Source organism: Oncorhynchus mykiss, chromosome 4, assembly GCF_013265735.2.
Source record: "Oncorhynchus mykiss isolate Arlee chromosome 4, USDA_OmykA_1.1, whole genome shotgun sequence".
NCBI lineage: Eukaryota > Metazoa > Chordata > Actinopteri > Salmoniformes > Salmonidae > Oncorhynchus > Oncorhynchus mykiss.
This window is the reverse complement of record NC_048568.1, coordinates 5,366,430-5,654,787: the sequence shown is the minus strand read 5'-3', so window position 1 is coordinate 5,654,787 and position 288,358 is coordinate 5,366,430. Positions and strand designations below refer to the sequence as shown.

General features: G+C 43.3%; 4 protein-coding genes and 1 long non-coding RNA gene across 13 annotated transcripts; 2 read left to right on the top strand and 3 right to left on the bottom strand.

The window, feature by feature from the left end:
* The first annotated feature begins 67,491 nt into the window (after window positions 1-67,491).
* Window positions 67,492-68,540, top strand: LOC118964391. The gene is made up of 2 exons (XR_005051439.1): window positions 67,492-67,645; window positions 68,397-68,540. It is a non-coding gene; the product is annotated as an uncharacterized LOC118964391 (long non-coding RNA).
* Window positions 68,541-74,685: 6,145 nt separating this feature from the next.
* Window positions 74,686-95,853, top strand: LOC110521989 (creatine kinase B-type). 2 transcript variants are annotated; one of them, XM_036975520.1, is made up of 9 exons: window positions 74,686-74,837; window positions 75,589-75,711; window positions 82,891-82,972; window positions 84,109-84,263; window positions 84,521-84,653; window positions 85,352-85,523; window positions 92,838-92,961; window positions 93,249-93,438; window positions 95,454-95,853. In XM_036975520.1, the coding sequence occupies exons 2-9, from the start codon at window positions 75,601-75,603 to the stop codon at window positions 95,630-95,632; spliced, it is 1,146 nt and encodes a 381-aa protein (XP_036831415.1). In that variant the 5' UTR covers window positions 74,686-74,837; window positions 75,589-75,600; the 3' UTR covers window positions 95,633-95,853. The 2 variants fall into 2 exon arrangements, with proteins under 2 accessions (XP_036831415.1, XP_021455695.1); XM_021600020.2 differs by lacking the exons at window positions 74,686-74,837; window positions 75,589-75,711 and adding an exon at window positions 81,875-82,026 and having other exon boundaries at window positions 82,768-82,972.
* Window positions 95,854-102,162: 6,309 nt separating this feature from the next.
* Window positions 102,163-237,634, bottom strand: LOC110521032 (MAP/microtubule affinity-regulating kinase 3). 3 transcript variants are annotated; one of them, XM_036975518.1, is made up of 17 exons: window positions 236,925-237,634; window positions 215,567-215,758; window positions 214,959-215,012; window positions 172,461-172,509; window positions 158,148-158,213; window positions 157,554-157,624; window positions 155,022-155,078; window positions 151,865-152,101; window positions 151,380-151,499; window positions 141,887-141,986; window positions 134,025-134,137; window positions 133,327-133,480; window positions 132,480-132,700; window positions 128,728-128,834; window positions 121,864-122,109; window positions 119,767-119,778; window positions 102,163-104,144 (listed from the first exon to the last, which is right to left on the bottom strand). In XM_036975518.1, the coding sequence occupies exons 1-17, from the start codon at window positions 236,973-236,975 to the stop codon at window positions 103,769-103,771; spliced, it is 2,226 nt and encodes a 741-aa protein (XP_036831413.1). In that variant the 5' UTR covers window positions 236,976-237,634; the 3' UTR covers window positions 102,163-103,768. The 3 variants fall into 3 exon arrangements, with proteins under 3 accessions (XP_036831413.1, XP_036831412.1, XP_036831414.1); XM_036975517.1 differs by lacking the exon at window positions 119,767-119,778 and adding an exon at window positions 107,213-107,257; XM_036975519.1 differs by lacking the exon at window positions 119,767-119,778 and having other exon boundaries at window positions 103,769-104,144.
* A 9,254-nt stretch (window positions 237,635-246,888) lies between these two features.
* Window positions 246,889-270,789, bottom strand: LOC110521987 (eukaryotic translation initiation factor 5). 6 transcript variants are annotated; one of them, XM_021600015.2, is made up of 12 exons: window positions 270,604-270,789; window positions 270,135-270,363; window positions 269,045-269,343; window positions 268,401-268,482; window positions 266,126-266,298; window positions 261,564-261,675; window positions 260,773-260,888; window positions 260,330-260,491; window positions 254,213-254,374; window positions 250,098-250,262; window positions 249,737-249,877; window positions 246,889-247,289 (listed from the first exon to the last, which is right to left on the bottom strand). In XM_021600015.2, exons 3-12 carry the CDS (start codon window positions 269,114-269,116, stop codon window positions 247,191-247,193), a joined length of 1,284 nt encoding a protein of 427 aa, XP_021455690.1. In that variant the 5' UTR covers window positions 269,117-269,343; window positions 270,135-270,363; window positions 270,604-270,789; the 3' UTR covers window positions 246,889-247,190. The 6 variants fall into 6 exon arrangements, with proteins under 6 accessions (XP_021455690.1, XP_021455689.1, XP_021455692.1 ...); XM_021600014.2 differs by having other exon boundaries at window positions 269,045-269,324; XM_021600017.2 differs by having other exon boundaries at window positions 270,172-270,363.
* A 6,451-nt stretch (window positions 270,790-277,240) lies between these two features.
* On the bottom strand, window positions 277,241-287,352 carry LOC110521986 (protein LBH). Its single transcript, XM_021600013.2, has 4 exons — window positions 287,004-287,352; window positions 281,669-281,773; window positions 278,296-278,464; window positions 277,241-277,989 (listed from the first exon to the last, which is right to left on the bottom strand). The coding sequence occupies exons 2-4, from the start codon at window positions 281,753-281,755 to the stop codon at window positions 277,958-277,960; spliced, it is 288 nt and encodes a 95-aa protein (XP_021455688.1). The 5' UTR covers window positions 281,756-281,773; window positions 287,004-287,352; the 3' UTR covers window positions 277,241-277,957.
* Window positions 287,353-288,358: the final 1,006 nt, after the last annotated feature.

The following is a 288,358-nucleotide window of genomic DNA, read 5'->3' as shown; positions in this document are numbered from 1 at the left end:
ACTATAACGCGTTTTCAAAAAATGCGGCACTTCCTGGTTGGATTTTTATCTGAGTTTCGCCTGTAACATCAGTTCTGTGGAACTCACAGACAATATCTTTGCAGTTTTGGAAAAGTCAGAGTGTTTTCTATCCAAAGCTGTCAATTATATGCATAGTCGAACATCTTTTCGTGACAAAATATATTGTTTAAAACGGGAACGTTTTTCATCCAAAAATTTCAATAGCGCCCCCTAATGCATAACTGGTTAACCTCTTGAAGCTAGGGGGCACTATTTTTATGTTTGGAAAAATAACGTTCCCAAAGTAAACGGACTATTTCTTATTACGAGATGCTAGAATATGCATATAATTGACAGATTAGGATAGAAAACACTCTAAAGTTTCCAAAACTGCCAAAATATTGTCTGTGAGTATAACAGAAATGATATTGCAGGCGAAACCCTGAGAAAAATCAAACCAGGAAGTGGTTTCTACTTTGAAAACTCCATGTTCCATAGCCTCCCATTGCTCCATTTAAAGAGATCTCAACCAGATTCCTATCGCTTCCTCAAAGTGTCAACAGTCTTCAGACATAGTTTCAGGCTATTATTTTGAAAAATGAGCCAGAACTATAACATTGCGTCAAGTGGTCACATGAGTTTTGCTCACGCAACAGAGTTTGGATAGGTATTGCTTTCCCCTCTCCTACTGTGAAAGACATTTGCGGTTGATATATTATCGATTATATATTTTAAAAACAACCTGAGGATTGATTATAAAAAAGGTTTGACATTTTTCTGTGGACATTGTGGATATTATTTGGAATTTGTCTGCTTTGTCGTGACAGCTATTTCCTGTGGATTTCTGAACATAATGCGCCAAACAAACGGAGGTATTTTGGATATAAAAATAATCTTTATGGAACAAAAGGAACATTTGTTTTGTAACTGGGAGTCTCGTGAGTTTAAACATCCGAAGATCATCACTGGTAAACGATTAATTTGATTGCTTTTCTGATTTTCGTGACCAAGCTACCTGATGCTAAGTGTACTTAAACTTTTGTCATGCGATCGATAAACTCAAACAAACGCTTGGATTGCTTTGGCTGTAAAGCATCATTTCAAAATCTGAGACGACAGGTGGATTAAGTTGCAATAATAGTGTTTAAAATTATTTTTTAATGACTACCTCATCTCTGGACCCTGCACATGCAAGTACATTCGGAAAGTATTCAGACTCTTTTCCTTTTTCCACATTTTGTTATGTTACAGCCTTATTCCAAAATTGATCAAAAAATATTTTTCCCTCGTCAATTTACACACACCAGTCACTAAAATTACAAAGCAAAACAGGTTTTCTACTGCAAATTTTCTGGTCAAATAACAACCCAATGTTTATCTCAAAGGACAAATTAGATAGAAACAGCAAGCTTGCTAAATGTCAATGAATGTTTGTGTGTTTCGAACCTGTCCTCAAATGAATATAGTTGGTTCAGTTTGTTTGGCTATTTTAACCTGCCTGTCATGAACGCGTCTGGTGCGTATAGACAGTTTGGTCAAGGTAAATCCAGGTGGCCTTTGTCTGTATATATTGTTAAGGCTGGATAGTATACAGATGAAGGAAAGGAGATTTGGATAGAAAATACAATTCAGTAACATCCAGCATGGGTCCTCCCATCACCACTATAGGTAAATGCTGCCCCCTAGCAGAATCCTGTAGCAGTGCTGGTATACTATAGCAAGCAGTGGTGATGCGCTCCATAACTGTAATATCAGCTCTAGACTTCACAGGAACACTGCTGTAAAATCATTCTTCCTCCACCACTGTTCTCTACAGCAGCAAGTCCAATTAAAATAGAGAGAGTCCGAGAGGAAATTGGAGGATGTAAGGAAACAGAACACATATATCACACGCACATACCCTTCGTCCTTGCCCGGGCTCTGCTCTCCCTGCTGTTGTCCCCATGGCAATGGTCACATGGGCATGGCTGTCCCAGATTATTTGACCCCCCCCCTCCCTTTTTCCTCTGCACGCTCCCTCCTTCTCTCACCACCCCTCCCCCTGCTTAGCGGTTCGCTTAAGGAGAGACGGAGAAAGAGCCTCTCCATCCATACATCTACACTCCTCACCCCTACTCCCTCCCTCCATCTCAGCTGTTTATGGCATTGTGTTAGATAAAACACCCAGTTTACGTATCATTCCAAGCCTCTGTTCCAGCCCCTCCTATTATGGGTGTAAGATGGCACAGTGATGCCATCTGTTGGTAAATGTTCATTACTGCAACTCATGTGTTTTACCGGTGTGCTTGAGATACCCGATGCATTGTGATGTACTGAACAAGACTGGTTACTCGCATCAATGCCTCGTCATTTAACAATCAAACAATTTCTCCCAGACCGTAGGCTACAAAAAATGGTACTCTTGTGTGTAACTTCTGCTCTATGTCACTATGCAAATACAATGGTATGCATGCAATGCTTTATTATAATGTTTATTTTATTTTATATATCATGCAAATTAATTACATAAAAATCATACAATGTGATTTTCTGGATTTTTGTTTTAGATTCCGTCTCTCACAGTTGAAGTGTACCTATGATAGAAATTACAGACCTCTATATGCTTTGTAATTGTGAAAACCTGCAAAATTGGCAGTGTATCAAATACTTATTCTCCTCACTGTATGTGTGAGAGGGAGAATGTTGTGCAACTCACATTTTCACCAGACAAACATATTAGACCGTGGCAACACTTGATACTTACATGGGACTTCTGCTATCAGAATACGAAGATCGCATTGAAAAGACGGGTCTAGACGTACAAAAGTCGCTTTGTGGTCTGACTGTGTTCAGCTCTGGCTGACCACTTCAGAAGGTGGTTAGGGATGTGCAGATTTCTCCTCAGTCTGGATGCAATCAGGCTACCAATAGTGAATACAGTGGGTGACATCATCAGAACTCCTCCCACAAGTCTACATAAAACTTGTGTTTTGGGATTTGGGATTTGTAGAATGCATACTGTCATTTGAATATAGCTTGGGAAAAGGGAATCCGGACACACCGTAAACACATTTAAATGTAGGAGTAGATTCATGACGTGTTGGGAATTCCATTGATCAGAACTCTATGATCAGAATAATAAAGCTGCATGAACTGGCAAGTCTAGACACTAGGCTGACCACACCGTTAGCGTCGCATGCGCGAGCGGTGCAAAATAAATTTGGATATCTATGTCATTCAGTTATTGCACCCACACTGCTCGCGCATAAACAAGCGTCTGCGTTGCCAAGGGCTAAAATAGAACTCCTTTCTATTTCTGACGCAGATCGCGCTGCAAGTCCTCCCTCTCCCATCTCCTCATTGGTTTATAGAAGCAGGTACCCACGTGCCATCTCCTCATTGTGTCACGTTCTGACCTTAGTTCTGTTATTTTATCTTTGTTTTTAGTATGGTCAGGGCGTGAGTTGGGTGGGCAGTCTGTTGGTTTTTGAGTTCGGCCTAGTATGGTTCTCAATCAGAGGCAGCTGTCAATTGTTGTGCCTGATTAAGAATCATACTTAGGTAGCCTGGTTTTCACTTTTGGGTTGTAGGTGTTTGTTTTCAGTGTTAGTGTTCGTACCACACGGGACTGTTTCGTTCATTTCACGTTTATTGTTTTGTATTTCGTAGTGTTCAGTTAATGTATTCGAATAAACATTATGGACACGCTGTAAATTGGTCCTCCGATCCTTCTTGCTACTCCTCCTCAGAAGAGGAGGACGAGGGTCGTTACACATTGGTTATACCCAGGTGGGTGATTGAAAGACGATCTGTGTTGCCGGTCGGTGTAGTAATCCTATGAAAGTTTAGATGCCAATCACCATATAAGTTCAAAGATGAAAAAGTCTGGAAGGAGGAGAGATGACTAGAAACGATTCGGATGATCGTTTTATGTGTGGATTAATTGTCGGAGTAGAGGATCTTGTGCATTTCAGGTAAAATAACAACTCAATGTTTATATCCCAGGACAAATTAGCTAGGGACTAGCAAGTGCAAGCTAACTAGCTAAATTGCCATAAATGTTTAATGCTTTTCGACCTGTTCCCAAATTAATGTAATTGGTTCAGAGTTTGTTTCGATATTTTAACCTGTGTGTCGTGATCGTGTTTGGTGTAGGGGGACAAAATACATTTATGCACGATGGCGCACCGTGCAGCCAGTTTGGGTTCCGTGTTAGACACTATATTGCACATGAATGTAATGACAACATACCATATTCAACACACCAATTCACACACACAAAATATTATCACTGCTCATGCTAAGACACAGATGCAGACACATGAGGCGGATAGTATGAGTCTCAGATTTTATTATAGTACAATGGACAGGCAAAACGTAAGTCAAGGCAGGCAAAGATGAATCCAAATCAGAGTCAGGCTGCTAGAGGACGGCAGGCAGGATCAGGACAGGCAGAAAGGTCAGAACTGGGAAGACTAAGAAAAACAAACTAGCACACAGGAAACACAGGAATACGCTGGTAGGACTTGACGGGACAAGACAAATTGGCAACAGACAAACAGAAAACGCAGGTATAATAACAGGAGATAATGGGGACAAATGGGAGACACCTGGTGGGGGTTGGAGACGAGCACAAGGCAGGTGAAACATATCACGGTGTGACAATTACGTAGTTATAAATACCTTGGGCATAAGGCGCAAACTTCAAATAGGTATACTTCTACTTAACACTATCTTATCTGTACACATCTATAAACCAAAGACCCACATGGTGGTCGATGCCATAGAAAGATTGACTTACATAAGGACATCTGTCCTATGAAGGTGCTGTATGTGCTTGCAGCAGAGAAAGAGGTAGTAACTGCACATGAAGAGGTAACAAGAGAGTGGTGATTGTGTGCATGTTTGAGATTGAGTACATTGCAGTCAGACTGTGCAGAATCCCGGCAGGTCACTGTCACTGTTCAATGTCCATCCATTTCTGAGGACATCGGGAGATGACATGGAAACTGGCCGCTAGGTACAACAGTGAGCGCTGTTACCTTCAAGTAGGTTTGGGGTTTGCTAGGCTATTGTGGACAAGGATGGTGGATGGGCATTAACATCTGCCTCTGATTTGAAAGGCTGCGTTCAAATTTCAAACTATTCCGAACCTTCAATCTAACCATAACCATTTGGATTTAATGCCTAACCTTAAGAATTCAGAGTTAATGCCTAAACCTTAAACACTTTGAAATGTGACATTTGGAACCACTTTGAGAAACATGGATGAACGTCTCATTCTGACGTGAGACTGTGAGAACTTCACTACAAATCACCTTCACCCCAAATTACTACTCATTATGTCACCAAAATTAGTGATTCTGTGCTGGCTCAAACGGATCCCCTCAAAACACACTGAAAGTGCGTGTGTGTGTAAAGGCTGATGTGGTTAGGAGGAGTGTGAAAGGATAATGTGTGCTGTGTGTGTGCTGTGTAGTATGTGTAGTGATGGTTAATAGTGGTGTGCATGGCGAGAGTTTGATTGGAGTGTAGACTTTAAAACCTACCATAACCAGAATCCGTGGATAGATGGCAGCGTTCGCGCAAAACTGAATGTGCAAACCACCGCATTTAAGCATGGCAAGATGACTGGGAATAGTCATTCCCTCCACAGAGTAGTCAATCCCTCCGCAAAGGCAATCAAACAGGTAAGTCGCAATTCAACGGCTCAGACCGAGACGTATGTTGCAGGGTCTACAGACAATCACGGACTACAAAAGGAAAACCAACCACTTCGGAGACACCGACATCTTGCTTCTGGACAAGCTAAACACGGTCTTTGCCCGCTTTGAGGATAACACAGTGCCACCGACACGCCCAGCTACCAAAGACTGTGAGCTCTCCTCCGTGGCCGACTTAAGACATTTAAATGTGTTAACCCTCACAAGGTTGCCGACCCAGACGGAATCCCTAGCCGCATCCTCAGAGCATGTGCAGACTAGCTGGCTGGTGTGTTTACGGACATATTCATTCTCTCACTATCCCAGTCTGCTGACCCCACATGCTTCAAGATGGCCAACATTGTTCCTGTACCCAAGAATGCAACGGAACTGAACTAAATGACTATCACCCCGTGGCACTCACTTCTTTCATCATGAAGTGCTTTGAGAGACAAGTCAAGGATCATATCATATCACCTCCACCTTACCTGTCACCCTAGACCCACTTCAATTTGCTTACCGCCCCAATTAGTCCACAGATGATGCAATCGCCATCACACTGCACACTGCCGTATCCCATCTGGATAAGAGGAATACCTATGTAAGAATGCTGTTCATTGATTATAGCTCAGCATTCAACACCATAGTACCCCTCATCATTAGGCTCAAGGCCTTGGGTCTGAACCACGCCCTATGCAATTGGGTCCTGGACTTCCTGAAGGGCCGCCCCCAGGTGGTGAAGGTAGGAAACAACATCTCCACTTCGCTGAACTTCAACACTGGGGGCCCAAAGGGTGCGTTCTCAGCCCCCTCCTGTACTCCCTGTTCATCCACGACTGCGTGACCATGCACGCCTCCAACTCAATCATCAAGTTTGCAGACGACACAACAGTGGTAGGCTTGATTACCAATAACGAAGAGACAGCCTACAGGGAGGTGGTGAGGGCTCTGGGAGTGTGGTGTCAGGAAAATAACCTCACTCAACGTTAACAAAACAAAGGAGATGATCGTGAACTTCAGGAAACCCCTATCCACATCAACGGGACAGCAATGGAGAAGGTGGAAAGTTCTTTGAAGTACATATCACTGACAAACCAAAATGGTCCACCCACACAGACAGTGTGGTGAAAAAGGCACAGCAGTACCTCTTCAACCTCAGGAGGCTGATTAAATTTGGCTTGTTCGCAGGGCTCTCCAGAGGGTGGTACAACCTCACGCTAATTGGATTAGTCTACGTTAGCTCAACCTTCCCATGAAAGGGACACCGATCGCGAAGAAGTTCAAACTTCTTTAGGATAGGGTCTATTTTCCTGAATTTCCGCCTGACTGACGTGAATGACGTGCCCAAAGTAAACGGCCTGTTACTCAGGCGCTGAAGCCATATAATTGGAACAATTGGAAAGACAACCCTCTGAAGGTTGTAGAAATGTTAAAATAATGTAGGAGACTATAACACAATAGTTATGGTAGGAGACAATCCAAATAAAAACCAACCAGAATTTTTTGGGGGAGAGCCCATGCTCTTCCAATGGAACATATAAATTAAACATTTAATCTAGCTCCCAGCATGCAATTCCTATGTCTTCCACCTGATGTCAGTAGTATTTGTTCAAGGTTTCAGGCTTGTTTCTTCCCAAACGAGGAAGAATTAGTATTGATACAGGGACACAGACTTAGAAATCAGTGTATGCGTGTGCTATGAAGATGACATTAACCTGCTAATATCGTTTTTCCATTGAACATACTTCCATATGAAATACTATAGTGTAATTACATTTTAGGGTATCTGAGGATTAAATAGAAATGCATTTTGACTTGTTTTAACAAAGTTTAGGGGTAGAGTTTTTGGATTCCTTTCTCTGCACGTTGAACGAGTGGATTACCCAAATCGATGGCGCCAACTAAACTCACTTTTTGGGATATAAAGAAGGACTTTATCTAACAAAACGACACTACATGTTGTAGCTGAGAGCCTTTGGATGACAAATCAGAGGAAGATTTTCAAAAAGTAAGTGAATATTTAATCGCTATTTCTGAATTTATGAAATCTGTGCTGGTGGAAAAATATTTTGTGGGGCGCCGTCCTCAAACAATCACATGACATGTTTTCGCTGTAAAGCCTACTGTAAATCGGACAGTGCAGTTAGATTAACAAGAATTTAAGCTTTTAACCGATATAAATATTTAATAACAATAATTTGTATGACTATAAATTTTACCCCTTTTTCTCCCCAATTTCGTGGTATCCAATTGTTGTAGTAGCTACTATCTTGTCTCATCGCTACAACTCCCGTACGGGCTCGGGAGAGACGAAGGTTGAAAGTCCTGCGTCCTCCGATACACAACCCAACCTAGCCACACTGCTTCTTAACACAGCACACATCCAACCCGGAAGCCAGCCGCACCAATGCGCCGGAGGAAACACCGTGCACCTGGCCACCTTGGTTAGCGTACACGGCCCGCCAGCCCGCCACAGGAGACACCCCTACCGACCTAACCCGGGCGACGCTAGGCCAATTGTGCGTCGCCCCACGGACCTCCTGGTCACAGCCGGTTACGACAGAGCCTGGGCGCGAACCCAGGGACTCTGATGGCACAGCTGGCGCTAACCACTGCGCCACCCGGGAGGCCCAGCCTTAAGATGTTTTAATAGTCAAAGTGGGTACAACATCTCCTATACACTTCTTGATGAAGCTATCCCGAACATATCCCAGTCCGAGTGATCAAAACAATCTTGAAGCGTGGATTCCGATTGGTCAGACCAGCCTTAGATAGCACGGGTACGTCCTGTTTGAGTTTCTGTCTATAGGAAGTGAGGAGTAAAATTGTGTCATGGTCAGATTTGCCGAAAGGAAGGCCCCTGCCCGGAAGTTGGAGTAGCAATGGTTCTGTGTTTTTCTAGCGCGAGTACTACAGCCGAGATGCTGATATAATTTAGGTAGCCTTTTACTTTGCTAAAATCCCTCTGGAAAGAAACCCTTGCCCTGATCTGTCAACTTTGTTATCCAGGGACTGAACATTAGTGAGTAATATACTTGGAAGTGGTGGTTGGTGTGCGCCTCCTAAGTCTGACTAGAAGACCGCTCCGAATTCCTCTTCTCCGCCGGCATTGTTTTGGGTCGGCCTCTGGAATCCGTTCAATTGCCCTGGGTGGTGCAAACAAAGGATCCGCTTCGGGAAAGTCATTTTCCTGGTCATAATACTGGTAGTGCTGGTGAGTTACCACCACTCTGATATCCAATAGTTCTTTCAAGCTGTATGTAATAACAATTATCCTGTTATGGCTGCAATCCCCCTATCGGGATAAGTGTAATCAGCAACCGCTGAATAGCATAGCGCTACATACAATAAATATTACTGTAAATATTTATATTCATGAAATCACAAGTGCAATATAGCAAAACACAGCTTAGCCTTTTGTTAATCCACCTGTCGTGTCAGATTTTGAAATTATGCTTTTCAGCGAAAGCAATCCAAGCGTTTGTGTAAGTTTATTGATCGCACGATGAAACATTAAGTACACTTAGCATCAGGTAGCTCGGTCACGAAAATCAGAAAAGCAATCAAATTAATCGGTTATGTTTGATGATCTTCTGATGTTTTCTCTCACGAGACTCCCAGTTACACAACAAGTGTTCCATTTGTTCCATGAAGATGATTATTATATCCAAAATACCTCTGTTTGTTTGTCGTGTTATATTCAGAAATCCACAGGAAAGAGCGGTCACGACAATGCAGACGAAAATTCCAAATAGTTTCCATGATGTCCACAGAAACATGTCAAACGTTTTTTATAATCAATCCTCAGGTTGTTTTTAAAATATATAATCGATAATATATCAACCGCAAATATCTTTCACAGTAGGAGAGGGGAAAACAATGGCTGTCCAAATTCTGTTGCGCAAGCAAAACTCATGTGACCACTTGACACGATGTTATCGTTCTGGCTCATTTTTCAAAATAAAAGCCTGAAACTATGTCTGAAGACTGACACCTTGAGGAAGCGATAGGAAAAGGAATATGGTTCATATCCCTTTAAATCCAGCAAAGGGACACTATGGAACATGGAGTTTTCAAAATAGAAGCCACTTCCTGTTTTCATTTTCCTCAGGGTTTTGCCTACAATATCAGTTCCGTTATACTCACAGACAATATTTTGTAATCGCAGCAAAAGGTGGCGCTACAAAGTATTAACTTAAGGGGGCTGAATAATTTTGCACGCCCAATTTTTCAGTTTTTGATTTGTTCAAAAAGTTTGAAATATCCAATAAATGTCGTTCCACTTCATGATTGTGTCCCACTTGTTGTTGATTCTTCACAAAAAAATACAGTTTTATATCTTTATGTTTGAAGCCTGAAATGTGGCAAAAGGTCGCAAAGTTCAAGGGGGCCGAATACTTTCGCAAGGCACTGTAGATAGATAGAACAGGGATCTCAGCCCCTAAATAAACATAAATATGGGTTGTATTTTCAATGGTGTTTGTACTTCACTGGTTGCCCTTTTCTTGTGGCAACAGGTCACAAGTCTTGCTGCTGTGATGGCACACTGTGGTATTTCACCCAGTAGATATAAGAGTTTATCAAAATTGGGTTGTTTTCAAATTATTTGTGGATCTGTGTAATCAGAGGGAAATAGCGTATGTGTCTCTAAAAGGGTCATACAATTGGCAGGATGTCAAGAAGTGCAGCTCAGTTTCAACCTAATTTTATGGGCAGTGTGCACATAGCCTGTCTTCTCTTGAGCCAGGTCTGCCTACGGCAGCCTTTCTCATTAGCAAGGCTATGCTCACTAAGTCTGGACATGGTCAAAGCTTTCCTTAAGTTTGGGTCAGTCACAGTGGTGAGGTATTCTGCCACTGTGTACTCTCTGTTTAGGGCCAAATAACATTGTAGTTTGCTCAGGTCTTTTTGTTAATTACTTGACACATTGGAAATAATTATGTTTTTGTTTTCTCATGGTTGGGTCTAATTGTGTTGCTGTCCTGGGGGTCTGTTTGTGTTTGTGAACAGAGCCCCAGGACCAGCTTGCTTAGGGGACTCCAGGTTCATCTCTCTGTAGGTGATCGCTTCCTTTATTTACTGTTTAGATTTTCTACTGCCAAGTTTACACCTTCGCTATTACATCAGAACGTTTTGTCCAGGAAATTGTCTAAAAGGCATTGAATTTGAATTTGTTGTTGCCCAATGTTTTTTTTGGTAGGTTTGCACACTACATTCCTTCCATCTATAGCATTTCTTAACATTATTCAGTTCCTTTGGCTTTGATGCCTCATGATTGAGTATTTCTCTGTTCAAGTAGACTGTGATTTTGCTGTGATCTGATAGGGGTGTTAGTGGGCTGACTGTGGACACAGAGACTCTGGGTTGAGGTCAGTGATAAAGTAGTCTACAGTCCTACTGCCAAGAGATAGATGTACCTACCATAGGAGTCCCCTCGAAGCCTACCTTTGACTATGTCCAGCGTGCTATAAAAGCTGTAGGAGTTGTGACTCATTTTTAATGGTTATGTTGCCATAGTTGTGTCTAGGGGGAAATATGGGGAGGGAATCAAATAAAAATTTGATTTGATTTGACCTCCAGCCAGGTGTTTGTCCCCCTGTGTGCTGAGGGTGTCAGGTTCTTGTCCGGTTCTGGCATTCAGGTCGTACATGTCCCTGGGCCTGGAAATTATTGATTTCCCCCTCCAGGATGGAGAGGCTGTCATCGTTAAAGTATGGGGATTCTAGTGGGGGGATATAGGTAGCACACAGGACAACATTTTTCTCTGTTAAGATCATTTCCTTTTGAATTTCCAGCCAAATGTAAAATGTTCCTGTTTTTATTCATTTAAAAGAGTGAGTTAGGTGTGCTCTATACCACATTAGCATACCCCCTGAGTCCCTTCCCTGTTTCACACATGGTAGTTTGGTGGATGGGACTCTGTAACCTAGAGGGCAACCAGTGGGTCCGTCTCCTCTATACCATGTTTATTGTAGGATGACAGTGGCTGTATTTCTGATTTCTTTGATAAGGTCCAGGTTCCTGCTCTTTAGACCAAAGCCAGATGACCTCAGGCCTGGGATATTCCTGGATGATATAGTGAAGGCTTTGTGTTCCATAAAGTGTCCAATGTTGTTGGTCATGTGGTTTGGCCTCAGGCCAGTAGGTGTGAGCAGAGCCTGCTGAGCATCTGGTACATGCCATTGACTTGACCTAGTGTAAGAGTAGGGGTTGGGCCTGTTTGCCTGCTCACGGCCTGGGCGTATATGTGACTTCCATGTTGAGGCCCTCTTTGCGGTACAGGGGGCATGGGGTGCGCAGGAGGGGCATAGGTCTGATCTAAGGGGGCCCAAATGGGGTGTGGGTATGGTTGACTTGGGGGGGGTGTTGAATGGTTGGGGTGGGAGTGTGGATGTGGCTGGTGGTGATGCGGTCTGGATGTAGGTCTCTCGGTGTGTAGGTTCGAGGGGGGTGTTCCCGCAGGTCTGGCAGAGTGTCTTGCTGGTCTGGGCGGGTTGTCTTTCGATCTTTTGCTCCTGTGTGAAGTGTTGAGTGCGATGTCCTTTAGGGTCCGGGCAAAAGTTGGCACTGCTGCCTTGTAGAGGTAGACCTGGTCATAAAGGCTGTTCAAGTCCCAGGGTGGAATGGTGGGCCAGGTAAACATTTGGTTTTGAGGCATAGTCACAGGAAATACTTGTGTTTACCCGCTGTATGGTAGCAGTGTGGAAGTATTTTCGTGGTAGCAGGGTGGATATAAATCACTTGTGCATTGGGGAAAGTAGAAGAAGGTTTTTCAATCACTCCCTTGAGTGCTTTGTCCACCCTTTCCTGCTGTGCTATTCTTCCTGACTGTAGTCATTACGGACATGGTTTTGTGATTTCATAACTGTGTTACAGCTCTCATAACATGTAAATGAGGTAATGGAGACTTGTGTATTATTATGTGGCAGGTTGACCCTAGTTGGTCCTCAGACAGAAGGTCTAGTGAGCGCTGGGTGTTTGGACACCAGAGTTTAGACACTGTGTTTTGGAAAAAGTTTTTTTTCCTGTATATATTTCCCGTTTGAGTCCATAAGGAGTACAATCTGTGGCTTGTGTATGTCCTCAATGGATGTGGGGGTGTTGTCAGAAGTGCTTTCAGGGTGGCTGACAGGGGGGGTGCACAGAGGGGGTGGGCTTGGGGTTCTTAACTTGTCTGTCCTCCTGTGATTTTGAATATATGGTCAGGGTCTGGGGTGGACTGTTCTCCTGTTGTGTCAATACTTTTGTCGGCAGCTGAGGTGGGCTGTTCTGCTGGCTTCTCTGCAGAGGTGGCCACCGTTCCAATTGGCTGTTCTCTGTCACACGCCATCACCCTCTCTTCCAGCAGCCTGATCCTCTCCTCTAGTGCGCTGTTCATCTCCTGCTCCTGCTCTTTCTCCTGTTGAAGTTGTTTCACCACTCTCCAGAGTGCAGATGTGTCTCTCTCCACCTCCAGCTCTTCGGGTCTGGTTTAGGGAGTGTTATTTATTAAGCTGGTGTCACGAACGTTGTTGTAAGAATCGGACCAAAGTGCAGAGTGGTTTGGGTTCATCATCTTTTAGTATGAGCACCGGCACAAAAAAACAATAAAGAGCAAAGAAACGAACGTGCAGCTTTGTCGTGCTCAAAGGCAACAATACAAAAGCAAGATCCCACAAAAGCCCAGTGGGAAAAGGCTGCCTAAATATGATCCCCAATCAGAGACAATGATATACAGCTGCCTCTGAATGGGAACCATACCAGGCCAACATAGACATATAATACCCTAGATAACCCACCCTAGTCACACCCCGACCTAACCAACATAGAGAATAAAAGGCTCTCTATGGCCAGGGCGTGACAGCTAGAGGATTTTTTGTGCTGACTGGAGTGTGTTCACCTCCTGTTCCGTGTTCACCTCCTGTTCCAGCTCCACCTGCCTTACCTCCAGCTGGGTGAATGTATCCTTCATTTCAATGAGGTACTATTACTCTGTGCTGGGAGGTTGACTTTCCTCTTGGGGTTGCTCGTCTGTGGGGTTGTTTAATGAAGAGGTATGGTCTGATATGCTCGGGGTGGGGTATCTTTCTCAAGAGAGAGCTTATCCTGCTGAGCTATCTCTTTGATAATGTGAAAGTCTAGCTGAGACTGTTTGGGGTTTTCCTGTGACATTACGGTTCCAAATTTGTACATGTTCACATTTGCTGACTCAGAGTCCTTGTTACCCATCGGTAACAACCCCCAGGGGTAGTGTGTTAATATAGCACTGTGCCATGCCAGGGGATGGTTTGTGTGGAAGATTAAGTTGCTTATGTTCCCATTTTTATAAACAGTCAGAAAAAAAGTATCTCTTGAGTTTCCATAAGGAGCTTCATTTTGTAATCTTTTTGTGCCTTATAATTTTTTATATACAGTGGGTACTGTATTTTAAAATCAGGTTGTAGGTTTGAAGTTTTGATTTTGAGGTTATGTTGTGGAGGGTAGCATCCTGTATACTTTGTGTTCCTGCCAAAAATCCTCTTTAAAAAAAAAAATTATGCTGAAAAATGCGGGAGCTCATCTGCTCATGACCTCTACCTCTCTCACTCTCTCTCTCTGTTAGTGACTCAGTAGAAAATAAACCGTTGATCAGATTAAAATCCAAAAGCAATTGAGGGAAAGCTGTGTTGCCTTGTTGGTACTGTGTATTAAACTCCTATTACAAAATCCTTTATGTGCTCTGGGTGTTTGTGATGCTTCCTCCGGCCGCAGACACAATACATAACATTCTAGTTAAGAATAGACTCAAACTCCACACACATACACAGCTCATAACCCTGCACATACACACATGTAAACAAATGCGCACACACAAACACACACACACACACACACACAGACATTCTCTGTCACACACACACACACTGACACTGAATAGTTATTCTCTTGGTAGCAATGTGTAATCACCAGCGACATAACTGACTAACTGCAGTGCTCTCTAGGATGACCTTCCAGGCACATCATAAATGGGACATCATAGCCCAAGCCGAGAGGTCACCAATGGCTGCTACTGACCTTAACATGTGATGTACATAGTCTTGTCCTGCCTTACGGGTGTCTTAGGGAGAATGAAGACTATTTTCATTCATTTCATAATATGGACACACCTACTCATTCAAGAGTTTTTCTTTATTTTTACTATGTTCTACATTGTAGAATAACAGTGAAGACATACACTATGAAATAACACACATGGAGTCATGTAGTAACCAAAAAAGTGTTAAACTTTAGATTCTTCAAAATAGCCAGCCTTTGCCTTGAAGACAGCTTTGCACACTCTTGGTATTCTCTCAACCAGCTTCACGACGTAGTCACCTGGAATAGATTTCAATTAACAGGTGTGCCTTTTTAAAAGTTCATTTGTGGAATTTCTTTCCTCCATAATGCGTTTGAGCTAATCAAATCCTATTTTATTTGTCACATGCAGATGTTAATGCGAGTGTAGCGAAATGCTTGTGCTTCTAGTTCCGACAATGCAGTAATAACCAACGAGTAATCTAACCTAACAATTTCACAACAACTACCTTATACACATAAGTGTAAAGGGATGAAGAATATGTACATAAAAATATATGAATGGGTGATGGTACAGAACGGCATAGGCAAGATGCAGTAGATGGTATCGAGTACAGTACATATATATATATGAGATGAGAAATGTAGGGTATGTAAACATATAAAAGTGGCATTGTTAAAAGTGGCTAGTGATACATGTATTACATCAAGATGGCAAGATGGTATAGAGGACAATATATAAATATGAGATGAGTAATGTAGGGTATGTAAACATATAAAAGTGGCATTGTTAAAAGTGGCTAGTGATACATGTATTACATCAAGATGGCAAGATGGTATAGAGGACAATATATATAAATATGAGATGAGTAATGTAGGGTATGTAAACATTATATTAAGTGGAATTGTTTAAAGTGGCTAGTGATACATTTTTACATCAATTTTTCCATTATTAAAGTGGCTGGAGTTGAGTCAGTATGTTGGCAGCATTCACTCCATGTTAGTGGTGGCTGTTTAACAGTCTGATGGCCTCGGTCCCAGCTTTGATGCACCTGTACTGACCTCGCCTTCTGGATGATAGCGGGGTGAACAGGCAGTGGCTTGGGTGGTTGTTGTCCTTAATGATCTTTATGGCCTTCCTGTGACATCGGGTGGTGTAGGTGTCCTGGAGGGCAGGTAGTTTGCCAGGTGTCCTGGAGGGCAGGTGATGCGTTGTGCAGACCTCACTACCCTCTGGAGAGCCTTACGGTTGTGGGCGGAGCAGTTGCCGTTGTTGTTACCCACCCTCACCACCTGGGGGCGGCCCGTCAGGGAGTCCAGTACCCAGTTGCACAGGGCTGGGTCGAGACCCAGGGTCTCGAGCTTGATGACGAGTTTGGAGGGTATTATGGTGTTAAATGCTGAGCTGTAGTCGATGAACAGCATTCTCACATAGGTATTCCTCTTGTCCAGATGGGTTAGGGCAGTGTGCAGTGTGGTTGCGTCGTCTGTGGACATTTTGGGGCAGTAAGCAAATTGACGTGGGTCTAGGGTGTCAGGTAAGGTGGAGCTGATATGATCCTTGACTAGTCTCTCAAAGCACTTCATGATGACGGAAGTGAGCGATAGTCGTTTAGCTCAGTTACCTTAGCTTTCATGGGAACAGGAACAATGGTGGCCCTCTTGAAGCATGTGGGAACAGCAGACTAGGATAAGGATTGATTGAATATGTCCGTTAACACACCAGCCAGCTGGTCTGCGCATGCTCTGAGGACGTGGCCGGTTATGTCGTCTTGGCCTGCAGCCTTGCAAGGGTTAACACGTTTAAATGTTTTACCCACGTCGGCTGCAGTGAAGGAGACTCCACAGGTTTTGGTAGCGGGCCGTGTCAGTGGCACTGTATTGTCCTCAATGCGAGCAAAGAAGTTGTTTAGTCTGTCTGGGAGCAAGACATCCTGGACCGCGACGGGGCTGGTTTTCTTTTTGTAATCCGTGGTTGACTGTAGACCCTGCCACATACCTCTTGTGTCTGAGCCGTTGAATTGTGACTCTACTTAGTCTCTATACTGACGCATAGCTTGTTGATTGCCTTGCAGAGGGAATAGCTACACAGTTTGTATTCTGTCATGTTTCCGGTCACCTTGCCCTGTTTAAAAGCAGTATTTTGCGCTTTCAGTTTTGCGCGAATGCTGCCATCAATCCATGGTTTCTGGTTTGGGAATGTTTTAATAGTTGCTGTGGGTACGACATCGCCAATGCACTTGCTAATAAACTCACTCACTGAATCAGCGTATTCGTCAATGTTGTTGTTTGATACATTGCGGAACATATCCCAATCCACGTGATCGAAGCAATCTTGAAGCGTGGAATCAGATTGGTCGGACCAGCGTTGAACAGACCTGAGTGCCGGAGCTTCCTGTTTTAGTCTCTGTCTATAGGCTGGGAGCAACAAAATGGAGTTGTGGTCAGCTTTTCCGAAAGGAGGGTGGGGGAGGGCCTTATGTGCGTTGCGGAAGTTAGAATAAGAATGATCCAGGGTTTTACCAGCCCTGGTAGCACAATGGATATGCTGATAGAATTTAGAGAGTCTTGTTTTCAGATTAGCCTTGTTAAAATCCCCAGCTACAATGAATGCAGCCTCAGGATATGTACTTTCCAGTTTCCATAGATTCAAATCAAGTTCGTTCAGGGCCATCGATGTGTCTGCTTGGGGGGGAATATTTGCGGCTGTGATTATAATCGAAGAGAATTCTCTTGGTAGATAATGCGTTCGACATTTGATTGTGAGGAATTCTAAGTCAGGTGAACAGAAGGACTTGAGTTACTGTATGTTGTTATGATCAGACCACGTCTCGTTAATCATAAGGCATAAGGCTTGTTTCTGTCGGCGCGATGCGTGAAGAAACCAGCTGGCTGTACCGACTTCAATAGCGTGTCTCGAGTGAGTCATGTTTCCGTGAAGCAAAGAATGTTACAGTCTCTTATGTCTCTCTGGAATGCTACCCTTGCTCGGATTTCATTGTTGTCAAGAGACTGGACATTGGTGAGTAGTATGCTCATGAGCGGAGCGCGATGTGCCCGTCTCCGGAGCCTGACCAGAAGACCGCTTCGTCTGCCCCTTTTACGGCGACGTTGTTTTGGTTCGCTGACTGGGATCTGATCCATTGTCCTGGGTGGTGGGCAAAACAGAGGATCCGCTTCGGGAAAGTCGTATTCCTGGTCGTAATGATGGTGAGTTGACGTATGTAATAAAACCTAAGATTACCTGGGGTACCAATGTAAGAAATAACACGTAAAAAAAAAAAATACTGCATAGTTTCCTAGGAACCCGAAGCGAGGCGGCAATCTCTGTCGGCGCCGGAAGTAGTTGTGTTGTGACAAGGTTGGGGTGGTATACAGAAGATAGCCAACCCTGATGTCCTAGCCGTGTCTGAATCAAGGCTTAGGAAGGCCACCAAAAATTCTGAAATTTCCATTCCGCACTATAACATGTTTCGCCTAGATAGAACTGCCAAAGGGGGTGGAGTTGCAATCTACTGCAGAGATGGCCTGCAGAGTTATGTCATGCTCTCCAGGTCTGTTCCAAAACAGTTCGAGCATCTACTTTTAAAAATCCATCTTTCCAGAAATAAGTCTCTCACTGTTGACGCTTGTTATAGACCCCCCTCAACCCCCAGCTGTGCCCTGGACACCATATGTGAATTAATTGCCCGCCATTTATCTTCAGAGTCTGTACTGTTAAGTGACCTAAACAGGGATATGCTTAACACCACGGCCATCCTACAATCTAAGGTAGATGCCCACAATCTCACCCAAATTATCATGGAACCTACCAGGTACAACCCCAAATTCGTAAACCTGGGCACACTTAGATATCATCCTGACCAACCTGCCCTCTAAATACACCTCTGCTGTCTTCAACCAGGATCTCAGCGATCACTGCCTCATTGCCTGCGTCCGTTATGGGTCCGCGGTCAAAAGACCACCCCTCATCACAGTCAAACGCTCCATAAAACACTTCAGCTAACACAGGTCTTTCTAATCGACCTGGCCCGGGTATCCTGGAAAGATATTGACCTCATTCCATCAATAGAGGATGCCTGGTTATTCTTTAAAAGTGCTTTCCTCGCCATCTTAAATAAGCATGCCCCATTCAAAAAATGTAGAACCAGGAACAGACATAGCCCTTGGTTCACTTCAGACCTGACTTGACCAGCACAAAAACATCCTGTGGCATATTACATTAGCATCCAATAGCCCCCGTGATATGCAACCTTTCAGGGAAGTTAGGAACCAATATACAAGGGAATGTAGGAAAGCAAAGGCTAGCTTTTTCAAACAGAAATGTGCATCATGTAGCACAAAATCCAAGAAGTTCTGGGACACTGTAAAGTCCGTGGAGAATAAGAGCACCTCCTCCCAGCTGCCAACTACACTGAGACTAGGTAACACTGACACCACTGATAAATCTACCATAATCGAGATTTCACTAAGCATTTTTCTATGGCTGGCCATGCTTTCCACGTGGCTACCTCTACCCGGGTCAACAGCTCTGCACCCCACCCCCCCCCCACCCCACACACAGCAACTTTCCCAAGCCTCCCTTCACCCAAGTCCAGATAACTGATGTTCTGAAAGAGCTGCAAAAATCGGGATCCCTACAAATCAGCAGGGCTAGACAATCTGGACCCTCTCTTTCTAAAATTGCCTGTTCAACCTCTCTTTCGTATCGTCTGTGATCCCCAATGATTGGAAAGCTGCCTCGGTCATTGCCCTCTTCAAAGGGGGAGACACTCTAGACCCAAACTGTTACAGATCTATATCTATCCTACCCTGCCTTTCTAAGGTCTTCGAAAGCTAAGTTAACAAACAGATCACCGACCATTTTCGAATCCCACCGTACCTTCTCCGCTATGCAATCTGGTTTCCGTGCTGGTCATGGGTGCACCTCAGCCACGCTCAAGGTCCTAAATGATATCATAACCGCCATCAACAAAAGACAATACTGTGCAGCCGTATTCATCGACCTGGCCAAGGCTTTCAACTCTGTCAATCACTGCATTCTTATCGGCAGACTCAACAGCCTTGGTTGCTCAAATGACTGCCTCGCCTGGATCACCAACTACTTTTCAGACAGAGTTCAGTGTGTCAAATCGGAGGGCATGTTGTTCGGACCTCTGGCAGTCCCTATGGGGGTGCCACAGGGTTCAAATCTCGGGCCGACTCTTTTCTCTTTATACATCAATGATGTCGCTGTTGCGACTGGTGATTCTTTGATCCAACTTTACGCTTACTACACCATTCTGTATTCTTCTGGCCCTTCATTGGACACTGTGTTAACAAACCTCCAGACGAGCAGTGGCCTCCAACTGCTCTTAAATGCAAGTAAAACTAAATGCATGCTCTTCAACTGATCGCTGCACGCACCGGCCCGCCAACCTAACATCACTACTCTGGACGGTTCTGACTTAGAATATGTGGACAGCTACAGATACCTAGGTGTCTGGTTAGACTGTAACCTCTGCTTCCAGAATCATAATAAGCATCTCCAATCCAAATTTAAATCTAGAATCGGCTTCCAATTTTTCAACAAAGCATCCTTCACTCATGCTGCCAAACATACCCTCGTAAAACTGACCATCCTACCGATCCTTGACTTCGGTGACGTCATTTACAAAATAGCCTCCAACACTTTACTCAGCAAATTGGAAGCAGTCTATCACAGTGCCATCCGTTTCGTCACCAAAGCTCCATATACGACCCACCACTGCAACCTGTATGCTCTCGTTGATTGGCCCTCGCTTCATATTCGTTGCCAAACCCACTGGCTACAGGTCATCTATAAGTATTTGCTAGGTAAAGTCCCGCCTTATCTCAACTCACTGGTCACCATAGGAGCACCCACCCGCATCACGCGCTCCAGCAGGTATATTTCACTGGTTACCCCCAAAGCCTATATAAAGGCTTGGCCGCCTTTCCTTCCAGTTCTCTGCTGCCAATGACTGGAAGGAATTGCAAAAATCACTGAAGCTGGAGACTCATATCTCCCTCACTAACTTTAAGCATCAGCTGTCAGAGCAGCTCACAGATCACTGCACCTGTACATAGCCCATCTTTAAATAGCCCATCCAACTACCTCATTGTTATTTATTAATTTTTTTGCTGCTTTGAATCCCAGTATCTCTACTTGCACATTCATCTTCTGCACATCTATCACTCCAATGTTTGATTGCTTAATTGTAATTACTTCACCACTACGGCCTATTTATTGCCTTACCTCATCTTACCTCATCTTACCTCATCTTACCTCATCTTACCTCATTGGCACACGCGGTAGATATATTTTTTCCTATTGTGTTATTGACTGTACGTTTGTTTATCCCATTTTTCACTCTGTGTTGTTTTTGTCTAACTTAATCTTGGCCAGGTCGCAGACGTAATTGAGAACTTGTTCCCAACTGGCCTACCTAGTTAGATAAAGGTGAAATAACATTTTTTTTTTTAAAGATCCACAGATGATGCAAACTCCATTGCACTCCACCCTGCCCTTTCCCACCTGGACAACAGGAACACCTATGTGAGAATGCAATTTCTTGACTACAGCTCAGCGTTCAACACCATAGTATAGATTGGTAAAGCGTGTGGTCTACGGCTTATCATGAGACTCTACCTCAGGCGAGCAAAACCTTGAGACTTCCTTAGATTTCATGCACCAGCTGTTGTTTACAAATATACATAGACCGCCACCCCTTGTCTTACCAGAGGCCGCTGTTCTATCCTGCCGAAAAAAAATTCAAACCCGCCAGTCTTTGTTCAAGGTTTCGGGCATGTTTTTCAGAACGAGGAAGAATTTTGAGTTTTGGTACAGGGAGTTAGAGTTGGAAATCAGTCTGTGGGCGCGCGATGAATAGGATGCTAATTTTACTTTTCTATTGAACATACTTCTTTCCGTATGAAATATTATAGTTTAATTACATTTTAGGGTACCTGAGGATTAAATAGAAATGTAGTTTGACTTGTTGGGATACTTGTTGGCGATTTTTTTAAATTGTACTAAAAGTAAGTGATTATTTAATCGCTATTTGTGATTTTATGAAGCCTGTGCTGGTTGAAAAATATGTTGATGTGGGGCGCTGTCCTCTAACAATTGCATGGCATGCTTTAGCTGTAAAGCCTATTGTAAATCAGACAATGCAGTTAGATTAAAACTTCTTATGGCTGCAATCCCGTTAACGGGAGCGATATGACAACAACCAGTGAAAGTACAGGGCGCCATATTCAAAAGAACAGAAATCTCATAATTAAAATTCCTCAAACATACATGTATCTTATATCGTTTTCAAGGTAGTCTTGTTGTTAATCCCACGACAGTGTCCGATTTCAAATAGGACTTACAGGGAAAGCACCACAAACGATTATGTTAGGTCACCAACAACTCACAAAAATACACAGCCAATTTTACCAGCCAAAGAGAGAGAAAAAAAAGCACAAATAGAGATAAAAATTCATCAATAATCTTTGATAATCTTCATCAGATGATTAACACATCCAGTTCCAAACACATCCAGTGATTTTGCATAGCCACATCGATTCCACAGAAATACTCATCATAAATGTAGATGATAATACAAGTTATACACATGGAATTATAGATATAATTTTCCTTAATGCAACCGCTGTGTCAGATTTTTTTTTAAACTAGGAAGTGAATCTTCATTCATATATAACAGGGATTTCAAAAGGGAATGGTTTGAAAATATACCAGCCTCAGATTTCACTTCCTGTTTGGATTCCTTCTCAGGTTTTTGCCTGCCATATGAGTTCTGTTATACTCACAGACATCATTCAAACAGTTTCAGAAACTTCAGAGTGTTTTCTATCCAATACTAATAATGGTATGCATATATTAGCAAATGAGACTGAGGAGCAGGCCATTTCCTCTGGGCACCTCTGGGCACCTTTCATCCAAGCTACTCAATAGTGCCCCTGCAGCCATAAGAAGTTAACAAGAATTTAAGCTTTTAACCGACATAAGATACTTGTGTGTACCTAGATGTTTAACATCCATAATTTTTAAGATTATTTGTTTGAATTGCGCGCCCTCCAATTTCACCGGAAATTGTCGACAGGTGTCATAAAAATATTAAAAATAATGAAAGCTAGAAGCACGGCACCCCTATCCGTCGGTGCCATACTGTTGACAAAGTGTTAATGAATAAAATGGGATGTATTTATCTTTTTTCGTATTTGGTTTATTTCCGACTCCATGCATTCAGTCCCGTAGTTGGATCTTGGTGGACATTCTGACCTTTCAAAGTTTGAGTAACTGTTAGTGACCCTTGACAACCAAAGCCATATCAATATTAAAATGGTCTTGACTTTGACCAGGTAAAAAAAATCCAGGATAATAAGACTGTATGAATAAGTCTATGTATACCCTCCCAAGGTCCCTGATTCATACTCATCAACAAAGCTCTGATAGTATATGCCCATCCATATCATCTCAGCTACTTAGTATACTATGCAATTAATGTACTGTTACAGCACACTCTTAAGCCATGTTCATACACAGTGTTTTGCAATTTGGATGATTTGTATCACCCAACAATGGCTGACAAAAACAATTGGTTAAGTTGCATTATCTTCTACATGATACGTTATGTCAATTTGTCACCATACTTTCCCTACAATTACCATTTAGCCCATTTTATTTTCTATTGACCTTTTCCCCAGTTCTGATTTGTACTCAATGTTTTATTTATAGATAGAAACATATATTGTATGAGCATTAGATACAGAACAGAAAGTGTTACATCTTCTGTGCTTTGTTTTTGTGTTTGTATTTATTATGGATCCAGCAAAATGAAGGCAGTTGATACAATTTTAAAAACATTACAATACATTCACATATTTCACAACACACTGTGTTCCATCAGGCCCCTACTCCACCACTACCACATACCTACAGTACTAAATCCATGTGTGTGTGTGTGTGTGTGTGTGTGTTGCTTTACAGTCCCCACTGTTCCATAAGGTGTTTTCTAAATCTAATTTTACTGATTGCGTCAGTAACTTGATGTGGAATAGAGTTCCATGTAGTCATGGCTCTATGTAGCACTGTGTGCCTCCCATAGTCTGTTCTGGACTTGTGGACTGGGAAGAGACCTCTTGTGGCATGTCTTGTGGGGTATGCGTGGGTGTCCGAGCTGTGTGCCAGTAGTTTAGACAGACAGCCCGGCGCATTCAACATGTCAATACCTCTCATAAATAAAAGTGGTGATGAAGTCAATCTCTCCTCCACTTTCAGCCAGGAGAGATTGACATGCATATTATAAATATTAGCTCTCTGTGTACATCCAAGGGACAGGTATTTTGAAAGCTCCATGTTACATAGCCTGCCTTCGCTCCATTTAAAGGGATATCAACCAGATTCCTTTTCCTATCACTTCCTCAAGGTTTCAAAAGTCTTTAGACATAGTTTCAGGCTTTTATTTTGAAAAATGAGAGAGAAAGATAACATCACGTCAGTGGATAGCTGGATGTTCGCATGAGTTTTGCTTGCGCAACAGAGTGGGGCAGCCATTGTTTCTCCCTCTCCTATTGAAAAAGCGATTGTAGAAGATCTCGTACAACACTGTGTACTACTCCCCTCACAGAACAGCGCAAACTGGCTCTAACCAGAATAGAAAGAGGAGTGGGAGGCCCCGGTGTACAACTGAGCAAGAGGACAAGTACAATAGGGTGTCTAGTTTGAGAAACAGGCGCCTCACAAGACCTCAACTGGCATCTTCATTAATAGTACCCGCAAAACACCAGTCTCAACGTCAACAGTGAAGAGCCGACTCCGGGATGTTGGCCTTCTTTTAGTCGACAAAAAATGTGCATTTCTTTCAAAAACAAGGATATTTCTAAGTGACCCCAAACTTTTGCATGGTAGTATGTGTGTATATATATATATATATATATATTTTTTTTTTTTTTTATTTAACTTGAAAAGTTAGTTAAGAACAAATTCTTATTTGCAACGACGGTCTACACCAGCAAAACCTGGACGACGCTGGGCCAATTGTGCACCGCCCTATGGGACTCCCAATCACGGCCACTTGTGATACAGCCTGGATTCGAACCAGGGTATCTGTAGTGACGCTTCTAGCTCTGAGATGCAGTTCCTTAGACCGCTGCGCCACTCGGGAGCCCAATATAAGATATAGAAGATGCCACAGTTGATAGTGCATGTCAGCGCAAAAACCAAGCCATGAGGTTGAAGGCTAGAGCTGCCGCTTTCAAGGAGTGGGATAAATCCCGCTATGCCCTCAGACGAACCATCAAACAAGCAAAGTGTGCAAAGTGTAACAGGATTAAGATTGAATCCTACTACACCGGCTCTGACGCTCGTCGGATGTGGCAGGGCTTGAAAACTATTTACGGACTACAAAGGGAAACCCAGATGCGAGCTGCCCAGTGACGCAAGCCTATGTGACGAGCTAAATGCCTTTTATGCTCGCTTCAAGGCAAGGAACACTGAAGAATGCACGAGAGCACCAGCTGTTCTGGATGACTGTGTGATGATGCTTTTGGTAGCCGATGTGAACAAAACCTTTAAACAGGTCAACATTCACAAAGCCCCTGGGCCAGATGGATTACCAGGACGTGTACACAAAGCATCCGCGGACCAACTATCAAGTGTCTTCACTGACATTTTCAACCTCTCCCTGACCGAGTCTGTGATACCGACATGTTTCAAGCAGACCACCATAGTCCCTGTGCCCAAGAAAGCGAAGGTAAGCTGCCTAAATGATCAGATAATGATTAGGTCAGATAACTGTCAGTGTGGTGCCGGGAAAACAACCTCTCCCTCATTGTGAGCAGGCCAAAGGAGCTGATCGTGGACTACAGGAAAAGGCGGCCCGAACAGGCCCTCATTAACATTGACGGGGCTGCAGTGGAGCGGGTCGAGAGTTTAAAGTTCCCTGGTGTCCACATCACCAACGAACTATCATGGTCCAAACACACCAAGACAGTTGTGAAGAGGGCACGACAAAACCTTTCCCCTCAGGAGACTGAAAAGATTTGACATGGGCCGCACCTTCGAGAGCATCCTTGCCGGTTGCATCACCGCCTGGTATGGCAACTGCTCAGCATCTGACCGTAAGGCACTACATAGGGTAATGCGAATGGCCCAGTACATCACTGGGGCCAGGCTTCCTGCCATCCAGGACCTATATAATAGGCGGTGTCAGAGGAAAGCCAATAAAATTGTCAGACTCCAGTCCCCCAAGTTATAGACTGTTTTCTCTGCTACCGCACGGCAAGCGCTACCGGAGCGCCAAGTCTAGGACCAAAAGGCTTCTCAACAGCTTCTACCCCGAAGCCATTAGACTGCTGAACAATTCATAAAAATCGCCCCTGGACAATTTACATTCTTGTACACTGTTGCTATTTCCTGTTTGTTTGTTATATATGCATTGTCACTCCGCCCCCACCTACATGTACAGATTACCTCAGCTAGCCTGTACCCCTGCACACTGACTCGGTACCGGTGCCCCCTGTATACATCCTCGTTATTGTTATTCTTATTGTGTAACTTTTTATTATTACTTTATTTTAGCCTACTTGGTAAATATTTTCTTCTTCTTGAACTGCACTGTTGGTTATCCTGTTGATGCCATGGGTGCCCCCTCGGGAACTATTTAACCTCCATACATTAACAAGTCCAATAGCTCAAATGAAAGATAAACACCTTGTTCATCTACCCAGCGTGTTAGATTTTAAAAATGTTTTACGGCGAAAACACAGCACATATTTATGTTAGACCACCACCGAAACAAAGACAAGAGGCAGCTATTGTGTCCCAGAAAATATAAAATGATAAAAGCAGGATTAAAAAATAAATCATTGACTAACCTTTTGAAAATCTTCATCAGATGACAGTCATGTGACATGTTACACAGTACATTTATGTTTTGTTCGATAATATGCATTTTATATCCATAAATCTCTGTTTACATTGACGCCATGTTCATAAAATTATCAAAAATGTCCGGAGAAATTATAGAAAGCTACGCCAGATAACAGAAATACTCATCATAAACTTTGACTAAAGATACATGTTCTACATATAATTAAAAAGATACACTGGTTCTTAATGCAACCGCTGTGTCACATTTTTTTTACGTTACGGAATTAGCTTACCATGCAATAATCTGAGACAGCGCTCAGACGTAACAATATTTCTCCGCTATGTTGGAGTCAACAGAAATATAAAATTACAACATAAATATTCCCTTACCTTTGATGGTCTTCGATCAGAATGTAGTGGAAGGGGTCCTACTTCAAGAATAAATCGTTTTGTTTCATAATGTTCAATTCTAGTGTCCATGTAGCTGCATTTGCTGCCACTTTCAGCTCAAATGCCCAAAAAATTACTTCTGGTCCAGCATCAAAACTTCCAAATTACATATTACAGGTCAACGAAACTGGTCAAACTAAGTGCAGAATCAATCTTCAGGATGTTATAAACGTACAAAACGAATGGCATTCCAACTGGACAATCCTAGCTCATCTGGGGCTGACTGGAACAGACAAAGCAGCCTAACGCATATGCGCACCCAAGCACGTGAATATTTTGTGACACCGTAGCAAATTCCTCCCCATTAGGTCAAAGTTCACAGCAAATGCCTGATTACACTTTCTACTGAATGAGGACATCTAGTGGAAGACATAGGAAGTGTTTCCAGATCCATAACCTTTTGGGAAGGGAGGGGGCGATGACATCAAAGCTGCCCCAACTTTCAGGATTCCAAAACTAGTTTGGAAGATTGCCTGCCCTGTGAGTTCTGTTATACTCACAGACATAATTCAAACGGTTTTAGAAGCTTCAGAGTGTTTTCTATCCAATAATAATAATAATATGCATATATTAGCAATTTAGGACAGATTTTGATGCAGTTCACTATGGGCACGTAATTCATCCAAAGGGGAAATACTGCCCCCTAGCCTTAACAGGTTTTAAGGGCTTGTAAGTAAGCATTTCACAGTAAAGTCTACACTTGTTGTATACGGCGCATGTGGAAAATAAAGTTTGATTTGAAAGAATTGTCCGTAGAGCTCCGAGACAGGATTGTGTCGAGGGAAAAGACGTGGGGAAGGGTACCAAAACATTTCTGCAGCATTGAAGGTCCCCAAGAACACAGTGGCCTCCATCATTCTTAAATGGAAGAAGTTTGGAACCACGAGACTCTTCCTAGAGCTGTCCGCCCAGCCAAACTGAGCATTCGGTGGAGAAGGGCCTTGGTCAGGGAGATGACCAAGAACCCGATGGTCACACTGACAGAGTTACTCTGTAGAGATTGGAGAACCTTCCAGAAGGACAACCATCTCTGCAGGACTCCACCAAACAGGCCTTTATGGTAGAGTGGCCAGACGGAAGCCACTCTTCAGTAAAAGGCACATGAAAGCCAACTTGGAGTTTGCCAAAGGGCACGTAAAGAACTCTTTGGCCTGAATGCCAAGCGTCACATCTTGGGGAAACCTGACACCATCCCTACAGTGAAGCATGGTGGTGGCAGCATCACCTTGTGGGGATGTTGTTCAGGGACAGGGACTGGGAGACTAGTCAGGATCGAGGGAAAGATGAACGGAGCAAAGTACAGAGAGAGATCCTTGATGAAAACCTACTCCAGAGCGCTCAGAACCTCAGACTTGGGCGAAGGTTCACCTTCCAACAGGACAACGACCCTAAGCACACAGCCAAGACAACGCAGGTTCGGTTTCAGGCCAAGTCTCTGAATGTCCTTGAGTTGCTCAGCCAGAGCCCGGACTTTGAACTCGATCAAATATCTCAGGAAAGACCTGAAAATAGCTGTGCAGCAATGCTCCCCATTTGACAGAGCTTGAGATGATCTGCAGAGAAGAATTGGAGAAACCCCAAATACAGGTTTGCCAAGTTTGTAGCGTCATACCCTATAAGACTTAAGGCTGTTATCGTTGCCAAAGGCGCTTCAACAAAGTACTGCATCAAAGGTCTGAATATTTATGTAAATGTGATATTTCAGTTATAAATGTGAAAAATTAATTTGAAAATGTTCTAAAAAACCTGTTCTGCGTTCTCATTATGAGGTATTGTGTGTAGATTGATGAGGGAAAATAACAATTTAATTAATTTTAGAATGAGGCTGTAATGTAACAAAATGTGGAAAAAGTCAAAGGTTCTGATTACCTTCCGAATGCACAGTAAGACAAAACTAGAGCCTGCACGACTTGCTGTTTGGAGTGTGGTGTCAAAAAAAGCAAAGCATCTCTTTATTAAGGACAGACCTCTCCCCATCTTTACAACCATTGAATATATATGTTTTGAACATGACCGTTTACAATATAAGGTAACACAAAGTAATTTATTCTCGTCAACTTGTTCAACAGCCGCAACATTCATTACCAGATTCAAACGAGGACTAGAATTTAGGGAATGATCTTAGTTGCAGAGATGTTCAGGACCAGTTTATTACTGGCCAACCATTCCAAAACAGACTGCAACTCTTTGTAAAGTGTTTCAGTGACTTCATTAGCTGTGGTTGCTGATGCGTATATGGTTGAATCATCAGCCTACATGGACACTACAGACAGACAATGGGGTTAAGAGGCAGGAAATACACAGAAAGAAGAACAGGAGACACAAAGAGTGGGAAATTATAGAAAGAGAAATTGAGAGATGGCGAGAGGGAAAGATGAATAAGGGAAACAAATCGAGAGAGGGGGCAAAATAGGAATATAGATTTTTTTTTAAAGGGACAGAGAGGGAAGGGACTATTGAGATAGTTTGAGAGTATGGGTACAGAGGAAATAGCATTACTGTAAGTTCCATCTGGCCACACCCTTCTCTGCGATAGCCCCCTTCTGTCTGCCACTCTCAGGCCCCAAGGAGTCTGCAAACACAGACGAGAGAGAGATCTTTCAGATAAGCATAAGTAGCTTGATCTTTCGCAAAAATCTCCAATTCCTATCATTGCATTACCTACGTGAAAGATTTTGAGTGTAACACCTGTTTCTCAAGTAAGGATGGAGTACAAAACTGTTGTAGCTGCTACTGTATGAGTGTTTGCAGATACAAGACATTTACTTTACTTGCATTACAAAACGCCTTGCTTGCTTGCTGTCAGTCTTGCACGGCCACGGCATGAACTGCATTACAAAGTCCAAGAAAGTGATAACATTGTTACTGTTGGGTGTGAAGACACTGAGGGTTATTTTTAAAGAACCGAAACACAGAGAGTTGGAGATATCACAAATGCACACACACACACAAATGCGCACACACACACTCTCTCTATCTCCTTTGATGTGCTACGTGCCTCTATTTTAGCCACAAATTGTGGCTTGTGGTTTCACTTCTCTTTTACAATGAAAACCTGACCAGGACGAAGTAATGGTAAAACCGAAGCTAAAATATAGAGTCTGGCTCTGCTTTCACAGGGACTTCAGCAGACTCACTAACAAATTATACTGACACATAGACAGACAGAGAGAGAGAGAGAGAGAGAGCTTGAAATTAACCCACACAAGTAGATGATGAAAGGAGAGGAAAAGCTGATTATGTAAGGGATTGGGCGGTAATGACCAGTCTGCTGTAAGAGCAATTGCCACGAGCGTGCACACTTAATCTCTCCCTCCACACATAACAGCAGCAGTGATTACTACGGCTGTGGATCCTACTATAGCCTCACCCGCAACCACCAACCATTCACCCGTAGAGGACCTGCTATTTCAGGATTTCCTCGCAGGAGCACTGTGGTGAAATAGTCCTAATGAGTGGAGTCAGTAAGCCATTTCCAGGAAGTCAACAGGATTCACCCTGGTGATTACCCAGGGGAAGAGGAAGAGGAAGGAACAAGGACGGCCACAGGCTGAACTGCGGTTAGGCCTTCTATGCACACAAACAAACCTTTATATTAAGTTATTTGTTAGCCCAAGGTTTACTGTGGAGGGTTACTCCGCTATACCCACATTAGCCTCATATACCCGAAGACAAAGCCTCACAAACAATGGACATTTATTGATGAGCTTTGGGAAACTTAAATCAGTTTTACCAAATTTCTATCAGCATGTTAAATGTGTAACCAGAGGGAAAATAACTCTGGACACCTATATTCCACACACAGAGACGCATACAAACCTCTCCCTCGCCCTCCATTTGTCAAACCTGACCATAATTCTATCCTCCTGATTCCTGCTTACAAGCAAACATTAAAGCAGGAAACACCAGTGACTAGATAAGTAAAAAAGTTGTTAGATGAAGCAGATGCTAAGCTACAGGACTGTTTTTCTAGCCCAGACTGGAATATGTTCCAGGACTACTCCAATGGCATTGAGGAGTACACCACGTCTGTCATTGGTTTCATCAATAACTACAACGATGACGTCGTCCCCACACACACTCCGCAGCCGATGTGAGTAAGACCTTTAGACAGGTCAGCATTCACAGGGCCGCAGGGTCAGACGGATTACCAGGATGTGTACTGCGAGCATGCGCTGACCAACGACCAACTAGCGAGTGTCTTCACTGACATTTCCAACCTCTCCCTGTCCAAGTCTGTAATACCAACATGTTTTAAGCAGACCACCATATGCCCAAGAACACTAAGGTAACGTCTGTAGCCATGAAGTACCTTGAAAGGCTGGTCATGGCTCACATAAACACCATCATCCCAGAAACCCTAGACCCACTCCAATTTGCATAACGCCCCAACAGACCCACAGAAGATGGAATCTCTATTGCACTCCACACTGCCCTTTGCCACCTGGACAAAAGGAACACCAATGTGAAAATGTTGATCGTTGATTACAGCTCAGCGTTCAACACCATAGAGCCCACAAAGCGCATCACTAAGCTAAGGACCCTGGTACTAAACACCTCCCTCTGCAACTGGATCCTGGAATCCTAACGGGCCACCCCCAGGTGGAAAGGGTAGTTAACAACACATCCACCACGCTGATCCTCAACACAGGGGTCCCTCAGGGGTGTGTGCTCAGCCCCCTCTACTCCCTGCTCATTCATGACTGCACGGCCAGGCACGACTCCAACACCATCATTAAATTTGTCTATGACACAACAGTGGTAGGCCTGCTCACTGACAATGAGACAGCCTACAGGGAGAAGGTCAGAGACCTGGCAGTGTGGTGCCAGGACAACAACCTCTCCCTCAATGTGATCAAGACAAAGGAGATGATTGTGGACAACAGGAAAAGGAGGACCGAGCACACCCCCATTCTCATCAACGGGGCTGCAGTGGAGCAGGTTGAGAGCTTCAAGTTCCTTGGTATCCACATCACCAACAAACTAACATGGTCCAAACACACCAATACAGTCGTGAAGAGGGCATTACAATACCTATTCCCCCTCAGGAGACTTAAAATATTTGACATGGGTCCTCAGATCCTCAAAAGGTTTTACAGCTGCACCATCGAGAGCATGGTTGCATCAGTGCCTGGTATGGCAACTGCTTTGGCCTCAGACCGCAAGCACTACAGAGGGTAGTGTGAACAATGTACTGGGGCCAAGCTTCCTGCCATCCAGGACCTCTACACCAAGCGGTGTCAGAGGAAGGCCCTAAAAAAATTGTCAAAGACTCCAGCCACCCTAGTCATAGACTGCTCTCTCTGCTACCACACCGCAAGTGGTACTGGAGTGCCTAGTCTAGGTCCAAGAGGCTTCTAAACAGCTTCTACCCCCCATAAGACTCCTGAACATATAGTTAAATGGCTTCCCAGACTATTCACACTGCCCCCCCTCCAGACCACTGCCACTCTCTGTTGTCATCTATGCATAGTCCCTTTAATTAACTCTAACGACATGTACACACCTAATATGGCTCTCATATGTACTAGCTACAGTAAGGAATAGATCGTATCACGTTACCGCTGCACCGGTACCCCCTGTATATAGCCTCCACATTGACTCTGTACCGTAATACCCTGTATATAGCCTCCATATTGACTCTGTACCGTAATACCCTGTATATAGCCTCCACTTTGACTCTGTACCGGTACCCCCTGTATATAGCCTCCACATTGACTCTGTACCGGTACCCCCTGTATATAGCATCCACATTGACTATGTACCGCTACCCCCTGTATATAGCCTCCACTTTGAGTCTGTACCGGTATCCCCTGTATATAGCCTCCACATTGACTCTGTACCGGTACCCCCTGTATATAGCCTCTACATTGACTATGTACCGGTACCCCCTGTATATAGCCTCCACATTGACTCTGTACCGGTACCCCCTGTATATAGCCTCCACATTGACTCTGTACCGTAATACCCTGTATATAGCCTCCATATTGACTCTGTACCGTAATACCCTGTATATAGCCTCCACTTTGACTCTGTACCGGTACCCCGTGTATATAGCCTCCACATTGACTCTGTACCGGTACCCCCTGTATATAGCCTCCACATTGACTCTGTTCCGGTACCCTCTGTATATAGCCTCCACATTGACTCTGTACCGGTACCCCCCTGTATATAGCCGCCACATTGACTATGTACCGGTACCCCCTGTATATAGCCTCCACATTGACTCTGTACCGGTACCCCCTGTATATAGCATCAACATTGACTCTGTAACGGTACCCGCTGTATATAGCTTCCATATTGACTCTGTACCGTAATACCCTGTGTATAGCCTCATCTTTGACTCTGTACCGGTACCCCCTGTATATAGCCTCCACATTGACTCTGTACCGGTACCCTCTGTATATAGCCTCCACATCGACCCTGTATATAGCCTCCACATTGACTCTGTACTGTTATACCCTGTATATAGCCTCCACATTGACTCTGTACCGTAATACCCTGTATATAGCCTCCACATTGACTCTGTACCAGTACCCCCTGTATATAGCCTCCACATTGACTCTGTACCGGTACCCCCTGTATATAGCCTCCACATTGACTCTGTACCGGTACCCCCTGTATTTAGCCTCCACATTGACTCTGTACCAGTACCCCGTGTATATAGCCTCCACATTGACTCTGTACCGGTACCCCCTGTATATAGCCTCCACATTGACTCTGTACCAGTACCCCCTGTATATAGCCTCCACATTGACTGTTCTTGACCACATTAAACAAAATCAATCCAAAAAGTTACCTTTTTACTGTGTATTTCCATGAAATTGAAAGAACTTCAACACCTGGCTTTGTCTCCGATTGAGATTGGAATCCATAATTTTGGTATTGGGTAAGCTTGTATGTAAAGAAAATGTAAGCTTTTTAGAAATGTGTTAATTGACTACAGATTCTGTGAAAACAACATGAATTGTGTTGAGGGTATGGTCCATAACAGACGGATGTTGTGCTAATTGTGTTTAAAGTTTTGAAAATGTGAATACAGATTGGACAAAGGTGTCACATCTGTTCCTGCCACACCCCCTAGTGGACATCTGGTGTCTCCTTGACCTGCAGCCGCTCCTCCAGGACACACTCTCTCTCTCTCCCCCTCCCTTTCTGTTTGTTTGTGATTGTGTGGTTGGAGACAGGTGTGTTGGAGCCAGAGCAGATCCCCACCAGCTGCAACCCATTCCATAATCAAGACCTCTACAAATACTCAGTCCTGCCACTTCCACTCTGCCAGATAGTAATCTCTGCTCATTTTGCTGCTCTGACTCTGTCTCCTGTTCCACATCCTGCTACCCTGTTCTGGATTCACCATACCACTACTCCATTGGATTCCTCTCTGGACCTGTTTACCCTGTTCCAACCCAGCTCACTCCAACCTCAGCTTCCACATCTACCACTCATCCGAGCTTCCCCAGATCTGCACTCCATATCTCCCTGTGTTACAATAAATACCTTGGATCATTCATCCCTGTTTCTTGGTCTGTCTGCTCTTGGGTTCCCCTGTGCTGCTCTGCCTAACAAAAAGGATGTTAGCGATTGTAAAAAATATATATTTAAAAACTAATTTCTCTATGCTGTACTCTATTAAGGAATTACTTAGAACATTGCCATGAGTTTCCAATATTTGTCCCAGCAGGACTTGGAAGCTTCTTGCAATATCAACTTACACTTAGAGAATGTGCCCATTGAACACACATTAATGTGAACACGCACACACACACAAACAGTCCTAAAGAGGCTTAGGGATTATAGTCTGGCCTGTACAGTACAGAGTCATGTGACACACATTGAAACGCACATATTTTATTTTTGCATGTGAGTGCATTTGTGAGTGCATGTGTTTGAAAATATAGGTTTATGTGTAAATGTATACATGCAGTATTTGTTTGAGTGGTTGTGTGCATAGATGTTACGTGTAGCGGAACTGTGTGGTGTGGACAGGCTTACCTTTGCACTGTGGGGGGCAGCCCATTAGGGCCTTGATTTGAGTAAGCAGATAAGGAAAAGTGAGCGGCGTGTGTGTGTACAACCTGGTCTTCAGACAGCAGCACAGCCACTTTATCCTCACCTCCATTTTGACATGCCATAGATCAAGGTGACCAGAGATGATCCAGTGTGCGTGAGTAGATCCTTTTAACATGACAGACGGATGTTGATCCCTACTGTGACACATATAGAGGGCCATTGAGAAAACACACTATCGTGCCACGGTCCAAGCCGGTCCCCCCCCCCCTTCATTTTTCCACGTTGTAGGGTTTCAGCACACAAGACAGTGACAATCCTGCCTTACACTTCACCCACCATCCAACTCCTGGGTGCTAGAATACACATCGCACCACCATGACAGCTACACCTAATATGGCTCTCATATGCACTAGCAACAGTAAGGAATAGATCGTATCACGTTACAGTTTTATCCTCACTTGCAGTTATAATGCTTTATAACTTGTTATAAGCACGTATGATCCTTTGTAATGCCTTGTTAAATCATTGTGTTGATAAACCACATAGGGAGCAGAAATTACAGTGGATTGTGGATTGCAGAGTATTCTCATATACACTACCGTTCAAAAGTTTGAGGTCACTTAGAAATGTCCTTGTTTTTGAAAGAAAAGCAATTTTTTTGTCCATTAAAATAACATCAAATTGATCATAAATACAGTGTAGACATTGTTAATGTTGTAAATGACTATTGTATGTTGTCATCCCAACATGCCAACTCCGTCTGTACCAATTTGCGCAGTCCTCTCTGGAAAAGAGTGTATTTATGGAATATCTACATAGGCGTACAGAGACCCATTATCAGCAACCATCACTCCTGTGTTCCAATGGCATGTTGTGTTAGCTAATCCAAGTGTATCATTTTAAAAGGCTAATTGATCATTAGAAAACCCTTTAATCATGAAGGCTATTCCATGTGAGAAATTGCCAAGAAACTGAAGATCTCTTACAACGCTGTGTACTACTCCCTTCACAGAACAGGGCAAACTGGCCCTAACCAGAATAGAAAGAGGAGTGGGAGGCCCTGGTGCACAACTGAGCAAGAGGACAAGTACATATCCTCATGACTCCTGTAATGAAAGTGTCTGCCCTGCCACTGTTCCTGTGCCCTCGCTGGGGCCTGCTGCTGTGATGAGCAAGCCACTTTTCTCTCCCCCATGCACTCGAGCAAAATCGTTGAACATTTCAAAATGCAATTGCAGGAAAAGTACAGCTTTGGAAGCTTTGTCCCCTTTTCCCTGTCGAAGAAAGGAGGGTCTCAGCTTTCTGTAAGTATATTTTTCTCAACTCTCAATATTCAGCCCAATAGCAACTATGTTACAACCAAGATATTTGACATGGCTTTGTGATATGGAGCACAATGTGCGCGAAATGCACACCGGCCATTGTGACTGCTAATAGGTCTAATGGGTAGTAGCCTGCAACAGTTTTTTTTATGACATTAAATGTACTGTTGGATAAATGTGTGGCTACTAGCAGTGGTACAGTGATACAGTATTTAGAGTTAGCATTCTAGTTCATGTGTTTTGAGTTTCCACTTCCATAGGTGTTGAACCCCACATTAATTAGCCTATGAATTTAGTTAGTGCACATGAAGATGTATATAATTCATCTCTATTAAACCAAAGAAAATGAAAAAAATTCTGTACTATTTTGACAGTAAAATATAGAAACTATAGTCTAATTGTCAACCCTAAATTCATGACTGGATTAGGCTGCACATCAAAATATCTTGACTCATGCATTCCTGCTTGAACATGTTAGATTAGACAATGTATTTCCTGAATACCTCAGTAGTCTATGTATTATACTTCTTAATAAAGCACTATGAATGAGTTCCTAATATGATAAGTCATGATTTGGGTCCGACCAAATCATGGGCCGGTGCACAAACTGGGGATGATGGTATGTGGGTGGCAGGTAGCCTAGTGGTTAGAGTGTTGGGCCAGTAACTGAAAGGTTGCTGGATCAAATCCCTGAGCTGACAAGATAAGTAAACCCACTGTTCCCCGTTAGGCCGTCGTTATAAATAAGAATTTGTTCTTAACTGACTTGCCTGGTTAAATCAATAAAAAACATGTTTTAACTGTAAAGGTTAGTGACCCCAGAGGAAAATGTTTAGTGCCCTGTAATAGTGTAGGTGTTCATTCAGGGGAACTAATTTGAAATATAGCCTACGTTATTAGCTTGGCTTTTATAATGTATATGGCTTAAGCAGGAATACAGACAGACAGTCTGAGAACAAAAAGAAGCACCGAGTGACAACAGAGAAAATGCTGATGGAGGCTGAATGTGTTTTAGAACAGAATGGAAGTACTCTGAAACACTCAAAGTGGTTCTTCAATCTGAATATTGATCTTTTTAATAGTGATGGGAAGTCAGGCTCTTTTTAATGACTCGATCCTTTCGACTCATTTGATCAAAATAACTAATATTTCGACTAATCTCTTTCCTTCGGATCAGTAATGCCCAGGGCACCTTGTCCTAGAGAGATTTACACGGTTATCAAAACATCCCACCAGGGTAAGCCTACACTCACAAACTTCTACAGATGCACAATCGAGAGCATCCTGGCGGGCTGTATCACCGCCTGGTACGGCAACTGCTCCGCCCTCAACCGTAAGGCTCTCCAGAGGGTAGTGAGGTCTGCACAACGCATCACCGGGGGCAAACTACCTGCCCTCCAGGACACCTACACCACCCGATGTCACAGGAAGGCCATAAAGATCATCAAGGACATCAACCACCCGAGCCACTGCCTGTTCACCCCGCTATCATCCAGAAGGCGAGGTCAGTACAGGTGCATCAAAGCTGGGACCGAGAGACTGAAAAACAGCTTCTATCTCAAGGCCATCAGACTGTTAAACAGCCACCACTAACATTGAGTGGCTGCTGCCAACACACTGACACTGACTCAACTCCAGCCACTTTAATAATGGGAATTGATGGGAAATGATGTAAATATATCACTAGCCACTTTAAACAATGCTACCTTATATAATGTTACTTACCCTACATTATTCATCTCATATGCATACGTATATACTGTACTCTATATCATCGACTGTATCCTTATGTAATACATGTATCACTAGCCACTTTAACTATGCCATTTTGTTTACATACTCATCTCATATGTATATACTGTACTCGATACCATCTACTGTATCTTGCCTATGCTGCTCTGTACCATCACTCATTCATATATCCTTATGTACATATTCTTTATCCCCTTACACTGTGTACAAGACAGTAGTTTTGGAATTGTTAGTTAGATTACTTGTTGGTTATTACTGCATTGTCGGAACTAGAAGCACAAGCATTTCGCTACACTCGCATTAACATCTGCTAACCATGTGTATGTGACAAATAAAATTTGATTTGATTTGATTTGATTATTTTAAATGTTTCTAAAAATGAATGGTGGAAAAACGATTGGAACCATTTCCCAGTTTGACCGCTAGGTTTTATGTGTATTACAACACCTCCACTACAGGAGCTGTCATTAAAAAAAATGAATATCACCTTTATTTAACTAGGCAAGTCTGTTTATTTACAATGACGACATTATCCAGACGACGCTGGGCCAATTGTGCACCACCCTATGGGACTACCAATCACAGACGGATGTGATACAGCCTGGATTTGAACCAGGCACTGTTGTGGCACATCTTGCATTGAGATGCAGTGCCTTACAGTGCTGCGCCACTCAGGAACATTTGCAACTGAGATCTGTAAATGTTTGCTTTAAACAATGCACATTTGTTGATTGCTAGGCATTCAAACAAAATTATTTGATAACCTTAACCAGTTTGCAGGCACTGGTTACAGTTAAGAGATGGATACATGCTAGAAAAACAGAACAAAACAAAAGTAGGTTACCTACCAGGCTACCACCGACAAATAGAGCAAAAACGTTCACAACAAAAAACTCTCATGGCCTGCAAATACGCCTGTGCTGTGCACATACATATATATGTTTGTAAACGCATGCCAAATCAATCAGGGATAGTGTCCTTGACTCCAAGGTAGATGTCCTTCTTAACCTTTTCCCTCAGCGTTGTACTCTAACCACAAGTCCACATTTTTAAAAGAAGCATAAAGTATTCACACCCCGTGACTTTTTCAAAATGTTGTTGTGTAACAGCCTGAATTTAAAATGGATCAAATTGAGATTTGTTGTCATTGGCCTACACAATAGGCCATAATGTCAAAGTGGAATGATGTTTTCTAAATGTTTAATTGAATTTTTTATTAAAAACAAAAAGCTGTAATGTCTTGAGTCAATAAGTATTCAACCCCTTTGTTATTGTTATTAAGCCTGTCACGCCTGCTCCTGCTCCTTCCCCTCCTCAGCGGCCTTGTTCTCATCTGTCCATAGACTTTGTAACCCCCTTTCTGATGGTTTTACCACTATTATGGTTGTTGTTGACAGATTCTCTAAATCCTGCTGTTTTATCCCTCTCACTGGTCTACCTACCACTCTCCAGGTTGCTGAGGTACTATTCAAGCAGGTCTTCCGGCATTATGGCCTTCCGGAGGACATCGTTTCCAGAGTGTGCAAAGCTGTCATCAAGGCAAAGGGTGGCTAATTTGAAAAAACTCAAATGTAAAATATATTTTGATTTGTTAAACATTTTCTTGGTTACTACATGATTCCATATGTGTTATTTCATAGTGGTGATGTCTTCACTGTTATTCTACAATGTAGAAAATAGTCAAAATTAAGAAAATTTGTTGAATGAGTAGGTATCCAAACTTTTGACTGGTACTGTATACAACAGTACTGCATGTGGACACCCCTTCCAATGAGTGAATGTGGCTATTTCAGCCACACCCGTTGCTGAGAGATGTATAAAATCGAGCACACAGCCATGCAATCTCCATAGAACAATTTGGAAGCATTTGGTATTTTATTAGGATCCCCATTAGCAGTTGCAAAAGCAGCAGATACTCTTCCTTGGGTTCCACACAAAACATTACATATTGCAGAGCATTAATAGACAAGAACAGCTCAAGGACAGAACTACATGAACTCCATCCATCCAATAAACCTCCCTCTCCCCCATTCTCCTCCCAATTCCTCCTCTTTCCACTGGCTTGCTCCTATACCGACTAGAGTCCTGTCCCAACTAGGTAAGTGAAGATGTTGCCTGGGTCAGAGAGTGCAAGGCTGGGGAGAAAAGGAGCCGGGGTGGGGGTGGGGGTGGGGGGGGGGGGGGGGGGGTGTTGAATGGTGGACACACTGTTCCCAAAGCAGAGCGATCGCACAGCCTTATCTGTGCACTCTAAATCATTCATACAGTACAGCTCGGCCTGGGAGCACATGGGGTCTGTGGCGAAGCTCTGACTGCCTAATCTGCTCCTATATGGTAAAAGCCATCTGTATCCTCCAGCACTGTGAATTATGTAAAAGGCCACAGAATGAGAGAGAAAGAGAGAGGCCATGAGACATAGAAATAAAGGTAGAGGGAAATGTAAATGGAGAGAGAGAAAGAGGGAACTATAGAGTGAAGAGGGAGGAGTATAGGAAGAGAGGGAGTGAAAGAAAGAATGAAGATTGGAACAAGGAAGAGTGAAGAGAAAGGGAGACTGAGGGAAAGATGTTCAGATTAAAGATAACGAGAGGGAGTATTTTGAAATAGAGATAGGTGATTTGAGAATACTAAGAGATTAAAGGGAAGAGAGGGAGAAGTAGCATTCAGCAAGGGATGGCTTGAGATAAGAAAGAGGCTAAAATAGAGAGGAAGGGTGATGTATAAGTGAGGGAGAGGTAATAAGAGAGATGGATAGAGATGGATAGAGAATCCCCCCACAACTCTCCTCCATGTTAACAGCCTTACAGCAAGCAACAGTGATCAATAACTTGTGACAGCCCCGACCAACCAAAGCATCTGCTAAATGACTCAAATGTAAATGTAGTGTTCTCCAGCCTCAGTGTGTGTGTGTGTGTGTGTGTGTGTGTGTGTGTGCGCACACCAGCCTCCCGCACACACACACACCAGCCTCCCGCACTGGCCTCCTGTCATTCAAAAGTAATTATGAAAGCCAAACGCAAGAGCCGAGCCAAGGAGATCCATCATTTATACAATGCCAGGCCCTTTAGTCAGGCAGTAGAACATTTTAAAGTGCATGCACTGGGATTACCTGTAAAACAGCTATCGTTAGCTGCAGCATTTGTTGAGTGGCATCAATGGAGCTTTGAAATCCTTCTGTGCATTTGCTTCCTCTGCTGCTGCGTAGTTGCACAGACACAGGTGGAGAGTGTTTAGGGGGAGGAGGAGGGCAGGGTGGGAGACTAGGAGAAAGTGTGAAGGAGGAAGGAAGATTTTGCTCTGTTCTTCCTTCGCTTTGAAGAGAGAACAAACTGGCTGACAAGTGCTGACACAGCTGGTTGCCATGTGGAGTGGCCAACGCGGATGCCAGGACTTTTTTTGAGGGCTCTTCCGATGTTGTTGGTGTTCTGAGCTTGGTTCTGGGGAAAGAACATAACCTGTCCTGTGTTACTGCGGTTTTTCATCAGGCCTGATCTGAAGCCCAGGTTCAAGGTCTAGTAGGGTTGTGTTCCAAATGGCACCCCGTTGCTGAACTATAAAGGGAATACTTTTGACCAAGGCCCATAGGGCTCTGGTCAAAAGTAGTACACTATAAGGGGAATAGGGTACCATTTGGGAAGCACAGAAATTCAGGGCTTGAGAATGTAGGGCATAATAGGGCATAATAGTAGGGTGTGTACTGAGTAGAAACAAGCAGGTGGGAAGAGGAGGAGAGAAGAGAGAGAGCCAATCAGAATGTCCTTGGAGGAGGCGGGCAGAGCAAATGACAGCGATGGATGCTTGGTATTAAAAACATCCAAAGGTACGGGGCAGTGGCACATAACTCAGTGGGAAAACACACCACTAGTGCAAGGAATGTCATCCTACTTTTCTGAGGTTTCAAGTTCTACAAACAGTCACCAACACCAACCACCAATTCTGATAGCTCAAACACAGATGACCTTATAGCAGGTAGAGGTGCTCACAGACACAAACAAGATATGATGCTACAAACTGTATTTTTGCATCCAACAGAGACAAAATGGAGGCACTTTGATAGATAATCTAAGAGATTATGCAGGGCTCTTAAAGATTAATGTTAACTGCATAACCAAAATGGATTACTACTTCTGGGAAAGAGAAAGGAAGGCTAAGAGACACGGAGACAGAAAGAGTGACGCTGCTGTACTGAACACATGCATTTGTTCTTGGTTTTCTGGTTGTCATAGATATTGAAACTAGCCTAGACACAAATAGCATTGATGGCATACAGTACACATGGTTCCTTTGTTTATATCAAGGTCTTTGCTATGAATATGCATTTCAACTAAGAGATCCTCCCATTTGCTATTAGACAGACAAGTAAGGCCCAGATTTCATCATCCCATGGCATGAATCACCCAGTCTACTTCTCTACATTTGAATCATCACGACTTCACATTCGGAGGGGATGGATGGAAAAAAGCAGCGAGGGATACAATGGATGACCACATAACGAGGATGCTCTTTCCCAAAAGCACTCTTGGCTGGCCCACCTGGCACACCGTGTGAGCACATGCTCTTCAGAGCACTCGTCTGGTAGAAAACCAGAAAGGTTTTTAGGAAAGGAAGAAAAAAAGAACTAGGGACCATGGCAAAGATATCAACAGTGGTTCAGGAATTAGGATGCTAGCGGAAGTCAGATTGTGGCACAAAATCCTGTTTGTAATTCGGCAGAGAACAAATGACCTTAAAAAGCTATTTTCTTCCCTGAAATCGAATTATTGAGCGATATGTGCTGACATTCAGACGCGACCACAGAAAAGATCATGTATCATCCTAACCAACTTGAACTCCAAATACACCTCTGCTGTTTACAACCAGGATCTCAGTGATCACTGCCTCATTGCCTGCATCCGTAATGGGTCTGCGGTCAAACGACCACCCCTCATCACTGTCAAACGCTCCATAAAACACTTCAGCTAACACAGGTCTTTCTAATCGACCTGGCCCGGGTATCCTGGAAAGATATTGACCTCATTCCATCAATAGAGGATGCCTGGTTATTCTTTAAAAGTGCTTTCCTCACCATCTTAAATAAGCATGCCCCATTCAAAAAATGTAGAACCAGGAACAGATATAGCCCTTGGTTCTCTCCAGAGAACCTTGACCAGCACAAAAAAACATCCTGTGGCGTTCTGCATTAGCATCGAATAGCCCCCATGATATGCAACTTTTCAGGGAAGTTAGGAACCAATATACAAAGGTAGTTAGGAAAGCTAAGGCTAGCTTTTTCAAGCAGAAATGTTCATCCTGTAGCACAAACTCAAAAAACTTTGTCACATGCCTACTAGCCGCCACTGATCCCTTTTTCGTTTGTCTGTTTGTTTTGTCTTATTAGTTTCACCTGTGTCCTGTTGTATGTGCTTAATGAGCTTCCTTATTTAAAGTACGTGTACCCGCCCTTGTTTTGTGCGGGATTGTCTTTGTGTTACGTGTGTGCATTTAGGTAGAGTTGTGTAATTTTCTGGACTTGGCACCCTGTGTTTTGGGTAGTCACATTTACTGTCCGCGCCGTGTTGTTGGGCTTGTCTATTTTTGTGCCATATTAAAGAGCACTTTTTCCTAGTGGAACTCTCTGCGCCTGATTCCTTCCTCACCCACCTAGTCCCGCGTGACAGAATACCGCACCGGCAAACGCAGTGTGGAATGGCCCAGACTCGGCGAGGGATCGCGACCCCTAGTTCACCCGCCGATTCCGAGCTGTATTCGATCACCCACAGAGGGTTGTGCGGTGGGTGAACGGCTGTTCCACCTGCGTCAGGAGACAAGGAGTGCGCAGGACTTTGCCCTGGAGTTCAGGACCTTGGCCGCAGGAGCGGGGTGGAACGACAGGGCTTTAATAGACCATTTCCGAAGTAGCCTCAGGGAGGACGTCCGCAGAGGGCTAGCGTGTCGGGACACCACCCTCACACTGAAGAGCTCATCGACATGTCCATCCGTCTTGACAACCTGCTGGCTGCCGGCGGGCGTTCGGAACAGGTCCTGTCATTTCCACCTCCCAGCCCTCCTGCTCCTGTCCCCATGGATTTAGGGGGGCTGCTTCGAGGGGGACCGGAGGAGGAGTTTCCTCCTGCACCAGTTATGGTCTGCGAGGACACACGGCCGACCGGTGCTGGAGGAACTCATCTGGGAGTCGGGAGGGCAGGCACTACTCGATCACCCCAGGTAAGTCAGCACCAGAATCACCCAGAGTTTCCTGTCGGTCATATGTATTACCACCCCATCGTCGAGGGGACTGCGCGATAGACCTCCTGGAGAATGCTGCACTTCCTAGGATTCACGTGTACCCATTGTCCCAGGAGGAGACTGTAGCTATGGAGAGATATGTTGCTGAATCGCTGGGACAAGGGGTATATTCGGCCCTCCGCATCACCCGTCTCCTCAAGCTTCTTTTTTGTGAAGAAGGAAGGTGGTCTGCGTCCGTGCATTGATTATCGCTTCTTCACAAAACTGGACCTGCGGAGTGAGTATAATCTGGTGCGTATCCGGGGAGTAGATGAGTGGAAAACCGCATTTAGTACTACATATGGCCATTATGAGTACCGCGTCATGCCATATGGGTTGAAAAATGCTCCAGCCATCTTCCAATCCTTCGTAGTTGAGATTCTCCGAGACCTGCTCAGGCAGGGAGTGGTAGTGTACATCGATGACATCTTGATCTATTCTGCCACCCGCGCGGCGCACGTGTCTCTGGTGCATAAGGTACTTGGGCGACTGCTGGAGCATGACCTGTATTGCAAGGCTGAGAAATGTGTGTTCTTCAAACAGGCCGTTTCCTTCCTGGGTTATCGTATTTCCACCTCCGGGGTGGTGATGGAGTGTGACCGCGTTACAGCCGTGCGTAATTGGCCGACTCCGACCACGGTGAAAGAGGTTCAGCGGTTTTTAGGGTTTGCCAATTACTACCAGAGGTTTATCTGGGGTTTTGGTCAGGTGGCTGTTCCCATTACTTCACTGCTGAAGGGAGGACCGGTGCGCTTGCGTTGGTCAGCAGAGGTGGGCAGAGCTTTCAGTCATCTGAAGGAGCTGTTCACCAATGCGCCCATGTTGGCGCATCCGGACCCCTCTTTAGCATTCATAGTGGAGGTGGGCGCGTCCGAGGCGGGGGTCGGGGCCGTGCTGTCCCAGCGCTCGGGCGTGCCACCAAAGCTCCGCCCTTGTGCCTTCTTTTTGAGGAAGCTATGACGTGGGTGACCGGGAGTTGTTAGCTGTAGACATTGGCTTGAGGGGGCGAAGCACCCTTTTCTCATCTGGACTGACCATCGTAATCTCGAGTATATCCGGGCAGCGAGGAGACTAGATCCGAGTCAGGCTAGATGGGCCATGTTTTTATCCGGTTTCGTTTCACCATCTCGCTCCCAAAACACCAAAGCCGACACGCTGTCCCGCCTCTATGATACCGAAGAGCGGTCCGTTGTTCCAACTCCCATCATTCCACCTTTATGTCTCGTGGCACCGGTAGTATGGGAGGTGGACGCGGAGATAGAGAGGGCCTCACGGTTAGAGCCGCCCCCCCTAACTGTCCAACGGGGGCTAAGTACGTGCCGAGGGGATAAGCTAATCCGTTGGGCTCATACTCTACCCTCCTCGGGTCATCCTGGCATCGAGAGGACAGTGCGGAGTCTTAGAGGGAGATACTGGTGGCCCACGTTGGCTAAGGACGTGAGATTTTATGTCTCCTCCTCCTCGGTGTGCGCTCAGAGCAAGGCTCCTCGACACTTGCCTAGAGGGAAGTTACAGCCCCTCCCCGTTCCACAACAGCCGTGGACACACTTATCGGTGGACTTTCTTACCGACCTTCCCCCGTCCCAGGGAAGTACTACAATCCTGGTCGTTGTGGATCGGTTTTCTAAGTCCTGCCGTCTCATCCTGTTCACATCCAGAGTTTGGAGGGCGTTTATGGAGAGACTGGGGGTCTCGGTCAGCTTGACCTCGGGTTTTCACCCCGAGAGTAATGGGCAGATGGAGCGCGTAAACCAGAATGTGGGCAGGTTTCTGCAGTCATATTGCCGGGACCGGCCTGGTGAGTGGGCCAGGTATGTTCCTTGGGCTGAGCTCGCTCAGAACTCCCTCCGCCACTCCTCAACGAACATGTCCCCTTTTGAGTGTGTGTTGGGTTACCAGCCGGACCTGGCCCCATGGCATCAGAGCCAGACCGAGGCTCCTGCGGTAGAGGAATGGGTACAGTGCTCCAAGGACACCTGGAAAGCCATCCAGGAGTTGCTAAGACTAGCCGAGGAAAGGCAGAAGAGGAGCGCTGACCAGCACCGCAGTGAGGCCCCCGTGTTCTGGCTCTCGACCCGAAACCTGCCCCTCCTCCTGCCCTGTCGGAAGCTGGGGCCGCAGTGTGTGGGGCCATTTAAAGTCCTGAGGAGAATAAACAAGGTGTGTTACAGGTTAAAACTTCCTAGGTATTACCCCCTCGTTTCATGTGTCTCTCCTCAGGCGGCTATACAAGGTACAATAAAAATATAAGATAAATATGTATGAAGAGAGCTGTAAGACATAAAAAACACCATCAGTACAGAACTTCACATCAAAAGGCACATCAATAACAACCTGCTCGGCCTCCCGGGTGGCACAGTGGTCTGAGGCACTGCATCGCAGTGCTAGCTGTGCCACCAGAGATTCTGGGTTCGAGCCCAAGCTCTGGTGCAGCCGGCCGCAAACCGGGAGGTCCATGGGGCGACGCACAAATGGCCCAGTATTGTCCGGGTTAGGGAGGGTTTGGCCGGCAGGGATATCCTTGTCTCATCGCGCACTAGCAACTCGCGGCTAGGTTGGGTTGTGTTTCGGAGAAGGCATGGCTCTCGACCTTCGTCTCTCCCGAGTCCGTACGGGAGTTGCAGCGATGAGACAAGACTGTAACTATCAATTGGATACCACGAATTCGGGGAGAAAAAAAGTCCTGGAGAGTCCTGGAGCATGCCCATTTGCACCTGCATGTAGTAGCCACGGGGTCAATTAGGTTGCAGCTGAGGAACCCCATCCACCAGCTTCACGTCAGTGAGTTAGCCAGAGAACAGTTCAGTCAGAGACTCACAATTACTCGGAACAGGACATTTGATTTCTAGAAGTTCTTGAGAGTTTAACACTCTATCTGGGCTTGCAGAAAGTCTTGGCTCCTTGACACTCACTACTGTGCCGCAAACAGTTACTCTCCAGACTAAACCCGCAGGTATCATCACAATTAGCTAGCTAGCTAAGTAACTAGCTAACATCAAATGTATCAGTTATAGAAAGGGCAAGTTATGATAAACAAAAAGCCAGCGAGCTTGCAACCTTCCATAGTATTGCAGCTGCATGACTGCAAGACTTCCCCTGCCCTGCAACACATGAACACCCTACAGTCTCCACCGTGCCAACAGATTACAAGAACCCAGGCAGAATTATGCTGTTTTACTCTGACTGGGCTGGACATCTGCATTGAGGAACACCAAGCTGTCATCCTCAAGACAGTGAATAAGCACTCGCCCAACTTTGTCACTGTGGAGGTATTGATATGCCTCTGTGCTTTTGTAGCTCCTCATCTCTGACCCATCCACACCGAGCGACAAGACAAAATAATTGAAGATGTCTTCGTAGCTGATATGTGGCCATTTTTTCAGATCATCCTCCTACTCTTGAATAATCTGAGGATGTGGCACAGACTTGAAAGGTTTTTCTTGGTATGATCCCACAACATTTTGACAGAACGTTCAGACATTGTTTTGTTTCCGGGTTCTTAAATAAGGTGAATGCTCAGCTGTAACCAGGAGTCCCAAATGGCAGCCTATTCCATACATAGTGCACTAGTTTTAGAGTAGAGCCCAATGGGCCCTGGGAAAAAAGTAGTGCAATACTGTACATAGAGAATAGGGTGCCATTTTGGACACAGAAGCAAGTGCAGACCACATGACACCTGGTCTTCAGTGTTGCCACAGAATGTCCTGGGTAGCGAGGATGGCCAGAAGGCCAGTGGGTTCTGTGAAGCAGCTAAAAGGCTTAATTCAGTGCATCAGGGCGCTTTAGCACATCAGCTAGCCCGTGATAAGAGCACCATCTGTGTACGACGTCACATGATGGGTGAGTGACACCAGCCATGGAAGAGGCTGAATCAGAGGAAGAGTCCAAGCAGAATTTTTCTCAGTAGGATGGAATGTGTTTAGTGTCATCACTCGTACATACCTCACATACACTAAAAATGTGAGGGGTGGCATGAGTCCGGTGTTGGACAGGCAGACAGTGTAGTGATTAGACTGGATTCCTTAACTCAGTGCGTGATCATGGCGGAACTACCTACTGGAATGACCTGAGCTCTATTATCTGGCTCCAATCAAATCGTCCTTACACCATGCCTGACCCCCACTGAGCTTATGTGTGTGTGTGAGAGAGAGGAAGTATTACGCAATAGGGAATGCATCCGCCAACTGCACTTTCACTTGATCCACCGAGATGAGCTGAACACACAGTTTTAGCATTGTGCAAAAAAGAGGATGTTTTAACGCAAAGCTAGAGCTAGATAGTCCATATGCAGGGGCCAAGAGATAAGGGAGGCCGCCGTTTAGCATATTAGCAGCACTCTTCTGACATGAGGCATGAAGCTTGTCTTATTCACAGTTTATGGAGAAAGAGGCGTTGCGTAATCCAATGCATAACTCTCTGATCTATTGTAGCCTACACTGAGGTAGCTTCAATGAAGTCATGAAGGTTTCAGTTCAGCCTTCATTCTTAAGGAGGACCCATCGCCTTATGTTTATCAAGGGGTTGCATGTTCAACTGGCACCAAGGACTGTCATTGTGGCTTAGAAAGTGTGCCCTGCTGTTCTTCTAATGGCAGGATACATCTAGGATGGTTCTGTTCCAGGGTGGAGGTGGGTTGGTATACCATGCTCACTGTCAGTGTGTTTACTTGTGTGTATTTAGCCTGTCTGTGTCTGTGTCCCATCTAGGGACAGGTGTTGAATATTAGCATGCGCTATACATGCTATGGTACAAGGGCTGATTCAATGTGTCAATTTGTTTTTACCTATCCCTATACAATTAACCTGTCCAAATAATAAATAATCTCGTGATGGATTTGTGAGGGCTATCATAGACATTTCTGTGGCTGTGTAAGTGTGTTTGTGTTTGGCTGCGACTGCATGACCTTGGGCGATGCAAATCAACGTTTTCTGTGGCAGAGGAGACGGGGCAGAGAAAGAGATGTTCTGAGTCAGTGATTCTAAAGAGCGCTCGCTGTCAATCAACACAGCGGTTCGAAGGGGCTGAGGCTTCTCACCATACATTTCTCCTTTTCACACACTCCCCATCCCCCACAAAATCTGCTCTAGCAGCGGCAGTGCACTACTGGCCCCTCTCCCTAGCAGGAGGATTGGTTATTCAAGATAATTACGCTCTTATAAAACATCTCTGGTGAATTCCTGTGGTTAAAAATGCAAGAAATGCCACTATTGACTGTCATGCGGGCTACTATGATGGAAGGGGAAAAATTGAGGCTAGCATTGGAGTTCGGGTTTCATATGTCATTGGTGCATTACCCATACAGTAGCTGTTGGTGTTCATCATTGAAAGACCTCGTTGCTTTCCTGGACCCAGATTAAGCCTACTCTTGAACTAAAAAGCATGCTCAACAGAGAATCTCTATTGAGAGTGCTTTTAGTTCAGGACTAGTCCAGGATCTGTGCCTGGGAAACCGTCCCTAGAGGTTGTCAAATGGTTATCCGACGGGAACTACCTAAAGTTGTAATTATTCTTGTGACCCAATGTACCTAGTCAGCCTACAGTGGCTGAACCCTTTGGAATTATCTGGACTTCTATTCTATCTGTTACTATTCTTTACCTTTGAATTGTTGGTTGAGGTGGAGATGTGAATCCAACATATCAATTATACAAGCATTTCGCAATACGTCTGCAAAATATGTGCATGTGACCAATAACATTTGATTTGACCTTGATTTCATTTGTTAACAAACTGGATATTGAATTGAGTTTGGTTGTCAAGACCAAATGTCAACATTTAAAGAAGATGTATCTTCTGCTTGGATAGTTCCATCTGTGCAACTGACTGAGTCTGGCTTTAATTCCAGTTTGTCTACAAATTAATATGTTGGATTCACATCTCCACTTCAACCAAAAATCGAAATTTAAGAATAGGATTAAGCCAGTGGCTCAGATGAAACTATTCAAGCATTAGGTACATTTCCTTTTAATGTTGATATTTGGTTGCGTTGTTAACCAAACACGATTCAATATCACTTTTGTAATACAGTAAATAGCCTAAAGTTAAGGCTATTTTACAAACTAATGTAAGAGTGTTTAATCAACCTTCAAATGAGTAACACATCCATGGCCACATTTTGAGGTTACTGTTACTAAATATCTACGTATGTACAGTAATCATAGAAAGCGTGCATGTTCAAGATAGCATGCAAACGCCGCCGGTCTGTGGAGATCTTCACAATTACTATAATAATCTGTGCAGAATCTTGAACAGCATTGATCACTTGCACTATGTACCTTTAATGTAATTTCAACTACAAGCCTGGCCATTTGCTGTGCTATTGGATGAAGCACAGTGACAACACATGTTATTCCCATTTGAGCTTTGTTGTGCTTTCAAATGGTTGAAGGTGCAGTAATAACACATTTAGATGCCAACTAAACCAAAAATCAGGCATCGGGAATTCAACCATTTTCTGCCTGTCTATTTGAGTGGGTGAAAAAAGGTTGAAATCTCATTGATCAACGTCTCAACCAATTATTGCCAACATTTCAAATCAAATCAAATTTTTATTTGTCACAAACACATGGTTAGCAGATGTCAATGTGAGTGTAGCGAAATGCTTGTGCTTATAGTTCCGACCATGCAGTAATATCTAACAAGTAATCTAACAATTTCACAACAACTACCTTATACACACACAAGTGTAAAGGAATTAATAAGAATATGTAGATAAAAAATATATTGATAAGAGATGGCCGAACGGCAAAGGCAAGATGCAGTAGATGGTATAGAGTACAGTATATACATATGAGATAAGTAATGTAGGGTATGTAAACATAAGTGACATTGTTTAAAGTGACTATTATTACATCCAATTTTGTATTATTAAAGTGGCTAGAGATTGAGTCAGTATGTTGGCAGCAGCCACTCAATGTTAGTAATGGCTGTTTAGCAGTCTGATGGCCTTGAGATTGAAGCTGTTTTTCAGTCTCTGTGCCAGCTTTGATGCACCTGTACTGACTTCGCCTTCTGGATGATAGTGGGGTGAACAGGCAGTGGCTCGGGTGGTTGTTGTCCTTGATGATCTTTTTGGCCTTCCTGTGACATCGGGTGGTGTCTCTAGAGAGCCTTACGGTTGTGGGTGGAGCAGTTGCTGAGAACGCACCCTTGTGGGGCCCCAGTGTTGAGGATCAGAGGGGTGGCAATGTTGTTTCCTACCCTCACCACCTGGGGGCGGCCCGTCAGGAAGTCCAGGACCCAGTTGCACAGGGTACTATGGTATTAAATGCTGAGCTGCAATCGATGAACAGCATTCTCACATAGGTATTCCTCTTGTCCAGATGGGTTAGGGCAGTGTGCAGTGTGATTGCGATTGCGTCGTCTGTGGACCTATTGGGGTGGTAAGCAAATTGGAGTGGGTCTAGGGTGTCAGGTAGGGTGGAGGTGATATGATCCTTGACTAGTCTCTCAAAGCACTTCATGATGACGGAGGTCACCTCTCGTGTCTGAGCCGTTGAATTGCGACTCTACTTTGTCTCTATACTGACTTTAGCTTGTTTGATTGCCTTGCAGAGGGAATAGCTACACTGTTTGTATTTGGTCATGTTACCGGTCGCCTTGCCCTGATTAAAAGCAGCGGATCACACGAATGCTGCCGTCAATCCACGGTTTCTGGTTGGGGAAGGTTTTAATAGTTGCTGTGGGTACAACATCACCGATGCACTTGCTAATGAACTCACTCACCGAATCAGCGTATTCATCAATATTATTGTCCGACGCCATGCGGAACATATCCCAGTCCATGTGATCGAAGCAATCTTGAAGCGTGGAATCAGATTTGTCGGACCAGAGTTGAACAGACCTGAGCATGGGCATTTCCTGTTTTAGTTTCTGTCTATAGGCTGGGAGCAACAAAATGGAGTCGTGATCAGATTTTCCGAAAGGGGGGTGGGGGGCTTTGTACGCGCCGTGGAAGTTAGAGTAACAATGGTCCAGGATTTTTCCACCCGGGTAGCGCATTCGATATGCTGATAAAATTTAGGGAGTCTTGTTTTCAGATTAGCTTTGTTAAAATCCCCAGCTACAATAAATGCAGCCTCAGGATATGTGGTTTCCAGTTAACATAGAGTCCAATGACGTTCATTCAGGGCAGACACCTGCTTGGGGGGGATATATACGGCTGTGATTATAATCGATTCTCTTGGTAGATAATGCGGTCGACATTTGATTGTAAGGAATTCTAGGTCAGGTGAGCAAAGGGACTTGAGTTCCTGTATGTTGTTATGATCACACCACGTCTCGTTAATCAAAAGGCATACCCCCCCCCCCCCCCTTCTTCTTACCAGAGAGATGTTTGTTTCTGTCGGCGCGATGCGTGAAGAAACCAGGTGGCTGTACCGACTCCGATAGCGTGTCTCGAGTGAGCCACGTTTCCGTGAAACAAAGAATGTTACAATCTCTGATGTCTCTCTGGAAGGCAACCATTGCTCGGATTTCGTCTACCTTGTTGTCAAAAGACTGGACGTTGGCAAGTAGTAAACTCGCCAAACGTTGGGATGACTGTGGGCAGGTAATGCAGTGATAATTTAGGTAGAGGCGAATATGTGGTTATAAGAGTGTATCTGTAAATACATTGTGGGTCTGACACATATTTGTTTCTGGACAAACGCAAAGATATTGTTTCATCGATGATCAGATGGGAGTGACAGGCAATTCAGTGAGGTACTGAAGGGTAATGAAGCGCAACCTAGTCCAGTATGGAGAATAATACTTCACATCATTTCACATTGAGGTAAAAACTTGCAATTTTCAGAACATTGCATCCCCTTTTTCTGCACTGTAATTCCCATTTGAACTATCAATAGAACTACTGCAATCGCAGTCTATTGGGACTGCGCGAAACCAAATGTTGACAGTCACCTCTCAATCTCCAAGAAAGATGATTTCCTTTCCTTCTTCAGCTATTGAAAGGGCTCTTTGAAAAGAGAACTGGAGACCAACTGGAGAGGCACTTTGGGCATTTTGGTCTCTTAACATTAGGATGTGTCAGCTGAGCTTCTGTCACATTTCTCCTCACCTCTCTGCTCTCTCCAGCTGTGCCGTTGTCTGATGTCCGTCCTCCTCATGAATATTCACGACCACACATCCGTCAGTCAGAAACAGGGAGCCAAGTGCAACTGGGCATGCAGAGTCTCACAAACTACTTGTGCTGCTGACATTTTATTGTGTCCCCTCTGACAGAACTGCAAAGAGATTGCTTACTAAGCAATAACAAAGCTTAGTTTTCCAGAATATGTTGGATGGTTAAGAAATAACTTTTCTGATGTTTGTTTTGTTGTTCACAACTGCACTGAGACATCTCTGGAACACTGACATGATGTCATGAAGAAAAAGTTTGCCTTTCAATATGTCTGAATGTTTCCGCAAGCCCATGAATAACTGAATGTTTTCCAATAACATTCAGGAAACATTGTCTTTTAATGTCATCTCACATCCATCTGACAACCAGGGAGGTGTGCTCTTCACCTCTGCTAGGCAATTACCAATTAGTGTTAGTACTTCAGTCTCCCCTGGTTTCCGAGCGGCAGCTATAAGCAGTGGTTGTGTCAGTGGTGGTCTCGTCTGCAAAACTAAGACCGTTGCAGAAACAAAGACTGTTCTGCCAAGTTGTTCTGCAGAGTTCTCTGAGGAAGGAAAGAGAGAAGGGCTCCTCACCACTCTCTCACTTGAGTATCTTACCTAGTTATTTTATGATTATATCATTTTGCTGTTTTGTAGCTTTGGCAACTACGTGTGTGTTTTCTATTAGGGATGCACCGATATCAAATTTTGGGCTGATACCGATATCTGATATTTTCCTTGCCAAAAAAACCTGATACCGATAACCGATATTTAAAAAAATTGCAGCATTTTAAGCATTCTAGTACAGTTAAACAATTGAAATAAACACACTGTCGTGTCTGGACTATCATTAAATGTGAAGACTGTTATTTTATCAAATCAATTTTCTATGTGTTATTAATACGTGATTAAACTAATCATGTAAACTTTAATTAACTAGGAAGTCGGAGCACCACAGATTTTTTGCTATAGAGTCTCTATTTCCCGGATTCGACTCTTCAGATATTTTCATATCTTATCAAAATAGTCGCTTATTAATTAATTATTATTACCTCATCAGTTCTCATTACTGAACATTGCAAACCCTTTGATAGCTGCACAAACCCTAGCCTAAATGATGAATCAGCGATATACAAATTGGCTTAATTATTTATTTACTATCTAACTAAATAATCACAGAAATATATAACAAACATAAACAAACATGATACAAAGAAAAAGTCCCTAGCGGACGAAGCCAGTATGGCGGATTGGTAGACAAAGGAAAGGGGTGAGGACTGAGAAGGAGGGGGAAAGACAAAAGGGTTTCACTGCACACGGTTCATAATTATATTCATTGAAATGCTAATCCTTTGCAAATGAACGGAAGCTCATTCGAGAATAATTGCAATGTACAGTTGAAGTAGGAAGTTTACATACACTTAGGTTGGAGTCATTAAACCTAGTTTTTCAACCACTCCACAAATGTATTGTTAACAAACTAGAAGTCATTTTTCCAACAATTGCTTACAGACAGATTATTTAACTTATAATTCACTGTATCACAATTCCAGTGGGTCAGAAGATTACATACACGAAGTTGACTGTGCCTTTAAACAGCTTGGAAAATTCCAGAATATTATGTTATTGGTTTTAGAAGCTTCTGATAGGCTAATTGAAATCATTTGAGGCAATTGGAGGTGTACCTATGGATGTACTTCAAGGCCTACCTTCAAACTCAGTGCCTCTTTGCTTGACATCATGGGAAAATCTAAATAAATCAGCCAAGACCACAGAAAATAAATTGTAGACCTCCTGTCACGTTCTGACATTAGATATTTTGTTATGTCTTTGTTTTAGTATGGTCAGGGCGTGAGTTGGGTGGGTTGTCTATGTTAGTTTTTCTATGATTTGGGATTTCTGTGTTTCACCTGGTATGGTTCTCAATCAGAGGCAGCTGTCATTCGTTGTCCCTGATTGAGAACCATACTTAGGTAGCCTGGTTTCACTTTTGAGTTGTGGGTGATTGTTTCCTGTGTCTGTACCATACGGGACTGTTTTGATTTTCATTTGTTCATTCACAGTGTTATTTTGTATTTTTGTAGTGTTCAGTTTTATATATTAAAATGGACACTTACCACATTGCACATTGGTCCTCTGATCCTTCCTACTACTCCTCTTCGTCAGAACAAGGGAGGACAAATGTTACACCTCCACAAGTCTGGTTCATCCTTGGAAGCAATTTACAAACGCCTGAAGGTACCACGTTCATCTGTACAAACAATACTATGCAAGTATAAACACCATGGGACCACGCAGCCGTCATACCGCTCAGGAAGGAGACGCATTCTGTCTCCTAGAGACAAACAAACTTTGGTGCGAAAAGTGCAAATCAATCCCAGAACAACAGCAAAGGACCTTGTGAAGATGCTGGAGGAAACAGGTACAAACGTGTATATATATCCACAGTAAGACGAGTCCTATATCGACATAATCTGAAAGGCCGCTCAGCAATGAAGAAGCCACTGCTCCAAAACCGCCATATAAAAGACAGATTACGGATTGCAACTGCACATTGGGGACAAAGATCGTACTTTTTGGAGAAATGTCCTCTGGTCTGATGAAACAAAAATAGAATGGTTTGGCCATAATGACCATCGTTATGTTTGGAGGAAAAAGGGGGAGGCTTGCAAGCCCGAAGAACACCATCCCAACCACGAAGCACGGGGTTGGCAGCATCATGTTGTGGGGGTGTTTTCTGCAGAAGGGACTGGTGCACTTCACAGAATAGATGGCATCATGAGGTAGGAAAACTATGTGGATATATTGAAGCAACATCTCAAGACATCAGTCAGGAAGTTAAAGCTTGGTCGCAAATGATCTTCCAAATGAACAATGACCACAAGCATACTTCCAAAGTTGTGGCAAAATGGCTTAAGGACAACAAAGTCAAGGTATTGGAGTGGCCATCACAAAGCCCTGACCAAAATCCTATAGAAAATTTGTGGGCAGAACTAAAAAAGTGTGTGCGAGCAAGGAGGCCTACAAACCAGACTCAGTTACACCAGCTCTGTCAGGAGGAATGGGACAAAATTCACCCAACTTATTGTGGGAAGCTTGTGGAAGGCTACCGAAGTTAAACAATTTAAAGGCAATGCTATTTAAAGGCAATGTATGTAAACTTCTGACCCACTGGGAATGTGATGAATTAAATAAATAATTCTCTCTACTGTTATTATTCATTTCACTTCCTTAAAACAAAGTGGTGATCCTAACTGAATTTTTACTTGGATTAAATGTCATGAATTGTGAAACTGAGTTTAAATATATTTGGCTAAGGTGTTTGTAAATTTCTGACTTCAACTGTATATATTTACGCCCTTATGTCGTTGTTGTCTTCTCTGTTGGAATCGCCAGTCCGTCTGCTGGAGAGTCTGTTCATCAGAGAGTCTCTGTTTAACTTCCCCAGAAGTCACAATGTCCTTCGTGGTTGTAGCTTTCTCCGCGGCTCTGGATAGTGTCTGTTGTATTGGATACGTCAGGCCTACAGAGAATAGATGCTTCCACGGTTGTCGGTATTCTTCTACTAGACTTACGTCATTTCCAGCTGCAGACTAGTAGTTAATCGTCTAGGATTTGCTCTTATTCTGTAGTGATAGTCTCAGAGTTTAACCATTTCTGGCCGTGTAGCCAAAACTACAGCTGTATGGTCTCCGTGGCCTATGGAGTTGTAGTTCTTAACCATTTCAACATGTAGCGTCAGCTCCATATTTTCTGGTCTAATGTAAACTTGGTCAGGAGGGGTTTCATACTCTGTGGAAAAAGGGGTGATTCTATGACGCCTGATGTAATGTCTGGCCTCACGGGGGTGTGGCCACTGACTAGTTAAAACTTTACATCTTAACAAGTATCTAATTTAGAAAGCCAACATCACATTACATCTTCTCACTAATAGTTTCATATTTACTCACACATTTTACCATTCAGCTGGGAAATGTACACTGGTATGTGTTTCATCTCCCTCATGAGATCACCAAATGAAACACACTCGTCATTACTGTCCCTTAAGTGTCCACGGACCACTCCCACATTCTCAAAAATTCAGAAAAATATAAATATTGTTTAAGAGTCTCTTTGTGATCCACAGTTTACATTCCAACTCAAACACTACAGAGCACAGGGGCAGAGTATTTTATGACCGACCATAAAACAGCCGACTTCCCAACCTCTCCCTCTACGAGAGAGAGCACGCTGTAGAGCACGCCTGATCCTTCAGATCGTCACAGGAGAGTTATGACAACAACAACACTTAGGCAACAACAACACACACTCACACACTGACCAAAAATTATTTTGTTGGCATTTACGTATGTCCCCATTACCAGTAAAACATAATCAAATCCTATTTCTTTTACTTACTGGCTGTGCTGTTTGTTGTTCATTTGTCCAGTTGTTTCATTCTCAACCAGCATTTCATCATGCATGTCAAGCAGTGAAGTTTCAGGTCCGTCTGTCCGTGGCCTCTTCTGTCGTGGGTCTTCTTCCTCAGTGCACACTGTCACTGTGACCCTTTCTATCTTGTCCAGCTGTCTAACATGTCACGTAAACCCTGTTTCTTGTCTGCATCGAAGAAGCGGTCGTTGTACCTAGCATTGAGCATGGTGGCGACACAGTAGAGGCTCAGAGAGAGTGCCCCCGAATCGCTTTTCCAAGTTAACCTAACAGTCTGTGTTGGCATTTTTGTTGAGCAGGCATTTCAATGCCATGACAGGGTATCACGTCTGCTGCAAACACAGTTGAGCTTATTTCTCCAGTCAGTTGTTTGAATGGAGCTAGGAGTGTTCATGCTTCAAACATGTTTTCAAATGCCATTGAAATGGCAGCAGCGGTATGAGAACCAGCACATTCTTGAGCATGTAATATGGTATTTCTCAGTACAAAATCCTTGTCGACCCACTGTGCTGTCAGACTCATAATGCTCATGGTGCTGACATTGCCGGTCCAAATGTTAGTTGTGAAGCTAATAGCAGTGATGCCCATTGCAAGTAGCAAGTAGCTCATGGGTGTGAGTCTCATGTGTGTGAGTTTCAATACTGTGTAACTTCGGTTGGGCAATATCTGAAAAATAGAGCTTACTTGGTAATGCGTACCGGTACTCGACCAGTCGGCGAAAGCCAACATCATCCATGACAGAGAACAGTAGATTGTCAAGGGCAATAAATTCCATTACTCTTTCAAATGACTGCTCGACTTGTTGACATTGTGGGCTAGGTTAGGAATGCTGTGTTGCACGTGTAGCGCTATATTTTTAATTGCGTCATTATGTTATATAGGTATGTACGTCAGCTTTGACATCGGTTTTGCACATCGGCGTTAAACTAGACATCGGGCCAATGCAGGCATTTTTAGCTAATCTCGTTCGATTCTGATATGCTTACCGATATATTTTGCATCCCTGATTTCTACACCTCTTAGCTCTTCTCCCTGTAGGCTTTACGGATGCTCCCCATCCCTTGGCTGCAACCATTCTAATTTAATGTACCCTGCGCACACAACCCATGTGGAAATCTTGGTCTCTGGCAAGGTTTGGAACTGCTGATCTGCGGTCAAAAACGCTGAGTTCATTTCAGCCTATGCTGCCCTTCAGTCCCTTGACTTTTTGGACCTTACTGGGACATGGCTCACCCCAGAGAACACTGCTACTCCAGCTGCTATCTTTTCATCTGACTACGTCTCATAGTCCAAGAGCAGCTGGTCGTAGCGGTGGTGGCACAGGGCTACTCATTTCTCCTAAATGGAAATGTTCTCTTTTCTCCATCTCTCACCTGTCCATCTGCTCATTTGAATTCCATGCTGTCACTGTCACTTGTCCACTAAAGCTTAACATTGTTCTCATTTATCGCCCACTAGGTGCCTTTATAGAGTTCCTCAATGTGCTTGACACCTTGATGAGTTCATTTCCTGATGATGGCTCACCGCTCTTCGTACTTGGCGACTTCAACCTCCCGATATTTGCCTTCGAGTAATTTCTTTCCAAACTTTTCTTTCACCTCCTTGCCTCGTTTGACCTCACCCTTTCCCAATCCCCTTCAACTGAAAAGGCAGGCAATATGCTTCAACTCATCTTACTAGAGGCTGTTCACCTACTAATCTCACTGCAACCCCTCTCCAGGTATCTGATCACTACTTTGTTTCCTTTTCTGTTTTCTTTCTTCCTTTCCTCCAACCCTAACCGGTTTTCACTCTCTCTCTCTCTCTCCCACTACCCTCCCCTCTTCTATCCTATCATCTCTCCCTTCTGCTAAAACCTTCTCCCTCCTGTCACCTCATTGTGCCTCTTCAAACCTTCTCATCCTATGACTCGCACTCTCCTCTTTCCTCACGGCCGGCTCTGCATTCCCCTCCCTCCTTCATTCTCCACCCCTCCCCCTCCCTCCTCCCTCTCTGTGGACAACTTTGTCAACCACTATGAAAAGAAGGTTGTCGACATCCACTCCTCATTCACTCAGCCTATTAAGTCCACTGGTCCCACTCACACAGAACTACCCTACGCCTTGATCTCTTTCTCCCCTCTCTCCAGATGAAATCCTTCAACTACTGCGGGCCGCCCAACAACCTGTCCAGTCGACCCATGCAAATGATAACATACAGACACCCAGGCATACACAGTCACACACAATGAAATGCATAAACAAGCACAGACAATATGTGGAAAGCTCTGTCAGCTATCAGGTGGCTGCAGTTGCGGCCTGTCATCGAACTGCTTCCTGTGACGCGTCAGTCACAACAACGGCGCTGCATCTCATTAACAGTTCCCACTCAGGATTATACTTTGATGCAAAAACAAGACCCATTCAGTGTGATTTTTAGCATCTGCCACAAACAGTAGTTCCTTCAGAAAGTATTTAAAAACAATTGAATTGAGATTTGATCAGTGGTGGAAAAAGTACCCAATTGTCATACTTGAGTTAAGATACCTTAATAGAAAATTACTAAAGTAAAAGTGAAAGTTAACCAGTAAATTACTTGAGTAAGTCGAAACGTATTTGGTTTTAAATATACTTAAGAAACAAAAGTAAATGTAATTCTTAAAATATACTTAAGTATCAAATTTTTTTATTACATTTTTTAATGTAACCTTTATTTAACTAGGCAAGTCAGTTAAGAACATATTATTATTTTCAATGATGGCATACCCCGGCCAAACCTGGACGACGATTGGCCAATTGTGCGATGCCCTACGGGACTCCAAATCTTGGGCGGATGTGATGCAGCATGGAAGGAAGGAAAAGTATAAATACTTTCAAATTCCTTATATCTTTAAATTCCAGCCTCTGGTAAGACAAGGGTTGGCGGCCTATGCATATGTGTAAACAACAGCTGGTGCACAAAATCTAAGGAAGTCTCAATGTTTTGCTCGCCTGAGGTGGAGTATCTCATGATAAGCTGTAGACCACACTATTTACCAAGAGAGTTTACATCTATATTTTTTGTAGCTGCCTATATACCACCGCAGACCGATGCTGGCACTAAGACCGTACTCAATGAGCTGTATACGGCCATAAGCAAACAGGGAAACGCTCATCCAGAGGCGGCACTCCTATTGGCCGGGGACTTCAATGCAGGGAAACTTAAATCAGTTTTACCTCATTTCTATCAGCATGTCACATGTGCAACCAGAGGGGGAAAAAAGCTCTAGACCACCTTTACTCCACACACAGAGATGCATACAAAGCTCTCCCTCGCCCTCCATTTGGCAAATCTGACCATGATTATAACCTCTTGATTCCTGCTTACAACAAAAACTAAAGCAGGAAGTACCAGTGACTAGATCAATAAGAAAGTGGTCAGATGAAGCAGATGTTAAGCTACAGGACTGTTTTGCTAGCACAGACTGGAATATGTTCCGGGATTCTTCTGATGACATTGAGGAGTACACCACATCAGTCATTAGCTTCATCAATAAGTGCATCAAGGTTGTTTTCCCACAGTTACTGTAAGTACATACCCCAACCAGAAGCAATGGATTACAGGCAACATTCGTACTGAGCTAAAGGGTAGAGCTGCCGCTTTCAAGGAGTTGGACTCTAACCCGGAAGCTAATAAGAAATCCCGCAATGCCCTCAGACGAACCATCAAACAGGCAACGCGTCAACACAAGACTAAGATTGAATCGTACTACACTGGCTCCGACGCTCTTCAGATGTGGCAGGGCTTGCGAAAGGAAGCACAGCCACGAGCTGCCCAGTGGCACAAACCTACCAGATGAGAATTTACTTCTATGCTCGCTTCGAGGCAAGTAACACTGATACATGCATGGAAGCACCAGCTGTTCCGGACGACTGTGTGATCACGCTCTCCATAGCCAATGTGAGTAAGACCTTTAAACAGGTCAACATTCACAAGGCTGCTGGGCCATACGGATTATCAGGACATGTACTCTGAGCATGCGCTGACCAACTGGCAAGTGTCTTCACTGACATTTTCAACCTCTCCCTGACTGAGTCTGTAATACCAACATGTTTCAAGCAGACCACCATAGTCCCTGTGCCCATAAACACTAAGGTTACCTGCCTAAATGACTACCGACCCGTAGCACTCACGTCTGCACTATGAAGTGCTTTGAAAGGCTGGTCATGGCTCACATCAACACCAATATCCCAGAAACCCTAGACCCACTCCAATTTGCATACCGCCCCAACAGATCCACGGATGATGCAATCTCTATTGCACCCAACACTACCCTTTCCCACCTGGACAAAATAAACACCTATGTGAGAATGCTATTCATTGACTACAGCTCAGCATTCAACACCATAGTGCCCTCAAAGCTATTCACTAAGCTAAGGATCCTGGGACTAAGCACCTCCCTCTACAAATGGTCCTGGACTTCCTGATGGGTCGCCCCCAGGTGGTAAGGGTAAGTAACAACACATCCGCCATGCTGATCCTCAACACAGGGGCCCCTCAGGGGTGCAAGCTCAGTCCCCTCTTGTACTCCCTGTTCACTCATGACTGCATGGCCATGCATGACTCCAACTCCATCATCAAGTTTGCAGATGACACAACAGTGGTACAAGTCAGAGACCTGGCCGTGTGGTGCCAGAATAACAACCTATCCCTCAACGTAACCAAGACTAAGGAGATGATTGTGGACTACAGGAAAAGGAGGACCGAGCACGCCCCCATTCTCATCGACAGGACTGTAGTGGAGCAGGTTGAGAGCTTCAAGTTCCTCGGTGTCCACATCAACAACAAACTAGAATGGTCCAAACACACCAAGACAGTTGTGAAGAGGGCACGACAAACCCTTTTCCCCCTCAGGAAACTAAAAAGATTTGGCATGGGTCCTGAGATCCTCAAAAGATTCTACAGCTGCAACATCGAGAGTTGGTTGCATCCCTGCCTGGTACGGCAATTTCTCGGCCTCTGACCGCAAAGCACTACAGAGGGTAGTGCGTACGGCCCAGTACATCACTGGGGCTAAGCTGCCTGCCATCCAAGACCTCTACACCAGGCGGTGTCAGAGGAAGGCCCTAATAATTGTCAAAGACCCCAGCCACCCCAGTCATAGACTGTTCTCTCTACTACCGCATGGCAAGCTGTACCGGAGTGCCAAGTCTAGGACAAAAAGGCTTCTCAACAGTTTTTACCCCCAAGCCATAAGACTCCTGAACAGGTAATCAAATGGCTACCCGGACTATTTGCATTGTGTGCCCCCCCAAACCCTCTTTTTACGCTGCTGCTACTTTCTGTTTATCATATATGCATAGTCACTTGAACTATACATTCTTGTACATACTACAGTGCCTTGCGAAAGTATTCGGCCCCCTTGAACTTTGCGACCTTTTGCCACATTTCAGGCTTCAAACATAAAGATATAAAACTGTATTTTTTTGTGAAGAATCAACAACAAGTGGGACACAATCATGAAGTGGAACGACATTTATTGGATATTTCAAACTTTTTAACAAATCAAAAACTGAAAAATTGGGCGTGCAAAACTATTCAGCCCCCTTAAGTTAATACTTTGTAGCGCCACCTTTTGCTGCGATTACAGCTGTAAGTCGCTTGGGGTATGTCTCTATCAGTTTTGCACATCGAGTGCCATTCCTCCTTGCACCATTCCTCCTTGCAGAACAGCTCGAGCTCAGTGAGGTTGGATGGAGAGCATTTGTGAACAGCAGTTTTCAGTTCTTTCCACAGATTCTCGATTGGATTCAGGTCTGGACTTTGACTTGGCCATTCTAACACCTGGATATGTTTATTTTTGAACCATTCCATTGTAGATTTTGCTTTATGTTTTGGATCATTTTCTTGTTGGAAGACAAATCTCCATCCCAGTCTCAGGTATTTTGCAGACTCCATCAGGTTTTCTTCCAGAATGGTCCTGTATTTGGCTCCATCCATCTTCCCATCAATTTTAACCATCTTCCCTGTTGAAGAAAAGCAGGCCCAAACCATGATGCTGCCACCACCATGTTTGACAGTGGGGATGGTGTGTTCAGCTGTGTTGCTTTTACGCCAAACATAATGTTTTGCATTGTTGCCAAAAAGTTCAATTTTGGTTTCATCTGACCAGAGCACCTTCTTCCACATGTTTGGTGTGTCTCCCAGGTAGCTTGTGGCAAACTTTAAACAACACTTTGTATGGATATCTTTAAGAAATGGCTTTCTTCTTGCCACTCTTCCATAAAGGCCAGATTTGTGCAATATACGACTGATTGTTGTCCTATGGACAGAGTCTCCCACCTCAGCTGTAGATATCTGCAGTTCATCCAGAGTGATCATGGGCCTCTTGGCTGCATCTCTGATCAGTCTTCTCCTTGTATGAGCTGAAAGTTTAGAGGGACGGCCAGGTCTTGGTAGATTTGCAGTGGTCTGATACTCCTTCCATTTCAATATTATCGCTTGCACAGTGCTCCTTGGGATGTTTAAAGCTTGGGAAATCTTTTTGTATCCAAATCCGGCTTTAAACTTCTTCACAACAGTATCTCGGACCTGCCTGGTGTGTTCCTTGTTCTTCATGATGCTCTCTGCGCTTTTGACGGACCTCTGAGACTATCACAGTGCAGGTGCATTTATACGGAGACTTGATTACACACAGGTGTATTGTATTTATCATCATTAGTCATTTAGGTCAACATTGGATCATTCAGAGATCCTCATTGAACTTCTGGAGAGAGTTTGCTGCACTGAAAGTAAAAGGGCTGAATAATTTTGCACGCCCAATTTTTCAGTTTTTTATTTGTTAAAAAAGTTTGAAATATCCAATAAATGTCGTTCCACTTCATGATTGTGTCCCACTTGTTGTTGATTCTTCACAAACAAATACAGTTTTATATCTTTATGTTTGAAGCCTGAAATGTGGCAAAAGGTCGCAAAGTTCAAGGGGGCCGAATACTTTCGCAAGGCACTGTACCTCAATTGGGCTGACCAACCAGTGCTCCCGCACATTGGCTAACCCAGGCTATCTGCATTGTGTTCCGCCACCCACCAACTGCCAACCCCTCTTTTACGCTACTGCTATTCTCTGTTCATCATATATGCATAGTCACATAACCATATTTACATGTACATACTACCTCAATCAGCCTGACTAGACGGTGTCTGTATGCAGCCTTGCTACTTTTATAGCCTTGCTACTGTATATAGCCTGTATTTTTACTGTTGTTTTATTTCTTTACTTACCTATTGTTCACCTAACACCATTTTTGCACTATTGGTTATATCCTGTAAGTAATAATTTCACTGTAAGGTCTACCTACACCTGTTGTATTCAGAGCACGTGACAAATAAACTTTGATTTGATTTGATTTCAACCTCTCGATCGTATCGTCTGAGATCCCCAAAGATTGGTAAGCTGCCGCGGTCATCCCCCTCTTCAAAGGGGGATGACCGCGGGGGTAGGATAGATATAGGTTACAGACCTAGGTCTTTCCGAACTGGTCATGGGTGCACCTCAGCCACGCTCAAGGTCCTAAACGATATCATAACCGCCATCGATACGAGACAATACTGTGCAGCCGTATTCATCGACCTGGCCAAGGCCTTCGACTCTGTCAATCACTGCATTCTTATCAGCAGATTCAACAGCCTTGGTTTTTCAAATGACTGCCTCGCCAGGTTCACCAACTACTTCTCAGACAGAGTTCAGTGTATCAAATCGGAGGGCCTGTTGTCCGGACCTCTGGCAGTCTAAATGCATGCTCTTCAACCAATCACACTTGGTGGGCATTGTCATCTGTGATATGACTTTCTTTAAGCACGTACTGATGAAACTGTCACTTCATATTTTTTTCTTGAAGTCTCCAAACACTCTACATTTATTCACTCTGTGATAGGGTTGGATCCTATATGCTTCTTTTATTATTGTCCTGTAAATGATTCAGTGCCTACAATTTACACTGTGTGTAGAATGGGCATAAAGGAATTTACCTCTACTACTAAATGACTACTAGATATAGTGATAAGGAAAACAGCATACACATTTGGCCTGTGCATTTATTTGCCTATAACTAATCAGAATCCCATTATGTTTACATAAAAAAAGAGAGTACTTCAAAATGAGAAGATCCTGCCATGGAAAAGACGACTGGGTGTACATAAAGTGGAAAGAAGGAGAAATAACTCCCACTACGCAGCAGGACACCTTCAGCTGTGGGGTCTTTGTAATGCAGGTTTGATAGTTATATTTTCAATAATGAGTAGCTGTTATGTGACAATTAGGTCAACAACTTTATTTTATTTTTTTGTGGAGATGGTCTGTAAAGCTTACAGATTTAAGTCTAATAGCATGAGATGAAAGTAGACAAACATCAGAGTGTGCGATTTGAGGTCACTAGGTCACAAGAACAAGGAGCTATTGAAATTCAAAATTTTTCAAAATTCATAAATTAATGTAAAATCATGTGAGATGAAAATGGACAAAATAAAGGGTGTGCAATATAGAAGGGTAGTCATTGAACATAATTAACCTTTTTTTTAAGTCATTAGGTCACATGACCAAGGAGCTTTTGAATGTTTAAATTTTAAAAAAGTCATGTAAATGAAAATGGACAAACTAAAGGGTGTGCAATGTGTAGGCCCACTGAGTGGACATTCTGAACCTTGTTTGAAGTCCCTAGGTCACATGACCAAGGAGCTATTGAAATTCTAAATTTAGAAAAATTCATGTAAAATCATGTGAGATGAAAATGGACAAACTAAAGGGTGTGTAATATAGAAGGATAGTCAGTGGACATTCTGAACCTTGTTTGAGTCCAGTAGGTCATATGACCAATGAGCTACTGAAATTCAAAAATGCAAATTAATCATTTAAAATAGTGCGAGATGTAAATCAACAACAACAAAAAATGTGTGCAATGTGTGTCTATTTCATCGGGTTAGCTAGAAACAGGTTTTAAAGTTTTAGGAGTAGTGGTTAAATAGAAAATGAAATTTGAAAAATTTGATTTGTCACTATGTTGACGGTCCCTAACTGCTGTTGGTGCAGGTAAGGAAAACTGCAGGCGAATATCCATCGAATATCCAAACTGAAACTATTTTTACCTCAGTTTTTTTGTGGGGGGAGAAATAAGCCCCATGGAGCATATAATATGCCTATTGTTAAAATGGCATTACAAATGAGCCACACAAAAGCATTGGAATATGAAAATAAAACATTATTCATATATATTAAAATAGGCCACTAAATGTTCCCATCATCATAAAGAACAACGACATTCGCCTGAAACAGACCGACATTTTAGCTTATGTATAGGCTACCTGAAGCCCATTGGACCATATTAACATATTTGACATTGCTAAATGAGCAGGGCAGGGTTCTTCTGTGTGTGGTGACATTCCGGCTTACTAGGAGAATCGATATCCATTCATCCCAGTGCGGATAAATGGAATGTAGCCACTGGTACCATTCAATTCTCTCTTACTGTTGTCAATAAAGAGATCTGTCAAGGAACGCACCACTTGATCTGAGAGGTGTCGGCTGTTAAATCGCAGCAGTGACGCTATATGCAATTGCGTTATTCCCATTTCCAATAGGATGAATGAACTTTAAATAGTATCCAATCAGATGAGAGCTCCTCTGGCATATAAAAACCTAGCGAAGCTGATTCATTCCGGACACCATTATTAGTTTTGGTGTGTCTTTCCCAAAGAAAAACGTCCTACGGTAGGTGATTTATTTTTTACTTTGTATAAATGCATAAGTATGTCATCATATTTGCAGAACTGTTGGGTGTCTAATGTACTTTGTATTTAATACATATATTGGTTAAATAGGCTATATGATAATGGCAAAACGTTTGGAATATAGGCTGAACAAAGACGGGTATTTTTAGACAGCATCTCGGGAAAGCGCATCTAACCCTAGAGAAATGGGGAGACGTCAGTGATTTGGTTCCACTCAAAACGATTAAATCGAACTGACATGTACAATATTTCACCCTGGTTAAAATCGTCAACTAGTGTAGAGGGGTAATTTTCCGTTTGGCATAGCCGTTTACACGGAAGAGACCGCAAGGTCGTGGTCTATCTGCAAGGTCTTATCTGGTGCTGGACATCACGCATGTGACTAATGTGAACAGTATTGCCTCGCACTGTAACCGACATATTTTGGATTAACGTGGATGAATATGCATTCCCTTTGTTGGACATTTTTATATTTTAGAGAAAATAAATTGCTATATTTGGGCACCGATTGTATGTTGCGTATACCCTCTCAGATTATGAGGAATTGGCACGCAAATGGCAGGAATTTGTTTGCTACCTCAAAACCAGGTGTCGAAATAGCCGACCACTGCGTCACAATTGCGTACAGTGACTTCTCAAGTCTTTTTAGACCCTGTTCCAATTAGTTATTCCATTTTGCCGGGTCTAGGCTCTTGGCCACTGACACCTCATCGTTTCATCCTTGCGCACAGGTGAACGCAGTCATGCCTTTCGGTAACACCCACAACAAGCTGAAGATGAGCTACTCCGCGGAGCAGGAGTACCCCGACCTCAGCCAACATAACAACCACATGGCCAAGGTGCTCACCCCAGAGATGTACGCCAACCTGCGGGACTGTTTTGCTAGCACAGACTGGAATATGTTCCGGGATTCTTCTGATGACATTGACATTGAGGAGTACACCACATCAGTCATTAGCTTCATCAATAAGTGCATCAAGGTTGTTTTCCCACAGTTACTGTAAGTACATACCCCAACCAGAAGCAATGGATTACAGGCAACATTCGTACTGAGCTAAAGGGTAGAGCTGCCGCTTTCAAGGAGTTGGACTCTAACCCGGAAGCTAATAAGAAATCCCGCAATGCCCTCAGACGAACCATCAAACAGGCAACGCGTCAACACAGGACTAAGATTGAATCGTACTACACTGGCTCCGACGCTCTTCAGATGTGGCAGGGCTTGCGAAAGGAAGCACAGCCACGAGCTGCCCAGTGGCACAAACCTACCAGATGAGAATTTACTTCTATGCTCGCTTCGAGGCAAGTAACACTGATACATGCATGGAAGCACCAGCTGTTCCGGACGACTGTGTGATCACGCTCTCCATAGCCAATGTGAGTAAGACCTTTAAACAGGTCAACATTCACAAGGCTGCTGGGCCATACGGATTATCAGGACATGTACTCTGAGCATGCGCTGACCAACTGGCAAGTGTCTTCACTGACATTTTCAACCTCTCCCTGACTGAGTCTGTAATACCAACATGTTTCAAGCAGACCACCATAGTCCCTGTGCCCATAAACACTAAGGTTACCTGCCTAAATGACTACCGACCCGTAGCACTCACGTCTGCACTATGAAGTGCTTTGAAAGGCTGGTCATGGCTCACATCAACACCAATATCCCAGAAACCCTAGACCCACTCCAATTTGCATACCGCCCCAACAGATCCACGGATGATGCAATCTCTATTGCACCCAACACTACCCTTTCCCACCTGGACAAAATAAACACCTATGTGAGAATGCTATTCATTGACTACAGCTCAGCATTCAACACCATAGTGCCCTCAAAGCTATTCACTAAGCTAAGGATCCTGGGACTAAGCACCTCCCTCTACAAATGGTCCTGGACTTCCTGATGGGTCGCCCCCAGGTGGTAAGGGTAGGTAACAACACATCCGCCATGCTGATCCTCAACACAGGGGCCCCTCAGGGGTGCAAGCTCAGTCCCCTCTTGTACTCCCTGTTCACTCATGACTGCATGGCCATGCATGACTCCAACTCCATCATCAAGTTTGCAGATGACACAACAGTGGTACAAGTCAGAGACCTGGCCGTGTGGTGCCAGAATAACAACCTATCCCTCAACGTAACCAAGACTAAGGAGATGATTGTGGACTACAGGAAAAGGAGGACCGAGCACGCCCCCATTCTCATCGACAGGACTGTAGTGGAGCAGGTTGAGAGCTTCAAGTTCCTCGGTGTCCACATCAACAACAAACTAGAATGGTCCAAACACACCAAGACAGTTGTGAAGAGGGCACGACAAACCCTTTTCCCCCTCAGGAAACTAAAAAGATTTGGCATGGGTCCTGAGATCCTCAAAAGATTCTACAGCTGCAACATCGAGAGTTGGTTGCATCCCTGCCTGGTACGGCAATTTCTCGGCCTCTGACCGCAAAGCACTACAGAGGGTAGTGCGTACGGCCCAGTACATCACTGGGGCTAAGCTGCCTGCCATCCAAGACCTCTACACCAGGCGGTGTCAGAGGAAGGCCCTAATAATTGTCAAAGACCCCAGCCACCCCAGTCATAGACTGTTCTCTCTACTACCGCATGGCAAGCTGTACCGGAGTGCCAAGTCTAGGACAAAAAGGCTTCTCAACAGTTTTTACCCCCAAGCCATAAGACTCCTGAACAGGTAATCAAATGGCTACCCGGACTATTTGCATTGTGTGCCCCCCCAAACCCTCTTTTTACGCTGCTGCTACTTTCTGTTTATCATATATGCATAGTCACTTGAACTATACATTCTTGTACATACTACAGTGCCTTGCGAAAGTATTCGGCCCCCTTGAACTTTGCGACCTTTTGCCACATTTCAGGCTTCAAACATAAAGATATAAAACTGTATTTTTTTGTGAAGAATCAACAACAAGTGGGACACAATCATGAAGTGGAACGACATTTATTGGATATTTCAAACTTTTTAACAAATCAAAAACTGAAAAATTGGGCGTGCAAAACTATTCAGCCCCCTTAAGTTAATACTTTGTAGCGCCACCTTTTGCTGCGATTACAGCTGTAAGTCGCTTGGGGTATGTCTCTATCAGTTTTGCACATCGAGAGACTGAATTTTTTTCCCATTCCTCCTTGCAGAACAGCTCGAGCTCAGTGAGGTTGGATGGAGAGCATTTGTGAACAGCAGTTTTCAGTTCTTTCCACAGATTCTCGATTGGATTCAGGTCTGGACTTTGACTTGGCCATTCTAACACCTGGATATGTTTATTTTTGAACCATTCCATTGTAGATTTTGCTTTATGTTTTGGATCATTTTCTTGTTGGAAGACAAATCTCCATCCCAGTCTCAGGTATTTTGCAGACTCCATCAGGTTTTCTTCCAGAATGGTCCTGTATTTGGCTCCATCCATCTTCCCATCAATTTTAACCATCTTCCCTGTTGAAGAAAAGCAGGCCCAAACCATGATGCTGCCACCACCATGTTTGACAGTGGGGATGGTGTGTTCAGCTGTGTTGCTTTTACGCCAAACATAACGTTTTGCATTGTTGCCAAAAAGTTCAATTTTGGTTTCATCTGACCAGAGCACCTTCTTCCACATGTTTGGTGTGTCTCCCAGGTAGCTTGTGGCAAACTTTAAACAACACTTTGTATGGATATCTTTAAGAAATGGCTTTCTTCTTGCCACTCTTCCATAAAGGCCAGATTTGTGCAATATACGACTGATTGTTGTCCTATGGACAGAGTCTCCCACCTCAGCTGTAGATATCTGCAGTTCATCCAGAGTGATCATGGGCCTCTTGGCTGCATCTCTAATCAGTCTTCTCCTTGTATGAGCTGAAAGTTTAGAGGGACGGCCAGGTCTTGGTAGATTTGCAGTGGTCTGATACTCCTTCCATTTCAATATTATCGCTTGCACAGTGCTCCTTGGGATGTTTAAAGCTTGGGAAATCTTTTTGTATCCAAATCCGGCTTTAAACTTCTTCACAACAGTATCTCGGACCTGCCTGGTGTGTTCCTTGTTCTTCATGATGCTCTCTGCGCTTTTGACGGACCTCTGAGACTATCACAGTGCAGGTGCATTTATACGGAGACTTGATTACACACAGGTGTATTGTATTTATCATCATTAGTCATTTAGGTCAACATTGGATCATTCAGAGATCCTCATTGAACTTCTGGAGAGAGTTTGCTGCACTGAAAGTAAAAGGGCTGAATAATTTTGCACGCCCAATTTTTCAGTTTTTTATTTGTTAAAAAAGTTTGAAATATCCAATAAATGTCGTTCCACTTCATGATTGTGTCCCACTTGTTGTTGATTCTTCACAAACAAATACAGTTTTATATCTTTATGTTTGAAGCCTGAAATGTGGCAAAAGGTCGCAAAGTTCAAGGGGGCCGAATACTTTCGCAAGGCACTGTACCTCAATTGGGCTGACCAACCAGTGCTCCCGCACATTGGCTAACCCAGGCTATCTGCATTGTGTTCCGCCACCCACCAACTGCCAACCCCTCTTTTACGCTACTGCTATTCTCTGTTCATCATATATGCATAGTCACATAACCATATTTACATGTACATACTACCTCAATCAGCCTGACTAGACGGTGTCTGTATGCAGCCTTGCTACTTTTATAGCCTTGCTACTGTATATAGCCTGTATTTTTACTGTTGTTTTATTTCTTTACTTACCTATTGTTCACCTAACACCATTTTTGCACTATTGGTTATATCCTGTAAGTAATAATTTCACTGTAAGGTCTACCTACACCTGTTGTATTCAGAGCACGTGACAAATAAACTTTGATTTGATTTCAACCTCTCGATCGTATCGTCTGAGATCCCCAAAGATTGGTAAGCTGCCGCGGTCATCCCCCTCTTCAAAGGGGGATGACCGCGGGGGTAGGATAGATATAGGTTACAGACCTAGGTCTTTCCGAACTGGTCATGGGTGCACCTCAGCCACGCTCAAGGTCCTAAACGATATCATAACCGCCATCGATACGAGACAATACTGTGCAGCCGTATTCATCGACCTGGCCAAGGCCTTCGACTCTGTCAATCACTGCATTCTTATCAGCAGATTCAACAGCCTTGGTTTTTCAAATGACTGCCTCGCCAGGTTCACCAACTACTTCTCAGACAGAGTTCAGTGTATCAAATCGGAGGGCCTGTTGTCCGGACCTCTGGCAGTCTAAATGCATGCTCTTCAACCAATCACACTTGGTGGGCATTGTCATCTGTGATATGACTTTCTTTAAGCACGTACTGATGAAACTGTCACTTCATATTTTTTTCTTGAAGTCTCCAAACACTCTACATTTATTCACTCTGTGATAGGGTTGGATCCTATATGCTTCTTTTATTATTGTCCTGTAAATGATTCAGTGCCTACAATTTACACTGTGTGTAGAATGGGCATAAAGGAATTTACCTCTACTACTAAATGACTACTAGATATAGTGATAAGGAAAACAGCATACACATTTGGCCTGTGCATTTATTTGCCTATAACTAATCAGAATCCCATTATGTTTACATAAAAAAAGAGAGTACTTCAAAATGAGAAGATCCTGCCATGGAAAAGACGACTGGGTGTACATAAAGTGGAAAGAAGGAGAAATAACTCCCACTACGCAGCAGGACACCTTCAGCTGTGGGGTCTTTGTAATGCAGGTTTGATAGTTATATTTTCAATAATGAGTAGCTGTTATGTGACAATTAGGTCAACAACTTTATTTTATTTTTTTGTGGAGATGGTCTGTAAAGCTTACAGATTTAAGTCTAATAGCATGAGATGAAAGTAGACAAACATCAGAGTGTGCGATTTGAGGTCACTAGGTCACAAGAACAAGGAGCTATTGAAATTCTAAATTTTTAAAAATTCATAAATTAATGTAAAATCATGTGAGATGAAAATGGACAAAATAAAGGGTGTGCAATATAGAAGGGTAGTCATTGAACATAATTAACCTTTTTTTTAAGTCATTAGGTCACATGACCAAGGAGCTTTTGAATGTTTAAATTTTAAAAAAAGTCATGTAAATGAAAATGGACAAACTAAAGGGTGTGCAATGTGTAGGCCCACTGAGTGGACATTCTGAACCTTGTTTGAAGTCCCTAGGTCACATGACCAAGGAGCTATTGAAATTCTAAATTTAGAAAAATTCATGTAAAATCATGTGAGATGAAAATGGACAAACTAAAGGGTGTGTAATATAGAAGGATAGTCAGTGGACATTCTGAACCTTGTTTGAGTCCAGTAGGTCATATGACCAATGAGCTACTGAAATTCAAAAATGCAAATTAATCATTTAAAATAGTGCGAGATGTAAATCAACAACAACAAAAAATGTGTGCAATGTGTGTCTATTTCATCGGGTTAGCTAGAAACAGGTTTTAAAGTTTTAGGAGTAGTGGTTAAATAGAAAATGAAATTTGAAAAATTTGATTTGTCACTATGTTGACGGTCCCTAACTGCTGTTGGTGCAGGTAAGGAAAACTGCAGGCGAATATCCATCGAATATCCAAACTGAAACTATTTTTACCTCAGTTTTTTTGTGGGGGGAGAAATAAGCCCCATGGAGCATATAATATGCCTATTGTTAAAATGGCATTACAAATGAGCCACACAAAAGCATTGGAATATGAAAATAAAACATTATTCATATATATTAAAATAGGCCACTAAATGTTCCCATCATCATAAAGAACAACGACATTCGCCTGAAACAGACCGACATTTTAGCTTATGTATAGGCTACCTGAAGCCCATTGGACCATATTAACATATTTGACATTGCTAAATGAGCAGGGCAGGGTTCTTCTGTGTGTGGTGACATTCCGGCTTACTAGGAGAATCGATATCCATTCATCCCAGTGCGGATAAATGGAATGTAGCCACTGGTACCATTCAATTCTCTCTTACTGTTGTCAATAAAGAGATCTGTCAAGGAACGCACCACTTGATCTGAGAGGTGTCGGCTGTTAAATCGCAGCAGTGACGCTATATGCAATTGCGTTATTCCCATTTCCAATAGGATGAATGAACTTTAAATAGTATCCAATCAGATGAGAGCTCCTCTGGCATATAAAAACCTAGCGAAGCTGATTCATTCCGGACACCATTATTAGTTTTGGTGTGTCTTTCCCAAAGAAAAACGTCCTACGGTAGGTGATTTATTTTTTACTTTGTATAAATGCATAAGTATGTCATCATATTTGCAGAACTGTTGGGTGTCTAATGTACTTTGTATTTAATACATATATTGGTTAAATAGGCTATATGATAATGGCAAAACGTTTGGAATATAGGCTGAACAAAGACGGGTATTTTTAGACAGCATCTCGGGAAAGCGCATCTAACCCTAGAGAAATGGGGAGACGTCAGTGATTTGGTTCCACTCAAAACGATTAAATCGAACTGACATGTACAATATTTCACCCTGGTTAAAATCGTCAACTAGTGTAGAGGGGTAATTTTCCGTTTGGCATAGCCGTTTACACGGAAGAGACCGCAAGGTCGTGGTCTATCTGCAAGGTCTTATCTGGTGCTGGACATCACGCATGTGACTAATGTGAACAGTATTGCCTCGCACTGTAACCGACATATTTTGGATTAACGTGGATGAATATGCATTCCCTTTGTTGGACATTTTTATATTTTAGAGAAAATAAATTGCTATATTTGGGCACCGATTGTATGTTGCGTGTACCCTCTCAGATTATGAGGAATTGGCACGCAAATGGCAGGAATTTGTTTGCTACCTCAAAACCAGGTGTCGAAATAGCCGACCACTGCGTCACAATTGCGTACAGTGACTTCTCAAGTCTTTTTAGACCCTGTTCCAATTAGTTATTCCATTTTGCCGGGTCTAGGCTCTTGGCCACTGACACCTCATCGTTTCATCCTTGCGCACAGGTGAACGCAGTCATGCCTTTCGGTAACACCCACAACAAGCTGAAGATGAGCTACTCCGCGGAGCAGGAGTACCCCGACCTCAGCCAACATAACAACCACATGGCCAAGGTGCTCACCCCAGAGATGTACGCCAACCTGCGGGACTGTTTTGCTAGCACAGACTGGAATATGTTCCGGGATTCTTCTGATGACATTGACATTGAGGAGTACACCACATCAGTCATTAGCTTCATCAATAAGTGCATCAAGGTTGTTTTCCCACAGTTACTGTAAGTACATACCCCAACCAGAAGCAATGGATTACAGGCAACATTCGTACTGAGCTAAAGGGTAGAGCTGCCGCTTTCAAGGAGTTGGACTCTAACCCGGAAGCTAATAAGAAATCCCGCAATGCCCTCAGACGAACCATCAAACAGGCAACGCGTCAACACAGGACTAAGATTGAATCGTACTACACTGGCTCCGACGCTCTTCAGATGTGGCAGGGCTTGCGAAAGGAAGCACAGCCACGAGCTGCCCAGTGGCACAAACCTACCAGATGAGAATTTACTTCTATGCTCGCTTCGAGGCAAGTAACACTGATACATGCATGGAAGCACCAGCTGTTCCGGACGACTGTGTGATCACGCTCTCCATAGCCAATGTGAGTAAGACCTTTAAACAGGTCAACATTCACAAGGCTGCTGGGCCATACGGATTATCAGGACATGTACTCTGAGCATGCGCTGACCAACTGGCAAGTGTCTTCACTGACATTTTCAACCTCTCCCTGACTGAGTCTGTAATACCAACATGTTTCAAGCAGACCACCATAGTCCCTGTGCCCATAAACACTAAGGTTACCTGCCTAAATGACTACCGACCCGTAGCACTCACGTCTGCACTATGAAGTGCTTTGAAAGGCTGGTCATGGCTCACATCAACACCAATATCCCAGAAACCCTAGACCCACTCCAATTTGCATACCGCCCCAACAGATCCACGGATGATGCAATCTCTATTGCACCCAACACTACCCTTTCCCACCTGGACAAAATAAACACCTATGTGAGAATGCTATTCATTGACTACAGCTCAGCATTCAACACCATAGTGCCCTCAAAGCTATTCACTAAGCTAAGGATCCTGGGACTAAGCACCTCCCTCTACAAATGGTCCTGGACTTCCTGATGGGTCGCCCCCAGGTGGTAAGGGTAGGTAACAACACATCCGCCATGCTGATCCTCAACACAGGGGCCCCTCAGGGGTGCAAGCTCAGTCCCCTCTTGTACTCCCTGTTCACTCATGACTGCATGGCCATGCATGACTCCAACTCCATCATCAAGTTTGCAGATGACACAACAGTGGTACAAGTCAGAGACCTGGCCGTGTGGTGCCAGAATAACAACCTATCCCTCAACGTAACCAAGACTAAGGAGATGATTGTGGACTACAGGAAAAGGAGGACCGAGCACGCCCCCATTCTCATCGACAGGACTGTAGTGGAGCAGGTTGAGAGCTTCAAGTTCCTCGGTGTCCACATCAACAACAAACTAGAATGGTCCAAACACACCAAGACAGTTGTGAAGAGGGCACGACAAACCCTTTTCCCCCTCAGGAAACTAAAAAGATTTGGCATGGGTCCTGAGATCCTCAAAAGATTCTACAGCTGCAACATCGAGAGTTGGTTGCATCCCTGCCTGGTACGGCAATTTCTCGGCCTCTGACCGCAAAGCACTACAGAGGGTAGTGCGTACGGCCCAGTACATCACTGGGGCTAAGCTGCCTGCCATCCAAGACCTCTACACCAGGCGGTGTCAGAGGAAGGCCCTAATAATTGTCAAAGACCCCAGCCACCCCAGTCATAGACTGTTCTCTCTACTACCGCATGGCAAGCTGTACCGGAGTGCCAAGTCTAGGACAAAAAGGCTTCTCAACAGTTTTTACCCCCAAGCCATAAGACTCCTGAACAGGTAATCAAATGGCTACCCGGACTATTTGCATTGTGTGCCCCCCCAAACCCTCTTTTTACGCTGCTGCTACTTTCTGTTTATCATATATGCATAGTCACTTGAACTATACATTCTTGTACATACTACAGTGCCTTGCAAAAGTATTCGGCCCCCTTGAACTTTGCGACCTTTTGCCACATTTCAGGCTTCAAACATAAAGATATAAAACTATTTTTTTGTGAAGAATCAACAACAAGTGGGACACAATCATGAAGTGGAACGACATTTATTGGATATTTCAAACTTTTTAACAAATCAAAAACTGAAAAATTGGGCGTGCAAAACTATTCAGCCCCCTTAAGTTAATACTTTGTAGCGCCACCTTTTGCTGCGATTACAGCTGTAAGTCGCTTGGGGTATGTCTCTATCAGTTTTGCACATCGAGAGACTGAATTTTTTTCCCATTCCTCCTTGCAGAACAGCTCGAGCTCAGTGAGGTTGGATGGAGAGCATTTGTGAACAGCAGTTTTCAGTTCTTTCCACAGATTCTCGATTGGATTCAGGTCTGGACTTTGACTTGGCCATTCTAACACCTGGATATGTTTATTTTTGAACCATTCCATTGTAGATTTTGCTTTATGTTTTGGATCATTTTCTTGTTGGAAGACAAATCTCCATCCCAGTCTCAGGTATTTTGCAGACTCCATCAGGTTTTCTTCCAGAATGGTCCTGTATTTGGCTCCATCCATCTTCCCATCAATTTTAACCATCTTCCCTGTTGAAGAAAAGCAGGCCCAAACCATGATGCTGCCACCACCATGTTTGACAGTGGGGATGGTGTGTTCAGCTGTGTTGCTTTTACGCCAAACATAACGTTTTGCATTGTTGCCAAAAAGTTCAATTTTGGTTTCATCTGACCAGAGCACCTTCTTCCACATGTTTGGTGTGTCTCCCAGGTAGCTTGTGGCAAACTTTAAACAACACTTTGTATGGATATCTTTAAGAAATGGCTTTCTTCTTGCCACTCTTCCATAAAGGCCAGATTTGTGCAATATACGACTGATTGTTGTCCTATGGACAGAGTCTCCCACCTCAGCTGTAGATATCTGCAGTTCATCCAGAGTGATCATGGGCCTCTTGGCTGCATCTCTGATCAGTCTTCTCCTTGTATGAGCTGAAAGTTTAGAGGGACGGCCAGGTCTTGGTAGATTTGCAGTGGTCTGATACTCCTTCCATTTCAATATTATCGCTTGCACAGTGCTCCTTGGGATGTTTAAAGCTTGGGAAATCTTTTTGTATCCAAATCCGGCTTTAAACTTCTTCACAACAGTATCTCGGACCTGCCTGGTGTGTTCCTTGTTCTTCATGATGCTCTCTGCGCTTTTGACGGACCTCTGAGACTATCACAGTGCAGGTGCATTTATACGGAGACTTGATTACACACAGGTGTATTGTATTTATCATCATTAGTCATTTAGGTCAACATTGGATCATTCAGAGAACCTCATTGAACTTCTGGAGAGAGTTTGCTGCACTGAAAGTAAAAGGGCTGAATAATTTTGCACGCCCAATTTTTCAGTTTTTTATTTGTTAAAAAAGTTTGAAATATCCAATAAATGTCGTTCCACTTCATGATTGTGTCCCACTTGTTGTTGATTCTTCACAAACAAATACAGTTTTATATCTTTATGTTTGAAGCCTGAAATGTGGCAAAAGGTCGCAAAGTTCAAGGGGGCCGAATACTTTCGCAAGGCACTGTACCTCAATTGGGCTGACCAACCAGTGCTCCCGCACATTGGCTAACCCAGGCTATCTGCATTGTGTTCCGCCACCCACCAACTGCCAACCCCTCTTTTACGCTACTGCTATTCTCTGTTCATCATATATGCATAGTCACATAACCATATTTACATGTACATACTACCTCAATCAGCCTGACTAGACGGTGTCTGTATGCAGCCTTGCTACTTTTATAGCCTTGCTACTGTATATAGCCTGTATTTTTACTGTTGTTTTATTTCTTTACTTACCTATTGTTCACCTAACACCATTTTTGCACTATTGGTTATATCCTGTAAGTAATAATTTCACTGTAAGGTCTACCTACACCTGTTGTATTCAGAGCACGTGACAAATAAACTTTGATTTGATTTCAACCTCTCGATCGTATCGTCTGAGATCCCCAAAGATTGGTAAGCTGCCGCGGTCATCCCCCTCTTCAAAGGGGGATGACCGCGGGGGTAGGATAGATATAGGTTACAGACCTAGGTCTTTCCGAACTGGTCATGGGTGCACCTCAGCCACGCTCAAGGTCCTAAACGATATCATAACCGCCATCGATACGAGACAATACTGTGCAGCCGTATTCATCGACCTGGCCAAGGCCTTCGACTCTGTCAATCACTGCATTCTTATCAGCAGATTCAACAGCCTTGGTTTTTCAAATGACTGCCTCGCCAGGTTCACCAACTACTTCTCAGACAGAGTTCAGTGTATCAAATCGGAGGGCCTGTTGTCCGGACCTCTGGCAGTCTAAATGCATGCTCTTCAACCAATCACACTTGGTGGGCATTGTCATCTGTGATATGACTTTCTTTAAGCACGTACTGATGAAACTGTCACTTCATATTTTTTTCTTGAAGTCTCCAAACACTCTACATTTATTCACTCTGTGATAGGGTTGGATCCTATATGCTTCTTTTATTATTGTCCTGTAAATGATTCAGTGCCTACAATTTACACTGTGTGTAGAATGGGCATAAAGGAATTTACCTCTACTACTAAATGACTACTAGATATAGTGATAAGGAAAACAGCATACACATTTGGCCTGTGCATTTATTTGCCTATAACTAATCAGAATCCCATTATGTTTACATAAAAAAAGAGAGTACTTCAAAATGAGAAGATCCTGCCATGGAAAAGACGACTGGGTGTACATAAAGTGGAAAGAAGGAGAAATAACTCCCACTACGCAGCAGGACACCTTCAGCTGTGGGGTCTTTGTAATGCAGGTTTGATAGTTATATTTTCAATAATGAGTAGCTGTTATGTGACAATTAGGTCAACAACTTTATTTTATTTTTTTGTGGAGATGGTCTGTAAAGCTTACAGATTTAAGTCTAATAGCATGAGATGAAAGTAGACAAACATCAGAGTGTGCGATTTGAGGTCACTAGGTCACAAGAACAAGGAGCTATTGAAATTCAAAATTTTTAAAAATTCATAAATTAATGTAAAATCATGTGAGATGAAAATGGACAAAATAAAGGGTGTGCAATATAGAAGGGTAGTCATTGAACATAATTAACCTTTTTTTTAAGTCATTAGGTCACATGACCAAGGAGCTTTTGAATGTTTAAATTTTAAAAAAGTCATGTAAATGAAAATGGACAAACTAAAGGGTGTGCAATGTGTAGGCCCACTGAGTGGACATTCTGAACCTTGTTTGAAGTCCCTAGGTCACATGACCAAGGAGCTATTGAAATTCTAAATTTAGAAAAATTCATGTAAAATCATGTGAGATGAAAATGGACAAACTAAAGGGTGTGTAATATAGAAGGATAGTCAGTGGACATTCTGAACCTTGTTTGAGTCCAGTAGGTCATATGACCAATGAGCTACTGAAATTCAAAAATGCAAATTAATCATTTAAAATAGTGCGAGATGTAAATCAACAACAACAAAAAATGTGTGCAATGTGTGTCTATTTCATCGGGTTAGCTAGAAACAGGTTTTAAAGTTTTAGGAGTAGTGGTTAAATAGAAAATGAAATTTGAAAAATTTGATTTGTCACTATGTTGACGGTCCCTAACTGCTGTTGGTGCAGGTAAGGAAAACTGCAGGCGAATATCCATCGAATATCCAAACTGAAACTATTTTTACCTCAGTTTTTTTGTGGGGGGAGAAATAAGCCCCATGGAGCATATAATATGCCTATTGTTAAAATGGCATTACAAATGAGCCACACAAAAGCATTGGAATATGAAAATAAAACATTATTCATATATATTAAAATAGGCCACTAAATGTTCCCATCATCATAAAGAACAACGACATTCGCCTGAAACAGACCGACATTTTAGCTTATGTATAGGCTACCTGAAGCCCATTGGACCATATTAACATATTTGACATTGCTAAATGAGCAGGGCAGGGTTCTTCTGTGTGTGGTGACATTCCGGCTTACTAGGAGAATCGATATCCATTCATCCCAGTGCGGATAAATGGAATGTAGCCACTGGTACCATTCAATTCTCTCTTACTGTTGTCAATAAAGAGATCTGTCAAGGAACGCACCACTTGATCTGAGAGGTGTCGGCTGTTAAATCGCAGCAGTGACGCTATATGCAATTGCGTTATTCCCATTTCCAATAGGATGAATGAACTTTAAATAGTATCCAATCAGATGAGAGCTCCTCTGGCATATAAAAACCTAGCGAAGCTGATTCATTCCGGACACCATTATTAGTTTTGGTGTGTCTTTCCCAAAGAAAAACGTCCTACGGTAGGTGATTTATTTTTTACTTTGTATAAATGCATAAGTATGTCATCATATTTGCAGAACTGTTGGGTGTCTAATGTACTTTGTATTTAATACATATATTGGTTAAATAGGCTATATGATAATGGCAAAACGTTTGGAATATAGGCTGAACAAAGACGGGTATTTTTAGACAGCATCTCGGGAAAGCGCATCTAACCCTAGAGAAATGGGGAGACGTCAGTGATTTGGTTCCACTCAAAACGATTAAATCGAACTGACATGTACAATATTTCACCCTGGTTAAAATCGTCAACTAGTGTAGAGGGGTAATTTTCCGTTTGGCATAGTGGTCTATCTGGTCTATCGTGGTCTATCTGCAAGGTCTTATCTGGTGCTGGACATCACGCATGTGACTAATGTGAACAGTATTGCCTCGCACTGTAACCGACATATTTTGGATTAACGTGGATGAATATGCATTCCCTTTGTTGGACATTTTTATATTTTAGAGAAAATAAATTGCTATATTTGGGCACCGATTGTATGTTGCGTGTACCCTCTCAGATTATGAGGAATTGGCACGCAAATGGCAGGAATTTGTTTGCTACCTCAAAACCAGGTGTCGAAATAGCCGACCACTGCGTCACAATTGCGTACAGTGACTTCTCAAGTCTTTTTAGACCCTGTTCCAATTAGTTATTCCATTTTGCCGGGTCTAGGCTCTTGGCCACTGACACCTCATCGTTTCATCCTTGCGCACAGGTGAACGCAGTCATGCCTTTCGGTAACACCCACAACAAGCTGAAGATGAGCTACTCCGCGGAGCAGGAGTACCCCGACCTCAGCCAACATAACAACCACATGGCCAAGGTGCTCACCCCAGAGATGTACGCCAACCTGCGGGACAAAGAGACTCCAAGTGGATTTACCGTGGATGATGTCATTCAAACTGGAATTGATAACCCAGGTAAACAGCCCGAGTTTGCCTACGTTGGTCCTAAACCGTTTTATGCCGCGTCGAGAGGGCGAGTTATAGCCTACCCACTCATCCGGTGCTTGGATTTTGCAATGTCAGCCATGTACGGAGTGAAAAACCTCCGCTGTGGAAACGTTGACCTTGTTACCAAGTGCCTGTGATGTGGCCACTAATGCAATGTTCAGTATAATAATAGGAATTCATTATTTGTGGCCCTGTCGAGCGCATTGTTCCAGTTAACAATCAATGCATTAGGACTGACATGGGATCCCATGGCCATACACCAATTTATTCCAAGTTGTCACAGCAGCATCACCGACGATCTTTGTTGAGCAAGGTCAAGTCCACTATTTGTCTGCAGGTGACATTACAGGCTAAATTGATGCCTTGCATTTTATTCCCCTCGGTTGTTGGGTCACATGTCCATTTAACAGCGGAATTACTGACTTTGAATTGTAATGTAGGCCTTTAATTTGATAATGTCTATTGTGAGGCCCTACTACAACATCCAGTGTAAGCGGCAACCAGCTGAGGATGTGTAACGGTATGCAAACTAGACCTGGGTTTAAATACTATTTCAAATACTTTCACATTGAGTAGTAGCATATAGATTTTTTTATTTGAAAATATAAGTAGTTGAATATTGGAATGTGTATTGGCATGCATTTAAAAAAAATATATTTATACTCGTGCATTTAACTCGGGCCCTACATTGGGAGTATCTTAAATACATGTATTTGAAAATACTCAAATACACAGAAAATAAGTATTTAAATGACATTTTAAACCCAGGTCTGCTGCAAACCTTAGTCACCTCAAAGTAACATTTTTCTTAATCAGAACATGTACAGCATTATGAATGTCAACCCAAATTTGTATTAATGCTCAATGGCTTCAGTGTAGATGGTGTTATTCTGACAGCTTGCATCTGAAGGGTGGCTAAAGCTATTACTGGAACTAAGACCAATGTGACTGCTGGCACAGCTGACCAATTTTAAATACAATTCCTAAACCAATTACTGTCGACCAACTGCATTCTGTCAGTGAAACTTTCACTTGGATGATGTCAACTGTTGGCACCATTGGCTGGCATTTTATTCCTTCACCCTGTCCCTGTTTTATTCAAGGCCACCCCTTCATCATGACAGTGGGCTGTGTGGCCGGAGACGAGGAGACGTACGAGGTGTTCAAGGAGCTGCTGGACCCCATCATTGAAGACCGCCACGGCGGATACAAGCCCTCAGACAAACACAAGACCGACCTGAACCCAGATAACCTTGTGGTAAAGGCACACAATGTCCACACACTCTGAATCGCCTCACACCCTGGTTCACCACATACACACTCCCAAGGTTGTCCTACATGAGTCAACAACTATTTGGGAAATTAATTTGTCCATGAAAATCCATATTGGGCATAATGGCCACACAACCCATTATTGTCAAACCTCCATGTAGCCCAACCCTGGTTTAGTCGCTATCAAATGTCCATACCTGTTAGCTTTCATGCTAATTGCTAACACGCCGGTTGTTTTGGCAGGGTGGGGATGACCTGGACCCCAACTTCGTCCTGAGCTCCAGAGTGCGAACTGGCAGGAGTGTCCGCGGCTTCTGCCTCCCCCCACACTGCAGCCGTGGGGAGCGACGTGCCATTGAGAACATGGCAATCGAAAGTGCGTAACCAAGCCCTGTCCTCTTCAATGCCTTGAGTCCTGCTGCATGCCCTTTGTGACACGCCCCCTGACAGCACTGCGTGGAACTGTCTTAATTAGACTATTGAAGTCATGCCACACTGCAATTGACTTGCTGCTCTTGACTGGCATTGGTTAAGACTTAATTATTCCAGATGTGTTTTATATAATGGCAGTTGTGTAAAAAGTACCCAATTGTCAAAGTAAAGCTACCTTCATAGAAAGTGATTCAAGTGAAAGTCTTCCGGTAAAATACTACTTGAGTAAAGTATGTGGTTTTAAATGTACTTAAGTATCAAAAGCAAATGTAATTGCTAAAATATACTAAAGTATAAGGACTTTGGAATTATTTATATTAAGCAAACCAGTCAGTACAATTTTTATTTACAGATTGCCATCATTTAAGCATTTGTGTTTAGTGAGTCTGCCAGATAAGAGGCAGAAAGTGTAGCTTAAGTAAAAGCAGTCAACCCAAAAAATGACTTGGGTAGTACTTTAAAGTATTTTTACTTAAGCACTTTACACCACTGTAATTGAATCCTTAACTGAAATTGCCACTTTGAAAAAAATATAACTGCTTGATTGTTGGCCTAATCCTTACAAATATGCAATTCTCATAGTTGGTGAAAAAGGATGACCACTCATGTAGGCTTGTTTTACTGACGCTCGTTTTTTTGCAGGTCTAGCCTCACTGGATGGGGACCTCAATGGCCAGTATTACGCCCTGAAGAACATGACAGATGATGAGCAGCAACAGCTGATCGACGACCACTTCCTGTTTGACAAGCCCGTGTCCCCCCTGCTGTTGGCGTCCGGGATGGGCCGTGACTGGCCTGACGGCAGGGGCATCTGGTGAGTTCCCCGGGCACCACCGCAGAGTTTTCTCCATGTAGACGTCAAATGGCTTCCTTTTCCTTTCATGATGGTACATGAATAAAGGGACTTGGTCTGGCATTCTCCTGCCACTCAGCTTTTCTAGTGAATTCCTCCCATGGTGTGTCGGTGTTCACTAAGGAAGGCGCGAAAGTGCAGTAAAGGATAAAATGGTGCCGGAGAATGCTGACGTTTTACATGTCCCCAACCAGTTTTTGTTTACTTTATTTGCATTATTTGCAACTTTTTAAAAATTATTTTGTACATGTTGCCGCTACCGTCTCTTGTGACCGAAAATCACTTTTACTCACCACGGACTGGCAGAATATTCTTTGTCCTGTCTGACAAGCCCGACGCGACTGATTTACTGCTTTCTCGGGAACAGGCCCAGAACCCCGTGATTAGTGTGGAGAAAAAGGGGCCAGAGGGCATACTGACTTCTGAGAATTTGTAAGCGATTGAATAAACCCCCACTTCTTTCCATTCTGCTAGCAAATCTGCAATCTTTGGAGAATAAAATTGATGACCAATGCGGAAGATTAAACTACCAACGGGACAATCAAAACTAATCTCTTATGCTTCACGGAGTCGTGGCTGAACGATGACACGATCAACATACAGCTGGCTGGTTATACGATGTACCGGCAGGATAGAACAGCGGCGTCTTCTTAAGACTAGGTGGTCTATGTATTTTTGTAAACAACAGCTGGTGCACGTTATCTAAGCCTTAAGCTATTGCTCGCCTGAGGTAGTGTGGTCTTATGAGCTTATGAGATGCTCTATCTACCTAGCGTTTTCATCTGTATTTTTCATAGCTGTTTACATACCACCAGAGGAGGAGACTGGCACTAAGACAGCATTGAATGAGCTGTATTCTGCCATAAGCAAACAAGAAAACCCTCACCCAGAGGCGGTGCTCCTAGTAGCTGGGGACTTGAATGCAAAGAAGCTTACATCCGTTTTACCAAATTTCTATCAGCATGTTAAATGTGCAACCAGAAAACTCTGGACCACCTTTACTCCACACACCGAGACGCATACAAAGCTCTCCATTTGGTAAATCTGACCATAATTCTATGCTCCTGCTTACAAGCAAAAATTAGAGCAGGATGCACCATTGGCAAGCGCAATAAAAGTGGTCAGATGAAGCAGATGCTAAGCTACAGGACTGTTTTGTAGCACAGACTGGAATATGTTCTGGGATTCTTTCGGATGGTCACTGGCTTCATAAAGTGCATCGATGACATCATCCCCACAGTGACTGTATGTACCCCAACCAGAAGCCACGGATTACAGGCAACATCCACACTGAGCTGCCACTTTCAAGGAGCAGGACTCTAACCGATGCCCTCCGAAGAACCATCACAGGCAAAGCGTCAATACAGGACTAAGATTGAAACGTACTACACCGGCTCTACCGCTCGTCGGATGTGGCAGGGCTTGCAAACCATTAGACTACAAAGGGAAGCACAGCTGAGAGCTGCCCAGTGGCACGAGCCTACCAGACCAGCTAAACTACTTCTATGCTCGCTTCGAGGCAAAGACCACTAAAATATGTATGAGAGCACCAGCTGTTCCGGGAAGATTGTGTGATCACGCGCTCTGCAGCCGATATAAGACCTTTAAACAAGTCAACATTCACAAGGCCACAGAGCACGACGGATTACCAGGATGTGTACTGCGAGCATGCACTGACCAACTGGCAAGCGTCTTCACTGACATTTTTAACCTCTCCCTGTCCGAGTCTGTAATACCAACATAATGTAAGCACACCACACCACTATTGCCTGTGCCCAAGAACACACTATGGTAACATGACTACCGACACGTAGCACTCACGTCTGTAGCCATGAAGTGCTTTGAAAGGCTGGTCACGGCTCACATCAACACCATTATCCCAGAAACCCTAGACCCACTCCAATTTGCAAACCGCACCAACAGATCCACAGATGCGATATCTATTGCACTCCACACTGCTCTTTCCCACCCGGACAAAAGGAACACCTATTTGAGAAATGCTACTCATTGACTACGGCTTAGCGTTCAACACCATAGTGCCCTCAAAGCTCATCACTAAGCTAAGGATCCCTGGGACTAAACACTTCCCTCTGCAACTGGATCCTGGACTTCCTGACAGGCTGCCCACAGGTGGTAAGGGTAGGCAACACATCCGCCATGCTCATCCTCACAACAGGGCACCCTCAGGGGTACGCGCTCAGTCCCCTCCTGTACTCCCTGTTCACTCACGACTCCAACGCCATCAAGTTTGCCGACGACAAGTGGTAGGCCTGATCACTGACCGCAACAAGGCCGCCTATAAGGAGGTCAGAACTGGCCGTGTGGTGCCAGGACAACCTCTCCCTCAACGTGATCAAGACAAAGGGTTGGCAGGTAGCCTAGTGGTTAGTGTTGGACTAGTAAGGTCCGGAAGGTTGCAAGATTGAATCCCTGAGCTGAAGGTAAAAATCTTCCTAGGCCGTCATTGAAAATAAGAATTAGTTCGTAACTGACTTGCCTAGTTACATAAAGGTTTAAAAAAATGTGGACTACAGGAAAGAGGACTGAGCATGCCCCCATTCTCATCGAGGCTGCAGTTTGAGATCTTCAAGTTCCTTGGCGTCCACATCACCAACAAACTAACATGGTCCAAGCACACCAAATACAGTCGTGAAGCAGGTACGACAACCTATTCCGCCTCAGGAGACTGAAAAGATTTGGCATGGGTCAGATCAACAGCTGCACCATCGAGCGTTGCATCAAGGCCTGATATGGCAACTGCTCTGCTTCCGACCGAATGTAGTGTGTATGGTTCAGTGCATCACTGGGGCCAAGCTTCCTGCTATCCAGGAACTCTACCAGGCGGTGTCGGAGGAAGGCCCTAGAAATTGTCAAAGACTTCAGCCACCCTAGTCATAGACTGTTCTCTCTGCTACCGCACGGCAAGCAGTACCAAGTCTAGGTCCAAGAGGCTTCTAAACAGCTTCTACCCCCAAGCCATAAGACTCCTGAACAGCTAATCAAATGGCTACCCAGACTATTTGCATTCCCCCCTTATTTACACCACTGGTTCTCTCATCTATGCATAGTCACTTTAATAGCTCTACCTACATGTACATATTAAATCAAATCAAATCAAATTGTATTTGTCACATACACATGGTTAGCAGATGTTAATGCGAGTGTAGCGAAATGCTTGTGCTTCTAGTTCCGACAATGCAGTAATAACCAACAAGTAATCTAACTAACAAGTCCAAAACTACTGTCTTATACACAGTGTAAGGGGATAAAGAATATGTACATAAGGATATATGAATGAGTGATGGTACAGAGCAGCATAGGCAGGATACAGTAGATGGTATCGAGTACAGTATATACATGAGGTGAGTATGTAAACAAAGTGGCATAGTTAAAGTGGCTAGTGATACATGTATTACATAAGGATGCAGTCAATGATATAGAGTACAGTATATACGTATGCATATGAGATGAATAATGTAGGGTAAGTAACATATAAGGTAGCATTGTTTAAAGTGGCTAGTGATATATTTACATTTCCCATCAATTCCCATTATTAAAGTGGATGGAGTTGAGTCAGTGTCAGTGTGTTGGCAGCAGCCACTCAATGTTAGTGGTGGCTGTTTAACAGTCTGATGGCCTTGAGATAGAAGCTGTTTTTCAGTCTCTCGGTCCCAGCTTTGATGCACCTGTACTGACCTCGCCTTCTGGATGATAGCGGGGTGAACAGGCAGTGGCTCGGGTGGTTGATGTCCTTGATAATCTTTATGGCCTTCCTGTAACATCGGGTGGTGTAGGTGTCCTGGAGGGCAGGTAGTTTGCCCCCGGTGATGCGTTGTGCAGACCTCACTACCCTCTGGAGAGCCTTACGGTTGTGGGCGGAGCAGTTGCCGTACCAGGCGTTGATACAGCCTGCCAGGATGCTCTCGATTGTGCATCTGTAGAAGTTTGTGTGCTTTTGGTGACAAACCGAATTTCTTCAGCCTCCTGAGGTTGAAGAGGCGCTGCTGCGCCTTCTTCACGATGCTGTCTGTGTGAGTGGACCAATTCAGTTTGTCTGTGATGTGTATGCCGAGGAACTTAACTTGCTACCCTCTCCACTACTGTTCCATCGATGTGGATAGGGGGGTGTTCCCTCTGCTGTTTCCTGAAGTCCACAATCATCTCCTTAGTTTTGTTGACGTTGAGTGTGAGGTTATTTTCCTGACACCACACTCCGAGGGCCCTCACCTCCTCCCTGTAGGCCGTCTCGTCGTTGTTGGTAATCAAGCCTACCACTGTTGTCGTCCGCAAACTTGATGATTGAGTTGGAGGCGTGCGTGGCCACGCAGTCGTGGGTGAACAGAGAGTACAGGAGAGGGCTCAGAACGCACCCTTGTGGGGCCCCAGTGTTGAGGATCAGCGGGGTGGAGATGTTGTTGCCTACCCTCACCACCTGGGGGCGGCCCGTCAGGAAGTCCAGTACCCAGTTGCACAGGTCAGGGTCGAGACCCAGGGTCTCGAGCTTGATGACGAGTTTGGAGGGTACTATGGTGTTGAATGCCGAGCTGTAGTCGATGAACAGCATTCTCACATAGGTATTCCTTTTGTCCAGATGGGTTAGGGCAGTGTGCAGTGTGGTTGAGATTGCATCGTCTGTGGACCTATTTGGGCGGTAAGCAAATTGGAGTGGGTCTAGGGTGTCAGGTAGGGTGGAGGTGATATGGTCCTTGACTAGTCTCTCAAAGCACTTCATGATGACGGAAGTGAGTGCTACGGGGCGGTAGTCGTTTAGCTCAGTTACCTTAGCTTTCTTGGGAACAGGAACAATGGTGGCCCTCTTGAAGCATGTGGGAACAGCAGACCGGTATAGGAATTGATTGAATATGTCCGTAAACACACCGGCCAGCTGGTCTGCGCATGCTCTGAGGGCGCGGCTGGGGATGCCGTCTGGGCCTGCAGCCTTGCGAGGGTTAACACGTTTAAATGTCTTACTCACCTCGGCTGCAGTGAAGGAGAGACCGCATGTTTTCGTTGCAGGCCGTGTCAGTGGCACTGTATTGTCCTCAAAGCGGGCAAAAAAGTTATTTAGTCTGCCTGGGAGCAGGACATCCTGGTCCGTGACTGGGCTGGATTTCTTCTTGTAGTCCGTGATTGACTGTAGACCCTGCCACATGCCTCTTGTGTCTGAGCCGTTGAATTGAGATTCTACTTTGTCTCTGTACTGACGCTTAGCTTGTTTGATAGCCTTGCGGAGGGAATAGCTGCACTGTTTGTATTCGGTCATGTTACCAGTCACCTTGCCCTGATTAAAAGCAGTGGTTCGCGCTTTCAGTTTCACTCGAATGCTGCCATCAATCCACGGTTTCTGGTTAGGGAATGTTTTAATCGTTGCTATGGGAACGACATCTTCAACGCACGTTCTAATGAACTCGCACACCGAATCAGCGTATTCGTCAATTTTGTTATCTGACGCAATACGAAACATGTCCCAGTCCACGTGATGGAAGCAGTCTTGGAGTGTGGAGTCAGCTTGGTCGGACCAGCGTTGGACAGACCTCAGCGCGGGAGACTCTTGTTTTAGTTTCTGTCTGTAGGCAGGGATCAACAAAATGGAGTCCTGGTCAGCTTTTCCGAAAGGAGGGCGGGGCAGGGCCTTATATGCGTCGCGGAAGTTAGAGTAACAATGATCCAAGGTTTTTCCACCCCTGGTTGCGCAATCGATATGCTGATAAAATTTAGGGAGTCTTGTTTTCAGATTAGCCTTGTTAAAATCCCCAGCTACAATGAATGCAGCCTCCGGATAAATGGATTCCAGTTTGCAAAGAGTCAAATAAAGTTCGTTCAGAGCCATCGATGTGTCTGCTTGGGGGGGGGGGGGGGGGTATATACGGCTGTGATTATAATCAAAGATAATTCTCTTGGTAGATAATGCAGTCTACATTTGATTGTGAGGAATTCTAAATCAGGTGAACAGAAGGATTTGAGTTCCTGTATGTTTCTTTCATCACACCATGTCTCGTTAGCCATAAGGCATACGCCCCCGCCCCTCTTCTTACCAGAAAGATGTTTGTTTCTGTCGGCGCGATGCGTGGAGAAACCCGCTGGCTGCACCGCCTCGGATAGCGTCTCTCCAGTGAGCCATGTTTCCGTGAAGCAAAGAACGTTTGTCTCTGATGTCCCTCTGGAATGCTACCCTTGCTCGGATTTCATCAACCTTGTTGTCAAGAGACTGGACATTGGCGAGAAGAATGCTAGGGAGTGGTGCACGATGTGCCCGTCTCCGGAGTCTGACCAGAAGACCGCCTCGTTTCCCTCTTTTTCGGAGTCGTTTTTTTGGGTCGCTGCATGGGATCCATTCCGTTGGCCTGGGTGAAAGGCAGAACACAGGATCCGCGTCGCGAAAAACCTATTCTTGGTCGTACTGATGGTGAGTTGACGCTGATCTTATATTCAGTAGTTCTTCTCGACTGTATGTAATGAAACCTAAGATGACCTGGGGTACTAATGTAAGAAATAACACGTAAAAAACAAAACACTGCGTAGTTTCCTAGGAATGCGAAGCGAGGCGGCCATCTCTGTCGGCGCCGGAAGTGTTACGGAAGTATTACCTCAACTAGCCGGTGCCACCGTACATTGACTCTGTATATAGTCTCGCTATCGTTATTTTGCTGCTGCTCTTTAATTACTCATAACGTTTTCTGATTCTTATCTGTATTTTTTAAAATGCATTGTTGGTTATGGGCTCGTAAGCATTTCACTAAGGTCTACCTACACCTGTTGTCTTAGGTGCATGTGCCAATAAAATGGACGCTAGTTGACCTCTTCAATGGTCAAAATTTACTTGAGGCCCCATCTACGATTCTACAATCCACATTACATACTCCAAAGCAGGGCTCTCCAACCCTGTTCCTGGAGAGCTACCCTTCTGCAGATATTTGGTCAAATGCCAATTATGAGTCATCTAATTATTAGAACCAGGTGTGCTAGATTAGGGTGAGTGTGAATACCTACAGGATGTTAGCTCGCCAGGAACCAGCTTGGCGTGCCCTGCTCTAAAATAGTGAGATGCAGTTATGTTCTCTGTGGGTCATTAAAGGAGGCTCTGGGTCGAAGTTCCTCTAGGTACAGATCTAGGATCTTTAATCTACCCAAGATCGGCGTCTATGACTAACTTCACCCTACACTGGAGTACCAGCTGGAGGGTGCCTTCAGTGAGAGTAAACATGATCGTTATGCATAATTGCGTCTCATTCCAGCCAATGTTGAACTAATATGTAGATTTGTTTTTGTTGACAGGCACAATGATGGCAAGACCTTCCTGGTCTGGGTGAATGAGGAGGACCATCTGCGGGTCATCTCTATGCAGAAGGGCGGCAATATGAAGGAGGTGTTCCACCGCTTCTGCACAGGCCTCACGAAGGTGTGTGTGTGACGTGCACTCCGCTTTCTAGGGTGTCAAATATGTTAAGCCCAAGGCTCAATTCTACAACGTAATGTTAAAGAACATGTGCAAACTACATTGCTGGGGTTAATCACATTTGAATGCAGTCAATTTGTGAGTCTACTATGCAAAATGGCACTTCAAAAACTGTTGCAAAAACTGGGGGAAACGTTTAACTTAAACAGTCCCCCAACACTGCAGTTGCTTTCTCAACACGACTTCTAACCTTTGGTCCCTTACCTCACTGTTTCCTCTGACCACTTCAGATTGAGAGCCTGTTCAAGGACAAGGGCCATGAGTTCATGTGGAACGAGCACCTGGGCTACGTGCTCACCTGCCCCTCCAACCTGGGCACGGGGCTGCGCGCCGGTGTGCACGTCAAGCTGCCCAACATGAGCAAGCACGAGAAGTTCAGCGAGGTCCTCAAGAGGTTGAGGCTGCAGAAGCGTGGCACAGGTACGTCCATTTTGAATATGCCAACTCTATTAGGAAATGTAGATGGGACATTCTGTCTAGCAGCTATTGGGATTAAGTGAATGTCGAGCAGATCTGGACTAGTCTCTCTACGTTTGCTTTATTAACCAATGGTTGTTACTGTAGGCTGGTAAAACATTGTGCAGTCAAGATGTTAATGTTTTAATTGAATTGGAATCTATGTACTTAAATTGACAGTTATACTAATCCAACATGCCTCTAAACCTTTGGCTGTAACTGTGGCTGCAATTCTCCTAAATGTGGATAAGACCTAGTGGAAAGTGTTAACTGTCCACTGAATAGGGCCAGGATGGCCAACTCTCCTCCTGGGGAGCTACACTGCTGCCGGAATTTGGTCAGCCCTACTCCTGTTTTGGCTAAGTAGCTGCTCCTCGGGCCTCATAACTGTGCACCACTTCTGAAAAGACTGCACACATACAAAAAATATAGAGATTTATAAACTTAGTTTACGCCCGTCATAAATCAGACTTGTCCTGAAACTGCATGCGTGAACAAGCATTAAAACACTACCTGAAATGCCCATCTTTCCCTTTTTTATGGTGACAACACAGCCCTTATTTGCTGTTTCTAAAGGCAATGGCCAACTACATCAAATGTCTCTCTGGAGGTGTTGGAATTAGGCCAAGGAAGTTTCTGAAAAAAAACGATTTGCAAATTGTTGGACCTGTAAACATGTGGTGTTTTTCCCGACCCTAAATATGCTGCACTGCCTGCAAATTCTGAAACATTGTCTATGTTAAACTACAGTAGGCCTACTTAGTGGTAGTCGACACACTTCAAAGCAAAAAGTCATCTTTGTTCATTTACATTCTACTGTTATAACGCACACTCCCTTTTCTGATGCATAGAGCAGAACACTTCAAATAGCTTATCAGACCCAATTTAAATGAGGGGTGCCCATGGCAATTTGTTGTAGGCTAAAGCGTATGACAATTTATATTTATGAAAATTGTTTACTTGAAACATTTGAAATTCCAGTAGGTTAAGATGTGCAGTACCCTAACATGTAAGTTGAGAAGGTGAACCTTCTGTTCTACCCTTAAACTGCGCTCGATTGGATGGAGCTAAATACTTAAGACAGTGTTTCAAATATTTACTATTGTAAAGTGAGTCCAATTTAATGTAGGCATTTTAGGCTACTTCGAGTATGAAACAACGGTACATTTATTATGGAAATGAATGCAGAGATGTGAAAAATGTATCTTCACGAATGGCAAATGATTGCATCTTAAGGCTGCCTGTTTATTTTTTATCAATAAGCATGTCATATCCCCCACTTGCACAAAATGGTAGGCTACTTGCAATGCAATACTTCAACCACTGGAAACTGTGCATACACATGGTCTATAGCGGGATCATCAACTAGATTCAGCCATGGGCAAAAACTTAGTGGGTTTTGGTTGGGGGTAGCCAGAACATAATTACACATTTGTAGACTGCAAGCCCAAACCCCAATATTTGACTAACAATCATTTTAAACCTTGCTTACATTTTGTACACGATCACGTCTGTGTGGGAGTACTTAAACAGGTTTACAAAATCTAAATCAATTGGTGTGGATTTCCTTGTTTTTAGTCTTATGTCCAACAATGCAAGTGTCTTCTCAGAACTTGGGGGCCAAATAAAACCACCCATGGGCTGCCAGTTGGGGACCCCTGGTCTAAAGTCTGCAGGACGCTAAGCACATTCTCACGTCAAATTCCATGTTATAAATGTTAACTTTTGCGTGAACTGGAGCATGCATATTTGTGTTTTGTGCATATGCAACATTTTGTGGAGCCCCCAGGACTTAGATTACAGTAGCTGAAAGGCATTAAAGTAGGGCTGCCAGGAACTAAAACCTGCATACCCACTGGCTCTCCAGGAGCAGGATTGGCCTATCACCCCTAGTTGCGGAGAAGCCAACCGTATCAGCACCATTTGGCTCAGCTTTTCTTTGGTACCCCCCCCCCCCCCCCCCCCCCCCCCCCCTCCAGGTGGTGTGGACACTGCAGCAGTAGGCGGTGTCTTCGACATCTCCAACGCAGACCGTCTGGGCTTCTCCGAGGTGGAGCTGGTGCAGATGGTTGTCGACGGCGTCAAGACCCTCGTCGAGATGGAGAAGCGTCTGGAGAGCGGCCAGTCCTTCAACGACCTGATGCCCGACCAGAAGTGAACACACTCTCTCAAACCTTCTAACCTCTTACCTCGTCACCAATATCTCCCCCTTGTCTCCATAAACAATCTTCACTACATCAAGAAAATGCACTCTGCCCGACACGTTTAGTGGCACAAGTTAGATGAGTTCATCTGTGTGATGAAGGATTTTGTATCAAATGCAATCTTTTTGCAGATGGCTATTAACACCTGAAATAAAAGTATCTTTGGCCCATGGAATGTGTTTTGTCACTTTGAGCAAGTGATTTGTTTTGACATTGTGTCATGAATTAGTCATTTCTAATACTTTTTCCGTGCTTAATTACACTTGCCTACTGTAGCTCAATTGACAAAGGGAAATTCTGACGCAAATCAAATGCATGGTGTCTATAGATGCATTGTATTCTGACTGAATTCCCTTAGTGTACCACCGTTTGTGCAATTGTTACCCTTCCAATGAGCTTATCATTTAAACTACACCGCGAAAAGTACTGTTTACTTCCCTTTCAATCATTTCAGCACAGGTAACAGCCATTTAGTTTTTTTCTTTCTTACTCTCCCCAATTCACTTAAAGAAATAGTTTATTTCCCATGGGCTTCACCAGAGTACCCCCTAGTGGCTGGAATACAACTGTATTAAGCCCCTTACAAACTTTGAACGTTGTTCCTCTTGGAACTGACGGGTTGAACATCTACCCTTTTCCTGAATAGCAATAGAGCTTATCAATTTGTAAATTAGAGAATGGTGCAATGTAAATGAGTAAGCCATTTGGTTAGGCTCCATTTTAACACTGGAGACATGTGAAACCAGTCATACTGCAGCATGTCACCTCTTCCAGAGGTTTATGAAATGCTGGTCTAAATGCTCACCCAGCTAGATTTCAAGACGATCAGTGGTCATTGGGTTAAAATACAGTCAATCAACGAAACAGCGGTCATATCATAGGTGCACGATGTCATTGTCTTCAAATCGGTTTCTTTCAGTCAATACGTCTCCCGAAATGACCCATGAAGTTTGGTTGTGGTACAAACAAACCAGTTGATTACAATAAAACCAAACATGACTGAAAGTCACGTTTAGTGTGTATTTACATCGAATGTGTCCTCAAATGGAATGAGACGCGGTTCACAATGTTTCGTATTAGGCTATAAAAATGGATCTTATCAAACAAAAGACCATTCATTGTGTAACAATGAGCATTGGGATTGCAAACAGAGGAAGATCGTCGAAGGTAAACTATTTATTTTATTGCAGTTTGATTTTGTTACCCCTGTGCTGGTTGAAATAGTTTTTTTTATGGGGCTCTATCCTCAGATAATCACATCGTATTCTTGCGCATTAAATCCTTTTTTAAAAACTTGGAATGAAATTGAGACCCAAGCTTATAGGCTTCTGTAGCCATATGCAAGTGATAGTATAGCACCAAACCTAGTTCATCTGTTTGAATTATCCCCAGACTTAATGTTTCGTTAAATATTAGTCATTATCGGTAGCCACCGTCAGTTAACTCTACAAGTAACTGACTTGTTCCTTTGCATTTCTTTCCTCAAGTTAATGTGGTTGTTCCTGAGGATAGCTAGCAATGGTGGATCATTAGGCTAATGTATTTAGTTGTGCAATTTGGGACATGTAGCTGATTTGAATCATTACGGAATGCAGACCATAAGTAACAGTTTAAACCTGGAGCCTGGTTCACAACGACTGGACCATCGTTTAACTCAACCATAATCTTCTTCAATGACTACTGTTCAACCCCTATTGTACACTTCTCACCTTACAATATTTCATGGCTTGAACAATTGAATGTCAACTTCCAGGATGAATCAAACCCTAAATAATATACACGATCGGTATTTTTAATCTACCAATTGGTGAAGACAGTTTACATTGTCTTTATTTTAAACTGTTCTCCATAAATTAGAATTACAAAGTACACAAAATATACAGTGATGGCTTTAGATACTTAGTGAAAACCTGTAGGCCAGAAAGTGGGGTTTTAAGCGATTTAATTGTCTTCAGCGCATGTAAGAATCATGCCTGTTACACAACTGCAGAAGTTAAGTTGGAATACTAACTACTGAAATGTACGCCTTATGACTATTCTATTGGGGCCCAATTTAGACTTCACAGTAAATCCTGCCCATTTGCCACTACGCGCAGGCTAGAGCAACCACTCAAAGTATTTGATCCCAGGTCAGGTCTTGAGTCAGAGTAGCATCACTACTCTGGACGGTTCTGACTTATATGTGGACAACTATAAATACCTAGGTGTCTGGTTAGACTTGAAATTCTCCCAGACTCACATTAAGCATCTCCAATCCAAAGTTAAATCTAGAATCAGCTTTCTATTTCGCAACAAAGCCTCTTTCACTCATGCTGCCAAACAGACCCTCGTAAAACTGACTATCCTACCGATCCTTGACTTCGACGATGTCAGTTACAAAATAGCCTCCAACACTCTACTCAGAAATTGGATGCAGTCTATCACAGTGCCATCCGTTTCGTCACCAACACCCCTTATACAACCCACCATTGCGACCTGTATGCTCGCGTTGGCTGGTCCTCGCTACATATTTGTCGCCAAACCCACTGGCTCCAGGTCATCTATAAGTCTTAGCTAGGTAAAGCTCTGCCTTAGCTCACTGGTCACCATAGCAACACCCACCCGTAGCACGCGCTCCAGCAGGTATATTTCACTAGTCATCCCCAAAGCCAACACCTCCTTTGGCCGCCTTTCCTTCCAGTTCTCTGCTGCCAATGACTGGAACGAATTGCAAAAATCACTGAAGTTGGAGACATATCTCCCTCACTAACTTCAAGCATCGGCTGTCAGAGCAGCTTACCGATCGCTGCAGCTGTAAATAGCCCGTCCAACTATCTACCTCATCCCCATATTTGTTTTTTTTGTTGCTCTTTTGCACACCATCTGCACATCTATCACTCCAGTGTTAATTGCTAAATTGTAATTACTTCCCCACCATGGCCTATTTATTGCCTTACCTCCTTCATTTGCACACACTGTATACAGATTTTCTATTGTGTTATTGATTGTCCCATGTGTAACTTGTTTGTGTCGCACTGCTTTGCATTCTTGGCCATGTCACAGTTGTAAATGAGAACGTGTTCTCGACTGGCCTAACTGGTTAAACAAAATAAAAAAATAGGCTGATGCAGTAGAGTACAATTTAGTTTGAATAATTTTATAGGATTAGTTCTCATAAGCCTTGTTATGAATTTGTTAACAGCTGAATGTTCATCTTTGACTAATTGTTTCGATACGATTAAGACATATCTAGCTACAGCATTTTGGTATCCAGTGAACCTTATGATCTGAGAACTTATTCATATTTATAGCCCAAACTGTTTAACATAACTAACTGCCTTCAGGACCACGATGATTATCGTTAGCATGTGTGATACTGCTGTGTACTCTAGCTCTTCAGGACCAGCTGGAGACCCCTGTCATACAGTGATACCCAGTGGTCCCATTTAGGGGAGCCTACCGGTGGGGGAAGTCATTAAATTCAACAGAACCCATGGTAACACCCACTGTAGCCAAAGCATTAAGACATCTGTTAAACACAAACCAGCTCAGTAACATAACAGATAGGCGTGAAGCTGTGAGCACAGTTCACTCAATTTCTTATTCCAAATGGGCCCTGTTCAAAAGAAAATGCACTACAAAGGGGATAGGGTGCCGTTTAGGACTCACTACAGCCCTGCTAAAAGACCGACAACTGATGGGGCCAGAAAGCTATAATCCAGAGTTATGGAGCTGTTCTTGAATACAGTGACATAGATCTACAGTACATCTGAAGATCAACACATTCTTATCCAGATATCAGGTCATTGAAAGCAGAGCAATAGGCATTATATTTCAATTCCCAATCTGCGGCACTGCATCCATTTTTGGACTTTAAAATGCATGATACATACCCATTGATTCTTGAAGAATATAACTTAAATTCCTCACGAGCTTAGTTCAACTGTCGTGCTCCATCAGAACCCAAAATATGCCTGTTTTCTGTTTGTAAACACAATGCATAGCCTCAAAGCATGGCTGGTCAGTCCCCGCTTGCGTCATTTAAATGGTACAAATGAATCAATGTGGCGTGAACACAACCAGTCATGATAGTTTCAACTGATTGTCAAGCAAAACACTTCAAGTAGGCTATCTGTGCATGTTCGTCCACTCCAAAATAATCCAAACAGTGCAAAGCATGTACACTCGTGCCATTTAAAGAATTCGAAACATGTCTATTTCCAAACACAAAGTGTGACCAGTGACATTCTTGCTGACAAATTTTACCTTTTTTTTTGTAGCCTGAAACTGTCCCGGGATGGTCACCCTCACACATGGTCAATTATCGTGACTAGGCTACAATGTGTAATAGGCCTACCGGTAGCTAGTGATGTAGTGGTAAAAAATAGGTGGATAAACTCTGATTGCAGGTGGCGTGAACTTACGCTCCGCTCCATATACTTTCAATGCATTTTTCTGAAAAGGGAGGGTCAACTGCGTTTAGTTGTGTTACCCTCTAAGCCGAGGCAGTTTTACACACAGAACAGGTAGCCTACATTAATATAATACACAAGTTGAATTCAAATGTGTTTACACCCTAATTCATGAGTTAATGCCTGGAGTCTTCACAGATTGTGTGACATAAAAGACTCCCTTTCTTTCCTTATATTAATGACATTTAAGACAGTCTTATGTCATTATTAAGCATTTAACAATTTAATTAGAACCCTGTACGATTCCTGGATCGTGGCGATGTCGGAAAACGCATTGGAACTATGCCGATGTAACATTTCATTATGTTTCTCTGTGAAAACAGTTCTCACGGGCACCCAAATCCAAAATAATGTAGGCCTACGCCATTGCTAAATCTAATGCTTCTAACTGAAAGAGTCAACTATCATTAATGTTGGGATGTTTTGGGTGCGCATTGGTGTCTAGCCGTAGGCTAGTTGTCTAGTGATATTGGTGTCTAGCTGTAGGCTAGTTGTCTAGTGATATTGGTGTCTAGCTGTAGGCTAGTTGTCTAGTGATATTGGTGTCTAACCGTAGGCTAGTTGTCTAGTGATATTGGTGTCTAGCTGTAGGCTAGTTGTCTAGTGATATTGGTATCTAGCTGTAGGCTAGTTGTCTAGTGATATTGGTGTCTAGCCGTAGACTAGTTGTCTAGTGATATTGGTGTCTAGCCGTAGGCTAGTTGTCTAGTGATATTGGTGTCTAGCTGTAGACTAGTTGTCTAGTGATATTGGTGTCTAGCTGTAGGCTAGTTGTCTAGTGATATTGGTGTCTAGCTGTAGGCTAGTTGTCTAGTGATATTGGTGTCTAGCTGTAGACTAGTTGTCTAGTGATATTGGTGTCTAGCTGTAGGCTAGTTGTCTAGTGCTATTGGTGTCTAGCTGTAGGCTAGTTGTCTAGTGATATTGGTGTCTAGCTGTAGGCTAGTTGTCTAGTGATATTGGTGTCTAGCTGTAGACTAGTTGTCTAGTGATATTGGTGTCTAGCTGTAGGCTAATTGTCTAGTGATATTGGTGTCTAGCCGTAGGCTAGTTGTCTAGTGATATTGGTGTCTAGCCGTAGGCTAGTTGTCTAGTGATATTGGTGTCTAGCCGTAGGCTAGTTGTCTAGTGATATTGGTGTCTAGCCGTAGGCTAGTTGTCTAGTGATATTGGTGTCTAGCCGTAGGCTAGTTGTCTAGTGATATTGGTGTCTAGCCGTAGGCTAGTTGTCTAGTGATATTGGTGTCTAGCTGTAGGCTAGTTGTCTAGTGATATTGGTGTCTAGCTGTAGGCTAGTTGTCTAGTGATATTGGTGTCTAGCTGTAGGCTAGTTGTCTAGTGATATTGGTGTCTAGCTGTAGGCTAGTTGTCTAGTGATATTGGTGTCTAGCGATATTGGTGTCTAGCTGTAGGCTAGTTGTCTAGTGATATTGGTGACCATCATCAGCTGGTCCAGGAAAGAAAACAAATATTGATAGAAAATAAAGTTAAATAAATGGTCTACTTCTGGCCACATTTAGGGGAGGTAATATCTTATTCATGGAAGCTGAACCCCCCTGGCTCCCCTGTAATTTGCACCCTGATCAGTCCTTGCATCCATTGTCTTGATCTATGAATTTGAGTTGGTCTCCAGCTCCATCCCTTAGTTTTTTACTAAAACAGTGGCAGGGTTTCTGCTTTGTTATTGATTAAAACGCAGATGGCCCCTTTAATGCCTTTTCAGTGTCATTGATGGTTGAGTAATGTAACAATGAAGGCACTTCCTTCATTACTGCAATAGATAACATGGAAAAATAAAAGATCTCACATTACCCGCATCCTTTTTTCAAAACTATAGTCACTTAATATTGCATTTTCATCTAAACCTTTATTGATACAGGTTTGTTTCATTGACAAAATAACTTTTGCAATAGAGAATATGGTCGCTTTATTTCTAAAGCGACTTCTGAAGTCAACACATTCGTTAAGTGTCCCATGCGGGAATCGAACCCACAACCCTTGAAGTTGCCATGGATTCAGTCAGACACAGAGGCTAGTCACTGAAGGTATTTTAATAGAGACACGTGTTAAACTTACTCGGTGATGAATGAGTTAACACTAATTCCACAGCTCCAGGCTCAATAAAAAAACAAGGAAGTATATCAACATGCAGCTGTTGCAAAACTAAGGTATATTATTTACATTCTCCCCCCCCCCCCCCCCAAAAAAAAAAAAAACAGTGCCAGCATTTTTAGGAGGGTGGAAGTGAATACTGAAGGCCTGAATATGGCCATAGTTGATCTTCGATCTGTTCCAGGAATGGCCGACCGCATCTGAACTGGCCCAGGTGGGTAGGACCAGATAGAAGGGGGCATTTCAGTAATATCTGAGAAGAGAACCGATGAAACAATTATGTTAACAAAGGAAAAAAATATATAATTCAGATATGCCAGGAAGGAAAATCTTCCCTGAAGTCTCTTTTTTTTGTAGCGAGTAACCCAGTCCCATGATACTTTGCAACAATCCCCCATTTTAAAGCGTGGGTCAGCCGAAGTGGTTCATCCTCCAGGCCCCGTTTCTGGGGTGGGTGACCCCGTACAGCAGAGGCTTAGCTGGGTCCATACATTGCATTTATGCTGTTATCACATGGATAAACACTAATGAACAACCGGTTCAAATCATAGAATGAAAGTGTGCAAGTGTGTAGAAGCTGGCTAAGTAAGGGTAGAGGGTGCAAACGACTGCCAAAATCAACAGTATTTGACAGTAATACGATAACTACTTGTGCAATTAGCTAGGCTATCCAACCACTCATATCTGGCAGCCATATTCTCTTGGCAAGAGGAATTCTGGGTACTCTATAAGAGGGGGAAGGGGTCCATTTTTAATGTTCTTCCTCCACTCCATCCCTTGTATGGGAGTTTAAACTCCTAATGGGGAGGCATCTTCCAGACATGTGCTCTCCAACCCTGTTCCTGGAGAGCTACCTTCCAGTAGGTTTTCAATCCAACCACAGTTGTAACTAACCTGATGTAGCTTATCACCCAGCCAATTATTAGGGTTGTAGCAAAAACCTACAGTGATAAGTGATAAGCTCTCCGGGAGCAGGGTTGGAGAGCCCTGTTCCAGAGCCACAATGGCAATAATGCATTCAGCAAAAAAACAAGACAACCAAATGTCAAGGTCAGACCAACGTCCCCGACAGCTCAGGACCACCTTTCACATCATCAACGATAATAATGCTCCAAAGACGCAGGAAATTATTGCCAAAAGCAGTTTTCAATACCTACTTTGTCTTGGAGGAAAGCCGTTGTGAATTTGCTACTTCAGTTTTTTATAACGGCTGTACAGCTCGTTCAGAGTCCATTTTGAAGCTCTTTCTTTCCCCACGTTACGCAACCTACTTTGGTCCCATCAAATACAACTCTGGACCTCAAAGCCAGTCCCACCCAATGTTTTCATTGTTCCCCTCTAATCAGGGACTGATTTAGACCTGGGACACCAGGTGGGTGGAATTATTTATCATCAGGTAGAACAGAAAACCAGCAGGCTCCGGACCTCACAGGGTCAGAGTTGAATATCCCTGCTTTAGTCTACTTCAAAGCGCAATATTTTACCTGCTCGCTCAACACTCCCCCACCCTCATATCTTTAGGAGGCCCTACAACTTGAGCTCGTTGGCAATTTTGGACGCAATGTTCTTAAAGGCGATGGATGTGCCCGAGATCCGCTTGAAGCGCACACCGTTGAGTGAGAGTCGCGGCAGCTTGCACACTTCCATCTCCCACTGAACCAGGCTCTCGGCGTGGCCGTCACCGTGCACGCACAGCAGCAGGAAGCGCTCGCGCTGCTCGTAGTCGCAGTTGTTGGCGTCCAGCACCTTGCGGATCTCGCGCATCATGTCGTGGGGTTCCATGGACGACGTGGTCTTCATGCTCCAGGTGAAGCGGAGGGAGCGCGGCTTGGTGTCCTTGGGGTGTTGGCCGTGGGGGGGCTGAGGCTGCTGCTGGTCCTCCTGATCACCGGACATGTTGCGACTGCCGGGGAGGAGAGGAGTTAGTTAGAGGGGTGGAGATGGAGGGTGTGTGTGTGTGTGTGAGAATCTATGCATCTGCCTAAGTGAGTTTTGAATGCCATTGTGTCTAAATATGCAAAATGATCAAATGTGTGTAGTGGATCACCTGTTCACACATTTCATTTAGCCTGCTCATGAATATCTTACAGGCTACAACACCATATTGACACTGAGTGTACAAAACATTAAGAACACCTTCCTAATATTGAGTTGCACCCTACCCCCTTTGCCCTCAGAACCTCCTCAATTAATCAGGGCATGGAGTCTACAAGGTGTCGAAAGCATTCAACAGGGATGCTGGCCCATGTTGACTTCAATGCTTTCCACAGAGGTGTCAAGTTGGCTGGATGTTCTTTTGGTGGTGGACCATTCAGTGTGGAAAAACACAGCGTTTCAGACCGGTGCGCCTGGCACCTAGTACCATACGTCATTCAAAGGGACTTAAATCTGTTGTCTTGCCCATTCACTGTCAATGGCACACATCCACAATCCATGTCTCAATTGTCTCAAGGATTCTTCCCATTCATCAATGTCGATTTAATAAGGGATCATAGCTTTCGACTGCTCAGTCTGACATGTTTTGTACACTCAGTGTATACAAGCAGACACTGGTGACAGATTCATTTGAACGTCATTGGTGCATTTACACCATACGTCCATGCAGGGGCACTCTTGTGTACTTTCAACAGGCAGTCATGCAGTGGGGGACACAAAGGCAACAATGTAATTTCACAATACATCTAGTGACATGCACAAGAAAATGCAGACCTCACTTCTGCATGCAGGCAAAGCAGAAAATAATTTGTCACTAATCAAAATAATTCCAACACATGAAACAGAGCATTATGTTCAAACAGAACCGTTGTTCTACATGGGCAAGGTAATGCCATTGACTCAAATTAAAGTCAGTTCGCATGAATGAGTTTCACCATTAGATGTCAGTAAAAAACAGGAAATCAAAATTGAGGGAGAGTCAGGGCTGTCCTCTGTTGGACTCGTAGCCACTCCTATAATGGTCCTATTGGAGACAGCAGTATCTCTTCCATACAGGGCTGTCCTCTGTTGGACTCCTAGCCACTCTTATAATGGTCCTATTGGAGACAGCAGTATCTCTTCCATACAGGGCTGTCCTCTGTTAGACTCCTAGCCACTCTTATAATGGTCCTATTGGAGACAGCAGTATCTCTTCCATACAGGGCTGTCCTCTGTTGGACTCCTAGCCACGCTTATAATGGTCCTATTGGAGACAGCAGTATCTCTTCCATACAGAGAACCAGTGTACATGTTCAGCACTGTGCAAAATAGATCAGCGTGAACTAGGTCCAGTAGGGCCCTATAAAATACTTTTTTTTTTGCCTGATTCCATTGTTTTCCCAAATTCTGTTTTCTCTGTTTTGTTTTTCGAGGTTTCCGTTTGTCACTAACCGCTACATAGCATACAGTCGTGGCCAAAAATGTTGAGAATGACACAAATATACATTTTCACAAAGTCTGCTGCCTCAGTTTGTATGATGGCAATTTGCATATACTCCAGAGTGATCAAATGAATTGCAATTAATGCAAAGTCCCTCTTTGCCATGCAAATGATCTGAATCCCACAAAAACATTTCCACTGCATTTCAGCCCTGCCACAAAAGGACCAGCTGACATCATGTCAGTGGTTATCTCATTAACACAGGTGTGAGTGTTGACGAGGACAAGGCTGGAGATCACTCTGTCATGCTGATTGAGTTAGAATAACAGACTGGAAGCTTCAAAAGGAGGGTGGGGCTTGGAATCATTGTTCTTCCTCTGTCAACCATGGTTTGCACAAAAAGGGCTTCAGAGGCAAGGATATTGCACCTAAATCAACCATTTATCAGATCATCAAGAACTTCGGGTGGTTCAATTGTTGTGAAGAAGGCTTCAGGGCACCCAAGAAAGTCCAGCAAAAGCCAGGACCATCTCCTAAAGTTGATTCAGCTGCGGGATCGGGGCACCACCAGTACAGAGCTTGCTCAGGAATGGCAGCAGGCAGATGTGAGTGCATCTGCACGCACAGTGAGGCGAAGACCTTTGGAGGATGGCCTGGTGTCAAGAAGGGCAGCAAAGATCCACTTCTCTCCAGGAAAAACATCAGGGACAGACTGATATTCTGCAAAAGGTACAGGGATTGGACTGCTGAGGACTGGGGTGAAGTCATTTTCTCTGATGAATCCCCTTTGTTTGGTTCATCCGGAAAAAAGCTTGTCCGGAGAAGACAAGATAAGCGCTACCATCAGTCCTGTGTCATGCCAACAGTAAAGCATCCTGAGACCATTCATGTGTGGGGTTGCTTCTCAGCCAGGGGAATGGGCTCACTCACAATTTTGCCTAAGAACACAGCCATGAATAAAGAATGGTACCAACACATCCTCCGAGAGCAACTTCTCCCAACCACCAGGAACAGTTTGGTGACGAACAATGCCTTTTCCAGCATGATGGAGCATCAACTTCATGTAATTGTCAATAAAAGCTTTTGACACTTATGAAATGCTTGTCATTACACTTCACTATTCCATAGTAACATCTGACAAAAATATCTAAAGACACTGAAGCAGCAGACTTTGTGAAAATTATATTTGTGTCATTCTCAAAACTTTTGGCCAAGACTGTAGACTAGACATACACACGCACCACACACACAGATGGGCATTCCTGTGCTGTTTACCCCAAAAAACTGTGAATCACTTATTCGATTTATTCATGTCTTATGATTAACTTGACAAATTCATTTTCAATACACATTTACTTTATGTCCTACTAAGTTCAATACATTTTTGAATATTGTTCAATTCCATTTTAATGTCTAGATTCCATGATTACGTCTACGTTTTCCACAATGCAGATTTAATAGGGTCCTACTCAAGAGAGAACCCAAAACCCCAGGCACGCCTGGAGTGGAGACCCAGGATGGCAGAGCAGATGGCTGGGTTGACTGTACATTGGGTTGGAGGGGATAAGAGATGGAGGTGGAAGAAAACACTGATGATTTGAAGTATTCCGTCTCACCTTGAACCCTCCAACCTCCCGTTTCTCTCAAACTCTGCTGGGCCTCTGAGATATGGAGGCGTGAGATAACACAGAGAGGAAGAAAGACACAGGAGAGAGAAAATCTGATCTTACAGTCCAGTTAAAAAGAGAGCGGATCAAAAAAACTGATAACGAAGGGGGAACGACTAATTTTAGGAAATGAGAGAGAGAGGGAAAAAATAAGGGGAAAGACAGTATTGACAGGAAGGCAGTGTTAAACTGTATCTAGTCCATTAAGGACCCATGCCTAATGGCACGTCTGGTAGTCGGACATTTCACACCACCAGTATGGGACGTGCAAACAGCAGAGAAGTCCTGTGAGTTGTGATGAAACAAAAGGCTGTGTGTCAGTGCTGAACTTCCTGTCCTCCATATTGCCATGCAGCTCCAGCCAGTTTGATGACCTCTATACATTCTCTTTGGCAAAGGGAAGGAAGAACAAAGGTGTGAAGAGAGACTGTTTTGTGGAGGTGTTTGGTTGAGGCGTGCAGGCAGCTGTGTGTGTGTTCACAGAAATACTTTAAGGCATATTCACACACTCAAGTGCAGATACAGTACATTCGGAAAGCATTCAGACCGACTATTTCCACATTTTGTTACGTTAAAGCCTTACTCTAAAATGTATTAAATAGTTGTTTCTCCTCACCATTCTACACACAATACCCCATTGTGACAAATCCCCCAAAAATGTCCCCCCCCCCCCCTTAAAAAAATAAATATCACATTTACATAAGTATTCAGACCCTTTACTCAGTACTTTGTTGAAGCACCTTTGGCAGCGATTACAACCGCAAATCTTCTTGGGTATGAAGCTACAAGCTTGGGAAGTTTCTCCCATTCTTCTCTGCAGATCCTCTCAAGATCTGTCAGGTTGGATGGGGAGCGTCGCTGAACAGCTATTTCCAGGTCTCTCGAGATGTTCGATCGTGTTCAAGTCCGAGCTCTGGCTGGGCCACTCAAGGATATTCAGAGACTTGTCCCGAAGCCACTTCTGCGTCGTCTCTGTACTTTGCTCCGTTCATCTTTCCCTCGATCCTGATTAGTCTCTCAGACCCTGCCACTGAAAAACATCCCCACAGCATAATGCTGCCACCACCATGCTTCGCCGTAGGGATGGTGCACGGTTTCTTCCAGACGTAATACCTGGCATTCAGGCCAAAGACTTCAATCTCGGTTTCATCTGGTCAGAGTCTTTTAGACGTCTTTTGGCAAACTCCAAGCAAGCTATCATGTGCCTTTTACTGAGGAGTGGCTTCCGTCTGGCCACTGTACCATAAAGTCCTGATTGGTGGAGTGCTGCAGAGATGGTTGTCCTTCTGCAAGGTTCTCCCATCTCCACAGAGGAACTCTGGAGCTGTGTCAGAGTGAACATCGGGTTCTTGGTCACCTTCCTGACTAAGGCCCTTCTCCCCTGATTGCTCAGTTTGGCTAGGCGGCCAGCTCTAGTAAATGTCTTGGTGGTTCCTAACTTTTTCTATTTAAGAATAATGGAAGCCACTGTGTTCTTGGGGACCTTCAATGCTACAGAAATGTTTTGGTACCATTCCCCTGATCTGTGCTGAGACACAATCCTGTCTCGGAGCTCTACAACCATTCCTTTGACTTCATGGCTTGGTTTTAGCTCTGACATGCACTGTCAACTGTGGGACCTTATATAGACAGGTGTGTGCCTTTCCTAATCCTGACCAATCAATTGAATTTACCACAGGCGGACTCCATTCAAGTCGTAGAAACATCTCAAGGATGATCAATGGAAACAGGATGCACCTGAGATAAATTTCGAGTCTCATAGCAAAGGCTCTGAATACTTATGTAAATTCAATCGCTTTATCATTATGGGGTATTGTGTGTAGATTGATGAGGAATCCATTTTTAGAATAAGGCTGTAACGTAACAAAATGTGGTAAAAGAGGTCTGAATACTTTGAATGCACTGTACATGTAGACACACACACATTCACGCCAAACCCTCTCACACAGATGCACACAGACACATCTAATTGTCATGCGGCTGGAGAGTGCTGGACCTGGTTGGCTGTGAGATTGAAAAAACAAAAGGGATTGTTCGATGCTCAGACAGAAGGAACACTATCTCTGGGCTGGATGGAGTTCCCTAGAAAAGAGGCAGGACACGAGAACTGGTGGAGCAACGATTGTGGTACTACACCACAGAACCCTATTAATAGAGCTAGATGGTACTGAACTGAAGAGCTTCAAAATACAGCTATAATTCAAGTCCACAATGCTACGCTTCACAGCTAAACCAAAGGCCTGCACTTTTGAGACGCATTGTGCAGGTAATCGACAGTCATCAAGAAAAAAAAAACTCTGGCAAGAAGGACTATTTGGAACAGATTCTAAGTCATACTACTCTGTGAGTCTGTCTGGGACTGAGTCAAGGAGAAATTGAGGGACAAGTTCCTTAGCCAGGTGGATAAGGGCTCAAATCAAGGATAAGTTCCATTGCTGGGCCAAAATAGCTTCCAGGGACACCAACGCGAGGAGAGAGAGGACGATGGGGAGGTGATTTATCTATAGTCTGGGGGATTCGGTACCTGAACGCCGTCCTGCAACGAACCACTTCTCAATCATCATCTCGATCGGCAGCCACTTTAAGAGCCCAGTACCCTAAATTACACAGCCAAGAAGAAAAATTAAGCAGAGCTCTCTGAAATTAAAGATGGCGTCCATTGTGTGAGAGAAAAAAGTACAGCCTAGCCCCTGAAATTATTCTATTTAAAGAATGTTGGTTGTCTTCAGTGTGTGTGTGTGTGTGTGTGTGTATATATAGTTGAAGTTGAAAGTGCATGACACAAGTAATTTTTCCAACAATTGTTTACAGACAGATAATTTGACGTATAATTCACTGTATCACAATTCCAGTGGGTCAGAAGTTAACATGCACTAAGTTGACTGTGCCTTTAAACATCTTGGAAAATTCTAGAAAATGATGTCATGGCTTTAGAAGCTTCTGATAGGCTAATTGACATAATTTGAGTCAATTGGAGGTGTACCTGTGGATGTACTTCAAGGCCTACCTTCAAACTCAGTGCCTCTGTGCTTGACATCATGGGAAAATCAAAAGAAAACAGCCAAGACCTCAGAAAAAAATGGTAGACCTCCACAAGTCTGGTTCATTTCTAATTTCCAAACGCCTGAAGGTACCACGTTCATCTGTACAAACAATAGTACGCAAGTATAAACACCATTGGACCACGCAGCAGTCATACCACAGGAGCCCTACAAATCTAACTCAGTTACACCAGCTCTGTCAGGAGGAATGGGCCAAAATTCACTCAACTTATTGTGGGAAGCTTGTGGAAGGCTACCCGAAACGTTTGACCCATGTTAAACAATTTAAAGGCAATGCTACCAAATACTAATTGAGTGTATGTAAATTTCTGACCCACTGGGAATGTGATGAAAGAAATAAAAGCTGAAATAAATCATTGTCTCTACTATTATTCTGACATTTCACATTCTTAAAATAAAGAGGTGATCCTAACGGACCTAAAACAGGAATTTTTACTAGGATTAAATGTCAGGAATTGTGAAAAACTGAGTTTAAATCTATTCTGCTAAGGTGTATGATAACTTCTGACTTCAACTATATATATATATATATATATATATATATATATATATATATAGTACATACACACACACACATACAGTGGGGCAAAAAAGTATTTAGTCAGCCACCAATTGTGCAAGTTCTCCCACTTAAAAAGATGAGAGAGGCCTGTAATTTTCATCATAGGTACACTTCAACTATGACAGACAAAATGAGGGAAAAAAATCCAGAAAATCACATTGTAGGATTTTTATGAATTTATTTGCAAATTATGGCTGTTTTTCTGCAAAGGGACCAGGACTGGTACGCCATTTCCGGTCACAACTTGCAGACTTGTTTACGTGTTGCTGTGCGTTTTTGCTACCTGACAACTTTATGGTTTTTACTTTTTAATTACCGTTTATATTTTTGTTTTTTTCCCTCAACTTTTTCACTCCAGACGCTTTATCTGGACATGGTTCGTCAGGACCTCCAACAGCCAAAGCTAAGTAGTAACATTAACATGATGCCTTCTAATTGTAGTCGCTGTACTCATAATATACAGGAGAACGATCGCCTTACTGCGAGGATAGCTGTGCTGCAAGCCCAGCATCAGACGCAATCGTTAGGCAAGGGTAATTTCAGTGTAGGAAAGGATGAAACAGCATCTGTGCCACCAGTAAGTATAGATAGTAGTATAAATCCCCTCGCACGGTCCCCGCAGCCGGAAAACTTTCTCACGGCTTCTGGAAGGAAATGCTGTAGGAATGCTCAACCAGTGTCGCTCATTCAGCCGACAGAAACTTTCAACCGGTTTTCCCCATTAAGCAGCGAGTCGGAGTCAGAGGCCGAGCCTTCTCTTGTCTCTACTCCTCTCGTTACGGGGTCTGAGACACCGAAGCTTCCCACCATTAGCTCTGACAAATTGAAAACTCTAGTCATTGGCAACTCCATTACCCGCAGTATTAGACTTAAATCGAATCATCCAGCGATCATACACTGTTTACCAGGGGGCAGGGCTACCGACGTTAAGGCTAATCTGAAGATGGTGCTGGCTAAAGCTAAAACTGGCGAGTGTAGAGAGTATAGAGATATTGTTATCCACGTCGGCACCAACGATGTTAGGATGAAACAGTCAGAGATCACCAAGCGCAACATAGCTTCAGCGTGTAAATCAGCCTCAGTCTCTGGCCCCCTCCCAGTTAGGGGGAGTGATGAGCTCTACAGCAGAGTCTCACAACTCAATCGCTGGTTGAAAACTGTTTACTGCCCCTCCCAAAAGATAGAATTTGTAGATAATTGGCCCTCTTTCTGGGACTCACCCACAAACAGGACCAAGCCTGACCTGCTGAGGAGTGACGGACTCCATCCTAGCTGGAGGGGTGCTCTCATCTTATCTACCAACATAGACAGGGCTCTAACTCCTCTAGCTCCACAATGAAATAGGGTGCAGGCCAGGCAGCAGGCTGTTAGCCAGCCTGCCAGCATAGTGGAGTCTGCCACTAGCACAGTCAGTGTAGTCAGCTCAGCTATCCCCATTGAGACTGTGTCTGTGCCTCGACCTAGGTTGGGCAAAACTAAACATGGCGGTGTTCGCCTTAGCAATCTCACTAGGATAAAGACCTCCTCCATTCCTGTCATTATTGAAAGAGATCATGATACCTCACATCTCAAAATAGGGCTACTTAATGTTAGATCCCTTACTTCAAAGGCAATTATAGTCAATTAACTAATCACTGATCATAATCTTGATGTGATTGGCCTGACTGAAACATGGCTTAAGCCTGATGAATTTACTGTGTTAAATGAGGCCTCACCTCCTGGCTACACTAGTGACCATATCCCCCGTGCATGCCGCAAAGGCGGAGGTGTTGCTAACATTTACGATAGCAAAAAATGACGTTTTCGTCTTTTGAGCTTCTAGTCATGAAATCTATGCAGCCTACTCAATCACTTTTTATAGCTACTGTTTACAGGCCTCCTGGGCCATATACAGCCTTCCTCATTGAGTTCCCTGAATTCCTATCGGACCTTGTAGTCATAGCAGATAATATTCTAATCTTTGGTGACTTTAATATTCACATGGAAATGTCCACAGACCCACTCCAAAAGGCTTTCGGAGCCATCATCGACTCAGTGGGTTTTGTCCAACATGTCTCTGGACCCACTCACGGTCACAGTCATACTCTGGACCTAGTTTTGTCCCATGGAATAAATGTTGTGGATCTTAATGTTTTTCCTCATAATCCTGGACTATCGGACCACCATTTTATTACGTTTGCAAATGCAACAAATAATCTGCTCAGACCCCAACCAAGGAACATCAAAGTTGTGCTATAAATTCACAGACAACACAAAGATTCCTTGATGTCCTTCCAGATTCCCTCTGTCTACCCAAGGACGCCAGAGGACAAAAATCAGTTAACCACCTAACTGAGGAACTCAATTTAACCTTGCGCAACACCCTAGATGCAGTTGCACCCCTAAAAACTAAAAACATTTATCATAAGAAACTAGCTCCCTGGTACACAGAAAATACCCGAGCTCTGAAGCAAGCTTCCAGAAAATTGGAACAGAAATGGCGCCACACCAAACTGGAACTCTTCCGACTAGCTTGGAAAGACAGTACCGTGCAGTACCGAAGAGCCCTTACTGCTGCTCGATCATCCTATTTTTCTAACTTAATTGAGGAAAATAAGAACAATCCGAAATTCCTTTTTGATACTATCGCAAAGCTAACTAAAAAGCAGCATTCCCCAAGAGAGGATGGCTTTCACTTCAGCAGTGCTAAATTCATTAACTTCTTTGAGGAAAAGATCATAATTATTAGAAAGCAAATTACGGACTCCTCTTTAAATCTGAGTATTCCTTCAAAGCTCAGTTGTCCTGAGTCTGCACAACTCTGCCAGGACCTAGGATCAAGAGAGACGCTCAAGTGTTTTAGTACTATATCTCTTGACACAATGATGAAAATAATCATGGCCTCTAAACCTTCAAGCTGCATACTGGACCCTATTCCAACTAAACTACTGAAAGAGCTGCGTCCTGTGCTTGGCCCTCCTATGTTGAACACAAAAGTGGCAGTAATAAAGCCTCTCTTGAAAAAGCCAAACCTTGACCCAGAAAATATAAAAAACTATCGGCCTATATCGAATCTTCCATTCCTCTCAACATTTTTAGAAAAGGCTGTTGCGCAGCAACTCACTGCCTTCCTGAAGACAAACAATGTATACGAAATGCTTCAGTCTGGTTTTAGACCCCATCATAGCACCGAGACTGCACTTGTGAAGGTGGTAAATTACCTTTTAATGGCATCAGACCGAGGCTCTGCATCTGTCCTCGTGCTCCTAGACCTTAGTGCTGCTTTTGATACCATCAATCACCACATTCTTTTGGAGAGATCGGACACCCAAATTTGTCTACACAGACAAGTTCTGGCCTGGTTTAGATCTTATCTGTCGGAAAGATATCAGTTTGTCTCTGTGAATGGTTTGTCCTCTGACAAATCAACTGTAAATTTCGGTGTTCCTCAAGGTTCCGTTTTAGGACCACTGTTGTTTTCACTATATATTTTACCTCTTGGGGATGTCATTCGAAAACATAATGTTAACTTTCACTGCTATGCGGATGACACACAGCTGTACATTTCAATGAAACATGGTGAAGCCCCAAAATCGCCCTCGCTAGAAGCATGTGTTTCAGACATAAGGAAGTGGATGGCTGCAAACTTTCTACTTTTAAACTCGGACAAAACAGAGATGCTTGAACAAGAAACAAAGAGATCTTCTGTTGAATCTGACAATTAATCTTAATGGTTGTACAGTCGTCTCAAATAAAACTGTGAAGGACCTCGGCGTTACTCTGGACCCTGATCTCTCTTTTGAAGAACATATCAAGGCCATTTCAAGGACAGCTTTTTTCCATCTACGTAACATTGCAAAAATCAGAAACTTTCTGTCCAAAAATGATGCAGAAAAATTCATCCATGCTTTTGTCACTTCTAGGTTAGACTACTGCAATGCTCTACTTTCCGGCTACCGGGATAAAGCACTAAATAAACTTCAGTTAGTGATAAATACGGCTGCTAGAATCCTGACTAGAACTAAAAATGTGATAATATTACTCCAGTGCTAGCCTCCCTACACTGGCTTCCTGTCAAGGCAAGGGCTGATTTCAAGGTTTTACTGCTAACCTACAAAGCATTACATGGGCTTGCTCCTACCTATCTCTCTGATTTGGTCCTGCCGTACATACCTACACGTACGCTACGGTCACAAGACGCAGGCCTCCTAATTGTCCCTAGAATTTCTAAACAAACAACTGGAGGCAGGGCTTTCTCCTATAGAGCTCCATTTTTATGGAATGGTCTGCCTACCCATGTAAGAGACGCAAACTCGGTCTCAACCTTTAAGTCTTTACTGAAGACTCATCTCTTCAGTGGGTCATATGATTGAGTGTAGTCTGGCCCAGGAGTGGGAAGGTGAACGGAAAGGCACTGGAGCAACGAACCGCCCTTGCTGTCTCTGCCTGGCCGGTTCCCCTCTTTCCACTGGGATTCTCTGCCTCTAACCCTATTACAGGGGCTGAGTCACTGGCTTACTGGGGCTCTTTCATACCGTCCCTGGGGGGGGTGCGTCACTTGAGTGAGTTGAGTTGTGCCGTGGCGGAGATCTTTGTGGGCTATACTCGGCCTTGTCTCAGGATGGTAAGATGGTGGTTGAAGATATCCCTCTAGTGGTGTGGGGGCTGTGCTTTGGCAAAGTGGGTGGGGTTATATCCTTCCTGTTTGGCCCTGTCCGGGGGTGTCCTCGGATGGGGCCACAGTGTCTCCTGACCCCTCCTGTCTCAGCCTCCAGTATTTATGCTGCAGTAGTTTATGTGTCGGGGGGCTAGGGTCAGTTTGTTATATCTGGAGTACTTCTCCTGTCCTATTCAGTGTCCTGTGTGAATTTAAGTGTGCTCTCTCTAATTCTCTCTTTCTTTCTCTCTCTCGGAGGACCTGAGCCCTAGGACCATGCCTCAGGACTACCTGACATGATGACTCCTTGCTGTCCCCAGTCCACCTGGCCGTGCTGCTGCTCCAGTTTCAACTGTTCTGCCTTATTATTATTATTGGGCCATGCTGGTCATTTATGAACATTTGAACAACTTGGTCATGTTCTGTTATAATCTCCACCCAGCACAGCCAGAAGAGGACTGGCCACCCCACATAGCCTGGTTCCTCTCTGGGTTTCTTCCTAGGTTTTGGCCTTTCTAGGGAGTTTTTCCAAGCCACCGTGCTTCTACACCTGCATTGCTTGCTGTTTGGGGTTTTAGGCTGGGTTTCTGTACAGCACTTTGAGATATCAGCTGATGTACGAAGGGCTATATAAATACATTAGATTTGATTTGAGGACGACTGATCCGTTTAAAAGAAAGAATGAATGGGGCCATCTATCCTGAGATTTTGAGTGAAAACCTCCTTTCATCAGCAAGGGCATTGAAGATGAAACGTGGCTGGGTCTTTCAGCATGACAACGATCCCAAACACACCGCCCGGGCAATGAAGGAGTGGCTTCGTAAGAAGCATTTCAAGGTCCTGGAGTGGCCTAGCCAGTCTCCAGATCTCAACCCCATAGAAAATCTTTGGAGGGAGTTGAAAGTCCATGTTGCCCAGCAACAGCCCCAAAACATCACTGCTCTAGAGGAGATCTGCATGGAGGAATGGGCCAAAATACCAGCAACAGTGTGTGAAAGCCTTGTGAAGACTTACAGAAAATGTTTGTTGACAATGACAGAGGTCAAAGGGTATATAACAAATTATTGAGATAAACTTTTGTTATTGACCAAATACTTATTTTCCACCATAATTTGCAAATGAATTCATAAAAAATCCTTCAATGTGATTTTCTGTTTTTTTTTCTTCTCATTTTGTCTGTCATAGTTGAGGTGTACCTATGATGAAAATTACAGGCCTCTCTCATCTTTTATGTGGGAGAACTTGCAAAATTGGTGGCTGACTAAATACTTTTTTTGCCCCACTGTATGTATGTCTGTGTATATATATATATATATATATATATATATATAAATACTACATACACACACACACACACACAAATATATATATATATAATACACACACATACATACATACACACATACATACAGTGCCTTGCGAAAGTATTCGGCCCCCTTGAACTTTGCGACCTTTTGCCACATTTCAGGCTTCAAACATAAAGATATAAAACTGTATTTTTTTGTGAAGAATCAACAACAAGTGGGACACAATCATGAAGTGGAACGACATTTATTGGATATTTCAAACTTTTTTAACAAATCAAAAACTGAAAAATTGGGCGTGCAAAATTATTCAGCCCCCTTAAGTTAATACGTTGTAGCGCCACCTTTTGCTGCGATTACAGCTGTAAGTCGCTTGGGGTATGTCTCTATCAGTTTTGCACATCGAGAGACTGACATTTTTTCCCATTCCTCCTTGCAGAACAGCTCGAGCTCAGTGAGGTTGGATGGAGAGCATTTGTGAACAGCAGTTTTCAGTTCTTTCCACAGATTCTCGATTGGATTCAGGTCTGGACTTTGACTTGGCCATTCTAACACCTGGATATGTTTATTTTTGAACCATTCCATTGTAGATTTTGCTTTATGTTTTGGATCATTGTCTTGTTGGAAGACAAATCTCCGTCCCAGTCTCAGGTCTTTTGCAGACTCCATCAGGTTTTCTTCCAGAATGGTCCTGTATTTGGCTCCATCCATCTTCCCATCAATTTTAACCATCTTCCCTGTCCCTGCTGAAGAAAAGCAGGCCCAAACCATGATGCTGCCACCACCATGTTTGACAGTGGGGATGGGGTGTTCAGCTGTGTTGCTTTTACGCCAAACATAACGTTTTGCATTGTTGCCAAAAAGTTCAATTTTGGTTTCATCTGACCAGAGCACCTTCTTCCACATGTTTGGTGTGTCTCCCAGGTGGCTTGTGGCAAACTTTAAACTACACTTTTTATGGATATCTTTAAGAAATGGCTTCTTCTTGCCACTCTTCCATAAAGGCCAGATTTGTGCAATATACGACTGATTGTTGTCCTATGGACAGAGTCTCCCACCTCAGCTGTAGATCTCTGCAGTTCATCCAGAGTGATCATGGGCCTCTTGGCTGCATCTCTGATCAGTCTTCTCCTTGTATGAGCTGAAAGTTTAGAGGGACGGCCAAGTCTTGGTAGATTTGCAGTGGTCTGATACTCCTTCCATTTCAATATTATCGCTTGCTCCTTGGGATGTTTAAAGCTTGGGAAATCTTTTTGTATCCAAATCCGGCTTTAAACTTCTTCACAACAGTATCTCGGACCTGCCTGGTGTGTTCCTTGTTCTTCATGATGCTCTCTGCGCTTTTAACGGACCTCTGAGACTATCACAGTGCAGGTGCATTTATACGGAGACTTGATTACACACAGGTGGATTGTATTTATCATCATTAGTCATTTAGGTCAACATTGGATCATTCAGAGATCCTCACTGAACTTCTGGAGAGAGTTGGCTGCGCTGAAAGTAAAGGGGCAAATGATTTTGCACGCCCAATTTTTCAGTTTTTGATTTGTTAAAAAAGTTTGAAATATCCAATAAATGTCGTTCCACTTCATGATTGTGTCCCACTTGTTGTTGATTCTTCACAAAAAAATACAGTTTTATATCTTTATGTTTGAAGCCTGAAATGTGGCAAAAGGTCGCAAAGTTCAAGGGGGCCGAATACTTTCGCAAGGCACTGTACATATATGTATATACACACACGTGTGTATATGTGTGTATATACCGGTCAAAAGTTTTAGAACACCTACTCATTCAAGGGTTTTTCTTTATTTTTACCATTGCAGACCAAAAGTGAAGACATAACACACAAGGAAATAGCACACAGGGAATCATGTAGTAACCCCCACCTTGTCACAACACAACTGATTGGCTCAAATGCATTAGGAAGAAAATTAATTCCACAGATTAACTTTTAAGAAGGCACACCTGTTAATTGAAATGCATTCCAGGTGACTACTACATTAAGCTGGTTGAGAGAATGCCAAAAGTGTGCAAAGTTGTCATCAAGGAAAAGGGTAGCTACTTTGAAGAATCTCAAATGATGATTCCATATGTGTTATTTCATAGCTTGCTGTCTTCATTACTTTTCTACAATGTAGAAAATAGTAAAAATAATGAAAAACCCTTGAATGAGTAGGTGTTCCTAAACTTTTGACAGGAAGTGTATATACCTCAAATGTACTATACCTCAATTGCAAACAAAAAAATATGTTTTTTTTGTAAAAATGTATTTCCATAGGGTATAGAACAGACTCTTGGGCCACCCCTGACGTCACTGATCCACAGAATGCGGTACCAACTTCATACAATTAATAAAAATGTATTTCCATAGGGCATAGAAGAGACTTTTGGGCCACCCCTGACGTCACTGATCCACGGAGTGTGGTACCAACTTCATACAATTAATAAAAGCCTTGTTACCAAAAGGAAGGGTTCTTGCCTGAATAACATCACGCTAGATGCTGCCAAACTAGCAAATGGCTCCCACCAACCTTTTACCAACTTGTATGCATTTGATGTACAGTCATAAATGCATTGTATGCAGCAGAAGTTCTGCAATCATATACACATATTAAACGAGCACACGACTAAATAAAAACATACTGTGTTTCATAGAAGAAATTTGTCAGCATTTACATTAGTGATTGTGCACAGACCTGCTCTGTAGAGGACCATGCATGGTTGATTAGTATAGTCTGAACCCAAAGACCGATAAGAAAGCATAGACATGCTAAATTGCACACCGATTAGGGCTTGAGGAGCCAAGAGGTCAGTCAGTTTCAGGCATTTTATTCAAGCTCTTTGTCCACACAGGGTTAAAAAATGAATTACACAGTTGACCGATTAGTCAAGTGTTTCTGATTAATTGCACACTGGGCCAATTGGCGGGGTCCTCCTACCTTTTGATAAACCTGAATTAAATATTTGTATAAAAAAAAAATGTAACAACCAGTCAAATTTTGTACAAACAAATCCTTAGTTTAAAAAAAAAAAAAGAAAAAAAAATCATGTTTGACGTTTGTTTTTTTGGAGCAGCATAATAAAATCAGTAGATTTTAGGTGTCAACATTTCTGTGAGACATCTCTGTCTGAGCCTGGCTGCTAGCCTGGCTGCTAGCATCTGTTACTGGCATATTTCAGACAGCTTGGATAATGAATCATTGCAGATTCCCTAGTATAGAGTATAATTCTAGAGCTTAGGTGTTCAAATCTGGTCCAGGAAATACCTGAATAGCAGCTATGAAAGGATAAAGTTGTGAAAAAAGTGTAATTAATATATTAAATAATACTTTCATGTTATGTTACTTTTCTGATTGAACTTGAGGGTCTTTGTTCTTTAGTCATCGAATGCAAAAAGGCCCCAAAAAGTAATGAAGACATTCTGTACATGACAGAGCAATCGTGACATCAAAATATAATTTGGGTTAAAATGTAGAATCAGATTTATTCTGAGGGGAGACTATTCGTCTTACTTTTCAAAGGAATTTCAGTCTATGACCATATATGTCTGGGCAGAATAATGAATATTACCCACAAAAATTGAAACGCTGCCACTATTCATTCTAATTCTGGTACACAAACAAATGAAAAGCCGCATTGATAGATTTTGTCAGGGGGGAAGCCAACATGGACTACAAAGAGAAGTGAGAGATATACATACTGACATTTAGTTTTAAAAGCAGGGCAGGTCTACTACTCAGTTACACTAAATCCAAGTGTACACATGGCAGACCTTTGAGGGAATGATGTAGCTGCACTAAGACTAAGGCACTGTAAAGGTTTTTTTCTGAGGTAAGAGAAAAACAACTTTCATTTCACTCAGTGAGTCAAACTACAGTGAGCTCCAAAAATATTGGACAGTGACGTATTTTCTGTTGTTTTGGCTTTGTACTCCAGCACTTTGTGACTGGGGTTCAAGTGCAGACTGTCAGCTTTCATTTGAGGGTATTTTCATCCATATCGGGTGAACCTTTAGAAATTATAGCACTTTTATACAAAGTCCCGTCCCATTTTAGGGGACCAAAAGTCTTTTCCCACCAGAGATGTGTTTCCATCACTGTGCGTGATGAAGTAGTGCACATACCAATACCGTTTGCAGTTAAATTCCCATGGACCTAATAAAAAATACAGCATGGCGAATTTGGCCCGTCAAGTTTTCAAAGAAAAAATGTGAAATTAAATGTTAATCATCGTTGAAATGAAATGTTAATCATCGTTGAAATTAAATGAATAAAAAAAAACTGGAAATCTGCCCCAAGTGATTTTAATTTTGGAAAGCTGTTCCAAGTATTCCCACCCATAATAGAGAGACAAGTGATCGTATTAGCAAGCTTTGAAATGATCATGTTTCAGTCAAATATGATCTGTTTGGGCTTCTCGGTCAATTTGCAGTGTACAAATTATTTGTAATTATATTCCGGGGCTGCCGACCATCCTCTAAATAAAACATTTAAAAATCATCCCGCGGGTGAATGACTTACTTCATCTGTAGTCCAATAAAATGCAGACATTCCCAATGTGGGAGGACCACACACACAACATGTCATCGTGACTCCAGGTTTTCGTCAATATGATGGTTATTATAGAAATGTTTTAGCATAATCAATTTTACTGACACAAAAAAAATCCCAATTTGTCTATCGTAATTTGTTGCCATTTAGAACGTTTACAGATTTTTTTTTAGTTCATTTCCATCAGGCCTGTCATGACATTTCTTATCCGACGCACTTTACTGGCATAAAAAGGTTGGATGGAAACCTAGTTACTTTTGGAGCTCACTTTATATGACTGGGCGATATGGACAAAATCCCTATCACAATTTATCGAGTCTAATCATCACGATGAAGATGTGAAGGATGATATTACATCCACCTAAATTAGACAGACTTGAGTATGAAATAGGGTATGGATACTTTCCTCAAACCCCCGGTGCCGAACACTGCGTACAGTGGGACGTTTGCATTGTTTCGGGGACACCATTGGCAGCTTTGGCTTACCTGCGTGTGAGCTTGGAGGTGAGCTTGGTGAAGAGGTTGGAGGAGCCGCGGCTGCGGGACTGCGAGAGGGGTGTGGCGTCATGCGAGAGCGTGGGCGAAGCAGGCGGGCCGTTGTAGGTGGCAGTGCGGCGCTCCCGCAGCTGGCCGCCGTGGAAGGTGCTGCGGCTGGCCGTGCCACGGGGGAAGTGAACCCGGTCGGGGGGCGTGGCGCTGCCGGGGTTCCGTTGACTGGAAGTCGCTGTTGTGCTGGGGAGGAAACCGGGCTCATGTTGATAACAGGGGGTACCATCACAGCAGATGTTTGGTTAGTTATGACTTTATCAACCACATCATGTGAACACTTGGTTTTATTGTTTAGTTGACTAAAGAGTTAAAGGGAAACTAAAACAGAACCTTCAGGACATTCGAGCCAATGAAAAAGAGGTTGCTTATCTTTGCTACATTAGGGATGGTTTGTTTATCAGGTGAGATTTGGCTGGCACTACTTCGGACCAAATACACTTGGGTATGTTAGAGGAAAGAGACCAGAGCAGGAGGCAATCCTTCTTCGTATTAAACACACAAATGGACCTTTTAAAAGAGGTCCTCAGCCATTGGAGGTGGTGTTTTGGGGGTGAAGCTAACGGAATGAGAAGTGAGCAAAAGTGTGGGATGAGTGTTCGGGAGGGAAAGGGTACGATTGGTCAGAAACTAATTTGGTGGGAGGTCAGACGGCATTAGAGAGAGTTAGAAAGTGTGGACAGAGGGGGGGTGGGGGGTGGGGGGTGGGGGGGTGGAAAACGAGGTTAGAGAGAAAAGCAGACAGATCAAATGAGACCCCCTAGTCAAACCCCTGGGAGTTGGGGTGGGAAGCCTCTTACTTAGGCCTGAAGTCAACGCCGTCGGTAGGTGGCAGCGTTTGGCGGCATGTGTGGCCAGAAGCCGACAGGGCCTTCTGGTGGCGCAGGTGGACTGAGGCCGAGGAGGAGGTGAGGGCCTTGGAGTAGGCAGAGAGGCTAGTGGTGCAGGCCGCCGAAAACGTGGATTTAAATAAAGCATTGAGGGCATAAAAAGAGTCACACGTCATAAGTCAGAGGTAAAGGACAGAAAAGGCTCTACTGAATGAATGTACTGTAACAGCAGTGTAGTATAGCTAGTTAGACAAGCAGAAGTTTAAGGGAGCTTATTCTGCAGTGGTGACTGCGTGTCTATTGGGTTGCACTGGTAAAAGGGTGTGGATTGTCGAATGGATAGGAGTGTGTCGCCCTCAGTCCGATACATATCGGTTTTATTTATAATTGAGGGGAATTGGATCAGTGTATAGCCATGTTGCATTGCACTCATTTTATTTGTGAATGTCGTGAATACCTAATTCGCGACATGAATGACTCATTCAAAAAGTCATCTTGTTGATAAATCTGAGCACTCAACATTAATTGCTATGGTAACACAAGGAATCTCGGAAAACAAAATGTGCGTTTCTTAGTAGACAAACCCAGGTAAGTTCATCCCTGTTTTACTCAATTTCTTCCATTTGGAGCCTAATGAACAAGAGAGATGCAAGGCTGTGACCCCTGCTAACCGACGGTGGTCAAATGACGGTCAGAAACCAATAGAGGACAAGCTTACGTCTAAGTGTTAAACCCTCTTGGAACCATGAGAAGTTCAAACATACCTTCCAAGCACTTTTGTCCTCAAGATTCTCTTGGAATAGTCCATTTTAAACTTGACCAGGCTCGTATAGTTGTAATTCATCAAGCAGGCCAAACGTGTTTTATCCAACGCCACATATGGACTACTTAAAAATACAGGATAAGACAGTCCTTTCAAAGTAGCAGTCTTGGGTAATATACACTTTTGGTTTTTCTTGAGCTTGACATTTACAGGCCCCAATGTATCCTTCTGTTGTTCCTAACCAATGGGATTTTGGCATGGCATGGCATGGCTGCCCCCCCCCCCCCCCCCCCTAGTGTTACAGAGAAAACACGATGTTCGTGCGTGTGATAATGATGAATAGGGCCTTCCGGCACCTCTATTGAAACAACAACCCCCCTTCAGACACAGCGTTTAACTAGGACACCATATTCATGGCCAGCATGAATTTGGAATAGGGTGGTGTACGGAGCTGCCGCGGGCATAATGTTTCTTCCACTAGTGTGGAAAGAGATGTGTGTGAAAATGAGTGTCTTTATTCATGAGACAAAGACAACAAGTGTGTGTTTGAGAGTGCGTTTGTGAGAGTGTGTGTGTGAGAGAGTGCGAGCGTGCATGCGTTTGTGGGTGTGTGTGTGTGAGAGAGTGCGTGCATTCGTGGGAGTGTGTGAGAGAGTGAATGCGTAAGAGAGCGTGCGTGTGAGTAGCCTAGCAGCTAAGAGCGTTGGGCCAGTAAAAGTAACATAATTAAAGAGCAGCAGTAAAATAACAATAGCAAGGCAACAGGAGGTACCGGTACAGAGTCAATGTGCGGGGGCACAGGTTAGTCCAGGTAATTGAGGTAATTGGTTATTAAAGTGACTATGCATAGATAATAAACATAGATAATAAACAGTGAGTGGCAGCAGCGTAAAAGTGGGGGAGGGGCAATGCAAATAGTCTGGGTGGCCATTTGATTAGATGTTCAGGCGTCTTATGGCTTGGGGGTAAAAGCTGTTTAGAAGCCTATTGGACCTAGACTAGGCGCTCCGGTACCGCTTGCCATGCGTTAGCAGAGAGAACAGTCTATGACTAGGGTGGCTGGAGTCAATTTTGTGACAATTTTTAGGGCACTCCTCTACTCTCCTGGATAGCAGGAAGCTTGGCCCCAGTGATGTACTGGGCCATACGCACTATCATCTGTAGTGCCTTGCGGTCGGAAGCCGAGCAGTTGCTATACCAGGCAGTGATGCAACCAGTCAGGATGCTCTCGATGGTGCATCTGTAAAACCTTTTGAGGATCTGAGGACCCATGTCAAATATTTTAAGTCTCCTGAGGGGGAATAAGTTTTATCGCGCCCTCTTCACAACTGTCTTGCTGTGCTTGGACCATGTTAGTTTGTTGCTGATGTGGACACCAAGGAACTTGAAGCTCTCAACCCTGCTCCACTACAGCCCCGTCAATGAGAATGGGGGCGTGCTCGGTCCTCCTTTTCCTGTAGTCCACAATCATCTCCTTTGTCTTGATCACGTTGAGGGGGCAGTTGTTGTCCTGTCACCACATGGCCAGGTCTCTGACCTCCTCCCTACAGGCTGTCTAGTTGTTGTCGGTGATCACGCCACTACCACTGTTGTGTCACCGGAAAACTTAATGGTGGTGTTGGAGTTGTGCATGGCCGTGCAGTCATGAGTGAACAGGGAGTATAGGAGGGGACTGAGCACGCACCCGAGGGGCCCCTGTGTTGAGGATCAGCGTGGCGGATGTGTTGTTACCTACCCTTACCACCTCGGGGCAGCCAGTCAGGAAGTGCAGGATCCAGTTGCAGAGGGAGGTGTTTTGTCCCAGGGTCCTTAGCTTATTGATGAGCTATGTGGGCACTGTGGTGAGCTGTATGAATAGCATTCTCACATTGGTGTTCCTTTTGTCCAGGTGGGAAAGGGCAGTGTGGAGTGCAATTGAGATTGCATCATCTGTGGATCTGTTGGAGCGGTATGCAAATTGGAGTGGGTCTAGGGTTTCTGGGATAATGGTGTTGATGTGAGCCATGACCAGCCTTTCAAAGTACTTCATGGCTGCAGACGTGGTAGTCATTTAGGCAGGTTACTTTAGTGTTCTTGGGCACAGGGACTACGGTGGTCTGCTTAAAACATGTTGGTATTACAGAATCAGACAGGGAAAGATTGAAAATGTCAGTGAAGACACTTGCCAGTTGGTCAGCACATGCTCAGAGTACACGTCCTGGTAATCCGTGTGGCCCTGCAGCCTTGTGAATGTTGACCTGTTTAAAGGTCTTACTCACATTGGCTGCGGAGAGCGTGTTCACACAATCGTCCGGAACAGCTGATGCTCTCATTGCATTTTTCAGTGTTACTTGCCTCAAAGCGAGAACTAATTTTGCTCGTCTTACTGGGCAGCTCTCGGCTGTGCTTCTCTACGTAGTCTGTAATAGTTTGCAAGCCCTGCTACATCCGACGAACGTCGGAGCCGGTGTAGTACGTTTCGATCTTAGTCCTGTATTGACGCTCTGCCTATTTGATGGTTCGTCGGAGGGAATAGCGGGATTTCTTATAAGCTTCAGGGTTAGAGTCCCGCTCCTTGAAAGCGGCAGCTCTACCTTTTAGCTCAATGCGGATGTTGCCTGTAATCCATGGCTTTTGATTGGGGTCACTGAGACTGTACATACATGTACATACATGTACAGTCACTGTGTGGATGATGTCATCGATGCACTTATTGAGGAAGCCAGTGACTGATGTGGTGTACTCCTCAATGCCATCGGAAGAGTCCCAGAACATATTCCAGTCTGTGATAGCAAAACAGTCCTGTAGCTTAGCATCTGCTTCATCTGACCACTTTTTTGGTGACCACTGGTGCTTCCTGCTTTAATTTGTGCTTGTAAGCAGGAATCAGGAGGATATAATTATGGTCAGATTTGCCAAAGGGAGAGCTTTGTACGCGTCTCTGTGTGTTGAGTAAAGGTGATCTAGAGTTTTTTCCCTGTGGTTGCACAATTGACATGCTGTTGGAAATGAGGTAAAAAGTTTCCCTGCATTAAAGTCCCCGGCCACAAGGAGTGCCGCCTCTGGATGAGCGTTTTCCTGTTTGCTTACGACGGAATTTATGATTATTTGTTGTCCGGACCTCTGGCAGTCTTTATGGGGGTGCCACAGGGTTCAATTCTCGGGCAGACTCTCTTCTCTGTATACATCAATGATGTCGCTCTTGCTGCTGGTGATTCTCTAATCCACCTCTATGCAGACGACCCCATTCTGTATACTTCTGGGCCTTCTTTGGACACTGTGTTAACAAACCTCCAGACGAGCTTCAATGCCATACAACTTTCCTTCCGTGGCCTCCAACTGCTCTTAAACGCAAATAAAACTAAATGCATGCTATTCAACCGATCATTGCCCGCACCTGCCCGCCCATCCAGCATCACTACTCTGGACGGTTCTGATTTAGAATACGTGAATAACTACAAATACCTAGGTGTCTGGCTAGACTGTAAACTCTCCTTCCAGACTCACATTAAGCATCTCCAATCAAAAATGACATCTAGAATCGGCTTTCTATTTCGCAACAAAGCTTCCTTCACTCATGCTGCCAAACATACCCTCGTTAAACTGACAATCCTACCGATCCTTGACTTCGGCGATGTCATCTATAAAATATGTAATCTATAAAATAGCCTGGGACTCTTCTGATGGCATTGAGGAGTACACCACATCAGTCACTGGCTTCCTCTACTCAGCAAACTGGATGTAATCTATCACAGTGCCATCCGTTTTGTCACCAAAGCCCCATATACTACCCACCACTGCGACCTGTACGCTCTCGTTGGCTGGCCCTCGCTTCATACTCGTCGCCAAACCCACTGGCTACAGGTTATCTAAGAGTCTCTGGTAGGTAAAGCCCCGCCCTATCTCAGCTCACTGGTCACCATAGCAGCACACGCTCCAGCAGGTATCTCTCACTGGTCACCCCCAAAGCTTTTTTTGCACCACAGTATCTCTACTTGCACATCCATCTTTTGCATATCTACCATTCCAGTGTTTAATTGCCATATTGTAATTACTTCGCCACCATGGCCTATTTATTGCCTTACCTCCCTTATTTGACCTTATTTGCACTCACTGTATATAGACTTTGTTTTCTTTTTTTCTACTGTATTATTGACTGTATGTTTTGTTCATTCCATGTGTAACTCTGTGTTGTTGTATGTGTCGAACTGCTATGCTTTATCTTGGCCAGGTCGCAGTTGCAAATGAGAATTTGTTCTCAACTAGCTTACCTGGTTAAATAAAGGTAAAATAAATAAAAAATAAAAATACATTGAGAGCGGTCTAAGTGCCAGCATCGGTTTGTGGTGGTAAATAGACAGCTATGAAAAATACAGATGAAAACTCTCTAGGTAGATTGTGTGGTCTACAGCTTATCATGACATACTCTACCTCAGGTGAGCAAAATATCGAGACTTCCTTAGATATCATGCACCAGCTGTTTACAAATATACATAGACTCCCACCCCTTGTCTTATCAGAGGTTCCATCCTGCCGGTACATTGTATAACCCGCCAGCTGTATGTTATTCATGCCGTCGTTCAGCCACAAGATATTACAGTTTTTAATGTCATGGTGGTAGGATATATGTGCTTTTAGTTCGTCCATTTTATTATCGAGCGATTGTACGTTGGCCATTAGTACCGATGGCAAAGGCAGATTAGCCACTCGTCGCCTGTTCCTCACAAGGCACCATGATCTCCTTCTGCAAAATCTCTGTCTCTTTCTCCTGCGAATGATGGGGATGAGGGCCTGTTCGGGTGTCTTGGAAAATCCCTCTCGTCCGACTCATTAAAGAAAATTTCTTCATCCATTTCGAGGTGAGTAATCGCTGTTCTGGTACCCAGAAGCTCTTTTCGGGCATAACAGACAGTGGCATAAATATTATGTACAAAATAAGTTACAAATAACACGAAAAAACGAACAAATAGCACAGTTGGTTAAGAGCCAATAAAACAGCAGCCATCCCCTCCAGTGCCATTTTATAATCCCCGAGCCGACTAGGTGAAGAATCTCTCAATATGTCTTTGAGCAAAGCGCTTAATTGCTCCTGTAAGTCAGTCTGGATAAGAGTGTCTGCTAAATGACTAGAACGTTTTTTTTTAAACGTGTGTGTATGCATGTATCTGGGTCTGTGTGCCTGTATTTAGGGGGCCAGGAGGGACAACAGGACAGAGCTTTGGCCCCTCTCACCTGTTCTCTTTTCCATTCTGGATGACAGCGGAGTGGCGGTCCGAGGCATTCCTGTCACTACACACATACGTGTTCCTCCTCGTCATGCCCCCTGACATTGAGTTAGCCTGGAGGGAGAGAGCGAGAGGGTTATGAAAAGAGAGAAAGAGGATAAGGGTGAGAGAGTGAAAGAAAGAGATCTTTTTTTAAACACAATCCATTTACACTCTTGTGCTTTTTGTCAGTTCTTTCACTTTTCGTGCCAATAAAGTTTCTTCAATTGAATTGATAGAGGGGGAGGAAGGAAGCTGAGACAGATGGTGACAGACAGAGAAAGAGATACAGAAATGATGAAAGAACAAACAGAAGAAAGAAAGTCATGCAGACCTCAACACACTAGCTCATAGCAGTAGAAGAATTATGGAGTGGAAAATTGGCAATCAAAGGAAAACAAGAGAAGATACTGTACTAATGAGGAGCAGTACAAATGCTGTAAACATTCTCTCTCTCTTTTTCCAACATTGACATCACCCTGTGAGCGAGAATGTCCGTGTGTTAATGTCTGCGTAATTGTGGTTGGTGTGTGAACCTGTGTGTATATACACTATACAGTGCACTTGGAAATATTCAGACCCCTTCACTTTTCTCACATTTTGTTACATTACAGCCTGATTCCAACATCGATATAAAACATGTTTAATGATCATCAATCTACACACCATACCCCATAATGACGAAGAAAAAAACAAGTTTAGAAATGTTTGCAAATAAAAATGTAAATATCACATTTACGTAAGTAATCAGACTCTTTACTCAGTACTTTGTTGAAGCACCTTTGGCAGCGATTACAGCCTTGAGTCTTTGGCACACCTGTATTTGGGGAGTTTATCCCATTCTTCTCTGCAGATCCTCTCAAGCTCTGTCGGGATGGATGGGAAGCATTGATGCACAGCTATTTTCATGTTCGATCGGGTTCATGTCCGGGCTCTGGCTGGGCCACTCAAGGACATTTAGAGACTTGTCACGAAGCCACTCCTGCGTTGTCTTGGCTGTGTGCTTAGGGTCGTTGTCCTGTTGGAAGGTGAACCTAGCCCCAGAGGTCCTGAGCGCTCTGGAGCAGGTTTTCATCAAGGATCTCGCTGTACTTTGCTCCGTTCATCTTTCCTTTGATCCTGACTAATCTCCCAGTCCCTGCCGCTGAAAAACATCCCCACAGCATGATGCTGCCACCACCATGCTTCACCGTAGAGATGGTACCAGGTTTCTTTCAAATGTGACGCTAGGCATTCAGGCCAAAAAGTTAAATATTGGTTTCATCAGACCAGAGAATCTTGTTTCTCTTGGTCTGAGAGTTCTTTAGGATCCTTTTGGCGAACTCCAAGTGGGCTGTCGTGCCTTTTACTGAGGAGTGGCTTCCGTCTGGCCACTCTACCATGAAGGCCTGATTGGTAAAGTGCTGCAGAGATGGTTGTCCTTCTGGAAGGTTCTCCCATCTCCACAAAGGAACTCTGGAGTTCTGTCAGAGTGACCATTGGGTTCGTGGTCATCTCCCTGACCAAGGCCCTTCTCCCACGATTGCTAAGTTTGGCCGGGCGGCCAGCTCTAGGAAGAGTCTTGGTGGTTCCAAACTTCTTCCATTTTGGCCACTGTGTTCTTGGGGACCTTCAATGCTGTAGAAATGTTTCGGTACCCTTCCCCAGATCTGTGCCTTGAAACAATCCTGTCTCGGAGCTCTACGGACAATTCCTTCGACCTCATGACTTGGTTTTTGCTCTGAAATGCACTGTCAACTGTGGGAGGTGTGTGCCTTTCCAAATCATGTCCAATCAATTGAATTTATCACAGGTGGACTCCAATCAAGTTGTAGAAACATTTCAAGGATGATCAATAGAAACAGGATGCACCTGAGATACATTTTGAGTCTCATAGCAAAGGCTCTGAATACTTACAGAGGGGCAAAAAAGTATTTAGTCAGCCACCAATTGTGCAAGTTCTCCCACTTAAAAAGATGAGAGAGGCCTGTAATTTTCATCATAGGTACACTTCAAATCACATTGTAGGATTTTTACTTAATTTATTTGCAAATTATGGTGGAAAATAAGTATTTGGTCAATAACAAAAGTTTATCTCAATACTTTGTCATATACCCTTTGTTGGCCACTGTATGTAAGTAAGGGTTCTATTTTTTATACATTTGCAAAAATGCTTTGTCATTATGGGGTAATTGTGTGTAGATTGGTGAGAAAAAACAAAAATGTAATCCATTTTAGAATAAGGTTGTAATGTAACAAATTGTGGAAAAAGTGAAGGTGTTTGAATACTTTACGAATGCACTGTGTATACAAAAGTACGTAGACAACCCTTAAATTAGTGGATGCGGCTATATCAGCCACACCTGCTGATAGTGTATAAATAGAGCACACCGTCATGCAATCTCCATAGACAAACATTGTAAGTAGAATGGCCTTACTGAAGAGCTCAGTGACTTTCAATGTGGCACCGTCATAGAATGCCGTCTTTCCAACAAGTCAGTTCATCTGCTAGAGCTGCCCAGTTCAACTGTAAGTGCTGTTATTGTGAAGTGGAAACGTCTAGGAGCAACAACCTCTCAGCCGCGAAGTGGTAGGCCACACAAGCTCACAGAACGGGACTGTTGAGTGCTGAAGCACGTAAAAATCATCTGTCCTCAGTTGCAACACTCACTACTGAGTTCAAAACTGTCTCTATATGAAATGGATTTCTATGGCCGAGAAAATCACACACAAGCCTAAGATCACCATGCGCAGCCTGCCGAGTGGCGCAGCGGTCTAAGGCACTGCATCACAGTGCTTGAGGCGTTATTACATACCCGGGTTCGATCCCAAGCTGGATCACAACCGCCGTGACCGGGAGTCCCATAGGGCGGCGCACAATTGGCAAAGCGCTGTCTGGGTTAGGGGAGGATTTGGCCGGGGGGGGGGGGGCTTTCCTTGGCTCATTGCGCTCTAGTGACTCCTTGTGGCGGGCCTGGCGCCTGCAGGTGGACTTTGGTTGTCAGTTGAGTGGTGTTTCCTCCGACACATTGGCGCAGCTGGCTTCCGGGTTAAGCGCGGGCGGATGTTAAGAAGTGCGGTTTGGCGGGTCATGTTTCGGAGGACGCATGACTTGACCTTTGCCGCACTTGAGTCTGTTGGGGAGTTGCAGCGATGGGACAAAATAGTAATTGGGGAGAAAAAGAGGGTAAAATAAAAATCCCATGGCTGGAGTGATGAATCGCGCTTCACCATCTGGCAGTCCAACATACGAATCTGGGTTTGGCGGATGCCCGAATGCATAGTGCCAACTGTAAAGTTTGGTGGAGGAGGAATAACGGTCTGGGGCTGTTTTTCATGGTTCGGGCCCCTTAGTTCCAGTGAAAGGAAATCTTAACGCTACAGTATACAATGTCATTGTAGACGATTCAGTGCTTTCAACGTTTTGGCAACAGTTTGGGGAAGGCCCTTTCCTGTTCCAGCATGACAATGCCCCCATGCACAACGCAATGGTCCATACAGAAATGGTTTGTCGAGATTGGTGTGGAAGAACTTGACTGGCCTGCACACCTTTGGGATGAATTGAATAGCCAACTGCAAACATCACTAATGCTTGTGGCTGAATGAGAGTCCCTACAGCAATGTTCCAACATCTAGTTGAAAGCCTTCCCAAAAGAGTGGAGGCTGTTATAGCAGCAAATAATGACCATGCTTTTTTAATGAGTGTAGTGTATCTTCCATGTGTATATTCTTTGTACTCACGGTGGGTGTGGTGGAGCCTTTCTTGTGGTCGGGGATGTCGGCCTTGTTGGGGTTGTTGGCATTACCTAGTAGGGGACTGGCAGGGGCAACGCCGCCACTGCGTCCACCCGACAAACCAGACTTCTGGGTCTGAGCACCCCCGTCCTCTTTGTAGTCGCCGTTGTCGGCCGAGGTGGTCTGGCTCCTCTTGGGGTAGCCCACCGAGGGGATGGACGGACCGGCTGGATGGATGGAGGGAGGGAGAGATACAGGGATCAGCGTGGAGTTAGAATGGGAACTGTGCTGCATTGGAGGTTCACATGCATCTTCCTATATTTCCCCATATTCTCTTTACCTCCTTTCCTCCTGTCCCACTTACATCATCTTCCTCCCAGTCCCTCCCTCCCTCCCAGCCCCTCTCTCCCACCCTCTCCTCCCTCCCAGCCCTTCTCTCCATCCCAGCCCCTTTCTCCTCTATCTCCTCCCTCCCAGCCCCTCTCTCCCTCCCAGCCCCGCCCCTCTTTCCCTCCCAGCCCCTCTCTCCCCCCTCTCCTCCCCTCTCCTCCCTCCCAGCCCCTCTCCTCCCTCCCAGACCCTCCCTCCCTCCCAGCCACTCTCTCCATGCCCCCTCTGCTCTCTCCATGCCCCCTCTGCTCTCTCCATGCCCCCTCTGCTCTCTCCATGCCCCCTCTGCTCTCTCCATGCCCCCTCTGCTCTCTCCATGCCCCCTCTGCTCTCTCCATGCCCCCTCTGCTCTCTCCATGCCCCCTCTGCTCTCTCCATGCCCCCTCTGCTCTCTCCATGCCCCCTCTGCTCTCTCCATGCCCCCTCTGCTCTCTCCATGCCCCCTCCGCTCCCTCTCCCTCACCCTGGTCGCTGTAGCGTCTCTGTTTCTGGGTGCTGGAGATGGACCGCTGGGTCTTGAGATGGGCAGAAGACTGGCCGTTGTTGTTGTGCTCGCTGGCGGGCCGTGCCTTGGCCAGAGACAAGTTACTGCTAGAGCTGGAGTCACTAGCCTCCAACTTCGAGAGAGAAGAAAAGTTTCCTATTAAATCACGCTGCATATGAGTTTTACTGTATTTTTTGGATCTGTGCTCTTTGGAAAAGTCACTCAATACGTTTCACATAGCATTTCAAATAGGGACATTTGTGACTGTGGCGGTATCATCCAAACAGACTGTGTCACTTCAGATATTATGTATGTCATTTGGTTTCAAACCTGTATACTTTCAACCACTTACATACCCCTAAACATTGATTTTAAAAAAATAAAATGGTGCTAAAAGCAAGGAACCAATACATGATAGAACCAGTGCTTTCTAACATGGTCATTTATGGCCAGGTACTGGGTCAATCCCAAATCGTTCCCTTAACCCTACACACTTGTGTAGATTGAGAGGATTTGATTGGTTTAGCAATATCGTGAAACTTCCACCGAGCCTATCTGAGGGCAAGGTGAAGCTATTACAAGATTGATTACACAGGTCAAATCCTCTCAGCATCTGCCCAGTGCAGGGCTTGGGGGACAATTTGGGATTGGGCCACTTTTGCCCAGTCTGTCCTTACCTCTGTGGACTTCCTGCCCAGTAGCAGGTAGGTGGCAGTGATCTCATCGTACTTCATCCTGGTTAAAGACTCAGTGACCTCCTCTTGAGTGTAGCCCATCTCCACCATGATGTCTGCAGGGAATCAGGAGTGGGACAGGACAGGCATTAGCCTCACGAAACGTGGTACGGATCTTTTTAGACCTTAGAACTGGAACCTCCATCAGAAGCTAGCCTTCAGAGGCCAGCCAGGTAATTAGCTACTAGCTATTTAGTCATTGTTAGCCACTGCTAGCAGTCTTTACTTTTAACACAGACACCAGCCGCTTTAGCCCGGATAATATCTGCCAGTCTGCACAGCGCAATATCAGCCCTGAGCATAACGGATTCCTGCCGCAAGCTCTGGGCCATTACACCGGATCATCGCAGCTAGCTAGCGGCTACCGAGTGGCTATCGTGGCTAACGCCCTTGTCCAGAAGTAAGCACCAGTTAGCCTTGAGATAGGCCCATTCCCCCTGCTAGCAAACAAAGTACACCAACTACAATACCTCTTTTGCCAATTAGCCTGGACCCTCTATCGACACGGAGCCCTGCCGATCCATCACGACTGGTCTGCTGATGTATATTGGCCGATGTGCTCTCAACCGGCCTCTGCGTTGTTGATGTCGGTGAGGACCCAGCTACTAGCCCCGACCCGCTAACTCTCTGAGCGCCGTGTCTCCCGCTCGCCTAGCGTAGTGACGACTGCCGAGCGGCTCCCTGTTTCGTCCATTGCTGCTTATTGGACCCTATGATCCCACGGCTACACAGCTGATGCCTACTGGACTGTTCATTAACACGGTACTTCATTTTGTTTATCCGTCGGCCCCAGCCTTGAACTCAGGCCCTGTGTGTAACTAACTGACCCTCTCTGCCCATTCATTCATCCATTTACCCGTTCTTGTTGTCTTAGCTGTTTACCCGTTGTTGTCTTAGCCCTCCCAATCAACACCTGTGATTGCTTTATGCCTGTTGTTTAGGGTAGCTCTCATTGTTTTGTTTTACTGCGGAGCCCCTAGTCCTGCTCAACATGCCTCAGTTACCTCCCTTGCCCCACCCCTCACACATGCGGAGACAGCACCTAGTTTAACTGCCACTTGCAGAGATGCAGCCTCTCTCATCGTCACTCAATGCCTAGGTTTACCTCCACTCTTCTCGCACCCTACCATGCCCTTGCCTGAGCATTATGCCCTGAATCTATCCTACCACGCCCAGAAGTCTGCTCCTTTCACTCTGTTCCGAACGCACTAGACGACCAGTTCTTATAGCCTTTAGCTGTACCCTAATTCTACTCCACCTCTATTCCTCTGGTGATGTAGAGGTTAACCCAGGTCCTGTGTGTCCCCAGGCGCTCTCATTTGTTGACTTCAGTAACCGGAAAAGCCTTGGGTACAAGCATGTTAACATCAGAAGCCTCCTCCCTAAGTTTGTTTTATTCACTGCTTTAGCACACTCCGCCAACTCTGATGTCCTTGACGTGTCTGAATCCTGGCTTAGGAAGGCCACCAAAAATTCAGAAATTTCCATCCCCAATTACAACATTGTCCATCAAGATAGAACTGCTAAAGGGGGAGGAGTTGCAATCTACTGTAGAGATAGTAGGACAGAGCTCTGCAAGCTATCAAGGTCTCTGCCCAAACAGATCGAGCTACTACTTTTAAAAATCCATCTCTCACTGTTGCCACTTGTTATAGACCCCCTCAGCTCCCAGCTGTGCCCTGGACAACATATGTGAATTGATTGCCCCCCATCCATCGTCAGAGTTCGTACAGTTAGGTGACCTAAACTGGGATATGCTTAACCCCCGGATGCCCTCAATCTCAAACAAATTAGCAAGGAACCTACCAGGTACAACCCCAAATCCGTAAACATGGGAAACCCATGATATCATCCTGACTAACTTGCCCTCTAAATACACCACAGCGATCACTGCCTCATTGCCTGCATCCGTTATGGGTCCGACCACCCCTCATCAGTGTCAAACGCCCCCTAAAACACTTCTGCAAGCAGGTCTTTATAATCGACCTGGCCCGGGTATCCTGAAAAAATACTACTGACCTCATCCCATCAGTAGAGGATGCCTGGTTATTCTTCAAAAGTGCCTTCCTCACCATCTTAAATCAGCATGGCACTTTTAAAAAATGTAGACCTAAGAACAGATATAGCCCTTGGTTCACCCCAGACTTGACTGCCCTTGACCAGCACAAAAACATCCTGTGGGGCACTGCATTAGCTTTGATTAGTCCCCGCGATATGCAACTTTTCAGGGAAGTTACGAACCAATATACACAGGCAGTTAGAAAAGCCAAGGCTAGCTTTTTCAAACAGAAATGTGCATCCTGTAGCACTAATTGAAAAAAGTTCTGGGACACTGTAAAGTCCATGGAGAATAAGAGCACCTCCTCCCAGCTGCCCACTGCTCTGAGGCTAGGAAACACTGTCACCAACGATAAATCCACAATAATCGAGAATTTCAAGAAGCATTTCGCTACGGCTGGCCACGCTTCCAACTGGTTACCCCAACCCCGGCCAACAGCTCTGCGCCCCCCCACAGCAACTGCCCCCCCCCCCGCGCTTCTCGTTCACCCAAATCCAGACAGCTGATGTCCTAAAAGAGCTGCAGAATCTGGATCCCTACAAATCAGCTGGACTAGACAATCTGGACCCTCTCTTCCTAAAATGATCAACCTCCATTGTCGCAACCCCTATTACTGGTCTGCTCAACCTTTCTTTCGTATCATCTGAGATTCCTAAAGATTGGAAAGCTGCCGCGGTCATCCCCCTCTTCAAAGGGGGAGACACTCTAGATCCAAGCTATTACAGACCTGTATCTATCCTACCCTGCCATTCTAAAACCTTTGAAATCCAAGATAACAAACAGATCACCGACCATTTCGAATCCCACCGTACCTTCTCCGCTATGCAATCTGGTTTCCGAGCTGGTCAAGGGTGCACCTCAGCCACGCTCAAAGTCCTAAACAATATCATAACCGCCTTCGATAAGAGACAATACTGTGCAGCCATCTTCATCGACCTGGCCAAGGCTTTCGACTCTGTCAATCACCTTATTCTTATCGGCAGACTCAAAAGCCTTGGTTTCTCTAATGACTGCCTCGCCTGGTTCACTAACTACTTCTCTGATAGAGTTCAGCGTGTCAAATCAGAGGGCCTGTTGCCTGGACCTCTGGCAGTTTCTATGGGGGTGCCACAGGGTTCAATTCCCGGTCCGACTCTTTTCTCTGTGTATATATTAATGATGTCGATCTTGCTGCGGGTGATTCTGTGATCCTCATTTGCACACACTGTATACAGATTTTCTATTGTTTTATTGTCTGTATGGTTGTTTATCCCATGTGTAACTTTGTGTTGTTGGCGTCACACTTTTTTGCTTTATCTTGGCCAGGTCGCAGTTGTAAATGAGAACTTGTTCTCAACCTACCTAGTTAAGTAAAAGTGAAATACATTTCTTAAATAAAAACACCCAATAGCCTGTGGTGGTCTAGCAGTTAGGGCTGCTGCCTACAGAGCACACCGTGTCGGCGTGGGTTTGAATCCGGCCCACACCCTTCTGACCCTCTCAACTTCCCCGTCTCTCCCTCTCACAGCCTCTATTCAATAAAGAAACAAATATGTGAGGAGAAAAGCAAATAACCAATAGGCTGGGAGCGTGTGAACATCGCCATTTCCTATTTGTTAAGGGGGAACCAAAAATACTAGGGGGCATTGAACTTATTAATTTCATTGAATAAACATTATTAATCCCACAAGGCTAAATTGTATGTTCAGCAACAACATACTAATGCATATATTAGAGACATATTGACAGAGCACTGACGGCTGGTGAAACAAACATAACCTAACCCAAAAACAAAATCTAAAATGAAGACCGTAAATAAAGGTGAATAAACTGTACATAATGTGGGGAACCAAACAGGGCCTCCTTGTTGTTGAGACTGTGGAATATCCTCTGACACACACTCGTCTCTCTCCCACTGCTGAGTGAGATCAATGTGCCATCGACAGAGGGCATGGTAGGGGAGGGGGCAAGCCCTGGGGGTCCGAGTGGAAAGAACAAGGCCTGCCAGACTGTATCGACTTGTGGATCTGTGTGCGGTTGTGTTAATGCATGGTCGTGCATGATTTTTAATGACTGTGTGTTTTAATAACTGTGTGTGTTAAGGTGTGTGTGTGTGTCTAAGTGAAGTGCTAGACCATGTGCTCCCTGCGTGTCTGAAAACAACACAGCTCTGCCAGGCTCACGTTGGGCACAGCATGCAAGGCTAGCCCCTAACACAGGGGGTAAGGGGCGATTCCCTCTAAATACATGTGCCAACCCATCTGAATCAGGTGTGTTAGAGCTAGACAGGATCAAAAGCCTGTATACTCAGTAACTCTCCATGAAGTGGCATGAACATCCCTGGTTTAATAAAGTCATTGACTCTCCCAAATGGCACCCTATTCCCTACATAGTGCACTACTTTTGACCAGAGCCCTATTAATCATAGTACATTATTTAGGGAATGGGATGCCATTTAGGATGATAGTGTATAGATTTCTAGATGTAAAGCCAGTCCCCAATTCCCTCCCTAACCCTTCCTTAATGCAGATCTAAGGTGTAAGCAATATGGTAGAAGCTCCACCCCTACACTCTTTAAACCTATACCTGTTCAGATCTGAAAACATTGAAAGGTAAGGAAGCAAATTGGGAGCCGCTGATATACAGTGCCTTGCGAAAGTATTCGGCCCCCTTGAACTTTGCGACCTTTTGCCACATTTCAGGCTTCAAACATAAAGATATAAAACTGTATTTTTCTGTGAAGAATCAACAACAAGTGGGACACAATCATGAAGTGGAACGACATTTATTGGATATTTCAAACTTTTTTAACCTGTTAGAGCTCTAGGGGCGCTATTTCATTTTTGGATAAAAAACGTTCCCGTTTTAAGCGCGATATTTTGTCACGAAAAGATGCTCGACTATGCATATTCTTGACAGTTTTGGAAAGAAAACACTCTGAAGTTTCAGAATCTGCAAAGATTTTGTCTGTAAGTGCCCCAGAACTCATTCTACAGGCGAAACCAAGATGATGCATCACCCAGGAATTAGCAGAATTTCTGAAGCTCTGTTTTCCATTCTCTCCTTATATGGCTGTGATTGCGCAACGAATGAGCCTACACTTTCTGTCGTTCGCCCAAGGTCTTAGCAGCATTGTGACGTATTTGTAGGCATATCATTGGAAGATTGACCATAAGAGACTACATTTTCCAAGTGTCCGCCTGGTGTCCTGCGTCAAATTCGGTGCGCAATTGCCAGCTGCTTCTACTTTACCATTTGATTCAGGGGAGAAAGCATGTGTCCAAGAACGATGTATCAATGAAGAGATATGTGAAAAACACCTTGATGATTGATTCTAAACAACGTTTGCCATGTTTTCAGTCGATATTATGGAGTTAATTTGGAAAAAAGTTCGCGTTTTGAGGACTGAATTTTCTGATTTTTTTTGGTAGCCAAATGTGATGTATAAAACGGAGCTATTTCTAATACACAAGGAATCTTTTTGGAAAAACTGAGCATCTGCTATCTAACTGAGAGTATCCTCATTGAAAACATCAGAAGTTCTTCAAAGGTAAATGATTTTATTTGAAGGCTTTTATGTTTTTGTTAATGTTGCGTGCTGGATGCTAACGCTAATGCTAACGCTAAATGCTAACGCGAAATGCTAACGCTAGCTAGCTACTTTTACACAAATGATTGTTTTCCTATGGTTGAGAAGCATATTTTGAAAATCTGAGATGACAGTGTTGTTTACAAAAGGCTAAGCTTGAGAGATGGCATATTTATTTCATTTCATTTGCGATTTTCATAAATAGTTAACGTTGTGTTATGCTAATGAGCTTGCTGATAGATTTACACAATCCTGGATACAGGGGTTTTTTCATAGCTAAACGTGACGCAGAAAACGGAGCGATTTGTCCTAAACAAATAATCTTTCAGGAAAAACTGAACATTTGCTATCTGAGAGTCTCCTCATTGAAAACATCTGAAGTTCTTCAAAGGTAAATGATTTTATTTGAATGCTTTTCTGTTTTTTTGTGTAAATGTTGCCAGCTGAATGCTAATGCTAAATGCTACGTTAGCCATCAATACTGTTACACAAATGCTTGTTTTGCAATGGTTGAGAAGCATATTTTGAAAATCTGAGATGACAGTGTTGTTAACAAAAGGCTAAGCTTGAGAGCTAGCATATTTATTTCATTTCATTTGCGATTTTCATGAATAGTTAACGTTGCGTTATGGTAATGAGCTTGAGTCTGTATTCACGATCCCGGATCCGGGATGGGGAGATCAGAAAGGTTAACAAATCAAAAACTGAAAAATTGGGCGTGCAAAATGATTCAGCCCCCTTAAGTTAATACTTTGTAGCGCCACCTTTTGCTGCGATTACAGCTGTAAGTCGCTTGGGGTATGTCTCTATCAGTTTTGCACATCGAGAGACTGACATTTTTTCCCATTCCTCCTTGCAAAACAGCTCGAGCTCAGTGAGGTTGGATGGATCGCATTTGTGAACAGCAGTTTTCAGTTCTTTCCACAGATTCTCGATTGGATTCAGGTCTGGACTTTGACTTGGCCATTCTAACACCTGGATATGTTTATTTTTGAACCATTCCATTATAGATTTTGCTTTATGTTTTGGATCATTGTCTTGTTGGAAGACAAATCTCCGTCCCAGTCTCAGGTCTTTTGCAGACTCCATCAGGTTTTCTTCCAGAATGGTCCTGTATTTGGCTCCATCCATCTTTCCATCAATTTTAACCATCTTCCCTGTCCCTGCTAAAGAAAAGCAGGCCCAAACCATGATGCTGCCACCACCATGTTTGACAGTGGGGATGGTGTGTTCAGCTGTGTTGCTTTTACGCCAAACATAACGTTTTGCATTGTTGCCAAAAAGTTCAATTTTGGTTTCATCTGACCAGAGCACCTTCTTCCACATGTTTGGTGTGTCTCCCAGGTGGCTTGTGGCAAACTTTAAACGACACTTTTTATGGATATCTTTAAGAAATGGCTTTCTTCTTGCCACTCTTCCATAAAGGCCAGATTTGTGCAATATACAACTGATTGTTGTCCTATGGACAGAGTCTCCCACCTCAGCTGTAGATCTCTGCAGTTCATCCAGAGTGATCATGGGCCTCTTGGCTGCATCTCTGATCAGTCTTCTCCTTGTATGAGCTGAAAGTTTAGAGGGACGGCCAGGTCTTGGTAGATTTGCAGTGGTCTGATACTCCTTCCATTTCAATATTATCGCTTGCACAGTGCTCCTTGGGATGTTTAAAGCTTGGGAAATCTTTTTGTATCCAAATCCGACTTTAAACTTCTTCACAACAGTATCTCGGACCTGCCTGGTGTGTTCCTTGTTCTTCATGATGCTCTCTGCGCTTTTAACGGACCTCTGAGACTATCACAGTGCAGGTGCATTTATACGGAGACTTGATTACACACAGGTGGATTGTATTTATCATCATTAGTCATTTAGGTCAACATTGGATCATTCAGAGATCCTCACTGAACTTCTGGAGAGAGTTTGCTGCACTGAAAGTAAAGGGGCTGAATAATTTTGCACGCCCAATTTTTCAGTTTTTGATTTGTTAAAAAAGTTTGAAATATCCAATAAATGTCGTTCCACTTCATGATTGTGTCCCACTTGTTGTTGATTCTTCACAAAAAATACAGTTTTATATCTTTATGTTTGAAGCCTGAAATGTGGCAAAAGGTCGCAAAGTTCAAGGGGGCCAAATACTTTCGCAAGGCACTGTATATAGAGAGAGGAGTGTTGGAGTCAATGTACCTATTCTCTTCTGGTCTGTGATGTCCTGTTCTGGCTCCATGAATGGCTTCAGTTCATTCTCCTCTAGGCCTGCGTTTATCCACCGGTCCTTCATGATTTGCTATGAGGGAGAAGGACATACACAAACATCAGTCTCGGCTCTAGAGGCCCAATTACCCGCCAAACGAAGTGGAATTTCATAACAGCGATGCCTAATCCTAAATCAACCACTCACCCCTACATTGTGCGCCTATGCACTTAGATCTGTAATAGATACAGCAGTTTGTAAATATTTCAGCCTAAGCTATCAAAAGGCAAAATTAGGGGCCATTATAATATTGCTTATCTCATCTTTTCAGATGTACCCAAGTGAGGTAATGGAGAGGGCCCACGGGTAGGGAGGGGCAAGGGGTCGATTTGGGATTGGGTAAAATAGTGGCAATACAGTGCATTAAGAAAGAATTCAGACCTCTTTACATTTTGTTACGTTACAGCCTTATTCTAAAATTGATTACATTCTTTTTTCCCTCAATACCCCATAATAACAAAGCGAAAACAGGTTTTTAGAAATGTTTGCTAATTACATTTTTTTTTTTTTACAGAATTACCTAATTTACATAAGTATTCAGACCCTTTACTCAGTACTTTGTTGGCAGCAAAAACAGGACAAGTCTCATAGCAAAGGGTCTGAATACTTATGTAAATTAGGTGTTTCTGTTTTCAATTTTGTTTTTTTTAGCAACAAGTTTTCACTTTGTCATTATGGGGTATTGTGTGGAGATTGATGTGGATTTTTTTTTAACTTAACCAATTTTAGAACAGGGCTGTAACGTAGCAAAATGTGGAAAAATTGAAGGGATCTGAATACTTTTCGAAGGCACTGTTTGTGCCAGTCTCTTTCTGCTTCGGCCAACTCTTTTCTCATGGGCTTGTTTGACAACTCTGCTACTCAAGTAACAGCCTGGACGTCTGCTGGTGTTAGATTCTTCCTGGTAGTAAAATGATTGATTCATTTCACTGAATGGCCCGAGATGCCATTCACCTAGGTTGTGTTCATTGGGGCACACCACAGAAAACATTTCAAAACGTTTTTCAACAGAGAACACAAACAAGCGTTGGTGCCTCATTAAGTCGACCCTAGTGTCCCATGTCTGAACAGTTCCTTGATTAGAAGGGAAGGATGAAAACCAGCAGAGTTGCGGACCTCCAGGTCCAGATTTGGGATGGGGGGGGGGGGGTTGGGACTAATTCCAATTTAATTTCAAATCAGGAATTGACTGAATTGAAATAAAATTCACCCCAACTCTGGATGAGGCTCTATAGAAGCCTCATCCAGGTCAGTAGAGTAGTTTACTGGGGTCACATTCAGCAGAGAACTTTACATACCATTCAGATTGAAAAATAAATCCTTCTCTCTCAAGAGGAAATTGTGTCAACTCTATACAATATATTTATATCTGCAATATTCTGGAACGTTGCAACATCCTGAACGCGACCCAGGATCCATTCCAATGGGGAGCATCTGATAAGTTGAATGGGGGAGCCAGGGTTGGGCTCAGTTCCATTTCACTTCAGCCATTTCAGGGAATCGAATGCTTGGTTCAAATTCTTGGGACTTTTAGCATAAAGCAAGATTGAGATCTTAGTTTTTTCATTCCGAGCTAGGTAAAAAAGCAGTTTTCCTAAAATGGCCTTATAAATAAGAATGTACCAGTGTTTGAGCCTGCATGTTGCTAGTGATGTCCACCTGACAGCACTGTAGAGAACACAGTGAGTTCGACGTCTCTGATTGGTGACGAAACAAAGTGCTGCAAAGATACACAGTGCCAAGAGCCTTCATTGTAGAGCTCGAGTCTTGAGTCACATAAACAGTATGACCATAGTCCAAGTACAAGATAACTATTTTCTCGTGGCATAGGAAAACAAGCTTTGTGCCGGAGTATACGCAGCTGGAGTTTCCTGGCAATGTTCTCCACGTGGGTGGTGAAGCCACTCCTCATCCACCCAAACTCCCAGATATGTGTACGTTCTGATTTGCTCTATGGAATGTCAATCCAAGGTAGTAATTACATGCTTGTCAGGATGGTTTCCAGGATGAAGATTTCAGAACAAGCTTCAAATTGTACAGATTCTGTTGAATGATGTTAGAGCTTTTTCAAAAGCCAAAGTTAAACTGCTGTCACTTGAATAGAGAACAGTGTCTTCCACGTAAAAACGTACATCAGCTGTCTCAATATGGCTCCCAATGATGTTGATATAGATAATAAACAGGGGACCTAAAATCGATCTTTACGGTGTCCGACTCACAACCATCTGGCTTAACACACTGTGCTTGAAAATACAGAGAGAGGTACTCAGTAATGTGTTGTATTGGATTTGCCCCAAACATAACACATTGTTAATTGCTTTGCCTCATTTTGAGCTGTATTACTTCATTGCCTTGTTGCAAACAGGGTGCATATTTTTATTCTGTACAGGCATATTTATTTTCACTCTGTCAAAGAGGTTATTATTGTGGAATAAGTACAATGTTGTTGATCCATCCTCAGTTGTTGCCTATCACAGCCATTAAAATCTGTAACTGTTTTAAAATCACCATTGGCCTCCGTTTCCTTCCTCTACGCAACTTAGTGAGGAAGGACGCCTGTATCTTTGAAGTGATTGGGTGTATTGATACACCATCCAAAGTGTAATTAATAACTTCACTATGCTCAAAGGGTTATTCAATGTCAGCTTTTTTTTGTTTTTACCCATCTACCAATAGGTGCCCTTCTTTGCGAAGCATTAGAATACCTCCCTGGTCTTTGTGGTTGGATCTGTATTTGAAATTCATTGCTTGCTAAGCAAATGTTTACTCCAAAACGTATCTAGGCTTGCCATAACAAAGGAGTTGACTACTTATTGACTCAGGACATTTCAGTTTCATTGTTTATTAATTTATACATTTAAAAAAAATAGTAATAATAATTAATTCCACTTTGACAATATGGGGTATTGTGTGTAGGCCAGTGACCAAAAATATCTACATTTAATATTCAGGCTTTAACATAACAAAATGCAGAAAAAGTCAAGGCACTCTTGTTCACAAACCACTCCAGACATTACCAGTAATCCCAATACACTTCAATATCTGCACCAAGACAGACAGTATGGTCCACACTGTCAAACGGCTTTTGACTAATCTATCGATACTGATACACAATGAAGATTCCTATCTACAACACAGTGAATATCATTCAAAACCCTCAACGTTGCTATGACAGTTGTGACTAGACCTGAAACGTGATTGCATACCACTCAAAATATAGTTTTCCTGGAAGCAAGGCCTCCAATACCTCTGCCAGAACAGACTATTTAGATGTGGGCCAATAGTTATTCAGAAGAATGTGATCACCTCCTTTCAAAAGAGGTTGGACAAATCCTGATTTCCACAACTTGGATATTTCATTCTAGGGTGAGGTTAAAGATGCATGTTCTCATCATCATGAAACTTGAAAGCATTTTACAGAACAATACTCATCCCCTTCCCTCAAAATGCAGTCACAGCAGCAGCCAGACAAGGGGAAAGACACTTCTTCCAGCCAGACAAGGAGAAAGAAACTTCTTCCAGCCAGACAAGGGGAAGGAAACTTCTTCCAGCCAGACAAGGGGAAGGAAACTTCTTCCAGCCAGACAAGGGGAAGGAAACTTCTTCCAGCCAGACAAGGGGAAAGACACTTCTTCCAGCCAGACAAGGGGAAAGACACTTCTTCCAGCCAGACAAGGGGAAAGAAACTTCTTCCAGCCAGACAAGGGAAAGAAACTTCTTCCAGCCAGACAAGGGGAAAGAAACTTATTCCAGCCAGACAAGGGGAAAGAAACTTCTTCCAGTCAGACAAGGAGAAAGAAACTTCTTCCAGCCAGACAAGGGGAAGGAAACTTCTTCCAGCCAGACAAGGGGAAGGAAACTTCTTCCAGCCAGATAAGGGGAAGGAAACTTCTTCCAGCCAGACAAGGGGAAGGAAACTTCTTCCAGCCAGACAAGGGGAAAGACACTTCTTCCAGCCAGACAAGGGGAAGGAAACTTCTTCCAGCCAGACAAGGGGAAAGACACTTCTTCCAGCCAGACAAGGGGAAAGAAACTTCTTCCAGCCAGACAAGGGAAAGAAACTTCTTCCAGCCAGACAAGGGGAAAGAAACTTCTCCCAGCCAGACAAGGGGAAAGAAACGTCTTCCAGCCAGACAAGGGGAAAGAAACGTCTTCCAGCCAGACAAGGGGAAAGAAACGTCTTCCAGCCAGACAAGGGGAAAGAAACGTCTTCCAGCCAGACAAGGGGAAAGAAACGTCTTCCAGCCAGACAAGGGGAAAGAAACGTCTTCCAGCCAGACAAGGGGAAAGAAATGTCTTCCAGCCAGACAAGGGGAAAGACACTTCTTCCAGCCAGACAAGGGGAAAGACACTTCTTCCAGCCAGACAAGGGGAAATAAACGTCTTCCAGCCAGACAAGGGGAAATAAACGTCTTCCAGCCAGACAATGGGAAAGAAACGTCTTCCAGCCAGACAAGGGGAAAGAAACTTCAAAAGAAACTTCTTCCAGCCAGACAAGGGAAAGAAATGTCTTCCAGCCAGACAAGGGGAAAGAAACTTCAAAAGAAACTTCTTCCAGCCAGACAAGGGGAAAGACACTTCTTCCAGCCAGACAACGGGAAAGACACTTCTTCCAGCCAGACAAGGGGAAAGAAACTTCTTCCAGCCAGACAAGGGAAAGAAACTTCTTCCAGCCAGACAAGGGGAAAGAAACTTCTTCCAGCCAGACAAGGGGAAAGAAACTTCTTCCAGTCAGACAAGGAGAAAGAAACTTCTTCCAGCCAGACAAGGGGAAGGAAACTTCTTCCAGCCAGACAAGGGGAAGGAAACTTCTTCCAGCCAGATAAGGGGAAGGAAACTTCTTCCAGCCAGACAAGGGGAAGGAAACTTCTTCCAGCCAGACAAGGGGAAGGAAACTTCTTCCAGCCAGACAAGGGGAAGGAAACTTCTTCCAGCCAGACAAGGGGAAAGACACTTCTTCCAGCCAGACAAGGGAAAGAAACTTCTTCCAGCCAGACAAGGGGAAAGAAACTTCTTCCAGCCAGACAAGGGGAAAGAAACTTCTTCAAGCCAGACAAGGGGAAAGAAACGTCTTCCAGCCAGACAAGGGGAAAGAAACGTCTTCCAGCCAGACAAGGGGAAAGAAACGTCTTCCAGCCAGACAAGGGGAAATAAACGTCTTCCAGCCAGACAAGGGGAAATAAACGTCTTCCAGCCAGACAAGGGGAAAGAAACGTCTTCCAGCCAGACAAGGGGAAATAAACGTCTTCCAGCCAGACAAGGGGAAAGAAACGTCTTCCAGCCAGACAAGGGGAAAGAAACTTCTTCCAGCCAGACAAGGGAAAGAAATGTCTTCCAGTCAGACAAGGGGAAAGAAACTTCTTCCAGCCAGACAAGGGGAAAGAAACTTCTTCCAGCCAGACAATGGGAAAGAAACTTCTTCCCGCCAGACAAGGGGAAAGAAACTTCTTCCAGCCAGACAAGGGGAAAGAAACTTCAAAAGAAACTTCTTCCAGCCAGACAAGGGGAAAGAAACTTATTCCAGTCAGACAAGGGGAAAGAAACTTCTTCCAGCCAGACAAGGGGAAAGAAACGTCTTCCAGCCAGACAAGGGGAAAGAAACGTCTTCCAGCCAGACAAGGGGAAAGACACTTCTTCCAGCCAGACAAGGGGAAATAAACTTCTTCCAGCCAGACAAGGGGAAAGAAACTTCAAAAGAAACTTATTCCAGCCAGACAAGGGGAAAGAAACTTCTTCCAGCCAGACAAGGGGAAATAAACTTCTTCCAGCCAGACAAGGGGAAAGAAACTTCAAAAGAAACTTCTTCCAGCCAGACAAGGGGAAATAAACTTCTTCCAGCCAGACAAGGGGAAATAAACTTCAAAATAAACTTATTCCAGCCAGACAAGGGGAAAGAAACTTCTTCCAGCCAGACAAAGGGAAAGAAACTTCAAAATAAACTTCTTCCAGCCAGACAAGGGGAAATAAACTTTTTCAAGCCAGACAAGGGGAAAGAAACGTCTTCAAGCCAGACAAGGGGAAAGAAACTTATTCCAGTCAGACAAGGGAAATAAACTTCTTCCAGTCAGACAAGGGGAAAGAAACTTCTTCCAGTCAGACAAGGGGAAAGAAACTTCTTCCAGCCAGACAAGGGGAAATAAACTTCTTCCAGCCAGACAAGGGGAAATAAACTTATTCCAGCCAGACAAGGGGAAAGAAACTTCAAAAGAAACTTCTTCCAGCCAGACAAGGGGAAAGAAACTTATTCCAGTAAGACAAGGGGAAAGAAACTTCTTCCAGCCAGACAAGGGAAAGAAACTTCTTCCAGTCAGACAAGGGGAAAGAAACTTCTTCCAGCCAGACAAGGGGAAAGAAACTTCTTCCAGCCAGACAAGGGGAAAGAAACTTCTTCCAGCCAGACAAGGGGAAATAAACTTCTTCAAGCCAGACAAGGGGAAAGAAACTTCTTCCAGCCAGACAAGGGGAAATAAACTTCTTCCAGCCAGACAAGGGGAAAGAAACTTCTTCCAGCCAGACAAGGGGAAATAAACTTCTTCAAGCCAGACAAGGGGAAATAAACTTATTCTAAAGAAAATGGAAACAGATAGATATGGGGACTATTTTATTCCAACAGGCATTAGGCTGTATAATAGATAGTCTGATGGTCCCTCCAGTATACACCATATTGCACTTTCACTTTAAATTTGTAGCTATAGCACTTTGAATGAATTATTGTGTAGTTTGGGTTGTATGTATTTTTAAGCATATGACCAAATTAATTTCCCCCTGGTGGGATAATAAAGTTGATATGAATCCAAAGGAGGAGCAATGACGTCTGCAGCTCCGAGACAGAGAACCTGGAGAAGGCTTGCTTTTTACTTAATTTCACCTAAGGTAGACCAGCTGAGAACAGGTTCTCATTTACAACAGCCACCTGGCCAAGATAAAGCAAAGCAGTGCGACGCCAACAACACAGAGTTACACATGGGATAAACAAACAAACAATCAATAAGACAATAGAAAAATCTATATACAGTGTGTGCAAATTTAGAAAGATTAGGGAGGTAAGGCAATAAATAGGCCATAGTGGCGAAATAATTACATTTTGAAAATAAACACTGGATTGATAGATGTCCAGGAGATTAATGTGCAAGTAGAGATAGTGGGGTGCAAAGGAGAAAGAAAATAAATAACAACATGGGGATGAGGTAGTTGGGTGGGCTATTTACAGATGGGCTATGTACAGGTGCAATGATCGGTAAACTGCTCTGACAGCTGATGCTTAAAGTTAGTGAGGGAAAAATAAGTCTCCAGCTTCAGTGATTTTTGCAGTTCGTTCCAGTCATTGGCAGCAGAGAACTGGAAGGAAAGGCGGCCAAAGGGGTTGACTTTGGGGTTGACCAGTGAAATATACCTACTGGAGCGCGTGCTACAGGTGGGTGCTGCTATGGTGACCAGTGAGCTGAGATAAGGCGGGGATTTACCTAGCAAAAACGTATAGATGACCTGGAGCCAGTGGGTTTGGCGACAAATATGAAGCAAGGGCCAGCCAACGAGAGTGTGCAGGTCGCAGTTGTGGGTCGTATATGGGGCTTTGGTGACAAAATGGATGGCACTGTGATAGACTACATCCAATTTGCTGAGTAGAGGGTTGGAGGCTATTTTGTAAATAACATCGCCGAAGTCAAGGATCGGTAGGATAGTCAGTTTTACAAGGGTATGTTTGGCAGCATGAGTGAAGGATGCTCTGTTGCGAAATAGGAAGCCAATTTTAGATGTAATTTTGGATTGGAGATGCTTAATGTGAGTCTGGAAGGAGAGTTTACAGTCTAGCCAGACACCTAGGTATTTGTAGTTGTCCACATATTCTAGGTCAGAACCGTCCAGAGTAGTGATGCTAGATGCGCGGGCAGCGATCGGTTGAAGAGCATGCATTTAGTTTTGCTTGCATTTAAGAGCAGTTGGAGGCCACGGAAGGAGTACTGTATGGCATTGAAGCTCGTCTGGAGGTTTGTTAATAACACAGTGTCCAAAGATGGGCCAGAAGTATACAGAATGGTGTCGTCTGCGTAGAGGTGGATCAGAGAATCACCAGCAGAAAGAGAGACATCATTGATGTATACCGAAAAAAGAATTGGCCCGAGAATTGAACTCTGTGGCACCACCATAGACTGCCAGAGGTCCGGACAACAGGACCTCCGATTTGACACACTGAACTCTATCTGCGAAGTAGTTGGTGAACCAGACGCGGCAGTCATTTGAGAAACCAAGGCTTTTGAGTCTGCCAATAAGAATGTTTTGTTTGAAAGGGGCATGCTTGTTGCATGATTCCTGGAATGCTTTATGGTAAAAAAAAGTTTTAAAAAAAAAGCAAATTCAACATCAGGGATGAATTCAACTTTATTCCAGGCAAAGTTAAAAACATCATGTACAAAACCCTGAGTATCAAACTGCTTCCAATTCCTTTTCATGATAATACGTGAAGGAAGTTTAGGAATTTTTAAATCCCTCACATAGGCAACAGCACAGTGATCACTTAAATAAATTGAAGCAAAATTAATTAGGATTTTAGTGGACAGTTTGGATTCAACCTTGCTACATTAACAACAGTGGCGGTCGGTTCCGTTTCAGATGAGGGAGGACAATACATTTGTTTTATGCGCTTGACCTTATTTCTATTACAGCATATTGGATGACTGTCATCCATTTTCCATTCACCCAGCTCAAAACATAATTGAAAGGCTGAGGCTACTACATGATACTTAAACTTTCCATATACCCATCATGAGGTTGCTACAACCTAGCCTATGAATGACATTTTACAACGTACACTACATTCGAAAAATATTCAGACCCTTGACTTTTGTTACGTTACAGCCTCATTCTAAAATTGATTGAATAATTTTCGAATCAATCTGCACACAATGCCCCATATTGACAAAGCAAAAACATGTTTTTGCCCCTAGACACTGATCTAAGGTCAGTTTTAGATAAATACACAGGGACACGTGATGAGTGGTAGGACTGCCTTTAGCTGTTTAATTAATTATGTCTGTTTCCTCAGCACAGGGAGATGAGTGAGTGTACAGACAGGCCTATGGTGTAGATGGGGGAGGGATAGGTGTGTGTGTAGCAGTGGGAAATCTACTCTATCGGATGGAAGACGTGTGTGTGTATAGACGTACCAGCGTGTGCACGTACCAGCGTGTGCACGTACCAGCGTGTGCACGTACCAGCGTGTGCACGTACCAGCGTGTGCACGTACCAGCGTGTGCACGTACCAGCGTGTGGGCATGAAGATGCTGTGTTCAAACCTTGCATCCCAAACATCTCCACACAGACAGAAACCAGGCAGGAGTGACGTGAAGAAGGAAGGAGTCCGTGGACGGCGAAGTAACATAAGTAGTAAGCGTAAGACATATTTACATTTCGGACATCCTCCCTCACCTCAAGTGTACCACGCTTGGATGGGTTGAGCACCAAGAAGCGCTTGAGGAGGTTTTCGCAGTCGGTGGACATGTAGAAAGGGATACGGTATTTACCCCTTACAACACGCTCTCTCAGCTCCTATAGGGGGAGATAGAGAGGAGAGGTTAAAGGCAGGGTCGGAGGTTTAAAGGTCAGGGGTCAGTCGGTGGACATGTAGAAAGGGATACGGTATTTACCCTGTAGACAACACTTTCAGCTCTTACAGAGGATATATAGACCCTGTGTCTCAACCTGTCTCCCAAAGTGTGCAATCTGGTACTCTTCCCCACGCAGTTAGCATGGTATGCAAGTGTAAGCAAGGACGAGGTGGAGTTTTTACCATTCTTACACTAGTCCTTTCCTTTCAAAGCAAGTGCACATTTAGGACAGATGGGTAGAGAATTGGGACATAAGAGTGAAGGCCAGAGTTAAAGGTTAACACACATACACATATTTGCACACACCTTCAGATTCTGACCGTCGAAGGGCAGCGACCCTGACACGAGCGTGTACAGTATGACTCCCAGGCTCCAGACGTCCACCTCAGGCCCGTCGTACTTCTTCCCCTGGAACAGCTCTGGGGCGGCGTAGGGTGGGGAGCCGCAGAACGTGTCCAGCTTACTGCCCATTGTGAACTCGTTACTGAAGCCAAAGTCGGCAATCTTGATGTTCATGTCAGCGTCTAGGAGTAAGTTCTCAGCCTGGTGCGGGCGGGAGAGAAGGTGAAGTGGGTGTGTTTGTCTGTGGTATTTATTCAGTGATGTGAAACACTGAACATTGTTGTTGTTTACAATTAAAAGGGGGAGGTAGATGGGTAGGTTTTACACCGGAACTAGTGAACTATAGGTGGGGTGTGTGGGGACATCATTCAGTGTGACACAAGATGTCGATCCCATGTGGCTTAGTTGGTCGAGCTTTCAATGCCACAGTTGTGGGTTTCATTCCAACGGGGGACAAGTACAAAAAATGTATCCACTCACTACTGTCAGTCGTTCTGGATAAGAGCGTCTGCTAAATGACTCACATCTACAATATATGAGATGCTAATAGCGAAGTAAACATTGGACATTTACACCGACAGTAACGTTGTCAGACTGTCAGTCGCCCACACTTTGTGGTCTTGAATGTTGCAGGGAGAAAGACTGAACTGACACGATTCCCAGTTGTTCTGACAATAATAATATATGTTGTACACTAAACATTTATATCAGCTAATAATGCAGACAATAATAATATATGTTGTACACTAAACATTTATATCAGCTAATAATGCAGACAATAATAATATATGTTGTACACTAAACATTTATATCAGCTAATAATGCAGACAATAATAATATATGTTGTACACTAAACATTTATATCACCTAATAATGCAGACAATAATAATATATGTTGTACACTAAACATTTATATCAGCTAATAATGCAGACAATAATAATATATGTTGTACACTAAACATTTATATCAGCTAATAATGCAGACAATAATAATATATGTTGTACACTAAACATTTATATCCCTAACATTACATACTCCTGAACAGGACACAGGTCTCGTGACGTGCCTGTGGATCTCCTCAATGATTACAAGTTATATCAGCTAATAATGCAGACAATAACAGGCACTTCTAATGCAGTAACAAATAAGTGCATTCACAGTACAATAAGTAGGCACAGTTCTTTCTACCACTTTACTCTCCCTCTAATGTTTGTCTACCCAACTCTTTCTGTTCCTTCCTCCCACTTTCTCCCTCTATCTTGTGCAACTGCATAATTTAGGAAATGTCGTTGTGGAAAAAGAGTGCGGAAACAGAGCGTGTAATGCCCTGTGGAGACTACTACAGTATGTCACACACACCTCTGAGGATGGTAACACCACATCCCGTGTTGTAGCAGGTGAGAAGATGTAGATGGGAGGTGGGAGGTGATAATGAACAGTGTTTCTCCCAGGGCAGTGAAGGAGTGAGTGTGTGTGTGTATGTACAGTGGGGCAAAAAAGTATTTAGTCAGCCACCAATTGTGCAAGTTCTCCCACTTAAAAAGATGAGAGAGGCCTGTAATTTTCATCATAGGTACACTTCAACTATGACAGACAAAATGAGAAAAAAAAACTCCAGAAGACCACATTGTAGGATTTTTAATGAATGTATTTGCAAATTATGGTGGAAAATAAGTATTTGGTCAATAACAAAAGTTTATCTCAATACTTTGTTATATACCCTTTGTTGGCAATGACAGAGGTCAAACGTTTTCTGTAAGTCTTCACAAGGTTTTCACACACTGATGCTGGTATTTTGGCCCATTCCGCCATGCAGATCTCCTCTAGAGCAGTGATGTTTTGGGGCTGTTGCTGGGCAGCACGGACTTTCAACTCCCTCCAAAGATTTTCTATAGGGTTGAGATCTGGAGACTGGCTAGGCCACTCCAGGACCTTGAAATGTTTCTTACGAAGCCACTCCTTTGTTGCCCGGGCGGTGTGTTTGGGATCATTGTCATGCTGAAAGACCCAGCCACGTTTTATCTTCAATGCCCTTGCTGATGGAAGGAGGTTTTCACTCAATCTCACGATAGATGGCCCCATTCATTCTTTCCTTTACACGGATCAGTCGTCCTGGTCCCTTTGCAGAACAACAGCCCCAAATCATGATGTTTCCACCCCTATGCTTCATAGTAGGCATGGTGGTCTTTGGATGCAACTCAGCATTCTTTGTCCTCCAAACACGACGAGTTGAGTTTTGACCAAAAAGTTATATGGTCAGATGAAACCAAAATATGACATTCTCCCAATCTTATTCTGGATCATCCAAATGCTCTCTAGCAAACTTCAGACGGGCCTGGACATGTACTGGCTTAAGCAGGGGGACACGTCTGGCACTGCAGGATTTGAATCCCTGGCGGCATAGCTTGTTACTGATGGTAGGCTTTGTTACTTTGGTCCCAGCTCTCTGCAGGTCATTCACTAGGTCCCCCCGTGTGGTTCTGGGATTTTTGCTCACCGTTCTTGTGATCATTTTGACCCCATGGGGTGAGATCTTGCGTGGAGCCCCAGATCGAGGAAGATTATCAGTGGTCTTGTATGTCTTCCATTTTCTAATAATTGCTCCCACAGTTGATTTCTTCAAACCAAGCTGCTTACCTATTGCAGATTCAGTCTTCCCAGCCTGGTGCAGGTCTACAATTTTGTTTCTGGTGTCCTTTGACAGCTCTTTGGTCTTGGCCATAGTGGAGTTTGGAGTGTGACTGTTTGAGGTTGTGGACAGGTGTCTTTTATACTGATAACAAGTTCAAACAGGTGCCATTAATACAGGTAACGAGTGGAGGACAGAGGAGCCTCTTAAAGAAGAAGTTACAGGTCTGTTGGAGCCAGAAATCTTGCTTGTTTGTAGGTGACCAAATACCTATTTTCCAGCATAATTTGCAAATAAATTCATAAAAGAAATCTCATTTTGTCAGTCATAGTTGAAGTGTACCTATGATGAAAGTTACATCATAGGTAGAACTTTCACAATTGGGAGAATTGCACAATTGGTGGCTGACTAAATACTTTTTTGCCCCCACTGTATGTATACCAGGGTACATGTGTGTATGCATGTGTGTGTGTACATAAAGTGTTTATTACCTTCAGGTCTCTGTGTACAATCTTTTTCTGATGGCAGTACTGCACAGCTGACACAATCTGGAAAGGACCAAGACCATAGAATTAAAGTTAGAAGATATTATGGCGTTTACAAGTTGTTATAAAAGTTATTCTAACTACAGCCCTTTAGATTTGGAGTTTGACACGTGACAGAGGAGCTTGGGGTTCATTTGGGACTGGTCAACACTGTCTGGTGTGTTTGTGTGTGCGTGCGTGAGAACCCGCACCCACTTCTCAGAACTTCATTGATTGGACAACAGGGAAGTAACTGTGGCCAGTACTGAGTCACGCACGGTGTGTGTATGTTAGATCTGGGGGGTTTCCCCATCCAGGTAAGCAGGGGCTGAACAGAACTAGCTAGTGACTGATTACTGTCAACAACATACTATATAACTACAACAATATCTATCAATGCACCTATCCATTAGGGTAATACATATCAATGTACCTATCCATTAGGGTAATACATATTAATGTACCGAACCATTGGGGTAATACATTTCAATGCACCTATCCATTAGGGTAATACATATCAATGTACCTATCCATTAGGGTAATACATATCAATGTACCTATCCATTGGGATAATACATTTTCATTGTATTAATGCTGACGTGTTCTGGTTGCTCTCCTCTCCCCTTCTATCCTCCTCTTTTATCCCATCCCTCTTTTCTCCCCCCCACCCCACCTCCCCTCTCCTTTACTCCTCTTTTACCCATCCCTCTCCCCCCCACCTCCACTCTCCTTTACTCCTCTTTTATCCCATCCCTCTTTTCTCCCCCCCACCTCCCCTCTCCTTTACTCCTCTTTTACCCATCCCTCTTTTCTCCCCCTCTCCTTTACTCCTCTTTTACCCATCCCTCTTTTCTCCCCCTCCCCTCTCCTTTACTCCTCTTTAGCTCATCCCTCTTTTCTCCCCCCCACCTCCCCTCTCCTTTACTCCTCTTTTACCCATCCCTCTTTTCTCTACCTCCCCTCTACTCCTCTTTATCTCATCCCTCTTTTCTCCCCCTCCCCTCTCCTTTACTCCTCTTTATCTCATCCCTCTTTTCTCCCCCTCCACCTCCCCTCTCATTTACTCCTCTTTTACCCATCCCTCTTTTCTCCCCCTCTCCTTTACTCCTCTTTTACCCATCCCTCTTTTCTCCCCCCCACCTCCCTTCTCCTTTACTCCTCTTTATCTCATCCCTCTTTTCTCCCCCTACCCCTCCCCTCTCCTTTACTCCTCTTTTACCCATCCCTCTTTTCTCACACTCTACCTCCCCTCTCCTTTACTCCTCTTTTACCCATCCCTCTTTTCTCCCCCTACCCCTCCCCTCTCCTTTACTCCTCTTTTACCCATCCCTCTTTTCTCACACTCTACCTCCCCTCTCCTTTACTCCTCTTTTACCCATCCCTCTTTTCTCCCCCTCCCCTCTCCTTTACTCCTCTTTATCTCATCCCTCTTTTCTCCCCCCCACCTCCCCTCTCCTTTACTCCTCTTTTACCCATCCCTCTTTTCTCTACCTCCCCTCTTCTCCTCTTTATCTCATCCCTCTTTTCTCCCCCCCACCTCCCCTCTCCTTTACTCCTCTTTTACCCATCCCTCTTTTCTCCCCCTCACCTCTCCTTTACTCCTCTTTATCTCATCCCTCTTTCTCCCCCTCCACCTCCCCTCTCCTTTACTCCTCTTTTACCCATCCCTCTTTTCTCCCCCTCCCCTCTCCTTTACTCCTCTTTATCCCATCAATATTTTCTCCCCATCCCCTCCCCTCCCCTCTCCTTTACTCCTCTTTTACCCATCCCTCTTTTCTCTACCTCCCCTCTACTCCTCTTTATCTCATCCCTCTTTTCTCCCCCCCCACCTCCCCTCTCCTTTACTCCTCTTTTACCCATCCCTCTTTTCTCCCTCTCTCCTTTACTCCTCTTTTACCATCCCTCTTTTCTCCCCCTCCCCTCCCCTTTAATCATCCCTCTTTTCTCCCCCTCCCCTCTCCTTTACTCCTCTTTTACCCATCCCTCTTTTCTCCCCCTCCCCTCTCCTTACTCCTCTTTTACCCATCCCTCTTTTCTCCCCCTCCCTTCTTTTATCCATCCATATTTTCTCCCCTCCCCTCTCCTTTACTCCTCTTTTATCCATCCATATTTTCTCCCATCTTCCTTTCACCCCCCTTCTCCTAGCTCCCTGTCCCAGCTCTTACATCAAGTGACCCAGATATCCCCATCTCCACAGCGACAGTGGCCTGAACCAATGAGGAGAAGGGGTGGGGTCAGGGGAGCCCCTGTCTGGACTTACGGGAGACCCCCTTTCACTGATTGGCTGAAAATGACAGGAATGGCCAAGGATCTTCCCAGTTCCCAACGAAATATGATGATATGTGTGTGTGTGTTAGCATGTTTGTGTGTGAGGGGGGGCTAACGTCTGTGTGTGTGTGGCTTGAAAGTCTGTCACCCAGCAAGGGTGACTTTGAACATGGGGTGTGTATGTTAGTGTATGTGCGTGCGTGTAGGGCTGAATCCAGTCTGCTGCAGTACCTGTCTAAATTTTGCCCTGGCTTCCTTCTCCTTCATCCTCCCGTGAGCTACGAGGTAGTCAAAGACCTCCCCTAGAAGGAAGGGAGAGCAAGACAGAGAGAGAGAGTCCGAGAGAGGTTTGAGTTCAACTTTGACTGAATGGAGACATTCTAAAATTTCGTTTCAGACTCCCAACTTATTTCTAATGTCTGGAACCCATCAACAAAGCATCAATTGCTAGTTCGGCAGCCTCATTTGTCCTAGATTAAGGCAATACTATGTGTTATAATTAAGTACTATGGATATCAGGAGACAGACCAACCCTCCTCCTGGAGAGCTACTGGTTGTGCAGGATCTTGCTCCAGCCCTGCCCTCAAACACAGCTAATTCCACTAATAGACAACTCATCAGGACCTTGATTGCCTGAAGCAGGTGAGTTAGCACAGGGCTTGGGCAAAAGCCTGCACAGCCGGTAGCTATCCAACAGAAGGGTGTTATACTATAATAATCATAATACTTGTATTTTAGATAAATAAATGAGCTTTTCATGGATTATGCTCAAAGCACATTCTAAATATGATGTTGTACTGAATGACATATTACTAAGCAACTTACCTCCACTGGCATATTCCATCACCAGGTAGAGCGTTTTCTCAGTCTCTATTACCTCAAACAGTTTCACTGTGGAGGGAGGGAGAGAGAGCGGTAGAGGGTGAGCGCAAGTGATATAACGAGATTAGCCAGGTTGCCTCAGGAAAGAATCGGTGCAGTAGCGCTGGCTGTTTGTTCCCAGGCTGCTGTCACGGCCTCGGAACAGCCTGGGAACACCAACATTGTTGCAACCCCTATTATTAGCTTGTTCAACCTCTCTTTCATATTGTCTGAGACCCCCAAAGAGTTTTCAAAGGGGGAGACAGTCTAGACCCAAAGTGTTACAGACCTGTATCTATGCTACCCTGCCTTTCTAAGGTCTTCGAAAGCAGATCACCGACCATTTCGAATCCCACAGTACCTTCTCTGCTATGCAATCTGGTTTCAGAGCTGGTCATGGTCCTAAATGATATCATAACCGCCATCGATAAGAGACAATACTGTGCAGCTGTAATTCATCGACCTGGCCAAGGCTTTCGACTCTGTCAATCACCACATCCTCATTGGCAGACTCGACAGCCTTGGTTTCTCAAATGACTGCCTCGCCTGGTTCACCAACTACTTCTCAGACAGAGTTCAGTGTGTCAAATCGGAGGGCCTGTTGTCCGGACCTCTGACAGTCTCTATGGGGGTGCCACAGAGTTCAATCCTCGGGCCGACTCTCTTCTCTGTATACATCAATGACATTGTTCTTGCTGCTGGTGATTCTCTGATCTACCTCTACGCAGACGACACCATTCTGTATACCTCTGGCCCTTCTTTGGACACTGTTAACAACCATCAAGACGAGTGTCAATGCCATACAACACTCCTTCCGTGGCCTCCAACTGCTCTTAAATGCAAGCAAATCTAAACGCATGCTCTTCAACCGATCGCTGCCGGCACCTGCCCACCCGTCCAGCATCACTACTACAAATCACTCTACAAATACCTAGGTGTCTGGTTAGACTGTAAACTCTCCTAACAGACTCACATTAAGCATCTCCAATCCAAAATTAAATCTAGAATCGGCTTCCTATTTCGCAACAGAGCATCATTCAGTCATGCTGCCAAACATACCCTTGTAAAACGGACTATCCTACCGATCCTTGACTTCGGCGGTGTCATTTACTAAATAGCCAACAACACTCTACTCAGCAAACTGGAATCAGCCTATCACAGTGCCATCCGTTTTGTCACCAAAGCCCCATTTACCACCCACAACTGCGACCTGTACGCTCTGGTTGGCTGGCCCCTGCTTTCATATCTGTTGCCAAACCCACTGGCTCCAGGTCATCTACAAGTCTCTGCTAGGTAAAGCCCTGCCTTATCTCAGCTCACTGGTCACCATAACAACACTCACCCGTAGCACGCGCTCCAGCAGGTATATCTCACTGGTCACCCCCAAAGCCAATTCCTCCTTTGGTCGTCTTTCCTTCCATTTCTCTGCTGCCAATGACTGGAACGAACTGCAAAAATCACTGAAAATGGAGATTCCCATCTCCCTCACTAGCTTTAAGAACCAGCTGTCAGAGCAGCTCACAGATCACTGCACCTGTACATAGCCCATCTGTAAATAGCCCATCCAACTACCTCGTCACCGTATTGTTATTTATTTTGCTCCTCTGCACCCCAGTACCTCTACTTGCACACTCATCTTCTGCACATCCATCACCCCAGGGTTTAATTTGCCATACTGTAATTATTTCACCACTAAGGCCTATTTATTGCCTTTACCTCCCTTATCCTACCTCATTTGCACACACTGTATATAGACTTTCTATATTGTATTATTGACTGTGTGTTTGTTTATTCCATGTGTAACTCTGTGTTTTTGTATGTGTCGAACTGCTTTGCTTTATCTTGGCCAGGTCGCAGTTGTAAATGAGAACTTGTTCTCAACTGGCCTACCTGGTTAAAGAAAGGTGAAATAAAAAAATTTAAAAAAACATGAAACAGACAGGCCATAGGTAGACAGGTAGGCAGGCCATAAGTAGGCAGGTAGACAGGCCATAGGTAGACAGGCAGGCAGGCAGGCAGGCAGACACAAGAAAAGACCGATGAGTAGACAGACTCCACAATAGCAGCTCACAGCAACTCTGCTGCAGCCTCCAGCCCACCACCACCGGAGCAGATAACATATGTGTGTGTGTGACTCCTGTGACAGTGTGTAGAGTGTGTAGGGTACGGGATACAGAGCATGGAAAGGGTGAGAAACACACATGGGTGATATATGTGTGTGTGTGTGTGTGTGTGTGTGTTCCAGGGGGACAGGAGTGTGTAGGGTACGGGATACAGAGCATGGAAAGGGTGAGAAACACACATGGGTGATGTGTGTGTGTGTTCCAGGGGACAGGAGTGTGTAGGGTACGGGTTACAGAGCATGGAACGGGTGAGAAACACACATGGGTGATGTGTGTGTGTGTGTGTGTTCCAGGGGACAGGAGTGTGTGGGGTACGGGATACAGAGCATGGAAAGGGTGAGAAACACACATGGGTGACGTGTGTGTGTGTGTGTGTTCCAGGGGGACAGGAGTGTGTAGGGTACGGGATACAGAGCACGGAAAGGGTGAGAAACACACATGGGTGACGTGTGTGTGTGTTCCAGGGGGACAGGAGTGTGTGGGGTACGGGATACAGAGCATGGAAAGGGTGAGAAACACACAACACACATGGGTGATGTGTGTGTTCCAGGGGGACAGGAGTGTGTAGGGTACGGGATACAGAGCATGGAAAGGGTGAGAAACACACAACACACATGGGTGATGTGTGTGTGTGTTCCAGGGGACAGGAGTGTGTGGGGTATGGGATACAGAGCATGGAAAGGGTGAGAAACACACATGGGTGACATGTGTGTGTGTGTGTGTTCCAGGGGGCCTGGAGTGTGTAGGGTACGGGATACAGAGCATGCAGAGGGTGAGAAACACACATGGGTGACGTGTGTGTTCCAGGGGACAGGAGTGTGTGGGGTACGGGATACAGAGCATGGAAAGGGTGAGAAACAAACAACACACATGGGTGATGTGTGTGTGTGTGTGTGTTCCAGGGGGACAGGAGTGTGTAGGGTACGGGATACAGAGCATGGAAAGGGTGAGAAACACACATGGGTGGTGTGTGTGTGTGTGTGTGTGTGTGTGTGTTCCAGGGGGACAGGAGTGTGTAGGGTACGGGATACAGAGTCTGGAAAGGGTGAGAAACACATATGAGTGATGTGTGTGTGTGTGTGTGTGTTCCAGGGGACAGGAGAGAAACACACAACACACATGGGTGTGCCTCCAAACACTCTCATAGCCATTTCTCATAGGCCTTGAATGCATTATGCCAATTGCTTCAGTGATGTGCCATGACTGGACACGAAGCGCTAGGCTGAGGGAATGTGAAATCAAAGCCTACAGTTAGATGGAAAAATCACCAGCCATCAGGCTAAATCCCTCCCTATCTAACTGAATTGGAGCAGAGATGAGCACGACTCTCTTTCTAAATCACTATCTGGTTCACTTTGTCTGTGGGTGCCCTCCAGAAGACACACATTCTGCAGAACTAGGACAATATTTAATCATATTGATGTCTGGTACATTAAAAACTTATGTGGATGTTGAATTGCACAGAATGCACCCTGCTTGTCTGTCGGTTAGGGCTGCACAATTAAATCAAATTCACATCCTAATATCGACGTGCAATATCCATATCGCATGCAATATGTTGAAGAACAATTTTTATTTTATTTAACTAGGAATGTCAGTTAAGAACAAATTCTTATTAACAACGGGTTAACTGCCTTGTTCAGGGGCAGAACAAGAGATTTTTACCTTGTCAGCTCGGGGATTCGATCCAGCAACTTTTTGGTAACTGGCCAAACCACGAGGCTACCTGCTGCCCCAACGATGCTGCGTTCCACTTTGCTTCTTAATATAAATCATTCTATTACTATGATTCCAACAGTTCACCCAAGTGGTTTGATTTATATCAAGTCAAATTGCAATATTTGGTAAAAAAAAAAAAAAAAGATTACATTTTTTGCCCATATCGTGCAGCCCTACTGTCTGTCTGTCATTCAGACCTCAACTGATCACCAAGTCCTTGATCGGGCAAATCAGGAGTGTTTTTTACATTTAATTTAACCAGGCAAGTCAGTTTAGAACAAATTCTTATTTATGACGGCCTAAGAACAGTGGTTTAACTGCCTTGTTCATGGGCAGAACGACAGATTTGTACCTTGTCAGCTCGGGGAATCGATCGAGCAACCTTTCGGTTACTAGCCCAACGCTCTAACCACTAGGCTACATATATGCCAGTGTTAGAGATGAGAGAGAACAAAACTGTGCACTCCCTGGGTGTCCCCACCAAGGAAACCCTGCTATGAAAGGAAGATAACTGAACATATGGCCCAGAAGTCACATTGTTACTCTTAGCAACATTTGGCATAATCTGAACATTTATGTATCTGGCTGCTTATTAAAAAATGTATCCCTCAGTCTCTCTCCCTCTATTTATATTACCTCTTCACAGTCTGTATCAATTAGTCTCGCATCTCTCCCTCTGTCTTGTAATTTCCTTCAGTCTCGCTCCCTCTATTTATAATACCTCTTCACAGTCTGTATCCCTCAGTCTCTCTCCCTCTATTTATAATACCTCTTCACTGTCTGTATCCCTCAGTCTCTCTCCCTCTATATTACCACCTCACTGTCTGTATCCCTCAGTCTCTCTCCCTCTATTTATATTTCCTATTCACTGTCTGTATCCCTCAGTCTCTCTCCCTCTCTTCACTGTCTGTATCCCTCAGTCTCTCTCCCTCTATTTATATTACCTCTTCACTGTCTGTATCCCTCAGTCTCTCTCCCTCTCTTCACTGTCTGTATCCCTGTCTCTCTCCCTCTCTGTATCCCTCAGTCTCTCTCCCTCTATTTATATTACCTCTTCACTGTCTGCGTCCTTCAATCTCTCTCCCTCTATTTATATTACATCTTCACTGTCTGCATCCCTCAGTCTCTCTCCCTCTATTTATATTACCTCTTCACTGTCTGCTTCCCTCAGTCTCTCTCCCTCTATTTTATATTACCTCTTCACTGTCTGTATCCCTCAGTCTCTCTCCCTCTATTTATATTACCTCTTCACTGTCTGCTTCCCTCAGTCTCTCTCCCTCTCTTCACTGTCTGTATCCCTCAGTCTCTCTCCCTCTATTTATATTACTTAGCACAATTAGTTTGCATTATATAGACCAATGTTTTTTTCTGCGATCGAATCAAGATTATGTCCGCCCCTTTTCAATGCAACAAACCAAAAACAAACCAGATCAGTTGAGAGCCACATTTCCACATTTGTTGATGTTCTTTTCTAATTAGCAAGTTATTAGCCCAGTTATAGATAAGTATAGGTCAGCAATGGGGAGTTACTGCTTCCTACAAGAGTACAAAACGTGTAGGCTTATAGGAGTTACTGCTTCCAACAAGAGTACAAAACGTGTAGGCTTATACCCTGACTACACCGCTCGCGTCGTGTGTGTTACAAAATAAATGTAGAAATCTATATTATTCAATTATTGCACCCACACCTCTCGCACGCGCCAACGAGCGTCGCCAAGGGCTAAAATAGAAGTCAGTTCAATTTCTGATTGCACTGCCTCTTCCAGTCCTGCCTCTCCCATCTCCTCGTTGTTTTCTAGAAGCAGGTACCCACGTGCCATCTCCTCATTGGTTATACACACATGGGTGACAAAGACAAACAAGGTCGGTGGCGGTAATGCACCTAATGTCTGAAAGTTGCCAATCACAATGTAAAGTCCAGAAAAGAAAAATCCTGGAAGGAGGAGAGATGACTAGAAACGATTTGGTTGACTGTTTTACGTGTAGATTAATTGTCGGAGTAGAGGACCTTGTGCATTTCAGGTAAAATGACTCAATGTTTATATCCCAGGACAAATTAGCTAGCAACAGTAAGCTAGTTAAATAGCTAGTTAAACTCCTGCTCCAGTCTCAACTGTTCTGCCTGCGGCTATGGAACCCTGACCTATTCACCGGACGTGCTACCTGTCCCAGATCTGCTGTTTTCAACTCTCTAGAGACAGCAGGAGCGGTAGAGGTTAGAGGTCGACCGATTAATCGTAATGGCCGATTAATTAGGGCCGATTTCAAGTTTTCATAACAATCGGAAATCGTTATTTTTGGGCGCCGATTTGGCAATTTTTTATTTTTTATTTTTATATACCTTTATTTAAACTAGGCAAGTCAGTTAAGAACACATTCTTATTTTCAATGACGGCCTAGGAACGGTTCGTTAACTGCCTTGTTCAGGGACAGAACGAGAGATGTTCACCTTGTGAGCTCGGGGGATCCAATCGTGCAACCTTACAGTTAACTAGTCCAACGCAATAACGACCTGTCTCTCTCTCGTTGCACTCCACAAGGAGACTGCCTGTTACGCGAATGCAGTAAGCCAAGGTAAGTTGCTAGCTAGCATTAAACTTATCTTATAAAAAACAATCAATCATAATCACTAGTTAACTACACATGGTTTATGATATTACTAGATATTATCTAGAGTGCCATGCGTTGTATATAATCCAACTGAGCATACAAGTATCTAAGTATCTTGAGCGGTGATAGGCAGAAGCAGGCGCGTAAACATTCATTTAAACAGCACTTTTGTGCGTTTTGCCAGCAGCTCTTCGTTGTGCGTCAAGCATTGCGCTGTTTATGACTTCAAGCCTATCAATTCCCCAGTTTAGGCTGGTGTAACCGAAGTGAAATGGCTAGCTAGTTAGCGCGCGCTAATAGCATTTCAAACGTCACTCGCTCTGAGCCTTCTAGTTGTTGTTCCCCTTGCTCTGCATGGGTAACGCTGCTCCGATGGTGGCTGTTGTCGTTGTTGTGTTCCTGGTTCGAGCCCAGAGAGGAGCGAGGAGAGGGTCGGAAGCAATACTGTTACACTGGCAAAACTAAAGTGCCTATAAGAACATCCAATAGTCAAAGGTTAATGAAATACAAATGGTATCGAGGGAAATAGTCCTATAATTCCAATAATAACTACAACCTAAAACTTCTTACCTTGGGAATATTGAAGACTCATGTTAAAAGGAACCACCAGCTTTCAAAAGTTTTCATGTTCTGAGCAAGGAACTGAAACATTAGCTTTCTTACATAGCACATAATGCACTTTTACTTTCTTCTCCAACACTTTGTTTTTGCATTATTTAAACCAAATTCAACATGTTTCATTATTTACTTGAGGCTAAATTGATTTTATTGATGTATTATATTCAGTTAAAATAAGTGTTAATTCAGTATTGTTGTAATTGTCATTATTACAAATAAATAAATACAAAAATTGTCTGATTAATCGGTATCGGCTTTTTTTGGTCCTCCAATAATCGGTATGGGTATCGGCGTTGAAAAATCATAAATCGGTCAACCTCTAGTAGAGATACTCTCAATGATCGGCTATGAAAAGCCAACTGACATTTACTCCTGAGGTGCTGACTTGTTGCACACTAATCACAACTACTGTGATTTATTATTAGTATTTTTATTATTTTACGATGGAGCACGCGTGTAGCCGGTTTGGGTTCCGTGTTAGCCTACATTTCAATCTGTCAGGTCAAATATGCAAATAAGCCAATAGGCAGAGGGGTAGCTTACATTGTCTAAATCTCTGTATGGTAATAATTCATTATATTTTGTAAAGTAAACACAGTAAAAGGCAGTTTAAAGACACCTATTTGGCCCATGGCGTTACAAACCAAGCAGAAAATTACATATTAAAATGTCAAGTCTTCATAATGTAAAAAGCATTTTTTTAAGTGTCATGCAACGTAAGGCTGCATTGACCCCCACATATAGGCTACTGTAGGCTATATTGCATAAATCTAAATGCTATTTCCATGTGAAAATGTTACGGAATTTGTTCCATTGGTTTTGTTGGTAGGCCTACATTATGCTCAAATTGCCAAAATAGCCTATTGGCTACTGTCTTATACTGTAAGGGTACAGCCTCAGTGGTCACTGTAAACGAGCACCGGAAGTTGCACAACATTCTCACAACATTCAAGTTTCCGCTCACAAGACCTAAACTTTGCTCAGCGGCAAAAACATTTGAGGGAACATTGCCCACCTCGTCTCTCACTTTTCCCGAACACCTGTCATATTTTAACTCAATATGCTTTATTGGCATCGCAATTTGAAATTCACTGAGGGCATATCTTTCCGTCCCTCCCGTTCACCCTATTAACTAACACAGTTTCTTTCTCCATATCATCCTCCTTCCCTCCCTGACCTACCTGGCTTGGTGGGAGGGAGAAAGTGGGAGAGCGGAAGTTGAGTGAGAGAAACACAAACAAAATGGCTTCCCACAGGCATAATCAAACGATCTCCAACCACATGCCGGCGGATTCAGACCACCAAAGGGGAGCCTGCTGGGCAAGGCAAGGCAGGCGATCACAAATCGGCTTTGTAGATGACATTCCCCATTTATTTATTTTTTGGCATATGAAACTTACTGAATATATGAGATCCTTGCACACTCCTCTTTCATGAGCAATTTTAAAGAAGACAAAAACATTCAAATAGAGGCATTTATTACAAACTTTATTTAAATAAATAATCAACACATCCTGGTCTTCAATCTGGACCATCAACTGATTCTGGTCTGTTAGTGCCGGGCTAGAGCATAAGCTTGAGGGAGTAGCCCAGGAGGGAGTAGCCCTCCTATTGATATGAACAGAGAAAGAAACATCATTGCCATGACAACTGGTACCACTTCTCATGGCCTCTTTCTTTTTGGGCTCTTTCCAGGTTTTCCTGAGAGGGCTGGTGTGTATGAGCGTGGGCACTCTCACACAACATGAACATGGAAGACACAAAACCCAGCAACACGGAGACACACACAATTAGGCTAAAGATAGCCACAGTAGGAAGTGGAGTGCCATTTTTTAGTTCATTAGAATGAATGAGAGAGATTGGGAGGTACACTATGTTGACACCTGCTCATCGAACATCTCATTCCAAAAACATGGTGATTACTATGGAGTTTGTCCCCCTTTTGCTGCTATAACTGCCTCCACTCGTCTGGGAAGGTTTTCTACTAGATGTTGAAACATTGCTGTGGGGACTTGCTTCCATTCAGCCACAAGAGCATTAGTGAGGTCGGGCACTGATGTTGGGTGATTAGGCCTGGCTCTCAGTTGGCGTTCCAAATCATCCCAAAGGTGTTCAATGGGGTTGAGGTCAGGGCTCTGTGCAGGCCAGTCAAGTTCTTCCACACCGATCTCGACAAACAATTTCTGTATGGACCTCGCTTTGTACATGGGGGCATTGTCATGCTGAAACTGGAAAGGGCCTTCCCCAAACTGTTGCCACAAAGCTGGAAGCACAGAATCATCTAGAATGTCATTGTACTGTATGCTGTAGCGTTAAGATTTCCCTTCACTGGAACTAAGGGGCCCGAACCATGAAAAACTGCCCCAGACCATTTTTCCTTCTCCACCAAACTTTACAGTTGGCACTATGCATTCGGGCAGGTAGCGTTCTCCTGGCATCCGCCAAACCCAGATTAGTCCGTCGGACTGTTGAAGTACGATTCATCAGAGGAGGCGTTTCTACTGCTCCAGAGTCCAATGGCGGCAAGGATTTAGACCACTCCAGCCAACGCTTGGCATTGTGCATGGTGATCTCAGGCTTGTGTGCGGCTGTTCGGGCATGGAAACCCATTTCATGAAGCTCCCGACGAGCAGTTCTTCTGCTGACGTTGCTTCCAGAGGCACTTTGAAACTCACTGGGGAGCCAGGTCCAGCAAATCAGGCTTTATTACAGATAGAAATAAGCTTTTTGTGCGTATGGAACATTTCTGGGATCTTTTATTTAAACTCATGAAACATGGGACCAGCACTTTACATGTTGTGTTTATATTTTTGTTCATTATAGATGACATCACCAAAATGACAGCGGGAGAGAGGCATGTGGGGAACTGTTAGAAAATCGCCAGGGCTTAATGACACACACAGTGACACAGGAAAAATGTCACTGTGTCTGTGTGTGTGTCTGTGTGTGTGTGTGTGTGAGAGAGAGAAAGAATGTGAACAATCCAGGAAAATAAGGGTGGAATCCTACCCAGGGATTAGAATAACGTTTGGGAATGTCACAACGTCACCACTCTGGAGAGGAATTCCCAAACAGGGAGGGGGGGAAGGGCAGATGAATGCACACAGCTAGCATTTTGACTGGGAATGAGCCCATTCATTCAAGAAATGAAAGAAATTCCAAATTGAAAGTGAATAGACCTTGTTATTAAAATACGCTAGGAAAGTGTAAACAAACTCGTACCAGCTCGTGAATTTTTGGAGGCATGAAACCTCTATATGTTCTTGTGTTGTTTTTTACGCATGTGCATTCATGCCTATATAATTGCCCCAAGTGAAAAAATGAAAGGCTTTAAATTGTTATAAAAAGTAAAAACCATAATAAAAATCTGATTTTTTTTTACCATTTACCAAAGTCTTAGTTTTTTCCTCGCTCAACTTTTTTCATTCATATTTTTCACTCTGGACGCTTTATCTGGACATGGTTCTACAGGACCTCCACCAGCCAAAGATAAGTAGTAACATTATGCCTTCTAATTGCAGTCGCTGTACTCCTAATATACAGGAGAACGATCGCCTTACGGTGAGGATAGCCGTGCTACAAGCCCAGCTTCAGATGCAATTGTTAAGGAAAGGTAATTTAAGTGTAGGAAAGGATGAAACAGCATCTGTGCCACCAGTAAGTACAGATAGTAGTATAAATCCCCTCGCACGGTCCCCGCAGCCAGACAACTTTCTCGTGGCTTCTGGAGGGAAATGCTGCTCAAACGGTGTTGCTCATTCAGCCAACAGGAACTTTCAACCGGTTCTACCCATTAAGCGAGTCGGAGTCAGAGGCCGAGCCTTCTCTGGTCTCTGCTCCACCTGTTACGGGGTCTGAGCCACCGAAGCCTCCCACCATTAGCTCTGACAAAATGAAAACCCTAATCATTGGCGACTCCATTACCCACAGTATTAGACTTAAAACGAATCATACAGCGAGGGAGCAGGGCTACCGACGTAAAGGCTCTTCTGAAGATGGTGCTGGCTATGGTTAAAACTGGCGAGTGTAGAGAGTATAGGGATATTGTTATCTATGTAGGCACCAACGATGTCAGGATGAAACAGTCAGAGGTCACCAAGCACAACATAGCGTGTAAACTAGCTTGAAAGATATCGGCATCGAGTAATTGTCTCTGGCCCCCTCCCAGTTAGCGGGAGTTGAACAGAGGCTTATAACTCAATCGCTGGTAGAAAACTGTTTTCTGACCATCCCAAAATATATAATTTGTAGATAATTGGCATTCTTTCTGGGTCTCATCCATAAACAGGACCAAGCCTGACCTGCTGAGGAGTGACGGACGCCATCCTAGCTGGAGGGGTGTTCTCATTTTTATCTATGAACAAAGACCAGGGCTCTAACTCTACAATGAAATAGGGTGCAGGCCAGGCAGCAGGCTGTTAGCCAGCCTGCCAGCTTAGTGGAGTCTGCCACTAGCACAGTCAGTGTAGTCAGCTCAGCTATCCCCATTGAGACTGTGTCTGTGCCTCGATCTATGTTGGGCAAAACGAAACATGGCGGTGTTCGTCATAGCAATCTCACTAGGATAAAGACCTCCTCCATTTCTGTCATTATTGAAAGAGATTGTGATACCTCACATCTCAAAATAGGGCTACTTAATGTTAGATCCCTCACTTCCAAGGTAGTTATAGTCAATGAACTAATCACTGATCATAATCTTGATGTGATTGGCCTGACTGAAACATGGCTTAAACCTGATGAATTTGTTGTGTTAAATGAGGGCTCTCCTTCTGGTTACACTAGTGACCATATCCCAGCGCAGTTTTGCTAACATTGACAAGAGCAAATTTCAATAAATATATTTTTTAAAATTGATGCATTTTCGTCTTTTGAGCTTCTCGTCATGAAATCTATACAGCCTACTCAATCACTTTTTATAGCTACTGTTTACAGGCCTCCTGGGTCGTATATATTGTTCCTCACTGAGTTCCTATCGGACCTTGTAGTCATAGCAGATAATATTCTAATTTTTGGTGACGTTAATATTCACATGGAAAAGTCCACAGACCCACTCCAGAAGGCGTTCTGAGTCATCATCGACTCAGTGGGTTTTGTCCAACATGTCTCTGGACCTACTCACTGTCACAGTCATACTCTGGACCTAGTTTTGTCCCATTTAATAAATATTGTGGATCTTAATGTTTTTCCTCATAATCCTGGGCTATCGGACCACCATATTATTTTTGCAATCGCAACAAATAATCTGCTCAGACCCCAACCAAGGATCATCAAAAGCTGTGCTATAAATTCTCAGACAACCCAACGATTCCTAGATGACCTTCCAGACTCCCAACCTACCTACAGAGTACAAAAATGTGTTAACCAACTAACTGAGGAACAAATATGTACCTTGCGTAATACTGTAGATGCAGTCACACCCCTAAAAACTAAAAACATTTCTCATAAGAAACTAGCTCCCTGGTACACAGAAAATACCCGAGTTCTGAAGCAAGCTTCCAGAAAATTGGAATGGAAATGGCGCCACACCAAACTGGAAGTCTTCCGACTAGCTTGGAAAGACAGTACCGTACAGTATCGAAGAAGCCCTCACTGCTGCTCGATCCTATTTTCCAACCTAATTGAGGAGAATAAGAACAATCCATCATTTATTTTTGATACTGTCGCAAAGCTAACTAAAAAGCAGCATTCCCCAAGAAAGAATGGCTTTCACTTCAGCAGTGATGAATTCATGAACTTCTTCCACGAAAAGATCATTAGAAAGAATATGATGGACTCCTCTTTGAATCTGCATATTTCTCCAAAACCCTGTGCAGGTCCCTGTCATGGACCTAGGATCAAGGGAGACAAGTTTTTAATCCTATATCTCTTGACACATTCATGAAAATAATCATGGCCTCTAAACCTTCAAGCTGCATACTGGACCCTATTCCAACTAAACTACTGAAAGAGCTGCTTCCTGTGCTTGGCCCTCCGATGTTGAACATAATAAACGGCTCTCTATCCACCAGATGTGTACCAAACTCACTAAAAGTAGCAGTAATAAAGTCTCTCTTGAAAAAGTCAAACCTTGACCCAGAAAATGTTTTAAAAAATAAAATCAGCGTATATCGAATTTCCCATTCCTCTCAAATGTCTTTGAAAAAGCTGTTGCGCAGTAACTCACTGCCTTCCAGAAGACAAATAATGTATATGAAACTCTTCAGTCTTGTTTTAGACCCCAGACTGCACTTGTGAAGGTGGTAAATGACCTTTTAATGGCATCAGACCAAGGCTCTGCATCTGTCCTTCTGCTCCTAGACCTTAGTGCTGCTTTTGACACCATCAATCACCACATCATTTGGAAAGACTGGAAATGCTAATTGGTCTACACGGCCAAGTTCTGGCCTGGTTTAGATCTTATCTGTCAGAAAGATATCAGTCCGTCTTTCTGAATGGTTTGTCCTCTGACAAATCAATTGTAAGTTTCATGGTTCCTCAAAGTTCTGTTTTAGGACCACTATTGTTTTCACTATATATTTTACCTCTTCGTGATGTACTTCGAAAACATAATGTTAACTTTCACTGCTATGCTGACGAAACACAGCTGTACATTTCGATGAAACATGGTGAAGCCCCAAAATTACCCACCCTGGAAGCCTGTGTTTCAGACATAAGGAAGTGTATCCCCTATGAACAGGGCTCTCTTGTAAAATAGATTTTAAACTCAATGTGACTCCCTGTTTAAAATAAAGGTAAAAAAAAAATGTTTAAAGTGGATGGCGGACAAAACAGAGATGCTAGTTCTGGGTCCCAAAAAACAAAGATCTTCTGTTGGATCTGACAATTAATCTTGATGGTTGTACAGTCGTCTCAAATAAAACTGAAGGACCTCGGCATTACTCTGGACCCTGATCTCTCTTTTGACAAACATATCAAGACTATTTCAAGGACATCTTTTTTCCATCTTCGTAACATTGCAAACATCAGGAACTTTCTGTACAAAAATGATGCAGAAAATGTAATCCATGCTTTTGTTACTTCTACTTTACTTTCCTAGCCACCATGCTTCTACATCTGCATTGCTTGCTGTCTGGGGCTTTCGGCTGGGTTTCTGTACAGCACGCAGATGTAGAAAGTACTTTATATATAAATGTGACTGATTGAAACATGTCTGGGCACACATTGTTATGAGGATTTACAGAAGTGAGCCAGTCAGTGATACACTTACCAATGTTTGGATGGTTTAGAATCTTCATTATTCGGACTTCTCGGAAGAGCTGAAAAGAAAGGAAGTTGAGAAGATATGATATTTTCTTTCCTGCAGACATTTAGAGAAACAGGTATATCACTGGTGACATTCTCTTGTTGTTGGAGGGATAGTATAGGCCAATATTGGACACTAAAACTAAAGTATGTACGTTAACGCAGGCTTCCACACATACTCTAACACACACAAACACATTACTTTTTTCATTGTTATTGGTAACTTCCAGTCCCCCACATAGCGCTCCTAAAACAATCTCACTTCCCACAAGTTACTTCCACATGAAAGCCCAGAACACCACAAACAAACAGAGACGGACAGAGAGAGAGACAGACAGACAGAGACAGAGAGACAGACAGAGAGACAGAGAGAAACAGACAGACAGAGACAGAGAGACGGGCAGAGAGCCTCCCAACTCTCCCAGACTATACTTCCTATACTTCCTAGTGAGTTTGGAAAACACTTACTCTGCCTTTCTTTCCCTCTCCCTCCCTCACTCTTTTTCTGTCATGAATGAATGAGCAGGACAGTCTCTCGTTCCTGTAGCTGCCCATTGTGATGCTATTGGACCATGGGGTCTCAGATGACCTTCTGACCCCGATCTCTCGTCATTGCCCTGGGACGTAGATGATCTGATTGGCCGGTTGTCAGCCGTGGTCTCCCACGCAAGACGGCCTACCCTTGGTATCCCTCTACCACTCCATCTATTCGCCCCTCTCCCTTAGAGAATACATTCAATGTCGCCAAAAATGATTGGGTCCCCTAGGAAACACTAAGCAATTTTGTTTCCTACCCTGTCTCAATAACTCCTCCCTGGAATTTTAATTGGTTGTCAAACAACACTGTATTCAAAGTGCCCACTATTATATTTTAACTATGGGGCGGCAGGGTAGCCTAGTGGTTAGTAACCGGAAGGTTGCAAGTTCAAACCCCCGAGCTGACATGGTACAAATCTGTCGTTCTGCCCCTGAACAGGCAGTTAACCAACTCTTCCTAGGCCGTCATTGAAAATAAGAATTTGTTCTTAACTGATTTGCCTAGTTAAATAAAGGTAAAAAAAGAAGAAAAAAATAAAAAAAGAAGAAAAAATAAAAATAAAAAATATATATATATACAACCTGGGATCACTCACTACTCATAAAGCACCCTAGGATCACCCACTACTCATAAAGCACCCTAGGATCACTCACTACTCATAAAGCACCCTGGGATCGCTCACTACTCATAAAGCACCCTGGGATTGCTCACTACTCATAAAGCACCCTGGGATCGCTCACTACTCATAAAGCACCCTAGGATCACTCACTACTCATAAAGCACCCTGGGATCGCTCACTACTCATAAAGCACCCTGGGATCGCTCACTACTCATAAAGCACCCTGGGATCACTCACTACTCATAAAGCACCCTAGGATCACTCACTACTCATAAAGCACCCTAGGATCACTCACTACTCATAAAGCACCCTAGGATCACTCACTACTCATAAAGCAAATGTAGAACTTTTATTATTCAAAAACTAAAAATACCGTCCAATTTTTTTACATTTGAAATACTTTGATATGATATTTTGGACATGTCACCCAGCCCTAATCTCTCTGTATCTCCAACCATCTCTTTTGCTGCAACTTCCCCTCCAATCCATTTCTTCCTCTCCTCTCCACTCCATCCATCTCCCTCCCCTGCTCGCTCTTCAGGCAGGTGGCATAAATAGGGGCCTAGCCCTCAGCACGCTTGGTGTGTTATAAGAGTATTTTATGTGTGTGTGCATGTGTATCAAGTAAGTGTGTGTGTGCCTGTGAGTTGAGCCTGAGTGCGCTTGTGTATGTGTGCGCAAGTGTTGTGCATTGACTTCTGAGTACTGGGAGGAGTTCACTATCTCCGAGTGCTCTGACTCATGGCTGGTAGCTCAGAATAGATCCCTGACAAAAACGGTCCATTATCTCCTGCGTCACAGGTTGACTCAACGACCCACACACACACAACCACCTTACTGAAGCATGTGTGCACAAACACACAGCTTCACTGACACACACACAACCAACTTACTGAAGCATGTGTGCACAAACACACAGCTTCACTGACAGACAGACAGACAGACAGACAGACAGACAGACACACACACACACACACACACACACACACACAACCAATTTATTCCACAGGACACCAATTAACTACTATTGACTTCCTGGTAAAGTAAGATATCAGAATTGTAGCTCAGCAACATATCTGAGATAAATACATGATTTTGAAACATGAATGAGAACACAGAGTTTGGAGATCTCCCTGCCTAGAATAAATCCCCTGGGTCATAATCATTAGGCACCAAACGGTATAAAACTTTCTGATTAGGGTATCCACCCACTTTGCCCAGAGTGGGTAAAAACCTGTTTTGGTGATGAAATTACAATACCTTATGTTATAAAATACATTTTATCATGATAAATGAGTAATTAATGTTCTGAATAGTTCAGTGTGGTCTTTAACATATAATTAACATATGTTTTTTTAAAGTCCGATTTCACAACATAATACATCCGATAATAAGCAGAGCTTTGTTGAAACCTGCGATGAGACTTTTACAGGATTTTACATTTTGTGGTTTTTGTCTTCAATGTTGTTTCAGCGGGTCGCAGAGAGAAAAATTACCACGACACGAGCTGAATTAAATGTATGAGGCTTCGAAAACAAAAAAGTGTTTTATACACTCAGTGCGCCGTTGATATTTCACAGAAATATGCTTGTTTTTGTCAGACATTATCGAAAAGTAAGACATTTAGAATATGAAAAGTGTATACTTAAATATGACGTGTCCTGCACGTTGTCCTAATTGCAATGTGAGGATACATCATGTAAAACTTTAATAAAAACTTTCCAACACTACACTTCACCATGAAATATAATGATTAGAATCCTATAGAAATCTACATTTTTTTTGTATTATTGGGTGACTCTATTTCCAATTTAGACATAAAATACATTTTCTCATCAGAAATTCATAATATGTTAGTTAAAATACACATTTTAGTCATGTCCCCAGGTTTTCACTCAGTCATGTTACCCTGACACATTCCCCCCTCTAAAAATGTGGGACATTCCACAAGTCACATGATCAACAGGAAGTAGCATCATTTGAGTCTCCTGACCAAACGTTCTCCCTCTTTTTCTGTATCATATTGTAAGTATGACTGTGAATGTCAACCTCAACGTACAGTCCTGTACCCTAAATTATTTCTTAATGTTATTATGTTGTTTTTAAAGATACTATTAGTCAACCACTTGAAGGTGCTAAGTGTTATCATGCTATTAGCATTGATGCCATGTGGCTACATTTCATGTATTTGCTAATGCTATGCTAAAAACTCAGTCCTGTTACATTCAGTCCTGTTACTCATATGAAGGGTAAAAGGACTGAATAAGAGTAACAGGGGTGAGAAGTTTGAATGAAATAGCCATTTTAAATGTGTGTCTGGTATATACATTGATTAATTATAATACTATTCTCTTGATATTAAGTTTTAGAGTTGGAATCACAGAAGGTGTTTTCAGTTTTACAATGTGAACACATTACTTACCGGGAGCCAATCGATTAAGTGCTGCAGAGAAGCAGCGGCGCTGTCGCGCTCGACACAATACCGTCCCAGAAAGGAGAGAGAGACACTTAAAGAAAGAACAGCAGAAATACAGGGAGGACAGAGCATTCAGTCGATAACATTAGTAAGAGGGAAAAAGCACAGACGTCGCAAAAAAAAGTGGAGGCAGACTACAGGATCAAGTCCAGGAAAGATGGCAGCTTCATAAACAAAGGCTGAGATTTTTACACCAGGGATGATGTCAGTCGAATTACGACTGGGAAGAGGCAGACCCTCACCCAGAAGAAAATCAAAAATCAGAAGAGGTTCCTTTAGGACAGGATGAAAAATCTACATGCGAAGTTTCTGGCAGAACATGATGGGTCGATCTCATACTTCCTCTTCTGCTCACTGCTCCCCTTTTGGGTTGTTCACCCAACTCGAAGTGACCGGGAGACTTGCATGTGCAAGCTGAACGAACATCTCCGTTTTATAGTACAGAAACTGCACCACCTGAAGATCATCAACACTTTCAATCTTGATGAACTTCTAAAATCCATCACGGAACATCCAAAGTCATCATTAAAAAAAAAGAGTTCCAGACCACCCAAGAGCCACTGCTGGAACAGCTGAACCTGATGCTGCGCAAGTTTAACAGGCACATTTACAACATCAATAATCAGTTTACCCACTACAGGGCACTGAAACAAGGCTTGAAAGCATATGAATGCTTAATTCATGTTGACTTTGCACACAGGTGTGCTTTATGTGCATACAACCCCCCCCCCCCCCGACCAGTGTCCTTCTGCAGTGTCCCCCTCTAGACAGAAGGGCCCACCAGCAATCTGGCAGAACTTGTCACCAGTGCTTGATTATGTGCAGAGTGCACATCCAGAGGTCTCCACCATCCATTTTTACAGTGATGGCCCTTGTACTCAGTACAAGCAGCGAGGGAATTTTTCAGAAGAGGATTCACTGCTGGAACGTGGAACTTCTTTGAGGCAAGCCACGGCAAGGGTGCCCCGGATGGAGTGGGGGGGGCCCTGAAGTGGCAAAGTCCTGAGGTTGTTGGCAAATGGTGTGTGCTGAAGTACAACGGTCAACTGTACCCTGGCATCGTCACAGACAAACAACACACATGTCAAGTTTTGTTGTATGAAAAGGATTGGGCCACAGGTTTTGCTGGCCATCCTGCGAAGACATCCTTTGGTAACCGCTTCAAGACATCCTGTGTACCATCCCACCAGTGAGGCAAGTCACAGCTCATTACATGGAAATGGACAACAAAGTTTGATCCAAACTAGAGACTGTTTCTTATAAAAGGCAAGTTTCCGCGGGAAAATATGCCGCTGTACAACGTGACAGTTTCCACACCCTAATTGTAGGATAACCAATATCCAAACGGAGATGAAAGTAGTGAAAATAAAAATCTCATTGATTTATCAAGACCAGTCCCCGCGCCTGTCTCAGAGCAGCACCAAACGGTGCTGAAATAGTTGACCACACCCGGGTAGGGTTTTGAAACCCTATTATAACAATTGGATGACGGCGGGTCAGAACATAAGTATATAATATTAGCATAATTAATTGGACTACACTACAAATTTAACATGTTTAACACATGCTTAGTACATAATACATTCGGTGACAATAAGATAATTTTGATCTGATTACGCTCATAAAATCACTATGTATCTATTCAATTATTATTTTTGTCTATTTCTCTGTGTGTTGACTGGCCACCCCTCAGAGCCTGGTTCCTCTCTAGGTTCCTGCCTTTCTAGGGAGTTTTTCCTAGCCACCGTGCTTCTACATCTGCATTGCTTTCTGTTTGGGGTTTTAGGCTGGGTTTCTGTATAGCACTGTGATATCAGCTGATGTAAGAAGGGCTATATAAATACATTTGATTTGATTTGGATAATGAAAATCAAAGTTTCAGAGAAGAACTAATTATAAATCTAAGCATAGAACTTTCAATGGTATTCCCGCCCCATATAGAGGCCCGACACAGAAACATTGAATCATTAACTGTAAACTGCACACACAGATTTTTTTGCATAGTTTGTCATTTAAACGGGTTAAATCTGCAGTCACAAGGAAGAAGGAAACAGTCGCTGACAAGGTGGAGAAATGTGAGGCCTTTACTATGAAGCTTGAGTTGTTGGATTTGGACTTCTGGAAGGCTACTGCACTTCAGCACACTGAAGAAACAGCAGGCAGAGGGACCAGGCCGCAGCATCGTCACAGAGCTGATGGAACATTTAATAAAGCAGCTGAGGGACAACGTATCCACCAGATTTGAAGACCACACGCCCCAGGACATCATTGTGTTTGTACGTGATCCTCTCACAGTCCGCCCCAGGTGGAGAATTCTCCCTTGCTAAGAAAGCGATACCCTTGCTGGATGAGGTTTTTTAAATGTAACCTTTATTTTACAAAATGCCTCCAGCTGTCCATCACTACTGTAAATAAAAACACAGAATATCTAAGGGGCTTTTATTTAAATATAATGCAGGGTTCATAATAATAATACTTTTAACCCCTTCCACTTGTTAAAGGTTCCAATTTATCTTTTTTTTTAATCAATTAGTATAATTGAGTTTAACCACAATATTTGTTGTATTATTTGTTTTGTCTTTTCTGGTGGGTTAAACTGAAATTGCAACCAACTTCCTATGGCTTGTTTACTTTGGAGATGATTTTGTTTTCAAATAACCGAAAGTGAGCGATTGGGTAGCACCCTAGAAAGAAGCTGGCTTGATGAAAACGATGTCCATTTTGTCTGTTCGCTTCGCAATGTCATTTTCCCCCCCAGATAAACAGCTCCTTTTTGAATGGTAACTGTGTTAAGGGTGGAGTTTGGGGCAGGGTGAGGAGTACTGGAAAGGTGTGACTTTCAGTTTACAATAGGCCATAAGTATACAGCAGATTGTAGATTGTCCTCAGTTTGATTATGCTGTAACAACATTCTGTAGCACCATGACCAGGATCTCTATTCATTTAAGTGAGCAGATTAGGGCTTTTCAGGAGGAACGGAAAATCTACTGGAGACATTTAAAAAATACTGGTAGCCTTGGGGATTTTGGTCACGGACAGTGCTATTCGCCAACACTATCATCAGATGTCTGTGTTACGCCGAACGGGAAAGCCGAACGGGAAATCAGGTACAGTAGGCTACAATACTGTAGGCCTAATAATGGTTAAATAAATCGACTGCTGGTCTTTAATGTCTGCGGCACATTTTTACATTGTATTTCAATTCCAGCAAGACTATTGAAGCCATCGACTCACTAATGGATGAAGATGATGAGCGCCCCGAAAAGCCATCAAAATTGCTACAGAAAAAAAGAAGATCAAGCCGAGTCCCAAGCATCCCCTCAAACTCCATGTGTGGGGGGCAATTTCTCGCCAGGGACCAGGCCCATTGTTGACTGTTGATGCTAAGTTTATCTATTTACAAAGCAAAAAGGTATTGAACACCATGCTAAGCCCCGGTACAATAGGCCAGGGGGCTCTTGACTTGGGTCATCAGGTTTCTCAAACACACAAGCCCGACAGGTGTAAAAGGCTCAATTTAGCTGCTAGCTCCCCCAGCCAATGACTTTTAACATGAAACGAGGTAACAGTATCTCCTCATCAAAGGTGTTTAATCCAACCCCCCCTCAAAGGCTTTAGGGGATATTGTTAGTGAATGAGAAAAAGAGAGTGGGAGAGAAAGAGAGTGATGAGAGAAGATGAGAGTGTGAGAGAGAGAACGCACAGTGTAAAGACCATGTCGAAGGAGGCCAAGGTGCGGCCAAGGTGCGGTGTTGGAGGTGCTCTGAGGACTGAGGCGCAGACCAACGTTTTCCAGTGACCTAACGGACTGACAGAAACTGACCGACTGACCTGCAGCCTGTTTTGCCAACTCTATCTCTGGCTTGGTTGAGATGGTTGACTTAGTTTGTCAAGGACTAATATTTAATTTCAAGGACCATCAATTTGTAATAATTCCTATTAAGCAATTGTTTCTAGTCACCACCAGATGGCAGTATATCACCACAACCTCATGAAGATAAAAAAAAAACTAACTTACTAATCATCACTGCATACAAGTTCTACTCAATAATATGTGTTTCACAACATACAGGAGTGGTAAGTCAGTACTGATGACTATTTTCTTATATGAACTGTAACTCAGTAAAAGCTTTGAAATTATTACACGTTCCGTTTATATTTTTGTTCAGTATACATGCTAACAATATTACATTGTCTTTATTTAAATTATCCTTATATTTCACTACACTTTAGGTCCCACAGGCTATCCCAATACATAAAGACATATTCAAAGTACTTGAATTTCAGAGTGACAAATTCAAGTACTTTATGCACCTTGTACCCTGGTAGTGGCGCCCTCTCTAAATAGACAAGAGCAAGCTAGCTTATCGCTAAACATCCACCATATTGCTTTCGCTCATCGTGTCACTTCAGATCAGTGCATATGATAGAGAGGCCGTGAGGAGAGGAAGCCCCCTTAGACTGTTGGGATGAGGGTAGGGTTTACCCCATTTAGTCAACTGGTCAATTGTTTGGTCAATAGTGGTTAACCGAGAATGTTTTAAAAACATTACAATTATTAAAAAAATGATGCCACATCTTGATTGACATCTGTCTCAGCGGACTAATCCAATGCGGAAGCCACGAAGATGCCACACCAGTATCACATTGCTAACCTAATTTATGTGAATGCATTCATTATTATTACAGTATTTTACAGTTCTCATTTCCGGAGTGGACGTGTTTGTACAGCGCACCCCCCAGGGTACACTTGTGAGAAACAAGTTTTTGTTTATTTCATTCCATGTACGAGTTGCCAATTTATTCATTCTGTTTGGAGCGCTCCTGTCAATGTTGCGTAAGGATGCGCCCCTGATTATACATAGAAGTAGACCTAGGCTACCTAGCCTACCCGCTTCTAAAATGTGCCCATTTGGGGATCTGATAATATTTCTGATGATCTTAACTCGCAACCACTAATGAGCTGGAGCTTCTCAAAGTCATTTTCTTCACCTCAAACAGCAAGTAAACAAAGTCTGTTTTTACATCCATTGAGAATGACAATTGCTCTTAAATGTAGCCTATTTCCACAGCTCTCTCCCTTTTGATAACCACTCGGCATGAAAGAGGGGGGAAATGTCATGCTCTGATCAGGTGGAAATGTCATAAAATAGGCCTACCTGATTACTTATTATCCCTTGTGGAAATAGCCTACAGTTGTGCTTGTTTGGCACGCACTGGTGTGGAAAACTCTGAGGGTCCAGAATATTTTATACAAAAGTTTCAAGTTCGTTAGGTCAAGCTTCTGGCTGGACCAAATCGATAGTTGATACGTTTCAAGTTCCTTGCAGACATGCCATGTGTAGTCAATTTGATCGATTTTTTTATAAGGATATTTGTTGCAGGCTGAAATGTTTTTATTTGTTGGCTTTATATTGGCTATTTTTACAAAATATTTGATTTCATTAAAACACATACGGTATGTTAATATATGGAAAAATACACATTTTAATATTTCAACCAATTGATTGGTTGAAAGAACAGACAACTCTTGTTCGACCAAGATTTGTTTTTGTCGGGGACAGCTAGATGAGAGAGCGGAGACGAGGACAGGAAGCCAGTTTAGACTATTGGGAAAAGGAGATAAAGACAGGAAGCCAGTTTAGACTATTGGGATTGGGGAAAGGAGATGAAGACAGGAAGACAGTTTAGACTGTTGGGATTGGGGAAAGGAGATGAAGACAGAAAGCCAGTTTAGACTATTGGGATTGGGGAAAGGAGATGAAGACAGGAAGCCAGTTTAGACTATTGGGATTGGGGAAAGGAGATGAAGACAGGAAGCTCATTTAGATTGTTGGAATGAGGGAGAAGAGACGAGGACAGGAAGCAAGTTTAAACTGTTGGAATGAGGGAGAGGAGACACCTTAGAGTATGTGAGCTCCGTTTCCTCTCTCTTCCTCAAAATAGTTTTTGATCTTGCGAGAGAGAAAGAAACGAGGAGACAAAATAATGGTTCACTCCCCAGTGTTTTAACTTGTCTCCTTTGGATGTGGAGGGGGATTTTATTTCAAATCTAATTTCATTCGTCACATGCTTGGTGTAGACCAACAGTGAAATGCTTACTTAGGGGCCCTTCGCAACAATGCAGAGAGAAATAAAATATACAAACAATGGAAAAATAAATACACAACGAGTAACAATAATTTGGCTTATACAGTGGATTGGGGAAGTATTCAGACCCCTTTTTCCACATTTTGTTATGCTACAGCCTTATTCTAAAATGTATTAAATAAATACATTCTCAATCTTAACACAACACCCCATAATGACAAAGCGAAAACAGGTTTTTACAAAATGTTGCTAATTCAACTTGGCGTCCACCTGTGGAAAATTCAATTGATTGGACATGATTTGGAAAGGCACACACCTGTCTATATAAGGTCCCACAGATGTCAGAGCAAAAACCAAGCCATGAGGTCAAAGGAAATGTATGTACACAGTAAACTGTAGCAGCAGTGTCCGTGACGAGACAAAGCATTGTATGTACACAGTAAACTGTAGCAGTCCGTGACGAGATAAAGCATTTGTGCAAAAAGGGTCAAGGCATTAACTATTTAACTTTCGTCACTTAAAAAAAAGTGTACCTTTATTTATCTAGGCAAGCCAGTTAAGAACAAAAACAATGATGGCCTAGGAACAGTGGGTTAACTGCCTTGTTCAGGGGCAGAATGGCAGATTTTTACCTTGTCAGTTCAGGGATTCGATCTAGCAACCTTTCAGTTACTGGCCCAACGCTCTAACCACTAGGCTACCTGTCGCCCCAAATGCTTGGTGTTGACCAACAGTGAAATGGACTAACTACTTAGCAGTCTTATGGCTTGGGGGTATAAGCTGTTCAGGGTCCTGTTGGTTCCAGATGTGCTGCATCGGTACCGCTTGACATGTGGTAGCAGAGAGAACAGTCTATGACTTGGGTAGCTGGAGTCTGACACTTGTAAGGGCCTTCCTCTGATACCGCCTAGTATCGAGGTCCTGGATGGCAGGGAGTTTGGCCACAGTGATGTACTGGGCCATACGCACTACCCTCTGTAGCGCCTTGCGGTCGGATGCCAAGCAGTTGCCATACCAAGCGGTGATGAAGCCAGTCATGGTGCTCTCAATGGTGCAGCTGTAGAACTTTGAGGGGCCATGCCAAATCTTTTCAGCCTCTTGAGGGGGGAAGGGTCGCTGTCGTGACCTCGTCACCTGTATTGGTGTGTGTGGACCATGACAGATCCTTAGTGAACTTGAATCTCTCGACCCGCTCCCACTACAGCCCCGTCGATGTGAATGGGGGTGTGCTTTGGTCCTCCGTTTACTTAAGTCCACGTTCAGCTCTTCTTTTTTTATAATAACGTTGAGGGAGAGGATGTTGCCAAGTCTCACACCTCATCCCTATAGGCTGCCTCTTCATCATCAGTGATAAGGCATATAGCCACCATGTCATCTGCAAACTTAATGATGTTGGGGTCGTGGTTGAACAGGGAGTACAGGACAGGACTAAGCACGTCTCCCCTGATGTGTTGAGGGTCAGTGTGGTGGATGTGTGGTTGCCTACCCCCAGGAAACAGTTGCAGAGGGAGGTGTTCAGTCCCAGGATCCTTAGCTTAAATGATGAACTTGGAGGGCACTATGGTGTTGAATGCTGGGCTGTAGTCAATGAACAGCATTCTCACATAGGTGTTCCTTTTGTCCAGGTGGGAAAGGGCAGTGTGGAGTGCAATGGAGATTGCATCATCTGTGGATCTGTTGGTACGATATGCAAATTGGAGTGGGTCTAGGGTTTCTGGGATGTTATTGTGAGCCATGACCAGCCTTTCAAAGCATTTCATGGCAACAGATGTGAGTGCTACTGGGTGATAGTCATTTAGGCAAGTTACCTTGGCATTCTTGGGCACAGGGACTATGGTGGTCTGCTTGAAACATGTAGGTATTACAGACTGGGTCACGAAGAAGTTGAACATGTATTTGAAGGCACTTGCCAGCTGCTCAGTGAATGAGCACGCATCCTGAGTGCATGTCCTGGTAATCTGTCTGTGAATGTTAACCAGTTTATTGGTCTTACTCACATGAGCTACGAAGAGCGCGATCATACAGTCATCCGGAACTCTCATGTGTGGTTCAGTGTTGCCTTCAAGCGAGCATAGAAGGTACTTACCTGGTAGGCTCGCGTCACTGGGCAGCTCGCTGCTGGGTTTCCCTTTGTAGTCCGTAATAGTTTTCAATCCCTGTCACATCAGATGAGCGTCAGAGCCGGTGTAGTAGGATTCCTTTAGCTCAGTGTGGATGTTGGCTGTAAGCCGTGGTTTCTGGTTGGAATATGTACGTACGGTCACTATGGGTAGACGCATTCGGTGCACTTCTTAATGAAGCCGGTGACTGATGTGGTCAACTCCTAAGTGCTATCCGATGAATCCCGGAACGTACTCCAGTCTGTGCTCGCGAAACAGTCCTGTAACTTAGCATCCGCTTCATCGGACCACTTCCTGTTTGAGTTTTTGCTTTTGCGACATTCTGGTAGAAATGAGGTAAAAAACAGATTTCAGTGTCCCTGCATTAATATCACCGAACACTAGGAGTGCCGCTTCTGGATGAGAATGTGCTTGTTTATCCATTGCAGCGCCATACAAACATTGTAGAGAGAGAGGCAACTCAGAAACAGATTCACACACGGTGTTAAAAGTTAGATTGGGTGACTAGCAGGACTCTACAGCGGTTATGTAAAGTGTGTTCCCTGCCTGCCTGTGAGTCTAGCTGTGAAGTAAACAGACGCCCAAAGGTACTTTCTTGCTTTATTTATCGGTGGCTCATCTGGTTATTTGATTGGCAGAGCTCTCTTTTCCTGGTAGAGAGAGGGGAATGAGTGTTCACCACTGACGATTCATGGGAAAGAGGGATTGAGCGAGGGACGGAGCCAGGGAGTGAGAGAGAGAGGGAGTGAGTATGTTCCCCTCTCAAACTCCCACAGAAGTGAGTGGCAGAACAGTAGACAGTACTGAACACACACACACAGTTCATGTCAGCATTAAACCTGAGCATCTGCTTAGGACAGTTGCACACACACTTAACATTCTCTCCAACACACACACACACACCCTCACACACACACACTTGACGTGTGAACAACAGCAGGAGTGTTGGTACAGGGAGCCACTTTACCGTAATAAACATTTTATGGATGATCTGAACAGTCATCCCACACAGGGGATGCATGGGGAGGTCTCTCTCCCTGTGTGTATGTCTGCTGCACATCTGTCAGCTAGTATAGGTAACTGCATTCAAGTATTTACCTGTGTGTGTGTGTGTGTGTGTGTGTGTGTGTAGTGCCCGCGAGGCAGTGGCAGCAGCATCCTGTGTTTCCCCATGACACAGATGTTCAGTGGGAGAGGGAGATAGATGTGAGTACTGAATAATTCACTCTACTCATGTGGCTCAACACACACATGCAGACATGCATCCAAATGGCATGCCGACGAATCACACACACAGTAAGTGTAAAAATAAATGTCAAAACGGTACCATCACTGCAATACCACGAAGAAAATTTGTAATGGGAAAACAATCCTCACACAAAAAACATTTGCTAGGGCTGGGCGATATGACAATATACATCGTGTGACAATAGAAAAACGTCTATCGTTTCATATTATGCTCTGTCGTTTATTTCCTTGTGTCGCAAGTCACTATTTTCCGTCAATTGGACGACGCTTTAAATGTTCTAAATTTGCAACACAAACAAACATGGAGGAGAGTGAACGTGACACAGAGCCTGTACCTAAAAGAGGGGCTACTTCGGTCGCATGGACGTGGTTGAGGGGCTACTTCGGTCGCATGGACGTGGTTTGGGTATGAAAAGTCTGACTTGGACCAGAAAACCGTCCTCTGCAAAATATGCCGCAGGCCGGTCCAGACAGCAGCCTCAAAACACCACTAACCTCCTTTACCCCCTGCGCAAGAATCATGTGACACAGTACGGAGAGAGTCTCCGGAGGAGATCCAAAAAAGTACAGTCGAGTGCTCAAAACAAACCCACGACTCAGATGTTGCAAGAGGCTTTTGCCCGCGGCACACCATATGGCAAAGAATCACGAAGATGGAAGGAGATAACAGCTGCCGTCACGACTTACATCTGCAAAGACATGGCCCCAATTTACACGGACGAGAAACGGGGGTTTCGTGAGTTGGTGCTAACACTCAAACCAAGGTACCAAATTGATATGTGACAAGTATTAATGCCAAAATAACATGCAAGCCCCCAAAAATATATATACATTTTAGGCCTACATTTATTTTGTGTTTTCTATTTACCTTTTTAGATTTGATACAAAAAAAAAATGGAATATTTTGTTACATGCTTTATTGAACATTTGCACCAAGGTTCTAAATAAAAGGAGAAATAATCAAATATGAGTAAATACCTTTTATTTGTTGAGTTTAGTTCTACATGTAATAAGAAATAGGCCTTTACATGTGACCACATTTTATATAAACTATTTATTCATTGAATTTACAGACAATGTGCTATATCGTGATATGTATCGTTATCAGGATATGAAATGACCTATATCGGGATATAAGAATTTGACCATTACGCCCAGCCCTATGCTCAACTAACGATTAATAAATTAGGCCCATTGACACAACACTGCATGGATGTCACAGAATAGGTTTTAAAATAAACGGAGCTACAAATAGGATGCATCTGAATGCTCTCTCTCTCGCTCACACACAAACACACAGAGCAGTCTCAGTGGAGGAGACAGGTTGACCCTGGAGAAAACACAGTTTGCAAGCTTTTCCTTCAAATCAGCCACATACATTCACAGCAGAGAAAGTTGATGAATATAAGAGGTTAACGAGACGCTCTGAGGCAGAGCTGTACATGTTTGTTCCAGCCTAGCATTAACACACCAGATTAAACAAATCAACTAAGCATCAAGCCCTTTACTTGTTTAATAGGGTGTGCTAATGGGGTGCGTTCAATTATGTGCAACGGCTGAGGACCTGGTTTCTGAGGACTGGGTTGGGATCTATACTAGTAAACATTGATCTAGATGGTGTGGGAGCAGGGCTAGAGGTGGTTTGAGTTGGCTATAGATTGCAGGTCGAGCCCTGGCCTAGTTCAACAGGTCAGGATGAGCTATCAACTAGTAGCTAGTGGCAATGGGTTAGTGTCTTGTGGGAACCATTCAAATATACAGCTGCTAAACAGAGGTATCCAAATAGAATGGTAGACAGAAAGACAGACACAAATGCATGGAAACACACAAGAGAGACACACATTCCTTTACAGGCACAGCAATCAATATGGCATGCTAGGCTACTTGGCCACTGGCCCACTTTCCACAACCCCCATTAATGTGTTGGCCTCTCCAGCATTAATCCCTGTTTTTCACATGCATACATGTATTGCTCTGTTCATACACACAGCAGCCATACTGTTCCCTCCTTGTACATACAGTGGGGCAAAAAAGTATTTCGTCAGCCACCAATTGTGCAAGTTCTCCCACTTAAAAAGATGAGAGAGGCCTGTAATTTTCATTATAGGTACACTTCAACTATGACAGACAAAATCACATTGTAGGATTTTAATGAATTTATTTGCAAATTATGGTGGAAAATAAGTATTTGGTCATCTACAAACAAGCAAGATTTCTGGCTCTCACAGACCTGTAACTTCTTCTTTAAGAGGCTCCTCTGTCCTCCACTCATTACCTGTATTAATGGCACCTGTTTGAAATTGTTATCAGTATAAAAGACACCTGTCCACAAACTCCACTATGGCCAAGACCAAAGAGCTGTCAAAGGACACCAGAAACAAAATTGTAGACCTGCACCAGGCTGGGAAAACTGAATCTGCAATAGGTAAGCAGCTTGGTTTGAAGAAATCAACTGTGGGAGCAATTATTAGGAAATGGAAGACATACAAGACCACTGATAATCTCCCTCGATCTGGGGCTCCACGCAAGATCTCACCCCGTGGGGTCAAAATGATCACAAGAACGGTGAGCAAAAATCCCAGAACCACACGGGGGGGACCTAGTGAATGACCTGCAGAGAGCTGGGACCAAAGTAACAAAGCCTACCATCAGTAACACACTACGCCGCCAATGACTCCAATCCTGCAGTGCCAGACGTGTCCCCCTGCTTAAGCCAGTACATGTCCAGGCCCTTCTGAAGTTTTCTAGAGAGCATTTGGATGATCCAGAAGAAGATTGGGAGAATGTCATATGGTCAGATGAAACCAAAATATAACTTTTTGGTAAAAACTCAACTCGTCGTGTTTGGAGGACAAAGAATGCTGAGTTGCATCCAAAGAACACCATACCTACTGTGAAGCATGGGGGTGGAAACATCATGCTTTGGGGCTGTTTTTCTGCAAAGGGACCAGGACGACTGATCCGTGTAAAGGAAAGAATGAATGGGGCCATATATCGTGAGATTTTGAGTGAAAACCTCCTTCAGCAAGGGCATTGAAGATGAAACGTGGCTGGGTCTTTCAGCATGACAATGATCCCAAACACACCGCCCGGGCAACAAAGGAGTGGCTTCGTAAGAAGCATTTCAAGGTCCTGGAGTGGCCTAGCCAGTCTCCAGATCTCAACCCCATAGAACATCTTTGGAGGGAGCTGAAAGTCTGTGTTGCCCAGCAACAGCCCCAAAACAGCACTGCTCTAGAGGAGATCTGCATGGAGGAATGGGCCAAAATACCAGCAACAGTGTGTGAACCTTGTGAAGACTTACAGAAAATGTTTGACCTCTGTCATTGCCAACAAAGGGTATATAACAAAGTATTGAGATAAACTTTTGTTACTGACCAAATACTTATTTTCCAACATAATTTGCAAATAAATTCATTCAAAATCCTACAATGTGATTTTCTGGATTTTTTTTTCTCATTTTGTCTGTCATAGTTGAAGTGTACCTATGATGAAAATTACAGGCCTCTCTCATCTTTTTAAGTGGGAGAACTTGCACAATTGGTGGCTGACTAAATACTTTTTTGCCCCACTGTACCTTCCTGTTTGTCACACACACCATTTCCTGCCTCCTGTGAGTTAGGCCCTAGTGCTGCGAGTCTGAGGCATTCCCCTCCACCGTTGTCATAACGCTGCTGCTAGTACCACCACTACTGCTAGTAACCCTGTGTTCGTGAGCAAGAAGTCAAGACTCACTATGTGTGAGAGAGAGGGTGGGTGGAGCAAGGAGGGAAGGAAGGAGAGAAGGGGGTGAGATTGATAGAGAGGGGGAGAGAGGGGGGAGAGAAAGGGGTGAGATTGATAGAGATGGGGAGGGGGGGAGAGAGGGGGGAGAGAAAGGGGTGAGATTGATAGAGATGGGGAGGGGGAGAGAGAAAGGGGTGAGATTGATAGAGATGGGGAGGGGGAGAGAGAGGGGTGAGATTGATAGAGATGTGGAGGGGGAGAGAGAGGGGTGAGATTGATAGAGATGGGGAGGGGGAGAGAGAGGGGTGAGATTGATAGAGGTGGGGAGGGGGAGAGAGAGGGGGAGAGGAAGACAGACAGGGAGAGAGAAGGGAAGGGTTATTAGGGGTGAAAGAAGAAAGGAAAGAAAAGATAGCAAAGACATAAGTCTCAATGTCTATTGCTGTTCCTCTTTGCTACACCCTCTGCTGACCTCAATATATCCCTCAGTCGCTCTCCTATACTCTCTTTTTCTGTCTCTCCCTCCATTACAATCTCCCTTCCATAGCATCTTGTCACAATTTCTCTTCCACTCTCCTTTTCTCCCTCCATCACCTGTCCTTTTGTGGAAAGGACCACAATGTGTCTTATCAAACTATAGCTACAGCACAAATATTTGGAAAGCTACTATTAAGGTTTCACAACCATATCTGTACATTATGTGCACATAAGAAAACAGAATTTAGAAGGAATTTATATAAACACCATGGTTTAACCCAGAGCTTTGGTGCAGCATGAGGTCCATTTACTTTTCAATGCAGCCAATTCAGGAAGAGAATATAAATTAGCTTTTTAAATAAAAACAAGGAAACAAATGGCCAATTTTTCCACTGAATTGAAAACCCCTGTCTCCCGTAGTCCTGATGTTCAGTTGGTTCTAGAAAATGTATCTTCCATATTTATTCCTCTGGCAGATAAACACGCCTCTTTTAAACAATTCAGTCAAAGATAGATCGAACCCTTGGTTTTCTTCTGCATTATCTGAGCTCATCCAGAGGAGAAATCCGACCAGGGCCAAAGCAAGAAAAACTGACTGTAGTAGGCTGGAAATCTTTCAGACAGCTGAGAAACCGATGTACTCTCTCGATTAAGAAAGCTATATCAAGCTACTTTTTTAAGCCCTCAGACTCTGCTGGTGATCCTTCTAAAGTTTGGAAAACAGTAAATGCATTGATGCGTAACAATGATTCTTTTAAATCAAATTGAACTTGGCAGGCTTTTTATTTATTTGATAGAAATGGTGGTGTCGTTGACCCTGGTCAGCCAATTGACTACTCTTACCTCTGCCAGCCTATAGCTGAGTCAATGGGTAAACTTTTAGATCATTTTTGTTTTCTCGCAAAAAGTAGAAAGCAGATTATTCATTCGACGTTCCTAAAATCGGACCTAGACTTACGGCGTCATCATCTACAGTAGAAGTTGGAAGTTAACATACACCTTAGCCAAATACATTTAAAATAAATGTTTCACAATTCCTGACATTTAATCCAAGTAAAAATTATCTGTTTTAGGTCAGGATCACCACTTTATTTTAAGAATGTGAAACGTCAGAAATACAGGAGAAATAATTATTTATTTCAGCTTTTATTTCTTTCATCACATTCCCAGTGGGTCAGAAGTTGACATACACTCAATTAGTATTTGGTAGCATTGTCTTTAAATTGTTTAACTTGAGTCCAAGCATTTCGGGTAGCCTTCCACAAGCTTCACACAATAAGTTAGGTGAATTTTGGCCCATTCCTCCTGACAGAGCTGATGTAACTGAGTCAGGTGTGTTGGGCTCTTTGCTCGCACACACTTTTTCAGTTCTGCCCACAAATTGTCTGTAGGATTGAGGTCAGGGCTTTGTGATGGCTACTCCAATACCATGACTTTGTTGTCCTTAAGCCATTTTGCCACAACTTCGAAAGTGTGCTTGGGGTCATTGTCCATTTGGAAGACCCATTTGCGACCATGCTTTAACTTCCAGGCTGATGTCTTGAGATGTTGCTTCAATATGCCCACATAATTCTCCTTCCTCATGAAGCCATCTATTTGTCAAGTGCACCAGTCCCTCCTGCAGCAAAGCACCCCCACAACATGATGCTGCCACCCCCGTGCTTCACGGTTGGGATGGGGTTCTTCGGCTTGCAAGCCTCCCCCTTTTTCCTCCAAACATAACAATGGTCATTATGGCCAAACAGTTCTATTTTTGTTTCATCAGACCAGAGGACATTTCTCCAAAAAGTATGATCTTCTTCCTTGCTGAGCGGCCTTTCAGGGTATGTTGATATAGGACTCGTTTTACTGTGGATAAAGACACTTTTGTACCCGTTTCCTCCAGCATCTTCACAAGGTCCTTTGCTGTTTTCTGGGATTGACTTGCACTTTTCTTAAAACAAAGTACGTTCCATCTCTAGGAGACAGAACGCGTCTCCTTCCTGAGTGGTATGACAGCTGTGTGGTCCCATGGTGTTTATACTTGCGTGCGATTGTTTGTACAGATGAACGTGGGACCTTCAGGCATTTGGAAATTGCTCCCAAGGATGAACCAGACTTGTGGAGGTCTCCATTTTGTTCCTGAGGTCTTGGCTGATTTCTTTTGATTTTCCCATGATGTCAAGCAAAGAGTTTGAAGCTAGGCCTTGAAATACATCCACAGGTACATGTCCAATTAATTCAAATGATGTCAATTAGCCTATCGGAAGCTTCTAAAGCCATGACATACTTTTCTGGAATTTTCCAAGCTGTTTAAAGGCACAGTCAATTTAGTGTATGTAAACTTCTGACCCACTGGAATTTTGATACAGTGAATTATAAGTTAAATAATCTGCCTGTAAACAATTATTGGAAAAAATACTTGTGTCATGCACAAAGTAGATTTCCTAAACGACTTGCCAAAACTAGAAATTTGTGGAGTGGTTGAAAAACAAGTTTTAATGACTCCAACTGTATGTAAGAATGTTGTTCATTGACTATAGCTCAGCATTCTACACCATAGTACCCTCCAAGCTCATCATTAAACTCGGGGGACCCTGGGTCTGAACCCGGCCCTGTGCAAATGTGTCCTGGACTTCCTGATGGACAGCCCCCAGGTGGTGAAGGGTGGAAAAAAACACCTCCAATTCACTGATCCTCAACACAGGGGCCCCACAAGGAAGTGTGCCCAGCCCCCTCCTGTACTCCCTGTTCAACCATGACTGTGTAGCCACGCACAAAAGGACTTTGAGTTTCTGTATGATATCACAATCACACCATGAGTAGTTAATCATGAAACAAACACCCCTGCCTTTCTTCTTCCAGGAGAGTTCTTTATTCCTGTCTGTTTGATGTACTGAGAACTCAGCTGGCTGTATGAATGGAGACCGTATATCCCGAGAGAGCCATGTTTCCGTGAAACAGAGTATGTTACAATCCCTGATGTCTCTCTGGAAGGAGATCCTCGCCCTGAGCTAGTCTACTTCATTGTCCAGGGACTGAATATTAGCGAGTAAAATACTCGGCAATGGTGGATGGTGTGCACGCCTCCTAAGTCAGACTAGAGGTCCACTCCGAATACCTCTTCTCTGCCGGCAGTGTTTTGGAGCAGCCTCTGGAATTTTCTACCAGTCAAACGTTTTCGAACACCTACTCATTCCAGGGTTTTTCTTTGTTTTTACTCTTTTCTATAATAGTGAAGACATCAAAACTATGAAATAGCACATATGGAATCATGTGGTAACCAAAAAAAGTGTTTAACAAATCAAATTCTTCAAATAGCCACCCTTTGCCTTTATGACAGCTTTGCACTCTCTTAGTATTCTCTCAACCAGCTTCATGGGGTAGTCACCTGGAATACATTTCAATTAATAGGTGTGCCTTGTTAAAAGTTCATTTGTAATGTGTTTGAGCCAATCAGTTGTGTTGAGACAAGGTAGGGGGTATACAGAAGATGTATTTGACCAAATAGTGCTAAGTCCATATTATGGCAAGAACAGCTCAAATTAGCAAAGAGAAATGACAGTCCATCATTACTTCAATACATGAAGGTCAGTCAATATATAAAATGTCAAACTTTGAATGTTTCTTCAAGCGCAATCGCAAAAACCATCAAGCGCTATGACGAAATTGGCTCTCATGAGGACCACCACAGGAATGGAAGACCCAGACCCTTTTGGTGGGATGCGGCGTGGGTGAACGGATGATCTCTACATGTGTACGGACCGCAGAGCTAAGGAAAAGCAGCCAGCAAGTGCTCAGCATATGTGTGAACTCCTTCCAAGACTGTTGGAAAAGCATTCCAGGTGAAGCTGGTTGAGAGAATGCCAAGAGTGTTCAGAGCTGTCATTAAGGCAAAGAGTGGCTACTTGGAAGAATCTCAAATATAAAATATATTTTGATTTGTTTAACACTTTTTTGGTTACTACATGATTCCATATGTGTTATTTCATAGTTGTGATGTCTTCACTATTATTCTACAATGCAGAAAATAGTAAAAAGAAAGAAAAACCCTGGAATGAGTAGGTGTTATAAAACATATGACCGGTAGTGTAAGTACATCTGCCCTGGGGAGTACGAACAATGGATCCAATTCGGGAATGTCGTATTCCTGGTCTTAATGAGTTAACACCGCTCTGATATCCAAAAGTTATTTTCCGGCTGTATGTAATAACACAAAAAAAAAATATATGGGCAAATAATGTAAGAAATAACAACAAAAAAAAGTTGCTTAGGAGCTAGAAGCAGAGCGGCCATATTTGTCAGCAACATTATTTTACCTGGGGAAGAGTTGCAGGGTAGAGGAGAAGAAGAATGTGCCAATTTGAAAGCAATAAAAAAATGTTTAAATGTAAATGAGTAGCTCAGGACGTTCTCATGCTAGAAAAAGGTTGGAGACCACTGCTCTAGGGAAATTCTAAAGGCTGATTGAAGACCTTTTTACGGAATAAATGTAACATTTCTTTTCGATGACTGTGATTTGCTTTTTGAATATTGATGTGAATATGTGTGTTTGTGTATACAGGGCTCATCTGTTAGAGACCTTGGTCACAGCATGACTCCCAGACAAAATAAATGTATTTTAAAAAAGCACACAAATTGCTTTCTCTAACGCTAGAGTTTGGCAGTATACCGTATCCCAGGGTATGATTTTCTAATCATGCATTTTAGTACATTTTAAGATTTGTATTTTTTTTTTTTACATTTGTGCATCAGGTTAATATATATTCCCCAAAACAGCTGTTTGACCCAGTCCGTGTTTGTTTACAAAGCACAACGAGCAAAACGGGAGCGTCAAAGGGTGAGTCACTCCTGCGTCGCAACTTAAGTGAGGTGATCATTTACACTTGCATGAAATTGACTAGTAACGTTAACTTAATAATTATAAGATGTGTAGCTGGCCAACTAAGATGTGTCAAATAAATTCACTCCAGCTGGGTTTTACTTGCTAACATTAGCTTGCAAAATCAAGCCTCTTGGTAACAGCAGCAGAGACAATCCCCTCGTGGATTAAGACACATGCTATCTGTAACGGTTTTCTTGACTTGAAGGAGAGGCGGACCAAAGCGCAGCGTGGTTATTTTGATTCATGTTTAATAAAACACTTCGCATGAACAAACTAACAAAAACAAGAAACCCAAAACAGTCCTATCTGGTGCAAACACAGAGACAGGAACAATCACCCACAAAACCCAACACCAAACAGGCTACCTAAATATGGTTCCCAATCAGAGACAATGACTAATACCTGCCTCTGATTGAGAACCATATCCATCCAAACATAGAAATAGACAAACTAGACATGTAACATAGAATGCCCACTCAGATCACACCCTGACCAAACAAAACATAGAAACATACAAAGCAAACTATGGTCAGGGTGTGACACTATCGAATATTTGTTTTGTGCTGTAAACTTTGTTTTGAGATACTTGCCTTATATTATGAGCTGGGTTGTCCTAGTACTAAATGTTTGCATGCGCTCATTAGCACTTACCTATGGCAATTCCTCAGTACATGTTAGGATTTTCTTAGCATTCTGTTAACTGATGTTTTCAGGGATTTTTTTTGTTACCTTTGAAAAAACAAATAGCGCCCCCTGTGTGCACTGCCGGTAATTCCGTATATCCCGGGATGGCACAGGCACACCATGAAGGTATGGAAATCTGGATATCACCCAATCCTATTCACACTCACACACCCAGTGTACACTGCCCGATATACAGGCACCAACATCAAACACTACCGTAGTGCAGAAACATCAGCTAGTGTAATGCAGAGTCATATCAGCCCACCACTCAAAGATTCAGGACTGACCTGATGGAGCACGGCGAGATGAATAGACAAATACTAGAAGCCCAAATCCTGTGGAAGAGGCTGGCTGCCAACATAACCCCTTCCCAAACCCAGCAAGGTGGTCGTCATTGCATCACGCACACAGATTCAAGGACACTTGGGGGTTATTCTGACACCCACAACTCCCCCAGTATCCATGTACATGGTCCTCCTTGCATACTACCTAATACAAACACGCTCATGTAACATCATTTGTTAGCCTCTGGTCATTATCAACCTGTAGCATTTTTTATTTTGACAAAATCCATTGTTTGAATGCCTTGTCTATACTATCAGTATTGTGTTGTAAACATTTTTAGAATTGTCTTTGCCGGTTCATTAATCATGTCATTACATAGGTCTAGACTATGTTTTGTTGGCTTTTACCATTTTACCTTTAGTATTCAAATGTTACTGATACATTTATCTGATCGCTATATTTCATACACAACACTATCTCATGTGGCAAAACTTTAATGAATAATTTATAGTAGATAGTTACAAAAAATATGGTACTGTTTCAAATGGCATATATTACAGTGATTTGGAAACATTAACAAAATAGGTTATACTGGTTTAAACAGCAATTATTAGAGTAATTTGACAAAATTGGTTTGACAAGGTCGGTCTGTGTCATCAGAGTAATTACAATAGGCCCATTACATCCTTTGCCTCCTTGAATCCCATATAGACTCCAGTCGGTAAGGGATTTTTGTGGCGAATGGCACAAACAACACATGAAGTCAATACTCTTCTGTCCCAGTATTTCTCCCTTCAGTGCCCACTCCAACACCAGTCGATACGCAACCAGCCTGTATTGACTGAACAAATTGTTATTCGTGAGTGCCTAGATACAAATCATGTCATAACAAGAAACAATTTGATTCAACAAAAGTCATCAATAGATGACCTTTACATTTTGTCACTGTGTGCTGGGACAAGCAATAATCATGTAACTTCATTTATTTATTTCACCTTTATTTAACCAGGTAGGCAAAGTTGAGAACAAGTTCTCATTTACAACTGCGACCTGGCCAAGATAAAGCAAAGCAGTTCAACACATACAACGACACAGAGTTACACATGGAGTAAAACAAACATACAGTCAATAATACAGTAGAAACAAGTCTATATATGATGTGAGCAAATGAGGTGAGATAAGGGAGGTAAAGGCAAAAAAAGGCCATGGTGGCAAAGTAAATACAATACAGCAAGTAAAACACTGACTTGATAGACAGCTGTGTAGTCGGTCCTGAAGGTATGGGCTGCTTCTTCTAGTTTACTTTTGAAACATGGAACAATGTCTCTATAACTCCAGGGTAGATGAGCGCAGAAAAGTCCTCAGGGTTTGTTACACAGTTTCTGGGCGGGATGCTTTCTTCAACGTAGATATCAAGCTCCCCAAATCAATGACAGTAACAATCGTCAGGTGCAACTGCGGAGCGTGGCAACACCAGTCCCTTAGACCTGGTTCTCGCCACTGCTCCTGGTCTACCGGCTACGCTGACTCAGCCTCTCTCCGTGCTCTGAAACTGCACAAGTTCCTCCTCAGTAAATTCTGTCTTGAATAAATATGGCTCTGAATAAAAAAACCTTATCAAATGTTATGATTATTTGCCAATAAGCAAGAAAGATAGCTACTTTAGCTACTAGAGCACGTAACAGCTGACTGCCTCCAGGGAGTTTTGTTAACAAATCCACAAGTCTTACAGGAAGAGAGTGCAGGCAAAACCCAAATGAGGAAATTGATAGAATCTAATTTCTTAGGATTATCAGTCAAATGAATGAATATATAAAATATTGATTACTATGTATAGCTTTGTAAGACTATGAATGACCAACCACCCAGCTTTGGAGTAGTTAGAAGGGCTATTTCCCTACTTTTGAGAGGAGTTGGCTAGTAGACTTCCAGATATTGCACTAAGCTAATAATATGCTACCTTCAACTTCCTTCAAACTGTAAGCAGAGAGACATAAAAATTATATCCATGAGTTTGTCTGACTCTGGGTAAGTAGGAAATTACCCCAAATACCGAAGTGTCCCTTACAAAAAAATATCATGGCTTAATACGTGTTCATATGAAATTAACCCAAACACCGAAGTGTCCCTTAAAAAATATATCATGGCTTAATACGTGTTCATATGAAATTTTGATACTAGAACATGAAAAATGGTTTGGTAATTGAATTTGTTACTTTCAGTTCTTATGTCAAATGTGTCATGGATCAAGTCTGTATCAGTGCAGCCGATGTCCCCCTTACTGCGAGAGCACAGTGTGCCAGCTCCACTTAGCCCCTACCGGGAGTCTCGGCTGCATCACGTTAGCTAGCCACTCATTCTGCAGAGACGTTTGCACACTTCAACAATGAAACACGGCATGTAGAAATGTTTTAACAGTTAATTACGGTTTGCAAAACATACAAAACACTTCACAATGCAAGATGATAACGGTAACTTCCAGGTTTGTAGGCTAACATTTCTTGCTAGCTTACAGCAGAAGCTAACATCAATTCACTACCCTAATACTTTGGCAAACCATGATGTAAAATATGATAATTGCCACCAAAACTTTATTAATTAACTTAAAAATCGGTCTCTCCCAAAGATGATCTATTGTCTCAGGGAACTGACTATGTGTAAATAGGGCTCTGACAGCCGTCCCCTCAACCCTCCTGAATTACGTCATTACTTGTTAACTTCTTTGGGACTGGGGGGCAGTATTGAGTAGCTTGGATAACAAGGTGCCCAGAATAAACTGCCTGCTACTCAGGCCCAAAAGCTAGAATATGCTAAATATTAGTAGATTTGTATAGAAAACACTGACGTTTCTAAAACTGTTTGAATGATGACAGAGTATAACAGAACTCATATGACAGGCAAAAACCTGAGAAAAAAATCCAACCAGGAAGTGGGAAATCTGTGGTTTGTAGTTTTTCAAGTGATTGCCTATCGAATATAAAGTGTCTATGGAGTCGAATTGCACTTCCTAAGGCTTCTACTAGATGTCAGGCTTCAACGTTGAAGGAGGAGAGAATGAGAGCTGTTTCAACCAGAGGTCTGGCAGAATGCCATGAGCCGATCACGCTCTCGCCCGCGAGAGGTAGCTGCATTTCTAAAGACAATGGAATTCTCCGGTTGGAACATTATTGAAGATTTATGATAACATCCTAACGATTGATTCTATACAAGTGATCGCGCATTATTCTATGAACTGTAATATAACTTTTTTGACATTTCGTCTGAACAAGTGATCGCGCATTATGCATTTGGAATACTGGGCTAAAGGTGCGAACAAAAAGGAGGTTTTTGGACATAAATGATGGACTTTATCGAACAAAACAAACATTATTGTGGAACTGGGATTCCTGGGAGTGCATTCCGATCAAGATCATCAAAGGTAAGTGAATATTTATAACGCTATTTCGGACCTTTTTTCGGACACATCTCCTTCTTTGGAAAATGGCTGGATGTTTTTCTGTGACTGGCACTGACCTAACATAATCGCAAGGTGTGCTTTCACCGTGAAGCCTTTTTGAAATCGGACACAGCGGTTGCATTAAGGAGAAGTTTATCTATATTTCCATGCATGACGCTTGTATTTTTTATCAATGTTTATTATGAGTATTTCTGTAATTTGATGTGGCTCTCTGCACTTTCACCGGATGTTTGTTTGAGACATTGCATTTTTGATCATAACACACTTTATCGAACAAAACACACATTTATTGTGTAACATGAAATCCTGTGAGTGCCATCTGATGAAGATCAAAGGTTAGTGATTAATTTAATCGCTATTTCTGATTTTTTTATGAGCCTTCTACTTGGCTGGAAAATGGCTGTATTGTTTTCTGTGACTAGGCGCTGACCTAACATAATCGTTTGGTGTGCTTTCGCCGTAAAGCCTATTTGAAAACGGACACTGTGGCTGGATTTACAAGACGTTTATCTTTAAAATGGTGTAAAATACTTTTATGTTTGAGGAATTGTAATTATGGGATTTCTGTTGTTTTGAATTTGGCCCCATGCAATTTCACTGGCTGGTGGCGAGGTGGGACGCTACTATCCCACACAAGACATTAAAACTATGAAATAACACATATGGAATCATGTAGTAATCAGAAGTTTAAACAAATCAAAACATATTTTAGATTATTCAAAGTAGCCACCCTTTGCCTTTATTACAGCTTTGCATTTAACATATCATATGGAGACCGAAACAAACCTTTTACCTTAAACAGACAATTGCAGATGGTTAAATCCTTCCAATAGAAATTTTAAAAATAGTTACGAATTGAACTTTAATTTAAATGAATTAACTCTTCACATGGGATGATTTCACTGAACAACAAAAGGGAATATTGAATGAACCCCAATGATCCATCGCATTTCCCAAAAACTTTTTCAACTTAAAATGATAGTCTAGAAACTAAAGCTTTGGTTGTCTTCCTCTCAGGCTTCCATGTCTTCTCCCTGGACCTCCTCAATGTCCACCTCTTGAACATCAGACCTCATCTTCACTGTCACTTTCCAACCTTGTTGAGGATGGCTCGTTGTTAGGCTCAAAAAGCCTCAAATTGCCCGGATGGCAGGCAATTTTTCAACCCACGTATTGGTCAGCCTGTTGCGTGCTTTGGTGTGTGTGTTCCCAAACAAGAACCAGTTGCGCTCTGAGCCGGCTGATGTTGGTGAGACTTGGAAGATGGAGGCAACAGGTGAAAGAGCCTCAGATCCACAAAGTCCCTTCCACCAGGTGGCTGATGAGATATGTTGGCACGACTGCCATATTGCATCTCCATCCCAAAGCCCTTGCTTGAAAGTGTACTTTGCCAGACTGCCAAGAACGTTGCCCTCATCCAGGCCAAGGTGGCGAGACACAGTAGCGACGACACCGCAGGCCTTGTTGATCTCTGCACCAGACAGGATGCTCTTGCCAGCATACTTGGGGTCCAACATGTATGCTGCGGCGTGTATGGGCTTCAGGCAGAAGTCTTCATGCTTTTTGATGTACTTCAGAACTGCATTTTTTTCATTATTTTTGATGTATTTCAGAACTGCAGTTTTCTCTGCTTGGAGAAACAGTAGAGTGGGCAGGGCAGTACGGATTTCTTCTCTTAAATCTGCAAGCAGAATCTGAACATCAGACAGAATGGCATTGTCTCCCTCAATCTGTGCAATGGCTACTGCTATAGGTTTCAGGAGTTTCAGGCTGCTTACCACGCTCTCCCTAAATACATCATCCAGGAGGATCCTCTTGATAGGGCTGTCCATATCTACCTCTTGGTGAGGTAGATTGCTGCTATAACTTGATGACCCTTCACATACCTAACCATTTCCTTGGCTCTCTTGTAGAGTGTATCCATTTTTTTCAGTGCCATGATATCCTTGAGGAGCAGATTCAATGCATGAGCAGCACAGCCAATGGGTGTGATGTGAGGGTAGGACTTCTCCACTTTAGACCAAGCAGCCTTCAAGTTCACAGCATTGTCTGTCACCAGTGCAAATACCTTCTGTGGTCCAAGGTGACTGCCTTCAGCTCATCTGCAATGTAGAGACTGGTGTCTGTTGTCCCTTGTGTCTGTGCTCTTGTAGAATACTGGTTGAGGGGTGGAGATGATGTTAATTATCCCTTGCCCACAAATATTCGACCACCCATCAGAGATGATTGCAATACAGTCTGCTTTCTCTATGATTTGCTTGACCTTCACTTGACCTCTGTTGGACTCTGCATCCAGCAAATGAGTAGATAAAGCATGTCTGGTTGGAGGGGTGTATGCTGGGTGAAGAACATTTAGAAATCTCTTCCAATACACATTGCCTTCAATGTTCACACTACATTCAACGTTCTGGTGGACATTCCTGCAGTCAGCGTGCCAATTGAACACTCCCTCAAAACATCTGTGGTAATGTGTTATTTGACAAAAAAAACTGCACATTTTAAATTGACCTTTTGTCTCCAGCACAAGGTGCAATGTGTAATGATCATGCTGCTTAATCAGCTTCGTAATATGCCACACCTGTCAGATGTATGGATTACCTTGGCAAAGGAGAAATGCTCACTAACAGGGATGCAAACAAATATGTGCACACAATTTGAGAGAAATAAGCTTCTTGTGCGTATGGTCTTTTTCTGTGATTTTTTTTTTCAGCTCATGAAACATGGGACCAACACTTTACATTTTGCGTTTCTATATTTTTGTTCAGTGTATGTTAAAAGTACTCCAACAGGGCCAGCGTATGCTGAACTAGGCGAATGGGAAAAGAGATGCGGAGGAGCAAAAACGAGACATGATTCCACCCGTGACCCAATTTGCTGCACCCAAGACGCACTGCAGGAAATAAACAGTCCCCAAAAAGACTACTGAACACACAAAAGTGCAGAGTCTGTGGTCCAGTGGACGCTCCCAGGTCTATAAGCACATACCACTCTTTGAGACCCCTGTTATATCCCGGTCTGTCGAAATCGTGTTAAAAAAACACACAGGAGCCTTAACCGGTGGAGACCACTCATATGCCTCCACAGTATCTTACCAGTTCCATACACACAATAAGATGGATCAATATTGTGTTAAAGTCCAGCTGTACTCATTTACATAGTTTATTTGGTCTGCATTGGAGTCTGTTGGTCGAGAAGTTGGTGTTTTCTTGTTTCACCCCAGTCATTTGAAGTGACCTAGCTTCAGGGGAGGAAATAACAAGATCCTACGGAAATATGAACTGGGCACCTATTGTACCGTCCAGCACAAATATCTCTGCATAACAGGGAGGCGGCCCTAAAAACAAGGTTTACCCATTCAAGGCAAGGGACAATGTAATAAAGGGAAGAAGAAAATGGTCTGTAGCTCTGGGTATTGTTGCACTCCATTGCTCATACGAACCCCAGCAGGAATTCATTTCAGTCAGGGGTTATAGTCACCCAACCCCCACCCTTGCTGAAATGACTTGTTTGAGGATGATAAAAAAAAAAAAGACCCACAATGCCGGGTGACATATCACTTCACAAACAGGGCCTGAGAGGAAGGAAGCAGGCTGGCTCGGTGGCGTGGGTGTGGGAGTGAGTGTTGCCTGGGTAAGGCTGCCTGTCTGCTTGGGGTCATGGAGGGACAGGATGCTGGAGGGATTGAACCCAGTCACAGCCCCCCCCAGCCTCTGACTGTCGCCTGGATTAACCCCTCAAATACAACCCGGACGGACATGAGCACTTCCGCGGTCAAATGCCTGACAGAAATAAATTATTAGGAAAGAAAACATGTGCAGTGCGACAACGTCTCAGTCGAGCTGACCCAAACATAAAACAAAAACACTCCCATTACAATGCTGAGTAATGAGTCGCATAAACAGTTCGAAAGGTGGCACGAGATGGTTTAAAAAGGACTGGGGTTCGATTTCTAAAGCTGCACTATGAAGTGGAAGGGAGAAGAAGAAAAAAAAAATTATATTGCAAGGTAAAAAGAAAATGTCACTCTCCTAGAGCAAGAAAAACAGGAAAGGAGATGTTCCAGTAACATCTGATGGCAGCGTGCCTCGGAGTGCCGGAGAGAGGAACGACTTACGGCCTGCTCTACCCTTAGTAAGAGGTATGTTAGGCCTACTTATTTACTTTACATTCTTGCAAAGCTAATACAACACAATTGGTACATTTTGTGGCTGGAGAAAGTCACATTTTGGAGTGCCCAAAATCATTTCTCTTCTCCTCTAACACATGCCCTGGTGGAATTTTCCAACCCGATAGGAAAACTGTCTGCAACCCACCGTGATACAGAACACCCGGTGACTCAGTCTGCAGAACACATATCAGCAAGGAACACTAGGAGGACATTGAGTAATGGTGGAGACACAAAGACACACTATAAATCTTTGCAGAGCCCTGGCATGATGGGCGTCTGTGGATCTCAAAGATAATGTGTAGCACCCCTCACACTTTTCACTGTAGAAGCTCATTTCTTTAAAATGGTACCAGAGGCATATAATTCATTTGGCTGGCTCCTCATCCTAAAATCCTATGAAAGCATTTTGAATCTAAAGTGATCCCCACCCCCAAAAGAGTGCAATGTGCAAAAGCGAGACAGCTCGCTCAGACCTTATGAAAATGACACAATAGCTCCACAGATGAGTAAACAGAGTCCAGACACAATAGCTCCACAGATGAGTAAAGAGTCCAGACACAATAGCTCCACAGATGAGTAAACAAATGGAGCAGCCAAGACGTAACAGCAACAGTCCCTTTCTGCTACTGGCTGATGTCAACGCCAATGAGGTTCACTACCTGACAAAAGTAAATGGGACAGGACCACATAGGGGCCGCCAGACAACCCTGATCGCTCCGGGGGAAGCATTCATGAGGCATCGCTAACTGCAGCCCCACAGTCCCTCCCAAAACTGTTCTCAGCGATTTGTGGGATACACCTACATAGTACCTGCTCATCAATAGGGTAACTGCCAGTATGTTCAGGAGTTGGGATTCACTAAAGGGTATTATTCAATCAAAAGCGCCATTTCATCGATTGGACAAAAACATTCTCTTCCCGTACTGTGAGGAAGGTGAATGAACACCCAATTGGGTAACTTTTTGTTGTTTCACACGTCATTCTCTTACTGATTATGTAAATTGAAACATGCATTATTGCAGCACAGGCAGACTATTGTTGTGTCTTTCCCCAGGCATTCACTGTTGCCAGGTTGGATTGAATATGGCCTCATATTAGTGGAATAGAGATTGTGGAAACACTCATTTCAATCCAGTGTGAAAACATTTTGAATGTGAAACCACTATATTGATAAGAGCTAACTAGAAAATAAACTGTGTATTTAACACTAATTTAGAGATAAAAGCAGACAACTACAATACTGATGTTATCTACCAAAGCTGGAAAACTATTCTTCTGCCCAACATCTCTGACCAATATTCTTCTAATCGCCTCCTTCCACCCCCACATCCTGATTAGCTCATAACGCCCAGGTAAAATGGGACTTCACCACACCTCTAGCAGATCTCGTATGGTGTTTGAGGGGTTTCACGAGTATACTTCCATATCCCCGGTGCCCCGGCCCAGGTCTTAATAAAACCGCTCCCTTCTAAAAGCAGGAATATCGACTGACTCGGCAGCGGGGTTCTCCTCCCACCAATTACATAAGAGGTCACACCGACGCAAATAAAAATAGCTACAGTGAACGAGTCTGTGACAAACTGAGGAGCGCAAGAGGGGATGACATTTTTTTTGCTGTACAAACTAAGGTGCTCATTGTCTGAATTAAGGTCCTGAGTTGTCTGGGTTTTTAGTGTATTTCAATCTAGGATAGCGCTGCAGTGGATAGTCACTGTTTTGCAGGCTCCTGACCAATTCTGTTATTTTGTGTGTGTTTTTTATGCTGATCTTAACTTTTTTTGTACATAATGTCTCCGCAATCATTTCCTAAGACCGAAAACTGCTTCTGGACATCAGAAAAGCGATCGGTAACCTCAATTTGGGTGAAAACGAGGCGGCAGCTCTGTATTTTCTGCTTTCATGGGACCAGGCACTAATCACCGGGACTCGAAATAGGAAGCGGCAGCGAAAGTGTGGCAAGCGAGGTGGCATCCTGACGAGACCAAGCAAATAGAACAGAGGGCAATGGCGGTCTATTTGTGAACTTGCAGTCAATGGAGAACCTATGAAAGCATTCCTGTTTATGCATTCTGAAGTGACTCCCACCCCCCAAAAATATCATGATCAGCTCCTTTATTTTACTGACATTGAGGGAGAGGTTGCTGTCCTGGCACCACACTGCCAGGTCTGACCTTATCATCATCGGTGATCAGTCCTACCACCATTGTCGTCAGCAAACCTAATGAAGTCATGCACGGCCACACAGTCGTAGGTGAACAGGGAACAGGAGGGGACTAAGCACACCGTTGAGGGGCCTGTAGGTTCTATGACTGCGGCACGGTCTGCATTTTTCATGCTGCAGGCGAGAGGTCAGAGATTATTTGGAAATGGTCATCCTTCTGCTTTTTATGCGTTAACCTACCGATTGTATCAACGTTTTCACACGGACAGTCTTACATGAACTGGCACATTATCGGGCTGGCGTTCGCATGGTCTTCATTGTTGTTCTCCTTACAAATAAAAACTCTGGACATGTACAGGTTCTTGTCAAAGTGCCTTATTTTCTGTATGTCGTGTTGTCATTTCTAATGTAGCACACCGTATGTATGGAGCATAATGCATTTACAGTTTTATTCACTTGTTTTCAAGTACTGGTGAGAAATAATGCATTCCGATTATTGCATAGATTGTAATGGACACCTATGATGTGTGTAAAATACCTTTTTGAAGGTTGTACTGATTATAATGAGCTCATGTTAAGCTATTTGCCAGCTATGTGTGGCGCTGTTTGTTGACATTATACAATGCATTCTGGGGTGTCAGACCAAAGATGTTATGAGGTGGAGGAATGGTTCACTCATCTTTCAAGTAAACTTCCGGAAGTGAATGAAGGGACGTGAATGATTGTAAACAACACACCCCTTTCAATATACACACTGCAAAACAGAGAACTCATCTAGGTCTCCTCTTATTATCTTTGGTTGACTAGAAAAAACTAAATGGAGGTGCGCAAACATGATGGATTACTTTCGTTTTCTAGAAAGTGTTTTACTCAATTATTTTGATCAATGGTGAGCTCAACCGTGATGTGATGCATTTTAAATAGTAAATTGCCATTAGCCAATTCATATAGTTGTTTCTGTCAGCTGAGAGATATCTAATCTAAATATGACCGCTTGTGTAATGTCAATCTTTCCTCAGTTAGCGCTAGGATGCATGTAGCCTACATTTTCCGGTTTGGATGATTGTGTTATGCTGTCGTTACTTCTGTGAATGTCAGAACATTGCATCCAAAAATAAACTGGTCATATTCAGGACATAGCTTTGTAAGGACAGCATTTGTGCAAAGTGTTTGTGCCTAGCTCAAATGCAGACTGGACGTTCTAGTCAAACCAGTTTGAGCGTACGCTGCAGGGACCACTGTAGAATGATCACACACATTTGTTGGTACTTGTGAAAAGGTTAAACCTCTATTGGCGCATGAACCGCTAGCGGGACACCTACGACAACATCCCGTGAAATTGCAGAGCGCAAAATTCAAAATACAAAAATCGAAATATTAAAACACTCAAGGAAATACAAGTGTCATACATCACTTAAAAGCTTAACTTCTTGTTAATCCAACCGCATTGTCAGATTTCAAAAAGGCTTTTACGGCGAAAGCATTCCATGCGATTATCTGAGAACAGCGCCCCACACCAAAATACTTTTCAGCCAGCACAGGCGTCACAAAATCACAAATAGCGATTAAATAAATCACTTACCTTTCGAAGATCTTCCTCTTTATGCAATCCCAAGGGTCCCAGCTATACAATGGTTGTTTTGTTCGATAAAGTCCTTCTTTATATCAAAAAAGGTCTGTTTAGTTGGCGCCAATGATCTCAGTAATCCTCTCTTTCAACATGCATACAAACGAATCCAAAAAGTTACCAGTAAAGTTCATCCAAACAAGTCAAAGGATGTTTAAAATTAATACTCAGGTACTCTAATATCAAAATAAATGATAATATTTAAGACTAAGAATAGTATGCTCAATAGGGAACAAATACCGAAGAGCGCGCACCTCATTCATGCACCTCATTCACCAACAAGCCACTTTTCTAATGAGAGACAAGTTGTAGTTCTTCCAACTACTTGTTAATTTAAAAAGAAACAAGCCTGAAACCCTTTCTAAAGACTGTTGACATCTTGTGGAAGCCATAGGAACTGCAATCTGGCTCCTATCTATTTGTATTTCAATTAGGACTGAAATTAGCACTGAAATTGCCTGTGACCTAAAAAAAAAAACATTCCTTGGGTTTTCGCCTGCCATATCAGTTCTGTTATACTCAAGAGTGTTTTCTATCCAATGCTACCAAGTATATGCATATCCTAGCTTCTGGGCCTGAGTAACAGGCAGTTTACTTTGGGCACGTCATTCATCCGAAATTTCGGACAAAAACCAGTTTGCTAACAAAGTTAAACACTGTTTCCCATGCTTGTTCAATGAACCATAAACAATTCATGAACATGCACCTGGAAAGGTCATTAAGACACTAACAGCTTACAGACGGTCACAGTTATTAAGGTCACAGTTATGAAGTCCTTAGGACACTAAAGAGGCCTTTCTACTGAGGACTGCAGATGTGGCCAGCGAAATAAATTGCAATGTCCGTACTGTGAGACGCCTAAGACAGCACTACAGGGAGACAGGACGGACAGCTGATCATCCTAGCAGTGGCAGACCATGTGTAACAACACCTGCGCAGGATCGGTACATCCGAACATCACACCTGCACGACAGGTACAGGATGGCAACAACTGCCCGAGTTACCCCAGGAACGCACCATCCCTCCAGTGCTCAGACTGTCCGCAATAGGCTGAGAGAGGCTGGACTGGGGGCTTTTAGGCCTGTTGTAAGGCAGGTCCTCACCAGACATCACCGGCAATAACATCGCCTATGGGTACAACCCACCATCAACCAGACAGGACTGGCAAAAAGTGCTCTTCACTGATGAGTTGCGGTTGTCTCACCGGGGGTGATGGTTGCATTTGCGTTTATCGTCGAAGGAATGAGCGTTACACCGAGGCCTGTACACTGGAGCGGGATCAATTTGGAGGTGGAAGGTCCGTCATGGTCTGGGGCGGTGTGTCACAGCATCATCGGACTGAGCTTGTTGTCATTGCAGGCAATCTCAACGCTGCGCGTTACAGGGAAGGCATCCTCCTCCCTTATGTGGTACCCTTCCTGCAGGCTCATCCTGACATGACCCTCCAGCATGACAATGCCACCAGCCATACTGCTCGTTCTGTGCGTGAATTCCTGCAAGACTGATGTCAGTGTGAATGTCATGAATGTCACTGAATGTCACTATTGTGCCATGGCCAGCGAAGAGCCCAGATCTCAATTCCATTGAGCACGTCTGGGACCTGTTGGATCGGAGGGTGAGGGCTAGGGCCATTCCCCCAGAAATGTCCAGGAACTTGCAGGTGCCTTGGTGGAAGTGTGGGGTAACATCTCACAGCAAGTACTGGCAAATCTGGTGCAGTCCATGAGGAGGAGATCCACTGCAGTATTATGTATGTATGTATGCATGTATACAGATCAAATATCGATTCTCTGGGTTTTAAAGGCCTGTCCTTCATTTAAAAGCACATTCAATGAAGATTCTCCATTGAGCATGCAGATGTAGAATCGCAGTGGCAGGAAAAACTCCCTAGAAAAGCAGGAACCTAGAGGACCCAGGCTCTGAGGGGTGGCCAGTCCTCTTCTGGCTGCGGTTGGAAATACGAGTACACGACAATTAAGGTCAGATTGTTCTTCAAGATGTTCAAACGTTTATAGATGACCAGCAGGGTCAAATAATAATCACAGTGGTTGTAGAGGGTGGTCAGTACCTCAGGAGTAAATGTCAGTTGGCTTGTCATAGCCAAGCATTCAGAGGTCGAGACAGTAGATGCGGTAGAGAGTCAAAAACAGCAAGTTCGGGACAGGGTAGCACGTCCGTTGAAACAGGTCAAGGTTCCAAAGCCCGCAGTCAGAAGAGTTGAAACTGGAGTACCAGCACGACCAGGTGGACTGGAGGTAGCCAGGTCAGATAGTCCTGAGGCATGATCCTAGGGCTTAGGTCCTCCGGGAGGAGAGGGAGAGAATTCGAGGGAGCATAATTACATTCACACAGGACACCAGATAAGACAGGAGAATTACACCAGATATAACAGACTGACCCTAGCCCTCCCGGGGACTGAGCTTAATCTGTGTCTGGGAAACTGGCCTTTAAGCAAACTAGCTTAACGATCTCATCTATCAAACCCCATCCAGAGGGCACGGCACGTTCACTGAAACCACACTGGTCAATCAGTCACTTAACATTAGAACCGCAGGGCCTTGAGGGAACAACCCTTCAAGCTGACATTCTGACTGCTAACAGTGTAATTAATATATTTCATATATGCTATTGCTAAAATAGTCATTTGTGTTCATGAAGGTGTCAAGTAACATAATTAATTTTAGTTAAAAAAATAATAATAAAATAGCATTTTCATTCGTTTGTAACTGTAGGCGAAAACAGACTGGTCAATTATTTTTATTTGGAGTGCTTTTGTTCCAACTAGGAAACAGAAACCATATGTCTTAGAACACTGTAAAATGTTATTTTGATTTTAAAATAGTGTACAAAATACCACAAAGCAGCACAGTCAGCAAAACACACGGTCAATTTTTAAAAACAGTAGCCTAAACATCATTATAAGCGCCAAGTGTGCTTGATAAATAGTGAAAATCAGCACAAAAGCAAAAATGTCATATACACTGCTCAAAAAAATAAAGGGAACACTTAAACAACACAATGTAACTCCAAGTCAATCACACTTCTGTGAAATCAAACTGTCCACTTAGGAAGCAACACTGATTGACAATAAATTTCACATGCTGTTGTGCAAATGGAATAGACAACAGGTGGAAATTATAGGTAATTAGCAAGACACCCCCAATAAAGGAGTGGTTTTGCAGGTGGTGACCACAGACCACTTCTCAGTTCCTATGCTTCCTGACTGATGTTTTGGTCACTTTTGAATGCTGGCGGTGCTTTCACTCTAGTGGTAGCATGAGACGGAGTCTACAACCCACACAAGTGGCTCAGGTAGTGCAGCTCATCCAGGATGGCACATCAATGCGAGCTGTGGCAAGAAGGTTTGCTGTGTCTGTCAGCGTAGTGTCCAGAGCATGGAGGCGCTACTAGGAGACAGGACAGTACATCAGGAGACATGGAGGAGGCCGTAGGAGGGCAACAACCCAGCAGCAGGACCGCTACCTCCGCCTTTGTGCAAGGAGGAGCATGCCAGAGCCCTGCAAAATGACCTCCAGCAGGCCACAAATGTGCATGTGTCTGCTCAAACGGTCAGAAACAGACTCCATGAGGGCCCGACGTCCACAGGTGGGGGTTGTGCTTACAGCCCAACACCGTGCAGGTTGTTTGGCATTTGCCAGATAACACTAAGATTGGCAAATTCGCCACTGGCGCCCTGTGCTCTTCACAGATGAAAGCAGGTTCACACTGAGCACATGTGACAGAGTCTGGAGATGCCGTGGAGAACGTTTTGCTGCCTGCAACATCCTCCAGCATGACCGGTTTGGCGGTGGGTCAGTCATGGTGTGGGGTGGCATTTCTTTGGGGGGCCATGTGCTCGCCAGAGGCAGCCTGACTGCCATTAGGTACCGAGATGGGATCCTCAGACCCCTTGTGGGACGATATGTTGGCCCTGGGTTCCTCCTAAAGCAAGGCAATGCTAGACCTCATGTGGCTGGAGTGTGTCAGCAGTTCCTGCAAGAGGAAGGCATTGATGCTATGGACCGCCCGTTCCCCAGACCTGAATCCAATTGAGCACATTTCATGTCTCGCTCCATCCACCAACGCCACGTTGCACCACAGAATGTCCATGAGTTGGCGGATGCTTTAGTCCAGGTCTGGGAGGAGATCCCTCAGGAGACCATCCACCACCTCATCGGGAGCATGCCCAGGGATTGTAGGGAGGTCATACAGGCACGTGGAGGCCACACACACTACTGAGCCTCATTTTGACTTGTTTTAAGGACATTACATCAAAGTTGGATCAGCCTGTAGTGTGGTTTTCCACTTTAATTTTGAGTGTGTCTCCAAATCCAGACCTCCATGGGTAGATAAATTTGATTTCCATTGATACTTTTTGTGTGATTGTGTTGTCAGCACATTCAACTATGTAAAGAAAAAAGTATTTAATAAGAATATTTAATTCATTCAGATCTAGGATGTGTTATTTTAGTGTTCCCTTAATTTTTTTGAGCAGTGTATTTAAAATTAGTGTCGATATGACAGCAGTCAAAAATAGTCAAATATTAACAGCTCGTGCTTATGATGTCTGCATGGGACGGATTTCTTCATCCCGCTCCTGCAGTCCCACCCGCTACTGGAAGAGCTGGTCCCAAACCAAATCGCAGTCCTGCAGTGTTATTTTAGGTGTATGTGATACAGCTCACTTGTCAGCTATGGTCCCAAACCAAACCTCAGTCCTGCAGTGTTATTTTAGGTGTATGTGATACAGCTCACTTGTCAGCTATGGTCCCAGTAATTTTGCACCCTATAGGCAATATCAAATGTGCTAAAATAACTTGAGAAATAGGTGGCCCATTTTACATTAGGCTTTCAGTATTACTGGACTATATCATCCGATATACTACATGTAGTTTGGGAAGCAGAGTTGGAGACTTGCCCTTTTCTCTTTATAGCTTTTAGGAGTGTGAAGATTTTCATAATTGTTTTTCTCCCCAATTTCGTGGTATCCAATTGGTAGTAGTTACAGTCTTGTCTCATCGCTACAACTCCCGTACGGACTCGAGAGCCATGCGTCCTCCGAAACACAACCCAACCAAGCCGCACTGCTTCTTGACACAATGCCCATCCAACCCAGAAGCCAGCCGGAAGAAAAACTGTACACCTGGCAACCTGGTCAGCGTGCACTGCGCCCGGCCCGCCACAGGAGTCGCTAGTGCGCGATGAGACAAGGATACCGGCCAAGCCCTCCCTAACCCGGACGACGCTGGGCCAATTGTGTGCCGCCCCATGGGCCTCCCGGTCGCAGCCGGCTTGGACTCTAACCCAGAATCTCTGCCTTAGACCACCGAGCCACCCGGGAGACCCATAGGAGTGCGCCGATTTTCAAACAGAGCAATATGGATGATCAATGTAGTGAACTATAGCCTAATCATATTTAGGAAGTACATTTCCTTGGCTATAGCCTACTCTATTTAATTGAGGCCACACAAGCTCCTGATCTCGAAGGTATGGAATCTGAAGTGGAAGCGGCAAGAAAGATGACTTCTACACTTGCCACGTTTTGCATAAGGACATAGCCTTAGGTTGACGATTTGCAGGGAGAGACAAACAAAGAGACAAACAAAGGGGTAATCAATACTTAATGAAACGGGTGCTACGCCTGCTCACGCCTGCTCACCGTAGTAGCCTAACCTATGCACCCGTCGTTCGACGGCCCACTTTATTCCATTATCAATATTTATTTAGGCACTGTAGTAAACTACAGTCTAATGTCCTATTGAAGTTAACTGCCACGTGATTCTCCATCCATGTAGGCAGCCTACTCTATTTCAATGAGTCCACACATACCAGGCACACAACTCGCACACCCAGCTTTGAGAGAAGTAGGCTCCTGAAGTTGCCCGAGTGTGTGAATAATGCGACAAATAAAATTGTGCTATTAAACCCTTTACAATGATCTGTGAAGTTCATTTGGATTTTTACAAATGATCTTTGTAAGACAGGGTCCTGAAAAAGGGACGTTTCTTTTTTTGCTGAGTTTACATAGGAAAAAAGGCCAGTTCAAACCACCATTGGGAATTGTGTTCCCTCAGGACAAAATGCAAAACTTGTGTTGCTTTCAAGACATTAGAATGAACACTTCTCTCCGCGGGCCCTGGCTCCTATACCATCCCTGTCACCATGCCCTGAGCGAAGCTGTGGAGACTGATACTGCACCGAGGAGGCAGTCACAGATTGGTAAGGCTTAGCATGGTACATTGTCAGTCTGACTGCAGGCTGCCTAGCGCACTGCGTGGAGCCGTGGCAGCTATCTAGTCGGCACCGTTCCCTGAAGGACACTTGTGCATAATAGACGGAGCCTACTCATGGAAGGAACGGGACAGCATGGTGTCCCCTCAGCTACCTTTGCATGTGGAGGTTTGTCCATTTTGACTGAGTGATTGGTGTATGGGGCAGAGACTCTCTGGCTACTGTTAGCTACGGTTTAAGGGGGGGGGGGGGGGTTGTGTTTAAGACCACTTCATCACTCAGAGGCCTGTTCGCTTTGGTTGCCAACCCAGAAAGCAGTGGGCTCCTGATGAAGTGGTAAGCACACAGGTGGAGACTGAGAAACTAGAGAGAGCAGCATGACGCTGGCCCTCTCTCCCTCATAGTCCCTGTCCCCTCCTCTCTCTCACTCATCCCGTATCCACACAGTCTGAGCCACGGGCTGTCGATTGGCCAACGAATGGAAAACTAACTGAATCGATAGCCTGTGCTGGCTAATTATAGGGGTTGGTGGGGTGGATGAACATCATCAGTCTCACACTGGCACCACTGAGGGTCTGATCTGTATAGCTGCAAGGAAAGGCCACAGGGCAGGGCAGCAGCCGCAGTCTGGTAAAGAGCCACTCAAGGGCACCATAGTAAGGTCTACTACAGTTCCAAGCGGATCTCAGGAAATAGATAGAAAAGTATATTTGTATATATGATATTACCAGTTGACACAGGTCCTAATATTGGGTGAGGATTACTCTGCCACACAACATTGGGGGAAAAGTTCTGATGTCCAAGTTAAATAAAAGTCCAGAAAGACGCACCTCATTTGTGGCCCTTAACTCTTTTGTGGGCCAGCAGGTGTGTTTTAGCGTCTGCTCATTCCAGTTTCATCAGAGCAGAATAATAAAATGGGCCTTGAGGAGGAAATGTGGGTACTGTGTGCACTAGGCCCTCCAACCATCCAATGGGTCAATGGCCCCACTTCACTTCCCTTTCCCCACTACAGCCCAAACCCCAGCCCCTTCTCCTTGGAAAGTTGTTGCTTCTCTTCCCATGTTGGCAGGGCCAACCCTCTTCTTTCACCAGCCACCCATTTGGATTTCTCCTCCGAGGCTATTATTAGCAACCTCTGAAATTCAAGTCCACCGAGGGTTCCTCTAACAGCCACCGCTTTACCCCCTACCTCCCATCATGCAGTGGGGCACAAGGACTGAGACCTTTAAGGGGGTAGGGACTCTGCACCTCAGCTCAAACTAATGCAGAGTCCTTTGTGAAGTTAGTAACACACTCTGAAATGAAGCTAGTTATGTCACCAAGACACGTTCTGTGGTGTGTAGCACACACTATGACAAGGTGTCAAGAACTCATAGGAAATCAGATTAATTAGCTATAATTGTGCGTGTCGCTACAAAAATAGTTTCAATGGCTACTCGATGAAGGGAAGTCCCATACACTCACCTCCATCAATATAGACAAGACTGATTTTATAATACCTAATGAATATAGGGCATAAAATGTGTTTTACTAATGCTTTTCACTGCATACAGCTTTCAAAGTGGGAATATTACATGCAAGGCCTAATGATATCCCTGACATCCACAACCAGAGAATGCACTAATGTGGAAATAACGTTGGAGAAGGATGTGCACGTTTCAATAGGGAGACAATGGGTTTTTCTTTTACCTTTTGAAGACTGGTAGGATTCAGTTGTGTCTTGTCAATGATTTTAATGGCAACCTGTCAAGAAAGAGTAAAAGGAAAACAATTAATCCTGTAGCAACCACTCCTAAAGACTCAAGAATTGGCAAGCCTGTAAACGGGCCACCAATGACAAACGTGTTTCTCAGAATGCATAGTTGCAATTCTAGAGTGTGTAAAGCACTGCCTCTAGGAGAACTGCGGGGGCTGGTGGGGGTCTCAATACAATTTGCTTCAGTTCCTCTGGTTTGTTGCTTAATTAAGTTTAGTTTACAGCATTCAAAGCACAGTATATCTAGTTCAATTTCCCTATTACTCTCAGGCCATTAACTTGCATTTTGTTTGTTTCACCAATGAACAAAATGCAATTACATTGACTATTGTTATGATTAGTGCAGTGCGTTGCCCCTGGACTATTCAGGTACAGGAAGGGTGAGGTGACTGGCATTAGCAAAGCCCACAAACGAACTTTGTGAAAATAACTTCCTCCATAAAGTACAAACAATTCTACTTTACTCTATTATTTTCTAGACAAACAAAGATAATGCACTAGCAATCATGACAGGTGCCTCCGGAGTCTGATGGGGTCTCACCTCTCTGCCCGTGAGGATGTGGCGTGCCAGCTTGACCTTGGCGAAGTTTCCCTTGCCGATGGTCTTGAGCAGCCGATAGTTGCCGACGTGCGGCTGCTCGTCGGCACACGAGGCGATAGAGTTCCGGCAGCGGGAGCCCGAGCGCCCGGGTCGCGTGGTCACCTCATTGCGCCCATCAGCGTGCGAGGTGTGCTGTGGACAGAAGATAAGTCTCTCAGAGGTCATTTGAAGTTACGTGTCAAAGGACATCGACTAGAGGGGACATTGATCTTGCGCAGACAGGCAGCAGCAAAGCAGCTTAGAACTTCGACACAATCAAAAGCCAAAAGCTAGAAAAGGTAAAATGTTCCTTGCCTAGAGGGCATTGGTCAGAGCAGAACTTATCAGTAGGCATTCAAACAATCACTATGGGTAGAGCCGTGGTCTTGTGGTAACACTTCCCGGCACATGTCACATCTGGGTCATTTCATGTCCTTTCAGCAAGCAATGGCACCCACCATCTCAGAATGTTCTGACATATCAGTTTCGAACTACAGAATCTAACATAAGCATTCTGGAAACATTACTTTGTTTAAATATAATTTGATCTCTTGAGAAATGAATCTAATTGACGGCACCCAAATTGCCCAGTTTAATTGATAGGATTCATATACTACTTAATTATAGTACCTGACGTCCGATTTGGACTAAACTTTTTTCTAACAATGAACAAGATATGAGGAATCCAAAGATGTGGTAAAAAGCCATGCACGCACCCTCCCCCACCCCCCAACAACAAGTATTTAATCATACATGTTTGACACATAGTATGGAGCTGCGGCTCAGAGTACTGTTCCTTCTTCTTATGTAATGTATTCTTAGAAAAACAAATCAGTTAATGGAATTGTAATGCCATGGTCATTTCATGACATAACAGTTGAAAAGAACAGAGAAAAGTCTAAGTTGGACCTGTTTGAACTGACCTTTGACAGAAAAGACAAAGGACTTTGCAGCAGCACGGTGTGTTCACAGAGGGTCCAACGTTTGTGCTGCGTGGGGATGTTGTTCCCCCCCGGATTGAAATGGTTGGGATTATGTACCATCTTACATCCTGATATTACCAGGTTCTGACCACTAGATGGTAAGGTTCTTACTGTTAGGTGATCATTGTTTTGCTTGTTAAACTTGGAGCGGTTGTTTTGTGCCTGGTCCTGGGTTCTGACCACTAGATGGTAAGGTTCTTACTGTTTGGTGATCATTGTTTTACTTGTTAAACTCGGAGCGGTTGTTTTGGGCCTGGTACCAGGTTCTGACCACTAGATGGTAAGGTTCTTGCTGTTAGGTGATCGTTTTTTTACTTGTTAAACTCGGAGCGGTTGTTTTGGGCCTGGTACCGGGTTTGCGGAGCTTACGTATCCACCCCGTCAATGTCGCTCAGAAAATAGAAAGTGACATCCTTCAAAAGCTACAGAACTTATATTTTTGGAAATTGCGCTCAAATCCTACTGCTAGCGAAATCATGAGAATGCTCCCACCACCACACAGGTCATAAATCATGCACTATGGTGATATTCATAGAGTATTCAATTTAGATGTTTTTTTTTCTCCTGTTGACATATCATCATTGGTAAGGATTGCAAAGGATACAAACATACAGGCATTAGCACAAGTTGACATAAGGGTAAGAAAGTACTGGTGAGTAAATCATATCAGCACTGCCTGGTAATGAGGGTAGAGATTGCTAAATGTTTGAACAACGTTGAAAAGTCATTAGTATTAAAGTATGAGCAAAGCAGTCGAGTGAGCATGTGGCTGCACGCACACAAACTTGACATTGAGAAACCTTCCCACGGTATAATACCTCATCTAGAGAAACCTTCCCACGGCATAATACCTCATCTAGAGAAACATTCCCACGGTATAATACCTCATCTAGAGAAACCTTCCCACGGTATAATACCTCATCTAGAGAAACCTTCCCACGGTATAATACCTCATCTAGAGAAACCTTCCCACGGTATAATACCTCATCTAGAGAAACGTTCCCACGGTATAATACCTCATCTAGAGAAACCTTCCCACGGAATAATACCTCATCTAGAGAAACCTTCCCACGGCATAATACCTCATCTAGAGAAACCTTCCCACAGCATAATACCTCATCTAGAGAAACATTCCCACGGTATAATAACTCATCTAGAGAAACATTCCCACATTGTAATAACTCATCTAGAACAGACTTATTTCAGAAAACAGACCTTGAACAGACTCAAAATAGCACGGCAAGCAGTACCGGAGTGCCAAGTCTAGGTCCAAAAGGTTTCTTAATTGGTTCTGTTAACAGCTAATCAAAATGGCTACCCGGACTATTTGCATTGTCCCCCCCCCCCCCCCACACTTTTACCCTGCTGCTACTCTGTTTATTATCCATGCATAGTCGCAGTACCTCTCCCTAAATGTACAAATGACCGCAACTAACCTGTGCCCCCGCACATTGACTCTTTACCGGTACCCACTGTATTTAGCCTTGCTACTGATATTTTATTGTTGAGACTAGTCAGGTTCGAGGAAAAGGTCAACGGAGAAAAGTACAGTGAGATCCTTGACAAAAACCTGATCCAGAGCACCCAGGACCTCAGACTGTGGCGAAGGTTTACCTTCCAACAGAACAACGTTCCTAAGCACACAGTCAAAACAACACAGGAGTCTCTGAATGTCCTTGAGTGGCCCAGGAAGAGCCCGGACTTGAACCCGATCAAACATCTCGAGAGAGACCTGAAAATAGCTGTCCAGCAACGCTCCCCATCCAACCTAAATCAAATTTTATTAGTTGCATGCGCCGAATACACCTTAGTGAAATGCTTACTTACGAGCCCCTAACAATGAAGTTTAAAGAAGTACAGAGAAGAATAAGAAATAAACAAGTAATTAAAAAGTAGCAGAAAAATAACAACAGAAAGACTACATACAGGGGGGTACCGGTACAGAGTCAATGTGCGGGGGCACCGGTTAGTTGAGGTAGTATATACATGTAGGTAGAGTTATTAAAGTGACTATGGAAAGATAAGAGAGTAGCAGCGGCGTAAAGGAAGGGGTGGGGCAATACAAATAGTCTGGGTAGCCATTTGATTAGATGTTCAGGAGTCTTATGGGTTGGGGTAGAAGTGGTTGAAAAGCCTCTTGGACCTAGACTTGGCGCTCTGGTACCACTTGCTGTGCGGTAGCAGAGAGAGCAGTCTTTGATCCAGAAGTCAGCCCTATTTGGTAAAAGACTAAGTCCATATTACGGCAAGAACAGCTCAAACAAGCAGAGAAATTATAGGTCAGTCAATACGGAAACATTTTCAAGAACTCTGCACTTCAACTGCAGTCCCAAAAACAATCAAGCACTATGATGAAACTGGCTCTCATGAGGACCGACACAGGAAAGGAAGACCCAGAGTTACCTCTGCTGTAGGGGATACGTTCATTAGAGTTACCAGCCTCAGAAATTGCAGCCCAAATAAATGTGTGACAGAGTTCAAGTAACAGACAACTGTTCAGAGGAGACTACGTGATGCAGGCCTTCATGGTCAAATTGCTGCAAAGAAACCACTACTAATGGACACCAATAAGAAGAGACTTGCTAGGGTCACGGAACACAAGCAATGGACATTAGACCGGTGGAAATCTGTTCTTGGTCTGATAAGTTCAAATTTGACATTTTTGGTTCCAACCACCGTGTCTTTGTGAGAAGCAGATTATTTCCACATGTATGGTTCCCACTGTGAAGCATGGAGGAGGAGGGGTGATGGTGATTTTCTGGTGACACCGTCAGTGATTTATTTAGAATTCAAGGCACACTTAACCAGAGTGGCTAACGCAGCATTCTGCAGCGATACGACATAGACCCAACACACCTCCAGGCTGTGTAAGGGCTATTTTACCAAGAAGGAGAGAGATGGAGTGCTGCATGAGATGACCTGGCCTCAAGCCAATTGAGATAATTTGGGATGAGTTGGACCGCAGAGTGAAGGGAAAGCAGCCAACAAGTGCTCAGCATTTGTGGGAACTCAAACACTGTTGGAAAAGCATTTCAGTTGAAGCTGGTTGAGAGAATGCCAAGAGTGTACAAAGCTGTCTAAGCACAGAGGGATTTATTTAACACTTTTTTGGTTACTACATGATTCCATGTGTTATTTCATAGTTTTGACATCTTCAGTATTATTCTACAATGTAGAAAATAGTACAAATAAAGAAAAACCCTTGAATGGAGTAGGTGTCCAATCTTTTGACTGGTACTGTATGTAAATGTGATACCAGTTTTTTATTTTTAATACATTTGCTAAAATTTCTACAAACCCGGTTTGCTTTGTCATTATGGGGGTCATTATTGTGTAGATTGACGAGGGAATTTTTTTTAAATCCATTTCAGAATAAGGCTGTAATGTAACAAAATGTGGAAAAAGTCAAGGGGTCAGAATACTTTCCGAATGCACTGTACATCATCCAAAGCATAATTATTAACTTGACCATGCTTAAAGATATATTCAATGTGTGATTTGTTACCCATCCACCAATTACTGCCCTTCAATACGAGGCTTTCAAAAAGCTCACTGGTCGTTGTAGTGGATTCTGTGCTTGAAACGTAATACTTGCCCGAGGGACCTTACAGATGTATGTATAGGGAACAGAGGAAGGTGTAGCCATTAAAATAAAATCCTGTCAACCCCTATTATTTCACATAGAGTCAATATAACTTGTGATTTAAGCCAAATTTCACAAGCTAGCATTATTTTATTTTTTAAATCTTCACTTATATCAGCAGTTAAACTACACATGGTTGATGATATTACTAGGTTCACTAGCTTGTTCTGCGTTGCATGTAATCAATGCGGTGCCCGTTAATTTATCATCGAATCACAGCCTACTTCAACTTCGCTAAACGGGTGATGATTTAACCTCTCTTGGGTAGGGAGCAGTATTTTCACATCCGTGCCCAAAGTAAACTGCCTGTTACTCAGGCCCAGAAGCTAGATTATGCATATAATTGGAAGATATGGATAGAAAACACGCTAAAGTTTCTAAAACTGTTAACATTATGTCTGTGAGTATAACAGAACTGATATGGCAGGCGGAACCCCGAGGACAAACCATCCCCCAAAAAATGTCAGCATATCACTGTTTTCAATGACTGTCAGTTTTATTAAGGCTATCACTTTTATTGGCTGTCACAATGGCTGTCACTTTTATTAAGGCGAAATCCTCCCAGATTGCAGTTCCTAGGGCTTCCACTAGATGTCAACAGTCTTTAAAAAGAGTTTCAAACTGTTTTTGTTTTTTAAATGAGCCAGAAATTTTATTTTTTCTAGGTGGGTCCCATTTTGGCTGTAGTGTTTCCAAGCGAGTGAAGAGAGTGCGTTCTTTGGTATTTATCTCTGGTAAAGACAATAACAATTCTCTGTCTTACATTTGATTGTTTATTTACGTATTAGGGTACCTAAGGTTTGATTATAAACGTTGTTTGCCTTGTTTGGAAGTTTATTAGTAACGTTTGGGATTCATTTTGTATGCATTTTGATGGTGGGAAACTGGGTGGATTATTGACTGAAGCGCACCAGCTAAACTGAGTTTATGGATATAAAGAAGGACATTATCGAACAAAATGACCATTTGTGATGTATCTGGGACCTTTTGGAATGCCAACAGAAGAAGATCAAAGGTAAGGCATTTATTATATCACTTTTTCTGACATTCGTGGCGCACCTGCCTGGTTGAAATATGTTTTTCATGCTTTTGTATGCGGGGTGCTGTCCTCAGATAATCGCATGATGTGCTTTCGCCGTAAAGCCTTTTTGAAATCTGACACCGCGGCTGGATTAACAAGAAGTTATAATTCTGTAGTTTGAATTTCGCGCTCTGCAATTTCACATGATGTTGGCCAGGTGGGACGCTACCTGCGCATTCGCGGAAAAAAAGCACAATCGTTGCACAAATGTACCTAACCATCAATACCATCAATACACAAGTATATTTTTGAAAACCTGCATATGTAGTTAAAATAAATTAATGTTGCAGGCAATATTAAATAGGGAAATTGTCTCACGTCTCTTGCGTTCAGTGCAAGCAGAGTCAGGGTATATGCATCAGTTTGGGCCGCCTGGCTCGTTGCAAACTGTGTTAAGACCATTTCTTCCTAACAAAGACTGTAATTAACGCCAGAATTTGACATAATTATGACATAACATTGAAGGTTGTGTAATGTAACAGCAATATTTAGACTTAGGGTTGCCACCTGTTAAATAAAATACGGAACGGTTCCGTATTTCACTGAAAAAATAAACGTTTTGTTTTCTAAATTAGAGTTTCTGTATTTGACCATATTAATGACTTTACTGCGTTTGCCAGCAGCTCTTAGCAGTGCTTGAAGCACAGTGCTGTTTATGACTTCAAGCCTATCAACTCCCGAGATTAGGCTGGCAATACTAAAGTGCCTATAAGAACATCCAATAGCCAAAAGGTATATGAAATACAAATAGTATAGAGAGAAATAATCCTATAATTCCTATAATAACTACAACCTAAAACTTCTTAACTGGGAATATTGAAGACTCATGTTAAAAAGGAACCACCAGCTTTCATTGATGTTCTCATGTTCTGAGCAAGGAACTTAAACGTTAGCTTTCTTGCATGGCACATATTGCACTTTTACTTTCTTCTCCAACACTGTTTTTGCATTATTTAAACCAAATTTAACATGTTTCATTATTTATTTGAGACTAAATTGATTTTATTTATGTATTATATTAAGTTAACATAAGTGTTCATTGTTCATTCAGTATTGTTGTAATTGCCATTATTACAAATACATACATATACACAGTTGAAGTAGGAAGTTTACATACACCTTAGCCAAATACATATAAACTCAGTTTTTCACAATTCCTGATATTTAATCCAAGTATAAATTCCCTGTTTTAGGTCAGTTAGGATCACCACTTTTTACACCACTGTGGAATGTCAGAATAATAGTAGAGAATTATTTCAGCTTTTATTTCTTTCATCACATTCCCAGTGGGTCAGAAGTTTACATACACTCAATTAGTATTTGGTAGCATTGTCTTTAAATTGTTTAAATTGGCTCAAACGTTTTGGGTAGCCTTCCACAAGCTTCCCACACTAAGTTGGGTGGATTTTGGCCCATTCCTCCTGACAGCTGGTGTAACAGATTCAGGTTTGTAGGCCTCCTTGCTCGCACACACTTTTTCAGTTCTGCCAACAAGTTATTTGGGATTGAGGTCAGGGCTTTGGTCACGGCCACTCCAATACATTGACTTTGTTGTCCTTAAGCCATTTTGCCACAACTTTGGAAGCATGCTTGGGGGTAATTATCCATTTGAAATAATCTGTCTGTAAACAATTGTTGGAAAAATTACTTGTGTCCTGCACAAAGTAGATGTCCTAACTGACTTGCCAAAACTATAGTTTGTTCACAAGACATTTGTGGAGTGGTTGAAAAACAAGTTTTAAATGACTCCAACCTAAAGTGTATATAAACTTCCAACTTCAACTGTGTATATAGATATATATACATTAAAAAAATGGCAGATTAATCGGTGTCGGTCAACCTCTAGCTGTGACCTCTTGGTCAAATTGGGCACTGCTGTCATTTCCTGCCCAGCATGTCATATGGGCCAACCAAAACCAATCTCAACCCTCTGCCAACAGTGAATGGGGCCCTGCAGGGTAAACAATATACCCTCATATTTATGTAACTAAACATTGTATTAACATGTGGTTACATGGGAAATGTCATTATTTTGTTTGGTGACAGACTTACAATGAACAGGGGTCACCTTAAAGCATTAAGAAATATCTTGCTGCGTTTTGTAAATGCAGATCTAAAAATGATTCGTATTGTCATTTCTGCTCAGCATCAAACTAATGCTGTGCTTCGGTTGCTCTTCTCCACTGGGATGTGGAACGGGAATCCTATTAGCAGACAGCCTCTGACATGTAGCTACTTGTCTCTGGTAAAACGCAAGATGAACTTTAAACAAAACATTTGGAAATGTAGCTGGCTACATTCTTTGTATAATAAACATTAGAAATACGATGGCCATGCATCGTTTTTGGCAACAACAAAAAAATACCTTGCTATTTCATTGTAAGCTCACTTAGTTGTGTGGCTAGCCAGCCAAATAGCGTTGTACTTTGTTGTCACGTGATGAAAATGAAGCTATTTTCAGCTGAATGTGTTGTATCTTCTGTAAAGGAAGACTATAGTTGCACGCCCCTGATCACTCTATCGACGCAAAACAATTGTAGACTTTCAATACGAAATGCAGCTCTGCTTTTTGAAAATGCAGATTTCTGAACTCTAACGCGACCCTGATTAGTTGACATGCATTGGTTTCAGTAGCTAGGTTTATTCAAATATTGTAAAATCTGCATTTAAAAATAATAAAAAAATTCACATTTCCATCCAACTGCCGTTTTAAGCGGAAAAAATGGTTTGCATTATGAAAATATTACAATTTTCAACTCTACAGAATGGTTTTGTCACAAAAACTGTTGCGATAAATGGCATACTTGCCCGATCTGGTTTTGGCGCATGCGCTAGACAACAGTTCACTGATAAAGTGGACAGGGAATGTTATTTGATGAGTTTATGGATAAAAATATTTTTTTTAAATCAATTACGGTCAAGCACCTATCCTTATGTCACCAGCATCATTCAAATGACAGCCTACCCTCAATATTTATTGGACATTTGCATGAAGCTCATCACCGTGCACATAACTTATTTCATAACGTATTGTGGTTATTACATCTGCCTATAAACTCTGCACTTTTTTTATGCATGAAATGGTTGGATGGAAACCGGTTTACTGTTGAATGAGAAAACATAAGATGACGCCAAACGCTTCAGCCTCAGTCTACATTTAAAAGACACACACAAAGAGCATCGTTGTAACAGTGTGGCAACATTGACACACTGCTGGGATGTTACTGCTGTGAAAACAACCCCTTAGTCTGTGGTTTCTCCTTTTCAGTCACAACACTTTCTATTTGTCTATGACCAAGTGTTTCATAAGACAGTGTCTGTTCAAAAAACACAAACAAAACACTTCATGGGGGGGTAATATTTTTGCCACTTGTGTGCACAGAGATCTGTGCCTACAACTACTGTGTTGTACCCGTTTTCCCCCTCCTCACAGATTAGGCCCATTTTAAATGCTAATGACACCAGCAACCAAGTAGCTTACCCTCTATCAGGGTTTCTGTCAGGAAAATATGGTTTCATTTACCGGAGACGTGAGAAATTCACCAGACACATATGCATTGCGTGCGCAACTTGATTAGAGGGTCCATCCCACAGCGCTCAGAAGGACTGAAAATCACATTTAGATTCGGGTCATTTATCTTAACAGAACATGCACGTCGAGGATGAAATGACATGTCTTTACCACGCACTTTGAAGATGTTAGAATAACTGTCCACATGGATTTTTCCTCAGCCATCAAGACGAGCAACAAAAAGCTACATTGCTAGCCTATGCATAGGTAGAGAGTGAGTTAAGTTTGGGGAAACATTTTCACCATAAACCTTTATAGTAAAGCATGCCATGTATCATCGCATTTGCAGACATAAGTAAAATAGCCTACTATTTGTATTATGACGAGTAGATTGGATGATAATCATAATTTAAGCCAATAATATATCTCAATCACTGTTCGCAAAAACAAGATTGTTCTTATGCATGGCTGAGCGTGTATAGCGTAGAGGCCTGGGATATAGGCTATATCAGATACGTTTCTTCATTCTTTGCACAGGAAAAAAAATGTAATGCAATTCTACTCCTTTATAGGAATGGGGACATGATCAGACTTTTTTTTGTAATACGTCAAATTACAGCGTGGCCTACTCTGTTGACAATGACAAACAGATCAATGAAAACGACCTTGACAATGTAACAGGCCTAAGAGAAGGGGAGACACCAATAGAATATGACGGCCATCAAAACTGGAGGAGGAAAAACGAAACTGAAGTGGCACAACAATGATAAAGAATGAATATGACCAACGCGCACTCACCGGGGATATGGCCGATGCTCTCCGCTGATGACAATAAGATAGACCTACTGTTTTTCGTTCCATTAAGTTGATCATTTTGATAACTAAAAGACAGATGAGTATTTTCATTGTCTTCTCTTTACAGCCATTTGCTTTGCAAACTTTTTCCCACGATTGCATTTTTTAAATATATTGTGACATGCCTGGCTGGGCCTCTAAATATCACTGACAGTCGTAACTCAACAATAATCTATTTGGTATTTGCAGGGCATGATTCATTTCCTTCCAACTGTAGGCAATGCCATTTAAAACAATCCACTCTCCTCCCCCCTTGGGGAAGCTAAATTATCCTCTGTGGCCAAATCATTCTTTAGTAGCCTTATTATTTTATTTATTTCTGTATAGACAAGAGTAGCCTAAATTAGGCTATATAATTTTGTCAATTTAATTAGCTTCCCCTAGCCTTATGGACGCGTCGCCTATGAGCCTATGTCAATCTAATATCCCCCATAGAATAGGTCAACTTTTTTATACTAATGGTCAGCTTGTTGCGAAAGAAATAAAAAAAGACAGACTCTGGAACAGTTGTTGGATGATAGATCCCAAACTCTTACAACCAGTAGGCCTGGGCTACATCATTCTTTTTTTAAAGCAATGAATCCGATGCAATAGATAAGAACGTTTAGCTTAAATATGTTGATCAAATATTAATTTCTTAACATTATTAGCGTAACAATGCGCACAGTGCAGTTGGCTATCAGACAATAAAATAAAGTTGAAAACCAATAGAACATGAGCGAAATAGGCTACTGGTTTCAATGGCATGTGGAAGGAAGTCCTTACAAAATAATTTCCTCCACGGATATGGTCAGATTTTTGCCTAGGCTACATTGAAGCAAGGAAAAACATTCCTCACAATATGTAGTAAAATGTTCAAGTTTCAAACAATTAAGTAGCTATAGGTTTTCAAAATGCATACAGCCTCCAGCTCATTGCAAAGTGGTGTGTGATGCACTGATGAAACCTGCCTTACTTATGCATTTGAATTGTGAAGGGGAAGCGCACTTAAATTAGCCAATAAAGAAATAAAAAAAATAAAAAAAATGTTAACAGTGGCCCCCAAAAAATATTTAACACACGATTGCATTTAGAATTGTTGCAAGATGATTGGGCTTATCAAAGCGCTGTCTAACAGATGTTCCCTCCGAGGCTCTGTTATCTGTGATACTTAACGATTAAATACACACACGCTGCAATTTAATTACACAGAATTATACAAATGAACCCATATACACCGATAAGCATGACCGGTCAAATGTAATTCCTTCAACTGTTTTTTCCATCAATTAATAGGCTAAAAAGCATTATTTCGCAATGGATTCATTTCATTTTCCCGGACAATTGGCCCGGTGTCAATTGTATTTAATCGGCTTAAAAATATATAAAAATACCGGCTAAAAGAAATCCTGTCCTCTATATACCCCAGTTCTGACAGCTCTGAGCAAACTGGGACACGCTCAAAACTCAAACTGAAAGAACATTGATTCTCCTAACCTTTCAAAAGATCATACAAAAGGCAATTGTGAAATATAATCCCACAACGTGCAGTACAATGAGACTGAGGAGGAGTCTGTAGGCCACCATGACAATTTGGCTCTATGGAATAGGCCCTAAGAATCAGAGCATCTTAATTTCTAGGACCATATAGCGATGTGAACTCCGTATTGGGATAGGTAGGCTACAGCATGTAGCCTGCGTGGTCCAACAGTTAATGCTGTGGACCCTGTCATGTACAGCCTAGGCTACCAGAGTTCAAATACAACCCACTGCCCTCCGGATTCACTCGGTCTCCTAATTTTCTTCTCTCAACAAAATAAATCCAACCCACACAAAACAAATAATTTAAAAAGTGATAGTTACAGACGATCCTATTTGATAGCCTCAGAAGGCCCATCTGTGGTTTCTCATTCTGCTAAACCACTTGCAGTTTAATGCCTTTCAAAGTCATGCACACAGACAATGAATCAACGTTGTGCCCCAAAATAACAGACCAAGGTTGCAACCGTAGTGTCAAAGGCTTGGTCAGGGATGGACTCGTTTGGTGTCAAGCAATGGCTTCATTGTGAAAGTCTCTCCCATTTATTGTGTCACGGTTCGGATGTAGCCTAATTACAGTATGTGCTGTGTGAGCAAGGGGGCTCATTTTAAACACAGCACCGGTTGTTCAACTCAAACTTGAATGTGACATCGGTATGGGTAGCCGAATACAGGTTTTCGAAATTGAGGGTCTCTCTTAATAGGACGCACAGAAATGTCTGATTTACGCACAGAATTCGAAAGTCTCCAAATACCTCAACCTTGGCTTACAGTAAAAACTATGAACCCTGATACATTTAAAATAGCCCGATTGATACTTTTGCAAATTCTCTAACTTCAACGTTATCTTAACTGCCATCTTGACTAGATATTCTCTCTCGCGCCAATTGTCATTAACGATTTCCTAAAATGTAAAGAGTTCGCCCAATTTGACTTTGTGACAAAACACGCAAATGTAGTGTGGAGAATCATTGTAGCATCTAAATCGTTGTGAAATAGATTTTCCATAACCCAAAATATTGTATTTTCAGCTGGTTTACAAAACAAAAAAGTACAAGACACAAAAACTAAATTTAAGAATGGGACGCATAGAAATAGCGCACATTGAACAGATCTACAGCTTGCAGATCTAGACTTGATGACAATGATGACAGATCTAACTCTATTTCTATGTAGATCTGGTCAGGTTACCCAAAACGTTTCACGTTGCAGCTTTAACTAAAATGGGTGACTTCTGGAAGAGAATAGATACTTACTATGGCGATGAGGTGCCCTTTTACTGAGTGTGAGCCCTTCATCCTCGCATCGGCGATCTGAATGGCATCAGAAGAGAGTGCTCGTCCGGTTTTGTGCTGGTGGCAGGTTAATGATCCAAATTGCGCTCAGTGATGCTCCGACAAGTGTGAACACATGGTGGGCACCTGTCGCTCAATTCAAACGTGGTGGGCATACAAAAAGTAACGTGGTGACCATACAAAAAGTAACGGAGAGGAATATCAATACAGCGAATTTAGGAAAAATATGAATTTGAGGTAAGTGCATGGGGACCTCCACTATTATAGTGTATGGTCTATTTTATAGTGTATATCATCATCGCTTCATTTCCACCGCCATATATTCATGCGTTCCGGTGACCGCTCCATCATTGAAACAGAGTGCCTGGGTTGGCGGCCTAGAAACGTTATATTCCCTGTAATGCTGCCTCGTGTATATATAACAATTCAATTGTGGTGGGGCAAGGTCCAATCTTTACATGACAAAGATGCCTGCTCTGTTATTGGTTGGCACGGTATTATGAGGTACAGTGCCTTCAGAAAGTATTCACACCCCTTAACTTATTCCACATTTTGTTGTTACACATCCTGAATTCAACATGGATTAAATTGATTTCTCACCCATCTACATGCAATACCCCATAATGACAAAGTGAAAACACGTTTAGAGGCTGTTTCCTCTGACACATTGGTGCGGCTGGCTTCCGGGTTAAGTGTGCGGGTGTTAAGTAGCGCGGTTTAGCGGGTCATGTTTCGGAGGACGCATGACTCGACCTTCGCCTCTCCTGAATCTGTTCGGGAATTCCAGCGATGAGGCAAGATCGAAACAGGGGAGGAAAAGGGGGTAAAATAAAAACAAACATATTCCACTTTGACATTATGGGGTATTGTGTGTAGGCAAATGAGAAAACAAATCTCAATTTTTATACATTCTCAATTCAGGCTGAAAAGCAACAAAATGTGGAAAAAGTAAACTTTCTGAAGGCACTGTACCCCATAATACCGTGCCAACCAATAAAAGCAGAGGCATCTTTGTAATGTCACATTTGGACCTTGCCCCACCACAATAGAATGTATCGATAGGAGGCAGCATTACAGGTAATATGTAGTATCTAGGCCGCCAACCCATGCTCTCTGTTTCAATGCCTTCAATAACGAAGCCGTCAGTGCCTGTCATCCGAGCACATGACGTTGAGAATTAACAGACGAAACTGAACACAATCACTGGTTGAATCTCTAAACATTAAAAATTGCAAGAAATTGGCCAGAAAATAGCCCACAGGCTTTGCATTTGTTGGTGTGTAAAATACAGACACAAATATATAACATACACTAATGCACGATATATCGGTAAAGCATATCGGAATGAAACGATATTAGCTAAAAATGCCAACATTGGTCCGATGTCTAGTTTAACGCTGATGTGCAAAACCAATGTCAAAGATGATGTGCATACCTATATAAAAAGTAGGTAGATGACATGTTGCTACACTGCATTCCTAACCTAGCCCACAAGGTCTGCTGTGTGGATCGAGCAGTCAACAAGTCAAGCAGTCCTTTGAAAGAGTAAGAACATTTCAGCGAGACAACTCAAAAAAGGCAAAATCCATTCATGCCAAGATAATGGTGTTCATTGCCCTTGACAATCAACCGTTCTCTGTCGTGGGTGATGTTGGCTTTCGTGACTGGTCGAGCACCGGTACACATTACCAAGTAGGCGCTATTTTTCCAGATGTTGCCCTACCAGAGTTACACAGTATTGTTGAAACGAACATCCATGAGCTACTTGCTCTGGGTGTCACTGCTATTAGCTTCACGACTGACATTTGGATCAGTGATGTCAGCCCCCATGAGCATGCCAAGTCTGACAGCCCAGTGGGTCGACAAGGATTTCATACTGAGGAAAGCCGTATTGCATGCTCATTAATGTGCTGGTTCTCATACCGCTGCTGCCATTTCAATGGCATTTGAGAACATGTTTGAAGCATGAACACTCCTAGCTCCATTCAAACAACTGACTGGAGAAATAAGCTCAACGGCATTTGCAGCAGACGTGATACCCTGTCATGGCATTGAAACGCCTGCTCAACAAAAATGCCAACACAGACCGTTGGGTTAACTTGGAAAAGTACTCTACTAGAGGCTGTGAACAAGCGATTCAGTGGCATTCTCTCTGAGCCTCTACTGTGTCTCCACCATGGTCGATGCTAGGTACAACGACCGCTACTTCAATGCAGACTAGAAACAGGGTTTACGTGAAATGTTACAGACACAGCTGGACAAGATGGAAACGAACACAGTGACAGTGCGCACCGAGGAAGAAAGGCCACGGACAGACAGAGCTGAAACTTCACTGCTTGACATGTATGATGAAATCCTGGTTGAGACTGAACAAATGAACAATGAAACAGCACAGCAAGTAAGTGAAATAAATAGGTTTTGATTATGTTTTACTGGTAATGGGGACTTTCTTAAATGACAACAAAATCACTTTTTGTCAGTGCGTTTCAACTATCTAACTGTACTGGAATGCTTAAAAGGCCGCAAATTTTTAAAATTGGTATCTTTTTTTGGAAAGGAAAATAATCAGTCAAAAATGTAATATCGGTGCAACCCTAATAAACTAAGCAAAAAAAAGAAATGTCCTCGTTGTCAGCTGCATTTATATTCAGCAAACTTAACATGCATAAATATTTGAATGAACATAAGATTCAACAACAGAAAAACTGTCCACAGACATGTGACTAACATCTCCTCCTCATGGACTGCACCAGATTTGCCTGTTCTTGCTGTGAGATGTTACCCCACTCTTCCACCAAGGCACCTGCAAGTTCCTGGACATTTCTGTGGGGAATGGCCCTAGCCCTCACCCTCCGATCCAACAGGTCCCAGACGTGCTCAATGGGGTTGAGATTCAGGCTTTTCGCTGGCCATGGCAGAACACTGACATTCCTGTCTTGCAGGAAATCACACACAGAACAAGCAGTATGGCTGGTGGCATTGTCATGCTGGAGGGTCATGTCAGGATGAGCCTGCAGGAAGAGTACCACATAAGGGAGGATGTCTTCCCTGTAACACACAGCGTTGAGATTGCCTGCAATGACAACAAGCTCAGTCCAAAGATTCTGTGACACACTGCCCTAGATGATGGACCCTCCACCTCAAATCGATCCCGCTCCAGAGTACAGGCCTCAGTATAACGCTTATTCCTTCGACGATAAACGTGAATCCGACCATCAACCCTGGTGAGACAAAACCACCACTCGTCAGTGAATAGCACTTTTTGTCAGTCCTGTCTGGCCCAGCAACTGTGGGTTTGTGCCCATAGGCGACGTTGTTGCCGGTGATGTCTGGTGAGGACCTGCCTTACAACAGGCCTACAAGCCCTCAATCCAGCTTCTCTCAGCCTATTGTGGACAGTCTGAGCACTGATGGAGGGATTGTGCGTTCCTGGTGTAACTCGGGCAGTTGTTGTTGCCATCCTGTACCTGTCCCGCAGGTGTGATGTTCGGATGTACCGATCCTGTGCAGGTGTTGTTACACGTGGTCTGCCACTGTGAGGACGATCAGCTGTCCGTCCTGTCTCCCAGTAGCGCCGTCTTAGGCATTTCACAGTACAGACATTGCAATTTATTGCGCTGGCCACTTCTGCAGTCCTCAGGCCTCCTTGCAGCATGCCCAAGGCATGTTCACCCAGATGAGCAGGGACCCTGGGCATCTTTCTTTTGGTGTTTTTCAGTCAGTAGAAAGGCCTCTTTAGTGTCCTAAGTTTTCATAACTATGACCTTAATTGCCTAAAGTCTGTAAGCTGTTAGTGTCTTAACGGCCGTTCCACAGGTGCATGTTCATTAATTGTTTATGGTTCACTGAACAAGCATGGGAAACCGTGTTTAACTTCTTGGTGACAGGGGGGCAGTATTGAGTAGCTTGGATGAATAAGGTGCCCAGAGTAAACTGCCCGCTACTCTGTCCCAGATGCTAATATATGCATAGTATTAGTAGTATTGGATAGAAAACACTCTGAAGTTTCTAAAACTGTTTGAATGATGTCTGTGAATATAACAGAACTCATATGGCAGGTGAAAACCTGAGACAAATCCAACCAGGAAGTGGGAAATCTGAGGTTTGTAGTTTAATTTAAGTGATTGCCTATCCAATATGCTGGGTCTATGGGGCCAGATTGCACTTCCCAAGGCTTCCAGCAGATGTCAACAGTCTTTAGAAAGTTGTTTGAGGCTTCTATTGTGGAAGGTGGTCGAATAAGAGCTGTTTCAACAAGTGGACTGGCTGTGGCCAGTCAGTTGTTTACTGCGCGGTCACGCGGGCGCACTGTTCCTTCTTTTTCCTCTGTAATGAATACGCTATTGTCCGGTTGGAATATTATTGAATATTTATTATAAAAAGACCTTAAGGATTGATTGTAAACATCGTTTGACATGTTTCTACAAACTGTAATGGAACTCTTGACTTTGTCTGGGTTTTGCGCTCGCGCATTGTGCCTTTGGAATAGTGACCTAAACGGAGGTATTTGAACATAAATATGGATATAATCGAACAAAACAAACATTTATTGTGGGAGTCCTGGGAGTGCATTCCGACGAAGAGTTAGTGAAGATTTATAATGCTATTTATGACTTTTGTTGGCTCCACAATTTGGCAGGTAACTGTATGGCTTGCATTTGTGGCTGAACGCTGTTCTCAGATTATTGAATATTGTGCTTTTGCCGTAAAGCTTTTTTGAAATCTGACAGCGGTTGCATTAAAACTTCTTAAGGTATAGGGGGCAGCATTTTCACTTTTGGATAAATAGCGTGCCCAATTTCAACTTCCTGCTACTTATGCCAAGAATATAAGATATGCATATTATTAGTAGATTCGGATAGAAAACACTCTAAAGTTTCTAAAACTGTTTGAATCATGTCTGTGAGTATAACAGAACTTATGTAGCAGGCAAAACCCAGAGGACAAACTGTTCAGAATGTTCTTTTTTTTTTTAGGTCTGTCTGTTCAGTGAGTTCTCATTGGAACACTAGATTAATTAGGAGTTCGTTTTCAGTTCCTACCGCTTCCACTGGATGTCACCAGTCTTTGGAATTTGGTTGAGGTTATTCATTTGAGAAATGAAGAAATACGGCCATCTTGGAAAAGTAGAGTTTTTTTGTTTTCTTCCTGTATTGAACACAGATAGACCCGTCTTCAATTTGATTGATTATTAACGTTTAAAAATACCTAAAGTTGTATTACAAAAGTAGTTTGAAATATTTTGGCAAAGTTTATAGGCAACTTTTGAAAAATGTATTGACGTTGTGCATTTTGGAAGCTGTTTTTTTCTGGATCATATGGACAGAATTAATCAAACAAAAAGGACCAATTGTGATGTTTATGGGACATATTGGCGTGCCAACAAAAGAAGCTCGTCAAAGGTAAGGCATGTTCTATATTTTATTTCTGCGTTTTGTGTAGCGCCTGCATGGTTGAAATATACTAACCTCTTTGTTTACTGTTGTGCTATCATCAGATAATAGCTTCTTATGCTTTTGCCGAAAAGCCTTTTTAAAATCGGACATGTTGGCTGGATTCACAACGAGTGTAGCTTTAATTGAGTATCTTACATGTGTGATTTAATGAAAGTTAGATTTTTATATCTTTTTTTTTTTTTTTGCCACGCTGCATTTTCCCTGGCTCTTGCCCAAGTGGGACACAAGCGTCCACTATACCATAAGAAGTTAAGAACAAGTTTATCTTTAATTCTATGCAAAACATGTATCTTTCATCGAAGTTTATGATGAGTATTTCTGTTATTTGATGTGGCTCTCTGAAATTTCTCCGGATGTTTTGGAGAAATTTCTGTACATGGCGCCAATGTAAACTGAGGTTTTTGGATATAAATATGAACTTAATCGAACAAAACATACATGTATTGTGTAACATTGAGTCCTGGGAGTGTCATCTGATGAAGATAGTGATTCATTTTATCTATATTTCTGCTTTTTGTGACACCTCTCTTCGGTTGGAAAATGGCTGAATGCTTTGTGACTAGTTGCTGACCTAACATTATGATATGTTCTGCTTTCGCCGAAAAGTATTTTTGAAATCGGACACTGTGGTTGGATTAACGAGAAGTGTATCTTTAAAATGGTGTAAAATACTTGTATGATTGAGGGATTTTAATTATGAGATTTCTGTTGTTTTGAATCTGCAATTTTACTGGCTGTTGGCGAGGTGGGACGCTAGCGTCCCGAACGATCCCAGAGAGGTTAAACCCTTTACAATTAAGATCTGTGAAGTTTTACTAATTATCTTAGAAAGACAGGGTCCTGAAAAAGGGACATTTATTTTTTTGCTGAGTTTACATACACACAATACACAGTGCATTGGGAAAGTATTCAGACCCCTTCCCTTTATTAAGTTACAGCCTTATTCTAAAATGTATTAAATAAATAAAATCCTCATTAATCTACACACAATTTTAGCAAATTTATTTTAAAAAAATACAACATTTAAATATCTTATTTACATAAGTATTCAGACCGTTTGCTATGAGACACGAAATTGAGCTCAGGTGAATCCTGTTTCCATTGATCATCCTTGACATGTTTCTACAACTTGATTGTAGTCCACCTGTGGTAAATTCTATAAGCGGTCTATAAGATCCAACAGTTGACAGTTCACGTCAGTGCAAAAACCAAGCCATGAGGTCAAAGGAAGTGTCCGTAGAGCGCCGAGACAGGATTGTTTCAAGGCACAGATCTGGGGAATGGTACCAAAACATTTCTGCAGCATTGAAGGTCTCCAAGAACACAGTGGCTTCCATCATTGTTAAATGGAAGAAGTTTGGAACCACCTCTTCCTAGAGCTGGCCGCCCGGCCAAACTGAGCAATCGAGAGAGAAGGGCCTTGGTCAGGGAGGTGACCAAGAACCCGATAGTCACTGATAGAGCTCCAAAATTCCTCTATGGAGATGGGAGAAACTTCCAGAACAACAACCATCTCTGCAGCACTCCACCAATCAGGCCTTTATGGTAGAGTGGCCAGACGGAAGCCATGCCTCAGTGAAAGGCACATGACAGCCTGCTTGGAGTTTACCCAAAGTAACCTAAAGGAATCTCAGACCATGAGAAACAAGATTCTCAGGTCTGATGAAACCAAGACTTACATATTTGGCCTGAATGCGTCACACGTCACGTCTGGAGGAAACCTGGCACCATCCCTACATTGAAGCATGGTGGTGGCAGCATCATGCTGGAGAAATATTTTTCAGCGGCACGGACTGGGAGACTAGTCAGGTTCAAGGGAAAGATGAGCGGAACAAAGTACAGATATTCCCTTCATGAAGACCTGCTCCAGAGCGCTCAGGTCCTCAGACTGGGTCAAAGGTTCACTTTCCAACAGGACAATGACCCTAAGTACACAGCCAAGACAACCAGGAGTGGCTTCGGGACAAAGTCTCTGAATATCCTTGAGTGGCCCAGCCAGAGCCTGGACATGAACCAGATCGAACATCTCTGGAGAGACCTGAAAATAGCTGTGCAGCGACGCTCCCCATCCAACCTGACAGAGCTTGAGAGGATCTGCAGAGGAGAATGAGAGAAACTCCCCAAATACAGGTGTGCCAAGCTTGAAGCATCATACCATAGAAGATTCAAAGCTGTAAAGGTGATTCAAAGTACTGAGTGAAGGGTCTGAATACTTAAGCACGTGTTATCAGTTTATTTGTAATAAATCTAAACCTCTTTTTGCTTTATGGGGTTTTGTGTGTTTTTTTATGTAAGTTTATTTAACTAGGCAAGTCAGTTAAGATGATTTTTATTTTGCAATGACGTCCTGGCCAAATCCTAACCCGGATGATGCTGGGCCAATTGTGTGCCGCCCTATGAGACTCCCAATCACGGCCGGCTGTGATACAGCCCGGGATCTAACCAGGTTTTGAAGTGAAGCCTCTAGCATTGACATTCGGGGTGTAGATTGATGGAGGGGAAAACGGTTTAATCCATTTTAGAATAAGGCTGTAACGTAACAAAATGTGGAAAAAGTCAAGAGGTCTGAATACTTTCCTAAAGGCACTGTATGTATTTCTCTGTAAGCACACATACATACTCTACGCAACATGTGCATCTTGCATAAACTGGGTGCCAAGTAGTCTTACTTACAGAGCTTTCTGTCCTGACTAATTACCAGTCTGGAAAATGTGTCACAGTCCGAAATCAATTCTGTAGTAATAGGAATGTGAATGTAAAGTTTGGGCCACATATAGTCTACGCGCTCTGCGTCAGTCTGACATTCGGATACAAAGCTTAGTTATGCACTATTGTGGATGGTTACTTTGTATCACAGTTTGGGTACAAGGCCATTTTAAACCAATAGCCTAACATAATTCTTAAAAGTTGACCAACACCGATTTGAGAGCTGAAAATGGTAAAGAACTAACCGTTATTCAACTGAACAAATACTTACATTTTCAGTGTCACGCTCATTGACAGTAGGTAGTGGCGTTCTGGTTGACATTTTAATAATTCCTTGATCCCCGAAGTGGTTCTGCGTCTGCTTTTGCTGCACCTTAGTCTAACGACAGCACAGCAGGTCTGGAACTGATATTTAAGATCATGAATTCGTTCACCCACATTAACGCAACGCCACAGCCAAGTTCCAGCAAAACATACGCCGGAAGATGTCTAGAACACCGATTCATTAAATAAATGATCGAACCGCATTACTGTACAGAACACACCGGTGGGACAGATTGCGACAAAGGCAATTCCCCTTAAAAAGTTGTCCAAAAACAAACCATAACCCCGAGCTCCAAAATGTAACAATCCGTTTTTCGGGAACGACTCTATTGTAAAGCTCAATAAACGGTGTTCTGATAGTTCACAGGTCCTCAACAAATTCAGATAACGTTCAGACAAGGAATAGGGGAGGAAGGAGTTCACGTAAAACCGGTCTCAGAATTTGCAGCCAATTTTTGACGCCTTGGGTTCCTGTAGATTTTCGGCTTTTGACACGCACTGCCCCTGTTTCTGATGGGGCTGGTACCCCGAAAGACTCAAATTCGGCTAAAGACCTCCCTCTCATCCCAAAAGTAAGGGAGGTTTGCTTGATGGGTAGATCCAAGATGGCCGCCAACTAACTGGAGAGAGGCAAGCCAAACACAATGTGTTGAGTTGAGAGGAAGTGAGGAAAGAGAGGCTTTAAAGCTTATTGGCGCTTCGGCTGAGGTCAGCGCGTTTGTTGTTGCTAGGGTGATTACTGGAGAAAAAAATCTACCTGCTGCACAAGACATGAAATACCCTGCCTACTGTACCTATGCTGCCCCCTCCATCCCATGCATGCATTGTCAGTGAATCAACTGAAAGCACAGATCGACTTCGCTGTTTTTATTTTCCATCTCTCATGATTCTGAACACCCAAATCTATCCATCCATATTGTGACCACAGTCATTCAGTCTCACATGCTTCCTCACACACACACTCACGTTTACAGTTTAAAGCTTGCTGGAAACAAAAAAGGATACATCAAATCAAATCAAATTTTATTTGTCACATACACATGGTTAGCAGATGTTAATGCGAGTGTAGCGAAATGCTTGTGCTTCTAGTTCCCACAATGCAGTAATAACCAACAAGTAATCTAGCTAACAATTCCAAAACTACTACCTTATAGACAGACACAAGTGTAAGGGGATAAAGAATATGTACATAAAGATATATGAATGAGTGATGGTACAGAGCGGCATAGGCAAGATACAGTAGATGGTATTGAGTGCAGTATATACAGTGCCTTGCGAAAGTATTCGGCCCCCTTGAACTTTGCGACCTTTTGCCACATTTCAGGCTTCAAACATAAAGATATAAAACTGTATTTTTTTGTGAAGAATCAACAACAAGTGGGACACAATCATGAAGTGGAACGACATTTATTGGATATTTCAAACTTTTTTAACAAATCAAAAACTGAAAAATTGGGCGTGCAAAATTATTCAGCCCCCTTAAGTTAATACTTTGTAGCGCCACCTTTTGCTGCGATTACAGCTGTAAGTCGCTTGGGGTATGTCTCTATCAGTTTTGCACATCGAGAGACTGACATTTTTTCCCATTCCTCCTTGCAAAACAGCTCGAGCTCAGTGAGGTTGGATGGAGAGCATTTGTGAACAGCAGTTTTCAGTTCTTTCCACAGATTCTCAAATGGATTCAGGTCTGGACTTTGACTTGGCCATTCTAACACCTGGATATGTTTATTTTTGAACCATTCCATTGTAGATTTTGCTTTATGTTTTGGATCATTGTCTTGTTGGAAGACAAATCTCCGTCCCAATCTCAGGTCTTTTTCAGACTCCATCAGGTTTTCTTCCAGAATGGTCCTGTATTTGGCTCCATCCATCTTCCCATCAATTTTAACCATCTTCCCTGTCCCTGCTGAAGAAAAGCAGGCCCAAACCATGATGCTGCCACCACCATGTTTGACAGTGGGGATGGTGTGTTCAGCTGTGTTGCTTTTACGCCAAACATAACGTTTTGCATTGTTGCCAAAAAGTTCAATTTTGGTTTCATCTGACCAGTGCACCTTCTTCCACATGTTTGGTGTGTCTCCAAGGTGGCTTGTGGCAAACTTTAAACAACACTTTTTATGGATATCTTTAAGAAATGGCTTTATTCTTGCCACTCTTCCATAAAGTGCAGATTTGTGCAATATATGACTTATTGTTGTCCTATGGACAGAGTCTCCAACCTCAGCTGTAGATCTCTGCAGTTCATCCAGAGTGATCATGGGCCTCTTGGCTGCATCTCTGATCAGTCTTCTCCTTGTATGAGCTGAAAGTTTAGAGGGACGGCCAGGTCTTGGTAGATTTGCAGTGGTCTGATACTCCTTCCATTTCAATATTATCGCTTGCACAGTGCTCCTTGGGATTTTTAAAGCTTGGGAAATCTTTTTGTATCCAAATCCGGCTTTAAACTTCTTCACAACAGTATCTCGGACCTGCCTGGTGTGTTCCTTGTTCTTCATGATGCTCTCTGCGCTTTTAACGGACCTCTGAGACTATCACAGTGCAGGTGCATTTATACGGAGACTTGATTACACACAGGTGGATTGTATTTATCCTCATTAGTCATTTAGGTCAACATTGGATCATTCAGAGATCCTCACTGAACTTCTGGAGAGAGTTGGCTGCACTGAAAGTAAAGGGGCTGAATAATTTTGCACACCCAATTTTTCAGTTTTTGATTTGTTAAAAAAGTTTGAAATATCCAATAAATGTCGTTCCACTTCATGATTGTGTCCCACTTGTTGTTGATTCTTCACAAAAAAATACAGTTTTATATCTTTATGTTTGAAGCCTGAAATGTGGCAAAAGGTCGCAAAGTTCAAGGGGGCTGAATACTTTCGCAAGGCACTGTATTGAAGCAACATCTCAAGACATCAGTCAGGAAGTTAAAGCTTGGTCGCAAATGGGTCTTCCAAATGGACAATGACCCCAAGCATACTTCCAGCCATCACAAAGCCCTGACCTCAATCCTATAGAAAACTTGTAGGCAGAACTGAAAAAGCATGTGCGAGCAAGGAGGCCTTACAACCCTGACTCAGTTACACCAGCTCTGTCAGGAGGAATGGGCCAAAATTCAACTTATTGTGGGAAGCTTGTGGAAGGCTACCCAAAATGTTTGACCCAAGTTAAACAATTTAAAGGCAATGCTACCAAATACTAATTGAGTGTATGTAAAACTTCTGACCCACTGGGAATGTGATGAAAGAAATAAAAGCTGAAATAAATCACTCTTTACTATTACTCTGACATTTCACAATCATAAAATAAAGTGGTGATCCTAACGGACCTAAAACAGGGAATATTTGCTAGGATTAAATGTCAGGAATTATGAAAAACTGAGTTTAAATGTATTTGGCTAAGGTGTATGTAAACTTTTGACTTCAACTGTGTGTGTGTAAGTGTATATATATGTATCTCTCTTGAATATTAGTTGATCTACCCCTAAATAAATATATTAAAAAATGTAATAAAAGCATTGTTGATGTCCACATGCATGGCTAAGGCATGTCTAATAATACTGGTACTAAATACTTCTACGGAGTTTAAGTATGCATAAACCCTGATATGGAATAGACTTAAGGTTTTTATTAACAACTTAAATGACAGCTACAGTATTATTCAACTTAGTCTGCTTCAACATAACTGCTTGCTTGCTAACCCGGTCTGCTAACTGCTAGCTTGTTTAGCCCCGGACTACTAACTGTTAGCATCGGCCTGCTAACTGTCTGAATCGCCGTGGACCCATATGTTCACTGCTACTTATGCCTCTCCCTAATATCAATATGCCTCGTCCATTACTGTCCTGGTTAGTGATTATGGTCTTATTTCACTGTAGAGCCTCTAGCCCTGCTCAATATGCCTTAACCAACAATGTTATCCCACCTCCTACATATGCGATGACATCACCTGGTTTAAAAGTCTCTAGAGACTATCTCTCTCTCATCATTACTCAATGCCTAGGTTTACCTCCAATGTACTCACATCCTACCTTACCTCTGTCTGTACACTATGCTATCGTGCCCAGAAACCTGCTCCTTTTACTCTCTGTTCCGAACGTGCTAGACGGCCAGTTCGTATAGCATTTAGCCGTACCCTTATCCTTCTTCTCCTCTGTTCCTCTGGTGATGTAGAGGTTAATCCAGGTCCTGCAGTGCCTAGCTCCACTCCCACTCCAAGTGCTCTCATTTGTTGACTTCTGTAACCGTAAAAGCCTTGGTTTCATGCATGTTAACATTAGAAGCCTACTCCCTAAGTTTGTTATACTCACTGCTTTAGCACACTCTGCCAACCCGGATGTCTTAGTCGTGTCTGAATCCTGGTTTAGGAAAACCACCAAAAACCTTGAAATCTCCATTGCTAACTATAACATTTTCCGCCAAGATAGAACTGCCAAAGGGGGGGCGTTGCAATCTACTGCCAAGATAGCCAAGAGTTCTGTATTACTATCGAAGTCTGTACCCAAACAATTTGAGCTTCTACTTCTAAAAATTCACCTTTCCAGGAACAAGTCTCACACTGTTGCCGCTTGCTATAGACCTCCCTCTGCCACCAGCTGTGCCCTGGACACCATATGTGAATTGATTGCCCCCCATCTATCTTCTGAGCTCGTGCTACTAGGTGACCTTAACTGGGACATGCTCAACACCCCGGCCATCCTACAATCCAAGCTTGATGCCCTCAATCTCACACAAATTATCAACGAACCTACCAGGTACAACACCAAATCCGTAAACACGGGCACCCTCATAGATGTCATCCTAACTAACTCGCCCTCCAAATACACCTCTGCTGTTTTCAATCAAGATCTCAGCGATCACTGCCTCATTGTCTGTATCCGTAATGGGTCTGCGACCAAACTACCACCCCTCATCACTGTCAAACGCTCCCTAAAACACTTCTGCAAGCAGGCCTTCCTAATTGACCTGGCCGGGGTATCCTGGAATGACATTGACCTCATCACGTCAGTAGATGATGCCTGGCTATTCTTTAAAAGTGCCTTGCTCACCATCTTAAATAAAATGCCGCATTCAAAAAATGTAGAACTAGGATTAGATATAGTCCTTGGTTCATTCCGGACCTGTCTGCCCTTGACCAGCACAAAAACATCCGGTGGCGTTCTGCATTAGCATCGAATAGCCCCCGTGATTTACAACGTTTCAGGGACGTTAAGAACAAATATTCACAGGCAGTTAGGAAAGCTAAGGCTAGCTTTTTCAAACAGAAATTTGCATCCTGTAGTACTAACTCAAAAAAGGTCTGGGACACTAAAGTCCATGAAGAATAAGAGCACCTCCTCCCAGCTGCCCTCTGCTCTGAGGCTAGGATACACTATCACCACCGATAAATCCACTATAATTGAGAATTTCAATAAGCATTTCTCTACGGCTGGCCATGCTTTCCACCTGGCTACCCCTACCCCGGTCAACTGCCCGGCACCCTCCACAGCAACCCACCAAAGCCCCCACCATTTCTCCTTTACCCAAATCCAGATAGCTGATGTTCTGAAAGAGCTGCAAAATCTGGAACCCTGCAAATCAGCCGGGCTAGACAATCTGGACCCTCTCTTTCTAAAAGTATTTGCCGAAATTGTTGCAACCCCTATTACTAGCCTGTTCAACCTCTTTTTCGTATCGTCTGAGATTCCCAAAGATTGGAAAGTTGCTGTGGTCATCCCCCTCTTCAACGGGGGAGACACTTTAGACCCAAACTGCTACAGACCTATATCTATCCTACCCCGTCTTTCTAAGGTCTTCGAAAGCCAAGTAATCAAACAGATTACCGACCATTTCGAATCCCACCGTACCTTCTCCACTATGCAATCTGGTTTAAGAGCTGGTCATGGGTGCACCTCAGCCACACTCAAGGTCCTAAACGACATCATAACCACCATCGATAAGAGACATTACTGTGCAGCCGTATTCATCGACCTGGCCAAGGCTTTCGACTCTGTCAATCACCACATTCTTATTGGCAGACTCAACAGCCTTGGTTTCTCAAATGATTGCCATGCCTGGATTACCAACTACTTCTCTGATAGAGTTCAGTGTGTCAAATCGGAGGGTCTGTTGTCCGGACCTCTGGCAGTCTCTATGGGGGTGCCACAGGGTTCAATCCTCGGGCCGACTCTCTTCTCTGTAGACATCAATGATGTTGCTCTTGCTGCTGGTGATTCTCTGATCCATCTCTACGCAGACGACACCATTCTGTATACTTCTGGCCCCTCCTTGGACACTGTGTTAACTAACCTCCAGACGAGCTTCAATGCCATACAAATCTCCTTCCGTGGCCTCCAACGGCTCTTAAACACAGGGAAAACTAAATGCATGCTATTCAACCAATCCCTGCCCGCACCTGCTCGCCCGTCCAGCATCACTACTCTGGAAGGCTCTGACTTAGAATACGTGGACAACTACAAATACCCAGGTGTCTGGTTAGACTAAACTCTCCTTCCAGACTCACATTAAGCATCTCCAATCCTAAATTAAATTGAGAATTGGCTTCCTACAAAGCATCCTTCACTCATGCTGCCAAACATACCCTCGTAAAACTGACCATCCAACCGATCCTCAACTTCGGTGATGTCATCTATAAAATAGCCTCCAACACTCGACTCAACAAACTGGATGCAGTCTTTTACAGTGCCATCCGTTTTGTCACCAAAGCCCTATACTCTTTGCCAAACCCACTGGCTACAGGTTATCTACAAGTTTCTGCTAGGTAAAGCCCCGCCTTATCTCAGCTCACTGGTCACCATAGCAGCACCCACTCGTAGCACGCGCTCCAGCAGGTATATCTCACTGGTCACCCCCAAAGCCAATTCCTCCTTTGGTCGTCTTTCCTTCCAGTTCTCTGCTGCCATTGACTGAAACAAACTGCAAAAATCTCTGAAGTTGGAGACTCATATCTCCCTAACTTTAAGCATCATCTGTCAGAGCAGCTCACAGATCACTGCCTGTAAACAGCCCATCTACCTCATCCCCATACAGTATTTATTTATCTTGCTCCTTTGAATCCCAGGATTACTACTTGCACATTCATCTTCTGCTCATCTACCATTCCAGTGTTTAAATTGCTATATTGTAATTACTTCACCACCATGGCCTATTTATTGCCTTAACTCTCTTATCTTACCTCATTTGCACTCACTGTAAATAGACATTTTGTTTTCTTTTGTTCCGCTGTATTATTGACTATGTTTTGTTTATTCCATGTGTAACTCTGTTGTGTGTCGAATTGCTATGCTTTATCTTGGCCAGGTCACAGTTGCAAATGAGAACTTGTTCTCAACTAGCTTACCTGGTTAAATAAAGGTGAAATAAATAAAAAAAATTAAGTCTGACGGTGACATTGGTTTTGACATTCAGTTCCCTATTTGCACTCAGGCATTGATTTATTAATTATTTTGACTTTTCATTCTTATTTTCGTAGGATTGTGTAATGTATATTTTCCTAAGTTGAATATACTACGAGTTGAGTTCTGCCTTGCTATTCATTTACATCTTTGCTTGTTTGTTGCTGCTGGATTCAAGTTGAAACTGTGGGTAATAGTGCCCTCTACTGTTGTACGTGGGAATAGGACTACTTGTATGAACTTCATGAAATCAATTAATTCCCGATCTTGTGAATGTAGTTGAAAACTGCTGATTCCATAGTATTAAACTTCGTCCTAAATATGTCATTCTCGGCCTGCTAAATTGGTGTGGTCACTCACTCATAATCCCCTTGTTCTCATAAAAGACTAACAAGTCCAGACAATGTAGGAACAAAGTACTGTACCTAATGCTGAAAAGGTTGATCTTATAACATCACAAGAAAATGATCTTGGTCTTATCAGGAAATGTCTTACATTGGAGTCGTCGCCCCAGTCTGAGGTCCTGAGAGCTCTGGAGCAGGTTCTCACCAAACATCTCTCTGTACATTGCTCCGTTCACTAGTCTCCCAGTCCCTGCCGGTGAAAAAGATCCCCAGAGCATGTTGTCACCACCATGCTTCACCGTAGGGATAGTGCCAGGTTTCCTCCAGACGTGACACTTGGCATTCAGGCCAAACAGTTCAATCTTGGTTTCATCAGACTAGAGAATCTTGTTTCACATGGTCTGAGTCCTTTAGGTGCCTTTTGGCTAACCCCAAGCCGTCTGGCCACTCTACCATAGAGGCCTGATTGGTGAAGCGCTGCAGAGATGGTGGTCCTTCTGGGAGGTTCTCCAATTTCCACAGAGGATCTCTGTCAGAGTGACCAGCGGGTTCTTTGTCACCTCCCTGACCAAGGTCCTTCTCCCCAGATTGCTCAGTATGGCCGGGCGACCAGCTCTAGGAAAAGTATTGGTGGTTCCAAACATTTTTAATTTAAGAATGATTGAGGCCACTGTTTTTGGGGACCTTCAATGCTGCAGCAATTTTTTGGTACCCTTCCCCAGATCTGTGCCTCGACACAATCCTGTCTAGGATCTCTACGGACAATTCCTTCAACCTCATTACTTGTTTTTTGCTCTGTGACCTGCATGGTCAACTGTGGGACCTTAGGTGTGTGCCTGTCCAATTAATTGAATTTACCACAGGTGGACTCCAATCAAATCGTAGAAACATCAAGGATGATCAATGGAAACAGGATGCACCGGAGTTCAATTTCGAGTCTCAAATACATTTCCAAATATGTTTAAACTTTGTTTTCTCATTATGGGGTATTGTGTGTAGATTGGATGAGAAAAACACAAAAAATAAATCAATTGTAAAGTTGTAATGTAACAATGTGGTACAAGGGAAGAGGACTGACTGTTTCTGAATGCAAAGTGCCTATAGATAGTCTACACATTGTGTTAAAGTGGGTTTAAAATTCATTTGTAATTTTTTGTTAACCATCTACACTAAAACAAATGTAAAGATGATAAACAAGACACTAATATTCAACAAGTATTCACCCCCAAGTTAATACGTGTTAGAAACATTTTGGGCTGCAATTACAGCTGTCTTCTTGGGAGCTTTGCACACCTGTATTGTGCAATTTTTGCCCATTATTCTTTTCAAAATTCTTCAAGCTCTGTCAAGATGTTGGGGTTCATGGCTAGAGAGCAATTTAAGTCTTGCCATAGATTTAAGTAAAAACTAGAACTAGACCAAAGGAAGATTCACTGTCTTCTTGGTAATTACCTCGTGTGTAGATTTGGCTTTGTGTTGTAGGTTATTGTCCTGCTGAAAAGTGAATTCCTCTCCCAGTGTCTGGTGTAAAGCAGACTGAAGCAGGTTTTCCTCCAGGATTTTGCCTGTGCTTATCTACATCTTGTTTATTTTCATCCTGAAAAACTCCAATATTTGGTGTAGATCAATGACCAAAATTATTTAAATCTATTTCAATCCCACTTTGTAACACAAAATGTGAAAAAAGTTCCAAGTGGGTGTAGACTTTCAATGGCAACCGTACATCCTGCTGTAGTTCCCTGTTAATCACAGATTATGTGAACTCACTGCGCTCTAGTGGATTTAGAACCTGCAGCCAAATCCCAAATGACCCCAAAGTCAGTTGGAAATCCATACAGGAGTTGCTTGTTGCACATTTTACACCATTTTCATTTTAGCGTGACATATCTATTCTCACGTTAACATGTTTGGGATATTCCTAGGTAAACTGACTACTGGCCTCAACTTTAGTAGAGATCATAACATTACCATCTGTAGGCGGAAATAGTATCCATTTTACTCCACTATGAACAACAATCATATTGGTGTAATACCTACAGGCATTGAAGAGTAAACCACACCAGTCCAATTCATTGTCAGCTTCCGTTTCGTCCCTGTATTCAGTACGCTAGTATCGGATCTGCCTTGGGAGTTCTTGAAAACACCTGAAACTGTTTTAATATAGAAACAACACAATTAAATAAGGCAAACATTATTTAATGATTGGAGAGGAAAATATTTCAGGGAGAAAACAAATGCAGCATTTGTATTTAGTCTCTAGTATCAACCAAAAAATAACAACTCTTCATCCATATACAAACACAACATCTCATCACTTCATCTAGCGCAAAGTAAATAGATTCATCTCGCAAAGCTGGATGGTAGCCAAAGCAGCAGGCGGGGTGAGGGTCGACCAGGACCAAAGGCATGCTGTTATTATTTTCATCATAAATCGCCAGAGTGCTTGCAAAACATGTCGGTGGAGGATTGTTAAGTTTTGTTTTTAGATGGCGTCGATGTCAAAGTCGTCCTCTTCCTCTGCAGGCTTCTCTGGTTTCACAGTCTCCACTTTCAGCTCGCGGACAGAGGCTGAGTAGACCACCTGGGAGGAAAGAAGAGGGTGAAATTAAAGACACTGCGGGTGCCACTCATTTCTCACCAGGCACTTCAGTAGGATGCATAAGTATTCTGTACACTCGAGTCAATACTTTGTTGAAGCACCTTTGGCAGCGACTACAGCTGTGAGTTTTTCTGGGTAAGTCTCAGAGCTTTCCACACCTGGATTGTGCAACATTTAACCATTTTACTTTTCAAAATTCTTCAAGGTCGGTCAAATTGGTTGTTGATCACTGCAAGACAGCCATTTTCAAGTCTTCCCATAGATTTTCACCAAGATTTAAGTCCAACCTTTAACTCAACCACTCAGGAACATTCACGGTCTTCTTGGTAACCAACTCCAGTGTAGATTTGGTCTTGTGTTTTAGGTTATTGTCCTGCTGAAAGGTGAATTAATCTCCCAGTGTCTGGTGTAAAGCAGACTGAACCAGGTTTTCCTCTAGGATTTCCCATTTCCAAAACATTACACAGTCACCACTATGCTTGAAAATATGGAGTGGTACTCAGTAGTGTGTTGTATTGGATTTGACCCAAACATAACACCGTATTCAGCTCAAAAAGTTTATTGCTGACAACAGAATGAATGTTTGCTTTAAAAAAATAATTCTGTACAGGCAACCTTTTCACTGTCAATGTTGATCCAGCCTCAGTTCTCCCATCTCAGCCATTAAACTCTGTATCTGTTGTAAAGTCGCCATTGGCCTCACTTTGAAATCCCTGAGCGGTTTCCTTCCTCTCCGGCAACTGAGTTAGGAAGGACGCCTGTATCTTTGTAGTAACTGGGTGTATTGATACACCATCCAAAGTGTAATTAACTTCACCATGCTCAAAGGGATATTCAATGTCTGCTTTTTAAAAATGTTCACCCATCTACCAATAGGTGCCCTCCTTTGTGAGACATTGGAAAACCTCCCTGGTCTTTGTGGTTGAATCTGTGTTAGAAATTCACTGCTCGACTGAAGGACCGTATAATTGTGTGGGGTACAGAGATGTGGTAGTCATTCAAAAATCATGTTAATTTAACCTCTTTGGGATAGGGGGCAGCATTTTCACTTTTGGATAAAAAGCATGCCCAATTTCAACTTCCTGCTACTCATGCCAATAATATAAAATATGCATATTATTCATATACTTGGACAGAAAAAACACTAAAGTTTCTAGAACTGTTTGAATCATGTCTGAGTATAACTGAACTGATGTAGCAGGCAAAACCCCAAGAACTAACCGTTCAGAATTTTTTTTTTTTAGGTCTCTGTCTGTTCAGTGAGTTCTCATTGGAACACTAGATTAATTAGGAGTTCGTTTTCAGTTCCTACCGCTTCCACTGGATGTCACCAGTCTTTGGAAATTGGTTGAGCTTATTCATTTGTGCAATGAAGAAGTAGGCCATCTAGGAACTGGGTAACACTGTTGAGAGTGCGCAAGACGTGAAAAATAGCATGGTTTGTTGTCTTCCTGTATTGAACACAGATAAACCATTCTACAATTTGATCGACTATTAACGTTTAAAAATACCTAGTTGTATTACAAAAGTAGTTTGAAATATTTTGGCAAAGTTTATAGGCAACTTTTGAAATATTTTGTGGTGACGTTGCATTTTTTGGAAGCTGTTTTTTTCTGGATCAAACGCACTTTATAAATTGACATTTGGATATATATGGACGGAATTAATCGAACAAAAGGACCAATTGTGATGTTTATGGGACATATTGGAGTGCCAACAAAAGAAGCTCGTCAAAGGTAATGCATGTTTTATATTTGATTTCTGCGTTGTGTAGCGCCTGCAGGGTTGAAATATGCTACTTTGTTTACTGTTGTGCCATCATCAGATAATAGCTTCTTATGCTTTCGCCAAAAAGCCTTTTAAAAATCAGACATGTTGGCTGGATTCACAACGAGTGTAGATTTAATTGAGTATCTTACATGTGTGATTTAAAGATAGATAGATAGATCTATATATATTTTTTTTGTTGCCCAAGTGGGACGCAACCGTCCCCTATACCATAAGAAGCAAACACCATTATTGCAAGTCCATGCAACTTGTGACTTGTTAAGCACACTTTCGCTTCTGAACTTATTCAGGATTGCCATAAAGGGGTTGGATACTTATTGATGAGACAGTCAAGCTTTTCCTTTTTTATTACATTTGTAAAAATGTAAAACAGTATTCCACTTTGACACTATGGGGTATTGTGAGTAGGCCAGTGACAAAATCTAAATGTAATCCATTTTAAATTCAGGCTGTAACAGTAGATATGTCAAGGGGTGTGAATAGTTTCTGAAGGCACTGGATATGAATAGGTCCATGGTAAGAGGAAACCTTGCGACAGTGGCCATTTTCAGGTCAGTGCCATAATACCAAACCTGTGTCTATATGCACGTGACGGGAATGAATGTTTATAGGTAAAATCAGAGGCAGTGATAAGTCATTACCTCCACATTATCTTCATCTTCCTCCTCGTCCGCCCCGCTGCCCTCGCTCTCCTCTTCCGCTTCCTTCAGCCACTTGACGAACGGCGCTGCCTTGGCATGGATCTCTTTGGCCAGCTCCTTGGACACGTATTTCTTGGACACCTGACAAGACACACAGGACTGATGTGTTAGAGGTAGGATGAAAAATGACAGTCATTTCACAGGTTCTAGTGTAGGTTACAGAGTCTCCTCTTAATATGTAAAATATCTTGGAAAATCTTGCAAAATAAGTGACCTTCAGGACATTGTCCTGGGGAAATACAGAGTTGAAAAGAAGAAAAAAAAACATCCCACCATCCCTGTTGACAGTCATCCCCTTTACCTTCTCAGCCCAGGCCAGGATGACGTCCTCCTCCAGTAGGTCGGCGTCGTACAGGTCTTTGAGGACAAGGGGCACGCGGGGCAAAAGCTGGGACTGGTGCAGCTTCACCAGACACTCAAAGCCACCCAGCAGGTACTTCTGGGCCTTCTTGTTGTTGTGGGTAAACTGGACACCAGAGAAATGTTTTAAATTGACGGTGCGGGTGGAGTTTGAGCAAAACCCAACAGGATTATAGCCATTTCTATTGCCACAATCAATTTTGTGGAGGTTACAGTGGGGAGAACAAGTATTTGATAACCTGCAAAATCGGCAGTGTTTCCTACTTACAAAGCATGTAGAGGTCTGTAATTTTTATCATAGGTACACTTCAACTGTGAGAGACTGAATCTAAAACAAAAATCCAGAAAATCACATTGTATGATTTAAGTAATTAATTTGCATTTTATTGCATGACATAAGTATTTGATCACCTACCAACCAGTAAGAAGAAGCCCTCCTGTTCTCCACTCATTACCTGTATTAACTGCACCTGTTTGAACTCCTTACCTGTATAAAAGACACCTGTCCACACAATCAAACAGACTCCAACCACTACACAATGGCCAAGGCCAGAGAGCTGTGTAAGGGCATCAGGGATAAAATTGTAGACCTGCACAAGGCTGGGATGGGCTACAGGACAATAGGCAAACAGCTTGGTGAGAAGGCAAAAACTGGAAGAAGTTCAAGATGACGGTCAATCACCCTCGGTCTGGGGCTCCATGCAAGATCTCACCTCGTGGGCATCAATGATCATGAGGAAGGTGAGGGATCAGCCCAGAACTACACGGCAGGACCTGGTCAATGACCTGAAGAGAGCTGGGACCACAGGCTCAAAGAAAACCATTAGTAACACACTACGCCGTAATGGATTAAAATCCTGCAGCGCACGCAAGGTCCCCGTGCTCAAGCCAGCGCATGTCCAGGCCCGTCTGAAGTTTGCCAATGACCATCTGGATGATCCAGAGGAGGAATGGGAGAAGGTCATGTGGTCTGATGAGACAAAAATAGAGCTTTTTGGTCTAAACTCCACTCGCCGTGTTTGGAGGAAGAAGGATGAGTACAACCAAGAACACCATCCAAACCGTGAAGCATGGAGGTGGAAACATCATTCTTTGGGGATGCTTTTCTGCAAAGGGGACAGGACGACTGCACCGTAGAGGGGAGGATGGATGGGGCCATGTATCGCAAGTTCTTGGCCAACAACTTCCTTCCCTCAGTAAGAGCATTGAAGATGGGTCGTGGCTGGGTCTTCCAGCATGACAACAACCCGAAACACACAGCCAGGGCAACTAAGGAGTGGCTCCGTAAGAAGCATCTCAAGGTCCTGGACCTGAACCCAATAGAACATCTTTGGAGGGAGCTGAAAGTCCATATTTCCCAGCGACAGCCACGAAACCTGAAGGATCTGGAGAAGGTCTGTATGGAGGAGTGGGCCAAAATCCCTGCTGCAGTGTGTGCAAACCTGGTCAAGAACTACAGGAAACGTATGATCTCTGTAATTGCAAACAAAGGTTTCTGTACCAAATATGAAATTCTATTTTTCTGATGTATCAAATACTTATGTCATGCAATAAAATGTAAATTAATTAAAAATCATACAATGTGATTTTCTGGATTTTTATTTTAGATTCAGTCTCTCACAGTTGAAGTGTACTACCTATGATAAATTACAGACCTCTACATGCTTTGTAAGTAGGAAAACATGCAAAATCGGCAGTGTATCAAATACTTGGTCTCCCTACTGTATGTCCGTACAAATTGCTAGTGTTAAGATTACTAAGCATATCTCTGTCAACTAGTGTTGTGACACTGCTTCATGTCTTATGCGTTATGGAACTCACAGTTCAAACACCAACTATACAAACCATTAGGCTGAAGTCCATCAAATGGCATCAGGGCACTGACCTCAAGCCCAACAACTGATGTGACAGCACTGACCTAATGCAAATTTCAGACCAAATGGCACACAAGTAGTGTGACAGCACTGACCTAATGCCCAGTTTGCGTTAACAGAGGTCCTTGTAAGCTCAGTTGGAAGAGCTCTTGCAATGACAAGATTGTGGGTTCGATTCCCAGTACCACCCATACGTAAATTTTTTTAAATTTTTTAAATGTTTTTATGCACACCTGACTGTCAGTCGATTTGGATACAAGCATCTGCCAAATAGCATATATTTATTATATTAACAGGTGCGAAAGACATTTCAGTTGAATGCAATCAGTTGTACAACTGACTAGGTATCCCCCCCTTTCCCTAACAACTAGAGTAGCAGCCCTGACCCTCACACTCGAGAGCTGCAAGACCTGCAGCCCCGACAGAGCTTGCGGAGCGGTCTGCATTTTTCACGCAGCAGGCGGACAAACAACTTCAGGATTAAAATATTTTAGTCCCGCAAAATATTTCAAAACGGTCATCTTTGTTTTGTATGCGTTACATAATTGTATTAAAAGTACCTGTCACACTATTCATGAACTATCAAAGGATAATTCTGCTTCAAGTTCAGTAACCTCCCTCAACTCTAGTGTTGTGTGCATGCGAGATCAAATGTGCATATTAAATATCCTGTGTTCCATGCTACAGGCACGGGTGGAAAAGCAGTATTATTTCCATGGTAATAAAAAGGTTTACCTAACGATTTGAGCAGCACTTAATCTACAGAGTCAGACGAACTTTTGGATACCATTTTAATGTCTGTGTCCACTATGAAGGAACATAGAGGAAGTTTAGAGCGCAAATACCAAATAAACTTAGCAAAAAAAGAAACCGTGTCTTTCGAAGATAATTCGTAAAAATACAAAAGCCTTCACAGATCTTCATTGTAAAGGGTTTAAACACTGTTTCCCATGCTTGTTCAATGAACCAAACAATTAATGAACATGCACCTGTGGAACGGTCGTTAAGACACTAACAGCTTACAGACAGTAGGCAATTAAGGTCACAGTTATGAAACCGTAGGACACTAAAGAGGCCTTTCTACTGACTGAAAAACACCAAAAGAAAGATGCCCAGGGTCCCTTGCTCAGCTGCGTGAATGTGCCTTGGGCATGCTGCAAGGAGGCATGAGAACTGCAGATGTGGCAAGGGCAGTAAATTGCAATGTCTGTACTGTGAGACGCCTAAGACAGAGCTACAGTGAGACAGGACGGACAGCTGATCGTCCTCGTAGTGGCAGACAACACCTGCCCAGGATTGGTACATCCGAACATCACACCTGCGGGACAGGTACAGGATGGCAACAACAACTGCCCGAGTTACACCAGGAACGCACAATCCCTCCATCAGTGCTCAAACTATCCACTATAGGCTGAGAGAGGCTGGACTGAGGGCTTGTAGGCCTGTTGTAAGGCAGGTCCTCACCAGACATCACCGGCAACAACGTCTCCTATGGGCACAAATCCACCGTCACTGGACCAGACAGGATTGGCAAAAAGTGCTCTTCACTGACGAGTCGCGGTTTTGTCTCACCAGGGGTAATGGTCGGATTCACGTTTATCGTCGAAGGAATGAGCATTACACTGAGGCCTGTACTCTGGAGCGGGAGCAATTTGGAGGTGGAGGGTCCGTCACAGTCTGGGGCGGCGAAGAGCCCGGATCTCAATCCCATTGAGCACGTCTGGGACCTGTTGGTAGGAGAGTGCGGGCTAGGGCCATTCCCCCCCAGAAATGTCTGGGACCTGTTGGATCAGAGGGTGAGGGCTAGGGCCATTCCCCACAGAAATGTCCAAGGACTTGCAGGTGTCTTGGTGGAAGAGTGGGGTAACATCTCACAGCAAGAACTGGCAAATCTGGTGCAGTCCATGAGGAGACGCACTGCAGTACTTAATGCGGCTGATCTCCACACCAGATACTGACTGTTACTTTTGATTTTGTCCCCCCCCCCCCTGTTCAAGGACACATTATTCCATTTCTGTTAGTCATGTCTGTGGAACATGTTCAGTTCATGTCTCAGTTGATGAATCATATGTTCATACATATATTTACACATGTTAAGTTTGCTGAAAAGAAACACATTTAGTTTAGCATTAGCGCAATGACTAAGTCTAAGTATCTTCTAGCATGCTAGTCGGAGACTCACTCTGAGGAAGTGACGTTTGTACTTCTTGATCTGGTCTCGGATGTTCTCGTCCATCAGCAGCTCAGTCAGGATCAGCGGGGCCATGTCCTTCACGTCCAGACGCTCCGCCTCCGCCAGGATCTCTTTGTCCGAGGAGTCGACGGCATCGTCCTCCTTCTTATGCTGTGGAGGGACAGAATGAGCCACTCAGAGACATCTCACAAACAGTTATGAGGACATCTTGAGGCAGCTTTCCACTCACCCATTTTCTTTATTGATCCTTATACAACTGATATATACACAGTAACAGTCAAGTTAGGACATACCTACTCATTCCAGGATTTTTCAATATTTTTACTATTTTCTACATTGTAGAATAATAGTGAAGACATCAACACTATGAAATAACACATATGGAATCATGTAGTAACCAAAACAGTGTTAAACAAATCAAAATAGATTTTATATTAGACATTCTTCAAAAGTAGCCCCCCGTTTGCCTTGACAGCTCTGCACACACTTCACATTCTCTCAACCGGCTTCATGAGGTAGTCACCTGGAATGCATTTCAATTAACCGGTGTGCCTTGTTAAAAGTTCATTTGTGGAATTTCTTTCCTTCTTAATGTGTTTGAGCCAATCGGTTGTGTTGTGACAAGGTAGGGGTGGGGTTACAGAAGATAGCCCTACTTGGTAAAAGACCAAGTCCATATTATGGCAAGAACAGCTCAAGCAAAGGGAAACAATACTCAATCATTACTTTAAGACATGAAGGTCAGTCAATGCAGAACATTTCAAGAACTTTTAAAAAGTTTCTTCAAGTGCAGTCGCAAAAACCATCAAGTGCTATGATGAAACTGGCTCACATGAGGACCCCCACAGGAAAGGAAGACCCAGAGTTACCTCTGCTGCGCAGGATAAGTTCTTTAGATTTACCAGCCTCATATTGCAGCCAAAATAAATGCTTCAGAATTCAACACACACACACCTCAACATCAACTGTTCAGAGGACACTGTGAAACAGACCTTCATGGTCGAATTGCTGCAAAGAAACCACTACTAAAGGGCACCAATAAGAGACTTGCTTAGGCCAAGATACACGAGCAATTGACATTTTTGTAGGATCCCCAGTGGCGCAGAGGCTTAAGGCACTGCATTTCAAAGCTTGAGGTGTCAATACATACAGACCCTGGTTCAATTCCAGGCTGAATCACAACCTGCCTAGCATCGTCAGGGTTAGGGGTTTGGCTGGGGTAGGCCGTCATTGTAAATAAGAATTGGTTCTTAACCGACTTGCCTGGTTAAATAAAAAGTTAGACCGGTGGAAAGCTGGTGGTTCCAAACCGCCGTGTCTTTGTGAGACACAGAGTAGGTGAACGGATGATCTCCGCATGTGGTTCCCACCATGAAGCGAGGAGGTGGTGTGATGGTGCTTTGCTGGTAACACTGACAAGTGATTTATTTGCAATTCAAAAGGCACACTTAACCAACTTGGCTACCACAGCATTCTGCAGCGATACGCCACCCCGTCTGGTTTGGGCTTAATGGGACTATCATTTGTTTTTCAACAGGACACTGACCTAACACACCTCCAGGCTGTGTAAGGGCTATTTGACCAAGGAGAGCGCTGCATCAGATGACCTGGCCTCCACAATCACCCTACCTCAACCCAATTGAGATGGTTTGGGATGAGTTGGACCGCAAAGGGAAGGAAAAGCAGCCAATAAGTGCTTAGCATATGGGAACTTCTTCAAGCATTCCAGGTGAAGCTGATTGAGAGAGTACCGAGTGTGTGCAAAGCTGGTGTCCAAACTTTTGACTGGTACTGTACAAATACTTTTTTAGACGTAAAAACAATATATATATTTTTTAATTGTCATCTAGCAGACACACTCATCCAGAGCAACCAGGGTCAAGCACTCCGCCCAAGGGCACATCAACATATCTCCCGCTAACTCAAATCGGGGACCTGAACCATCGACCTCCCCACACAGTCCCCCCCTACACAGTTCCCCCAAGAGCTGCTCTCAACCAACCTGTGAACCCCCCTCCCCACAAAGTCTTGAATCTCACATAATTTTATATATCAATTCATAACACCCTGGAATGGAATTGTGCCATGGAATTGGTACATTTAAAAAAAAATCTCTTCCCAGCTATTTTGCAATCTGTATGGCACTGCTGTCAACATCCTGGTCCTCAAATTACAAACTGGTATACTTTCCTATTTATGCCATTTTTGTTCCTCCGCAAGTTTTGATCCTTTATATTGGGAAGACAGACCAGTTCCCTACCTCCTCCCGCTGCCACCTGTCACCTCCATTTTGGGGTAATACCCTGTTTCACTGCCAAAAATAAAACCATCTAGTGTTCAGCGAAATAACACAATGTCAAATACAGGTAGCCTAGTAAAATAATTCATTCTGATTGGCTGGGCCTGGCCCCACAGTGGGTGGGTCTAAGCCCTGCCATTTGAGTTCAACCATAAAAAATATTAAGTTTTTTTAATTCTGGGATATGAAATTGAAGTTCTAACTAGCTCTGCATTGCTTGATTGAAAAAGGTTTCATGTTCAATTAATCAAAAATGTGATATGGCAGAAAGGCCATTTTCAAAACATGGAATAAGCTTTTCTAAGTTAACTACTTGAGAACCATTTCAGGTTCAAGTAAAACGTTTGTATAAGTGAAGCTTTTACAGTGGTATATGAATGCTTTATATGGCCTGGTTTAGCATCCCAGATCGGGCAAAAGTTTTTGCCCATATGATTTGAAAAATGAATCGGCAGTAGCCACCGCCATAAGTACTTTTTTTATTTCACCAGGTTGGCTACTTGAGAACAAGTTCTCATTTGCAACTGCGACCTGGCCAAGATAAAGCAAAGCAGTTCGACACATACAGAGTTACACATGGAGTAAAACAAACATACAGTCAATAATACAGTAGAAACAAGTCTATATACGATGTGAGCAAATGAGGTGAGATAAGGGAGGTAAAGGCAAAAAAAAGGCCATGGTGGCAAAGTAAATACAATATAGCAAGTGAAACACTGGAATGGTAGATTGGGGCTTTGGTGACAAAACGGATGGCACTGTGATAGACTGCTTCCAATTTGCTGAGTAGAGTGTTGGAGGCTATTTTGTAAATGACATCGCCGAAGTCAAGGATCGATAGGATGGTCAGTTTTACGAGGGTGTTTGGCAGCATGACTGAATGATGCTTTGTTGCAAAATAGGAAGCCGATTCTAGATTTAATTTTGGATTGGAGATGCTTAATGCGAGTCTGTTAGGAGAGTTTACAGTCTAACCAGACACCTAGGTATTGTACGCCCAGAAGCTAAGATATGCATATTATTAGTAGATTTGGATAGAAAACACTGAAGTTTATAAAACTGTTTGAATCATGCCTGTGACTATAACAGAATGTATTTGGCAGGCGAAACCCAGAGGACAAAACATTCAGATTAATATTTTTTTTCTTTTTTCAATGAGATTTCATTGGGAATCCAGATTTCTAAGGGACTAAGGGACTTTCTCGCAGTTCCTATCGCTTCCACTGGACGTCAGTCTTTAGAAATTGTTTGCGGTTTTTCCTTTGAGAAATGAAGAAGTAGCCATGTTCAGAATGAGGCTCGAGGGAAGTGTACTATTTGTTAGAGGCGCGTGATCTGAAAGCATGCTACACATGGTTTTCCTCCGGTATTGAACACAGATCATCCAGTCTTAAATTTTAGCGATTATTTACGTTAAAAAAATACCTAAAAAGTTAAAAGTAGTTTGAAATGTTTGGACAAAGCTTACAGGTAACTTTTGTAGTCATGTTGCGCGAGTTGGACCCGGTGTTTTTCTGGCTCAAAAACGTCAAATAAATGGACATTATTGACGGAATTAATCGAACAAAAGGACCATTTGTGATGTTTATGGGACATATTGGAGCGTCAACAGAAGAAGCTCGTCACAGGTAAGGCATAAATTATATCTTTATTTCTGCGTTTTGTGTCATGCCTGGAGGGTTGAAATATGATGGTCAGTGTTTGTTTGCTTGGGTGCTATCCTCAGATAATAGCATCGTCAGATTTCAAAATTGCTTTACGGCGAAAGCAGACATGTTGGCTGGATTAACAACAAGTGTAGCTTTAATTTGGTATATTGAATGTGTGATTTCATGAAAGTTAAATCTTATAGTAATTTATTTGAATTTGGCACTCTGCATTTTACCTGGATGTTGGCCAGTTGGGACGCTACCGTCCCACATATCCCAGAGAGGTTAACTTGGCTTTTGAAGACTTTAGAAAAGACAGGGTAGGGTAGATATAGGTCTGTAACAGCTTGGATCTAGAGTGTCTCCCCCTTTGAAGAGGGGGATGACCGTGGAAGCTTTCCAATCTATGGGAATCTCAGATGATACGAGAGGTAGAACAGGCTAGTAATAAGGGTTGCAACAATTTCAGCAGATCATTTTAGAAAGAGAGGGCCCAGATTGTCTAGCCCGGCTGATTTGTAGGGGTCCAGATTTTGTAGCTCTTTCAGAACATCGGCTATCTGGATTTGGGTGGAGGAGAAGTGGGGGAGGTTTGGGCGAGTTGCTGTGGGGGGGAGCAGGGCTGTTGATCGGGGTAGGGGTAGCCAAATGGAAAGCATGGCCAGCCGTAGAAAAATGCTTACTGAAATTCTCAAATATAGTGGATTTATCAGTGGTAACAATGTTTCCTAGCCTCAGTGCAGTGGGCAAGCTGGGAGGATGTTCCCTTATTCTCCATGGACTTTAGTGTCCCAGAACTTTGAATTTGTGCTACAGGATGCAAATTTCTGTTTGAAAAAGCTTTCCTAACTGCCTGTGTATATTTGTTCCCAACTTCCCTGAAAAGTTGCATATCACGGGGGCTGTTCGATGCGAATGCAGAACGCCACAGGATGTTTTTGTGCTGGTCAAGGGCAGTCAGGTCTGGAGTGAACCAAGGGCTATATCTGTTCCTGGTTCAACATTTTTTGAATGGGGCATGCTTATTTAAGATGGTTAGGAAGGCACTTTTAAAGAATAGCCAGGCATCATCTACTGACATGAGGTCAATATCCTTCCAGGATAACCGGGCCAGGACGATTAAGAAGGCCTGCTCGCTGAAGTGTTTTAGGGAGCGTTTGACAGTGATGAGGGGTGGCCATTTGACCACAGACCCATTATGAGTAAACTGATGACTGAGTAAAATCAGATACATTTTTCCATAAAGAGACAGGTATTAATCTCTCCATGTTTGCAGGATCTAGTCCATTTTTACTAGTTCTCTATTGAAATTCATTGTGGAGAGCTCATCTATATATTTTGTGATAGGAATACCAAGTATGTCTACTTCACCATCGGCCCACTTTATTGGTCAACTGCAGGGTAATGTAAAAGTTGTATATATTTTTTTTAATCCAATACGTAATATGGTACACTTATAAATTAGGTTTTCGTCCAGAGGCCAGAAAAGTTAACTAGATCTTCAATGAGAAATTGCAGGGACCTAGCTTGCGGACTTCTTTGAAAACTCGTCGACTTTGTTTTTAAACATTGGATTTCTAATTGGATTTCTAATCCTGTTATTTGATCTGATTTTAATAGCTAGCATTTCAATGGCCGTAATGAATAGATATAGTGACAGTGTGTAATTTTAAATGAAGAGACCTGCTCAAAAGGCAGCAGCAACGTAATTACATACCACACTGCCTTTTCATTTCCTTGTGTAGTCTAGCAAACCCATTTAGATACATCTATGAATCATTTCATTCATTTATGCACGTGAGCAATAAGCAAGGCAACAGGACCCAGGCAAAATGGGCTTTAGTTTAGAGAATTGAGGTGACAACCCTAAAGTCACCACTTTTCTTTTTACCCCTTATTTTACCAGGTAAGTTGACTGAGAACACATTTATTTACAGTAATGACCTGGGGAATGGTTACAGGGGAGAGGGGGGTGAATGAGCCAACTGTAACCACTGTGACCTTTGTAAAAGGAATCTGTATGAAGCGGGTCTGAACTAGGGAGGTGCGGGTTGTTTCTGTGCAGGGCTCGAGTCTTCACACGTAACTGAGCAATAAGCAAGTGTGTTATGGCAAAACAGAAATAGGGTCATTCCTGGACAGGGCCCGGAGTCTGACCTTGACAAAGTTGTAGAAGAGGTTGACCCTCTCCTCCAAGGGCTTCTCCAGGTCCTCGCTGAGGGTCAGGTTCTTAGCGTGCGTGCTGATCTCCTCCATCCTGCGCTGCTGGGCCTCCTCAGTCGTCTCCTCTGCCCAGTCCTCATCATCGTCGTCTCGGTCCTAGAGCATATCCATTAGATTCGAGTTATTGTGACATGATTCATTTAAAATCAGGTAACAATTAAACATGGTGGATTAAATAAAGTCATCAGATTAATGAAAGTAAAGTCACGACAATGTCAACGGTTAGGCAACTAGGCCTTGCAAGACAAGTCTCCAGGTCAAGGTCTGTCAAGCACAACCTTCACGCCAGTCAAGCTAAATCGAGCGCACCTGAAGTTTACAACAACGTATTTGACCGAGGTCTGGCTGGCACTGGGAGATGAAGTGCTTGTACTCACCACAGCATCGGGGGCGTCTATGTCATTGTGGTTTGCGGCTTCACCATCACTGGAGCCGTTCTCCTTGTCCTTCTTCTTGCTCTTCTTCTCCTTCTTCTTGGCAGACCCAGTGTCCTCTGTTTGCAGACAGCGAGATCACGGCAGTCAGAATAGAAGCTATCCTTACAATCTTTCCTCCATTCCTTGTGTTTCTCAGGCATTTACCCAGCAGGAGAAGCAGGGTTTTTTTAGTGTAGTAAATTCAATACGCCCAGGAAGCCTTCAATGACTTCTGGCAGTGTTAAAAACCACTGGGAGAGCAGATGACACAGCAGATGCTGCCTTCAGAATAGTCCAATGCTCACTGCTGCTCATCTTTGACAATGACTCATAAATTCACCCTGTACATTGACACCCTTAATAGACCACTTAACGTGACTCACCAAATGCCTTTATAAGTTGCTTGTGTCTAGCAACATAAAAGAATGGCTGTGTTCACGTGTGCATTAAAATTAAGGCTATAGTGTGTCTGTGGTTCTCTTTAAACAAAGGCCACATTGAACAACCTCAGACTGAACAAACCTGTACAGTATTATCTGACATTTCCTGACTTTGCAAGAAAACACTAGCATATTAAATGAATGGAATTTCCAGAATGTCCATGCTGGAATGCATGTCTGACAAAGCAGTTTTCCTGAAAGAAATAAAAGGCTTCTGTCCAGCTGCATTTGAACACATACTTTACAATTCCCTGCTTTTCTCAGGCATTCCCAGAGCATGCATAAACCCTGTTTGTTCCTGGTCTGGCGCACCTGGTGGATTCCTGAGGATGAACGTGCAGAGCTTGTGTCGCGTGTCCAGCATGCCCCTGTAGCCGCAGGCCTTGCAGGAGTTCCCAATGGTTTGTTTCTTGGCATTGATGTGCTGGAGAACAGGGATACATAAAAATGACAGTAACATTTTCAGTGCAACCTTAGGGCTAAAGCCTAAGTTATACCCTTTGCAGTAGGCAAAGGAGGAACTACAGTAAGATATGCAAAATGGCAATCCTGTGTAGTTGCATCGCAAAAGTACGCAGACGTGTGCAGCCCCAAAATTATAAAAACAAGTATGCAGGATTGCCATTTTGAGTAGCTAATTGCGTTCTTGCAGCTTTAAAAATGCCTTTGTGACCATAAATGTCTCTCCTAAACATTACGGGCCAGCTGCACGGACTTAGATTAAGCACAGGCCAGGACTAAAAAGTAGAGTCTTGGCTTAATCAACATGTAACAAAAATATAAAAAAAGTTGTAGGTCCCATATTTCATGAATTGAAATAGGAAGATCCCAGAAATGTTCCATACACACAAAAAGCTTACTTCACAAATTTGTTTACATCCCTGTGAGAAATTCTCCTTTGCCACATTAGCCCATTCACCTGACAGGTGTGGCATATCAAGAAGCTGATTAAACTGCATGATCATTCAGGGCCCAAAATGAACAACCGCCACCTGCAGGTAGATTTTGGCTGGTAAGAGGTCCATTTCACCAGCCACATTGGCGGTGGAAAAAAGTCCAGTATGATCATATTTATAGTCAAATAAATGCTGCAGTAGCTGTTTAAGTATTTCTGCCATTTTGTTTCATAGCTGGTAAATTAAAAGCACAAAGTCAAAAATCTATGAATTATATAAAATCACCTATCCCACCTTGAGCTATAACACTGCCTGGTTGGGGGTTGTGCGCACTTGAAGAGCAGAGTAAAATATACATTTTTTGAAGCACTGGCATAAAAATTTTAATCTTATTTACTTTAAACAAAAGTTGGTAACGCGACTTGACACCCAGTGTGAAAACACAATATGCTGCGGTCATAACCGGTCAATACTGTCAGGACATTTAGTTAGACCTGTTGTGACTTCAGTTACCTGATGTGGAATAGAGTTCCATGTAGTTATGGCTCTATGTAGTACTGTGCGCCTCCCATAGTCTGATCTGGACTTTGGGATTGTGAAGGGACCTCCGGTGGCATGTCTTGTGGGGTATGTGTGGGTGTCCGAGCTGTGTGCTAGTAGTTTAAACAAACATCTCGGGTGTATTTAGCTTGTCAACACCCCTTACGAAAACAAGTAATGAAAAAGTAAAATCTCTCTTCCACTTTGAGCCATGAGAGATTGACATGCATGCCATTAATATTAGCTCTCTGTGTACATCCAAGGGCCATCCATGCTACCCTGTTCTGAGCCAACTGTAATTTTCCCAAGTCCCTCTTCGTGGCACCTGACCACACGACTGAACAGTAGTCCAGGTGTGACAAAACCAGGGCCTGTAGGACCTGCCTTGTTGAGTGTTGTTAAGGTAGAAACTAGGGCCTGTAGGACCTGCCTTGTTGAGTGTTAAGGCGGCAGAGCAGCACTTTATGGACAGACTTCTCCCCATCTTAGCTACTACTGTATCAATGTGTTTTGACCATGACAGTTTACAACCCTGGGTTACTCAAAGCAGTTTAGTCATCTCAACTTGCTCAATTTCCACATCATGCATTACGAGATGTAGTTGACGTTTAGGGTTTAAGTGAATGGTTTGTCACAATGCTTTTTGAAACATTTAGGACCAACTTATTGCTTGCTACCCATTCTGAAACTAACTGCAGCTCGTAAGTGTTGCAGTCATTTCAGTCGCTGTATTAGCTAATGTGTAGAGTGTTGAGTCATCCACATACATAGACACTCTGGCCATACTCCAAGGCAGTGTCATGTCGTTAGTAAAAGATTGCTTTTGATTCTAGCTGGATTATGTAGTAATAATTTTGCACGCCCAATTTTTCAGTTTTTGATTTGTTAAAAAAGTTTGAAATATCCAATAAATATTGTTCCACTTCATGATTGTGTCCCACTTGTTGTTGATTCTTCACAAAGAAATACAGTTTTATATCTTTATGTTTGAAGCCTGAAATGTGGCAAAAGGTCGCAAAGTTCAAGGGGGCCGAATACTTTCGCAAGGCACTGTAGATATCTATATCTCAAACCACAACAGGTGTAAATATGGGTCAAAACCAGTGGCGAAGTGGTCTAAGGCATCTCAGTGCGAGAGGCATGACTATAGTACATGACTATACTGGACGACACAGGGTCAATTGTGTTTTGCCCTATGGGACTCCCAATCACGGCCGGTTGTGCTAGAGCCTGGATTGGTACTTTTTGCAAGTCCTGTCTGGTCCAGCGATGGTGGGTTTGTGCCCATAGGCGACGTTGTTGCCGGTGTTGTCTGGTGAGGACCTGCCTTACAACAGGCCTAAAAGCCACCAATCCAGCCTCTCTCAGCCGATTGCGGACAGTCTGAGCACTGGAGGGATGGTGCGTTCCTGGTGTAACTCGTCGTTGTCATCCTGTACCTGTCCCGCAGGTGTGATGTTCGGATGTACCGATCCTGTGCAGGTGTTGTTACACGTGGTCTGCCACTGCGAGGACGATCAGCTGTCCATCCTGTCTCCCGGTTGTGCTGTCTTCGTTATCTCACAGTACGGACATTGCAATTTATTGCCCTGGCCACATCTGCAGTCCTAATGCCCCCTTGCAGCAAGCCCAAGGCACGTTCACGCAGATGAGCAGGGACCCTGGGCATCTTTCTTTTGGTGTTTTTCAGAGTCAGTAGAAAAGCCTCTTTTAGTGTCCTAAGTTTTCACAACTGACCTTAATTGCCTACTGTCTGTAAGCTGTTAGTGTCTTAACGACCGTTCCACAGGTGCATGTTAATTAATTGAACAAGCATAGGAAACCGCATTTAAACCTTTTACAATGATAATTTGTGAAGTTATTTGGATTTTTACTAATTATCTTTGAAAGACAGGGTCCTGAAAAAGGGACGTTTCTTTTTTTGCTGAGTTTACTTGCACACACACCCAAAAAGTCCCCATTACCAGATAAACATCAAAACCTATTTATTTCACTTACTGTGCTGTTTTGTTGTTCAGTGTCAACCAGGATTTCATCATACATGTCAAGCAGTGAATTTTCAGCTCTGCCTCTCCTCGGTGCGCACTGTCACTGTATCCGTTTCCATCTTGTCCAGCTGTGTCTAACATGTCACGTAAACCCTGTTTCTTGTCTGCATCGAAGAAGCGGTCATTGTACCTAGCATTGAGCATGGTGGAGACACAGTAGAGGCTCAGAGAGAATGCCACCAAATCCCTTTTCCAAGTTAACCCAACAGTCTGTGTTGGCATTTTTGTTGAGCAGGCGTTTCAATGCCATGACGTCTGCTGAAAAGCCGTTGAGCTTATTTCTCCAGTCAGTTGTTTGAATGGAGCTAGGAGTGTTCGTGCTTCAAACATGTTCTCAAATCCCATTGAAATGGCAGCAGCGGTATGACAACCAGCACATTAATGAGCATGCAATATGGCTTTCCTCAGTATGAAATCCTTGTTGCCGGTCCAAATGTATACAGGTGCTTGACCAGTCGGCGAAAGCCAACAACCACGACAGAACGGTTGTTAAGGGCAATTATCTTAGCATTAATGGATTTCGCTTTTGAGTTGTCTCGCTGAAATATTCTTCCTCTTTCAAATGACTGATCGACTTGTTGACTGCTCGATCCACACAGCAGACACTGTGGGCTAGGTTAGGAATTCTGTGTTGCACGTGCATCGCTGGATTCTCCGTGGCGTCATTCGTCATCTACCTACGTTATAGGTATGTACGTCAGCTTTGACATCGGTTTTGCACATCAGCGTTAAACTAGACAAAATCGGGCCGATGCAGGCATTTTTTAGCTAATATCGGGCGATTCCAATGTACTTACCGATATATATTGTGCATCCCTAGACATAACTAAACACAGTTTGGGCCGGCCCCAGTTATCCAATGAAAGCGGTGGAATGAGTCACTGCACATTTCATTCCATCCAGTCATTCGTAACGGCACGGCCCATCGGTGAAAAACAGAATCCCTCTGGCTACACGGACCGACGTCAGTGCTGACATTATTAGAATAGAAACCTGCCCCGTCAATGAAAACATGGCATAAACAGAGGGGTAGAGAGTTCACCACTCCCTTCCTCACTGTACAGACAACACAGAGGATGCCAAGCCCAGGAGACAAGGCTGTTTCGATGGAAAACTGAGCTAATGCCAAATGGAACCTCAATCATGTGACCCTGCTGCTATGTGACCCTCCTGCTGCAAACAGTGGATTTATTATTTAAAACAAAGGAGGCCAGTCGGTACTGGTTGGATATAGCAAATAAGTCAAAATCCAAAATGGATGGATAGTGAAGAGCTGGCATTCCCAGCCCTTTCAAGTGATAGCAGAGGGTGGGTCGGTTTTCAATTAGACCTTTCCCAGAATCTGACAAATAGTGGACGGGGGAAAGGAAAAGCTTTCCGGACTATTTACCAGGTCAGTTTCGGGATTGTCACACTCAGGACACAGAACAAACTTCCGGATGAATCCGTCCAGCATGTCCTGCAGCTTGTTCGCCTCGTGGGACCCATTGACGATGAAGCGGTCGTTTTTGGCATCAAACTGGGTCTGGGCACCCAACTCACAACCAAAAAATTTGGTGGGATCTGGACAGGGAGAACGAGAAAGACATACGTTTGAGTTTCTTTGTTTAAAGCCTTCCTATCCTCATCATAGGTTTTGGAGAGTGGGTTATATTTTCTTCTGATATTCATAGCCAATAGGCTCTTCACCTTTCCTAAAAATAAAAGGGGGTCCACCACATCAAGATGATTCCTGCTCCCATGCCATCAGTGTTGTGGATCAGGCTATATGCCACAATCCAAAATTAATGCAAAAGCGCCATATACATTTGATCCACTTTGAGTTGAGGCATTCACTTTGAGCCCAATCTACACAACTAATGTGGACTCATCTTGCCAAACTACTTGAGGCCTGAAAACATCCAACAAACTATGATTTGAGGGTTAAGTCCCCTTTCATACTACACTGCTCAAAAAAATAAAGGGAACACTAAAATAACATCCTAGATCTGAATGAATGAAATATTCTTAATAAATACTTTTTTCTTTACATAGTTGAATGTGCTGACAACACAATCACACAAATTACCAATGGAAATAAAATGTATCAACCCATGGAGGTCTGGATTTGGAGTCACACTCAAAATTAAAGTGGAAAACTACACTACAGGCTGATCCAATTTTGATGTAATGTCCTTAAAACAAGTCAAAATGAGGCTCAGTAGTGTGTGTGTGGCCTCCACGTGCCTGAATGACCTCCCTACAACGCCTGGACATTCTCCTGATGAGGTGGCGGATGGTCTCCTGAGGGATCTCCTCCCAGACCTGGACTAAAGCATCCGCCAACTCCTGGACAGTCCGTGGTGCAACGTGGCGTTGGTGGATGGAGCGAGACATGATGTCCCAGATGTGCTCAATTGGATTCAGGTCTGGGGAACGGGCGGGCCAGTCCATAGCATCAATGTCTTCCTCTTGCAGGAACTGCTGACACACTCCAGCCACATGAGGTCTAGCATTGTCTTGCATTAGGAGGAACCCAGGGCCAACCGCACCAGCATATGGTCTCACAAGGGGTCTGAGGATCTCATCTCGGTACCTAATGGCAGTCAGGCTACCTCTGGCTAGCACATGGAGGGCTGTGCGGCCCCCCAAAGAAATGCCACCCCACCCCACACCATGACTGACCAACCGGTCATGCTGGAGGATGTTGCAGGCAGCAGAACATTCTCCACGGCGTCTCAAGATGGTCACATGTGCTCAGTGTGAACCTGCGTTCATCTGTGAAGAGCACAGGGCGCCAGTGGCGAATTTGCCAATCTTGGTGTTCTCTGGCAAATGCCAAACGTCCTGCACGGTGTTGGGCTGTAAGCACAACACCCACCTGTGGACGTCGGGCCCTCATACCACCCTCATGGAGTCTGTTTCTGACCGTTTGAGCAGACACATGCACATTTGTGGCCTGCTGGAGGTCATTTTGCAGGGCTCTGGCATGCTCCTCCTTGCACAAAGGCGGAGGTAGCGGTCCTGCTGCTGGGTTGTTGCCCTCCTACGGCCTCCTCCACGTCTCCTGATGTACTGGCCTGTCTCCTGGTAGCGCCTCCATGCTCTGGACACTACGCTGACAGACACAGCAAACCTTCTTGCCACAGCTCACAGTGATGTGCCATCCTGGATGAGCTGCACTACCTGAGCCACTTGTGTGGGTTGTAGACTCCGTCTCATGCTACCACTAGAGTGAAAGCACCGCCAGCATTCAAAAGTGACCAAAACATCAGCCAGGAAGCATAGGAACTGAGAAGTGGTCTGTGGTCACCACCTGCAGAACCACTCCTTTATTGGGGATGTCTTGCTAATTGCCTATAATTTCCACCTGTTGTCTATTCCATTTGCACAACATGTGAAATGTATTGTCAATCAGAGTTGCTTCCTAAGTGGACAGTTTGATTTCACAGAAGTGTGATTGACTTGGAGTTACATTGTGTTGTTTAAGTGTTCCCTTGATTTTTTTGAGCAGTGTATATTTACAGATGACTGGGCACAATGGAGAGGCCAGGGAAAGAGTGCAATTTACAAGTACTGACAAATATTCCAAACTGCTCACAATCACAACCTTGTGAAATGGATGCCAATTTAGTGGGTCATACCAGCGCAAACAGGCACTGAGCTGGGGAAGGAGGTATACTCACACGTGGGAGGCCTATTCAGAGACTTGGCAACGTCAGTCATGTTGACTATGACAGTCTTTATCCCATTCCCCTTGCCTTCCACCTGGAGGATGTGGGGGAGGAGAGATGACATGTTTCAAACTGTTTCACAGTGGTCACATTCTAACAGCGTAAATACCTTTCCACTCAATGTGCCAATTAAGCTGCTCCTCATGTGCGAGACGAGTGCACAAAAGCAGAGGGGGTCCACTTTCATTTAAGTACAACATTTGAGAAAAATCACATTAAATCTAAGCATCTTTGAGTGGAAAGTAGGTTTTGTAAAGTCTTTCAGAGGGAACATTTATTTCAAAAACAAGGTTTCTCCTCGGGCTATACATGGCCTTCCCTTGAGCAATTAAATGGATTGGTTACGTCTCCAGCATAGTGATTTCAATGCATTTCAGTGCTCTATAAGGAAGAGACAAGGGAATGAAGCTCTGACCATTGGGACATCCCTCGGCCCCCGACACTAGTTGAGCTCTGGACACTGAACAACCCCTCATGACAACCACCACACTGTTCAAGGTAAAGGTTCCCCATAACCACAGGTCTAGGATCAGATCCTGAGCCCCAAATATGAGGGGGATGACAGTGACTCCAGACCCCCCACAACCTGTACTCACCTTGGCGATTATACGGGGCATCTTGTAACGGTAGAACTGGTCCAACACGCTGCGGTTGACGTTAACAGACATGATGGCTGGCCACGGGCTTTATCAGTACGACAGGAAGATCTTGGACTGAAAATTTTTGGTATCCTCTGTCTGGCGAAGAGGGGATGACATAAACGACTGGAAGCGGGTTCGGGCTCGGACATGAAAAAGGTCTTGCCACTGAGGCTGCAAGTGCCGCGCTTGTAGGCTAAGTTCCCTGCACACAGGTTCCAACAGCTGCGCAACAGCTCTGAGAAGAGAGGGGAAGACTGAAATCCATGGAAGGCATAACAGCAAAGAATAAATGTTAGTATAAAGTATGATTGGACGCTGCTTTCTAGTGTCAGACTGGCACAAGACACGAGTCCCTAGGCCCTATGGGCTTCTCAACCTTGCATACGGTCACTCAGGTCACCTGCCAAACGGCAGTGCCCATGTATTTACATTTGTTGTATCCCCTTATACTGAAAGAGTCATAACTTAATTTCTAAACTTTAGCTGTACGAATAGGCCTAAGTGTCAAATCAGACCAACTATCATTAAAGTCCCTTGGCAGGTTGACAGTCACCACAATGTACAAGATCACATTTGCAGAGTAATAACTAGTCCACATACAGTGGTGTAATATGGTCAGGTATGCCATTGCAGCTTCCTACCTATGTAACACTAAACAGATGGCAAATGCACATGAGAATTCCAGAAACGTGGAATATAAATTCTCCAAAAGCACAGCGGACTAAAATAAATGAAGACAACCAGCACATGTTAATTGCACCATAGCTATATTGACAATGAATGTTTTCGTAGCAAACACATCACTATAAAAATCAACGCACATGTAATGTAGCTGATAAATGGGTTAGACAGAAAAGCACACCAGGCCTCAATTGTGCAATGTGCTGCAGAGTGCGTCATACAGTGAAGCAGTCCGCGGGGGGAGAAAGACGCCATCTTTGGTCCACATAGGAGGCGCATTCACTATACAAACAGGTTTGAAATCAAATAAATGACGTACTGACACAGAGCAGTAGGGATTCAAGTATAAGTGAGGTTAAAATACCTTTCCCATCCGTCGCTCCTTTCGTCCGGGTACTCACCGTTTTCGCAAAATAAAGACATAAACACACCGCTGGTCGCCCAGGCAGAGACGCAATAATGTGTTGTGTGGATGAGCAGTAAGGTTGTGGTGGAGACCGAGCCGCACTGCAACGGTGCCGAAAGAGTAGTCCGACTTACGATGGGGGGGTAGAGCCCACAAACAAAACTCGAGACGCCCAAAAATGGGGTATCTGTAACGAACAACAAACAAGTACTATAACTTAGAAAATGACAGCGAAAGCTGACATCTGTACCGTGGTAATAATAGCTAGCATCGGCACATTAGCAACGACTATACATAGAAAAGCTGACAATAGTATTAACGTTAGCCACCTAAAAAGGATTCAAGTTGATCCGCTCTGTTACGTTTGAATATCTGCTGGTGAATAATTGAAATGGGTAATCTAGCTGGCCAACTTGCTTGGACTCACCTCCAGAACGCTCTCACATAGGTGCCTGCAACGCCACTATAATGTGCTGTCAATCTCCACGACCTCCGACACTTTTCCCGACCATTTGGACCACGTCATCAAATCAGCGACCTTTAGCGGCACTAAGCGACATGAACATGTTCGACTAAAATAAACCATATCCTGTCGTTTCCGAGGGAAGTCAACCAAGTAGACCTGGCTGGTTGCCTACTTGGCAGGCCAACTAATCAGAATTTGGGTTTAATACTTTTTATGGAAAAGTTTGATCTTACTGATATATGGAGAGAAAAGTTTCCGGCCGACAGATCATTCACTTTGAGTAACAAAACAGGTTCCAGACAATCCGGAATAGATTGTTGGCTTATATCCAGATGTATTGATAGTGAGTGTTACTACAAATATGTGTACTACTCCCCTTACAGGCCATAGGACCATTTACATTGATATCAAAATATTTACCCCTGATACTAACCTTGGTAGAGCATCCTACTGGAAGCTAAATAGCTCGTTATTAAATCATGATATAGTTAAATTTGAGGTTAAAGATCTGCTTTCACACTTTTGGGAAAGGGCTTGTGATGAAAAATCTTATTGCAAGAACTGGGAGCTCTTTAAATTTGAGGTGTCCAAATATCTTAGAAAATATGGTAGTAATCTTGCTAAGACCAGAAGAGCTGAGGAGAAAAAGGTGATCATTCACATAACTTCCCTTTCTCAGAGTTCCCCAGCCGGCCTCTCAGGGGAGGAGAAGATGGAACTGATTGAGTTAAAAAATAAACTGGATAATATATATAGAATATAAGCAGAAGGAACCTTTATTAGATCTAGGAAAAATGGATTGAGGAGGGAGAACAAGAATTCATCCTATTTCTTTAGCGATGAGAAATCTCACTCTACAAATAACACTATCCATAAGTTAAACATTGATGGTGTTATTACAGATGACCAAACATTAATATATAAATACTGTAGCAATATTTACAGAAAATTGTATAGCTCTACGTACTGTCAGGAATCCACATATGTTTTTTAACTCACTGAATAGTGTTCACTCTATCAGTGATATAGAATCTAAACAGTGATTAGAGTCTATCAAACATCTAAAGAACAATAAATCACCAGGTGTTGATGGAATTACATCAGAATTGTACAAATAATTTTCTGAACAAGTAGCTCCCTTCCTATTTGAAGTCTTTTTTAGAGAGTATTAAAAACAATGTTCTTCCTCCTACAATGAGTCGGGGGTTAATAACACTGATAACTAAGCCTTAAAAGAAGTGCTGTGCATCAATAAGTGGCGTCCAATTTGTCTTCTTAATAATGACTATAAGATATTAGCCTTACTACTTGCAAAAAAATAATTAAAGAAGTCCTGGATGCAATCATTGATGAAACACAGTCTGGCTTCATGAGGAACAGACACATTTCTAACAATGTCAGACTAGTATTAGACATACTTGACTACTCAGACCTAATAACTGAGGATAACTTCATGTTATTTTTAGATTTTTATAAAGCATTTGACACGGGTACTCACCGAAATTTGCACTAACACTTAATGTTAGCTTGGTGGCTATTCGTTTTACCAATCTATGGTACAATGTTATTTACAATAATATAAAATTATGTCTACTTTAGGTCTACCACCTTTGTGGTGCAAAGGACTGTTTTCATTTGCAACTAGTACGAACGTTTCATTTTGTGAGAACCCGGTTCATGTGAACGTATAAAAGTTTAATATTCTTCACATAGTCACTGTGATAGTAAAATTTTCATTTCTGTATTTTCTATTAATGCCAGGGTTATCCGTCATATTTTGAAAAGGAAATCTTTATTTTTGTATTGTAAGGGTAAGAGTGCCGACTTTTATTACATTCAAGAAACTCATGCCTGTTCCACGTTTTGGAAGTGGCAAAGGGGAATGATATTTGGCTTTCATTTGGTACCAATCGGTCAACAGGTGTCGCTGTTTTAAAAGGCAACTTTAAAGGTCACATACTGAGACATGAAGCAGATAATGCAGGGAGATGGATTATGCTATTGGTAGATGTCATCCATATTCAATTCATTGTTGTAAATACTTATGCTTCCAATAACAAGTCAAAAAGCTGTATTTTATTTAGAGACATTGAGAGGAAAATAAGTACAATTATGTATACATTTCCATTGGCCAAAGTAATATGGGGTGGAGATTTTAATACAGTATTACATGATGATCTAGATAGATGGCCTCCTAAGGATATCAATTATGTTTGTGAGATAAGGAATATATGTCTAAGGTTAGGTGTTCTAGATATTTGGAGACATAAGAACCCAGATAAGACCACAAGTCTGGTTCATTCTTTGGAGCAATTTCCAAATGCCTGAAGGCACCATGTTCATCTGTACAAACAATAGTACGCAAGTATAAACACCATGTGCCCACGCAGCCGTCATACCGCTCAGGAAGGAGACACGTTCTGTCTCCTAGAGATGATCATACTTTGGTGCGAAAAGTGCAAATCAATGTCAGAACAACAGCAAAGGACCTTGTGAAGATGCTGGAGGAAACAGGTACAAAAGTATCTATATCCACAGTAAAACGAGTCCTATATCGACATAACCTGAAAGGCCGCTCAGCAGGAAGAAGCCACTGCTCCAAAACCGCCATAAAAAAAGCCAGACTACGGTTTGCAACTGCACATGGGGACAAAGATTGTATTTTTTGTAGAAATGTCCTCTGGTCTGATGAAACAAAAATATAACTGTTTGGCCATAATGACCATCATTATGTTTGGAGGAAAAGGGGGAGGCTTGCAAGCCAAAGAACACTATCCCAGCCGTGAAGCGCGGGGTTGGCAGCATCATGTTGTGGGGGTGTTTTGCTGCAGGAGGGACTGATGCACTTCGCAAAATAGATGGATATATTGTGGATATATTGAAGCAACATCTCAAGACCTCAGTCAGGAAGCTTGGTTGCAAATGGGTCTTCCAAATGAACAATGACCCTAAACATGCTTCCAAAGTTGTGGCAAAATGGCTTAAGGACAACAAAGTCAAGGTACTGGTGTGGCCATCACAAAGCCCTGACCTCAATCCTATAGAAAAATTTGTGGGCAGAACTGAAAAATTGTGTGCCGAACATGGATGCCTACAAACCTGACTCAGTTACACCAGCTCTGTCAGGAGGAATGGGCCAAAATTCACCCAACGTATTGTGGGAAGCTTGTGGAAGGCTACCCGAAATGTTTGACTCAAGTTTAACAATTTAAAGGCAATGCTTCCAAATATTAATTGAGTGTATGTACAGTATACTTCTGACCCACAGGGAATGCGATGAAAGAAATAAAAGCTGAAATAAATCACTCTTTACTATTACTCTGACATTATACATTCTTAAAATAAAGTGGCGATCCTAACTGACCTAAGACAGGGAATCTTTACTCGGAGTAAATGTCAGGAATTGTAAAAAAAAAAACTGAGTTTAAATGTATTTGGCTAAGGTGTATGTAAACTTCCGACAACTGAAAATTAACATATTCAAAAGGACGTAACATGGAACCCAAACTGGCTGTGCGCGTGCGCTATCGTGCAAACGCGATCACGACATGCAGGTTAAAATATCAAAACAAACTCTGAACCAATGACATTCATTTGGGGAGAGGTCGAAAAGCATTAAACATGTATGGCAATTTAACTAGTTAGCTTGCATTTGCTAGCTAATTTTTCCTATTTAGCTAGCTTGCTGTTGCTAGCTAATTTGTCCTGGGATATAAACATTGAGTTGTTTTTTTACCTGAAATGCACAAGGTCCTCTACTACGACAATTAATCCACACATAAAACGGCCAACCGAATCGTTTCTAGTCAACTCTCCTCCTTCCAGGCTTTTTCATCTTGGAACTTATATGGTGATTCATCTACACTTTCATAGTATTACCATGACAACCGGCAAAACAGTTAGTCTTTCAATCACCCACGTGGGTATAACCAATGAGGAGAAGGCACGTGGGTACCTGCTTCTATAAACCAACGAGGAGATGGGAGAGGCAGGACTTGCAGCGCGATCTGCGTCAGAAATAGGATAAATAATATTAATAAACTGACTTCTAATTTAACCCTTGGCAATGCAGACGCTCCTTGGTGCGCAGTGTGGGTGCAATAATTGAATAACATGGATTTCATCATTTTTCTTGCGACGCTGGTGCACGAGACGTGTCCGTTCTGGTCAGCATGTAAGCAAGACATGTTTGTAGAAGGGTGTGTGACTTTTTAAAATTGAACTATAGTATCAGAGACTCCAAACTATCAAAAGTTTAATGTATAAAAACAAACCCAGACATGAATTGAAATTGGGCAATAGATGAAAGACAAATTAGAAATACCTGAAAGTTGTGTTTTTTCAGTTAACACATCTTTTCAATCATAGACTATGTAAAATATTAACTACGATGATGCTTCAAAGCCTATGGTTTGAAAGAAGAAAAAACATTGTAATAAGTGCTTATAGATAATAACATGCATATGAGCAGAAGCCGTAATTGACAGTTATACAGTTTAATGTAAGATAGCCATATTCCTCATGATGAATTCTCCTCTCCCAAACTCACTGTATAAAACTGTTTATCTACAACAGGGGTTGGAACCAAATATAATTTCCAGTTGTTCTGAACAGAAACCATATTTTTCTTGTTCCATTCCAGTGTTCTAACCAGCATTATAAGGTTCTGAATCGGTTAGAATCCCCGAAAAGTAACGGTTCATATAATTCCCTTTCGTACAATTTTTTGAACCTGTGAAATCAACAGAGTTTTTACATTTAGCTCATTATTTTACCCCGCCAATCAGCATGGATAGAGCAGCTTGCTTTGGAATGGGTAAGCTACTTGTTTATATGTTTAGTTGGTCAGAGATGTTGTGTCTGAGATTTCACAGGTGGGGAGAGAGCGGTGGACATGGAGGGTGCATGGTTTGAAGTGCTAAACCTTATGACATGATGTTAATTGGAGTGTGTTTAGGCTATTGCTACAGTAGCATCATAAGTTCACTGAATTACAGAATTACACTACCGGTCAACAGTTTTAGAACACCTACTCAGAGTTTTTCTTTATTTTGACTATTCTATACATTGTAGAATAATAATGAAGACGTCAAAACTATAAAATAACACATACGGAATCATGTAGTAACCAAAGAAGAATATATGAAATATATTTTATATTTGAGATCCTTCAAATAGCCACCTTGATGACAGTTTTGCACTCTGTTGGCATTCTCTCAACCAGCTTCACCTGGAATGCTTTTCCAACAGTCTTGAAGGAGTTCCCACACATGCTGAGCACTTGTTGGCTGCTTTTCCTTCCCTCTGCGGTCCGACTCATCCCAAACCATCTCAATTTGGCTGAGGTCAGGGGATTGTGGAGGCCAGGTCATCTGATGCAGCACTCCATCACTCTCCTTCTTGATAAAATAGCCCTTGCACAGCCTGGAGGTGTGTTGGGTCATTGTCTTGTTGAAAAACAAATTATAGTACCGCATCTCACAAAGAAACGGCAGTTGGAACCAAAAATCTCCAAGTTGGACTCCAGATCAAAAGACACATTTACACCAGTCTAATGTCCTTTGTTTGTGTTTATTGGCCCAAGCATGTATCTTCTTCTTATTGGTGTCCTTTAGTAGTAGTTCTTTGCAGAAATTTGACAATGATTCACACGGTTTCCTCTGAACAGTTGATGGTGAGATGTGTCTGTTACTTGAACTCCGTGAAGCATTTATTTGGGCTGAGGCTGGTAACTAATGAACTTGTCCTCTGCAGCAGAGGTAACTCAGGGGGTTTCCATTCCTGTGGCGGTCCTCATGAGAGCCAGTTTCATCATAGCACTTGATGGTTTTTGCGACTGCACTTGAAGAAACTTTCAAAGTTCTTGAAATGTTTCATATTGACTGTCAGCGATTGGGTGCAGAGTGAAAGCGGAGTCAAGCGCAGGACACAAGTATAGAGTAATCCAACTGAGTTTACTCAAAGAATAAAGTACAATTCCAAATAGGAACATACAACACAACTCTAACACAAACACAACCACTAACGACATGAACAATCACGGACAGAACAGAAATGTATGTCAGATGGTTAAATATGGAATGTAAAACAGGTGTGTGTGTAATCAGACAAAACAAAACAGAAAAATGGATCGGTAGTGACTAGAAAGCCGGTGACCGCCGAACACCACCCGAACAAGGAGTAGGGCCGACTTTGGCGGAAGTCGTGACATTGACTGACCTTCATGTATTGAAGTAATGATGGACTGTAATTTCTCTGCTTATTTGAGCTGTTCTTGCCATAATATGGTATTTTACCAAATAGGGCTATCTTCTGTATACCCCCCCCCCCCCCCCTACCTTGTCACAACACAACTGATTGGCTCAAACGCATTAAGAAGGAAAGAAATAACACAAATGAACTTTTAAGAAGGCACACCTGTTGATTGAAATGCATTCCAGGTGACTACCTCATGAAGCTGGTTGAGAGAATGCCAAGAGTGTGCAAAGCTGTCATCAAGGGAAAGGGTGGCTATTTGAAGAATCTCAAATATAAAATACATTTTGATTTGTTAAACAATTTTTTGGTTACTATATAATTCCATATGTGTTATTTCATAGTTTTGATGTCTAAACTATTATTCTACAATGTAGAACATTGTAAAAAATATAGAAAAACCCTTGAATGAGTAGGTGTTCTAAAACTTTTTACCGGTAACGTATATGCTTGACATAAGAAATATTTTTGTAACAAAAAAATATGATTATTTACCGGTTCTCAAGATTTGAAAATAATGGTTCTGTTCCAGGACACTAGAGATCACTTTTGTTCCTGGTTGTTTCTGTTCCTTGAAAAATGATGTTATTTTCCAATTGTCTGTTCTGACCAGTTCCAACCCCTGATCTACAGTGTACAGTACATATAGTTTTCATAAGAGTACTGTGTTATAGACTTTGGTCTAAGGCAGCCAGGTACATAACAATTATATATACAGAAGTTCATATCTTTATTTTGTATGATGTATCTAAAGATCACAGCTAAACAAACTCTGAATGGGGTGTACATAAACATGTTTGTGAACCCTAAAAAAGTAAAACAAGCAACAAATGAATCTACAGTAACAAGCTACTCACTGGTGTTTGGCACCTATGAGCAATTTAAGACAGGGCTCAGCCCCACCAAGTGTTGTGGAGGTCTACCAACAGGTTGGCAGTTCTAGTTGATTACGGGCTTAGCCTGAACACCCTCCTCCTTGCTTCTGTCCATCATGGAGACCCTCACAGTGTGTGGCTGGAATGGTGCCAGCACTGCGAGAGTCCGTTTTAAACTCCTCCCATCATTGCTGTACCGCTGTTGGATTATCCTCGCCTGCCACCAACACATACACACACATTTAAATACATTCAATTTGTATAGCTACATTTTGATTACAGGCTCCACCCCAGACTACAACCTACAAGCTCCTAGTCTTTACCGGTATTCCAAATCACATCCCACAATACTGTTGAATAGTTTAAAAATGTTATTCAGTAGGCATAGAAAGTAAGAGTTCCATAGTCCCTCTCTTTTGTTTGAAGCTCTGGGAAAAATAAACAGATTCTATTATATTGTCCCCTGGAAAGCCCTTTTGGTTCTCACTTCTCTTGGCTGGAAATTGGTTTGAGTGGTTCTCACCTGCTGCCTGGGCTTGGGCCTCTCCGGGGTCTTCATCAGGGTAACTAAGGTCATCGGGGGGCCAACGGAGCTCGCCACTCTCCACTTCCCCGCTCTCAGTGGGCTCCACCACGATGGAGGGAAGCCGCTTGGACAGCTTGGGGAACCGTTCGTGGGAGTCCGGAAAGATCTGGAAACACAATCACGTCAGCGTCACCAAAAAAAAGAGGGGAAAATCTGGTAACCAGGGTAAGGGTTGGGGTGAATTCCACTGAATTGAAAACTGAATTGCTGGTAACCCCAACCCTGCTTGTAACATGTGACATTGATGGAGTAATATCAGGTTGATCCTAGATTCTATGGTCAGTTTTCTGTTTATGCAACTTTCTTGGCATCCAACAAATGTGTAGTTTACCAAGTAGTCTCCAAGGGCTCAAAACACATTCCAGAACCAGACAGTATGGATAATCGCAACCACTAGATGATGCTCTGTGAGAGAGGTACTTTTTGTTGCCTCAGAGATGTCTAGTGACTTAAATGGGAAATTAAAGACATAATTATACAGTGCATTTGGAAAGTATAACATTTTGTTATGTGACAGGCGAATTCTAAACTAGATTAAATCCTTTATTTTCCATCAATCTACACACCATACCCCATAATGACAAAGCAAAAATAGTTTTAAAGAAATAAAATTTAGAACTGAAATATCACATTTACATAAGTATTCATACCCTTTCTCAGTCTTTGTTGAAGTACCTTTGACAGTGATTTCAGCCTGATGTCTTCTTGGTATGATGGTACAAGCTTGGCACATCTGTATTTGGATAGTTTCTCCCATTCTTCTCTGCAGATCCTCTCAAGCTCTGTCAAGTTGGATGGGGAGCACTTCTGCACAGCAATTTTTAAGTCTCTCCTGAGATGTTCGATCAGGTTCAAGTCCGAGCTCTGGCTGGGGCACTCAAGGACATTCAGAGACTTGTCCCGAAGCCAGTCCTGCGTTGTCTTGGCTGTGTACGTAAGGTCATTATCCTGTTGGAGGCTGAACCGTCGCCCAGTCTGAGGTCCCGAGTGCTCTGGAGCAGGTATTCATCAAGGATCTCTCTGTACTTTGCTCCGTTCATCTTTCCCTCGATCCTGACTAGTCTCCCAGTCCCTGCCGCTGAAAAACATCCCCACAGCATGATGCTGCCACCACCATGCTTCACCGTAGCGATGGCTTCACCGTAGCGCTTTCCTCCAGACTTGACGCTTGGCATTCGGGCCAAAGAGTTCAATCTTGTTTTCATCAGACCAGAGAATATTGTTTCTCATGGTCTGAGAGTCCTTTAGGTAACTTTTTGCAAACTCCAAGCTGGCTGTCATGTGCCTTTTACTGAGGAGTGGCTTCCGTCTGGCCACTCTACCATAAAGGCCTGATTGGTGGAGTGCTGCAGAGATGGTTGTTCTTCTGGATGATTCTCCCATCTCCACAGAAAAAATCTGGAGCTCTGTCAGAGTGACAGCGCTAGTTAGAGTCTTGGTGGTTCCAAACTTTTTCCATTTAAGAATGATGGAGGCTACTGTGCTCTTGGGGACCTTCAATGCTGCAGAAATGTTTTGGTACCCTTCCCCAGATCTGTGCCTCGACACAATCCTGTCTCAGAGCTCTACAGACAATTCCTTTGACCTCATGGCTTGATTTTTGCTCTGACATGCACTGTCAACTGTGGGACCTTATATAGACACGTGTGCCTTTCCAAATAATGTTTTTTATTTTTAATACATTTGCTAAGATGTCTAAAAACCTGTTTTCACTTTGCCATTATCAGGTATTGTGTATAGATTGATGAATATATATATATTTTTTTATCCATTTTAGAATTAGGCTGTAATGTAACAAAATTTGGAAAAACTCAAGGTGTCTGAATACTTTCCAAATGCACTGTTTGATTTTTGAATTCCTCCCTCCCTAATTGTCATTGCCCACTGCTCAAAAATGTAATGTAATGCTTTGAAATGGATGCTGGGGGGAAAGAGGTGCTTTGCATTCGCCACATGCTGCAAGTGTGACTTCTCTGGCAAAAGCCCACGCCTGTGAAGAGCTCAAGCCGATAAGGGGATGTGTAACTCACTTTGTGTGGGGTGTGATTACTTTCATAACACCACTGCACTAGAGGAGATAGAGGGTAGTCAGTGAAGGACACCTGCATCTGCAATGGGGCAAGCCTGTTGGTTGAGAAAGGAACTGCTTGCTGCTGGATTGGCTGCCATCTCTTACTTGAGCTTGCGTCGGCTTTACTCAAGGCCCCTATTGATTACGAGCCTAGTCCATGAAGTCCCCACATGCATATGTTCGTCAAAGTAATGGGTCTTGACTGTAAAAGGTTAGCAGAAATCTTTTTTTTTTGGGGGGGGGGGGGGGGGGGGTGAAAGGGTGTGATTGAGGTGCAGTCAGAAATTGCCTTGACGTCAGCTCAGAGTGGTGGAATGACATTTACACCTGTCGTGGGTCTACAGAGAAGGAGAGAGGAGAAGAGAGAGATCTGATGCCATGAAGAGGGTGTGCACGTGTTCCTCATTGTGTGATTGAGGTGCAGTCAGAAATTGCCTTGACGTCAGCTCAGAGTGGTGGAATGACATTTACACCTGTCGTGGGTCTACAGAGAAGGAGAGAGGAGAAGAGAGAGATCTGATGCCATGAAGAGGGTGTGCACGTGTTCCTCATTTGTTTGTGCATGTCAACAATTCTATGGGGTTACTACGTGGCTAACTATTCTTATGTTGTGCTGTTACGCGGAGCGGAGCAGGTGAACCCAAGGGCAGACTCAGACGAGGAGACTGGGATGAGGTAAACAAGGTATTTATTGAAAAACGGGGAAGATAGGGTGCAGGCCAAGGAAAGCTAGGGTGGATTGCAGGGAGCCAGGTGCTGAGGCTGTAGTGAGGGGAGTTGGGGCTGTGTAAACCGGTCCGGAGAGGCATCCAAGAAAGCAGTAGAGTGGAGGGGGGTGGGGGGGTTCCAGGACAGGGTAGCAGGACTGACGAGACGTGGGACTGGAGACAGGGACCAGAAACAGGCATAACACGAAAACAGGATCTATGCAGGAACAAAATGCAGACTGACTGAGCAGAGGTTACAATCTGGCAGTGTGGAAGTGGCAGGGCTGAGTATTTGTAGAGGTCTTGATTATGGAACAGGTTGCAATTGGTGGGGATCTGCTCTGCCTCCAGCACACCTGTCTCCGCCCACACACACACACACACACACACACACACACACACTGGGGGAACGGTAGGTTCGGCATGGCAGGTGCTGTAGTGTCTTCTTGTGAGTTTGTGGAACTGTGGTGTGTTCCTTTGTTGTTTGTTTTAGTGTTGTGTCTGTGAATGTGTCTGTGTGAATTAGTCCCACCTGGAAGGATATACCCTCTTCTCCTGAGGTGCCTCCGATGCTGAAGTCTCCCACTGTCGAATCACAGGTGTTTATCACTTCTGTCATCCTGTCAGTAAGCCTCGTCTTCAGCCAAGCCAAAAGAAAATAATGACATGTTCTCAGTACATTAACAAAGCTGTAAAGTATGGCATCGTTCCAAACCAAACATCCCTAGAACTAGTCCCTTGTTCACTATCCCTCATAGACTAACGAGGGCTGAATTGTTTTGGGAAATAGGGGGAAAAGTCCATCTAGTACTATACTCCTGATTCCTATTCAATTACATTTTTAATCTGTGAGTCAGTTGAGACCTAGCCTGGTCCCAGATCTGTTTGTGCTGTCTTGCCAATTTATCATAGGAGTTGGCCAGACAACACAAACAGATCTGGGACCAGGCTAGTAACAACCTAGAGGTAAGTAATGAATGATTGGTTTGGAATTGGGTGTATCTCTGACAGTCATTAAGTACTCTTGTGCCAATGATTGCTACACGGCCTGATTCTGCTCATGCGCCTACAAAATGCTCTGATCAGCATTATGAAATAAGTCCCGAATGGACATGCACATGGTAGGCAGTCAATAATCAACATGCCTTTTATGAAAACAAGTGCCATACTCCAGAGGGGAAGTGGGTATTGATAGGGTAAGGATGTGTTTATTGCATTGGCCCAGTCCTGGAAACAGAGAATAACCTTAGGGAGTGAGCTGTGACCAAAGTGGGTTGGAGGGTTGGAAGGCATCTATGGGGGAAAGTAAAAAAACCGAGACGTCTTTTATGGAAATGAATGCCATACTCAAGAGGGTTTAAATGGCGAGTAGGTGGGTGGGCAGTGTGTGTGTGTGCGTGCGTGCAGTATAACCAAAGGGAGCCAGTTGTGACATAGGTGTTTTGAGACTGGAGCAGAGCCCAAAACAGTGACAGATTGTAAGATTGACATGCCTTGCATCAATCAGGCCCAGAAACAAATACATAACTCATCACACATTCCATAGTCTTCATCAAGATAACTTAACATTCCAAATTAGTCAACACCCAGATCTCTGCCAACAATCTAAACTATGCCAATAGTGATGACTAAATATCAACCATATGTCAATCAAGCTCTCATTCGGAAGAGACTTAGCAAATGTCCTGACTCACTGTGGTGACAAAAGAGTCAATTGCACTTCATGCTATCAGGTCCATACTCATCCTGGTCTCTAATTGTCCCATGTCCATACTTATCCCGGCATCTAATTGGCTCATTTTATATATGCACATCTTTCATTGAGACATGCAGTGCCTCCATGATAGAAGACAATGACATAAATGTGGGCTGGCAATGGCGCTTACTATGCACACATACTATTGTGATTAGAGTAATACACTGACACTCCAACACACACACACACACCACATACGCTCACACATAGACATGCATGCATATTGACGCCATACACACACTCACACGGAGACACACACTCTTCACATACACTGCTGCTACTCTGTTTATTATCTATCCTGATCAGGGTATTTGAGCAGAGTTGAGTGGTCACCCTCAGAGCAGTTTTTGCTCAAAATCCTTTACCCTGCATTGCACAAAAAAAATTACAAAAAAATAAAAATAATTCAGCGCTCACAAGACAAAAACTGCTGCTCCAAATTTGCTCCCTTCATTTTTTGTTTAAAAAGATAATTTAACAACCACCTCATCTACTTTTGTGACTATGTACCATTTTGTTTTGAACTAGGCTATCTTAAGAAGCTTCAACAATACAACAACGTACGTGTGTGTGTGTGTGAGTGTGACTCAGCGCATGAGCAACACATTTTCCATAATTATCCTTGATTGATTTTCCAATCCTTTTCCCCAGACAGTGACAAGTTAAACGTCTCCAGAGGGAGGGATGCATTGACACAGTTAATTTCTCCTTTACTCCAACAATACACAAGGGCAAGTAAGGTGGAGGAGGGAGAAAAATATATATTGAGCGAGGCGAGTTTCACCTGCTCTGAGCAATATGGAAAACCATATTCAAATCTACAGAGTTACAAACAAACGTACAGTCAATAGCACAAAAAAAAAATCTATGTACAGTGTGTGCAAATGTAGAAGATTAGGGAGGTAAGGCAATAAATAGGCCATAGAGGCGAAATAATTACAATTTAGCATTAACGCTGGAGTGATAGATGTGCAGACGATGATGTGCAAGTAGAGATACTGGGGTGCAAAAAAGCACAAAAAAACAATATGGGGATGAGGTGTGCTATTTACAGATTGGCTGTGTACAGGTACAGTGATTGGTAAGATGCTCTGACAGCTGATGCTTAAAGTTAGTGAGGGAGATATGTCTCCAGCTTCAGTGATGTTTGCAATTCATTCCAGTCATTGGCAGCAGAGAACTGGAATGAAAGGCTGCCAACGGAGGTGTTGGCTTTGGGGATGACCAGTGAAATATACCTGCTGGAGCGTGTGCTATGGATGGGTGTTGCTATGGTGACCAGTGAGATGAGATAAGGCGGGGCTTTACCTAGCAAAGACTTATAGATGACCTGGAGTCAGTGGGTTTGGCAACGAATATGTAGCGAGGGCCAGCAAATGAGAAAATACAGGTCGCAGTGGTGGGTAGTATAATGGGGCTTTGGTGACAAAACGGATGGCACTGTGATAGACTACATCCAGTTTGCTGAGTAGAGTGTTGAAGGCTATTTTGTAAATGACGTTGCCAAAGTCAAGGATCGGTAGGATAATCAGTTTTACGAGGGAATGTTTGGCAGCATGAGTGAAGGAGGCTTTGTTGCAAAATTGGAAGCCGATTTAATTTTGGATTGGAGATGCTTAATGTGAGTCTGGAAGGAGAGTTTACAGTCTAGCCAGACACCTAGGTATTTGTAGTTGTCCACATATTCTCAGTCAGAACCGTCCAGAATAGTGATGCAAGTCAGGCGGGTGAGTGCAGGCAGCAATCGGTTGAAGAGCATGCATTTAGTTTTACTAGCATTTAAGAGCAGTTGGAGACCATGGAAGGAGTGTTGTAATGGCATTGAAGCTCATTTGGAGGTTAGTTAACACATTGTCCAAAGAAGGGCCATTTGTATACAGAATGGTGTCATCTGCGTAGAGGTGGATCAGAGAATCACCAGCAGCAAGAGCGACATCATTGATATATACAGAGAAAAGAGTCGGCCCGAGAATTGAACCCTGTGGCATCCCGATTGAGACTGCCAGAGGTCCAGACAACAGGCCCTCCAATTTGACACACTGAACTCTGTCTGAGAAGTAGTTGGTGAACCAGGCGGGGCAGTCATTTGAGAAACCATGGCTATTGAGTCTGCCGATTAGAATGTGGTGATTGACAGAGTCGAAAGCCTTGGCCAGGTCGATGAATATGACTGTATTTTATCGATGGCGGTTTTGATATCATTTAGGACCTTGAGCGTGGCTGAGGTGCACCCATGACCAGCTCGGAAACCAGATTGCATAGTGGAGAAGGTATGGTGGGATTCGAAATGGTCGGTGATCTATTTGTTAAATTGGCTTTCGAAGGTTTTAAAAAGGCAGGGCAGGATGGATATAGGTCAATAACAGTTTGGGTCTGGAGTGTCTCCCCCTTTGAAGAGGGGGATGACCGCAGCAGCTTTCCAATCTTTAGGGATCTCAGAAGATATGAATGAGAGGTTGAACATGCTAGTAAAAGGTGTTACAAAATTTGGGGTGGATATTTTTTTAAAAGAGAGCGTCCAGGTTGTCTAGCCCAGCTGACTTGTAGGGATCCAAATTTTGCAGCTCTTTCAGAACATCAGCTGGGAGGCAGTGCTCTTATTCTCCATTTACTTTACAGTGTCCCAAAACTTTTAGAATTAGTTCTACAGGATGCAAATTTCTGTTTGAAAAAGCTAGACTTAGCTTTCCTAACTGACTGTGTATATTGGTTCCCGACTTCCCTGAAAAGTTGCATATCGCGGGGGCTATTCGATGCAGAGCGCTATAATGCAGAACGCCACAGGATGTTTTTGTGCTGGTCAAGGGAAGTCAAGTCTGGGGTGAACCAAGAGCTATAGTGTGTCCGTTCTTTGAATGGGGCATGCTTATTTAAGAACAACCATACATCCTCTACTGACGGGATGAGGTCAATATCCTTCCAGGATACCAGGTCGAATAGAAAGGCCTGCTCGCTGAAGTGTTTTAGGGAGAGTTTGACAGTGATGAGGGGTGGTCGTTTGACCGCGGACCCATAATGGACGCAGGTAATGAGGCAGTGATTGTTGAGATCCTGGTTGAAGACAGCAGAGGTGTATTTAGAGGGCAGGTTGGTCAGGATGATATCTAAGAGGGTGCCCATGGTTACGGATTTAGGGTTGTAATAATAATTATGTGTGATAATTTGTGTGAGATTGAGGGCATCTATCTTAGATTGTAGGACGGCCAGGGTGTTAAGCATGTCCCAGTTTAGGTCACTTGACAGTACGAACTCTGAAGATAGATGGGGGGCAATCAATTCCCATTTGGTGTCGAGGGCACAGCTGGGGGCTGAGGGGGGTCTATAACAATCAGCAACAGTAAGAGACTTGTTTCTTTAAAGGTGGGTTATTAAAAGATCTTGCCTGAATGGTGCATGCGAGTCCCATTTTGTTGCCCGTGGCATTCAAATCCATGTAAATGAGTGAAGTCATCATTTAACATCAGTCAGTCAGAAATAACACGCTCAAGCTTGTAAACCGACAGAAGGTTAAGGCATGGCAAGGTATATTACACAATCAAGCAAAACTATGGCCCAAGAATCACATAAAATCACATATTTTGCCAGCTTGGTTGTGCAAATTGAAACCAACCACATTCTAAACAAAAGTAGCCTATCGTAAGTACATTGTAGGCCTACATCTGAATGTGTCATACATGTGTTTTATGTATTTAGTCATTTAGGATAATCTGCATATGACTTTAAAAAATGACATAATTTCTTCATCTTCATAAATCACAGATTGATCAACTACACCTACGACAACTACAATTGATCAATTGTTTCAACTACAGCCTTTTTTGTAGCTTACAATATAATATCAATAAATTATACTATTTTCATCTGTGTTCTACACGGATTTTTAAAATCTAAAATAAAACTATTTTAGATTCCATATATGGCTTTTTTTTTTAGATAGGAAAGCTATCTCGATAATGCCATGGAATGGACAGTTGGACGTACTCCTTTTATCCAAGCAGTAAATGCTTGAAAGGGCAATCACCTCAAACTTGTGATTCTGCTTATGAGGATGTTGCCGAAAACACGCATGTTTGAAGATAGCTCTAAGGAGAAGAAACCGAGCAACACTTACCTTTATCAAGCGTTAATGTTCTGTTATGGTCTTGATTTATCCGCAGATGGTGTAGGATATAAAGAGTGGAGCTGTCGTGCTGGAGTTACAACAATAGTTTGATTGTTTCTCCGTGAGTTCGTGGCTCATACGCTGAAGTTCCGATTCCACTTCCCAGTGGAGAAAACAGCTTTAGTTCACTGGAGAACTGGAGTGCCAGTGAGCTTTGGAAGTGTGTGCGCACGCGGTTTGTATATCTCACTGTGCATGCACAGTACCAGTTAAGTGTGGATACGCCTTCTAATTCAAAGGTTTTTCTTAATTTTTTAAAATGTTCTTCATTGTAGGATTGAAGACATCAAAACTATGTAGTAAGCAAAAAAGTGTTAAAGAAATTTGAGATTCTTCAAAGTAGCCACTCTTTAACTTGCTGACAGCTTTGCACACTCTTGGCATTGTGGTTGTGTGTCTCTCTCTCTGTTGTGAGAGGATAAGAGGGAGGGAGATAGAGAGCTACAGAGAGGAGGATAGAAAGATAACATATCCTAAGACTGTGTAGACAATGATTCTCACTTTTGACCAAATTTAGGCTACTTCAATCAATCAATCAATCAAATTTATTTTATATAGCCCTTCGTACATCAGCTGATATCTCAAAGTGCTGTACAGAAACCCAGCCTAAAACCCCAAACAGCAAGCAATGCAGGTGAAGAAGCACGGTGGCTAGGAAAAACTCCCTAGAAAGGCCAAAACCTAGGAAGAAACCTAGAGAGGAACCAGGCTATGTGGGGTGGCCAGTCCTCTTCTGGCTGTGCCGGGTGGAGATTATAACAAAACATGGTCAAGATGTTCAAATGTTCATAAATGACCAGCATGGTCGAATAATAATAAGGCAGAATAGTTGAAACTGGAGCAGCAGCACAGTCAGGTGGACTGGGGACAGCAAGGAGTCATCATGTCAGGTATTCCTGGGGCATGGTCCTAGGGCTCAGGTCCTCCGAGAGAGGGAAAGAAAGAGAGAATTAGAGAGAGCATATGTGGGATGGCCAGTCCTCTTCTGGCTGTGCCGGGTGGAGATTATAACAGAACATGGCCAAGATGTTCAAATGTTCATAAATGACCAGCATGGTCGAATAATAATAAGGCAGAACAGTTGAAACTGGAGCAGCAGCACAGCCAGGTGGACTGGGGACAGCAAGGAGTCATCATGTCAGGTAGTCCTGGGGCATGGTCCTAGGGCTCAGGTCCTCCGAGAGAGAGAAAGAGAGAAGGAGAGAATTAGAGAACGCACACTTAGATTCACACAGGACACCGAATAGGACAGGAGAAGTACTCCAGATATAACAAACTGACCCTAGCCCCCCGACACATAAACT

What these genes read in the sequence shown, in the direction of transcription:
- LOC110521989 (XM_036975520.1), top strand. Translation starts at nt 75,601, where the DNA reads ATGCCTTTCGGTAACACCCACAACAAGCTGAAGATGAGCTACTCCGCG. An exon ending in CCAAGGTGCTCACCCCAGAG is followed by an intron (nt 75,712 to 82,890) that starts ATGTACGCCAAC and finishes CTCACCCCAGAG; the next exon opens with ATGTACGCCAACCTGCGGGA. An exon ending in TGAGAACATGGCAATCGAAA is followed by an intron (nt 84,654 to 85,351) that starts GTGCGTAACCAA and finishes GTTTTTTTGCAG; the next exon opens with GTCTAGCCTCACTGGATGGG.
- LOC110521987 (XM_021600015.2), bottom strand. Translation starts at nt 269,116, where the DNA reads ATGTCTGTTAACGTCAACCGCAGCGTGTTGGACCAGTTCTACCGTTAC. An exon ending in TGCCCCGTATAATCGCCAAG is followed by an intron (nt 268,483 to 269,044) that starts GTGAGTACAGGT and finishes CACATCCTCCAG; the next exon opens with GTGGAAGGCAAGGGGAATGG. An exon ending in AAGATGAAGATAATGTGGAG is followed by an intron (nt 247,290 to 249,736) that starts GTAATGACTTAT and finishes CTTTCCTCCCAG; the next exon opens with GTGGTCTACTCAGCCTCTGT.
- LOC110521032 (XM_036975517.1), bottom strand. Translation starts at nt 236,975, where the DNA reads ATGTCAACCAGAACGCCACTACCTACTGTCAATGAGCGTGACACTGAA. An exon ending in GATGGAATATGCCAGTGGAG is followed by an intron (nt 157,625 to 158,147) that starts GTAAGTTGCTTA and finishes CCTTCCTTCTAG; the next exon opens with GGGAGGTCTTTGACTACCTC. An exon ending in TTGTACACAGAGACCTGAAG is followed by an intron (nt 152,102 to 155,021) that starts GTAATAAACACT and finishes CGCCCGCACCAG; the next exon opens with GCTGAGAACTTACTCCTAGA.
- LOC110521986 (XM_021600013.2), bottom strand. Translation starts at nt 281,755, where the DNA reads ATGACAGAAGTGATAAACACCTGTGATTCGACAGTGGGAGACTTCAGC. An exon ending in AAGAGGGTATATCCTTCCAG is followed by an intron (nt 278,465 to 281,668) that starts GTGGGACTAATT and finishes TTGTGTTTCCAG; the next exon opens with ATCTTTCCGGACTCCCACGA. An exon ending in GGCCCAAGCCCAGGCAGCAG is followed by an intron (nt 277,990 to 278,295) that starts GTGAGAACCACT and finishes TGTTGGTGGCAG; the next exon opens with GCGAGGATAATCCAACAGCG.